Below are 233830 nucleotides of genomic sequence, written 5' to 3' on the forward strand. Positions count from 1 at the left end.
ATCATCGTTCTCCGAATCATCGCCCGCGTTTAATATTTCTCGGCTCGGGTATCATTCAATTCGAGAAATACCTATTTCCAGTACAATGCCTCGAACGACGTGGTACTATTACGTAGGTGATGCGGTTTTAACCAACTAACTAGCTAACGACACAAGGATACAACTTCGGGGTTCGACTGAACGTCAGATTTAACAATAAGTATAATTTCTTGTATCGAAATTCGTACCAGATGGAGAAAATGTGAAAAGGAAACCGTCGGAATATCGATCCGATCGTTCAGACGGAGCAGGAAATCTTGATACGATTGCTACACGGTGCAGTAAAATGTGTAGTGTTCACCGATGGTCGAGGATGGAGATCTTGGGACCGAATGATTTTTTGTACCTGATCGTACGACGTCCTCGATGAACGGCGTTACTTCTACTCCCGGCATCGAAACATCCTGAAACACACGATAAACCAAAAATGATCAAACCAAATTTCGAAACGAGATACGACGAGTCCGTTCGTGCGGATGAGAAAAAAAAACGCTCAATTGTTCTCGCCATTTTCGCCGGTGAGACGACATCGATTATTTTTTCAAAGTTATTCGAGTGTCTCGACGAGTGTAAGAAATTGTTTTTTTTTCTTCTCATCTTAAAGTGCCGCGGTTATTCCTGACGGTAATGAGGCTTTAAAATCGTGACGACGATATTCAAGAAGCCATATTTCCAGCACGAGCTGTTATACCACCTAAGAGCTCAGATTCGACCTTGTCTTTACAATATTTAAATATCGGCCTTCGGAGCATAGGGATCTTCGGTGTGAACTTGTCTCGACGGAATACGATTTTTCATTCAACCGACAGCTGGAATCTTATGGGTCAAGTTTATTTTATCAGACATCAAAGTGCACTACGTCGACGGCAAACTTGGTCAAAATTTCACGGAATCGGAACGGAGACTGCCGAGATTAACTAACAAACATCTTCACGTTCGGAGTACCGGAGTTAACCGAGCGCGAGTCGTCGAGACCTGAGAGGTTCTTTGATGCGCGTAATGGGGCGACATCGTAACCGAACGCGGGGACCCCGACATGCCGCAGCACTAAATAATTATCGACTGATCAATTACACTCGGGGACTAGGGTGTGCGCACTAGAGAATAATTCGAAGCTGAAGAGAATCGAATGCACGGTATCGTGAAGTAAGGATCAACCACCGACCTGCGGCGTTCCGGAAGCGTTTCCAGGTGCTGCGCCGCGTCCGGTTCTCTGCTGGACTTTCGGAGTCCTCTTGGAAGACGGGGATGTCCTCGACCTTGATTCTTTCCTCCTTTCGGTGTCCGCGTCATTTTTCGCCTGTCCGTTTGAATCGATACCGGACGATCGAACGACGGGAATGCAGCGCGAACGAACGGCTTTTTTTTCATCCGTTTCGGCTGTTTTGAAGGGGACCGGTTCTCGCGATATTGGTTCGTTTGATTTATCGAAATTATCCGAACGTTGATTTACGCACGGATTTTCATCACGCTCGGTATTGCGCGGCTGTTTTTCCAGCGTCGACTTCCTCCTAACGATCGTGTATTTGATGTCGTTGTCTATTCGGACCGGGTCGGAGTTCGCCGAGGATTTTTTCCGCAAATATTCGACGGCTTTTGGAGGGCTGTCTTCTTTGGCGTTTGGAACCGTGTCAATTCTTATGGTTGGAATCGTTGGTACGGACGTGATGACGTTGTCCGTCAGGGCCGTTGAAAAATTTGAACCAACGTTAGTCTCGCCCTGAATTTCGTAAAATTTAACAAAGCTTCTAACACTACCGGGAATTATAGATACAACATTTAGGGATTGGTCGGAACTTACGTCTACGGGTGTTATGGCATTATTGTCATTATTATTATTATTATTATTATTATTATTACATCGGAGGACTATGGCACACTTATCGTCGACGCTACGTCTCGACGATGCTAAATCTACGTTGTTATTTCTGTTGTTGTTGTTGTTCATTTCTTCGCTGCTATCGTTTTGTCGGTTGTTATTCGTGATACTCGTTATGCTCTTCTGCTTCTCACCCTCGCAGCTCGTACCATTGAGTTCAAGCTCGCGGTTATTTTTTTCCTCATTTTCAATTTCGACGAGGGTGGTTTTAACTTCTAATATTTGTATGCTGCCGATACTCTCCTCGCCGTATTTATCGATACTAAAATCATCAGTCTTTTGACTACAGACTTCGCTGTTATCACGAGGTTCGTTGTGAGATCTCACCGAGTCCTCGATTGGTTCTTCACTTATCGCCTTACATTTAACAACTTCACTATCTAACACGCTATCTAGGTTCCGATTCGAATTATAATTCTTTTTAATTTCATCTAATTTATCACCGTCCCCCGTTACCCCCGCAGCGCCACTTGTTCCCGTGCTTTTCGTCGATTCAATGTTCGAATCACCGTCACTTTGTCTTTGCACCTCTTCGACGCAGTTACCGTTCACCGGTCTTAATCTAATAGTACTAAAGTTGCTCGAAAGCTCGTCGAGCACTTTACATTTTGCGTCAACCGCAGCACTCGCCTCTCCATTTTTTTTATCCTCCTCGTTTCGCCCCTCGAACGCACTTTGCACTTGGCCGCACCTTCGGATCGGCGTTTTCGGATGGGTGGCAACGACCTGGCAAACGATTTTCTCCACATCGTTATCAACCTCCTGCAGCAGCATGTTCATCAAGAAGGAATTCCTCCTCAGATTTCCCGGTGGTAATTTCTCCGCCGACGAACGATCGTCTTCGTTTCTCCTCGTCTCACCTTCGTCTTCGTTATTCGTGCGATCGATCGCATCCGCTTCCAATATCCGGTCGGGACCGTCCGGAAAGTCTATCGGTGATTGATCGACGTCTATTTTCTTCTTCTCCGGGTCACTTTCTTCAATTTTCCCCGACAATGGAAGCAAACCGTCGCTTTCATCTCTCCGCGGACATCCGTCGTTCGATTCCGGCTTTTCAGAGTAACAACTTTTCGACTGGTCGTTCGCCGCCGTTTCCCCTTCGCAGGCGTCTTCGTAGACCGAAGTCATCGTTTCCTCGATCGATTGCGCGTCCTTTTCGACGAACGCTTCCTCGACCTCCCGTACCGTGGGATCATCCTCCGATCCGCGAGGTTCCGGTGGAACCGGCTCGACGGTGGCGGTTACCAGAATCGTTTGAAAGTCGGTCTGCGATGAGGTCGAGTTGTCCGACTGGTCGACGTAGAGAGACGCGGAGTCGTTAGCAGAGGTGTTCAAAATAGAATCGAACGGGACGTCACCGAATTCATCTTCGTTAGAAAAAATGTCGTCCCGCGCTTCTATCTCGTCGCGATTCTCTACTTTTCTTTCAAAACTCGTGGCGACGACGTCCGAGTCGTCGGGAGGCAGCGAATCGATGTTTTGAAGGCTATCGAATTCCGCAACCTCTTCGTGGCAGGGTGTTTTCGGGCGATTCTCATCGCGAGTAAAATCGTCGAGAAACCTGACCCTGGAAGCGGTGTGGCTCGTTGAGGTCGTGGTAGCGTCGTCTTCGTCGTCCCTGTCAAAGGTATCGTCTCCGAAAAGCACGAGTTTCGTGATCTGTTTGCGTTGGGGCGGCTTCCGCTTTCTGTCAACGTACTCTTCGAAGACGAAGTGATTCGGATCGTCGTTACCGATTCCTCCCTCGTTCCACCCCGCCGGTGCATACTTTTCGAACGGGACGTTCGTCGTCGTTACTCTGAAGTGGATCGGCCCTTTGGGAGTCTCCGGTAAATCACGGTAGGGAGATTCTTCCTGTTCGACGGTCGCTCTGGGTTTGGGCGTCGGTTCGAAGGTCGTCATATTTTTCAACGTTCGACTGGACGTTTCCATGTCGGCCATAACGTCCTGAAAATCTTGCAGCGTGAAGAAGAGAGGCGGGTAATCGTTGGGTCGTCCGCTTTTACTTTTATCGTGATGATGTCTTCGCGGTGCCTCCTTTGGTCGCGGTTTCTCTCCGCCGTTTCTGGATATCAACGGACCCACCGTTCCGAACGTCGACAACGACGTTTGAGGCTCGGCGGGTTCCTTGTTGCCGCGTTTTTTACCACGAGCCACGACGATCACGGTCTCGGATGCCGGTATCTCCGCAGGTCCGGACGACGAGGTCTCGGCGACGTTCGCCACGAGCGAAGGAATCTCCTTTTTCGCAATATTCATGGAACCCCGTGGCGGTAACTGAGGGCGAGTCTCCGGTCGAGGAGGACCCCTTTGCGGAGGCGGGGGTGGAGGAAGTCGCGGTCTCCGTTCCGCTCGTGGAACCGATGTCGGAGCGGTGACTTCTGACAACGCGTCCGTAGAGGAGACGACGGGTGGTTTGTTCTTGCGCTTCAATCGGCGCGGGGGAACCGGCGGGGCTGGCCTAAGGTCACCTGAAACGGAGAACGAGAAAAATGATCATTTCAATGGGGTCGAATCCTTGATCCAAAAACGGTTCCGTCGAAGACTACAGAGCACATGTCCGCCTGGCCTCACGTCGTTCGTCACAGCTCCAATGAGTGCTCAATCTTTCCAATCGACAATCGCAGCTAAACTCGACTACTAAAAACTCACTCTCTTTCATGGTTTCCGGATGCTGGGGGTTCCAGTGGAGAGAAGCGATCCCCGAAATTGACTCGCGGATCACCCGATACGCGGTAGACGCGAACTTTCAGTGCCGGGATGGCACTCCAGAGCTCGACGGACGGAGCACACTGCCACTGATTCCCTATGACTGACGTCCACCAACGCTCGCTGTACCCCCCTCGCCCCTCAACCACCTAGCTAGCTGGCTTGTAGCAACGCGCGGTCAATAGCGATTATTACACAAGCTTTCCAACTCTTCCAACAATGCTGTCTGTTCATTGAGCTAGACGATATTTAGGTGAGACATTTTCGCAGCCGGTCTCATCGAAGGAGATCAGCGAACGGGCGAAATTTTCGCTCCGCCCGAACCCAAAGGATACCAGTGAACATTTCTAACGAGGAAGTTCGCGCGAACGCGGCTCTTCGCGGTGTTGGATTTTCCGCGAGGTTTCAGATACAGAGAAATGCATGTGCGCTATGATTGAGAGGGTGTGAGCAAAAGGAGCAGAAACACACTTTCTAGGTAATCCCGAGATCACACCCACGGTAAAATCGTTGTTTCTGCCATCGTGTTTCTCTCTCCTCACGCAATGTTCCAGTAAACTACTCTTTATCGGATCAGCTTTAGATCCACGTGAAACGAACATCGGATTTGCGAGGAGAAACAGTTTCGCGGCTACGCGAGAGGCGGTGAACTTTGTTTTTTTTTTTTTTTTTCTACGATGTTCCAATTCCCGGTACGTGTCACACTTTTTGTCCTCGCCTCGATTTCTCGACGGGCGAGGAAACTATTGAAATTTTTTAACGATCCATCGCCACGTAGTCGAGACAATACGAATAGTAAAAGCTCGACGAAACATTATCTACCACTACGTCGTTCATTCGCTCTATGAAACTGGAATATACAAAGCTGTCACGATCGCGTTCATACCACCATCGTTCTCGAATTTCAAAAGGGCCTCCCCCGAACGAAATACGTTTTACTATGGATGCATCCTCGTCGGAGTCACGGCAAGGCATTGCATCGACTCGATTTCGTTGGAAAGTAAAAATACCGGATCAAAAGAGAGAAAGAAAAAATAGAGCTCTCGTAGAAAAACTCGGTTAATTTTCAAAGCTTTGTGCAAAGCTTTGATTAATTTGGAGCGATTTTTTATCTTCGCAGCGTCGTGATTCCATCTCGACGTATTTCCGAATGCGTTCAAAAATTCGATGTCATTAAAGTATAATTCACGGTCCGATGAAAATTCAATTATCAAGAAAGTGTGAATGAGGCGCGGCGGCGTCACCGGCGAGCATGTAACGCCCTTGCGACGCGAGCCGATCGATCGACCGACCGGACTTAAGGACGGTCCGCTAAAGAGTTTTGTCTTATAGCCAGCCGCTGCGTTTCTACGTCTTATGTCTGTAACGAGTATCGGAGGTTGGATAATCGTCGGTAACTGGGGAGTAATGGCGCGTGGACAACGGCCGCGGCGGCGGAGGCGCGGTAAAACCGGGAGCCCGAAGCAGTGCTTCGCTAAATGGATGAATGTAATTTGATTAGCGTGCCAAGAAACGCGAGCGGGGACCGAGTACCGAGTGAGGGACACCTTCGGTTTCGTACGTAATAGAATTGTCCGAGCGAGTCTCTGCATTCGGAGTTCTCGACACCCTGGCGCATCCCATTTGCGCGGCTCAAGCTCACAGAAGAACACTTCGGTAAAGCTATAAACCGTATTTTACGACGGACTACTTTATTCCCACAGGCTGTAAGGATGAAAGCAAACTTTGCACAAATCTTGAGTGCCTTTGATCCGATCCCCGCACCGATTTATGGGAACTTGCCTAGCTGCTAACCCTTAGGAATTGAGCGAGTCGCAACGTGAACTCAATTACGACTATCGCAACCAACGCAGTGTGCCGTATCACGGGCCTTTGACTGCGAATCAACGTTTCAAACGGTGTCACCGAGTTACGCGAAGCTTGACTGTATTTCTAAACTTTTTGACACGTATTTGTCGCCGATTGATTTTTTAGTCGAAACGGAATCGATGAAAAATCCTAGACGATGTCTAGTTTCCGAAAACCGTTTGGAATTATCTTTCAATTATTGGAAATTGAGTTTTACGGTGCAAAGCATGTCTGTGCCTTACCTGGTGCTGCGGGTTGCGATCAGTCTCTAAATGAAGACCTGTCGGCTGGTACGGCTCAGGTCAAAGTCCTCAATGCCAAGTAAAATGCTGGCAGAATTGAGGGTTGTGTCACCGATGACATCGGTCAGGTAATGGGTATTTATACCCCTGTGATTTCCCATGGCACTTGACGAAGCGCTGCTGTAAGCGCTGGATGTATTTTGCACGGATGCGATCTCGTGGGTCTTCTGGCTCAACCATTTCGTCGCCATGCCGGCGTTCGTTGAATCGAGCTCCGACGCCATATCGAACCTGATGTTTCTGCAATAGAAATTTTCGCCGTAACAATAAGTTGAGTCGAAAAAAATCCGCGATCAGAGAACGAGAAAACCGGTTGAACCTACTGCAAATAATTGTCCTCGATCGGTCCTTGTTGACGAGAATCGACGGTTTTCATGGTCTGCCCCGCGTTTCCGCGGGGTAAGATTTGCGACAGAACAAGATCGACCGTTTCCGACGAACTCTGCAACATCCTCAGAGCGTCCTCGTAACGGAGATTGAGGAGACTTTGCCCGTTGATTGCGACTATGCGATCTCCTGTAAATCACCATAAGAAAAATGGTACAAAATTCTGCCCTTAACTCCTGAAAATCTTTTTGGCGGTTCGCGTTCGAACCAAATATCATCGAATCGTTTTTCAAACCCACCCTTGTTCACGTTACCGGCCATATCCGCAGAACCGCCAACAGATACCGCCTGGACGTAGACACCGCCGTCGCTCCCTTCGGTTACCTGCAGACCTATACTACCCCCGTGGCCACGCTCCAGTTGTATCGAGTGCAAAATTCGCTCCTCCACGAAGGACAGTTCGTCCAGCCTGGCCATCAGCGAGGCGGACATCGTTTCATCCACGGGGACTCTGAACGTCTCGTCGTCCGATCTGATGTCTGCGTCTGTCGATTGTAAAAAAAAGTGATAAATAAATTGAAACTGGGATTTCCTTCAATTTTTCAATGGTTCCTCGAACCCGATCGATATGATATACTCACTGAGTACGTAGGCTTCCGGTAGGGGTGAGTCGGCTGATGCCGACCGGACCGAGGAGGTGGTGTCGGATTTTAGCGACAGCGACTCAAGGTCACTGGTGACGTCGGCAAGGGTGGGATCTCGTTGCAAGCTACTGTAGATAGCCCGGGTTCCCATTTTTACGCCGAGTCGGCGAGGAAGACTCGGCGTTCGAAATCCGGTCATTTGTCGCGGCGTCCCGTAGTTGGGGAGGCTCGAAGTCTTTGCCTGGATAAAAAAACAACGTTTTATTCCAATAACGAAAAACTAGACTATTTCCCATTTTTTTTTTTTTCCTCCATGGGACCTCGAATTCTCACCTGCTGCGCGCTTTTCTTGAGATTCGTCACGTCGCTGACGTTCCAGACTTCGTCGGGTACGGGGAAGTTGAACTTTTTCGGCAGCCCGTTTTTGTTGATCGCCGCGTACAAATCTTCAGTTTTATCCTGATTCCGTAAAAGTAGATCGATGTCGTCCGAAGACAGAGGTTTCGTCAATGGATTGAAGTACTCGTTCCGCTCCGGTGGACCAATTTTCGCATAAGCGTAGAGCTTTTCTTTGTCACGTTTAATTTTTACAGTTTCAACGAGATCATCGTTGGCGAAATGATGCTGGGGACCGATCAGTCCCCGGTCAGATTCCTCTTCGGCGTCTCGTGACGCTCCCTCCGGTTCCAATCGCGCGTGAACTTGAGCGTAGAGGGCATCTTCCTCGGGAGTATACCGAATCGGTTCCTGAGACGCGAGGCTGCTTTTTTTTTGCGGGTTTTCATTCTCCTTGTTTTGGAACTCCTCGAGTTGCATCACGGAGCGCTTTTGGTTCTGCTGTTTCTTGGTGGCCTCGGCGATCGATATTTTCGTCTTGCTGCTGTCGGGTTTCAACTTGGGCGGAGGTGAATTCGGCTCCACCGTCAACGGGACTCCAAATTCTGAGGGGAACGTTTCGTTGGATAAAAACTCGCGTTCGCAATGGAACGTTTTGAATATAAAAAAAAAAAAAATTATAGAGATACCGACCCGCCGCGAGTCCTTGAAGTGAGCTGAGCTCGGCACGAAATTTCAGGAAAAATTGGTGGTGAAGAGAGGTCAGCTTGAAGGCGAAGTAGCTTCTAAAAATAAATGAAAGGAGGAATTAGCGACTTCCCCGGAGTTAAACGGTCCTCGAAATATATACTTACTTCCTGTGATCCATCCTCAGCTTAAATTTGCATCGTTTCCCATTCAGTTTGCTGTGTATACAGAGGCAACTTTTACTGTAACTGAGTGTCTGAACATCGCGCCACTGAAACCTGGCGAGTTCAATTTTTTCCCTAGGATTTCCACCCCTTTCGAAAAGTTTCAATCCGTCAGAGTGAATAGCCAGCCAAACTCCGCTCTCGTTCGACTTTTTCGTTCTTCCGATACCGCAATGATTGTTGTTGTTGGTGTTGTTGTTATTATTATTGTTATTATTGTTATTGTTGTTGTGGATGTTATTTTTTGAATTGCCGCCGACGTTGTTGTTCGGCTCGTTACCGCAGGTTTTCGAATCCCTGGGTCTCGGTACGGCGTAGAGTCCTTCGGCGACATTCGCCGCCGTCTTGTGTTCCCGATCGGTGTACGAATTCCCGCCTCGTTCCTTGTCACCGCCGATTCCAGGGAAATCGATTTGCCCGTATATCGGGTCATCCGAGGATTTGTCCAGCTCGTAAATGTTCTCCGTTTCCGAGTAGATGCCGTCGGTCGTCTTCCGTTGATCTTTGCTAGTCCCGACGGCACCGCTACTCAACTTCTGCTGAGCGATGACCTTCGTCAATTCCTTGGTATCCAGAGTGGCGATGTAATAGTGGGCACCGTAGTCGTTCAGCGCTTGAGTGTGAGCGATGAACATTTCCTCAGCCTTGTTAGTGTCCAGGCCGAACCTGTCTCTGTGGGCCTGATGTAACTGAGAACGGAGGACTTCGGTGCTTCCAGGTAGCTCGGATTTGACCTGTTCGCCGCTTAGGACCAGCGACTCCGGTACGTAGTGTTCCAGGAGGAAGTAATCACCGCAACCGTGTTCCTGGAAATTGGAAGGTGTGCCCGTTTACCCCGGTAGCCCGAGCTATGCAAGTTGGAAATTCACGGCCGACCGCAACACGGGCTTGCGCACCAGGACCCTTAATTACTGAATTAGGCGTACCGCGATTACCGCGATGAAACCGCGGCTCGTTATTTCGTGAAACGGCTGTGGTTTCGAACGCTGATAAATCGCGAAGAAAAAAACTTCACCACCCATCGCTAATTCCGGAATTTCCAGATTCCCCCCGACAAACGGTATATTCCTACTCACGTTCGTACTGTAGTTTCCGAACTCTGCCTGAAGCGCGAGACCGGTCAGATTTATAAGCTGACCTAACGAGCAGACCAATTGTTGCTCCAATATGCAACGGCGAAGCTGCAGGTACAGGAGATGTTTGGAGCACCAGCTTCTGAAACGAATCGATCGTTATGCAGGGGTGTGTGTGTACGATGAAAAGTTATCCCTGTCAAATTGGGTTGGGTCGGTAATAACAACGAGTTGCCCGGTTATAAAGTCGAGTAGCGGATAAAAGGATTTGTTATAATGAGGTATATTTTATATTTCAGAGGCTATACCTTAATCCCCGTAGCGAAGGTAGGAAAAATCGGAGCCGGAAGTAAAGCATGAAGCTCGTCGGTAGGCCCAAGAGACCTTTGTTTTTCCCCGTGTTCAGCCATCCCGGGGGTGCTACTTTGCTCAATTTCGTATCTGGAGGAAGAATGGCAAAGTCTCCGGCCAGTAAAGCCGCCAAACCGAGAGTAAAATTCTCCTCGAGGTTCTCCGCCTGGACCACCGTCTGAAAGATGTAAAAATAAAATTGGACTTACGATTAAAAAAAAATTGATCCTCGTTACGAATCCGCGACCGCCGCCTCTGCTTAGCTTAAATCTTCAATTATGGTAAACCGAATGCAAATTGCCGAGTAAATGTGAGAGATAAGCGATGTCTGATGAAGGCGATTTCCATAGCAAAATGTAAACCGGGGAAAAGGAAGTTTCTTCCGGTATAACCGTTTCCTACGGAGAATTCCGATCACAAAAGACCGTGGTGAGATTCCATCGCATCCGGGGGGCGGTCAAGAATGCATTGTTATCGAGGTCCCGTTCGAAAATTGTCACTGCGTTTCTGAACGAAAATTTTGAAGAAAAAAAAAAAAACGAGAAGGAATTTCACGCCAGTTATCTTCCACACGTTCGTACACGTACGAGAAAATACCTTCGTGACGAGCTTTTTGAATTTAATGAAACTGCAACGACTCGTGGCGCGATGGTCGATACCGAAATTCTGGGGAAGAAGTTCCTTATCACAAGCGCCGAATGTTCCGAAGAGAAGATTTGCGAGGGGTCGTTAACAAACGAAGATATTTCATTCCTGTAATGTTGACGGGAAGAATTTCCATTTACTAACCTGACGCGTGATGACGTACCCCGGTACAGGTAATATCGCCGTAGAGTGAAATCCAAATTTCAGCGAGTCTATTCCGAGCGACTATTTGCATAGCTGAGTACGAGGTACAGTCGAGGTACGTTGGATTATGGAAATTAAGTAACGAACCGGAGGTGCGGCTGAATTTTTCTTCACATTCAGCTTTTGTTTCCTTATACGGAAACTGACGAGAATCGGTGGAACGTCGTCAGCGGCTCCCGTCGATGCCCGTGACTCGTGAGATTAGAGACAAGTGCATCGATCATACGTAAACGGGATGCTCGGAGAACCCATCAAACCTAGACTGATTCTTTTTCGCGAAAATTGGCGAATAGCCAGAGCGAAATTCTCTCCTAGGCGGATAAATTTGTAGCCGAGGTGTGACGCGAGTTTTCTACACCTCGTGAAATTTTATCGAAAAGATTTGACCAAGTTAGTCGTAACGAGGATAGTTTCGTACAATTTTATTCGATCTTTGGAAATGCCGGGACAAGAGAAAAATCTATATATATATATATATCGCTTCGATATAATCGGCCGATAAATTGGATTGGAAAAGCTTATCGGTAGTCCCCACGTGCTGCAGTCGACTTTCAGTAGGATAGTTTTCAACGATCGAATTATATCCTTGATCGAGTTTTAATCAGTTCTATCAAACCCCCCGGCGGATTACAGAGCTTTTAACTTTGATAAATTTGAAATTTGATTATTCTTTATCTCCGTTTTTACCCCGCCCACCGTCATGACGGAAAATCGATATTACCGCCTTCGTCTGAACCACCCCCTTTTTTCAAGCGCCACTTTTTCTGGTCGGTCGAAAATTAAGCTCTCGCTACCCTTTCCAACTTTCACACGTTGCGCTGGGGGGGTCGGATACGACGAATTTCTTTCACCGCCCCCGGGCGACACTCCTGCAGCTCTCGATTTCCCACGTGACACGCGATGTACTTTTCGATGGAGAGCAACCCTTTCCGGGTGTGGAAAAAAAAAGCTCAAATCTTTTCTCGACCCCGCACACCTGAATCCGGCGGAACGCGAACTGCTGTGACTATCGATTATGCTTACCTGAAAGAGTTCTCCCGCCGTGATTTTCTGCGGATCACAAGTTACCTCCAGTCTTTGTCCGGTCAGAAGTATGACCACTACGCGACTGGTAGAGGCAGTCTGAAACAGGGAGAAGATCGTCTGAGTGACCGCTATTCTCGACGGCTGTCCTCGATACATTTTGTCGGAGGATCGACTCGGGACAAAAAAAGACGAGTGCCCCAAAATAAAAAATTGTCAGAAGTGGGATTCGAACCCACGCCCACAGAGTGGACTGCGACCTGAACGCAGCGCCTTAGACCGCTCGGCCATCCTGACTCATAAAAGTTCTTAAAAGCTCTTAGCCATCTTATTGAGCAAAAACAGCCACATCTTGGGACGAAAATGGGACGCTCCTCCGTTTTATTCACATCGAGTTCTCGAGTCCCAACGTTGTAACGTCGCTTTTTTGACACAGTTTTCAGCTATTTTTGATCGCGTGGCGACAAAAAGCTCTGCCTGAGGTTTTGTTGAGATGCGATTCAGACATCATCCGGTATTGTCTAGTGGCTAGGATACCTGGCTCTCACCCAGGAGGCTCGGGTTCGATTCCCGGTACCGGAAAACATTTTTGCTCAATTTTTGTAGCTTCTTGAAATCAGAGGAGCAACGCAAGAGTCGATATTATGGCGAGGCACGCCCGAGCTGACTTACTTTTACATCGCCGACGACCAATTGCCGGGGCTGTTGATTGGCACGTACTACAAATTCCGGACCAACGCATCGCGTCTTGTTCAATGATCTCGAGGGTCCGCCGGCCGCGCGATATAATCGAGACGGTGCTCTCTGGACCGCTTTTCCTCGACGTGCTCTCGGGCCGCACTTGATCGCGCTCCTGTTAAAATATGGGAATAATGCGAAAGGCCGATGATTATTGGGGATTGAAATTGTTGCGTGAGCTTGAAATTTTTGTGCAGTTGGTTTCGAGAGAATTTCGAGAGTCAAGGTCGGTTAGTCGAGGGGTTAATTTTGATGCACGATGTTACGTTCGTCAGGAAAATTATCCGAGACTACGAGGAAGTTAGTGCCTCAGAGAATATCTTCAAACGATTTCCTCCCTCTTGATGTTTGCAGGGGGAATGTACGAGTACTGTAGATATTCAAACCGAGCAATAGAGCGAGGCGGACATTTTCGGAGGGTTGAAATTTACCGGGCACTTTTCTTCAGACATCTAGAAAATTTGATCTAATTTTTCGTGACGCAGGGATTAATCAACCTTGAGAATTGTTAATTAAGCGCTCGACTGAATAAATCCCCCTCTCGAACCCCCTCCGGGTCCGCCCTCGGGGATTTATAAGGCGGGAGACAAATTTGACAAGAAAAATTTACTTGACGTAAAGTGAAAAGTAATTTAAAATTATTCGAGAATTTTAATTTTCTCTTACATCGTTTCGTTTCCTTCTTTTTTTTTTTTCATTTTCTCTTTGATTTCCAACACGTCGAATGTGCATTCATTGACAATATAGCAAAGGCATTTTTTTTCCACTACAATGAATCCATGCTCATGCAATGCCATGTAAAAAAGTGATTCTTACCTGGGCGGTTTCACAGGTGGACCTGATTCCGTTTCCGGTCCCGAGTTCACCGCGGACCTCTTCAAGGTGGTGATGATTCTCGGCGGTTTGGGTGGTACGGGACCCCGTGGGGTGAAAATTTTCTCACCCGTCGACGACTGTTGTCTTAAAATATCAGTCTGATTCGTCGGATGTCCGTACGTTGGACCGGGTCTATTTTCCGCCGAATCTGACGACGGTTGATTTCGACATTTCGATGTTGGAGGATCCCCGTTTCCGGTGTACAGCGAAAGCTGCGTCGGGACGCCGCAACGCGTGGGATTCGCTTCCGTCGATCTCGTACGTAGTTGAGGATTGGACGCCTCTCGCCGATAACGCTGAATTTGCTGCCCGGAATTTTCACTCCTGCACAATCTTTGAACGTACGCGGCGTCCGTTGTCTTGAAATTAATCTGATCGCGCGGGTCGTTCTTCGCGGATTTGGTAAGGTCATTGTTCCGGACATCCTGAGAGCTGAGAAACGGTTTCACGGGAAGAGAATAGATCGGATCGCTGTATATATTCCCGTAACTCTGACGATTTTGACCGGACGATATCGTCGCGAGATTGTTACCGCTTCCGGTATGGGGTGTGCGTGAGTTGTAACTTTGCGCATTGTTGCGTTCCGGATAACAAGTAGTCGGTTGGGAGCTTGTTCTCGCGTGGTGTACAACCGTTGGTAAAATTCTGACGGACCCTGGATTTCCCGGAATGTTGACCTGCGACTGGAACTCCGGCCTTCCGCCGTTTTCCAGAGACATAGTTTCGCTCCCGGACAAACTGAGGAGATTCGGTTGCGAGCGGGAATTGCGAGACTGGACCTTGAACAACGCTCCTTTGGCCTGATGATGGTGGTGGTGGTGATGGTGATTTTGCTTCGGAAAATTGGTTTGTGCGTACTGTGCATGTTGTTGGTTCTGTTGCTGGTGGGTTTGACGTGGCTGTCGAGATTTCGATACCCTTGCGGTTTGAAGGGCGCTTCGTTTCCTCGCTACGTATTGCGGACACCGAACCACCTCTCTGTACATATCCATCACTATGTGAGAGAACGGTTTCGTCTGCAGTCGAGTTCTGCAGTATTCCGATATCACCTGGAACACGAAATACACGTGAAATTAATCGTGTTTAAAGCTTCGCGCGAACGAAACTCGAGCGCGATTTATCTGTTCGGGGAAGTCGCCGGTAATTATTCCGGACGAGAATCGGCTCGCTCAATCGGGAGAACTTCGCGGTGCGAACAAACTTCTGGTCCAAATCGCGAACAATGACGGCGTTCGCCAAGTCGGACGTACTTCTGATACGATACCGACGTCTACGTCTACCGGGTTACCCCTGTTATATTTCTGACATCGAATCGAGGGTTTGAGTATCCGTTTTCGGAGCGGTTGATTCGAGGCCGTTTGCGAAAAACAGCGATCGGGGGGTCGATCCGACGGCAGAAGAAGAAGAAGAATAAGAATAAGTGGGAAACATTTTAATCAAGGAAATGTAGAAACAATACGAGAGAGGCGGAGATGTCGCGCGTTGTTGTTTTCTCGAGCTCCGTTCCGCGCCCCGCAGTTGTTCAAAGTCTCGGCAGTTTTGGTAACGGCGTAAAAATGAACGCGCCCGAACGTTTCGCGTCGCACAAACGAGATTCGTTTTATTCCGGTCTGACGAACTTTGACAAAGCCGTCACTTTTAACACTCGAGTGAAAAGTTCGCCGTTTCACAAACAACTGACCCAAATAACCGCACCCGTAGTACGGTTGGGGAATAATTACTTTCTTTGTTTGCACTTTCGAAGAGGCGACGACGCCAACTTTTCAGGCAGAAGGAGTCCTCCGCTCCGCGACGACGGTCCGCAACTCTTGTTACGAGAGCGGACCGATGTACGTACGTATCGACGAGAAGCAACAACGGCGACGTTTCACGGGTAGCCGAATTTCCCCACTGTTGGGCGAAACAATTTCTGGCAGCTGATTTAATATAAGCTGCCGTTCCGTATGCGCGACGTTACCCCGGCACGACGTTTAGTACATCAAACACCGGCGACGTATGTGACATCGAGTGCCAAGGCTCCGCTGATTACTTGCCCAATAACCAGCCGCATATCAGGCGACGGGGCGCGATATCGACATTATACCGCCTGCAGACACCGTCCTGACTCGCGAACACCGTTTTATGAGTTTGTCTCCGAGGGCTTTCCACTTGGAAGTTTAATTCACTCGGTTAATGGTTCGAAACGCGATTGTAATTTCACCGCGTTCCCGTTACCACTTCGTACGAATGCAGCTGACGGATCGGTTGGCTTTTCGATCGAAGTAACAGCTCGACATACTTCAGAGTCTCTCGATGAATTCAATGTCTACAGAGGACGGAAACAGGATCGGACGAACATGCACATTTCCGATCGATAATGAAATCTGAATGTTAAATCTAAGACAATGGAGGTGTTTTTTATTTTTTTCGATGCTGCCAGAATCTGCGTTTCCAGATTAGTAAATTTTCTAAAATCCTTTTTCTCGAGTTCCTGTACCAACGAGGTCTATATCGTATCATATCTCTCGTGATTTTTAAAGGCAACGATGAGGCAGAATATTTTTCTGATTAGCGGGATCGCGATACGGGGTGAAAAACTGGATGAAAAAAATCATCGTAAAACAGTCGTGAGAGAAATAGTAAAAGAAATATTTTAAAGTGAAACGCGAAGCGGGATAAAACTAACTAGATCAACTAGCGATGAGGAGGTCACGTGTTGTACCTAAGTTCAAGTCTTTCGCATAAAAGCCGCTGAAATTTCTCCTGCAATTGATGAATCGGGTCAATTAAAGACCCTCGTACCCAATCCGTGTACATCTGAATCACTCCAAACTTCTATACGATATACACCCAATACTAGCGAAACGTAGATGTGAACGTTCCGTGTCGCGTTTCTCTCTAGGTTTCCCTATCTCTCCGTCTCTCTCCGGTCCGTATGACGTAAACGGAAGCGTATGACGTAGAGCTGGGGAGTATGCGGTGGTGTACGTGGATTCAAGCTACATTCCGACCTACGTACCGTCGAGATGCGTTGTGAAAAAAAATAAAAAAAATAAAAAATAAATATATACAACGTGTTCAGAATTCAAAGGCTATAAAAATCATGGAAATTTCTTAGACATTTCCGTAAGTGGTTGTAGACGCAATTGGTACTTACTCACCCACTCCCCTCGGTTGCTTTTCTAGCCTAATTTATTCCGAGTGAAAGAAATCGCGTGTTCGGCGTACGCGTATCGGGGATGAGAATATCGCGGAATTTCTACGATCCGTGCTTCATGTTTACTCATCAAACTCGAAGAATTTTTCATCCACCTCGGGAGCGTCTCAAAGTTGTTTTACGCGGAACCAATTTCTCCCCCCGCCCGACCTAGCTGTCCTGATTATAGTTTCGCGGAACGTATTTGCTGACGGGGCGATGCACGAACTATTTTTTCTCTTTTTCTTTCACCGATGCCTTCGGTTACGTTTGATCTGAAGAACTGCAGCAATTTTTTTCACGCATTTGTTCGAATATTCCGGACCAATCGGTAGATTCGAGTCGATCTCCGTGGGTTTGATCGCAGGACTCGCGAGGAGCGGAAAACCGCATCCGTTGCCGACGTTCGACGATTATCGTTAGTCGCGTCTACCCTTTACGACACCGAGCACTTCGCAATCAGAGCGCATGCAGTTCGTCCAAAAATTATCCATCCGCAATTTCAATCGGGACACTTACGTCACAGATTGCCGGGACGAGGTACGAATGTTATCGATTATTCGTTACTCGCGAAATGTTGGATTTTTTTTTATTTTTTCGCTTTTTTCGCGATCTAGTGTACAGCGCGGACACGCTCTCGACGAATATTACACTCGGTTCTTGATTACAAGCAGAATTAGCCTCGGATCGCGCGACGAAAGATTTTTCTCTCTTTCGAAAAAAAGTAGAGGGTGGGTACCTTTGACTCGTGGACGTAATCTGTAAACGAACGTTCGTAATACTCGAATCGTATCGTTCCACGTAATCTTTCTATCGTCGTAAGAAATCGCGGCACAAAGAATCCCGAGAATCCGAGCGAATAAGATAGGAGAGAAATTTTTGCCCCGTTGAAAAAAGCCGCTTTTTGTACGACGAGCGGATCGCGATGACTTCAGCTACTGCAAAGGACAGCCTCAGGCTACCGGTTGATTCCTGGCAACCACCTACGCTTACGTCTACGTCCTTCGTTGAAAGGGAACGTGACGTCAGGGTCCTGCTGCAGCAGCGGAGCTCGAAGAATGAAAAACGGAGAAGAGCAGCCGCGGGTCGCGAACACACGTTTACAGTCAGACGATCAATGCAACGAAACAATGTCCTACCAGCGCGCGAGTCATTCATCCGCGCTTCTTTTTCATTCACTGGAAAAACATTTCCAACGTCGCGCTCGAGAGCTGCGAACGCAGATTTAGTTCTGGCAGCCGGTTTAATTGCTGAGCACCGACAGTCGGCATTCAATCGCCGAGTAAAATGCGAACACCAAGTTTTTTTTTTTGTTCTTTTTCACTCATGGAAATATACCGGTGTTCGCTGCAGAGAAGCACACGCGAATCGTGTAATTTAATCACTGCAGGCTACCGCGAGACTCGATTTTCACGAAGCCTTTCCCACCGTTTCGATGCGTATACCCCATGAATTCGAGGGGGGTGGGGTGGGGGGTATAGTCGCAGAATCATATTCAGAAACGGTAACTGTATCTGCTACGTTTGTTCGCAAAAGGTTCGATCAATCACGTCCCCATTGTTTCCGTGAAATTCAAAAAGTAGATTTTAGTTTGGCCCATTAAATGCGAAATTTTCAATTTCAGTGGAGCCGTTGAGCTGGGTTTTTTATTCGTTCGTTTTTTCCCTTCGATAAATCATGTACGGTTGAAATTTTTTGCGCCGCTACTCAAATATGATTTCAATGTGATATTGGAAAGTGTCAATTTTTCCCGGGTACCCGGATTTTCGAATGGCACAACACCCTTCGAATACTCTTGTGACTCGGGTTTTATTCATTGTGCTTGAATTTTTATTACGTATGAATGAAAACTTTTTGGAAGCACTTTCCTCGAGTAAAGGTGCGTAAGAACGAGAGTACGTATGATGTACCTAACTTTATCGATTTTTGACGAGGGTGCATTTGCGAAAAAAAAAAAATAAAAAATTCAACCGCTTGAACGCGACCGCGAATTATTCCGCAGATTTTCGCGATCGAGTGATTCATCAAAATCGCTTGGCTTCGAAATGACACCGGCGAAACCGATAACTGACCAAATATTTGCACACGTTCGGCCGAACTTTTTTTTTTTACAATTTCGCGAGCGCTCAGAGTTTTCGGATAATCGGTGGCAGGGGTTGGAAAATTTGGAAAATTGAATCGTAAAGAATTATTCAGAAACGAACCTTGCAACCTTCCAGTTTGGGGCATGACGAGTGAAAAAGTTCGAACCAGAGTGGAAACGCCGAGGGTTCCGACCCTCGTCAAGTTGACACGCAATGCCTCTCGTGCATAATATACTTATAGGGTGTTGCTTTAAAATTAAGTTGGTCGAAATATAGCGAGGAAGTTTGGCGCGGAATCGATTGTATTTCATTACCTCGGAAAAGCCTGTGGTAGTATAGGGGGCAACGGTAGGTGTGTAGGTGCGTCTGGTAGCGGGTGGCATTTGGCAGCAGTAAACGGCGCAGCGTCGTTAAGTAACCCGTTCACGTCAAATTAATTAAATTAACTATGTAAACTAACGAGAGTCGCTGGTTTTGCTTGCAGGGTTGCTAATAAAATCGTATAATTTTACCGGGAGAATCAGAGTTATTACACCCCATTCAATTTCAGGTTATTAAAGTTACTCTCCAAACGCTACATATATACCCGGACGATACAACGACCGGATTAATTCAAATATTGTAGCGCGAAAATTGTAAAATTTCACACCTGTACGAGACGGATCAATTAATCCGCTTTGAAAAATAAAAAAGTAGCGATAACTCGATCACTTCCATGGAACGATCGATTTGATCGGCAAACTCGAATTTGAATTGAACAAAATTTTTCGTTTCTTCACTCGAAAATAGAAGAGGAAATCGAAGGCTTTTAGTCTTTAAAAAATCTCGAAGTAACGCATAGTGCGAACAGGTGAATAATAATCGAACGCAAAGAAAAAATTCACCCTCATGTCTTCCCTCAATTCTTTTAGTTATGAAGACGAGCAAATTTTGAACTTTCGCAGAGCTTTTCGAAAATTCCAGAATTATATTCCTTGAAAATTGTATATCGAGTTTTTCTTCGATGTTGATACGTAGGGAGAATTTTTTTGACCGTTTATTATCTAGCTTGTTTATATCATAGATTCCATAGGGTCTTCGGTGGACCGAAGGAGACGTCGCATGATAGGCATAGATCGTAGAGAATTGGTATATAGCTAAGTTGTTAGTCGGTTCGTTCGTAGTTATAATTAATGACAAAGAGCTGGGCGCAAGCCATCAAACGAAGAGTAATGAGTTTGCTGCGGTGGCCAGCACTCAGTCAACGCCACTCTCCGCATCCCTCACTGTCCGCGTTTCCCGCCTCCTCAATATTCCTGCTTTGTGCATCCTTTTCCTTCCGGCGAACGGTCCGAGCTCTCATCCCCCACGTCCCCGTTACCATCGGCCATCGACGTTACTTTACCATCTTCGTGCAAAACATCTATTCGTTTCGTCGTGGAAATCGAGCGGGCCTCATATCCAAGGATGTTATTTCATCGCATTTCATTTCGTTTCGGTTACGTGATTCGCCGATCAAATACATCTATCGCTTCCGTTTACGCGAACATCCCTCCCGTCCGGAGAAAAAAATGAAAAAAATGAAAAAATGAAAAAAATGAAAAAAAAAACGGAATAAACAGACGTATGTATGCAGAAAACGGCGAGCGCCCCCGCGAGTTCGGCGTTACGAGTATCAACTCGATTTTCATACATGCAAATCAGGCTTTTTTTCGTATATCAACTTATTTGTACACCGGTCGTTCGTTGTTTCGAATTTTTATTCCTTTTATCCGAATTAATTTATTCATTTTTTTTTCTCCATTTTGGCAAACGGACGGGAGACGTGTATCGTTATTCCTGTGCCCGTACAATCTTTGAGAATCGCTCCGTGATCTGGAAGGATACGTATCAAGGATTAGGTATACCGAGGGATGTTTCACGAGGCGTAAAATGATGGTAGTAAGACAGTTCGGGGTGAAATTCAATTCACCAGTTTCGATTAATCGACGCGATGTTGGGATACCCTACGCGACGCTCGTAAACACGACGCGTTACTTTAATCCAATGAATCATTGGATACACATCGAGCGAATTACACGGAATTGAATAATATTTCATCGGGCGAGCCACTTCCCAGGACTCACCTAATTCAAGGCGGCGCGACGCGTTGCAAGTAACACGATCGCCCCCCCCGTATCGATATAACTCGCGATCGCGTTATGTCGCGGTTCCATTAGTTTCCGTCTTATTCCCATATCCTGTAGCCGGTTGATATCTTCGCCATTATCGGCAACCTGTGGGTTGTAGTCATCGTTTCTCGCTCGAACCCAAATCCGCATCTTGGCTCGCGGGGCGAGCGGAGTCTTACGGCCTTCTCCCGGCCAAATCCCGACCCCTATCTCCCTGACCTATACTTACATTCTAGCGTTCTATCGCTCGGCCCGTCTTCGGATCCCTTATTCCTTCATCCGTCTTCCTTGTTCCTTGCTTTTGCTTCTCGGTATTCCGACAATCTCCGAACCACAAAAATTTGGCGAACCCTCAGCCGGCGGCGGGTGGGGCTCCCTGCATCGATAAATTATTACCGACCTAGCGGATTCTTGTACGTAGAAATTGAGCATTCCGAGCGTCGTTCTCGGCTGCTTTGCCGTTGCTCTTCGGCTGTTCGAATTCAGCTTCTATTAAGGCGTTAATTTAATTAACAACATCGGAGAATGATTTCGGCGGGACGATATCACCACGATTGGTTTCGTTCCGTAGAAATGTCTACCTCACGACACGGATGTTGTCTACGAACTCGAGATCTTCTCGCAATATTTCACCCCACCCGGTACATGACTGATAACAGTTGTTAGCGATTACGTATAACTCTCGTCCTATACACTCACTAGCACGGCAGGTAAAAAATGGAACTTTGAAAACGCGGTATACTTTTCAAGAGGGTATTCAAAGTCGTTACGTCGGTTGTACGGTGGAGGGCTTAAATAATGGCGAATGATGGCGATGTCAATGTGCGAATTAAGCTCGTGTAATGGACAATAACGTCGGTAGTTATTTGTCAAGAACGAAATGGGTAGTTATAACGTTTTTTATTATATCTACTAAAACTCTGTACAGCCTAAATCACGGACGTATGAATCCACAACTCAATCCCGAGACTTCTGTCCTTTCAAAACTGTAAAACTTAAACCAGATGAGTATTCGGATATTTTTAAAGACAGCCAATAATGTGCCGTCGCCAAAAATATAGGGAAAAAAAATGGTCGAGCTTTCGGAGAGCCGAATCTCAATCATCGGTGCTAAGCAGAGTGCCGACACGATCCGAGATAGCGTAAAGTATCGCGAAAGTGGCGTTAAAATTCGTTCTTGTATTTTATTCTTATCTTAGCGAATATATCCTCTAGGGACTGGGGAGAGTGACATCCATTTCGGTATTCCTGCCTAAAATACAGAGGTAAACGTGCATCGAACGTCTTATCGCGATTCGTTAATAGCCCATGAAAAAAAAAAAAAAAAACGGCGGTTATCGATCCCCGAATTATCATCCCTCGGCGAAGAGATGGCCGGATACAAAACCCCGAGGACACCAGATCTCAGATTACCTTTCACGTTCGCGTTGTACGGGTGCGTTTAGGGGCGACGTAACGGAAGTAACATTCGGGTGAACGTGGGTACAAGCCCCGCGGTCCCTGAATATTAATAACGAAGCGTAATGATTCATTGCTAATTTCGTACGCGGTGCACGCGAGGGTTGCCAAACCAGTCGACGTTCGTCATCGATTAGAATCGCACGACGCACTTTTAAACGCTCCGTGAGTTACGATGTCGTGTGCGTTCGTCGCCGACGAACTCTGTAAAGTAAGACTCGATAAATCCGACGACACATTTCACCGAACTATCCAGGTACACCGTCAACTTGATATGGTTATCGTCACTGATCTAGATTTTCTTTACAACCGGTCTAAAACTGCATAATCTTCTGGAATTTTTTCCAATCGCGTTGGGAATGAGAAAAAAAATTGAACGGATGAAAGTATGAGGTATGTAGGTACATTTTGATCGTTACAAACCTACGCGTTGTTCAAACCGTAGGGAATCGTTCGGAACTTTGGGACGTCAAAGTTTCGAGTCGGTTGATACAGACGGGGGGATAAGAATGCGGAGTATCGCGATGAAAAGAATGAAAATGGGGGGCGGGTGGGGGTGGTCGGAAGTGGCGTGGACAAGAATCCGCGTCCGAATTCAGGAGATCGCTTTGTTCGTCGAACGTAAGAATAAATCTCAAGTTTTCTCGATCGACCCTGAATATCTGGGATAATACTTCTCCGCGACTACGCTCCATTCACGTCATTACTTTGTCGCAGAGAGGAACAAAAGATTTTTCGAGTGAAATTCGAAAGAAAGAATCGAGCGGCTGAGAAGACGGTTCGCTGCTTGGCCCACTTCAACGTTCCGCGACTACCACCCGCTTCCGATCGTCGCTCCTACCGTGGCGGTTACGCAACTTTGTCGGTCGATCGCCCGGTCGGTTTCCGCCGTACTTTCCACCCCGTACTTACCACCGATTTCGATCGTCATTCGCTCCTCCGTTCCACGTAACTAGATCTCCATCGGATTCGTCAAAATGCATAACTCGCGTCGCGACGTGGGTGGACGGTAGAATCGCGGTTAATTCCGTTCGCAGGTGGGCCAGTCGGCCGCTGTTCGCATCGTTGACATTGATTCGATTATCGGCACGTCGCAGTACACAATGCTCGAAGGTAACTCGCACGCTGTGCAGTCGGAGGTTTTTCTTCGCGCCATAAACCGGCGCTTCTTTTTTTTTTTACGGTCGAAAGTTAATCGCCGTATACGCGAAGGACGACGATAAAACAACTCTTATGCAACGGAGGCGACCGAGTAAGGTTGAAACGTCCGACGACCTACAAGTTTATCCGTCGACGACGGCGACGCGAGAGGTGAAAGTAGAAGAAAAAGGCTCGAATAGGTTTGTCGGCGGAGTTTGTTTGATTTCGCGTTGTTCCGAGGACGAAAATACTAATCTCATCCGCGGACGGTTATTGGTGTGGGAAATTCCGGAGCGTCGCCGTGAAAATCCCACGCAACGTATCCGGTAGTTGGCCGGCTGTACCGCAACCCCTTCGCGTTTGCGACGCCGTTGTGTACACAATATATCACGTGTGTACTTAGGAAAAGGTTATACACGTGTTGGATACAAGGCCCATGGTTGAGAGAACCACCTTTCAGACTGGTAACGTAAAGTTTGAATACCGAGTCCAAAATTGTCGTTGAATTGAAAGCCTTGAGCGTCGAGAAAGGTCAGAGGTCGCGCAATCTTACACTTTTCAGGCTTCCGGCGACTATAGGAGTTGATGTCGAGGCCGAGTCGAGGTCACCGGGGAGACGTCGTAACGATCAGAAGAATTCTGAAGAACTTGACGGATTTTTTGTTGTTTATTTTTTATTTATTTTTTTTTCTTTGCGTTTCTCCCGCACGTCAAAGGATGCCGCGATATCTTTCGATGAAGAATTTCAAACCCCTTCGACGCAAAATCTCCTTTCGTTCGCCCCGTCAAATTACATTGCGGAGAACGATCATTACTTTGTGCCGGTTGACGATGAAATTTTTCAGTCCCTCCGAAGGTTCGTTAGACGAGCCGGAAATTGAGCTGTAATTATAATCCCTTACTTTCGAAGTACCTGACAAAACCTTCGTTCCGTTTACAAAGAAAGAGAAAAGGAGAAACGAAAAACGATTCTTCCGATGAAAAGCTCGAGTCCGCAGCAGCATTCGGAACACTCGCGCTGTACACCCCGTTGCAAGTTCGACGTACGCCAAGACTTTTCGGAGGACTTGGAGTAACTGGTCTTTGGTTTTTTTGTTTATAATTCCGGTTCGCCGCGGTAATAAAATAGACCGCTTTTCCGGAATTCCGCCGACTTTTCCGTGGCATTGAAAAACGTTGGTGCGAAGATTTGCGAGTTTGAAAATTTCCGCAGTCAGGAGACTCACGGAAAGCTCGGTTTACCTCCGAAAACACAGAAGCGTCGTCGCCCCGTCCAGATTCTTTACTTTTGACCTTTGAATAGGGAGGAAAGTGTCGGGGCAGCGAAGCATTCGACGAATAATTAATTAACTCATAATTATCACCCGATATTCGAAAGAAAAATTTTCCGTATTTTGTCTTACTTCGTTTTATGCCCGAAATCTCGTCGAACATCTAATTACGCTAACGACCCGCTGATGACGATTTCACCAAGAAATCCCTACGACGGATGGACTCAGGGTGCGAAAAAGCCAGAGAAAAAAAAATAATTTTTTGCTTCGCTGAAAACAGAAGTATATGTATACGTACGTAAATATATATATATATATATATGTTTATGTAATATGTTAAATTCGTATAAAACATTCACGTGACGCGTCTGCCATGGCCAGCTACACTGTCATTTACATCACAATTAAACTCAGGCACGCGGTTTGCATTCATAAATTAATTTACACTACTACGTACGTTATACAGGGAGTCTCGCCGCGAGGTGAATCACTCGACGTTCGTTCGAAAAATAATTTGTGCGCCGCGAAAATACGTCTCGGATATACCCGCGATTCGCTATGGCTGCGCTATCAACGAACGAGTGATTCTCGAGCATCGATCCGGAGTTTTCGTTATCGAAATTTCTTCAATCCGAATTGCATTCGGTGCAGCTGATCCGGGTGGACGCTCCGAACCGAGGCACCCTGTACGTACTTCTGTTCCCGTTATATTTACGAGTACTCTATTTACGTGTGTTTATAATGTACACGCGGCGAGTTACACGTCGCCGCGAACACCGCCTGAGTTTAATTATAAGCAAATTGGTTTATTATTCAGCGTATCGCCGGAGGTGCCGTCTCTGGACGGGGGTTGAATCATAGGTAGAGTGGTGTAAGTATCACGGTTTAACATAAACCGTGACGCCCCCCGCGTCACTTTTTTCACGGTCAAAGTGGACGGGTCAACCGCTCGTAACCGAAACAATATAATTTTTGGTCCAATAAGAGGACCGCCGGAAATGCAAACCGCACACTTATAAGGTAAGCTAGTTTCGTGGAGCGCCAGCGCAAGAGCTTTTCCTCGTTGCCAAGGTATAGGTAACACGCCTAGCGCGATGCCGACCCTACACAGGTATACGAAGAGAAGCCCGGGCTGCAGCCCGTATCCCTGACTATAACGTAAATTAATTCGTAGAATTATTGTTTGCCCGGGTAGAGATATTTCCGTCCGTGGCAAGTTTCCGCCGTAAATCATGGTTCCGTAAGCACGAGGGCTAGGTTACTTCCCCCGTCGCTGTTACGAATCCGCGATATCTTTGGAAACGGGTTTCGAGTAACTCCGCGATCGATTCGGATTCGGATTTTCGACCTTCGTTTTCAAATCATCGCAAACGCGAGAGTCTCGAGGCTCCACTGTCGGTCCGAGAAAACGGCGGGGTGAGTTTCGGCACCGTGGAAAAAATGCGCATTTCCGTGTCCGAGTGGAAGGAATGTACCCGATGCGTTTCACGCCGAGACAAAGCGAGCGCGGAAGGGGGTTTTGTAAATGGAAAATTTTCGAGTCGCCGTTGTTCGGAGGTAAGGGGTGGTATGGTACGCGGTAACGAGCGAGTGGGAAACTTAAGCGCGCTAGGCGACGTGACGTACGGCGAAAAATAATTTTCCCACCTCGGACGTTGAAACGCTTTATCTTTGAAACAATAAATATGAGAAACGAACGAAAACAGCCGGTGAGCATCAACTTTACCGAGGCTTTTATTGTACATTTATCATCCGAGGGACGCGAAAACACGCGACTCAACCCCCGTCGGTGTGCGTGCCCACAAAGGATCGTTCAACCCTTTACCCAGTCGGCGCAACGTCGTCTGACCTACGCGCACGAGGGATATGGAAAAATATCCAACCTCCGAATCAGTTGAACCCTCGAAGTGACGTCCTCGAACGTCCGTATGTTCCCGCTCCGCGCAAATATCAAATATTAGTCTTCGCGTTATACGACTTGACGCTTCGAGTCTTCTTATTTTATTTTATTTTACCACACCCACTGTAATAAATCGCGCATCTCTCGCAAACTGCTGAGTCTCGACGTACAGGGCGAGTACTTACATCGAGAAGATTCATGAGGGATGCTCTTCGGTGGGGGTCAGGCTCCGTCATGGCTGCCAAAACCGACTGGAGAGCAGAGGACGGCGATACGGACCCAGTTCCAGTCAGCGCTGCACCACGAGGCGTCGTATCCAGAAGAGCCCGTCCGAGGGAGTACATCCACATCTGCGAAAAAATAAATAACAATAAAATTGAAAAGCTCGGACGAATTTGAAAGGGCGAACGAGGTCATCCGAGCGTCGCCGAGACGTTGAACCGTTCGTTTAAATTTATTTGGGGGGAAAAACGCGCGAGGGAGAGAATGCATTGGGTGAAAATTTACACGCCGAAATGGATTAGACTGTTTTTCTTATCCGGAGAAATCTCGAGGGTGGTTTTATCGATCGACGCCTTTCAGGATCGAATCACTCGCTACGGTCGTACAACGTACCTGTTGGATACAAATCTGATTCCTGTATAGGTATAACGAGATTCACCCGGCTGATTGACAAGGAATAAATAGATCCTCGGAAAACGATGGATGGATATCGCCTGTGCGCGATAAGGCGAAAGATTCCCATCGATCCGAGAACGATGTAAATTGATAGGTGAACGATGTACTCTCGTTCGGAGGCCTCGTCGCATTTTCACGGTGATTTTCGATCGCAAATTAAGCGACTATTTTCGTCTTTCCGTTCGGTATCGTCCGCAACGTCTGCGTCCGTAAAATTACCGGATTCGATCCGGGCCCACGAGGATCGCCGAGGTGGCGTCCCCTCGAAACTGACGAAGCCGGCGAATGCGGGAGACGGAGAATGAGACCGAATGTCCTCAGTTTCTCTGCCGCATGGGGATCCTCGCGAACATTTCTCATCAGGAAAACAACATGCAGGGCATAGGTAATTTATATGTCTGAATATATGTATACGCGTGTGCACGATATGACCTGCGCCTTTCCCATGGGATTGAGTTTCCTACGGTCCGGAATTGTTGTATCGTCCGAATGTATACCGATCCAATTTGATTTCTACGTACGTATCAACGTCCGTGTATATATATATAACAACTCGCGGTAATAGTGGCACGATGAAAATGGACAGGATCGCATAGAGATATCAAATAAAAGACACGGTTCCTCGCTGCATCCGGAACCGGAGAAGTCTCTTTCTATATAGCTGCGCAGGTAAAGGTTGAAATGAAAGAAAAACAGATGAAAAAAAAAAAAAACGAAAAAAACAAGTGGATATAAAATAAAAAATTTTTATCCTCCGGCAGCGTTTCACTTCGAGAAAATTACGCGAAGTGAACATCCCCGGAGCTAAGTGCAGAGCGCTCGCAGGTACTCTTGCAGGTAGGTAATTTTAACATCCCCTCGCATGTACACAGGTGTGTCAGATGTAATGTACACGTGTAAAGGTGTAACCATGCGAATGCGAACACCAACACTCGCGGTGCGCGCACCCCTTCGGGGTGGCAAAGCTCTTTTCTGAAAGCGAGCCGTGCACCCGATTTTCAAAATAGATTACAAAGGTGGAAAAAAGAAAATTAAATGAACGAAAAAAAAAAAAAAAAGAAAGAAAGAAAGAAGAGAAGAGAAGAGAAGAAAAGTTTGAATTGGGACGTTTCCGAGGAGTTTACTCTGCGAAGAAAGAAGAAAAAGCGGCGAGGTAAAATAAAATAAATAAAAATAAGAGGGGCGGAAAAGAAAAATGGTAAACCTGTTCTGTGCGAAGTATATAACCCACCTTTGCCCGGGATCAACTATAAAACCCGATGTACGTAATTATGGATAAAATGTACATAGGCGATTTCCCTACCGAGGGGATATACGACGTGCATGCACGTTCGAGCCCCTCGCGTGTGTCGGCGAAAGCTCGTGAAGCGGGTTTTGCTTTCGCTCGAGGGAAGAAAAGAATATCGCCGGTCTTCCGAGGCACGAAATGGCCGCGCGCTGTTCATCTCGTTCAAATATTCGGGTTATTCACATTCGGAGTACAATTACCCGCTAATTACTCCGGTAACGGAAGGCACCGGCGCGGTGACGCGGAGCCTTACGTTCTCCGCGGTGCGAGCTATTCCGGTTTATATCTTTCGATCGGTGTACACGCGCTGCTACGCTGGTGAAAATTGGTAGGTGTAGAGAGAGCTACGGAGTGTTTACCGGTTCGAGACCAATCGAAGTCACTCGAAAGTTAACGAGGTTACCGGCTTCCGTCGCTGCCACGGGGAACGCGATTAATTAATAATTTAATAATCTCGCGACTCACCGACGAGCTCTCTTCACGACGAACTTTCGAGAGCGCCGCGGAGATCGACGCTGCCGCGCGTTCGCTGCCGCCGCCGCCGCCGCCGCCGCTCAAGGACCGCCTCGAGCTTCGGGGCTACTGGCCCCACCTATACTCCGAGGATAATGGAATCACCCCTGTATCCCACCTCGGAATCACGGGGATTCTAAAATCACCGAAAACCCGCCTTCCATGGCTAAAAGGACAGCGAAGTACGAGCCCCCAACCCGAAGGGCGTCTCTCGGCGAACACTTTTGTTGATCACATCCCGCTGAAAATTTGTTATCGCAGTTCGGAACGTTTGCCCTTCATCTCCGGAATTAATTGTCGAAATTTATTTAACGTCACTTGGTTTCAATTCGGATAATATCGTAACGCGAGTTTAACGATCGCATTAACATCAACCAAATATCGAACTGCAATCGCTCGAAAAATTCAAAAAAAAAATCGTACGGAAAACTAGGATTTCTTTTACCTATTTTTTTCCGTTGGAGTCATTCATTTAATTTCGCTGCATTTGGATTCTGATTAGCCGAAGCTGTCTGCGTAAAAGAAAAGCTGCGCGTGTTACGGAATTTTATAAAACGAATGAATCAGGCGAGTTAAGATTTTCAGGTCTCAAGTGGCATTCCGGGGTCAGCGCGTAAGTTAAATAGTGTTATTAAAGCGTTGAATGGCCCGAGTTTTTTGTTAAATGAATTTTTTTAAGAATGCCGCAGCTCGTGATGTATTCCGCGAAATAACTCGGCTCACTTATTATATTAATTTATCACAAAATACTGTAACACAAGGGGCATCAGCAACGCTTGGTTTTCCACAATTCTGTGGAATGTTTCTCAGCGAAGTAAAAATGAATAATAAAAAAGGTGCGCCGCTAATTTAAAACCCAAATTCTTCACCCCATTATTACGCCCGATTTTCAACCACTCTCGAACTTTTGCGTCACCTCGAGATAATCATCTTCGATCTCACGATTGTCTCGGGATCAAAATCTGCAACTTGCGATGCCAAATCGTTCGCGGGGTTTGATTTCGAAGCCCAACGCGCGCGTTCTTGCTTTTGATATTTACGCAGTGTCCATCGGTGCGAACGCCTCGTAAATCATCGAGGAAAAGCTGTGAACTCATCGCCTAGCCTGGAAGGATGTGTGCAGAGGCTTCCGCGGAACGGGATGGAAAGAGCGTACGAGAAGGAAGGATAAAAAAACAAATAAAAATAGGGAAAACCGGGGGATGAAACGAGTGGAGAGAAGAGCAAAGCTTATACCCGTGTGCGAAAAGCATGTCGTACTTATTGCACGAAGCAGCCATTGTTCGTCACCCGCGGCTATTTCCCGTGGCCACTTCCTCCCACGTCCTACTATATACGGTATACTCGAACGGACACAGGGAAGAGTTGAGGTATGCAACGAGAAAAACTCTGGCTGGAAAAGAGACGCCCTCACCAAGGACCAGACGAAATGAGATGTAATTTCTGGGGAGAATCAAGTTTTCCAGAGATACGAAATATCTTTGAAAAAACCAGTTTGATTATTTTTTTTTGTTTTGAGAATCCCCATTTTTCTCTTTGGTTTTTAATCGGCATACGAATCGCGGTTAGAAGTCGTTTCTGGGCCACCCCGTAGATCGAGCAACTATATTCCTCCCGGTGAAGGGCGGTATGTTTTCCTTGGTGCTTCAATGCAGCTCAGTTCGGTGTGTTTTTAGCTTGTTATTGGAATTGTAAAACCTTTTTATTCTCAGCCCTTTTATTTTTTACTCTTCTTTACCCTCTCTCTCGATCCAAGGGATGTCTACGGCAGGATAACAGTTGGACATTATTTTCCGACTACCGAAAGAGTATCCACTTAATTCTACTTGACCTCTCCTGCAGCTCTACCTCGAAGCAACGCACCTCCGGGGGTGTTGGCAGTTACGGGAGCCGAGTGGGAGCTATTTTAAAAATTGATAAAACTAGACGCGTCGGAGATTTCACGTTTTATCTCTACCTAACTCGGAATTTTCACCCTTGGAATAGGTAACATTCATTCGAGGTCGTTGAAGCGATTCGAAATCAAAGCGTCGCGTTAAAACTAAACGGATAATTCGAATAATCGTGTTACGAAAGAGAAAAATTCAAGATATTTTCAACCGAGGATCATACAGCACTCGCGGGACTCAAGTTTTCATAACTTTTCCACGAGAAAATCTCCGTATCGTTGTACATAATATGCCCGTAGGGTGACGCGAATAAGGTATACATTCACTACGTCTGCGGCAGACACTTATAATAAGATAGTTGCACTTTTCCGCGGCAATATCGCGGAATGATAAATTTTTATCCCTCACCCGCCGTATACGCGTAATCGAGAATATTTATACGCGCCGATTGTAACGAACTCTGGATACTCGCGATTCTTGAACAAAGTAAAAATCGCACAACCGGATAGAGAAGAAACTACTACGCGCGGTTGAGATATTTCTATTTTCGAATACGAATTCAAATATTGTACCGAGAACGTCGTTCGGAATAAACTCGTCAAAATGGAATCTACGCGGAGTGTCGCGGTTTCGAAATAATGATGGAGAAAAAAAAACAAACAAAAAAGAAAATACAATCAGATACCGAAAGTCGCGGAGTTTGTTACTGCATAAAATACGGACGTGTAAAATCAAAAGCTTTTCGATCAGCCGGGCGCGATTCTACTTTTATTTCGCTCGTACGTAGATCGTTACACTCTCGGAGCTTTCAGGACTTCGGCGATGCTCCCGTACGGCGGACGTAACCGTGCAGCCTCCGGGTGAACAATGAACGTGATCAAAACGTTCGGTAAACTTTCAAAAGCTTTGTCTCAAACTTTCATCGTATGTATACACGGAGGTGCGGGAGGTACGGAATCGCACGCCGCTACGTGTAATACACCGATAAATCGCTGTACGGGGAGAGGAGAACGTGGAGTGGCGATGAATCGCTTGATTAAAATCTTGCTCCGATATATTTATTTGGAAATTCAAAATTGTTTCTGCCGCAATAAAAATCATCAGGATTTTCCATCCGAACCCCTCTCACCTCTTGTACTTTTATACCCACATCTATGTGCGTCTCTTAAGCCGAAACAGCTGAACCCGCTGGTGCGGAATAACAAACGGTCGATCCACCATCAACTCGCCTTTGCTGTTGACGTACAGGGCAATAAAATAAAAAATAAAAAAAAAAAGGGGGGTGAAATAAAAGAGTGGAGGTAAAAGTGGAATAAAACTCAAAAGAGGAAGTTATATTTTGAAACCCTGCACCGCAAATAAAAGTGCGCGTATATATGATCGAGTGGAATATTCGAACGTAGTAGAACTCATTCGTCGTTCTCTTTGACTTTTAGAAAGATTCGTGATTTGAAAACAAAAATTCAAATACACATCACAAATCGACGTTGACGGTAGGTAAAAAACTTGGAATATCACCGGTAGACGGAAATCTGAATTGTGTCGCTGAATAATTTTGAAAAATTCATCCAACGATTCGGGTTTCGAGTTTTGATACCTTGCTGTCTCTTCGATTATTTTAGCAGTACGTAGGTCATGTAATGTATCAGGACATGACGCATGGCTATGTATTTGAAATAATGCGGAAACTTTGAGTTGTGTATCGGTATTATCGGTATACGTAGATAAAATGGAAAAATAAAGACCAGTGTGTGCCGAGAACCTTAGAGTTCTGGTAGCGATGTAGCGTTGAACCTATACGTGGGCTGCTCGAGCGAGTAAACGAACTAAAATGAACGGACGAAGAACACGAAGGGAGGAAGAAGAGCGAGAGAAAAGAATGAAAATAGGACACAGAAATGAGAGTAAAATAAAATGAGAGAAACGGAGAAAAAAAGGGTGCGCGGAAAATATGAAGACTGTTTCAAACAGATGAAGAAAATTATTCCCATCGCGTTTAAACGCATGCAGATTACCTTTTTAAATATTCAAGAAACGGAGTAGTAAAACGAAGACGACGAGTAACAAGTACGTATTATATTAGATATTTTCGCATTTCACGTGAAACGTAATCCCGAGATATACACCATTGTTATGAAACTGGGAGACAGTGGTGCGAGATACGGAATGGATGAAGAATTGTCGGTCAATTTTTTAAATTTTCTGTGAAATGAATTTAACGAGGGGGAAAAAAAGGGGCACGAGGTGTTTCCTAGCGCGTTGATATTCTCACCTTCTCCGAGTCCGTGTCCGAGTACATTTTACCCGGACGATATTCGGGGGGTAGATAAGCCCTCGCTGTTTCCGGTGGCGCTGAACGTAGAGTAACCCTTCCGCGTGCGGTCAGTTCCAGGGTATGCGGGGTCACCACCGGACCCATTCCCGAACCTCCGACCACCCCACCGTCTGAAAAACGAAAAATAAAAAAACCGATCAAGAATCACGCATCACCTCGTATTTTCACTACGCTGTGATCTCATCGCGAAGAGAATCGGATTCTCTTATAACGGCATCGAACAAGTTCGAAAATAATTTATCGACGGCGTGTATTACCGCAAGTTCGTCAATCTCCGCGTAACAGGGGGGAAAAAATGGAGAAATAAAAAAAAAAAAAGAGAAAAGAAAAAAAAAAAACCAGAAACGAGAGAATCTTACAACGCGGTGAGTTTGACAAGGGGTGAGAGTAACCGAGGAGCAGCACGAAATTCACCCTCTAAAAGCCCAAGTAAGTGGGCGGACTTCAGATACATGAGGAGGTGGAGGAGAAGAACGGCAGCGGGTGAAGGGGGTCAGAGCTTTCGGGCCTTGGGGGGGGGGGAACTCGAAGGAGCTACAGATATAGAAGGAGTGTACGGAATCCCCCCGAGAATAATAGAATCCGAGGTTCCCTCCGCCCTTTTATTCGCCGTTCACCTTATCCAGTCGCACCTTTTGCGCGGTAATCACTTTAAACCACTTTTAAGATATCCGCTGAATTGATGATTTCTTTCTCTCCCTTTTTTCTTTTTTTTTCCACTCTACTTCTGATTTCGGGGCTCGTCGTCAATCAGAAAATTGTCACCGCGTGGGGATCGCCGGATGCTCTACTCGTTCGAATAATCGATACTCAACTCGATACACCCCCACGGTATGTATCCTGCGACCGATGAATGTCTGAATAACTCGAAACGTGAAACGTTGAAACTGACTGCGATCCGCGTTCTCGGATACACCGCGCCTATTTAGATATTCGAGAAACCTGACCGCCACCGAATACCACCAACCCCAACTACGAGACGCAGCGTCATTTTCACAAAAAATTTTCCGATCGCTTCGAATCGACACTCCGATTCCGCCACGTTTCATCTGCTTGTACTTTACTCGCTACTTCTATTCCGTTTGTCCATCGAGAATGAATCAATTTTTCTTTGAAATTGTGAACCGTAAACTCCTTGTGGAATTTATGTGAATCGAGCGTGTCGATGGCCCATCTCGAAAAGCCAGTTGTGATGTTTCCTCGTTGACTTAGGGCCCCGGGGCACTTTGTTTGCAACGAACGACGCTTAGAATTACCATGGGATTGAAATTCAGCGTGAAACTAGCCGAGGCAGACGTACGAAATTCAAATTTATTTACCAGCCGGTTTGCCGTTCCGAGTGAAAAATTGCCCGACAAATCTCGTACTCGAATTAATTTTTTCACGCCATTATCGAGCACCTCGTTTTTACTTTGGGGTTCACCGGGGAAACGATGCGAGCTACGTCAAGGCTGCCGGGACACAGGTGTGCGGGTAAAATCTGACGGAGGTTTATCACGAAATTTTGGGATTATGTGCGTCAATTAAATGGACCCTAAAGCATCGCCCACGTGATTAATCATCGCTATTTGTTTCAACTTGGTAACCACTGCACCGCTAATTGATCGTGAAGCCTGGAAGCCCACGCCCGGCTACGTGGGGGTTGAAAAAAAGATCTTAAGGGCAGTAAATTTCGGGGGAGAAAGGGTCGTTTTTCATATTTTCCTGCAAACGACCATCGGCTTCGAGCGCAAGGTACATAAAAATATTCGTCGAAAGAGTGTCCCTATTTAATTAATCTTAAAGAACAATCGTCGATACACGCGATAACTTCCCGTGCTTTTTGCTCGTCTCCACGTATTCCTGAATTTCGCAATTCCCCCGATTCTACCGAAGATCGTTGATGCTTAACGAGGTCAAAGTTCGGGGAGGAAACTTCCGCGTAGAAAAACTGTGACCCTATAATGACGTCATTTTCACGGATGCCATCAAGGTTGCGACGTAATCGACGCTGCGTCGTATCTCACTCACACAATGTTTTTACGCTTCTTTTTTTATTTTATTTTTTATTATTCTGCTTTCTTCGCTACCCTTATCGCTTTGCCGCCAAAGCTACTGTTGCGCGGGACTCGGTATTACTCGATCGATTGCATGAGTAGATGATTTTGGCTTTCACATTTGGATTCCTAAGCTGATTATACATAAGATGACTCTTGGAGAACCAAAAAAAAATTCGCTTTTTGAGCGAAAAATAAATCATTGTTTTAATCGGGTTTAATATGCTTTTCTTGCGTATTTTGACCTCAGGAGTCCGAATCTGAAAGAAAAATTAATCTATCTCTAAAATTGACCGAGTTATCGCTAATTTTCAGCTTTTTGGGGCCAAAAATTGAAAATTGATTTTTTAGTCTATCTAGATGTAATTTGAGCTCAGGAATCCGAATCCGAAACAAAAATTGATCTATCTGCAAAAATGACCGAGTTATCCTCATTTTTTCGCGATTTTTGGTACAAATTTGAGGATATCTCGAAGGGAAAAAATCGTAGCTCAATTTGGACAACGGATTCGTGTTCCTGAGGTCAAAATACATAAGAAAAGTGCCATACGATCGATTTTTAAAAATAAAAATTTTTGGCCAAAATTTGAAAAAATTGTAAGGGGTACCCCTTGGAAAAATCTCAAATTTTGGCCAAAAATTTTTATTTTTTAAAATTGATCGTATGGCACTTTTCTTATGTATTTTGACCTCAGGAACACGAATCCGTTGTCCAAATTGAGCTACGATTTTTTCCCTTCGAGATATCCTCGAATTTATGCAAAAAAATGCCAAAAAATAAGGATAACTCGATTATTTTTGCAGATAGATCAATTTTCCTCTCGGATTCGGATTCCTGAGCTCAAATTACATCTAGATAGACTAAAAAATCAATTTTCAATTTTTGGCCCCAAAAAGCTGAAAATTAGCGATAACTCGGTCAATTTTAGAGATAGATTAATTTTTCTTTCAGATTCGGACTCCTGAGGTCAAAATACGCAAGAAAAGCATATTAAACCCAATTAAAACAATGATTCATTTCTTGCTCAAAAATCGAATTGTTTTTTGCTTCTTCAAGAGTAATCTCAGGTATAATCAGCTTAGGAATCCACATCTGAAAGCCAAAATCATCTACTCATACAATCGATCGAGTGATCATTAGGTGGAAAAAATTTTCTTCAACCCTAATATGTATATACACATTATGTAGTATACGTGTACGTGGTAATGTTACACACAACATCTCGCATTCGACCTTGTTGCCCATGGCTTGGTTCCAGTTTCACTTTTTTTCCACCCAGCAGCTTCCATTTCGTATTTTTTCTTACGTGTCGTGGACGACCGGCGCACTCTCCTTTTTACCCCGCGTGGATCGGGGGGATGGAGGTAGATCGTGTGCGACAAACGTGAGAGAATTCGCAGAGTTTCAAAATTTTTCAAGTGCTCCTTTTTAGGGATAGTTGTTATTCCGCGGAAGAAAGACTTTTCCTTGTAGCCTCGTGTACGAGTATATGTCCGTATATAGTATATACGTATACGCAATATATACGGCGAAGAATAGAATTCCATCGTGAAAAATATAATTCTCGTCGTTCCTCGTTATTTTCAATAGAATACACCACCCGCGAAACCTCCGCGTTATTTTCGAAATTATTTCTCCGTTTCAGACATAATTAAAAATTCAACTTATCGTCAGGTAGGTATGTCCGTTCTCCGTCTTCTTCTCGTTTGTAACATCGGCAAAAGCTTTGTTTAACTTATATTCAAATGAGCGAAAACGCGGTGATAACGCACAGATTTTAGTGTGAGAATAAGAAAAAATGAAAATTGAAGCGAAAGCTTTTTTCATTTTGATAAAAGTCTAGCCGGTAGGCACCTGGGGTCCATAGCAGAATTAAATCTGTCGCTGTTGATAAACTGGAAGAAACGTATACGTGTATACCTCGTCGGTGTTTGGTCGATATGTATACCCATCTAACGCTGACAATGAGAAATTGGTCGGTCACTCTCTAGGTTTTCAAGTCGTTTTTTATCCGGGATATACAGCACGCGATCGTAGATGTATTATTTGTATCTTCATCCCTCAATGGTGCTTGAAAAGTTGGACAGGTTTTTCCGCCAGACTTCTCAAGAGGGTAAACTTTTTCTTTATTTGTTTATTTTATTTTATTTTTTTCTTCTTCCCGCTCTCTCTCTCTCTCTACTTCAGTTCTACAACAAATACGCTGACGGGCGTACGTACGTGCAAGTTTCTCAGGGTTCGAGAACTCCTTGATATCCCGATTTTGGTCTGCCGCGCGAACGTGGCCGCCGGCCGCGCTGCACCGTTAGAAAATGAAATAGTCGGACTCAGATCACCGGAAAGGGTGGCAATTCAAAGTCATGAATAAGGATGAGACACGAACTACGGGGCTGAGCCTAGGGCCAGGCAAATAGGTCAGAGGGTGTTTTTAGCAACTCGAAACGGCCGGGCCGTCCTACGGTCTAGTTTTAATCCAGACGTTACCCCGGGGACCATTAGCGAAGTCGAAGCGCAGTTGTTTCCTGATCCAGCTAGGAAAAGCCCCCCCTCCCCCATACTTTGCCAAGTTTTACTCAGCAGTTGTTACGTATCACAATAAATTACGTAACCCGTTCACCTGCAGTAAATTATCTGTTTTCCGCACGGATTTAATAAAGCCGGTGTTCAGGTTGGGTCAGCTAATTAGATTATTCGATACGATGGGAACGCCGACATCCTTCGTTTTAATCCTTACGAGTCACGCGGCTCGCATAAACGGCACGGTCGCGCATCCGCGTCTTCTCATCACCCCGTTCCTACGTTCATTCGACAAAATAACCGGACTCTTTTTACATTAATCTCCCGAAATTTTCAAGCACCAGAGTTTTAATTGCGAGAGGGGAACTCGTAGGCCGTGACACAAACTGGGTACGATTAAGATGCCCTCGTGACTGTGAAGATGAAGAGAAGAAAAACAAAAAAAAAGAAGAAAAGATCTTCGCCCCCACCGGTTCACGAAACCCAAGTGAAATTCGTTTTTCTTGCGAGTATCGCTCGTTCGGGATCAATCAGGTAACGTTGTACTGCAACAGCTGAATTTCCTTACAGGTATCTTGTCATGGAAGAAAATATTATATCCTCTACTGCAGTCGAGTATTATCTACGTACGGATATATGATTTTCCGTCGCCATGCCCCCGAAGTAGTCGGTAGGAAAATATGGGTGCATATTTTCCAGGTTAATAGGTACGAGGTATTGGATGTCGCGTCGCTTCGGCAGCGAACCGGTGGCCTCTCGGTTAAAGAAAACAAGGTAAACTCCACCGTCGATGGAAACACTCTGAGCGATCGTTCCGAACAAACTGAATTTCACATCGTCAGAATAGCAAATTAATTTCCAATAATAGATATGGTATACAAGGGTCGAGATCGTATGGAATGAAAGACGAGACAACTCGATCGAAGCGAAAATTGAAGGGTCCATTACTGCACTGAATTATTTACGGTATCGCGATTAACGCATTATTCGATTGCTTCCAAAAGACGTGCTGAAGTTCGGAATTCAGTCGCTCTTTGAGAGATTCTTTCATTTTGAATTTTCATTTTCTAAAACTAGGCATTTTCCAGCAGCAGAAATCGTTCCGTATAATTCGATGCAATCCGTTTTTGGTTTTTTTCAATTTTTATTCGCTTTCTGATAAGTTTCACCTCTTCGAATCTAGTTATCATCCCGTGGTAGGAAGAAAAAAAATATACAAACGGCCGTCTCCCTGCTTAATAAAGGGATAGTGGTTGTTTCTGCTGATCCTCGAGCACAATTTTCACCCCACCGTGCCTGTACTGTGTATAGCGTGGGTTTAATCATATCGCCCACTGTCGAGCAGCGAGCGTGACCCGTGAAGGAAGACCTGGATGTATTTTGCTCCTTCTCGTATACCGGGCATTTCACGTCAATCGTGCCACTTTTTTCAGAATATCTATTGAACTTTTTCGATGAAAATTTTACAGATAAATCAATTTGGCTACCAGATTCGAATTTCTGAGATCCCCGGATTAAAAAAATTGAGCATACGGTTATAAGCGGCGCACAGGATATTTTTAACCCGCCAGGCTCATGAACCCGAACAATGTGCTCCTCGTATCAACGGATCGTGACCAGAGTTTCGAGCGATGTCCCATCGCGCGTAGGTGGGTGCTTTGGGTAATTTTCTCTCTCTCGCGAGATACGCGATTACTTGAATACGTTACGGCGTTTTACTTTGATATATTTTCCAAATCGAATACCTCCGATTCAAAGGGTGGGACGCGAAGCGGTGCCTCATTGTTCTCACATTTTGACATTGAGATAACTTTTCCCACGTTTTTGTTTGCGCACAGCGTTACCGTGGATCGATATTGAGCGAGGGGGTGTTCCGCAGACGCCATTTGTAATACAAAGACACGCGGTATCTCCGCATCCGACCGTTCGATCTTCACTTCCACACTCTCCGTCAAACTATAATACCATATATGGAAAACACATTCCGGAATTCCCCCCCCCCTCCCCCCCACTTCGGATAATTCCAAAACTGAGGGCTGAATTTCCTCGTCTCACGATTACGCGACGCTCAAATTATACGAGCAAAATATTCATGAATCTTCATCATCCGTCATCGCTCTTGTGTACGTACATCTTGTACGGTTGACGTTACGATATCTGCACGTTATCGCGAGGATCGGGCGTTCAACGAAGAAAAATATATTCGCACGAATCATCACGACGAATTTATTCTCTTCGGTATCGCGAATTGTAAAAAAAATTTCAGCTTCACGCATCAAGAGGGACGTTTCGACGAAGTTTCGACAGCGTAGTCTTTGTCTCTTTTTCAGCGGTGCGAGCTTTCGGATCGTTTACACAGGGACTGCAGGATGAAATAACAAGTAATCAACGAGGCTCTTCACGTGGCCCGATATTACCACGAAATCCTCTCGGCCGGTACCGGGGGCTGAAAAGAGAGATCGAGCTCTGATATTACGCTTCAAAACTGCAGAAACATCAATTCCAACGGCACGAGAGACACGAACTTTCAATATCATAGCGAATGAAGTGAAAAAATTTCAAGCGCTATCCGCTCCCGAAGTAGCAAAAAATATTTAGAAACCGCTCCAAGATGTTCTCAAAAATTTTCACATCGCTCCTTCGGTCTGGCCGTTAAAAAAAAACCTCGAAGGACATCCGAATATTTCGTTATCCGGCCGAAAATTTTCCGAGCACTTTTCCTTACGCGACTAACTGTCGATTTTTTTTTTTTTTTTGTTTTGGAGATACCTACCACTCGACGTTCAAAAATAGAGCTCGCGATATTTCCACCCTAATAAGTGTGCGCCGCCGTGTCTGCAGTTGGAGCTTCGCACTCAACGTCGGAGCTTTAATTAATCCGACGTAGTTTTTCGCGGAGCGATCCTATACCCACATTAGGGTCCCGTACAAATGGATCCGTAGGTTTTCAGTCGCCACCCCTTGAGTTCTGATATTTTTTTTTTCCTCCCTTTTTTTTTTCCCCCACTCCATTTCGGTCTGCATCTGATATGTTGTTTTGCGTTTGTGTTGTAATCGCAGGCCTAACGGAAAACGGAGTTGCGACGGGGATGGGGGGGGAGGGGGGTGTGTGGAGCGAGAAGTAAAACGGCGGGGGTTGAAAGATGGATCACATTGTAACGATCGGCTTGTCGAAATTGCCCCCAAACTCCGGCCTCGAAATAACCGCCGACGCGCATGCCGTAACCGCTTTCAAAAGCGTTCTACTAGTACCGTAGTTGTACATTGTTCAACTTTATTCCCTTAGTTCTCCACCGCCACGATGACGTAGGTAACATGGAAGTTTGTTGTACCGTATCATATCGCGCGGTAATGGAGTCTTAAATTGATAAAATAATGTAACGAAAGTATATGGTCGGAAAAGCTGCTTCCACGGTGTTGGAAACTCCCATTAATTGTTCGGATCTGCGCATTCTAAGCACTTCGCCGATAAACCCAGCTTATACTTTTCGTTCTTTGATATTTACGAATTTTCAACCAACTCGATTTTCGATCGCCAATTAAAAGAGTTCATCGCCGATTCGGTACGCTTGAGAGTTTTTCGCGACGCGAATCATGAATTTACGTTTCTTGCTTTCCCCGTTCGACTCGCTGACTTATTTTGTCGGAAAGTGAAAAAACGAGCGATTGCATTCCTTCGTGAAACAATGACCCCTTTTTTTCTCGCAAAATTTTTGCCAAGGTTGCAGGGAATTCCTCGGATTCCATCCGTCGCTCGATTTCCCCGACGAAGGAGAACGAGGTCCCGCTGTTACGCTGAAAAGTTCGTCTGCCGCGCCGCGATGAAAATCATTGAAAGTTTGTTGAATTTTCTCAGAGAGCGCGGTAAACTCCGTTTTCGCAGCTTAGGAACTACGTATATTCATGAGCGATGAGAATTTTTAACCCTTGCCCCGTCCCCCGGCGCTAGCTTTTATGAATAATATTACGCGCACCGCGAGCGGAGGCATTAATTAGCGTTCATTCCTCGTCATCCTAAGATTACCCTGTCGGCTGTTGAATTGGAACAAAACGCCAGCCGTCAGTTTCATTTCATACGGACGATTCAATGCGCCGGTAGAGAAAAAAGCGACCTGTGAGTTCGGTATAATGTGTCACAGTATCGGAGACCGGTGAGGAGTTTATTGTGGGGTAAAAATAAATTGACGCCGCTCCGGGCGACTTAATTAAAAATCCTCAATCACGTTCTCCGGAGAGCAACGAAGTAATTTAATAAAGTCAAAGTTCTAAGTTTTGAATTTTAATTTCTGGCATTTATCTCGTCTCGCGTATCTCGACCTTTCACCCCTAGTAACTAGAGTATTCTTTTAGCTAATAATTGTTATTCACGTATTTAGCCGGCTGCAGCGGTGAGGTCGGACGATCAAAAAATAAGCGAATTCCGAAAGCGTAGCGATTCGCAAATTGGAATTACAATTCAAACGGGACTTTCATAGATTCCCCGTTCACTCGCGCAAGGGTTATACGTTCGTCCAAATCCTGAGCACACCAACGAGTGTTGTTGAATGGGACTGGTAAGAAAATGTTAGACAAAGGACAAACAGAGATTATTGCTTTTCATCTCTGGAATTTCATTTGGCAAAGGAGACTATGGAAATAGCTGAAATTCCGCAACTGGTTCAATTTACACACAGGGGTGTAGCTCGGAAAGGTTGAAAGCTGCCGCTGTGCCGCCGCCGCCGCCGCGGTCTTTTATGCGCAATATTATTTTATTTTATTTTTCTATTTTTTTTTTTTTCAAATATTTTTCGATACGCCTACAAACTCTTGCAATACTGCATATTTCCCGGTAATATTTTTCATCCGGAATGTGACTCGTAATAAAAAGAGAATCGACAAATTTAATCATCGAACACGATCGTTTCGGAAGTACGTCGGTGATCCTTTTTCCCACCGCAAGATATAGCGGGTGTTATTACGTTGAGAAGCTGCATAACTTGACAAAGAAAAAAAAAAAAAAAGAAAAATAAACGGACAAGAAAAAACAGCGTTAAAACACTTCGGTCGAGGATCTACGAGGCCGCAGACCGCCCCGTTTACGGCGCGGGCGTTAAAGGGAATAAAGAGATAAAGGAGAGATAGAAGAGATAAGTCGAGAGTCATATCTCCGGAGCCCGTCCTCCCGGTGTGTCCTTACGGTAAGCTTATCCTTCAACGGGGCTTTATGACGTCATTCTTCGACGACGTGCCAGGCACGATCCGCCGACATGAACAATCGACAGAGATCGGCAAACGACTTTTCAATTCGGAGGGCGCTCCTATTTTCCGTTTAAAAAATTTTTCCAACCCCATCGTCGAGCTCGGGGGCCGCGCGACTCGCGTTCGCGAACTTTTTTCCCCCTGAACGATGGGTGCAGTTTACGTCGGCCCTACGTTACGGCGCAGCCGTTTACCCCGTGCGCTCTCTCTCTACGATCGAAGAAATGGCCGCGTAACCGCATCAAACACCGACCGAACACACACGCGGATTCCAAAACTGCACCGTGTACGGGCCGTTCGCGCCAGCGGTACTGTCACTTCGGCAATAAATTACGACACATCTCGCTTAACTTTATCAGGACCGGCGGCGCACAGATACCGGACCACCTAGTGACGTACGGGATTCCGTTAAAGCATTTTCGAGCGGGACACACGCCGTACGCGCCAGTCCCTTCGGCCGAACGTACCGACGTTTTAAAGCGAATGGATTCCTCCGTTTTCCAACGGATTTTCGCCCGCCACCCTCGATAAGATCGGTCGCGATTCGACGTTTTTCGCGCACTCCGTTTCCCTGAATACCGTGCTAATTGCGCGCTGCCAATATCCGACTCCCTGCGAGATGATTATTTTTCATCGTTGGTACACTCTCGCGTCCCGCGTCGTTACAAGCCATTCAACTTACAGACGGGATTAACACGTTTCGGGGGGACGTATCTCTCTTTAAAAGTGAACGACCCGGTGACATCGCGGTCTCCAGACAACCTACGTTTCGTACTCCTCCCCGCCCCCACCCCCACCCCGTGACATGATTTAACGCCGAATCGGATCCACGCCGATGAATTAATTCATTACCGAAAGGACGACGACGTGTGATGATCACCTATTATTTTTCGTCCGATGCCCGTGAATTTTGGACTTGCGTCAAAAATCGAGAGCTTCAGATTCGAAAATATACAACGATATTCGTGACTTCAAGCTGGTCGGGAGATCAATTTTTTCATTTTTTTGGGATACGATTATATAATGAAAATCGCAAAAAGCTCTAATTTCACTTTGCGCGCTCGGTTAGCGAATACCTCCTCTACGCGTGTACTGTGAAATTGATTTCGTAGGATGAGAATGAAAAAAAAAAAAAAACAACAAAACATTCATCGACAAACGTATTTTCCGGACACAGCCAGAATTTTTTCGCCGAACCTATGAGCGTTGCTGTGGCGTATGTTCGATGCAAATTCCAGCTATCCAGACCGCGACCGCGCGACGATCGCTATAGCGAGTCGTTTATCGGTGGTTTTTAAAATACCGCGTGACAGCTATTCGGTTTTATTACGATACGAGTTCAAGGGGTGGTTATATTTCTCACCTGCAACCCCCTAAGTTCGCTCGGAATCGGTAAAAAATTTTCCCTCTCAAGAAAGAGAACGAGAAACCTAGAGTCACACGGTGACGCGCGTCACCCCAATAATGGGTCGGCTCGTGCCGTTTCGATTCCGGAAAATATCCCCGGGGAATCGATCGTGCGAAATTAAACCCTCTGCGAAAGTTCCCAGTAGTAAGTAAGTCTCGATCGTGTCCTCGGCGAGTTCGTCACGCCGTTACGCGCGCTTCCCTCCGTACACGTCGCGTGCGGGGCATTGGTTTCACCTGGTCAAGCGCGCCGCGTTTCTGGCACACTCAGGACGTAATTAATGGCTCACATGCCTACCGCACAGGAGCAGCGTCGCGGCGTCTCATTTGAGGGATAACAGCGCCCCACGGTCCACCGTGGTCCACGGATACCTCCGGCTGATGGAGTTACGACCTGACGTCGATTGAGCCTGACGGGGAACTTGTGTCTCCCCGGGGATCGAATGACACGAGGATACCGTCGCGACGGGAAGCGGACGGGGAAAAGAACTCGCGTCCAGGGCAGTTTTGTCGAACCGGTACGACGTTAATTCCTCCGAGATAACGTCCTTTTGATTCGAATTTAAGGAGTATCTTTTTTCGCCCTCGCGTCTTCTCCGAATTTCGAAAGATCGAGGGAATTAAGTGCGGGTGTGTCTCTCGCCGTTAATGCCCGGCAGAGAGATATGGAAAATTATTAGCCAAAGCCGACGTTTCGATATTGGTTTTTTTCCCACCAGCGGGACCGAATCGACGTTTTATTTTTCGTTTTTTTATGCATGAGAATCGACCGACCGCGTCATGCAAATGTAAGTGTTGTACGGCGGCGGGGCACGGGAAAATGAAAAAGGAAAGGTCATGGTTCCTCATCGGAATACGGCGTTTTATTGAATCTGGATCGGGTAGTTGAGATTAAAATCCAACAAGGCGTGCGTTCATTACTACCCGTGTACGGTAAATCTGGATGAAAAATAAAGAAGCGAAAGAGAGAGAAGAGAAAAAAAAACAAAAAAAACGGCGTTTGCAAAACATTTTTCGCTACACGAATCCGTTCCAGCGCGGATACTCGTTCCCCTCGCCCTCTCTCTCTCTCTCTCTCTCTCTCTGCCCGTGTAATTCCGGTTCGTATAAATGCGGTATTTGGTCACACGTCCCTCGGAATAAATATTTTTCGCTCCCACCCAGCGTTTCGGATTTGAATAATCCATGTGGCGCTCGACCTGCTCAGGTGCCGCGTGGGCGTTCGCCTCGTGACGTTCTGCGTTATCGCGACGTTAAGTGTGCCCTTTCACTCGATAGGGGTAGTTTCCCGATTCGAGGGTCTTACGGCCGTACGGCGGGTACGGCGATCCCGCCGTGACGTCGTCAGCCGCAATATTGAGCGGTGCAAAATTTTCAAACGATTCGCGCGCCCAGATCCGCTCGACAAATATTTGCCGAAAGTTCGCCTACGCGAAGAAACCCTACGGACGTATAACTGTCGGTACGGTCTGACGTCCGACGATGTTTGCTTTCGGGCAAAAAGTTATGGCAAAGTTTGGGGCGAGCCCATCGACGTCTGTCATGTAAAGTTTAACAACCGGGAACACCTCAACGCCGGCTGCGGAAACTACAACGATATTCGACCCCCGGTATTTCGAGACACCGGGAAGACCGCGATGCGACGTACATTTCATACGTTGAGTATAACCAGCGATTGTCTCATCTTATCTGATACGGACGACATCGCGCTCCGAACCCCACAGATGTCACGACACAGACCGCCTGAACCGAAATCTACTTGGAAGTTGGTCGAATTTCCTCTCACCGATGGTGTTCAAACTCGCCAGTACGAATGCGCTCTACGGGGATTCGGGGGTATCCGAAAATATTTCGAATTTACACGATTCTTTGCCAACTCCGGTTTTTTCGTTACACGTGTACGGAACTGTAAATTTTAGAAATGCCTACGGTCTGTCAAATATTTGACTTTTGTGCTTAGAACCGATGGGTCGCTGTTGGAAAAATAAATAAGTAAAAGGGAATGGAGAAACGAATGCCTTTCGTGTATATACACGTGTGTGTGGAAACGAAATGAAAACCTCCTCGCGTGGGAGGCGATCAATGATAAACTTCCATCGCCTGCAGTTCGATTCCACTTGAGTAACCCCACTTTAACGGCGTACGGCGTTGAGAGTTAAGAGAGAAGATCGACTACGAAACCTTTGATAGAAGGAAAAAATATAAATAGAGTGAACGCGGTGCCAACCGCGCCGCGTTTCGATCAAAGAGTTTTGTCGTTAAAAGGGAATGATTTTGATTTCGGCTTTTCCGAAAGAAAAACTCCCATCGTCATCCGGATCTGTACATTTCGCCCCGGTACCTCCCGATCGGCAAACGGACTCGAAAGTATTTTCCATGAATTTATAACGCGCATCTAGGTTTACCTCCGACAATTTATGCGCATATGTCGCTCGTAGATAACCCTCGCGTAAGTCCACCGTATCGACGAGCGTTTAGGTTCCGGCGCTCTTTGAAAAATAAATAAAAAACGAGCAGGTGTTTTTCATTTTCCGAAAAATTGGTTAAAATTTTGGTCAAAGAATTTGGTCAATTTTTTCTTTCTTTTACTTTCTGTTCAAAGCCTTAGCGGAGGGATTTATCGCGGTGTTACTAAAGTACGTACAAGCGGAAGAAAAAATTAAATTAAATTAAATTAAAGGAAAAAAAAAAGAAAGAGTGAGAGAAAATTCCCAAAGCAGTTTTCTCGCGTAAAATATTACCCGATTTGCGTTTAATAATTCCGGGCAAGGAGTAAGGGATAATAAATCGTCGTGCGAAATCTCAGGCCGTGTATATACTTACAGGTGCACTATGTATACGTTACGGTCTGTGCAGCACGAGACTTAGAGTTTTGACAGTTTCGATTCTATATCTCACAATCGTTGCGACTATAATTTTTTTTCCCCCCAGATACGTCTCGATCGGTTCGATAAATTAATGAAAATCTGGAGCCGAGCCATGTCAGGTGCGACCCATTTTCCCAATATTATTGTACATTGTAAGTGATTTTCTTTTGAGACACGTTAACTCGATTTATCAAAGACGTATCGTAATAAAAAGTGCGCTATAGAAAATTATACGAAAGTTCATCAATTAGTTTGCCGGTACATGTAGTTTGGAAAGTTTATTTTTCAGTTTTCTTTTTTCCGTACGATCGATCCGCACGAAGCGCAACTTTTTAGGTACCATGTGTGAAGAATTAAATCGTTAACCGACCATCAATCACCGCTGGACTCGAAAGACTTCGACGGGGGCGCCATGCAACAAAAAGAAAATAAAAAAAAAGGAAAAACTCAACCACATTTGAAGAAAAGATTCCATCAAAAAAGTTCCAACTTCGAAACTAGTGTATAACACGAGGAACAAGACGTTTTGCTTCAATTACTGCGTCGTGATATTTTTTTTTTAACCCGTTTCCCGAACGGGAAAGGCTCGCGAGTTGACGGGAAAAAAATTCCGTTCAACGTTTCGACGTTCCTTCGATGTGACGAAGTAAAATAAAATAAGTTCGACAGTTTTCTCTATACTCAAAGGGTTACCTGTAACGTACCGACGTCACCGAGGTGATCCCGTAGAGAGTGTCTCGGTTTTCGGAAATTTAAGAAGCTGCTCAACTCGCGTATAGAGGGTAGAGTGATAAATATACAGCCACTGGCGACGGAAAAACTATTCGCGAATAAAAGGAAAAATTTTAGCGCACGACTTCGAACGGACCACCCCGTGTGAAGTCCTACGGAATATTTGCGAAGCAGCGCGCCATGCAGCATCCGGAAGAAGATTTAAACTCATACACACCGATGAATGTACCCACGTATTTGCCGTCTATCTGTATTTGTATAGAAGCCATTCCAGATACATATCCCCGCCTCGCGAAGATGGTTTATGTATTTTTCGAATATATACATACAACAACGTAAGTAAATATATGTACAAATAAGAGGAGGTAGTCTAGTGGTTATACGTGTACGAAGTGCAGCCCAGCTCTGTATATCATTGTCAAATCCTCAAAGATCTGCGGGAAGCTCATCCCTTGCTATTTTATGCTCTCGCACCGAACGAGGAGAATTTGTGAAAATTCGAAGGCTCCGAGAACTGGATATACACGCTACGAATACACGGACGCCAACGTTGGTGCTCACATGTGTCCTACGTTCTCATAAATATCAAACTTTTCAATACGCGCTCTGGCTTCCCGCGCTTTTTCACCCCTTCCCCCCAGCTGATGCTCGTCGGGAATAAAAGACAGCGTATTTAAATTCGTTGGAATCATCGATTCCTTTCGAATTACGGATGTATGATACTCATCATCGTGTACCAAGCGTTTCACATCGAAATGTAGGGCGAATTTAACAAATCCTCGAAAGAAATTACCGAAGAATTTATTACGGGCATTAACGATTCTTTGGAATTGGAATTTCTACGTCATCCCTCGATGTTATATTCTTACTTATTGTTAGCGACTCGCAACGGGCACGGGGGTCGCGGAATTCGCGATATTTCGAATTTTGCTAATTCAAGATATTTCGAGAAATGTGAAAACGAAAAGAATGGTTCACTTCGTTTTCTCAAACGTACTAAGTTCTCGCTGATGTCGTACCCCTTCAGATTTTAGAATCCTAAGAACTCAATTTCGAAATGAAGAAAAGAAAAAAAAATAAACGAAGTTTCTGGCGGAATGTAATCATAATGAATTAAATGTGGTTTTGCTAGTCTGCTGCGACCGGACTGAAAAAAATTTGATAAAATCCAGGGTTTTTAATGGGAACGAAAGATTTGGCAATTATCCAGAATTAAGGCTCGGACCTCGCAGCGTAAACCCCCGAAAAGCGAAGAGATCCGAGTTTTTCAAAGCGGATAAAAAAAAAGGAAAAAAAAAAAAGAAACCGGTCGAATTCCGATCAGCAGTTTGTGCCAAGTCTGAAGGATTAAAAGATTTCGAAAGACCTCACCCCGTAAACGATCGTGTGACGAATGGAATTTTGAAAAGGGGTGGTGGGCGGTGTGCTTTCGTTGAACACGATTCCATTAATGCGACAGTTATTAGTGAAAAGGGAAAACGAGGAGTGAAATCGTGTTCCATAATTCATTTTATACCTGGAAATAATTATTATTCCTCCCGAAAGAGCGGATGATCGTTCGGCAAGGGAAGGAAAGGAGAGGAGTGGAAACGAAAGCGGAAAAAGAGAGAGGAAGAATTGCGGATATTCGGGCGAAACGTTCCCCGACCGAGCGACGTATGTAGTACGTGGCGCGAGTTCTGGACCGCGCGGATGGGGATCCTATATATTCCAGAAAGATGAATTCAATCGAGGGCCCAAGAACCGTATCTCGTTTCCCAGGCTTATAAATACCTCCTGTGGACCAACCTAACTTAACCAATTCCGCCACGCATCATTGATTTATATATTCTTCCCGCATATACCCTGCGCACGCTTTTCTCAGACAGGATGCGGTACACGCGCCAGAGTTTGGCTAGGAATGGAGGTAAGAAAATTGACAAGTTTCTTCTGACTCGTACGTTGAAAAAAATTCAAACTCGACGACTCAATTTCCTAATGTCGTAATGGCAGGACCTGTTGATGTGCTTTTTCAAAATTGACAGAAGAGCGGCTTGAAATGAAAAATAACGTCAGCGTGTCTTTTTTTGGTTTTATTTAACAATTTTTTTGTTTCTCTAATTTTAGTGTTCGCATGCGAATAATCCGTGTCTGTGTAATGGATTCGGTTGGCTGCTCTCTACTAAACATCAGCATATTTTGTCGCTTGCCGCACTAATCGACCAACGAATGGGAGCAATTGAAGAGTCAAGAGCCTCGGCGGGAGGAGCAGGATGAAAAATTACGGCCATTTCCTGTTTCGGGGTTTCCTTGATAACTGATGAGATTCCCTCCGCGGCGAAATCTTGTTTCCTCGAAGAATGAACATAGGCCCGTTTCTATCCAACCCCCCACTTTACTAATCCGTATATACATATTGCAGACTCTTGTAGATATTATTAAACGCGACCTCCGCACTTGCGTCGTTGTGGAAAATTGAATAATTGAAAGACCTCGAGTAACTTTCTACTTTCCTCGCTTCCCGGTCGACGAGTTGAAAAGTCGGAAATTTTTTCGCGTTTCAACCAAGTCTCATATACATACTAGGGTGGATTTGGAAAAAATTTTTTTTCTTTATTTTCCTAGCATGGGGGCAGAATTTGTACCTTATGAAAAAAGAAAATTTTTTTCACCCAATGATTACTCGATCGATTGCATGAGTAGTTGATTTTTTTCCTATTATTTTTGTAATTCAAGTATAAAATCAGAAAATTACATGCTCTTTTTTTGACTTAAAATTGAAGTTGAGTCGGGGAGCCTGAGCTTTGCTGGAGTCAGGTAGCCAGCAGCGTAGCGCTTTGTTGTGAGACGTCACCTTGGGGGCTGAGCAGAGGTGACGCCCCACAACAAACCGCGCGCCCGTGGCTATCTGACTCCAGTTTAGCTCTGGCTCCCTGGCAGACCGAGAAGTTCGAATATTACGACCCATGCAGGAATTGCGACGCATCAAAGTGAGTATACGACTAAAACCAATCGATATGTCTTATAATTTTTCTGCTCCCAACAGCGAATAATTAATGATTACTCAATTGATTTTCGAGCAAAAAATAAATCATTATTTTAATTGGGTTTAATATGCTTTTCTTACGTATTTTGACCTCAGGAATTCGAATCTGGAAGAAAAATTGGGCTATCTCTAAAATTAAACGAGTTATCGCCAATTTTCAGCTTTTTGGGGTCAAAAATTAAAAATTGATTTTTTCATCTATATTAATGTAATTTGAGCTCAGGAATTCGAATTCGAAAGAAAAATTGATCTATCTGCAAAAATGACCGAGTTATTACCGAATTATCGCATTTTTCGGCATAAATTTGAGGATATCTCGAAGGGAAAAAATCGTAGCTCAATTTGGACAACGAATTCGTGTTCCTGAGGTCAAAATACATAGGAAAAGTGCCATACGATCAATTTTTTAAAATAAAAATTTTCGGTCAAAATTTGAGATTTTTCCAAGGGGTACCCCTTACGATTTTTTCAAATTTTGACCAAAAATTTTTATTTTAAAAAATTGATCGTATGGCACTTTTCTTATGTATTTTGACCTCAGGAACACGAATCCGTTGTCCAAATTGAGCTACGATTTTTTCCCTTCGAGATATCCTCAAATTTATGCCAAAAATCGCGAAAAAATGGGGATAACTCAATCATTTTTAAAGATAGATCAATTTTTCTTCCGGATTCGGATTCCTATGCTCAAATTACATTAATATAGATGAAAAAATCAATTTTTAATTTTTGACCCCAAAAAGCTGAAAATTGGCGATAACTCGGTCAATTTTAGAGATAGATCAATTTTTCTTTCAGATTCGGATTTCTGAGGTCAAAATACGTCAGAAAAGCATATTAAATCAAATTAAAAGAACATACATACATCGTGTATTTCGCGACAAATCATACGACCTGTAAGCCTTCAAAAATTTCAATCCTGGGCAAATAAAACATTAAAGCGTTAAAAAATGTTATCTTTGTGAGAGGTTAAAACCTTGAAAATAAAATTTTAGACTCAAGACTCTCGAAAAAGAAATCGAGGTCGGGTGATTTTTCATGAAATCTCCCGTATTCAACCACAGTAATCCTTTCTTCACCGCGTGGGTCCACGAAATTTTTTTTCACGACCATGAAGCGTCTCCCTACTTGATGAGAGAAATGAATGATTAAAAACGTTAACCCAAAATCGTATATGTATGATACACGCCCTTTAATGAAGGTAATTTGAACTTTCATCTCATCGTGCGTTTCATTTATGCGAACCTGATGCAAATTACATTCAAGCTTCGCTAATATCGATTTTTTTCGGAACCCGAATTCGATCTAATCTCCCCTAATCGTCGCATCCTCGCTGCTGTTATTCTGTCAATATCGCGATGCGCACGTGCGATCCATCGCAGATTTGCAGATATTATAATCGTTCGATTGTGAAATTCCTGTAACCACATGTGCGTCGCACTAATCGCATTTCAATTGATGATCACATTAATTATACGCATATGAATCTATCGTGGCTCCATATTGCATGATACCTCCGAATGATTACCATGAATTTCGTGAGATTTCACCGGGATTCTGTAATTATTTATCGCTGTTAATCGGATGCGGTCATCGAATCATTTAATGTCCTTCCGAAAACCACCTCGTAGTTTACAAGTTCTTCTTTTCTACATCATCGAGCTTCTGTCGACGGCAAAAAATATTTACCGAGGTTCACGTACGTCATAAATCGGCATCGGAAAACGGTGAACTGCGGTCGCGAACGTCGTCCGACAAGACCGTTCGATTTTTAACGGCCTGTATCACAGTCGCAGGTGTAATAAAGCGTAACCATATTCGAAAATATCTGTACATACAGATCCGCCGCGGTGATCGAATAAACGGCTCGATCATTATCGCCATTATCACCTCCTGATCTCGAGGGGATATAACCGCTGTAGTGTTACCATGGCATTCACGCTCTGCTGAATTTTCGGTTATCTTCCTCGATTACCTTCGCAGCATCGCCTCATTTCGCCTCCACGTCCCTCCGATAAAAGCCGCGAACGAGGCTTATAGCCATTTCGTCCGGGGGGAAAAATCATCCCCCGCGTTAAACGAGACCTAAACTCACTTTTACTGCTTGATAATTATAAGCTGCACGACCAATCGTTTACCGATCTTACGAGTTATTTGAGTCTGGAGAGTGAGATAAAACTTAGAGAAAAAGATAAAACTTAGGAAAACTATACGCGCAATGCACAGCGCTACTACTTACTCGAGAGGAAGAGATCCTGGAGCGCCTGGGCAGCCTGACAAAGAAGTGCCCAAGTCTCGGGAGCCGCGAGGCTGGCACCTCTCAGGACAAGCACGTCTCCGGCCAAAACAGCGAGAACATCTTCGCTCCCCGTCTCTGTCGGCGTCGGCGTCTCCGTCGGCGTCAGAGTCGGCATCCTGAAAAAATACAGGGTGAACAAAAAAAAAATCAAATCAAACGTAATCGATCGATTTTCACATCCAACACTTTCCATGCTCGAACTAATCGGACGGAAAATGTCGATTCACGTATCGTTCGGACGGACGTACGTCAAGCGAATGGAAGGCGTGAACGAAAAATAAAAAAAAATGAAAATGAAAAAACGAAAAACTTTATCGACGGTGAATTATACATGAGCCGGGGTGTCTTTCCGTCGTATGTAGTTATAATCGAGTTTGGCTTATCCTCTGCCGATATGGATCCCGTTTCGCGTAGACGGAGGAATGACGTATCTTTTTTTCGCTTCCTATCAGCGTTTCGCCTATAGCCTGTCAAAATGCATAACAAAACTTTGAAAAGCAACGCGACGGTGTGGCCCGAGTGGTTTTACAGATAAGTATATAAGTGTATTATATAGAGCGCGACCGAGGGGATGGAAAACTCGGAGACTTTCGCTCCAACTATTTCCATAGTTTCTTGAGTCATGCAGCCGAGAGACTGACTTCTTCTACCCTGCCGCCCTTCTCGCGCTAACTTTCGAACAGCCCCGACTAACTTTTGAGTCACCGGAAGTACGGTATAACTACACTTGCATCTTTACCGTACCCATCATCTATACGGGGGGGGGGGGATGCACTTCCAGCCTCGAATATGGTAAATGACCCGAGCGAAGCGGATGATCAGACGTCAATTTCATAATTCCGCGATAACGCACTTGAGAGAGGTATGAGTATGAAAGAAAAAAAAAAAATGAAAATTTAATAAAAACGCGATGGAAAAGTTTGCCGAGATTCGTCGATGCCGTTCGAGTATCGTATGAGAAACGTTTCGAAATTGATACGAGCGAGCGATTCGAATCTTTCTTTTTTTGGTAGGAAAATTGTGAAAATTATATTCAGATGACAAACGTCAGTTTATCGGAGTATACGAAACGAGTTCTCAAAAAGGCAAAGGCAAAGGGAAACGAATAAACTTTTAAGCGAGTCGGTAGCCAATATATTGCCAATGCATATATATATACATATACATATATAAATATGTACGTATATTTCATCCCTCTTCAACAAAGAAGCGTCGCAAAGACGTATCTAAAGAAGTCTCGGAAGAGGGGATGGAAATAGCAGATAAGTGGAATCGACCTATTCTACGTGGGCGTGCTCCAAACTCCGTCGTATTCAGCTACCTCGTTCCCGTGTATGGTTATAAGATAAATTTAATACTTGGCGTGCACCGTGGGTTGGACTTTGCTTTCCCCGCTCCTGAAAACCATCACTTCCAGATATGCATCCTGCACCGCGAAACTACCTCCGGCCAGAAATACATGCACCCCGGAGTATTCGATGCGGGGATCGAAGACGGATCTGCAACTGTTTGGTATATAAAATACATTTATCTGTGGCGTGTTGGGAAATTTCTTGATCAAATCTCGGTGTGGTTTGGAATCGACACGCCCCAGATTCCTTCTAAAATTACATCCAGTCGAATGATCCTTACAGCCGTTGGTTATAGGAAGAACCTTGCCGCATCGTATATAAACTAACTTTCCATCCGGTTGGGTTCGTAATACAGTAGTTTGTCTGGATATAAAGGAGTCAAACTATAACGAACGACGACGTGTTCCTTTCGGGTCAAATTTAGGGGACCTTTAGACCCTCCACATTTATACCTACGTATTATATATATATATATCGCCGGTATAAAGCGCCCCTTGAGAACACCTAATTTTCACCGGCGTTATATGAACAATAATTACAGCAATCCCGCTGTAATATTCCGTAATCGTGATCGACGCAATTATGCACCTGAGCGTATCCAATTTCAAAATGGCCAAACACCGGCTGACGACGAATCGAGGAATTGATTGCACTTTGTTTCGTCGTTACGACATACAGCTGACAGATTTTGAGGGTCGAATGAATCAATCTACGCAACGGCAACTTCAACCCTACGATCATTCGTACCAAATATGCGATGATATCCTAGTTTCTATCACATTATTTTCATACCAGACCTGGACATAATTGCGAAAGTAAAATAGCGATTAAAAAAGTTCGCAATTTTTTGCAAAACAAATTACTACGTTTGGAGACTGGAAATTCGGAGGGGTGGAGGGGGGAACCCCCGAAATGATTTAGGGATGAATAGGTGGCATGCGTACGAACCTTAGACATCGTCGATCGGCGCGTCGGAACGCTGACTAGTTGAAGCTGTGATTACTTCGTGGGGTGCAAGCACACGTCTCCGTGCGCCCGGTAGGTAGTAAACGAGGCAAGATACTCCGACGAGGAATAGGAAGAATAGGAACACCAGATCGAACATCAACAGCGAGTTCAAGGTCATTAGCTGCATCGTGCGGAAGCAACGTCACTCTGGACAGCTGCTCGCCACACCATTACATCGAACCGGAAACTCAATCGCGCGGGCCGGTGTTCCACTCGAAACGTCGAACTTCGCTTGGACCGGAAACGAAAATTTCATTTTTCTTTTTCTTTCTTTCTTTCTTTCGTCAGTTTAACAGGAATTAAAGTTCCATTGACGGGATCAGAATCTACCCTTTAATCGAATTTGATATCCTAGCCTGTTGGTCGTCTTGTTTGATTAATATTTCGACGGCTACACGTCGCGATACTCATCGACGCGTTCGATTATTGGGTCGCAACGAAAATATTAATTTTGTATTTGAACACGAGGTAGTTATCATTGGTGCGCTACAGCATCGTCCTGCGTTATTATTGTCACGATCCCTTCATGTCTGGTCATAATTAAATGTACAGAACGTTCGTAGTGATCGTTACTACATTTCCGTGTGAAAAAATCTCGCCAGTTTTAAAATACCATTTCACTTGTAGGATTAATCGAAATTTCATCGATTCGGATAATTTTGGATGAAACGATGAGAAAAAATAAAAAACCATTGCCCTCGATGGATATAAATTTACTTTCCTATATATCGTCAGCTGAAAGTTTTATTCGAATGTAGAAGTTGATTTTTATTTGAAAAAGTTTTTGCCGTAAAATAGTGTAGGTTTCTCACAGACCTAGGAATCTGAAAGGGATAAACTAATACGTCAGCGGTTTGCGAACCCTTTTCTCTTTTTTTTTTTTTTGAGACTACTGCGTTGAAAAAGAAATTTGGTCTCCGTTCACGGCGTCGTATGTACGAATAACACACTCTAAAATTTGACACTCCACGTGATACACCGCGATAGGGTGTAACTGAACTATAGAAATTTCTGCGTTTCGATCACCGCGCGTACCGCCACCCTAGCTGCGTAGGGAGTGTAAATTTGTACACGAAATAACGGGGCTTAACTCAGTATTATCGTATTTTACAGAGCACAGCTGAAGGTGGATTTAGTTTGACATTGTGATTGGATTATCTTACACCCTAAGCCACGGCTTTGCGGCCGTTTGCTTTGACGCCCACCCAACACGCGGGATTACTTCTTTCAAATTGGAACTCACGGGGTGCAAAGTCTAACAATGGTTCAAAGAAAAAAAACTTCAGGGGGGCGGGGGGCGGGAGGGGGACCCGAAACGTAAACCCGTGGAATCTCTCCCTCCCTCCCCCCCCCAATTATCTACACCCTAGTTTACATGGCAAAAGTCGAAAATCGCGAATTTTACTCTTTCATTGGAACGACGTGCTTCCGGTTGGCAAAAAAAACTTTTGGTATTAGAAAAACGAAGAGACAAAAACCAGATTTCTGGGCGAGGATGTCGTCCACCGGAGAGAACGATCGAAAGTAAGTCGCCCCGAGCGAGGGAAATTTATTGGGCGAAGGGCCGATGAGGAGATACGGTGAGAATGTCGGTAGATAAGACTCGATGAGCGTGCGACGGGGTGTTGTCGCGGGAAGGCGTGACGTCAAAATCGCGTCAAAATCACGTCATCCCTTCGCCCGCTGTATGTGTTGTACATACATATGTATTCGGCGGCGAGCTTGTCAACCGCAATTCTCGTGGCCGGGTCTTCCTTCGTGTTACGCGTCACGCGAACATCAACTTCCGCCGCTATCTCCACCGCTAACTGCATGCGCGTCGAAAACTACTCATTGCATACCCAGCGGCGCACGAAGAAGCCTCGAATAGCGAAGTGACGATCGGATCGATAACTTGTCTACCGATTCCAATAGAATTACGGAGAGAAAAAGAACACTCCACGTGGAAAATTCTACCTCCAGGTCTTTCCCGTCCTCTCTATTCGAAATTCCTTCAACCGATCAAAAGTTCGCGAGGATAATGATGGGGTAGCGTTAGAAAATATGCAGATTTAAAATAAATTGCGGCTAGAATCCGAGTAACAAACACAGGGAAAAAAAAAAAAGAAATTGAAGAAAAAAATTACCGAACAAATAGAACACGGGAAGCAGTGTGCACAATGCGATATAAACTGCACAATAGACAAAGTACGTGGGGTACTATACCACCGGTTTTACCTACCGCGGTTGCGTTGCATTTACGGAACAATAAATACTATTATACGTGCGGTGTGAGGATTGTGTGGGCGTACACACTTTGCGGGTACTTCTAGACTCCGTCCGACTCGTTGTGAGCGCGTCACTGAAAGTTGAAAAGTACCCACTTCGAAGGAGAGAAAATGACGAACTTTAACAATCCGATGATTCGCGCCGAGGAGGTTGAGACCCCGGAATACGACGCTGCGGACGATCGACCGACGACGAGATGTAATTGCAGTCAGGTTATCGCAAATTTTCAGGGAGTCTCGGGAAAAGTTTTGACGCAATCTGCCGGTCACCTGACGGATTTGGTATAAAAAAAATATCGAAGACATTTTTTTGCATCGAATACTTCTCGCTTTCAACCGCTATCGCGTAAGCGAGGGCCGATCAGATTCTGTTGAATTAGAAACTCACTCGGATAATGACAAAGTAGAACCGCGCGTAACTTATTGAGCGAAAATATCCTCGCCAAATGATCGTGTACCACCGCATGCGAGATAAGGCAATGAATATCCGTCCGAAAACTGCGGCATTGTGGTCAATTGATGGATAACTTTTGGCGGAATGACGAAATTGGACGCTGGATGGATACCGGGGGGGATGGGGGTGGAGGTCCCGATCCTCGGAATATACAGCCGACAGCGATATGCCCGCGAGGTTAAATTAATTTTCAATTGAAAAAGTTTGGGGAGAATATTTCGGAGCACGAAAACTTCCAATTGTTTGCAGCGTTTTGATGCTTCGGAATTATACAGTTCGCCATTTATTCGGATAGCGTACAACGACCCGCATGTTCGAAATGTCGGGAAAAAAAAAAGTAGTTGATAACTTAACAGATTTCGTCAGACGTTAGGACTCGGTTGGGGGTTGGAAATTTCAGATGAGTAGCGATTCGCTGTGCTAATTAGACACAGGAAGAGGAAAGGCTGCGGTAGACCACTCGGCACCGGAAATCCCGGTGAATCCGAGAGTTCCTTTTTTTTCCCCACTTTTTTTTCGATCCGGGCTGTACGATAATTATGAAGAATAATTAAGATAATCTGGGGTTTAGTATTTGAAAATGAGATTTTCACAGCTACTTTTCCTAATACTGTGAAGATGATATTTTTATCAACAAATTATCGATCGTATCGAGAAAAAGGTATTCGAGAGATTTTCCATATTTTCAATGGAAAAATTCGCGGAAGATCCGCGAGAAATATTATGCGCGATTTTCAGAAAATCGTGGAGCTTTTTCTACTCGGAATTTCTGCGGTTGGCTGTGTGTACGTAGGCGAGAATTTCATGTAAAATAGATAGGGAGCAAACTGTAACCGCCAGTGATAATACGGGTACCTAACGTTTCAACTTTGTGCTGCAGCAGTATAAACATTGAAAAATTCTCGCGACGGATTTAAGTGGCGGAATCTTGAAAGGGTGTGCAGCGCGGGGGTCGGAGGGGCGGGTTGCGAGAGAAAAGATATTCGACGCGTGAAGCAGATTCCAAATTTAAGAGAAAGCTTTTTTACTGCCCGCAAGTTAAGTGGACCATCGCTGAAGTATTTTTCCGTTCAAACCGAGCGTAACATCATCCGCCATTAGCAGTAAGTAAATAAATGACTCTCGTCAAACCGCGCGTTATAATGCCACGCTGGGGAAATAGCTTTTTATCTATTTTCGCGGATGCTGATATTTGTGTCGTGATCAATTAAATGGGACGAAAAAATAAAGTCGATCCGTCTCAAAAGGCGAGAAGATTGAATCTTGAATACTCGCGTAGTTTGACGACGGTAAAAGCCACTCCTAATATACCCGCTAAATTAAATTACCGAATTCGTTCGGCTTTCAAAACACAGATCTTCCAAAATTTTGTTCCAAAAACTACCGGAGACAAATCCCGTTCGAGCTTCCAACGACTCGCTGAAATTCACCTGTGTAATCACTCGAGTATAATTACCAACTTCAATTGAATGGAAGTGACGCGAGCTTTCAACTCCAGGAGACGGAAAGCCGTGCGGAGATCATCCTTAACAATGACTTGGCCCAGCAGGATTGAAATAACACGTCACACGGATTAGAAAAAAAAAAAAAAGGAAAATTTAATCCAATTCGAAACAAGTAAAGAAAGAATACCAAGTTTTTCGTCCAATTGTACGGTATTTACTGCGTGTGCAGGGATGCGATAAAACATATGCACACAACTTTTCACCACGTGGATGTAATTATTTTCTGAAACCACCGTGTCGTATTTAACGTAGTCGTAGGTAAAGGCATGTAATAGAGTAAGCATTTCTGCCCTCTTTAATCTCTGGTATTTCCACCTTCAAAGGTAAAGTTAAGTTTCAGTGAAATTTTACGCGAGGAGTTCCCGCGGACGACGCGTCATACCACCGCTACAGCAGACAATTTTTCACTCGCAGACGCAAACCGGAGATAAAAAAAATTAACGAACGTGCACAGGGGAAGGCTCTTACAACTCCGTTACAACGGATCTCCGTGGAAACAAAAAATCGACGCTAGTAATTAGCGCATTGATTGTGAAAAATGAAACGGAGAGAAAAAATTCAGAAGCCGAAGTCCGATAAGGTCGGATCTTGAACTGCTCGGCAAAATGAAAAAAAAATGTGTTTGCGCAACTGAGCCGTCAAACAAACCGGGACGAACTCGTCAATTACCTTTTATTCGCGTCAACCCGCGAGTCGGACCCTCGTTTCTCTTCTGTCGTATTGTACGCAACCTTTGACAGCCGGAGTTGGACGAAAAAAGAAAAAAAAAAAAACGTGAATTTAATCGGGGATCGATATAATTAACAAGCGCATTAAAAGTGGGAAAAAAAAGGCTCCGGAAGCGTATTAATGATATTTGAATGGAACTACGACCGGAATTCGTTATCGCGTTATAAATATCATTACGAAATGTAGAATACGGAATAATTTAGGATAATTATAGACAAGGTATGCGTGCGATTGTGCGATTCAATGGATTTGTTCAGATGTGATAGATAATTCGATGGAAAATTTCCGCTTTCGCACCGTAACAGTCGAGTATCCGTACCGTCGAAGAGCATTCGAAATGATTTTTTCCCTTTTTCAAATCATCCTCTCGATACTTTTGAATAATTATAGGTTGACAACCGACATTTTTCACTTGTAACGGAAATAATTATTGTTGATAGAAAAAAAAAAACGCTCGAAGGAGCGTGAATATAAGTTCGAAAATGAAGTGATAAATATCTTTTTTCTGGATTAGCAAAAAGGAGCGGATAAAAAATACGTTCAAATACGAGGAGGGGCTTCTGTGTTTTATAACTGATTGTGAGTGAATTCCATTTTGTCAGGAGGGCAAGAACGGGATGAAACTTTTATTATTCACCGGGTGGGAAAATATTTTTATCGAACGATCCCAGCTGTTAGCCCCTCCCAGGTGAAAACTACAAGGAACTAATTTAGCTTTTTCGCTTATGCTTGCAGTGAACAAAAAGAATGGAAAGAATGAAAAAGAAGAAGCGAAAGGGAAATGTAGCGAATGTATTATGTACAGAGCAGAGCTGACGTATATCTGCTTTGCATATACGCGTTTTGAACCATATGGGAAATATGACGGCTGTAATCGCGACGAAAATATATATCTTTGGATGAATATTCTACTTATTGTGCCGATTCGAATCGGTAGGCGAAAAATGGAGTGAAATAACACACGACGTTGAATAAAATAACGAACAAGAAAAACAACAATGGCGTGAGGTCCTTCTTTCAATTATCTTTTATCACGCCATTTTGAGTTTCCTTGTATCCTGGATGGTTGTGATTATTATTTTAATTAAAAGCACGTTGCGGCGAATCGACGCGTGCCGTGAAGGGAAATTAAACAAGAGAATGAAATTTGTCGACGACGATAACGACGCCCTGATATGAAAAACGTCCCGACGTACCGTGTGAAGTCATCGCGTTATTGCGTCCCTGAGACAGTCGTCGTTCGACCTCACCACCAGCGAATGATAATCATCGACTGATCACGGAGCATGTCACGATTTTTCCTATCTCGAAAAACGACAAATTTACGAAACAGCTTGAAAAATTCTTTCCAGACTCCAAATAACTCAATTTTTTTCGTGCTCTTGCTGGAGATTTTTCGAACCACATGCCTCTCGATATTTTTTCCTGTTCATGATTGAGATGGGTGAAACGAAAAGTCCAAAAATAATATTCTCCCATTTGAAATTACGCGTGTCGAGAATTTAGAGTCGAAACGAAGAGATTTCCACATCTCTCGAGCAAAAAGAAATTCAGACGGTATAAAATTGAGAGATACGTTGGCGCTGTCGCAAAACGAGGAACTTTTGCGAAGTCAAAATCCAATTTAATTCGTGTAATAAAAAAATATATTTTTTCAAAGCAACGACCTTTAAGACTATTCACGTATACCCAGTAAAAAATACGGATTCGAGCGTACAAAATACGTCATCCACGTATCCTATAGCGTAAATTACGTACGGGGTATGAGAAAATCCGGCTAACGAGACACAGATTCTCCCTGCATGCACACACACTTTCAAAGATTTAATTACAATTTAGCAACTGCGGGATGGGGTCACCGAGTTTTCAAATTTCCCATTTTGTTTTTTGCAATTGCGATATATTTTATCCTATTTTTCAGCGACGGTTTATCCTATGGCAGACACACACATGCGCGCGGACCTCTCTAAACCTGTATACACGCGTGGTGTTACGGGTGACATTGTGCTGCAGCAGGTGACAATGGAACGAGAATTTCTAAGGAACAGAGGTGCCACTTATTCGAGGTCTGGATTCTCATGATTTGCGGAATACTTGGTCGCTGCTGCACGCGGCTGACGTTCGAATAAATATCATCAACGTCGCGTTCTCCGAGCGTGAAACGGAATCGTAAGTCTTTAGAATCATCGCTGAATGAATGAATGAATGAATGAAGGTTCGGATTCCGCACTCTGTTCGTGAATTAGGTTGTATCGGGTACAGTTTTACTACCCCCTCCCCCAAAGAAAAAAAAAACACAAGTTTCAATATTCAGCTGGAGACAATCACCCGAATTTCTCACGTTCTATCAAAGCCGTCATTTTAATTCGTTCGGTGGACGGTTTAAACGAAAGAAAATTCGCTGCCGTTACACAATATTAAATCGTGCTCCGTATCACGTCCACGTTACTGGCATGTACCCACTACGCTTGCATGGTACAGGCGACACCGGTTGAAGTTAGAATGACAAAAAAAAAAAAGAGAAAAAAATAGGGGGAAAAAGTAAATAAAATAACGAATGTATGTACTACATGCACACGGTATAAAAGCGGAGAACATTGCAGAGATTCAATCCAGTTCTGCAAATCCTCCCCTGCAACACAACCACTTCGCCGCGTCTGACAAACGTGTGGAAACGGACACGAAGAATAACGGATTTCCTCTACGGCATTTAATAAAACATATACTCCGAGACTTGCACCTCTACGAGATACGCTCTACGAGACTGACGTATACCGGAATAAATTTTTACAAATAAAGCTCTATGAATTTTTCGATCAGCTGGCGAAGATTCTTCCTTTCTTACTCCGGATTTTTGGAATATTATTCACCTAACGGAGGTGAATAAAATCGCGTTACGTGTCGTGCGTAACCCCAACTTTCGAATTCTGCTAATTGGAATCATCTCCTCGAAGGGGCACGGCTATTAATTTTTCAACGACCGATCGAACTGCAGGCGCGAAAAGTGAGCCGCGTGGGCATCGATCCGACCGTAAAAGCGATAGGAAATTCGTACGTCGTTTTTGCAACTTTTTCGATATTTTTAAACCACCTCAAATACAACCCCCACTGAACTACCACCGCGAATAGACGGCGAACGGTGGTAGCAACGGGCGAGAAAGTCACGACAGAAATTTTTTGGAGCCGACGAATCGTCGCGTTTAACTCCCGAACTGTAGATATATGCACTTTGGTTTCAATGGATTGAAAATCACCCAGTTGTCACGCGAGATGTAACGCTCGATGGGGCTGTATGTAATTAACTCGGAACAAAAAAAAAGATAATCACAATTCCATAATTACACGTGTTCGCAAATCAGACCCAATAATTTACATGACGTACAGAGCTATCAAATTAGCGGACGCGGAATCGTTACTATCCCCGTTTCCTGGTTATCATAATCAAGTTTGTTTCATTATTCCCTCATTGACAGCAGTCTCTGTTAATTATGATGGTAACGCGGTTGTTAATTATCTCAATTTTTGGTATCTACGGGCGATGCTCGCTTTGCTCTCCCGGAGAAATATTTAAAAAAAAAGTCACAGTTCCTACTGTTCATTGCACAGCTGGAACTTCCTTCCGTTGATTCGAACTCGTCATTTCATATGCTACGTGAAATCGATGCGCCGTAATTTACGAAAAATTTAGCGACGACCAACGGGCTTTTTAATCTCGAGATATAATTTATACGTAATTAAAAGGCAGTAGAAGGTTTATGGAGTAATGAGAAATTAATTGGGTAACATATGCGGCGCGAATACCTGCATAGGTATATTCGGTGACGGATAACGCCACTTATTTTTGAAAAGGCACGTGCAGCTTGCTAATTACAACACGCGAGAGATCTAAATCTGCGCAAGATTTGAATATTTCGAAAATTCAATAGGACGATTGCGATATAATTTTGAAAAATTTTAGGAGATCACGAATTCAGTTGCAACGTATACATTTGGTGGAAGAAAAGTTTTCAGAATCAATTAAGCGGGGGTGAATAAATGTGGAAATTCAGTTCAAAAGTACTCGGAATACTTTCGGTCAATTTTACGAATGACTGTTAATTTTGTTTTTTAGTTTTCCAGCTCTCGAAGAACTCAAATATTCGTCAAGGTGCACGAGCCCCTCGGGATCGAAAAAAAAAAAACAGACAAGGGGTTTGGAGTGGGTTGAAATACCTCTAATAAAACTGTTAGAGATGAGTTGCTTCATTGTGCGAGATCATATCTTTCCTTAATCCTTATACACTGCATCAGATACATGGGAAACGATTAATTTTTGTCAACCGTATTCTTTTTTCGTTTCGATTCGAGTCCCGTGACCGCGAAAAGCGTCGGTTCAACTCAACTGCGGTTCACGTAAGCATCGAGACAATTATAAATCCGATAATAAAAGTTACTCCGCTGCAGTTGTTGGACCAATTGTTTCAACCCGTATAATTCGATCTTAATCGTAAATAAATTAGGCAGTCTTTTTCTATTCTCTCTGTACGATTGCTCTCCAATTATTGTGACCGAGGTGAGCCGTAGCTTCGCATGTTCGTATATTATCTTTATACGTGAAGGCGGAATGCGAATGTAACGGATAAAACGTGGTAGGAGGCCGACATTCGAGGTGCTTCCGACGCCGCAGCCAGGAGAGTACTGAACGGTGTGAGCCGGCGTTCGAATCGCGTTCGCCGAACTTCAGGTCTAGCCACCCCCGAATACCACCCCCGCGTTACCACAAAAGCAACCTGCACCGCGCAACGTCGCGACATCGCAACTGTTGCGCCCCCGCCCCGTAATAATTCCGATCTTAACTTTCATGGTAACACCGCTAATTGTACATCCGACGATTCGCCAACGAACCTTCGAGTTTTATTTCCACAACCTCGCCCGTTCTCCACACCCGATCTCGCTGGTCTCGTGAAGTGGAAAACAAAAAGGAAAAAAAAAAGTGAAAAAAGATGGAAATTTAAATTTGATAACTTTGGTAATGGTGACGTTTCAACTTGTCCCAAATAATTATAATCGCACCGGTACAGCACCGGGTGAATTTCAAGAGGTATATATATAATTCAGCTACGGGTGGTCATCCGGTTCCGTGGAATCTACCGATTCGTATTCTACTCGCGTGAGATAAAAGGGAAAGAGGTAAAGAGAAATTCAACCTTTTTCGATAGCCATATCGTATTACGTTATACGTGTAGATATGGCGGAGCATCAACCGCTTATAAAACTCGCTGACACGTACGGCGTTCGGACAGTTTATCAAAAATGTTGCTCATTCACGGAGTCTTCGGGTTCGCACTTTTTACGATCGCCACTTCACACCCAGTCACCGGAGCAACGGCATACGACGAGGAAATTATTGCCGGTGATAATCGACACTACGAACTCGGCGAAGAGAATGAAATATCCGCGGATGAATCGGTGAGTGATCAACGAATGTGAAATACAGTCGGAAAAGAGAACACAAGTTTCCGAAACTAATTAATGTGAGAACTTTGCCGATAACGAGCGGTATAAATCCGCCGAGATCTGGAAAGTCGAACTTAAAGCTGTTCTAAAATCATGTTATCGGCTGAAATTGAAAAACCTCTATTTGTCGCGCAGTTGCTTTTGAATTATTTTATTTCTTCCACAAAGCTTCAACGTCCTCATCTCAAACGATGCAATGTCTTTTGACTATGTTATGTTCGCAAGCAGAGCGTCATCTACGGAGCAAGGAGTGGTTTTCCCGGTGATTTGATCGTCGGTAATCGTCTCCCAAATGAGGCTGTTTACACACGTTCAATTTCGATCACTAATCCATCGGACGAAGTGAAGACCGGCATAATTACGTTCTCTGTACCAGGAGGTAAGTGCCTTCCGCGACGCAATAATGCACCCGATCGGGGCCATCGCCTTCGTTAATATCCAATAACGTCGCGTCGACGCGTGGAAAAGAATTTTCCTTTCCCTTTTTTTTTTTCTGTACCCAACATTTTCTCCGGATCTCTGACGTGTACCACCGACAGTCCGCGGGTAAACGGATCGAGTCCTTTTATTTTTCCACCCGTAACTCCAACGGGACCTCAGAGACGCTCGTAGATTCTTTTTCCTTACTCCCCCGAAATATGATGGAGAAGCGAAAAGCGAGTCGCATACGTACGCGCGGGTGATTGACACGTGTCACGTTTACAGGTGAGTTTCACTACGTGAGAGCCATCAACCGGGACGGCAGCGTTGGCGTAATGTGCGACGAGCCCTACACCATCGGTGGATCGCAGACGGGCTTCAAAGTCAGGTCTCAACCTAACAGCCGGGTCATTCTGGACGTCACCTTCGCGGCGCATTGATCTCCTCAGCTTTCATCTTCTTTTTTCATTTTTTTTTTTTTTGTTTTTTCGTGTACCTCTCAAGCGATATTACGGCTCTTATAGGGTGGTAATGTCGCGGGCTCGACTAGACGCGATTGTTGGACATGAAAAAGAAGATTATCCTAATGTAGTTTTATCCAGAGAAAAAATATTCGAAGTACACTCAGGTATTTGGAAAAATCATTTTCCATCTTACGCACGTTCGAATTGTTAAGTCGGCCAAATTTTCACCCTCCTCATTTCGAAAGGTTGCCAACCTTACCTATACCTATACACGAACGATATTTATGTACCTAAGCTGATTCTGTAGAACGTCAACTTGAAGAACGTAAAATCTATACATAAATATGGAGGAAAAGAAAACAGACGAAGGACTGAATAATTAATTGGAGGATTAAGAACGCGCGTGTATATAAGGGGTAAAAATTCCTACGCACTAATTACGACTAAGCTAGGGTACGAAATTATAGGCCGCAGGAGCCCTGCAAGTTCGATCGATAATTAGTGGAGCGTGGAGGACCTTTTCCGCCCTCAACTTTTTTCGCTAATTGCAACGCCACCGACTCAATTAATTGTGTGCTATAGGCGCTACTGCAGCGGATATTTTAACGCTGGAGATATACCTTGAAGTTCATTAAAGTTTCCGAATAAAGCTGGGGCGGTAGTAAGACAGCTGAAAATTTAAGGTCTCCTACCGACACTTTTCAAAGTTTTTCACAAAGTGGGCATCCTTTTATGCGGCCGGTTCATTCGTTATTTTATTATTTCAATTTTCCTCTTTCACCCGTTTCCACGAGTCAACCAATGGGGGAATTACATTTCCAAGGTTACGAGCAATTGTACGAGTCGAAGTTACTTTCGAGTGCCGATAATTGAAAGCTTTTTTTCAAATTCTGAAGAAAAATCAGCCAGCTTTTCTCCCTTCAAAGTTCCCCGTTCATCCCGAATCGAGAACAAAGACTGATTAATGATTACGTGTCTTCTCAACGCTGCTCACTGCTGCGCTCGAGTGTCCAGGAGTTGAATATATTCCATTCATTGAACAGCCATTTGTTAATTGTTCATTTATCTTATCTTGCTTTCGCAGAACGTTCGCTCGCTCCTGCAGCTAAGAAGCGTTGATCGCGTACAAGTGAACTTGAGAAGCTGGATAGTCTCGTTCTTATATTACAATAAATTTATAATTAGACGCGACATTGCGAGGATCTGGTGATTTTCTCATCAAATAATTTCCCGCACACATCAAAACCTTACAAAAAAAAAAAAAAAATTACCACAAGTCGAGTCAGGAACTTTGAATTTCTAAAGCTCAAAGCTCCGCATGCAATTCGAGTCAAGTACTGTACCTAAGGGAAAATTTATTTTTTCTTTTCATCTTTCAGATGAGAGTAAAACAAACGTTTTCGAACTCATGGGTTTCGTTTTGAACGATATAATCGTTCCTCGTTATAGCCATAATTTAGCGACAGACACCGCGTATCATTGTGAAGTTAATACCCGCGACTGTATAACGGACTGATATTATTAGAGGCGAGCCATTCGACTCGAATATACGAGGATCTTTGACGGCGTCATGTTAATTAGGGGGCCGTGAATAATGCGTCGCGACGGTAAATACGGAGAGGTGGTAGGTATATGGAACTCGGTGTACTACAGAGGGGGACACTTTCCTAGGTTTCCAACTATAACGTTGATAGGGGTGCTTTTGGGAACGGGGGAGGTTCGAAACGCGTTTGGACTCAACTCTCGCCTCGGGTGATGAGCGCAGTTTAGAGACGCTATATACGTTATAAGGCTTATTACCCGAGTAACCGCCTCGCGAACTGGGAACGACGAGATGTCGTGTCTCTTTAGGCTTTTACTCGACGCGAAGGAATTACGCCCCCTATTATGGACTTCTATGCGACGAAAGTTTATACCCCGGACAACAAACGACGCTGACGAAAAAATTACTACCGCCAAACGCCAACTTCAAAATCCGCCTTGACGAGATGCGGAAGAATTTCTCGAGTTTTTGAGCGAGGAGTATCGAAGTAATTTCGATTCCGTGGACGGTTGAAAATCATTTCTTCAAAAATATGGCGTCGGTCGCTCGATCGAAGAAAACCAAGAGAGCTAGGCGAGAAGGTTTTTTTTGTTTTCTCTTCCCGACATCCGTCAACTCTGATTCATTTGCCAGCGCATTGGTTTTTATTTTCGTTTCGAGATTTACCTGGAGGAAATTTTACCATCGGTAAGGCTGTAGATTTGCACTAGGGTTTGTACAGGAAATTGCGTACGGATGAGAGCGCGAAGCCGGATAGAAACAAACTATTTCGGAATTTCCTCCCTCGCGTCAAATCGTCTAGCCTTTTAAATAACATCGGACGAGAAATTGGATGCTGAAGTTCGTGTGTACTTTTTGAATTCCCGTAACGTATATTACTTCCTGCAAGATAAACGATCATCCGTTTGAAATAAAATAGCAAACATAACGAGCTGTGAGGGGATTCGCTTTGATTCCGCACTTTTTTTTTCATCAAATACTTGAGGGAAGTTTTGACGCCGGCTAAATAACCTCCGGCGTATTCAGCCGGCCCTCAGTTCGCACAAAACCCACAGCCGGATCATCCCGGGAGATCGTTGCGGACAAAGAAAATTCGAAGCGCCTTTTCGATTGGTTCGTTTTTCCAGACCGCGCGTCATATTACTGCGGTATTAAAAATACCGCGAAATCCATATTTTATGAGAACAGTTTCACCTGACGTTTTTTATTTATTTTATTTTTTCTCTTATCGATAAAAAAAGGGACGCGTCGCCAAAATGTGCTAGATTTGCGTCGCGGGAGAAATTATTTTATTCATATTTATGTGTGTTTTTTTTTTTTTTGGGGGGGAAGGGGAGGCCCCTATTTATTTGCAAGAAAAATTGTATGCTCCTTTACCGGCACTAAATCTCTTTCCAATATTCACTCAGGAGGAAATTAACTTTTCGCCAATACCCGTTTGGTACCTCTCAGCTCTGATGCCGGCGCGCATCGCCGCTTCCTCTGATGCGAAGGCATTGTATTCAAATTTATGTTGCTTATTCATGCTTCGATTTATGGGATAGGCATAACCGAAATAAGTTCACATCCCTGCACATGTATAGCTACGGAGGAAAACTTCTCTTTGAAATCCACCCGCCGCGGACCTTAGAACACGCTGGATACGTACAACCGATTCGAAATGTATACGCAAAGTTTTCGACGTACGTCTTTGACTTGCAGCAGTAAATGAATGCCGATTGATTGTAAAATTTGAAAACTTTATCCCAAAGTTAATTTTTATGGAATTGGTTATACAATCGGCTTGATCTAATTTTCGTCCAGCCCAGGGATATCGAGAGCAATGAGGCTATATCTAGTGCTCATAAAGTTTCACACCTACAAACAAGAGGCCGTAAACTGTCGGGGGCAATTAGGCAGGACGCCTGACCAAACAACCCGCAAACAACAATTATCACGTTGTCAAACCCATCAACGCCCTTTAGCTCGTTGATCGAGCATGCACAAGAAAAGAATCGATTGGCGAACGCGCGAGATTGGACCGCAAATTGCCGTTAGATTCGAGTAGATAAACCGATCCTTCCAGTATTCTGGACCAGAAAATATGATCTACTCGTATTTTTCGCCCGTTTAAAAAGAACGACACTTTTCACATACGGTCCTTTTTTTATACGCGGTTCCGGGGAATGACCAGTGGCCGGCTACGCAGGTCCGATAAATCTGGCGAGATACCTACTTGAATGCGGGAAGGGGTAGATATAAGGGTGGGTTGAAAGAAATTTTTTTTTAATTTTTTTAGCATGGGGGCAGAATTTGTACCTTATGAAAAAAGAAAATTTTTCAGAAAGAGAAAAGATTTTTTACTTGATATTTTAAGGTAGCCCACTCATTTTTTGAATGAATGATTGATCAAGTGGGGTACTTCCAGCAAAAAAAATTTTTTCTTGGTCAAAAATAATGGAAAATATATAAAAATTATCGATTGTAATTAATTTTTACTTGTTCACTGTTAAAAATTCTTTGCCTATTATTTTTCTAATTCAAGTATAAAATCGAAAAATTATATGCTCTTTTTTTGACTTGAAATTGAAGTTGAGTCGGGGAGCCTGAGTTTTGCTGGAGTCAGGTAGCCAGCAGCGTAGCGCTTTGTTGTGAGACGTCACCTTGGGGGCTGAGCAGAGGTGACGCCCCACAACAAACCGCGCGCCCGTGGCTACCTGACTCCAGTTTAGCTCTGGCTCCCTGGCAGACCGAGAAGTTCGAATATTACGACCCATGCAGGAATTGCGACGCATCAAAGTGAGTATACGACTAAAACCAATCGATATGTCTCATAATTTTTCTGCTCCCGACAGCGAATAATTGATGATTAGTCAATCGATTTTTGAGCAAAAAATAAATCATTGTTTGAATTGGGTTTGATATGCTTTTCTTGCGTATTTTGACCTCAGAAATCCGAATCTAACAAAAAAATTGATCTATCTCTAAAATTGACCGAGTTATCGCCAATTTTCAGCTTTTTGGGGTCAAAAATGAAAAATTGATTTTTTAGTCTATATGAATGTTACCTGAGCCCAGGAATCCGAATCCAGAAGAAAAATTGATCCATCTGCGAAAATGACCGAGTTATTGCCGAATTATCGCATTTTTCAGTATAAATTTGAGGATATCTCGAAGGAAAAAAATCGTAGCTCAATTTGGACAACGGATTCATGTTCCTGGGGTCGAAATACATTGAAAAAGTGCCAGACGATCAATTTTGGGGAATAAAAATTTTTGGCCAAAATTTGAAAAGGCGTAAGGGGTACCCCTTGGAAAAATCTCAAATTTTGACCAAAAATTTTTATTTTTCAAAATCGATCGTATGGCACTTTTCTTATGTATTTTGACCTCAGAAACATGAATCCGTTGTCCAAATTAAGCTACGATTTTTTTCCTTCGAGATATCCTTAAATTTATGCCGAAAAATGCGATAATTCGAAAATAACTCGGTCATTTTTGCAGATAAATCAATTTTCCTTTTGGGTTCGGATTCCTGAGCTCAAATTACATTAATATAGATGAGAAAATCAATTTTCAATTTTTGACCCCAAAAAGCTGAAAATTGGCGATCACTCGGTCAATTCGAGAGATAGATCAATTTCTCTTTCAGATTCGTGTTCCTGAGGTCAAAATACATCAGAAAAGTGTCATACGATCGATTTGCCGAGAAAAAAAAAAATTGCCCAAAATCCCGAGGGGATTTGAACCCGTGCAAATTTATCGATTTTTTGGTCGAAAATCAACATCTTTTTTTCTTGGTTTTCCCATGCTATTCTCATGTATTTCGATCTCAGAAATTCGAATCTGGAAGCCAAATTGATCTATCTCTCAAATTGATTGAGTTATCCCCATTTTTTCGCATTTTTTGGCTTAAATTTGAGGATATCTCGTAGGGAAAAAATCGTAGCTCAATTCGGACAACGGATTCGTGTTCCTGAGGTCAAAATACATAAGAAAAGTGCCATACGATCAATTCTCATCTCCTCAGATTCAAATTTCTGGGTAAAAATCACATGAAAATAGACGATAAAATGAATTTTTTATTCTTGATCCCGAAAAGCTGAAAATTGGCGATCACTCGGTCAATTCGAGAGATAGATCAATTTCTCTTTCAGATTCGTGTTCCTGAGGTCAAAATACATCAGAAAAGTGTCATACGATCGATTTGCCGAGAAAAAAAAAAATTGCCCAAAATCCCGAGGGGATTTGAACCCGTGCAAATTTATCGATTTTTTGGTCGAAAATCAACATCTTTTTTTCTTGGTTTTCCCATGCTATTCTCATGTATTTCGATCTCAGAAATTCGAATCTGGAAGCCAAATTGATCTATCTCTCAAATTGACTGAGTTATCCCCATTTTTTCGCATTTTTTGGCTTAAATTTGAGGATATCTCGTAGGGAAAAAATCGTAGCTCAATTCGGACAACGGATTCGTGTTCCTGAGGTCAAAATACATAAGAAAAGTGCCATACGATCAATTCTCATCTCCTCAGATTCAAATTTCTGGGTAAAAATCACATGAAAATAGACGATAAAATGAATTTTTTATTCTTGATCCCGAAAAGCTGAAAATTGGCGATCACTCGGTCAATTCGAGAGATAGATCAATTTCTCTTTCAGATTCGTGTTCCTGAGGTCAAAATACATCAGAAAAGTGTCATACGATCGATTTGCCGAGAAAAAAAAAAATTGCCCAAAATCCCGAGGGGATTTGAACCCGTGCAAATTTATCGATTTTTTGGTCGAAAATCAACATCTTTTTTTCTTGGTTTTCCCATGCTATTCTCATGTATTTCGATCTCAGAAATTCGAATCTGGAAGCCAAATTGATCTATCTCTCAAATTGACTGAGTTATCCCCATTTTTTCGCATTTTTTGGCTTAAATTTGAGGATATCTCGTAGGGAAAAAATCGTAGCTCAATTCGGACAACGGATTCGTGTTCCTGAGGTCAAAATACATAAGAAAAGTGCCATACGATCAATTCTCATCTCCTCAGATTCAAATTTCTGGGTAAAAATCACATGAAAATAGACGATAAAATGAATTTTTTATTCTTGATCCCGAAAAGCTGAAAATTGGCGATCACTCGGTCAATTCGAGAGATAGATCAATTTCTCTTTCAGATTCGTGTTCCTGAGGTCAAAATACATCAGAAAAGTGTCATACGATCGATTTGCCGAGAAAAAAAAAAATTGCCCAAAATCCCGAGGGGATTTGAACCCGTGCAAATTTATCGATTTTTTGGTCGAAAATCAACATCTTTTTTTCTTGGTTTTCCCATGCTATTCTCATGTATTTCGATCTCAGAAATTCGAATCTGGAAGCCAAATTGATCTATCTCTCAAATTGACTGAGTTATCCCCATTTTTTCGCATTTTTTGGCTTAAATTTGAGGATATCTCGTAGGGAAAAAATCGTAGCTCAATTCGGACAACGGATTCGTGTTCCTGAGGTCAAAATACATAAGAAAAGTGCCATACGATCAATTCTCATCTCCTCAGATTCAAATTTCTGGGTAAAAATCACATGAAAATAGACGATAAAATGAATTTTTTATTCTTGATCCCGAAAAGCTGAAAATTGGCGATCACTCGGTCAATTCGAGAGATAGATCAATTTCTCTTTCAGATTCGTGTTCCTGAGGTCAAAATACATCAGAAAAGTGTCATACGATCGATTTGCCGAGAAAAAAAAAAATTGCCCAAAATCCCGAGGGGATTTGAACCCGTGCAAATTTATCGATTTTTTGGTCGAAAATCAACATCTTTTTTTCTTGGTTTTCCCATGCTATTCTCATGTATTTCGATCTCAGAAATTCGAATCTGGAAGCCAAATTGATCTATCTCTCAAATTGACTGAGTTATCCCCATTTTTTCGCATTTTTTGGCTTAAATTTGAGGATATCTCGTAGGGAAAAAATCGTAGCTCAATTCGGACAACGGATTCGTGTTCCTGAGGTCAAAATACATAAGAAAAGTGCCATACGATCAATTCTCATCTCCTCAGATTCAAATTTCTGGGTAAAAATCACATGAAAATAGACGATAAAATGAATTTTTTATTCTTGATCCCGAAAAGCTGAAAATTGGCGATCACTCGGTCAATTCGAGAGATAGATCAATTTCTCTTTCAGATTCGTGTTCCTGAGGTCAAAATACATCAGAAAAGTGTCATACGATCGATTTGCCGAGAAAAAAAAAAATTGCCCAAAATCCCGAGGGGATTTGAACCCGTGCAAATTTATCGATTTTTTGGTCGAAAATCAACATCTTTTTTTCTTGGTTTTCCCATGCTATTCTCATGTATTTCGATCTCAGAAATTCGAATCTGGAAGCCAAATTGATCTATCTCTCAAATTGACTGAGTTATCCCCATTTTTTCGCATTTTTTGGCTTAAATTTGAGGATATCTCGTAGGGAAAAAATCGTAGCTCAATTCGGACAACGGATTCGTGTTCCTGAGGTCAAAATACATAAGAAAAGTGCCATACGATCAATTCTCATCTCCTCAGATTCAAATTTCTGGGTAAAAATCACATGAAAATAGACGATAAAATGAATTTTTTATTCTTGATCCCGAAAAGCTGAAAATTGGCGATCACTCGGTCAATTCGAGAGATAGATCAATTTCTCTTTCAGATTCGTGTTCCTGAGGTCAAAATACATCAGAAAAGTGTCATACGATCGATTTGCCGAGAAAAAAAAAAATTGCCCAAAATCCCGAGGGGATTTGAACCCGTGCAAATTTATCGATTTTTTGGTCGAAAATCAACATCTTTTTTTCTTGGTTTTCCCATGCTATTCTCATGTATTTCGATCTCAGAAATTCGAATCTGGAAGCCAAATTGATCTATCTCTCAAATTGACTGAGTTATCCCCATTTTTTCGCATTTTTTGGCTTAAATTTGAGGATATCTCGTAGGGAAAAAATCGTAGCTCAATTCGGACAACGGATTCGTGTTCCTGAGGTCAAAATACATAAGAAAAGTGCCATACGATCAATTCTCATCTCCTCAGATTCAAATTTCTGGGTAAAAATCACATGAAAATAGACGATAAAATGAATTTTTTATTCTTGATCCCGAAAAGCTGAAAATTGGCGATCACTCGGTCAATTCGAGAGATAGATCAATTTCTCTTTCAGATTCGTGTTCCTGAGGTCAAAATACATCAGAAAAGTGTCATACGATCGATTTGCCGAGAAAAAAAAAAATTGCCCAAAATCCCGAGGGGATTTGAACCCGTGCAAATTTATCGATTTTTTGGTCGAAAATCAACATCTTTTTTTCTTGGTTTTCCCATGCTATTCTCATGTATTTCGATCTCAGAAATTCGAATCTGGAAGCCAAATTGATCTATCTCTCAAATTGACTGAGTTATCCCCATTTTTTCGCATTTTTTGGCTTAAATTTGAGGATATCTCGTAGGGAAAAAATCGTAGCTCAATTCGGACAACGGATTCGTGTTCCTGAGGTCAAAATACATAAGAAAAGTGCCATACGATCAATTCTCATCTCCTCAGATTCAAATTTCTGGGTAAAAATCACATGAAAATAGACGATAAAATGAATTTTTTATTCTTGATCCCGAAAAGCTGAAAATTGGCGATCACTCGGTCAATTCGAGAGATAGATCAATTTCTCTTTCAGATTCGTGTTCCTGAGGTCAAAATACATCAGAAAAGTGTCATACGATCGATTTGCCGAGAAAAAAAAAAATTGCCCAAAATCCCGAGGGGATTTGAACCCGTGCAAATTTATCGATTTTTTGGTCGAAAATCAACATCTTTTTTTCTTGGTTTTCCCATGCTATTCTCATGTATTTCGATCTCAGAAATTCGAATCTGGAAGCCAAATTGATCTATCTCTCAAATTGACTGAGTTATCCCCATTTTTTCGCATTTTTTGGCTTAAATTTGAGGATATCTCGTAGGGAAAAAATCGTAGCTCAATTCGGACAACGGATTCGTGTTCCTGAGGTCAAAATACATAAGAAAAGTGCCATACGATCAATTCTCATCTCCTCAGATTCAAATTTCTGGGTAAAAATCACATGAAAATAGACGATAAAATGAATTTTTTATTCTTGATCCCGAAAAGCTGAAAATTGGCGATCACTCGGTCAATTCGAGAGATAGATCAATTTCTCTTTCAGATTCGTGTTCCTGAGGTCAAAATACATCAGAAAAGTGTCATACGATCGATTTGCCGAGAAAAAAAAAAATTGCCCAAAATCCCGAGGGGATTTGAACCCGTGCAAATTTATCGATTTTTTGGTCGAAAATCAACATCTTTTTTTCTTGGTTTTCCCATGCTATTCTCATGTATTTCGATCTCAGAAATTCGAATCTGGAAGCCAAATTGATCTATCTCTCAAATTGACTGAGTTATCCCCATTTTTTCGCATTTTTTGGCTTAAATTTGAGGATATCTCGTAGGGAAAAAATCGTAGCTCAATTCGGACAACGGATTCGTGTTCCTGAGGTCAAAATACATAAGAAAAGTGCCATACGATCAATTCTCATCTCCTCAGATTCAAATTTCTGGGTAAAAATCACATGAAAATAGACGATAAAATGAATTTTTTATTCTTGATCCCGAAAAGCTGAAAATTGGCGATCACTCGGTCAATTCGAGAGATAGATCAATTTCTCTTTCAGATTCGTGTTCCTGAGGTCAAAATACATCAGAAAAGTGTCATACGATCGATTTGCCGAGAAAAAAAAAAATTGCCCAAAATCCCGAGGGGATTTGAACCCGTGCAAATTTATCGATTTTTTGGTCGAAAATCAACATCTTTTTTTCTTGGTTTTCCCATGCTATTCTCATGTATTTCGATCTCAGAAATTCGAATCTGGAAGCCAAATTGATCTATCTCTCAAATTGACTGAGTTATCCCCATTTTTTCGCATTTTTTGGCTTAAATTTGAGGATATCTCGTAGGGAAAAAATCGTAGCTCAATTCGGACAACGGATTCGTGTTCCTGAGGTCAAAATACATAAGAAAAGTGCCATACGATCAATTCTCATCTCCTCAGATTCAAATTTCTGGGTAAAAATCACATGAAAATAGACGATAAAATGAATTTTTTATTCTTGATCCCGAAAAGCTGAAAATTGGCGATCACTCGGTCAATTCGAGAGATAGATCAATTTCTCTTTCAGATTCGTGTTCCTGAGGTCAAAATACATCAGAAAAGTGTCATACGATCGATTTGCCGAGAAAAAAAAAAATTGCCCAAAATCCCGAGGGGATTTGAACCCGTGCAAATTTATCGATTTTTTGGTCGAAAATCAACATCTTTTTTTCTTGGTTTTCCCATGCTATTCTCATGTATTTCGATCTCAGAAATTCGAATCTGGAAGCCAAATTGATCTATCTCTCAAATTGACTGAGTTATCCCCATTTTTTCGCATTTTTTGGCTTAAATTTGAGGATATCTCGTAGGGAAAAAATCGTAGCTCAATTCGGACAACGGATTCGTGTTCCTGAGGTCAAAATACATAAGAAAAGTGCCATACGATCAATTCTCATCTCCTCAGATTCAAATTTCTGGGTAAAAATCACATGAAAATAGACGATAAAATGAATTTTTTATTCTTGATCCCGAAAAGCTGAAAATTGGCGATCACTCGGTCAATTCGAGAGATAGATCAATTTCTCTTTCAGATTCGTGTTCCTGAGGTCAAAATACATCAGAAAAGTGTCATACGATCGATTTGCCGAGAAAAAAAAAAATTGCCCAAAATCCCGAGGGGATTTGAACCCGTGCAAATTTATCGATTTTTTGGTCGAAAATCAACATCTTTTTTTCTTGGTTTTCCCATGCTATTCTCATGTATTTCGATCTCAGAAATTCGAATCTGGAAGCCAAATTGATCTATCTCTCAAATTGACTGAGTTATCCCCATTTTTTCGCATTTTTTGGCTTAAATTTGAGGATATCTCGTAGGGAAAAAATCGTAGCTCAATTCGGACAACGGATTCGTGTTCCTGAGGTCAAAATACATAAGAAAAGTGCCATACGATCAATTCTCATCTCCTCAGATTCAAATTTCTGGGTAAAAATCACATGAAAATAGACGATAAAATGAATTTTTTATTCTTGATCCCGAAAAGCTGAAAATTGGCGATCACTCGGTCAATTCGAGAGATAGATCAATTTCTCTTTCAGATTCGTGTTCCTGAGGTCAAAATACATCAGAAAAGTGTCATACGATCGATTTGCCGAGAAAAAAAAAAATTGCCCAAAATCCCGAGGGGATTTGAACCCGTGCAAATTTATCGATTTTTTGGTCGAAAATCAACATCTTTTTTTCTTGGTTTTCCCATGCTATTCTCATGTATTTCGATCTCAGAAATTCGAATCTGGAAGCCAAATTGATCTATCTCTCAAATTGACTGAGTTATCCCCATTTTTTCGCATTTTTTGGCTTAAATTTGAGGATATCTCGTAGGGAAAAAATCGTAGCTCAATTCGGACAACGGATTCGTGTTCCTGAGGTCAAAATACATAAGAAAAGTGCCATACGATCAATTCTCATCTCCTCAGATTCAAATTTCTGGGTAAAAATCACATGAAAATAGACGATAAAATGAATTTTTTATTCTTGATCCCGAAAAGCTGAAAATTGGCGATCACTCGGTCAATTCGAGAGATAGATCAATTTCTCTTTCAGATTCGTGTTCCTGAGGTCAAAATACATCAGAAAAGTGTCATACGATCGATTTGCCGAGAAAAAAAAAAATTGCCCAAAATCCCGAGGGGATTTGAACCCGTGCAAATTTATCGATTTTTTGGTCGAAAATCAACATCTTTTTTTCTTGGTTTTCCCATGCTATTCTCATGTATTTCGATCTCAGAAATTCGAATCTGGAAGCCAAATTGATCTATCTCTCAAATTGACTGAGTTATCCCCATTTTTTCGCATTTTTTGGCTTAAATTTGAGGATATCTCGTAGGGAAAAAATCGTAGCTCAATTCGGACAACGGATTCGTGTTCCTGAGGTCAAAATACATAAGAAAAGTGCCATACGATCAATTCTCATCTCCTCAGATTCAAATTTCTGGGTAAAAATCACATGAAAATAGACGATAAAATGAATTTTTTATTCTTGATCCCGAAAAGCTGAAAATTGGCGATCACTCGGTCAATTCGAGAGATAGATCAATTTCTCTTTCAGATTCGTGTTCCTGAGGTCAAAATACATCAGAAAAGTGTCATACGATCGATTTGCCGAGAAAAAAAAAAATTGCCCAAAATCCCGAGGGGATTTGAACCCGTGCAAATTTATCGATTTTTTGGTCGAAAATCAACATCTTTTTTTCTTGGTTTTCCCATGCTATTCTCATGTATTTCGATCTCAGAAATTCGAATCTGGAAGCCAAATTGATCTATCTCTAAAATCGACTGAGTTATCCCTATTTTTTCGGTAGCCACCTCAAAATATCAAGTAACAAATTTTTTTCACATCTGAAAAATCTCCCCTCTTTATAATGTACAAATTCCGCCCCTATGCTAGGAAAATAAAAAAAAAAAAATTTTTCCCACCCACCCTAGTAGATATGTCCGAAACAGGCGCGAAGTTCGAGACGCTGATTGATTGATTAGGACCTGCGCGTCACTTGGGCGTCGGCATCGAGGTCATTTCGCTATACAAATGGGTATGTATTGTGTTTAAATGTCCATTCATGCACCGATGGCGTTCTTTCACTTTGTTAAAACTTTCGGATATTTCGCCGGGGTATCAGTTACGCTCAGATAATTTGAAAATTGACGGAACGTCGTTTGGCCGGAGGAGATCCTTCAGCCAGCTGAAATTCTTCGATGATTTAATGGGGAAGTTTTACCCCGTTCCAAAGGTAGGAATCACCTTCAGTCTTCGCAAATGTCCGTACAACCCTCTTAAGTGCACAACGAGTCTCAACGAAACTGTTACAAACAATTAGGGGACGGCTATGCGAACCACTTAGCCACATTTTTAAACTTCTTAATGCAAAGGGTGACGAAATCTGTCCGCGGAACTCATGAGACGGCGCGAACATCTCATTGTGTAAAAATGCGATTCAAAATTAAGCAACAATATTCTTCGATAAAATATTCGTCGGTCACAAATTTTGCATCATCATTTCACGTATTCTAGCAAACATTGGTATTCTCGAATAATTGTACAGAAATAAAATATCTCAACGTTCGAGTAAAATAAACGAGATGATAAAAGTAGGAAAAACTTCGTTCGAGGAAAATCATGGAGATAGGAGAAGACGAAATGGAGCCTCGAAAAGCGAAGACTAGAGGAGAAAAATACACAAACATTCGGTGTTAGCGAATTCTCGCTTTTTCCTCGTCAAAAAATGGAGACGTTTTTCGTCGTTTCGAATTTCCTCTTCCGTCCAGCGGTAATTGACTTCGTCAGCCTCGTCGTGGCAACGACGCGGGTAACGATGTCATTTTTTTAATTATGCGAGTAGCTTACTTAAGCTAGCAGCTTGTACGTACAGCCGCGCCGCGGGTAGCTTCGAACATTTTCAAACGTGTTGGAATAGGAGGCTGCTCGGCGGTTCAATGAAATTAGCAAGCTTGATTGAGTCGGCAAACATTCCAAAATACGCCGAACCCCGCGACCCCGTAGGTACGTAGGTTTCCGTATTACAGTGTAGCGTACATCGAGTTTAGATATTCATGCAAACGGAGGCAATCTAGCTTGCTCAGCCCTTCGGAATCCGAGTTAAGGAAATTGTATAAGAATGGCGCTCGGCAGCACTACGTCGCGTTTCGCGAAGGTTGATGTAAAAACGCGATAGACGACGCGCGGTATCGCGAGCGATTCGATTCCGATCGGTCTCCGCGGTGAGCGTAACGACGTTATATTTTATTTCCCGCTATTCTTCACTTCATTTTAAGCTTCGCTGTGGAAAATCACCGACTATCGCTCGAAAGTGAATATCAACTCCAAGGGACCACCTATAACACGTATCTACATATACGCTTCTACACGTCGGGATACCAGAGACACGAGCTTTTCTAGGGGTTCCTTAACGAGCTTAGTTAACCCCCGAAGAGAAGCCATATTCGGTTTCCGTTGGACAGTACGGTGTTAAAAGCTCGTCGAGTCCTCAACCGAGAGCTGGACACGAAATCACCTACCCCGCAGTCAGGGAGTTGATCAACCGACGACTCAACGACTCCTGTGAAAGATCAGGTGAAATTTTTCATCGACAGTTGATATAAAGTAGTATTCGCTTTTGCATCAACGTGAAATCACTCTTTATCATTCCGTCGAATGTTGGACAAATTTCATCGCGTCGTTCGAGCGTAGTGGGTCACGTGAATAAAAATAACGGAAGATCTGACGCCGTTTAGTTTCCTTTAATTTGATCGTGTCTTTAATTTTTTAAAAAAGTGTAACATTTTTGGAATGGCGATGAGAAATCGATTCGTTAATCTTCAGGTGTCAAAGTGAGAATCGTTTCGATGTGTCGAAGGAGTATTTTGATAAAATGTTACTTGGCTATCTCAACGAGTTCAAATTTTGATCTAATATTGTTTTATCCGCTTTGAACATTTTCGAAGATACAAAATTCAAGCATCCTGAAGTGATGGTTTTTTTATGTAATGTAACGATGTAACCTAATCAGTACATGTGCTACAGCTCCGGCGTATGAAAATATAAAAGAAACCCCCCCCCCCCCCCCAAGTATCTTATGAATAAATAACATTGGGGTTATTTATATCTACTTTTAGTGGACCAACGTCGCGGTTTTTCACCGTGTACTTGAACGGGCGAAAACGCAGCCTAATCGGATTTAGTGAAGCACTTTGGATGGTCGTTGCGTAAGTTGAGCGTAATATTCACTAAGTTATCTCCCTGCTACAGAAATAATTTTCTAAAAAATTACACTCTTCACGCGCACGTAGACTGGGGTGGCACTTCGAACGACTGATGTGTGTGTATGGGGGGTAAAGAAAAAAAAAAAAAAAAAATAAGAAAATACTTAGCTGTATCATTCTCGACCTCCACGTCACTCGAACGTACGCTTAACAAAATAGACAGTGGTGCAGAGTTGGGAGAAAATTTATCAGATCAAAAAGGAGAATGGACGAGCTAAATGTATAGATATACGTTGGATCCTGCCATGGGTCAACTCGGCAATGGAATGCTGCAATTGTTGTTATCAGAATCGAAGTGGGCCATTGCGGCGCCTGTCGCGCGACGATAACGTCCACACTATCCTGAAGGACCTCTCTTCCTTTTCATCTTCCTCTCTCCGTGCCTATATTCCTCATAACTCTATCGATTTCTGATCCCCAGACACGGTGTAGCAGTCGTTGCTCCGTTTGGCACCGCGATATTATACCATAATTGAATCTCTGAGGGTCCCTTTATTTATTTCAGTTTCTAAAATCTACCTCGGCTGCGGGAATTTCAGTCGTTTCAAAAAGACTTCGTCCGTGATGCGCAAGGAGGCTGCAAGATGAAGAAACGCGGTCGTCCCGACGTCAAGGATCCGAGGGACGGAAGAGACGCGAGATCTGGAAAGGAGGGAAGGGAGCCTACCAAACGCGAGGAGAAGGCCCAGGACAATATCGCGCTCGAAGACGAGGCCCAAAATGAGGGATTCAGCGAATGGCTCCGTTCTAGCAGCGGTGTGGAACTGATGCGCCTGTTCGTCGTCGCAAATTCACTGGTTGTTTTCATCACGATGGCATGGCCAAACATGCAAGAAGCTCTCTTCATCGTCAAAGATTACATAATGGGCGAGGAGGACTGAGGGGTGGCCCTTTTTCATTTTACCGCGGTGACCCGTAATACCGAATCATCGACGATCCGGGATCAGAACTATAGTAGAAGTGAAATAATTTTCAAGTCCTTGATCGAAACCGAAATCAATAAAACGCTCCTTCGAAAGTGCATCGATCGCGGTGAGTCCGCGGTGACTCGACGTGCGGCTAATTTGACCTCCGATACCTCAGATTTCGCGTCCTCGCGAACCAGCCGATTAATCAATCAGCGAACAGTTCGGTGAACTTTACTCGAAGATGTTGGCATTTATTTTTCGCGGTGTATTCCTGGTCGGCATACTGTCCTGGTACAGTACCAGCGTATGGAAAATGATAGACACTTATTTCAAAAATCGATTTCAAAGCTACTTGAAGGCGGAATACGACAAGAATCCTCACATGCTGGCTGACCTGAAGGCCTATCGCGCGGCCGGTGGTAAGGAAAGCAATACTGTAGTATCGACGCCTGACTCCGAAGACCTTCCGTTGAAGGAAATCATCAGAACTTGCGAGACCGACGTTTGTCCCACGGTGAATAAAACGAGCGACTCGGAACAGGAGGAATTACTTCCTCTGGATAAAAAAAATTTTACATCGAACGACACCGGGGCCGATGATCACGTAAAATTGGAAACTGCGAACGCTACAACCGAGCCCCCTCCAATATGGAAGGAGCTCGATACCAATGAGAGCAAAATAGTCGAGGAAAGCCCGAAGCCGGTGACCGAACGATTGAAAAACGATACCGCGAAGAAGAGAAATACCGAGACGAAAAAAGGCAAACGTCAGTCTGCCCGGGTTTCCGCGACTACGGATCAAACCGACAAACCGAAGCCCGCCAAGAAGAACAAAGTGAAGATCGTCACGTTCACGGAAAAGGACTTCGCATCCACCAGGATCAAGGTGACACCTCAGGACTTTGCCGAATTCGACGTGGACGAAGACTCTCCGGAACACAACGATGGCGAACCCCTCGGTATTCTCGTGTCTGAATTACCTGTCAAACCGAAACTGAACATTGGCGATCTTCGAAGAGTCTCACCCGAGGAATTTTGCCCCGTCACTCTGGAAGACGAGTTCTCCTGTGACGAAACGAAAACCTGGCCGTAATCAGGCGCTGACGATGTACCTAGAGGATTTGCTCGCTGGTTATAAATTTTATATGCTTCCTCGGGAAGGTGATGGGCTTCGGATTCATGAATGTAACTGGGAGAGAACTTGAGCTACGATTATAGAAAATTATTAGATAGCTAAAATTAGGAACCAACTGCGACCTCGATCTGGACGTACGACAGAAGTAGCAAACGCGCGGCTCCATTCAATTCCGACGTAATTAAAAAACTGATACTTTCGCGAAAAAACGTCATTCGGCCCGATCTTAAAAATCAGTCATTACCCGTTAATTCAATCGCATATCCCGCTGCTAGAAAAGCGTGACAAAGAAATATGGACACGTGCACCCGAAGGACTCCTTTCTATTAGATGAACTCAAAAAGTCCTTGTCTATTATTCGTCAATAAAAAAAAAAAAGGAAAAAGATAAACGCTTAGATTCCCTTTCTTTGCATCGACGTTTCAACATCTCGCAACGAGTAGAGATGTGATTTTTATCGAGACCAGCGGCTTTCGATTCTGGTCTGTCGAGTGTATCAGCTGCGGAGATTTCATCTATGAGAAAATATACGTTGACCTAGCCGCAGGTGAGAGGATCATGACCTCATCTTCGACTCGAACTTGAAACCGTAAACGACACAGAGAAATGATTCACTAGAAAGCCGATGCTGCGATTGTTGGATGTATGTGCGGGTGCGGATTAGCTGTGCGCGATTATCTTATCTGACAATTTGCTGCACCGTATCCCGTAGCGTCTCCACTAATTTCTGAAACGCTGTCGGACGAAGTGCGATTTCTACGTTGCGATCGGCGAACCAACAGGCGTGACCCTGATTGCGGCCGACATGCGATCCGAGTAATCAATTGCCCCGATGCTCGACGTCTAGAACGCACGGGGTATCCCATACAAGGTACGAATATAGTGTTTTTAAGAATTATATCGGGTGAGAGCGGCCGCTAAACGACCGTTTCATTAACATCGCGAGTTTCCGCCGATTACCCACTTACGTTGATTAATCTAGGCGTAGAAATCTAACGAGGTCCTCGGGAATTACCGATAATATAATCAACGCATGGTACGCATTTCCATAAGTCTGTAGCGCGGTTTGAAAAACAGCTGTTCTCTTCGACTGTCCAACACACTTATCGGTATTACAGTACAGTACAGCTACTCGCGTAACCCGTAGGCAGCGAAGAATTTAAAATCTTTACACTCGTGTACGAGAGCAATTAAGTACGAGAAGGCAACGATCCGGACCGTCCGGTATCTTTTAATCTCACCAGCGGACTGACCGTACTGACCGGAAACTAAGCGAGGAGAAAAAAAAAATGACCGAAAAACTACGAAGACACATACCGCTCGCTCGCTGCGGTACGGAACGGTCGAGATCCGATCTATCTGTTCTCGTAAAACCGTCGAGAGAAAATTACGTGAATTGAATCGTTGGAAAATTCAGTTAAATTCTGATCAATTTTCTTCGAGGAAACAATATTTCGTTTCACCTATTATACGAACCGTGTGGAAACCGAATACGTTTCTGTATCGAAAACTATTTGAATTCCGCCGAAGGGAAAGTGGATCAAATCACGGAAGTAAAATGAGGTAAATGTCAGGGCGCATAAAGTTGCAAATCCGTTCTAAGAATCCATCTGATACCTTTGTTCGGTACCATGCGATATTTTATGATCTGATTATGCCTCGTCGTCGTCGAGTGGCATAAGTACGTGAAGCGAATGAAGCTAGTGATTCGTTCGCCGTCTGGCATTACCCTTTCAAATTCGAATCGCCGCCGTAGTTGCCACCTATCTTTGGGTAGAAAATATTTATCATTCGACGAGGTTGAGAACCCAAGGACGAGCTTGTCAGGTATCAATCGGCGTTCGTAGATACATGGTATCGCCAACGTGTTTCGCAACGCCCCTTTTGTACGAGTTTGCAACGGGGAGACTCGAAACCCAGACAATAATTACGCGAACAAAAGTATCCCTCTATGATATACACCTTTGAATTCCAGTTCAATGGCTACGGGGATTCGGATAACAGTTCAATCGAAACGTAATTCATTCCAACGATGGCTCTTCGTCGTTGCTACGGACGATCCGATTAACAAAATCGAAACGAGTACACGTTACGCTATCGAGAACGATCAAATGGCCATCGTCGGATTCTTCTCGATTTGAAATTTTCGTTGGATTTCCTTCCAATAAATTCTTTCGACATCGCCGTAACCCGCAGCGACGATATGAAATACGCCATAGTTGGAATAATCGTAGCTACTCCATAACCGGGGATGCCGGTGTACACTTAATGTTAATGGAGATGTCACTGCAAAAAATACCTGGCAAAAAAGAGCAATTTCCGCGTACACATGTAACATCCTCCTCTCATTACGACTCCGTAATAGTACTTAGAGTATAAGCAAAACCACGCCGATCGTATCTATCAGTACGTATGAACTCCTCTTTAACCGGTAGTACGAAACTTTTGCATGCATAAATAAAATGAAGAGTATAACGTAACAGGCGTACACGAGAGGAAGTGGAACGCGTTAAATAAGAATACAAAAGCAAAAAAAAAAAAGAAGAAAATTGCATCTCTTCGACGCTTGTCAGTTAGCAGGCTTCTGCTACCCCGCGGTTATTCGGTCCTTTGGTTACGATACCGAAACTTCTGAAGATCGTATACGGGAGGAATTTCAGCAGGTATACACTATTGCCGGAGTATTTTTGGGTTCGTACCCGAGTAGTCTCGCCGGTCACGGCTGTCGGGGTCCTCGGTTCTCGGGATCTACGAGTGTCCGAAGGACGGCATTGTTTGGTGGGCGAGGAGGGAGGAGAGGGGAAGGCGGAGGAGGACGGAGGACGGAGGCTGCACCACGGGTCTCCGAGGCGGAGAGGTTCACAGACGATAGCCCTGTAAACCTTAACCTAAGGCGAATATTTGAATGTGGAATTTTTGAGTGGCACCTACCTCGATCGGCGTTCGGTCCTAACGGCTGGTTCGCTACTTTCGATCTCGACGAATTCCCACCTTCGATTCACCCTACCGACGTACTTTTCGCAACGATATCACCGCCACTGAAACTCTTCACTTGTCAAAACATTCCAGGCCGTTATTATCCACAGAAAAACACCTCATTCCGCACTACCTATCGCGAACGCGTACAGCGATCGACTGCCTGGCCATAGCGATTTTCCCTACAACGATTTCGAGCCAAGCCGAGTATCTCAGGCTTACGATCCCATGCCGATCGGTACCGAGGTATTCCCGCACTGGAGCGAAAATCTTAACACAGAATTTAATCGCTCTTCGGAATTTAGATTTTCAAACGACCGATAAACGCTACCGAACGCCAACCGATGTGGTAGCGCTTGACCTGCCTAACGAATTACCAATGAGAAACCTGCTCTAATGAAAAATATGACACGCCATCTACAGTTTTTCGATTCGAAGATCGTACCGTCGACGATCGACCTAGGCAGGTAGAAGGTGGCCGTTGAACGGACAGAGTTCTGGCGAGTCGAGAATTTACCTGCCACCTGATAACTGCTTGCTCCGACGGCTTGGGATCACGAGACCGGTTCGTCAGGAAAGTACCAGGCGTTGCAGAAGCGAAAGGCGTTTCCACAATCGTGCTTTTACAAAATTTTGGGAAGAAAAAGAAAAATGGAATAGATTTTCCCAATCCTATGAAAAGCGACCAACGTTGCGCAAAATTTGATCAATAATTTCATGCGAATTCGAGCACATGAGCCTCGTATCGTATTATGTAATTAGTTCGATAATTAGTTACTATCAGTAATTCGGTAGATTTAATTAACTGTTGTCCCGAATAACGAGATGGTAGTAGCGCATTGACCTCGACAAATAATTGCAGACTGTAGAAATTTCAAGTGATTAAACATTTTCGTGGAGATAATGATTGAACCAATGCTCCGCGCCAACGACACACACACGAGTTCAGCTTAGGCCGATCGAACGTGCGAATGAGATCAGAAAGTAGACGTGAGGCAATGAACTTTTTTTTTGCCAAAGCAATCGGCGTTGACTCATATTTTTTAAATTTTGCGAGGCCTCTCGATTTTCGGGATCGGTGAGCGCTGGGAAGCTTTTGGAATTGGTTTGAAAAATTGTCAACGATAAATAAATTTGAAGTCCGATAACACAGATGTACGTGGTATAAAGTTGTCGGTTTATTGAATAACTTAGCAAGTTACACGTAAAAATTCATTGAGTCCGTTCGAAAAATCGAACGAATTTCAAGTGGAACGAATTTACTGCTTCCTGAGGAAAGGTGCAGCGATCTCGGCGAACATCTTGGCACCGTCTTCGTTGGTCTCCTTCCATTTGGGTGCGATGTTCTTGATGTGGTTGTACCAGCGTACGACGTTCTTGAACTTGGCGAAGTCGTAGCCAAGGTGATCGTAGGTAGACACGGTGACGGCGGTGGTGAAATCGGCGAGGGTCACCATGGGACCGGCGAGGAATTCTTGGTTCAACAAGAATTTGTCCAAGAACTCGAAGGACTGGTGGATCTTGGTCATTCCCATGGGGTTGAAGGTCTGACCTTCGTAGATGACGGGGTACTGCAACGAATGGCGATTGGTCAGGTTAAATGTATAGAAAAAATTGTACGAGATCGTTTCTCCGATTATCGGAATATCGTTACTCACGTAGTAGTTTACGAGGTTGGCGTAGAGGGTACCGAAGTCGAACATCATTCGCTGGTTGACTATGGCACGCATCTTGATGTCCTTGGGGTAGTACTTGTCGTCCTTTCCGTACTTGTCGGCCAGGTACATGATGATGGCTCGGCTGTAAAAGCGATCGATCGAATGATTCCAGGTGCAAAAGTAAGACCAGACCTAGTGCTCGCTATATGTGATTTTGACAGGATGTACCTTTCGGAGAGGTAGAATCCGTGGTCGTCGATGGTTGGTACTTTGTGCGTGATGTTCATTCTCAGGAATTCGGGCTTCAGGTGCTCGCCGGTGGTCAGGTTGATGTGCTTCAGGTTAAGATGCACACCAAGAGCGGCAGCAACCACTCGGACAACCCTTACGGATGCGCTCTCGGGAGTGTAGTACAGGTCGATAGTCATTTTGAAGGTCTAAATTTTCAAAGGAAGGGGCGAAAAATAATTTAATACACTCGTTAAATGACAATTATCGGATGGGCGTTGTAGTTGAATCTCGAATAAAATGATTTAGAGAAGTTGCTTCACTCGTAACCAGTTACGATGATTGAGATTTGAATATTTTTTGGAGATGGAATAATAGCTTCCGAATATATAGAAAAATCGATGGATTTATCGATCAGTAAATAATATTGTACTCACTGCTTTGATCCGTTTGCTGCTGCTGCTGCTGGACTGAAGTGACAATTCGGCGTTTCTTCGAGCTTTTATACGAAAAAAATGTGCAGATATGCACGGTAATATCGCTTCAAAAATTGATAAGAATAACAGTCGATGTAGCATATTTCTGAAATAAGCTTGGAATCACCAGATGCGATACGATGATCCCCAAGGTGCTGAGCGGATAAAAATACCTAATAAGATTGCAGTATCAAATAAAAATACATGAATTCTTCAAATTTGGACAAACCCGTGGCCGGAGACAATTCAAGAAAATCCGCAATTCATTTCAAGTCGCGGAATTGCATTCGACTGATTTTTACCCAAAAGAAAAAAGATGAAATCGATTGTCTACTACAGAAGACGAAATAGAGGAAAAATTATACGCACGATAGTGACGAAATTATTGATAATGTCAGATATATCAGATTGGAAGTGGAATGAAATATCAAAGTATTATCATCCCAATTATAGAATTTTTGCATTGACGGATGCATAACGACTTGATTAATAAAAAGTGATCAAAAAAAGGTATTAACAGCCGATTAAAAATCACGTTCCGATGCCGTGATACTGCCAACGAATTTTTATTCGTCCAAAACTCCAATGTTGTAACTTAAAAATCTTATACATTTCAATTCTACTCAGCGAGGAATTCGGATCAAAAAGTTTTTTCGTGCTCCGGATCGGGCGAACATTAGTTTTCGATTTCACTGCTCGTCTGATTTTTGAGATTTTAAATTCTCTAGAAGTTGTTTCATCATTTCAGCTCCTTCGGCGTTGGCTAGCTTGTACCCAGGTGCCGAGCTTTTCACCCTTTCGTACCACTCCGTTACGTTTTTGTACTTAGCTAGGTCAAAATCGAACACCTGAAATTCGCCGACACATTTATGTAGTTGGAAAATTTTCTGGGTGGATAAAGAATTAGAAAAAAAAAATCGACGAATATTATTATCGCTCACTTCAGCGGTTGAAACTGATGTGACGATCGATAGATCTGCCAAAGTTAAGATCCGTCCGCAAACGTAATTCTGATTTTCCAAATATTTATTCAAAAGTTCGAAGCCGAAACACAAATTTTCATATTTTACCGGATCCATAATCGATTCTCCCATAAACGCGGACGGAAACTGAAAAAAACAAATGAGTCGTGACTTTCCTCGCAAAATTTTTCCATGTTCTAGAATAGAAGAGTAATTCAAAAACCAAAAGAGGAGCAGAGATATTCTCCGCAACTTTCCATAGAAAAAAATCCACCGATCAGAAAGACGACCCTAAAATATTTGGAAATACTCCACGCAAGGATCAGTCGGTTGTGCGTAAGTGCACGTGATACGTACGTAATATTCTCTGATACGTTTATCGAGGTAAATGGTATCGAAGTAGAGTCGTTGATTCACGACTGCTCGAGCGGCCGGATTTTTCGGATAAAGTCTTTCTGCACTCTGACCATACTTGTTCACCAGATAAATCATGATTGCTTTGCTGAAATGAAATGAGACAAATACAATGGATTGCCCTGTTCCTCGAGCTGTACTTTTCTTTCGAAGGTAAAAAAATGCACCAGACCTTTCCCATATCTTGTATTCACCATCGATCAACAGGGGAATAGTTTTCTGTGGATTGAGCTGAAACGTTCAACGATATAATCATCTCGAGAACGACGTTCGATTAATTTGCAGACAAATTGAATTCACCTGCTCGTATTCTGGTTTCAAATTCTCGCCGCTGAATATATCCACGTTTATTAAGTTTAATTTCATTCCGATCGCCTCGGCAGTCAACATAACTGCGCGACAGGGGGGGCTGACTTGTGTGTAATACAGATTAAGCGCCATGCTAGAATTTTCGATTAATTTATTCAAAAAAACGGGACATTTCGTAACTCAAAATAACACAAACGAAAGTGAGCTATATTTTTTGAGTTTTTGTAAAAGATTCAATGGAAATTGGATAGTTTTTTTTTTGCCCTTTAGATGGTCGAAAGACCGTGGCATTCAATTTTTACAAAATGAGCTCTTTTAGACCAGCAGTCTATTCTGCCGTTATTATCACGATGATTAATGAGCGAACTAATTTCCTGCGCGGGTCTTTCAGCTACTTCGAATCGATAGATCAATTGTATATCCAATTCTGACGCGTTCTAACTGAGTTGTAGGTCGAGTGGGAAAATCGATGAATTCATGGAATAATAATGGTTCAATTTTAGCCGGTGTAACAAATTCTACGTATACGCGAACTACTGCGTTTCACATTCTATCGTGCTTTGAAGTTTGGAAAAATTGAAAAAAGAATTAATCATCGTTACGGCGTCAAGAACCAAATTCAGCATTCATGCCTCGCAAACACATCATCAAAAATTATAATTGCATTTGAAAAAGTACAAAAAAAAAAAAAGAACATCCCACAAGGCGAAACTCGATCAGCACTGAGAATCTGAAAAGATCTCGACGGTTCACAAATCTGAGTAAATTGATAAGTGAAAACGTAATTTAACAACCGTATAATCGACTGAACGGAAACAATTAAAACTCACTTACCTGGGCAAAAGTTTCTAACCGAGAAACGTAGACAGCCGAGTCTCGAACGACTTGTGGTCTGTTCACGACTGAAGTCTGCTGGTCTATAGACTGTGATTCTACCTGTTGATGGTTGGTATGTGTTCGTTGAGGTGTCTTAAAAATTTACAACCCCTAGACACGAGAAAGTATTCATCAATTTTCTTTATTCTTTATTGTTATCATCATGCCAAAAAGTTTAGTTACGGCGACATTTTCATGCCGATTTCTTCATCTACCTCGACTTTTTTTCATGTGACGTACAACAATGTGATCGCGTGTTGGATTTGATATCCTATTACTGTAAGGCGTCATCAGATCTTTTTTGTGCTTGGGAACTGACAAAATACAACGTACAATTCACTTTCCCATGAAAAAAACTAACGAGTAAAAAAACCGCGAAGGTCAGTCGGCGTTTAATTGATTCCAGACACTGAATTGATACCAGGATTTGTGAACATCGAATTACTTTTTTATCGTCCAATATATCAAGGCCACATTTCTAACGAAAATAGTGAAATATCCGACAAATCTATTGTCTCAGTCTGTCGGCGAGCTGCCTGAAAGCTTTGGCTCCGGCCACGCTGTTCTCTTCGTATTTTGGAATTTCCGACTTCACGGTAGCATACCAACGTTGTACGTTCTTGTACTTGCTGAAGTCGTAGTCCATGAACTGAAACAGATTCGCGAGCGTTATTCGCGCGATTCGTTCCTTCGATCGAATCTAGAACCACCGATCGACTCGGATTTCGATCACTGCGTAAAAGGGAAAATTGCAATCACCTCGAAAGTGGTGACGGTGTTAGCCAGAGCGTGATCGGCAATGGTAAGATTTTTTCCCGCCGCGTATTTGTCAGCTTCGAGAAATTTGTCCAAGAATTCGAACGCCTGTTCGATTTTCTTCACCTTCTCGGGATTGACCGGTGCACCTTCGAATATCGGCGGATACTGCGGAGCGAAAATGTTTTTCATTACGAACTACCGTGCCATTGTTCGACGTCCTTCGCACGTTTCCATTCATACTTACGTAATACTCGGCGAAAGAGGTGTACAGAGTTCCCATGTCGAAGTAGAGTCTCTGGTTGACCAGTGCGCGAGCCTGAGGGTCCTTCGGATTCAAGGAGTCGTCCTTGCCGTATTTATCGACCAGATATCCCATGATCGCACGGCTGACAAAATAGAAATAGTTTAACACCGTACGATAACATTTTGCCGACTTCGGGGCGATTTTCATAACTATTACGAGCATGAGAATCACTTTTTGTCTTAATCTCCTAGCATTGTGATAAGCTACTTATTACTTGACTCATTCGCGCACCGCACGGCGTATCCGCTGATTGCGGTAAGTGCGAACCGGAACGTAATCACACGTTGCGCGAGCTCGCTATTTTAAATAAATACAAATTATTTCCTACCTTTCCCACAGATGAAAACCATTGTCGTCCAGGGTGGGAACTGTATGTACCGGATTTATCTAGAGGAAAAAATGAGCAAGGTTTAGGAATTTTTTCCATTTCGAAGGATCGTGCGCGATGAAAAAATAATTGGCTATTCGTCAGAGATCACAGTTCGTGCACGCCCATGCTACGGTTTGGGTGTTCGAATTCCGTTTCACTCACCTTCAAAAATTCTGGTTTCAAATGTTCACCGTTGTGCAAATCGAGAAGTTTTAAATTCAATTCGACCCCAAGTGCTCCGGCGGTCGTTCGAACGGCCCGACATGGCGCGCTTCCGGGTACGTAATACAAGTCCAGTGGCATCTTGGCTCAGACTACGAGAGGAGAAAAATTTGAATAATCCAGTGGTCCTACACAGTTCAGGGTAAATTAAGGGCTTTCAAAATTCATTGTTCAAAAGTTATTCGAAAATGAATGAATTCTTCGGGAATTTGAAATAAAGTTTACCGAAATCTTACCGAGTTCAACTGATAGGCGCGGAACTGAAGGAGTGGCTTGCGCGTAGGTAGAATGTCGACTGACTACTAGTCGACTTGGAATAAAAGCAGTTTTATAAATATGGTTACCGCAGAGCCGGCTCAACCAACATCAGCAATGTGATGGTAAAAGTCGGACAGACTGTAACCCATAGCAACGAACCCGTGGTTCTCAACCCACCGAGTCGAACGGATAAGGCTCTGCATATTTTCAGGCTCTTTTTCCCCGTTCGTGTCCGCAGAAGATGACCACACCGAATTCCTTCGACCCCCGAGTCTGTCACGCAATAGCGATGAGAAGGCAGTAATTCGCAGTGTCAAGGAAAATCCAAAAATCCTTGATGAGTCATGACCCGTACCCCGTACAATAAACGTCACTGAGCGCTGAAAATATTGAGGAAATCTTTCCATCTCTCTCGGTGATTTCACGGATCAGGATTTCGATGGGATTTGCAGTTGAGCTAGCAAGCCTGTTTCGCTTGTCTCGTAACCGGCGTGGATAGATATACCTCCTATACGCCGGTGTAATGAACCAATCGGAACTTGCTACGTGTTTGCGAAGTGAAAGAGACAAGTTCTATTATCGTGGCCTTAATTCCGAGCAAGGTCCGCAGATACAGAATTATCCCGATGATTGTTCACTATAAATAACGTGTATCGGGAGACGTCCCACGCGAAAAACAAAATTCTCCTCATTTTCTAAATATCCGTAGGATTCGTTCGCCGGATCCGAGGATAGTAAGATACCAAAAACGAACGAGTAACTCGTTGATCAATTTTTATGTAGAATGAGCTGAAATTCGTCACAGTTGGTCAACGTTACATGTCCTTCAATTTGGCCGATTGATTTCCTAAACCTTTAGGAAAATTAAAAACCGCCACCGTGTGAATTTAACTGTAGTTCTGAATTTATTTAGATTTCGAGAGTCGCTCCGGTCGTTCGAACGGAACGACGTCGTCCGTTTCCGGGAATGCATACGAGCCCAATGATATCGTGGCTTATTCTGTAGATGAAGAAAAAAAAATTAATTATCGAGGATAATGAATAACTATCGACGAGATACTGTTCAGAATTTGCCGATACGATGTGGGAATCTCGACTTTACAAACTTTGCGCAATAATAACGGTAAGAGCTACGAGCGTATCAAACCTGAAGGCCGCACTCGCGGCCGTATCGACTCCGATTTTAATAATCTCATCATCAAATACAATAGATCAGGTTCGCTAGTCTGTCTCACAATAGCAATTTTCATCGCTCTTCAAAATGAATCAGAATCTTTCTGTTTTTCTACCTAAATTTGAAGTTGCGTTGCTTGTCAGGTTGATGCCCAGTCACCCGTGAGACTTTTTTTCACTATGATCCCGACTGGTAATACTTCCGCAATCCTGCGTGGAACCACGACTCGCCGGCTCGTTTGGATTCAGTCATCTGCGATAGATGACGAAATAAGTATGGGGCAACTAAATAAATGAGCCGTTGGGAGTACAGTATATTTTTCGGACCGACTTGCTCAGATTTTCGGAGGTAAGTCGGTGATTTTGTATCTCATTTTCGCGTCGCTTATTTCACTCGATTCCTTTTTCATGGCTGGTAAATGGAAAATGTTGGGAAGAAAAGACATTCCGATCGTTCGATCGTTCTTTTTTTTTTTTTTTTATACAAATTTATTTGCCAAATCGGCGTAGTGAAAACAAGTAGTCTCCAATAATTATCTTCAACAACAATAGGCGTAAAAAATAGTAAATTCGATGGCAATGAATGTATCTTAGTTTCTTATTGCTTCGAGTCAACCGACGATACTTTTGGTGATCGCTGAAAGGCACTTTGCGTACTTTGTGTCTCTTCGTCCTGTTCGTGCTCCCAAATGAAGAAACTATGCTATAATTAGCAACCCCAGAAATTGAATCGATTGTTGATGATTGCGATCGTTGAAGCAAATTTTCCAGTCGTCAACCTTTTACGGTTTTTCTTCTCATTCATTCATTCATTCATTTTTTTCTTTTCTTTATTTCAGTCGTTACAGTTAAACTACGAAATCAGGCGCGTGAATTGGACGTCAGCCAGGCATCGATTTTAGCCGTATTGCTGCTCAGCCATTTAATGTTATTGGAAACGGTCTCTAGTGCCTGGGCCCGATACGAAGCTCCAGCCCCTGCCTCCGGATACTTGGCGAAGAAAGCTTTCATCTCGTCGAGCTTGAGTTGGGTGGAAAATGTACTCGTTATTCCTGGAATCAGCTGACCAAGGTAACGATTGTTCAACGTGTAACGCTGAACGAGCGTTTCCCAGTTTTCTCTAACCCAATCCCAAACCAATGCCGTTCCCACCGGATTGGAAGCGATGTTGCGGATACAGGAGAAATAGTCCTGAGATCGGACGTAATTCTCGTCGATCGCCAAATTGATGAATCTGCGCTCGTGAAAATAAGAAGGCTGTAGCATTACGTCTTTAAGTTTACATGTGCGTAGATTACATAGAAATAACCCTCACTTGCTCAAAATCCAAGACTCTCTGATCCCCGATAAACCGTACATCAGTTTCAGCTTCTCCGTCGAATCTGTCTCGTTGACGAATTTCTCGAACATCGCATCCCAGTCGGTTTCCCCGCCCACGGAGTTCATACCTGCGAACGAATCATCGTTGAATTAAAATTCAATAGCAGCAAGACACGCGTGACAATGAGCGGAATCGGGTAAGACAAAAGCGTACCGTGATAATAGACGAGAGATCTGATGTCGGGATGAGGACGAACATCGTTGGCGTCGTTTATCCAGTTTGTGAAAAGCGTCCCGACTTCCGTCAAGCATTGCATGTGTCCCACGGTACACGCCAAGTCTAAAATGGTCGTTCGAAGTCGCCTGAAATAGCGATTCGATGCAGAAATCGTAGAGACAAAGTCGGGAATAAAATCGATCTACAAAATTAACGGCTACTTACAGGGTAACGTGACTCTCGTCGGTGCCTATCGCCCACGTAACGGATCGGTAGGAACTGTCGACCAAGTTCTTTACATAATGCTAGAAAATGAACACCCGGAGGGTTGATTAATGTGTTCGAACCGTTTCTGAATCAAAAAGATGCGAGCGCATTGCGAGTTTACCCTAAACCGAGTAGACAGGTCAGTCGAAGAGAGTAGGGAATTGATTCTGACGAGTTTCGAAGCAGCCACGCTCCACGGTACGAAATGTGTCTCACTTGCGAGATAGGAAGTCATGTCCATCGCTATGTCGTAATCGAGTTCGGTGGCTTCGGCGAGACTGAATGCGTCCTCGAGGAGGGAAGTTCTGTCAGAAGTGGAGAACACCTGTGGTTCCAAAAATTTTCATCGATCAACCCGCTGTCCGATACCGCGATATTTTTTTCAATATTCCGCTTTCTCACCAAATGATTAGATCGCAGAACGCTGCTGAACTTCTCCCATTCGGATTTTTCATAATTGACTCGGTAATATCCAATTTGATCTTTGTTGAATTTTATCCAGTCTACCGAGTCGATCAGAGTAACTTGCACTGAAATATGACAGGACCAGTTCGGTTATTGCGAAGATAACGACGGTGAAAATATGACGACTTACAATTATTCGCATCTTTGTCGAACCATACCAAAGTTGGTGTAGAGCTAGCACTGGTCGTGTAGGTGATGGGAATAGTCCATCTGTAACTGCGAAACACAAAATATCGTCAGGCGAAGTAGCCGATGTGAGATGCGATAAAATCAATCTCCGTTCTCCGAAGACGAACCTATACTTGGAGTCCGCGGGGTCATAAACCGCCTCAGGATCTGCCAAGAATCGTTTTTGAGTCAGTGTGTAGGTGTTGCCATCTTTAACAACTTTTACAACGGGAAATCCCATTTGTCTCGTCCATGTATCCATGATAGCTGTAACGTTCAAACTGGAACCGACCGCGTCTTGTAGAATTGAGAAGAGATTAGAAGTCTCTGCATTTTGATAGGCGTACTGGTTCAGGTACGTGGTTACCCCGGCGTAGAAAATATCGGAGCCGATGAAGTTGTCCAACATACGAAGAATCGCCGAGCCCTGATTTATTTTTTTTTTTTTATTATTGCAATAATCGAATTTCGTCGGTTACGCCTTCGGACAGCAGATTTTTAGCTGATAAATTGAGATCATACCTTGTTGTACGAGATCACGTCGAAAATGGCCGTGATTTCGTCAGGATTGCTGACGGTTTGAACTATGGGATGCGAACTCAAAGTCGCGTCGGTTGTGAAAACTGAGTGAACTTCGTCAACCAAAAATTGATCCATCTACGAATACGTAAAATGTGATTGAAAATAGCGTCATTGAGGAAGTGAAGAGGATCAGATGAAAAATAAGTTTTCGAAATCCGAATTCTCTAACAATCGGACTTTGGAAATTTTTTTTTTTTTCTAGACTCATGCTTCTCACCATCCCCCATTCCGGAAGTATCGCATCTGAACTCTTGAACTGCATGTAAGTAGCGAATCCCTCATTTAGCCACAAATCGTTCCACCATGCCATAGTTACTAAAATTAATGGATTTGATAATGAAAATCGAAAAAAACTGAAACGTCAAATGTTCCTTTAATCTTACCGAGATTTCCGAACCACATGTGAGCAAACTCGTGGCAGACAACGGTGACGATATTTTTCATATTGGACGTGGAACTCGTAGCGCTATCGTAGAGAAGTCTGGCTTCTCTGTAGGTGACCAGACCCCAATTTTCCATGGCACCGGAAACGAAGTCAGGAATTGCAGCCATGTCTGGATATATCGGTGAACATACGATTTACATCGAGTTCGGTTCGTTCGAGAAATGCAGATTCGTTTTAACGAAAAAAAATACGCACCAAGCTTCGGAAGTGGATAATCGATGTTGAAAAGTTTTATATAATATTCGATAGCCTGCACTCCAATTTCTAAGGCAAAAGCACCTTTTTCCTGCTGTGCTCGCGTCGTGTAGACGCTGACGGGAAAAGTTTGCCCCGAAAGACCGGTCGCGTTCGCTGTCAGAGCAACGAAATCACTGACGATGAAGCAAGCGAGGTACGTGGACATTGGAACACTTTTGGCAAAAGTGACCGTTGTCAATCCCGGAGCGGGTTGATCGACCTCAGATTTCTACAAACACGAAGATTTGTGAATAATCAAAAGCTGCGAGAGATCCCGAAGATTTCTCTCCTTCTGTTTTTTCTATCAAGTTTTGGCAGATCGCGATTTCGATGCACCGGTACCTCGACATTCATGTTGGAAAGTGTGTTGTAACCATCCCCTGTTGGCTGTACGATTCTGATGGAAAATTCCGCCTTGAAACCCGGTTCATCGAAGCAAGGGAACGCGCGTCTCGCATAGGTGGGTTCGAATTTCGACGTGGCGATGGATCTGAAATATTCGAACGCTCATCGTCACCGCAGAATATTATGCATGCTTGGAGTGGAAAGATGTCATTCAGTTATCACAGGTATTGAATAACAATGAACGCCTTTCGAAATTCGTTATCCAAAGTCAACGAGATATAATTGACGTGTTGCAGAAAAATTAATAGAAATTAATATTGATCAACCGAATGGCGTTAATCGGAGTTAAGTTGTTTATTCGAAGTGATTAGAATTATGAGCGATATCGAGCGACTTCTATTGAGCCTAAACTTATTTTGGATTAGTGATAATAAGCGATAAGATAGCGTGCACATGGTATTTAGCTTTGAGCAGATGAGTTAATCCTTATGACATGCTCGAAAAATGAGGATCGTTCGACAATCTTGCGAGAAGTGATCGCGGTCGCGTTATTTCTCTTTCGAATTTTGCTGGAGTTCAATTTACCTTGTTTTCTTGTTCTCGTCTTTATAGGTACTCGAGTAAAAGCCAACGATTTTATCCGGTTGCAACGCGCCCTCGAATTCTATAGTTAGATTATAGAGTCCGGATTGAATCTCTTGTTTAGCGGCGATCACCCATGTCTCCAATTTCTCAACGGCATAAGTTTTCGCAATCTCTATCGCCCAATTTTCGGCACGGTCGATCGTCTCCAATTTCGTCGATATTATATTCAGATCTTTCTGATGCAGACAAATGTAGTCTCGCTTTTCCGCTACGTCCGTCACAATAGTGACCTTTCCCGTGAACGTTCCCTTGCGTAGGTCAGGGTAGAGATATAGATCGTAGTGAATCGGCTTGACCCCCTTCGGCAACCGAAACGTTGCCTCGTGAAACGCTTCGCTCTGCGGCATAATTGCAACTCCTCGGCCACTTTTCAAATCTGCAGGCAGGTTTTTCCAATTTATTTGATTTCAGAGTTTTTCCTCCCTTCGCACCGTTATAGGACCGAACCGCAGTTTCTAAAATCTCAACGGTCAATAATGTGCCGCACCACTTGTACGATAGCGAAGGTGAATGTGAATTCCAAATGAAGAATCATGAGCGCGAGAGATCACCACTTTCTCATTTAATTAGCTATCGAGATCGAAAGCGATCCGTTCACATGGTCAAACGAAAGTGGTTTTAATTTTTTAATTTTCGCGGGTAGGTACTAAGAAACGTCCTCGTTCGTTTTAGTTCGGTGACTCTTAAAAGTGAAAACTCGTTTTCGTCTCGGAAATTTAAGTAACACGTTATAAAAAGTCGAGGCTGATCCGATCGAAACAAAAAAAAAAAATAATTCAATCCGTTTCATTGGGTAGATTTGCAATTCGTTCGAATAACGATAAAATTTCTGAATTCCAAGTTTGAATTTGAACGGGACATTATCGAAGCGGGAATCTCGATGCGGTCGAGTCGGAACGATCGAATCGCCGAGAACTCAAAAATCGCGTATCATATATTATCCGTATATTAATCTCACCAAGGAAGGCGTTGGAAATGTCGTATCTCTGTCCCAATAATGCGATGAAGGTGACGAGAGCAGCGCAAAGAAGGCTGAGCACTACGCAGATCCCACAGACAATGGGAAGCCAGACGGTGCGAGATTTTTTCCGGGGCTTTAACTCCGACGTCGAGGTTGAGGTAGCCTCTGTATACTCTTCCGAACTCCTCCTCGGCAACGCGAGGTCGACGCTACGCCCACCCACGTGATCATTCATCCTCATCGGCGCACTCAATCCAACAATCTTTTGCGCCTGCGTTGAAAATTTCAAACCAACTAGAGAAGCTGCACGAGAAATTCGGTAATCTCACACCGAGTTCAACGTTTTTCGAAAGATTGTTTTTTCTCGACGCAAGCGAGTTATCTTCTTCGAACAAACGAACAATTGCATCAGTTGCCACCCTTCTGAGTAACGATTTTTTTCACAATTACAGGCTTGATAAACTCTCAATGATCGTTATACTTTTGCATCATTATCGGCACGTGATCATCGATTCAATTCGCGACACAATACTGCGATTGTTCGCTCGCGAGTCAATCGTAGCTTTCTTCAAATTTTTCGATTCGGCGTCCACACTTTCACTTTGTGTATACTTTTTGGCAAATTTACACGCGCGAAGACCGATTCACGTCCGTAGTTTTATTCCGTATTTCACTCGATTTATTTCTCTTCGTACTTTTCCATAGCGAATATCTGTAACCGATGGTAATTTTCTCGCCGTTCGCGGCGCACTTTCTCACCGCTCCACGTACGATAGCGGAATAAAATGCGGAGTTTGGACCGAACTGCAGTCTAATTATACTCAAGATATCCTCGTATCGACTCTCTCCTTCGACTCCGAGCGGCATGAATGGATCGTGTGAGGGACGAGGTTATTGCGTTTCTAAATAACGTGGGGGAGGGTCACATCGTTCGCTTAAGTCACATTCTGCCGTTTGATTCGCCTCGTAATGCACATTTAACAGCCGCAGCGTACGATTCTCCATTCTTACGCCTTGGTTACATCCCGTACGTGCACGAAATTGTAACTACGTAGCTTGATTGGTGTAAATTATGCGTTACGAACTTTATTTGCGGGGCGACGTGGTCAGCCGGTCAATCGGTCAAGGCGACCGTATCTTCCGTTTCTTTTTATCTCACTTTTTCCTCTTTTCTTCATTTAGATTCGCGTACCGCAAGATTTCAACCGATCGTCCATGTACGCTCGGATGTTGTGAAATCTAATGGGCATGCGAAATCCATTGGTTTTCTCAAACCGCGAACGAACGATCTTCTCATACGCGGCGGTGAACGTAACGTAGTTGGAGACAATCATCTTCGGAAGCCAGCTAATTACGTTGGAAACGAATCGCCACATTTGGTAGCGTATCAACGACTCCATATCGCAGTTGTTAGATTTTCGACCGAACGCGACGTCGAAACGGTGGAAACGCTTTTGGAAATATTAGTTTATCAAAAATAGCGCGACCGACATTTGCCGAGCATCGTTTGACCCCGCGGTCAATTTTCCTCGAAGTAAATACTCCGATTGAATTAGAGTACATGAGTCGTAGAGATTGTCGTGATTGTATAATGACGTAATTGACCATCCGCCTTCCGAAAGATCTACATCCTTGTCGGGGACTTGTCAATATCGAATAGTTGTTTCAACGTAAACTCAATTTCTCTGCCGAGACAAATACCGAAAACTGTTCGAATTGAATTCTGAGCTAATCTCTTTAGTTTATTTTAAACCGCATATATATATGCGTTTATCGGCGTGATAACTCAATGACCTTTGCAATCTTCGGCACGTTGAAACTGCGTTGGGAACTGAGACCCATCGATTCGTAAATATTTAAAAAAAACTGACCTGGGAGTGCCATCTTCGTGATCGTAGTTGCTCTCGTAGAATCCAACGATGTCCGGGTTGTCCAAATTTCCCCTGAATATCATCGAGAGCGTGTAATTTCCCGTTGGCACCGAGCTCGCCAGGGTGACGATCCATTCTTCGAGGTCCGTGTCTTCCGCGGCGGAAGTTACGGATATCGCCTCGCCGGTCGATGCGGAAGTCAATGTCGTCGAAGTTATCGTCAAGTTCTTGGTGTGCAGAATTATTTTATCGGTCTCAGCTGATACGGTGATTCCAATGTCCACGGCACCGGAAAAACGACTCGTCTTCAGGTCGGGGTTCAAGTAGAGGTCGTAAGAAAACGGAAATACGTCCCTCGGGAGCCGGTAGACCAACACCTCGGGGTTTGTACCCTGTTTCAGAGGGAAAGGGATTTTTAAAAGAGATTGAAAATCACGAGATCTCGTTCGTCGAGGAATGAACTTTGAGTTTCCCCATCCGGAAATCGATAGCGATGAGCTTTTTAGTTGATGGGTTTAGCGCGTGAAAAATTCAACAATAATCTGCAGACGGCCGGGAATTTTTTTCTTCCTTGATAAAAGTCCACTTTGGTGTTATACTTCCGCATGTTATACGTATCAATGGACTACCGATAATGGTCATCCCGCGGTCGGCAACGACACAGAAAGTATCTTGAAATTTTTATTTTAGTTTCTAGGCGTTTGTGGGGTCGCTGATCGCGAAAACGTTATCAGAATTTCGCAATTGTAAGATGGCGATCCAGTATTGCGCTTGTGCACTTTAAAACTCGCGATGCACAATTGAATAACTGACCCTAGACTTGCTTTTCGGGGATTTACCAAGTCATAGGAAAATCCGGGATCCACTATTGAAATTTCTAAATCGTGTCGATGTATTCGTGATCAGCGACCTCAAAAAACCTGCTGTAGGGTAACTTGAAGCCCATCAAAAAAAAATTAACATCAAGGGCCACTGCAGTGGCCATCCCGGCCGTCTAGAGGTTGAAAATAATGCGAGTTCCTGATCATGAATTATCACCTCCGGGGTTGAAGGATCATCCTCACAGTCGCCCTCCTGACAATTGACCAGATTATTGTGGTAATCTGATCTTTGAATGGCAAGGACTATGGTGATAATAAACAAAGCCGCACTCAGGACTCCCAAGAATATGAGAACCTTATTTTTCATCATCCAAGAAATCATGATTGTAGTCGGCGCTTTCCCGAATAGGTAGAGTTTTTTGGAAAACGAGTTATACTCCGATCGATTAACTCCGGATAACTGATGCGGTCAACCAAATGGAGCTGAAATGTTTGTTTGTAACTAATAATTTCCATCTCTCCGCGCATGCGTCTCGACCGTAGATAAAAATTATATTGTACTAATAACGCTTCGAAAATTAATTGAGCATAGAAGAGGGAGATAATCCGATGATCATCGATTCGTCATTGATTTATGATACTTCGTAAAAGTTAATCCACGGGTCTTTTTTCAACAATGTCGAATGAGACCATTGATTTGGAAATTAGATTTCTCATCTTTCAAAAGGCGCAGCATTTACAGTTCGTTTTGAATCGCGACCGATCGGCACAGTGATTCGAACATTTTCAGTTTCACCAGTTAATTCAGCCAAACCCGAAGAAAGAAGAGGAATCTTTTTTTCAATGATTATAAAATTCGTTAAAATTATATCGCTATTCCGTGGACCGAATTCGACAAGTTCTTCTTTTCTTCGAAGAAATATCGAAGCACGATATCTACTTCACAGAATACTGCTGATAACGAGTACTAATAATTACATTCCCGTATACATCCGTATGTGAAGTTTGTCATATACTCTGTATCTATATGTGTCAATGAAAATTCCAAGAATCACAAAAAACACTTGAGTACGACAATGATCGGTCGCCAGACATAAATATTAATACAGGTGACTTTTTCGCTGGCATATTCGATCGATTTTTAAGAGCGCAATAAGTAATTGAAACTGAAACGTGTGATGAATTATACTTGCGCGCGAAAAACCGTATCGCGCAATAAATACATCCATTGCCGATTTTATAACCCAAATCAACTGTCAATATTATCATCAAATATTACCGGCATGTAATGAACAATTATTATTTGTTTTTTTTTTTTTTTTTTTCTTTTCAATCGAATAATATCCTCATATCTTACGCTCGTGATAGTAATTATCTATATGGTTATTCTGATAAAGTGTACAACCTGTGCTGATGAAATTATGCACAAAAATGTGTAAAAATTTTTGTATCAGCTCGCGATTAAACTTTCCTATGGCATATGGTTGTTTTTCAGAGGATGAAATAATTCGAAACACTTTTCTGTCTGAACATTTTCAAATTATATGTATTTGGAGTCAACCAAAAATTCTCACCAGACGAATCGATCGAATATTGGGTTAGTGATTTTTGGGGAGGATAGGACGGATGAATAGGTTGATAAAAACAATGATGTTATAATAACAATAATTTACTTACAAATGAATGAAAAGATTCATATTCGAAACCGATAGAACAATCCTACCCACCTGCGGTACGTTGTACACGTTATAAGATGAGGATATATCAAAGTATAAAATCATTATCATTAGTCGATCATAACTACATTATAAATTATTAAACAGAGAAAATCTAGACCGAAGTTTTTTTTTTTATCACTTTTACTATGGTATATTATAATAGATAATATTAGCTATGTTACGAAGACATAATTGATCGTGTGCGTATATCCTATGCGAAATATAATTCAATCTTCGCGTTCAAATAATTATCGTATACGTATATCTACAGTAAATATAGAATAAAAAATCAGCATTCCTATTCGAACGTTTGATCGTCTATTGTTCGCGCGAGAAAAATTATTCTTAAAATTAGTACGGTAAATTTGCGCGACGTTCTACAAAAATCCTACGTTTCATCGAAGCCGTTCAAATTCCAATCAGCGAATTTCGTACTCTCTGCAATTGACGTGGGTTAGTCGATTGAACTTTTTTGCTTAAGCTAGTTGTATATAATTGTATATAGTGTGAATCAATTTTTTTTTCCCCACTCGAGACGAAGGTCAGGTAGATTTTGAGCATTGAATTGACATCTTTCGTTTGAATCGAGGTTATCTAAATGCGTTGAAGTTCTGATCAATATTTTTCTAAATATCTTCATCTACAGACACACGACGATAACTATTGCATGGTATATTTGTATATTAATATGCACGAGAACGTTGCATTATAATAGAAAGGCCTTTTTCCGATTCACGTGAACCAAACCAGAGAACAAAGTAAAAAAAAAAAAATAAAAAAAAAAACAATTACTTCCCGGCTTTTATCACAATTATTGATAAGGCAAAATTTCTAAGTGTATACATACACACGATACACATAATAGTTGTACGCAAACCACGAATCAATGTTAATTTTTTTAACTCTTTTATTCCGCTTATCGTTAATTAATTTTTTTTCTCCGATGTATCTGTTTAATATTTTATTTTCAGATTATCATCTTTCGCGATTTGTTTTTTTTTTTTTTTCTATCCTCGTTAGCGATAATCTTCGCACCTGTTTGACTAACAATAAACATTCCGTTTGAATACGCGAATTTTATAATACTTGTACAATGCATTATATCGCACATATATTTTGTACGTCTAGCGTAGTACTGTATATATACTTTTCATACCCTCGATTGATCGAATTCTAAATATCGAATCATATTCGGAGTTGCAGTGCCGATTTGTCTATCAGATTAAATGCAGGAAGTTTAATCGTGCGACCGATAAAACCTGTACGTTAGATAAAAGCCGAAAAACTGTAAGAGCGGTGAACACGAAAGAATAGGACATGAGATCTTCGTCGATGGCAGATACATTGACCTTCGGACAAATATGACGGGGCGCGATTCTTTGGTAGCAGCGATAATATCTGAAAGCAAATCTTGTTCATTGACGATCGATCATCGATCCCGAGCGGAGTTATGAATTGAAGTTATCAAACGATCTTCGAATGCCCTAATCTTCAAACATCCGGCACTGCAGGATCGACTTTTAGCAATTGAAAAAAAAAAAAAAGTTCACAAAAGAAACAAAAACAGACTGTGAAAACGGTACGCGTTGCGGTGAGCGAAGAAGCGTTCGTACAGGTTCGTCGGTCGAATCAAACCCCCTTCCTCTCTATGTGAGCGTCCGCAATGTCTTCCGAGTGCATGTCGGCGTCGCCCCAACCCCATATCGCACCCTCGTGAGAATGTCCGTAATGTTCGTTCTGTCGGGTTCTCGATCCGTCGCCGGTCCGCGCCGCCCTTTTATTGACCATTTCGATCGGTACGCTTTTCAGATCGTACGCCCAACCGACCCAAGCGAAGAAGTCTATCAATGCCGTGGAGAAATTAGCGCGATAGTTGCCGAGCTCGGCCGCCTTGTAATCCCAGGGGAATACGTGGTGGTAATTGTGCCAACCCTCGCCGAAGGCACCGACGGCTATGAGGAAGTCGTCCGTTGGACTGATCGAACTGGAACGAATAGAAATGCGTTATATTGTCGAATGTCGCGAGACGTAGACGGTGTGCGAATGATAGGGAATACGTATTGCGCTTACTCGTCGTACGGTTTCATGCCCCAGATATGGGCCGCTGAATTCACCAACCAAGTCAAGTTCAGAGACAGGGTGTAACGAAATACGGCCGCGCAGTACCAAGAATTCATCGCTGTTTCTCCCCAAAAGTGACAGGGCACCCACGTCGGTATGAGGAAACAAAATACGGGCATCAGTATCACGTAGAGTCTGAAAGAGAAAAATTGGTTGTGTGAAAATGTGTGGAGGAAAAATAATTCCGACTGGAGGAGATCGTTCGCGGGTATATGTTTTTCTGCCGAGATAGAAAAAAGCGAGCTCGTACACGTAAATGAACCAAGCGGGTCGCATCCGTTTACTGGAACTCGACGATCGTCGTGTTTGCAATTTTGCTTAGCGTGATGAAAAATTGCTGGTTAAAATCTGTTGTAAATTACCGTAGGTTACGAAAGTTTCTAATTACGGTGTAAGAGGCTATTCAAACGAAATGATAGTTGCAGTTGCCGCGTTGCCCGGAGGCGACTACCGAGCGAAATGAAGCCGCGGAATATATTATGTGTGCTGCACCACTTATGTATGACTCGCGACGACGTCGGAACTACACACGGTTGTCGAGGGGTCAACAAATTTTTTACCAGCATCTGCGGTAGCGTGAAAATTTCGTAACTCGAGTAACGAATATCGCTTTGTGACACGGGCTCGTATGAGATACCTTCTTTGCCAGACGACAACTGGGTCCTTTTCCAGATCACTGACATCCACAGTAGCTCCTTTCGTGATGACGTCCGGGTGCTTGCGGACCAGTAACCACCCTATGTGAGAGAAAAAGAAGCCCCTCTTCGCGTTGTGAGGGTCGGCGTTCGTGTCTGTGAATTTGTGGTGGACACGGTGATCCCGAACCCATTCGCTCAGGTGGTTCTGAACGAAAAATGGAAAATATCGGATCAATATGGGGCGGGGTGATTTTTGTTCCAGACATTTAACGCTGTGAAGGGATGTGTTGGAAATATTTGTCGGTTCAGAAGAGAATTCGCGGATCGTTCGTCCGTCTCGTCGGATCGTGACTTTCGAATCGTAAAGAAAATTCGCGTGAAGCTACAATGGATTGACATAAAAGCAGAGAAATCTGTTGACGATTTCATCATTTGATTAACGTCAGTTGTGATGGGAGTCGGACTTTCTATGGCGATTTTTTAACTGTCCTTGATCTTCTCTATGTACGGCGGCGACGCGCGTAAATCATCGAGATAAATTACCTTGTTATCGAATCTTTTTTGTATTTCGAAAATTTTCCTTACCTGGAAAGCCATCGTTTGGCATATCATTAGAAGAACGCGAAGAGGCCATTTCGCTTTGTAAGCTCTGTGCGCCCAAAGTCGATGAGCTCCTGCCGTGATTCCCACCGCACCGGTTGACGCCACCGTCATAGCTAGTTGAAAAAAATAAAGCGGATAATTGTTATTCCGGGATTCTTATCGCTGGAATAAGTATTTCAGAATTTTTTTGGGAATTCAGCTCACTCCAGACAAAGGTGAGGAGTTTCGCGCTCACGAAGAACAGGTAGATCCCGTACAGAGCGCCGAGGTGAAGGTACAAAAATGCGATCACATTGTGCCAGACTATTTTCCACTCGTAAGTTGTTTCATTTGATTCGCTTTTTTTTGCCACAGTCTTCGGCGTCGATGGCGTTGGTTCCGTCGATTTTTTTGATTGTCTAACGTCCTCCTGTGTCGCTTCTAGAAACAGCGTCGCCGTACTACCCAACAAGTTCGGCGCCATTCTCGTTAATCTGAAATTCGAATGGGAAAAAAATCTTTTAGTCACCAAGTAAATTTTACAATTTTGAATTTCGATAGTGCAGTTTAACGTGGATAAAAAGAACGTGCAATCAATCGTACTTAGAATTTTCTTTTCGAGGGGTGAGAAGGGCGGCGCTTATAATACCAATCAAATTCATTGTATGATAATCAAACGAGGCTATAGCCGTGTAAAATGTTGGTCGCTTATCGCAATTCCCGTTGAAATGAAAGTCCCATGATTGACGATCGAGGCGATGCGTCTAATCGTTGAACTATGACGACACGAATCCGTCATGAAGTGCAGATGAATTGACGATAATTACCACCTTCACTTTGATGGCTGTTCGTTTAATTCGATGCGAAATAACCGTTAACGAGATCTTTGAATTTCCGCGACGACGTGAGGTGGACACAAAATTTTGAAAATGCGAGGGAAAAAAAAATGGACAAGACCCGTGGCGTGGCACGCCTTGAAAATACGCCTTGCCATTGACGTTTCTATTCTCGCGATGCTTCTCGCCTTTTATCAGCTATTCGCATATTATGCGGAGAAATTGCAGCACACGCGGTCATCGGATGCAGTTCTCTCCTCCGTTCTACTTTTCGAGTAATAAATATCGTCCGTTTACTGCCGTCAGATCAAAACTGACGTTGATTCGCTTCGACGACCGATCAACATACATTCGTATAGAATTTGACACCGGGACTCTCCGATCTTGAGAGAGGCAGTCGACCCGATGGCAATGATCGTCGTCGAGGGACGCGAGAAAAGAAGACCGAGGAAAGAAAAAAGGAAGAAAGAAAGAAAGAAAGAAAGAAAAAAAAAATCGCACAGTTTACCCCAATCCGCGAAGTGTTACACGACTGTTCATAGTCTGAAAGGCTGAAAGGAAGTCCCGTTAGCGTTTCTATAGCCCGAACCTCACTGACCCATTTCCGTACGATCTTCGAAGTGTTTCCAACACCTTATAGCAAGTGCCTTTGCTTGTAGTTACATGATTAATAATACGCTGTGCACAACGGGTGACGTTTAAGTCGTTAAAAAGAAAGACTCTCCGCACATTCGCGTCGTCTGCACTCGTACTACGAATCTATAGAGTAACGTTTCAATAAATAGAATAAATGGCACAACATCTTTCGAATTTTCTCGACATTCATAATTCTAAAACTATCAAAAACAACGTCTCGATGCTAGTTTTGTATTTTTTTTTCTCTCTGGGCACAGGGTATATGAGTGTCTCAAAAAGAAAAAAAAAATGGATAAAAAAAAACGGAAGAGATTGCATCTACTCGTAAAAGATATCTATCGGTGTCGATGACCCACTGGTGTATGGTCCAGTAATTAAATATGACAATCTCACGTGAACGGTATAGACGTAAGATAAACAGCGAAACGGTACCTGACCAACTCTGAGGAATAAATTTATTCGGAACCGCCGCCACCGAATGTGGTAAAATTCGACTCGAATTACCAGACGCTTCGCAGTAGCGTGAAAGTACACGCAATCGAAATATGGACGGAAAAAAGTCCGCACCTTTTAACAACAGTTTTTGCATTGTCCTCTGAAATCCGTCTTTTTTTTTCACCCGGCAATCGGGTCAACTGGACGAGGAAGAGAATTTAGAATTCGAGCGTTCGCCTGGACCGGTTTGAATTGTAAAAATGAAAATCTGTAACCGTTTAGCCGTAACTGCAGGTGTCGATGACCCGACACACGAACGAACAGGTAGTTCGGTAAAAGTAAAATTATTCACACCCATCGTTGAACGAACTTAAAAATTATCCGTACATCGGTATACGATTTGTATCGGTCGCTGGATGAATGTGCGTGTATTTTTAAAAAAAACGGGACCTGGCATACAAATACGAATATAGTCGACAGCTGGAGATTGCGGAAGTTAAATGATCTCGCGATGGAAACAGGTTTTCGAAAAGGAGGTCATAGCGTCTTTGGGGTCACTGTCAACGATGTCGTACATACTACATTCTTATACCTTACTCCTGTATTGTACATGGACCACGTCACCGCAACGGCGAGGATCTCGACCGCAACGGATTCTCTCGCATCAAATAATAATCAGAAGGACCGGATTTCGATTATTCAAAAAATAATCAGCCCCGCGAATAATCTTACGATTTATGATGAGCACTTTTTGCTCGCCTTGTTCCGTTAAACGTAGAATAACGTTATCATTTTCAGTTTCATTCTCGACGGAGGAATTCAACTTGCAGCAAGTTTATACGAAATAATATACGTGTGTACCGGATAGCCGAAACTAATCGCCTGCAGAGTTGAAACGAGAGAAGTGATTCTTTTTTTATTTATTTATTTTATTTTTTCGTTTTCGTCAGGCTTATGTCACAACTCATTGCGTTTATCTTCTCATTACATGCACCGCGATTTGTAGATTATAGTATGTTACCGATTAAAAATTTCGCCGTTTTTAGCGTCACCAAAACCGATGTGAGCCGATATTGTGAAATGAAAGGCCACTTATCGACGTCCGGGAAATAGTTTTATTTCAATTACGGTACGAATTGCACAGGTGAATTGCACAAACGTACAAAAATTTCTCATAGCTTCGCGAAGATTATCGTAACGTCGTTACTTCATCCGACGACGAACGCGAAATTTAGTCGGCATATCGACTCGATCTCAGAAAATTTACGAAAACTTAACGACGTTTTAGGAGACGGGGGTCCCGGACTGTTCATCCGCCATAAAGAGTGAGATTGAATTATTTGAGAAAAATAATTACGCGATTAAATTCGGCACTGTGTAAAGGCGAGACCGAACTACTTGGAAATTCTATTTCAGAAACAAGTGTGAGATGGAGTATCTTTGATGAAATTTTCGAATAAAAAATCGTCCCATTCGGTCGACTCGCACAAATAAATTGAAATAATTGGAGCGACTTTAATAAACGCGCGTTAAGCTGTTGAAGCGATTGTATCAAAATACATTATGACAGCGATAAGTTACAGTAGATTTCGTAATATTTGACAAAAATTTCTCAAATTAAGAAATTTAGAATTATAGTCCACGGTAATTGATGATACAATATTATACAAATAGATATTATTTTCTCTGAAACATCAGGACTTTCTAAACCCTCTATAATTTATCGTAATGATACCTCCATTCCTAACTTGTACATTAAATGTAAACGCGTTAGAATCACGCGTTCGCGATTCTTCTCTGCGGCTCACGTCCCAGCCATCGGTATTTCGGCTCGATTTTTTTTTCCGTTTGTCAAATCGAAACGAAAACGTTCCAAAATTCCGAAAACTTTTGATTCAAAGTTAACGTAATTCTTACAATAAAAATTTTGTACACAGAATAATCTCCGTCTGAGGGTTGAATAAGAACGTCCAAGAATCGAATACATCGACGGCGGAGGAGTCAAACCGATCGAAAGGGAAAACGAATCCAAACCCGACGATCAGCGCGGATGTAATTGATTTCTAACCGCCCAATTATTGCATTAAAAATTTCAAACACGGGATCAGACCTGTGAGTATAATTATTGATTCCTTGACGGCTTTTTCACGACGATTTCTCGATATAATCACGCCTATTATACGGCAAACGTCCGTATCCGTCGCGTAAGGGAGATGCATTTCTCGGCCAACTATATGAGCCCGGTGCAGCGTATCGCTGTAACGCATTATGTGTCGTAGACATGGATTAGTGAGTTTCAAACTAGAAATCTTGATACGGTTTATTAACCTAATTTTCCTATACTCTCCAAGACACATGTTTAAGGATAAAGGATGCGCATTATTCCAAGTGATTACACGGTCTCACGAATACGCGTCGAACTATGGGTATACATAGATTTTATATCTTCCGCACTCTTCCGTGCGATAAAATCTCACAGAATATGTCATCATCGTCCCGGGTAGAGGGTACGTAATGACCCTTCATTATGTAATCTACGTAACATTTCTTTCAACGATAAATTTGAAGAAAAAAAAAAAAATTGGCTGTTTTTGAATTTTTTTTACCATCGGGAAAGATAAGGGTGACACTTACTTGGTGTGTGTGTGTGTGTGTGTATTCTGCTAAAATTGATATTCGGCGCAGGGCACACTACGCGTTTTTAGAAACGATCGCTGCGACAGTAATGCCGGTGGACTACGTAGCGGGGTTGAAAACGCGAATTGTTTGAAATAATTCCACCGGTTGACCTGCGGCGGAGTGGCAGAAGAGCACGTCTTCAAGTTTCAGAGTTCACTGTAAAGTACCTGAGCAGGTAGCCCATTTATTAGCTTCGCTCTACTCCCCGCAAGTAAAAATGAAACGAGCCGCCCCTCTTTGCAAGAAGTGAAATAAGATAAGGTTCGAATGCTGCAGCGTACGTCCCCCTCCGATCGTTCTCTCCTTTTCTCCTACTTCCCCTCTTTCTCCTTTTCGTCCTCCTCCTTCTCCTCCTTTTCCAACGCCGCAGTGACAATCGGCAAGGAACTATCCGCACAAGCTGGGGATATCTTCATCTTTTACTCGAGAATGAATTTCCCCTACTTTTTCATCGCATCGTTCAATCTACACACATTCCATCGGTATGTTATGCGGTTTTCTGTTTCGTGATCATCGTGTCATTTATTTTTCTATCAACTGCGCCAGGTTTTTTTGATACTCTTTTTTCGTTTTTTTCTACTATTGGCAAAAGATTTCTGCAGCGCTTACACGCGTCCACATATTTTGCTCGGTCTCCGTGTGGCTCGAACTAGAATTTCCAAAGTAGACCGACACTTTTCCTCGAATACTCCTGAATACGAGTGGAGGAGGCAGATCAGTTTCAATTCAATCGCAATGTTTGACTCAACGACCATCATCACCTATGAGTTTATTATTTTTCCACCGATTGTACAGAAAAAGTTGTGCGTGAGATTTTTGTTCACGAAAAGAAAAGAAGCATCGTAGCTCGTCATCGTAGGATGAGAAAGAAAAATGGACACCTCGGTAAATGCAGTTTTTAGAAAATAAAAAAAAAATTAATCGGTTCGGGAAGATTTTTGGGATTTTTCGAAGTGATTCTCGATAGATACTTTGGAGATTCACAAGATGCCAGGTTTGGAAGTTTTTTCAAATTCTGATTCAGAACAAATAGAAAATTATAGTCGGTCGAGTTCAGTTCAGATACGTGGTAGAGTCTTCAATTTGCGTAGTTCTTATCTAGCTTCGGATGAGGTAATTGTTAAGGAAATATCCGTAGATGTAACGAAAATCGTTAGCAACACAAATACCCATTCCTGAAAGACAATAATTGCAACCACGAATTTTTGACTTCGCATACGTATCTACATCGTATTTACGTAAGGTGATCAACTTTCGTTGAACATTTTTCCAAGTAAGTATAATAAGAGCACAGAAATTATCGCGCTATTCAAAAAATTATAAAATCGTTCGATCGAACTGTTTGGAATTTCTGTACGATGATAATCATACTTTCAATAGCAAAGTGTCATGAACGGAGTAAGGAAGTAGAAGAGAAAAAAAAAATACTCAAACAAATGGACGTCGATTGAAATAGTGAATTGAAAATTAGGTTACAAAAGGTTGAAGCGATGCACCCGTTCATAACCGTCGCATATTGAACGTTATAAGCTAATGCATAGATGAATAATTTTTCTTATGAGTCAGAATTTGTTTTTTCGTTACTTTTTTTTCCTTTTTTTTTTTTTTTTGAATTAACAATTTCCAGATCACATTTGCGCGATAGAAATATCAGCGGAAGGTTGAAGATTCCACGGATCGTGCGAGAAGCAAAAAAATTATGTAGGGAGCCGCGGATTTTGGTTGTTCCCTCGTTAGTTATTTCTTGCACGTCTATATATTCATCCCGTCGCCCGGTCATCTGAAGGTTTCGTCTCTTTTGGAATTGAGAACGTCGTCGTGGTCTACGTGGGTACTCGGAATTACTAACCTGGACTTGAACTCCGAGCAAGGTTGGGAAAGGGCGAAACTAAAAGGAGACGACGGACGGATGAGAGAACAAGCGACGGAATGAGAAATTGAGATGAAAAAAAAAAATTTAACGAATCGTAGTAACTGAACCCGTACGAAACGAGCTGGGAATGAAATTAAAAAAATTTCAATTCTAAAACTGGATCACTCGAATGATACCATAAATATTACAGTACGTCACACGTGACTCGTCATACTCAATAAGAATAATTAAAACTTATTTAAATAATTAATCTATTACACGTGCGTTTCACCCGGGCGTGCGTTTTTCCGCGTTCGTCTGAGCGAAGATGAATTTAACGTAAGACTGCGGTGTGTCCCCCGATATAGTAACGATAGTATTTCCATTTTGGAGAGAAAAAAAAAAAAAGAAAATATATCCCTCCGAACCTTGAGAGTCCGATAGTTAGTCATTGTTTCCACGGATAGTCAGACGCACGTATAATTGCGAACCGCGGTCAACAACATCTGCGTTATACCGGTTAAATATTTGTGCGGTATAAACTTCGAGGTATGAGTCCCGAGATCACACGATGGTCTCGTGTTTCCACGGATTATTTACTGGGTGTGCCCCCGTACCGTGGAATCGGTTTTTCTGGAAATTTCACCCGAACTGGTTGCACCTTCAGACGTAAGAATGCAGCTAGCGAAGACGCGATCCAAAATAATTAAGAAATCGATGAATTTATAGCTTTTTCCAAAATCCATCGGATTCCTGCCTGTACACTTCCTACAAGTCCAATTGCTGACAAATCGGAGAGCGGAAAGAAGAAAAAAAAAAAATTTATTCATTAATACGGATTAATGCAGTATTTGCAGCATTGAACCGTAACCTATTAACATTGAAAGTGCATAAGTGCTTTTGAATTCTGTGCGTTCGTATTACGCACGAGTTCACAGCCTCGAACTATATAACCTCAAGTGCAGCAACAACTTTCCACCATTTGTTGGGACGAAACAAAGAAAAGAAAGAAAAAAATCGAAAGAAAGAACTTCTACATTCAGTAATAACTCGTCGATTAATCGTTGATAATTGCTCTGACTGAAAATAACTCTGCAAACGCCACCTGTTTCACAGCGTCGCGACTTGCTACATAGTAAGCGTGTTTTGAAAATGTAAAAGAAGAAAAAATGAAAATTAGCTCGCGGCGGATAACGCTCGATGTGCACAAGCTTAGGTTGTATTAGGCTTGTAACGTATGTATAATGAAACAGTGTCCGTATGCTAAGTAAGGCGCATACGTAATTCAACGGTCTAATGAATCTTGGGTCGGTCTGATCAGATGCATGTTAACTTATTATATCGCCTCTTCTGCTAATGCCCTCGTTGATATTTCCCCCGGTGAAGCTACGCGCACATATCCATCCGTGGAAAATTAATCATTACCATGTAAGTGACGATCAATAATCGAATAGCCGAAAGAGAAAGCGTGTCACGAGATCAGAAGACGAGATTTTTCACGAGTCATGGTACCCGTCTCCATCTCGCGCTTTACACACCTTAAAGGGTAAAAGCTTCGATTAGCTTTTCCGCGAGCGAAATTCGCTCGACGCCGCAGACAAAAATTAGACTCGGTGGGAATTTGGAGAATTCCGCTATCGATTCGTTTCAACACAAAAATGTTAAACAGATGGCAAATAAGAAGAGGAAAAATTTGGTTTCCCATTGATTTTCGAATATTTTCCGTCAATGAACCGAGCTTTAATATTTGTTGAAACTTTATCATTGATCCAACAGTCTTGACATTCTCACACAAACATTAGATCATGACGGATGTAATGCTCGGCACACGCGAACTTATTTACTCTAACGAATAGTTATTCACCAGGTTCTCGACGTCGGATTGCATAACATTGTCTGAAGAGGGAAGATGAAAAATAATTCACGACCGAATAATTGAAACCGAAAATGTGCGTAGTATCGATTCAGCAATTTTTCGTATCGAGTATTCTATGCTATTCTCATTTATTTTGATCTCGGGAATCCGAATCTGGAAAAATTGACGTCGAGTTCGAAAAATATTTTGAAAAAAGTGGCCCCTTTGACATGGGATGCCCCATACGCGTGCCGACGTGCCACTGGAAGCACGTAGTACAGCAACCTCGGGATCAGGATCCTCAAAAATAATCTCGACCACAAGGTCAGTCGAAAGATGACTTTTTTTTTTCTTAGGCTGTATCATTGATGAATTGAAATGGTTAAGCATTCTGAAAATGCCCCAGAATCGCGGTTGAATAATAGCCTCCGACGTTGCAAACGAGTTCGAGACATCAGATGTGTAAAGATTTGAACAAACGTTCACTGGAAGACATTGAGTAATTATTGGTGAAGGAATATCCCGATGACTATCAATTATCACAGGCCGACTTACATCGGAGTTTCGAATCTTTAGAGAACTCGTAAGCTACATAGGTATAACGTTGAAAAATGGGACTTGCTGTTGAGTTTTTTTGTTGCCGCATAACGTTCTATTCATCGTTTGTTCGACGTTAGATCACGTAGGTACGTGTTTGTTCGTACTACTTTTCGAAAGTAGAGTCAGACGTGGGTTTAGACGGTGTGATGAGACGGAGATAAAAATATTCGTGTGCCCGTGCAATTCACCTCGGGCGATTCGTTCGAATCGAGTCTCGAGATTGTGGTGACAAATTTTTCGCTCATTTCTTTCATCTCGAATCGCCTCTGAACTCAGACAAAAAAGAGCGGGCCTTTTCCATTTTTGCCATCGTGAATCGAAATCGCGGCTATTTTCTCGGGTGACCATCACCTTTTTAACGAATATATCGTTAGTTTTTTTCTAGGGGCGATCTCAAAGAAGTTAAAAAAACAAAAAGAACAAAATTTCTGCACGAAATTCGTTTCGTTTCATCCGTACATCGCCCATAGGGCCTGGCTTCATTCGTGCGACGGAAAAGCAATTTCCCACGTCGATCGCTGTGCCTATTCCACCTTTACTCCTTATCATTAGCAAATGTTATGCAACTGGAATTCTTTTATTTCTTTCTTCTATTTCCTGGGTGTAAATGCGTCACTTCTCTATCGGTGGCGACAACAGTTCACACGTGAAGCGTACTTTTCATGTGCCATAGTCATGCGAATCGTTTGATTGATTGGAATTCTCATAATAGAGATCGATGCGAAAAGGTAAAAAAAAAAAAAAATAGAGAAAGAACATATTTCGACAACGTCAATCCCATCAGCCATGTGATCGTCACACCTTATGCGCCGAAGAATCTTTTGTTTCTAACACGCAGTCGACGCGATCGCTGCACATCTGCATATACGCACAAGAAATAAGTGGGTTGGAAACATTAACAATAGAAATTTCAATAATTTCATTTTACTCACGGCTAAGTAGGTACGCCGCTATATGCAATTCTGACACGTAGATGAGCGAAGATGTTGACGAATTCTTTTTTTTTTTTTATTTTCCATCTATTGGATTTCTTTCGATAATTGAATATTCAAATACGACAGCATTCTAGAAGAATTTTTCGCTGATCCTTCCTTACATTTTGAGGTGAATCGTTGCCCAAGCCCTCGATAATACGGCAAGCTAAAATGCTGAAACCTTTTTTCGCGTAACCAACAACAGCCGCGTAGCGGTGCCATCGATTTGCCCGATACCTATATAATATTCAAGTTTGTACCGTTATTCCAATGTATAGCAGATGCACATCCTCGCAGCGGAATATAGGCTATGGGTTTCTGGGGTGAATTCCAAGTTTTATTCGACACGCATTAATCAGATCCAGATCCACACAGAAACCTATCGGATCTTCTAGGGTCGCTAAGATCCTCACGGTTTTTGGAAGTGTGCTTCAGTCGCTTTCGGGTCTCAGTATTATTTCCCAAAACCAAAAGTGGACACAGCGGGGGCGAGTATCGCTAATTGTTTCTTGTAAATTATGAATGGAACGAAATCAAAAGAAGTATCGAGAAAAAATTCATCTCACGCGTCAGGCAGAAGGGTGAGGTGCTCACCTACCTCTGCGCTTAGAAGGTGATTATTACGCATGCTGATACATGACCCTTTCACATGCAAATTGGGACCAAAATTTTTGGTGCATAGATTTTTCCACAATATTTGGCACACACGCAACTAAAATATAAGCCAGCGTAAATCATGCGGAGTTTGAAAGGTGAATACATAATGGTAATCCTTTTAACGTGTGTATTTTTGGTCACGTTTTTCAGTCGTCCACCACGTACTATAATTTTTGGGTTGAATATTTCGTCTTTTCATCGACACTTTGGATGTACTTCATCGCCTGAATTTCGATTCGTTATTTGACGAATTCAAAAACCGTTGGTAATTACGAGTCAAACTATCTCATCGTCACGGTTCCACGCAGCAATTTTTTTTAATCTTATTTTTTTCAAACCTACAACAGGAGAGAAAAATTGCTGCAAAAAATCCGAGTTCATCTTCACGGTTCTTTGTTTGTTTCTACATAAGATACGTCTGATCCGTATATGTATAACCGTTACAGTTATCTGGTCTTGAACTTGCTCAGAGCCGTCTGCTCCCTTCTCCTCTTATTTCCCTTCACTCTTTAATCTACAGATATTGTTTCTCGTAACGGGTTGAATTCCGGATTCGATGACGTTGTCTTTGAAATAGTATTTCAAGATTTGTTTTTTTTGGTAGGTGTGTAACAGTAACGGAACAGCATAAGTAGACGCTTTCGTATAAATCACATAAATAAATTTTACTTTCTACAAGTGGATTCCGGTAGCGACCTCGAGAACGGTTGATAGATACCAAAATTCGAAAGAGAAAAAAAAAGATACGAATCAAGCGAACGTGGATTAGGATAGTGGATTACGAATTTCGTTCAATACTCCGGCCACACGAACTGGCTCTGGGCAATTAATATATTGAAATTTTAATTACCGCCAAGTTTGACGTGTTTTATATCCACTCAATAAATATACATATCCAGTCCTAATATCCAGATAACACGTCATACTTATCTACGACAAAAATAATGAAAATAATATTAACAATCGTTACACATCGATCTGTTGAAGGGTGCTTATACATTGGGGTGGGTTGGGAGAATTTTTTTTTAATTTTCTTAGCGTGGGGACAAAATTTGTACCTTATAAAAAAAGGAAATTTTTTCCACCTAATGATTACTCGATTCATTGCTCCAGTAGATGATTTTGGCTTTCAGATTTGAATTCCTGAGCTGATTACATGTGAGACTACTTTTGAAGAAGCAAAAAAAAATCGATATTTGAGCAAGATATAAAACATTCTTTTAATTGTATTTAATATGCTTTTCTTACGTATTTTGACCTCAGGAATCCGAATCTGGAAGAAAAATTAATCAATCTTTAAAATTGACCGAGTTATCGCCAATTTTCAGCTTTTTGGGGTCAAAAATTAAAAATTGATTTTTTAGTCTATCTTAATGTAATTTAAGCTCAGGAATCCGAATCCGAAAGAAGAATTGATCTATCTTAAAAAATGACCGAGTTATCCTCATTTTTTCGCATTTTTTGGCATAAATTTGAGGATATCTCGAAGGGAAAAAATCGTAGCTCAATTTAGACAACGGATTCGTGTTCGTGAGGTCAAACTACATAAGAAAAGTGCCATACGATCAATTTTAAAAAATAAAAATTTTTGGCCAAAATTTGAAAAAATCGTAAGGGGTACCCCTTGGAAAAATCTCAAATTTTGGCCAAAAATTTTTATTTTTAAAAATTGATCGTATGGCACTTTTCTTACGTATTTTGACCTCAGGAACACGAATCCGTTGTCTAAATTGAGCTACGATTTTTTCCCTTCGAGATATCCTCAAATTTGTACCAAAAAATGCGAAAAAATGAAGATAACTCGGTAATTTTTGAAGAAAGACCAATTTTTCTTTCAGATTCGGATTCCTGAGCTCAAATTACATTGAGATAGACTAAAAAATCAATTTTTTATTTTTGACCCCAAAAAGCTGAAAATTAGCGATCACTCGGTCAATTTTAGAGATCGATGAATTTTTCTTTCAGATTCGGATTCCTGAGGTCAAAATACGTAAGAAAAGCATATTAAATCCAATTAAAAGAATGTTTTATATTTTGCTCAAATATCGATTTTTTTTGCTTCTTCAAGAGTAGTCTCACATATAATCAGCTCAGGAATCCAAATCTGAAAGCCAAAATCATCTACTCATGCAATCGATCGAGTAATCACTGAGTGGAAAAAATTTTTTTGCTGGCAGCACCCCCCATCATTCAAAAAACGAGTTAGCTACTTCAAAATATCAAGTAAAAAATTTTTTCCACATTTGAAAAAGTTTCTTTTTTCATGAGGTCCAAATTCTGTCCACATGCTAAAAGAATAAAAAAAAAAACTTTCTTTTAACCCACCCCATTATACGTATAGGAATACATAATATACGAAATCAATTGCATCAAATTGTTTAACAAATCAAGATTTATTATAAATCATTCACAAATTGTATAGTATACATCTACGTAATATGCGTAATAATAACGATGATGATAATAACAATAACAATAATAATACTATGATAAAATAATCTGAAAAGGCGATAACTTATAATAGGTAGAGCCGAAAGCGTTGAATTTGAAAGCAACGTTTTTTTCGTTTTTGATATAATTGTCTATGAATGATAATAATTACGATGCTACAATGCATGGGGTGTATAATAGCAATAGATTAAAGTGTCTTTCGTTACCAATTATTACGTGATCTATGGAACGTCGTTTCACCTAGGTTGATATTTTTTGATCGCGAATCGAACATCGCACCAATGATTATCGAATGAGTCTATTTTTTTTTTTTTTTCTATCGTCGATCATAGACCGCCGCAGAATATAATTGAGAAAAAATGGGAAAAATATCGTGGGAAGTATCAATTCGGAATGTGAAGATAACGACGGACTGCAGAGAACTGCGAACAGCGCCGTTGCACAGACGGGCCGATGTTAAAATGCCCCGAAGCTGGTTCAAGTGCTTCGAATATTCTGGAAGTGAAGGATAAATCGACAACCAGCCGCGAGGCTAACTAAAACCGTCTGGTGCTGCCGTTGCAACGTTTCGATGAACTTGGAACACGTCGGTAGAGCAGAAGATGCATCGTGCTTTTTTTTATCACTCAACAATCTAAGGGATCGATGCGAAAGGGGTGCGAGCAAAGGGTGCGAGTAATGCAACTTGAAATGTTACCGAAAGTTGGTTTTTACGGACATGGAAAACGCGCAGATTTCTCTAAAAAACCACAACTCTGTGAATGTAGATTGAAAATGTACTTTCACCCTTCGCGGGCTCACCCCCGCCCTCGACTTTCTTCTCCAACACGCGTGTTGGTAACCACCGAAAAGCCGACTGCAGATTACTTGAATACCGAAAGCGACGCGGATAGCGATTTTTCGTGACTCACGCGTTTAGGGGTTGGTAAAAGAATAGGGGTTTATGACGCAGTTCAATCCGAATCAGAAATGTCCTGTTCCTATGGAAGAAAAAAAAAAAATTCAGAATGAATTATCTGTCTCTACGAATCGTCGTTCAAATTTGCCAAGAATTTGAACATCGGATGGATCTGTAAAATCGACTGCACCATATCCGCTATGAGATATCTCCCACGATACTTATATTCAAGCAGGGTCAGAGTGAATTGAAAATTAGTTTGATACTGTCGAATTAACGCCTTCTGAAGACTGACTCACTCGATTCACGGGAAAACCTCGCATGATTATCGCGATGAAGTAATGAATGATGTCAAGCTGCATGAGCCGCAATTGCACGTTTCATCTTTATTATTCGGGACAGATATTCTGTAGGCTTCGTAGAAACGTAGAAGAGAAAGTTTCTAACACCACCTTCGCCGAGGTCTCACCTGGTGCGTAAAAAGTGTCAAAAAAATAAATAAAAGTTTGTTTCAAGTAAGTTCAAGAGTGTATTCGTCGAGATCAACAACCTTCACATCGATATTTATAAGAATATTTTCCTAAAAACTTCACAAAATAAGCCTTCTCTCATAATGATCCCTCAATTTCAGGTGGGAGAGGATCCATCTTCGATCAATTATTCGTGAATGGATTTTTATCCATCGGTATCGCAGTTGAGATGACAATTTTCAACGCGTCAGACATTATTTCGGAAAAAAATCGAACCCTCGTTTCGAAGATCGTTATTTTGAGACCGCTCGTGAGGAAATTCGGTCCGATTTCCTTCTGTGTGTAGGTAATTGATTTTCCTTGCCATCGGATGGCTTTGCCAATTGGTCAACGTATTTTCTCAGTAATCCCACCTGCAACGCGTGCTTAGAATAACAGGTCACCATGTGAAATGAAACACGTACCAATGCACATACGTATGTATACCTTTTTGCATATCGAATCGTTAATCGATAAAGCATCGATCACCAGTTATTGACACTATTTAGATGTACACAACCGTTGACGAACAAAAGCCAACGGCGCCGCGAACGAATCAACTTGCGAAATTTTTCTGCGTACAAAAATTGAAAGTACGGAACGGATTTCGTGTCTGGATTTTCCGATGCGTTTCGAGTTCCAGGGAAAAAAAAAAAATGCTCGACGTGCTCGTAAAATTCTCACGCGTCTATACGCGATTCCACCTATGCGAACGATTGCGAGACCGCGCGGTACGACTCGGGCATTTTTAATGTCCGACGAAGAAAAATTGCGCCGCGAAAATTAGCGAAGTTTCGCGGCATGAAAGGTTGACGAAAATACTACCCAGTCGCACGTGATCTGGTGCATAATAGTTCCCTTGCACGGTATATCTTTTGAATACTATTTTTTTATCTGCAGCTACGCTTTTCATCGCGATAACGTTGCATGACCTTCGATCCGAAGGCTGTAGACAGCACGCTATCCAAATACGCGCGCACAATATTATCGGGGAACTAGCGGTATCCGACGTGGGATGCACAATCTTAACGTACAGACCGTCGTCACCGGTTCTACGCATTTCCATTTTCCATGATAAAAGGAAAACCGATGGTTTAGAAACCGGAGAAACACTGGCTATATCGATTGATTGAATAAAAGCTTTTCGATTTGTCGGAGATTTGTGAGAACTCAGCAATGATTCGGTAATTACCGAACCTTTGTACCGGAATAAATCTGTTCTACTACTTTTTTACACCAGTTCGATGGTGATTTTCGACCCACCGGAATCGTTTATATTTTTCTGGTTTTTACGCTCGAGCTTTTGTCCATACTGCGAGGGTTGTTGAGAGTACATTTCAGATGTTAAATACAGTGGTTGTACAATCATTGTGGAAAATTTTCATCGCACAGCATCGACGTTCGAAAAGATCTCGTTTCGGTTAGAACTGCGATGAAGCTCGACTGAACAGATCGGTGTCGTCCCAAACGCGCGGATTGAATTGGCTGTCAGTCATCATCTGCGAACATGGTAAAATGATAATTACCGATGTGAGTCATGGTAGAAGAGAAAAAAATTCAAGGAGTTATACGACAGGTCCATTACACGCGATTTCATCCAACAATTCGATAGAAACCATTTTTGTATTATATCTAAACAAAAATGGCAACGAAGAGGAAGAATTTGAGCTGCTCAGAAGGTGATTTTTTACAAGTATTAGTCGGAGACACTTTCTCAGAGTGACGCCACCGTGTCCAACATCAGCATCGGAGCATGATGTTACACCAGCATGACACCATCAACTAGAACTCCTTCCTCCTCGCTCGTCATATCCTTTCCGCACTGGATTATTACCATTATCGTTGTGTTGTTCATTTTTCAATTTTATTTTTTTTTTCAGATTAGGTCACCGCTGAAAGCATGTACCTACGCAGGACTCGAAATGAATTATTACCAACATCAATATCTTTGAATAAAGTTGTACGCTCAAGCCAAGGGCAACAAAAATTTTTGTCAAAGTGTGGAATTTTTTTTAAACTTGGAAACGCAGTTTCTTCTCATCCCATGACATGTTTACAGCATTTCCAACCCTCTCAACCCCTCGAATTGATGTACAAATAGAAAGAAGCTCGAGATACCGGAGAAATGTGGATCTGAAATTCCACTCCAGTTAATTTGGATAAAGTGATAACGCTCTGAGACAAAACAAAAAATCTGCTGTCGTCGATCTGGGGTTTTTCATCATAAAATTTATTCATACAAGTTTACACTGTCAGGAATTGAAAAAAAAAAAAAATGCTTCGGACCACTACGGGAGGTACGGGGCTAATTAATAAAATATGGAAATAACAGGTCGTTTGTTTTTTCTTACGACTCCACGACTCGTTCGGAGGGTGGAAAAATAATTAAGTAGTTGAGGTGACCTCAGCCAGGTCGATTTGCCGGGGAACAGTCGACATGAATGTAATGAACTTTTTACTACCGCTCGCTACTCAGGCTTGCAATGTAATTACGATAACGCTTGGTTTGTTTCCTTTATTTTTTTTTAGAAAGTCAACGAATGCAGCTGTAGGTAGAGAGGCGATCGATCCTACGAACTATGAAGCACGTGAGCTATTACAAAGCTGCGTAGGCATCCGATAATCGTACGACGTATACACGGGGAAAACGATTTGAAAGGAAACTCGAAGAAACAGATAGCGTGAGAACAATTTTTTTTTTTTTCTGATCTTGAATCGAATTTGATCTAAAAAAAATTGAAATGCACTTCGTTTTCGGACGCTCGTTTTCATGAGCAGAATCGAATGCAAAACTTGCATATTTTTGTTTTGAGAATATATTATTATAACGTGGCAGAGGGGCAACTACGCTGGCTCATTCATAGCCGAAGCAAGAATGAAAATAGTTCCCACCGATATAGCGGTATGACTGTACGCGATATATTCCGTCGTTCAGCGATCGTCAGCTGTTCGTCTTCTGTGCCACGGTTGATCTTCCAAAAGAATTGAACTCCCCGGTTGGTAACTCTCGTCATTAGAGATAATTTGAAACCCTCGTGACGCTCCGGACCCGTGGTCAGTATATTGGCTGGTGACTCAAAGGAATCGTATTTCTCCGTTGAAAAGTTTAATGTAATTACGTCTTTGAAAGTATTAAACTTACGCCTCTTACGTGCCCATACGTCTCGAGAGATCGTGGGATGTGCCGTACGACTTGACTGTATAGAAAAAAAAAAAAAAAAAAATATCCACGCACACCACGGATCATTGAATTAATACTTTCACATCGTGTGTAACGAACGACAAGTATTATTCGATGGAATTACTCAAAAGAATCTCCGCTCTCCGACGATACGCGGATCACGTTCATATGCGGAGAAAGATTTCACGGGTCTCCTCCTCAGTCGATTCAAGATCGTCTCCCTGAGAAAAAAAAATCGGCCGAAATGACGGAGGTTTTCAACGAGGCTCAGGGTTGTGGAATCAACTGGTAAGGTAAAAACTATGCCGTTCAAGGAGTCGTGGAAATTTTTCAACTTTCACGCCGACGTTTAAACGCCCGTAATTACATCCAACGCTCGGAGACGGTGCGTTTGCATACCATCCCTCCGGTGTAAGAACCGAGGGAAATAACTGTTCGCAGGGTCGAAGGCGAGCGCGCACGCGCCACCAACTTTTCTATCGTAGATTTTAATTCTACCGGTGGATGCCTCGCTGGATTTGTTAGGTGGATTCCTGGGTTGATACACGGTGTACGCTTCACCCGCCAAAGCAATTCTAGCAGCTCTCCTTCGAGGCGAGTTTATTGTGTTGCGGTCGAGAGCAGCGCGTTACGACTTCGTCGTCACTTGGGCCAGAGAAGTAGCTCCCATAGGTTGGTGTCCTGGCATCGCTCGCTTTTCGGTGTCTCGTCGTGCTCCGTTCAGGACGATTCTGTAAAACTTTCGAAGGTGAATAGGCCGCGGTATCGTTCAGTCGTGCAAGTTGCGTGATATACGAAACTGTACTTTCGTAGAGAGATGAGAGCGTGTTACTCGCATCCGTCGATGGACAGCGTTCCTCGCAATCGCGTCGTCGTATCGAAACCTATCAGCGATCAGTAAAGTCGATTCGAAGTTTTGGAAAACAAGTGAGGAAACATTCCGAAAAAGTTTTTTTCTGTCCGGTGCAACACCTGCACCTACTTGTCGTTACATCGTTCTAATTCCGTCCGCATCCGTCCGGCTCGCATCTCACCGGAGCACACAAGCCGCTCCTTTTTTCGGAGTACGAAGGGGAAAACTTCGAAGGATAAACGGGAGGTAAGAAAATTCAACGTCTTCGACACGCTTTTCAATTTTTTACAGATCACCTCGGCGTGTGCTCGTCATCGCAACGGATGAGTCCGGGAACGGTTTTCAAAAAGAGTCGAGGATCGAGTTCCGAACTAGTGAATGAACGTTTACTACGCTCAAATCGAGATTCCGTCAATGAACGTGCGTCGCAGATTTTTGCACGATTTGGCGATTTTCGACGGTTTAAAAAAAGGAGCGATGTCGTCGTTGATCGAACAGCTGATCCCACGTGACACAGTGTAAACTGTGAATATCTGCAGGGTAGTTCCGAAACGTCAAATGAGACGACGACCGAGAGTGAGATTTGATATAGACGAGGAAATGACGAAACGGGATATGCAATTTACGGTTGCTTCGCGACCGATCGTTGGGTGTCACCGTACCTATGGTTCGATAGATCTATGGTATTACCGATTGTTTTTTTCTCAGATCAAAAGCGGTATCGAAGCGGAGCTTATTATCGGGGATAACGGTGGTGCAGGCGGCGGCGTAATCTTTTTATTAAATTTTATCCGTTACTTTCCCCGTGGAGTAAACAACGTTATAACCGGATATTACGTTACGCCGAGTAGCTGTCCACGTACATTTATTAGTGTGTAACGCACAAAGGTGGTATTTATTACAGACACACGCGCAATATACGTGTAAATACTTACATATGAACGCGCGTAGAAGAAAATTCGGTATAACGTTCAGCTATTTTCAATTCGTCTTGGGCCGGCTTCAAATTTCGAAGCTTCGTAAACGTGCGTATAGCTATCGATCGTGTAATAGTAGTTGACGATGAAGTTGAAGGGGAAAATATTTTCGACTCATTCGAACTCGGCAGCTCTTTTTTTCCCCACCGCCCATATATCACACGATAACATTGAAATCGGATGAACCGGTATAAAGTTACGTCATTTGTGAGCATTTTTTTGTCGCTGCAGCTCGTGTTATCAATTAAGGCGGAATTGCAACGTAGATCGTTCCACAGGTGCCGAGACATAACGTATATCAAGTTATGAAATGATGAATCATGAACCACGTGTGTGAAGATTGAAAAAAAAAAAAAAACGCTCGTCACCTGCAGAAGACCTGTGCAAATATTCGATGGGGTCTGAGGCATGCCAACCAATAGTTTAAAGAAAGAAAAAGAACGATCCTCATTATAGTCTGCGAGGCTAGTGAAATGGGACAATTTGTGATCTGGTTAATTTAGGTGCGAAGGAACGAGCGACGAGCTGGAATAAACGAGCATCTCGTGCGACGTAGTTTGTCGATTTAATTAAAAAATTATCTCGAAATAATTCGCGGTAAAGTTTGAACGGAAATAATACACGTCGAAAGTTTTGCAGTCCAGCGGTTGATTGTAAAAATCCCACACAGCTGTTCAACGACGATACGAAGTAGAGGAGAGCTTTTCCATTCGGTTAATGTTACGGCTTTGCATCGTATTTGTCACGCGTATATATTCTACCTACTCCGCAAGGAGTTACGTCATCCTCTCCCCGACGTCCAACGCCGCGGACGTTCGCGAGACGATGATCAGCTCCGGAGAAGCTATTTTATTAGCCTTAAATCGTCGAGTGAAAATCGTCACGAAATTCGTCGAACTATCGAATGATTGAAAAATCGACCGTCGTTCGAATTCCGCGGCCACGACACCGGTCCCCGGTATTTTCCATAACTCGAGATCCCGCGACGTGCGCTCGCGATAGAATTTGTCACTCTCGTGTAACTAAATGAATTGTCGTACTAACTGTACGCGTTATGACTTTGCGTATGCATCAGCGGTGCGGTAGATGTTCTCAATAAAAATTTATTGCCGAGAATTTACAGTTCACGGCCAGATCATTGACGGTGTCCGGACGACGCCGGGACGCCATCGCGACGCCAAGAGGACGACGACGACGACGACGACTATATGACGCGCGACGCCGCCGGCGGGACGTCGCGACGCCCTGCAGGAATAGGCCCATTATACGTGTAGGGCATAAACGTTCGGAACACAATTCTTACCCCGAAACTGTTCTGTAACCTCTGCAGCTAGATGGAATTGTATGGGAAGTTTTTTTTTTTATTCATCCTCTCTTTATCTTCTTCCCCTTTCCCGTATCGCTTGCGAGGGAGTCAGTAGCATCGGATCGGGACCCCCCCGTATCGTCCCTTCTCCGTCATATTTTGCACCCGGTTGAAAAACGAAGGAAGATTTTTTTGTTTCTCCGTTCCGTTTGTTCGATCAATAACAACGTTGCGACGCTCCGACGAAATCGGAGATGCTGAACGAGCTGCGTAGAATATAATCCAACTGATAACTTTGGGAGAGGAGAAGGAAAAAAACTTTCACGGCTATCGAGATAATATTGGCTGAAAAAAAATAAAAGAAAAATAAAAATAAAAATATAATTATCAGCGATCTTCCGGGCCGAGATATCGATTTTTTCTTCCTCGCGCAAACATCGGGTCGCGCAGACTTATACGAGACTGCTGAACTTGAAGTTGACGATTTATTTCATTGTTTGTTCAGAGATTGAGGCATGATTTTATGGCAGTACGGAACTGTCGGCTGTTGTCGATTTTAACGTTGATATGTTCCAAATAGAATTGAGAAGAGGAATATTCGCGCAGTGGTTGAGGTCAATTACTCGTGTCAACTGCACCACGATCTGAGCCCTATCGGATGATAATACAACGTATACGCACTAACTTTGTGATTTCATTCCTTACTGTATTTTCCAACTACTCTAGAGTCACGTGGCAGTGACACCGTACTCTAACTTAATCTATGAACACGCATCGCTGCATCGCACGGGGCTCTCGCGAGGCATGGAATAGGCGAGAAACAAGGAGTGGCTTGTAAACGGAATTATACGCGAATGAAAAAAAAAAAAAAAAAAAGAAAAGAAAAAAAAGAGCGAAACCTCGAGAGAGAAATGGAGAGGGGGGAAAATTACGAACGAAAATAAGGCGTGTGCACGATAGGAGGCGATCCGATGACTGAATAAGCGAGCGCGGTGCAGCGATGATCGAACGCTCAGATGACCTAAATATTCCAGCTCTTATCGATTCAATCAGCAAAGTAATGAATACGATGGACTTACACTCCGATTGTTTGGGTTCACCGTTCGTCGACGCTATACTTTTATTACAGTCGATTCTCCGGCTGTAAGCGCGCTTCGTGTGCACATGGAAAATATACGTCCACGGATGATTCATAGCGGTTACCTGACGAGTATCGTCGATTACGTAAAAAAAAATATAAAAACTGAATTAATCGTCACGTGGAAAACGTCCACCTGTGCGTATTGTTTAGAAGACACCGTTGCGTAATTCTTACAGCTGCAATACCTACCGATAACTCGAAGCTGCACCTGTAGAGTGATGTGGAAATTTTTTTATCTCTCATTGATAGGCTGATTGACCGATGTATGCTCAACGTAAATCTGTACAGGTGGTCCGAACCTTTTATCGAGTACCAGGGGGGTGTTTGCGCCGTCTGGAATATCCATCGTGGTTACGGTGTACACCTGACAATTTGATAACCTGTCATGCATCACCGATTGTATCTGCCAAGGTTCGGATCGCGTGTAGTGTCGTAAAAATTTGTTCGTCGGTTTCGGTGGAAATTCACAATTTTTATTTTTTTATATCGGGCTTCCGTGAATCCTCTAGAATTGTAGATAAGACATCATAAATATGGTTCGCCTGATCGAAAATCCGAAGTCGGTCGCGGTCTGGAGGTTCGGTGAGTCGTCCCATTTTTTGTGAAAATTTTCAAAAATTTATATTTTCATACGTCGTTTCATTGAAACTTACAAAACTTATGTGTACGCCGGGCACTCCTATAAATATCCAAAACTCCAGTTTATTTGTAGTTCTCGACGCATAACCGCCGTGGATTACGAATATAGAAAATAGAAACTCAAACTCCCTCGTATGAGTTGCAGGTGAATCGCGCTCCCGCGACTGTCTGTCGCGGCGGTTCAACAACCCGATTGATCGGAGTTTGTTCGAATAAATTTAACGAAAAATTGGCGATCGGACATTCGATCCGAAACCAATCGAGCATTTGAAAATTTCTCACCATGATTTGCATACAGACTTTGCTTCGATTCGTATCGCTTCACTTCTTTGAAATTTTATCTAAGTGGCCTTCGTATTGGCCGATTTGTTAGACGGTTCGATGGATAGGAGAATCGTGATGACGTTGCCTATTGTAATGCATCGATCAGGAATTCAATCATTGATCTTGATTGCAAATGATGACCATATCGTTCTTACAGCATCGGCTACATCCTCGTTATGAAACTAACCATTTCTTTCGACTGGATTTTTGGATTACAGGAGGGTCGCACCGATCACGGAAAACCTTATACTTGACAGGTATCGAAGGATCGAAAAAAAAATCCGTCACAGAAAGAAATGAGAGACAATTTGCAGTATTTGAGAAATTGAAGATAAAGGACGTACGGAGAGGGCGAAGGAGGAAAAGTCAAGGGTGAACAAAGGGAAAGAAACTACGAGAGAAGCTATCGATAATTATCAACGACAGGTGATAGAATGGCGCCCGGTGGGGAAAGAGTCCCATCCACAACATGCACGACCACGGAAACGGAAGTCGAATTGCCGGATAAAAACATGAACATCAAACTTTCGGAGAACGATATCGTTGCAGACCCGTTACAAACGGACGAAATGAAAAGTCGAAGAAAAACGGTGGCTGCTTATGTGCCCAGAATCCAGTGGCTTGATCTCATTGTTCAAATATTCATTCACGGCGGCTGCTTGTACGGACTGTATCTCATCCTCACGCAGGCTAAATTTTTATCCGCTCTATGGGGTAAGAGGATGAAATAAAATTTGCATATCGATAATAAATGTACATCACAATCATCATATGTACTTTACATCGCTGTTTTTATTGTGTGACAAATAATTGAAAATTCGAATAACAAATTTCAGCTTTCGTAACAATCTACACTTCCGGATTCGGTATTACAGCGGGAGCCCATAGACTTTGGTCTCACAGAGCTTACAAGGCAAAGTGGCCTTTGCGTATGCTTCTCGTTTTTCTTTTCACCATTACTGGGCAGGTGAGTGAATTGCTCAGCTCCAAATGCTGCTGTTTGATTAAATGGGCCGTGGATATGATTGAGAAAAAAAAAGGAGTAGAGATCAAATGATATGCTTTAATTTAGACGTGAGTTCATTTTTAGAGACACGTTTACGCATGGGCATTAGATCACAGGGTGCACCACAAGTACAGCGAGACGGACGCTGATCCGCACAATGCGAGACGAGGATTTTTCTTCGCTCATATCGGATGGCTGTTCACCACCCCGCATCCCGAAGTAACTGCAAAAAGAGCCGCGGTTGACATGAGCGATCTCGAAGCCGACCCCATAGTTATGTGGCAAAAACGGTAATCAACTTCAACCCAGAGTCGATTTCAAGTTCCGTCTGATTAAATTAAGACGATATTTGCCGCAAAAACTTGATCAGGCGACTTCCTCAGTTTCCTTGATTGATTATTTTTAATTCGATACAACCTCCAGGTTATACATTCCGCTCTTCGCGTTGCTAGCGATTGGATTTCCGGTTGCTGTACCTTACTACTTTTGGGGCGAGTCACTGTGGATATCATTCTGGGTGAACTTCAATTTTCGCTTCTGCGTTACTTTGAACATCGCATTCTTCGTCAACAGCGTAGCTCATATGTGGGGGCAGAAACCTTACGACAAGTAAGTGGAATATCTCCATATAACAAGATCCTACAACGATGCAATTCAGGATCCAGCGAAACCTATTAAAATTCTAAGATTTCTTGAAGATTGTCTGCAAAGAATTCTGAGTTGCCAAATTTTCCATGACTCCCAAAAAATTATTTTGATGAAAATTACTCGATCGATTACTCCAGTAGATGATTTTGGCTTTCAGATTTGGATTCCTGAGCTGATTACATGTGAAATTACTCTTGAAGAAGCGAATAAAAAATTGATACTTGAGCAAAATATAAAACATCCTTTTAATTGGATTTAATATGCTTTTCTTACGTATTTTGACCTCAGGAATTCGAATCTGAAAGAAAAATTCATCGATCTCTAAAATTGACCGAGTGATCGCTAATTTTCAGCTTTTTGGGGTCAAAAATAAAAAATTGATTTTTTTGTCTATCTCAATGTAATTTAAGCTCAGGAATCCGAATCCGAAAGAAGAATTGATCTATCTTAAAAAATGACCGAGTTATCCTCATTTTTTCGCATTTTTTGGCATAAATTTGAGGATATCTCGAAGGGAAAAAATTGTAGCTCAATTTAGACAACGGATTCGTGTTCGTGAGGTCAAAATACATAAGAAAAGGGTCATACGATCAATTTTAAAAAATAAAAATTTTTGGTCAAAATTTGAAAAAATCGTAAGGGGTACCCCTTGGAAAAATCTCAAATTTTGGCCAAAAATTTTTATTTTTTAAAATTGATCGTATGGCACTTTTCTTATGTATTTTGACCTCAGGAACACGAATCCGTTGTCCAAATTAAGCTACGATTTTTTTCCTTCGAGATATCCTTAAATTTATGCCGAAAAATGCGGTAATTCGGCAATAACTCGGTCATTTTTGCAGATAGATCAATTTTTCTTTTGGATTCGAATTCCTGAGCTCAAATTACATTAATATAGATGAAAAAGTCAATTTTTAATTTTTGACCCCAAAAAGCTGAAAATTGGCGATAACTCGGTCAATTTTGAAGATAGGTCAATTTTTCTTCCAGATTCGGATTCCTGAGGTCAAAATACGTAAGAAAAGTGTAATTTAATCAATTTTCAAACGACTTTTCTTTCGGCCCAAAAATCGAATTCTTTTTTGGTTCTCCAAGAGTAATCTTACATTTAATCAGCTCAGGAATCCAAATCCAAAAGCCAAAATCATCTACTCATGCAATCGATCGAGTAAATCATTAGGTGGAAAAAATTTTCTTTTTTTATAAGGTAAAAATTCTGCCTCCATGCTAAAAAAATTATTTTCAACCCACTCTAATCATCATTACTCACCATCGCCATTAATTTTTTTTCCCATCTTTCGCGCCTCAGGCATATATCTCCGGTGGAGAACATGGCCGTCTCCCTAGCCGCTTTGGGGGAAGGATGGCACAACTACCACCATGTATTTCCATGGGATTATAAGACTGGTGAGTTGGGCAGCTACTCGTTCAACATCACAACTGGATTCATCGACGCATTCGCCCAGTTGGGATGGGCTTACGATCGAAAATTCGTTTCGCCCGTCATGGTGAAGAGAAGAGCCGATCGCAGCGGTGACGGAAGTCACATATGGGGTTACGGGGACCGAGATATGCCTAGAGAGGACCTCGAAGAGTTGGAAAATATGAATGACAAGTCTTCGTAGACTCGAACGATAAATCACCCGGGAATCCAGACTTAATTTGGTCGTCCATCTCACGACTCATGGGGTGTTCGAAAATTACAGTACAACAAATTCCACGGGCAGATTACCCAATATTGTAATGATAGGCTAACCGTCATCTTGATGAAATTTTTGATACAAGAAATTGTTCAATTGTATCAAATCTAACTAGACTTTAACGATGAATCTACGCTTAAAATATGATGTGTACAGAATATTATATGTATAGCTAACGATGCAAGGCAAATAGAATTTATTTGGAATAAAAATCGAAAATCCCCGTACTCGTAATATATTAAACAACACGAATTTATAATTGTACAATATGTGTACCTATATGACAAGAACTGAGTCTATGTAAGCTCGGCGCGAATTTATTTATAACAATTATTTATTCATCGCTGTATGCAATATTTTTCATTCGCACAAAGATTGTTCGTTTCATGAATGAATATACGATCGTTTCAATACCTGGTTATCACCGTCGTGAATATTTCTGCACGCGTACGTGCTGCTCACCTTTAAAATCGCGCCAGATCTCCCGGGTTTCGCAGGGAGACCGTCGAACGGCCGATGGCTCGTCGACTTCGGTGCATGTTGAGCCCTTCTAACTCGAGTTTGAGAAAAAAAAAAGGAATTAATCGAATAACCAAAATGTATTGTATATGTATAAATTCCTACCGAACGGGCAGAGGTGAAAAGGTGAGTAGCAGAAGAAAAAAAAAATGATCCGCGTCTAACATTCGCTCGTGAAATATTTTTTATACGTCGAAAAAATATAGTTAAAGTCGTACAGATTTTTGTGACATATATTGCACGCTCTTGAGAAACTTATTCTAGTTTTAATTGTAAAATTTGTTTGTTATGAATTAAAATTGAATTAATTAATTCTCAGGTTTAATATAAATGAATAATGGAATATTAATTGTAATAATAACTGATTAATTGTAATTTGAATATTTGTTACGATCATAATAGCGAAATCGTGGTGCTTGATGTGTCTAAATATATTCTCACGAATCAGAAGCCTGTAATTCGTCTGGAATATACATTGACTTAATTGTATTATATGTTTAATTTATATTAACCATTGTATTTTACAAAACTGACTCAAAAACACACATTTATCAACATAACATATACGACAACTACGTTATTTAATAATCACATCGAAATCAAAGTTTTTATCTTCATCTTTTTTTTCGGAAATTTCGAGTCAAGTTTTGTTCATCGTGTCCATTTAATATTGCTTCATTACCTCATAGCAGTCGATCGCTTTTGATAATATACAAATAAATAATTCGCATGCCGTGATAACCGTTCGAAAGAATGATTAATTTTACCTTTTCCATCATTTTTTAACAACAGACATTGAGGACGTGTTCATTCAAATCGTGAACACGTAGAAAGGCGATGCGTATCTTTCTGCGAGTCGTTGATAATTGAACGAGAAATTACATCCAGGATAACGCAGAGCGGAATATTTGAAGCGAAATCGTTTATCCGCCGGATGACAAGATTCAATTTTTACTTTTTATTTTTTCATTACGACGAATCCTCGCGTTGTTTTGCACTCGAATATTACGACGGACTTGTGTGGGAACAACATCTGCGTCACTGGTATAAAGTGAGGAACAAGATTTTTCCGCGATCTTCGCCCGGTTTTGGCAAAATATATTACAATTAGTTCAATGCCGAACGAAACAAAGATACCTGCGCAATGGCCGCGACTCGCATGAAAACAGAATGAAGTCGCTTTTACATTCTCTGAATCGAGAGACTGGTCATTAAAATAACGCAGCCACTTCGAACGGAAAAACATTCATTTTCTTATTTGTTCTTATTGAAATTTTTGCAGTGGAAATCGCTGAAAGAACACGCCAATAATGCTGTCGATGTACTACCGATAGTACAGTAGTAAGAAGACGAGCGCAAAGTGCGGGCTCTCTCTTGCCTCCATAGAGGAAATGACGATGTACAATTGCGACGATTGTTAATGAGATTTGAAAGGGTCGCGTGGGGTTAAACACGAGTGAAATATTGAACAGGTTTTGGTCGTCCATCTAGTAAACCTCCGACTCTCATCAAGGAAGTACCTGCGGGAGGTGTATCGGTCTCCGGTAAACGTCAGAAAAATTATAGAGATTAAATTTGAAAAATATCATTTCTTCTCATCTGGAAAAAATCTGAGTCGCGGTGCCGTTTCACAGGTCTCCGCAGTACCGCGATAGTTCAACCGTTTATTTATTATCTCCCAACTCCGTTCGTCTATCGAAAATGCAAGAAGATGGCCAGGCGGCGGCACCGCCGAGGGAAATGAGGTGGCCGGCAGTTCTTTGGTTTATTCATCTTCACGCAATCGGCATTTACGGATTCTGGCTCCTTCTTACCGAAGCTAAATGGATGACGGTGGTTTTTGGTAAGTGAAATAACGCAACCGAACAATCTAAATAAGTTTCTGTTTTTTTCTGAGATCCAAAAGCGCAACGGATCAAATATAATCGTAATTTCTAGTCACCGCGATGACGCTCATCGGGGGATTAGGCATCACCGCTGGTGCTCACAGACTTTGGGCACACGGTACTTACACCGGATCTTGGCCCTTGAGGTTATTCCTGATGCTGGCGCATACTTCGGCCGGTGTGGTGAGTTTTTCGGTTACTCAGAAATTGTTAATTTCAGCGACAGAAATTGGCGATGAGTAACAGCTCGGTCGTACTCGGTTTGCCGCAGGGTAGCATCTTCGATTGGGTGGTCGATCATCGAATACACCATAAATTTTATGGCCAAGATGTGGACCCGTACGATCATAAGAAGGGCTTCATCTACAGTCACATACTCGCTAATCTGATGACGAAACCTGCGGGTCACGAAAATGCCGCCAAACAAATTCCCGTTCATGACATCGAGAACGACGGCTACGTCATGATTCAACGAAGGTTCGTTAATATTTTATGGCAAAGTGATCGGTATCTAATTACTTCGTCTTGTTTTTTTTTTTTGGATTCGCAGTCTCTACTGGGTCCTGATGCCGATCGTTGGTATATTACTTCCGATAAACGCGCCAGCCGAATACTGGGGTGAATCGATATTGAATTCGGTATTCATTATGGGTGTTCTACGGCTAGTCTTCACCGTCAATATGTCGTGGCTTGTGAACAGTGCAACTTGCATATGGGGCCTGAATCCAGGAGACAAGTTAATAACATTGATTAAATCGCTTCGCGACACGGTCGCTTTGATCTATAAGCTGTTTTTCGCAACGCCAAAAAGTCATGGAACGGTTATGATAGACGATCGAGGAATTCGTGAAACTTAAAATCCACGAGTTTTTTTTTTTTTTTTGCGTTCTATCATACCTTGGCTTTGAGCTATACGTGACGTACCTGATTTGTCGGTTCTAATAAATTATTCAAGTTCAGCTCCGGCATTCTTTTAATTAGACCCCTTCAACCTTTTGCGTCGCCTTCGGTTTGTCCGCGCCGGAAATGTTGGCTTCGAAAATTCAATAGCGAAGACAAAAGAATTCATCAATAATCATCGACGAGTCTACTTTCTGGCAAATAGATTGGTCACGGTCCCGTCGCGTGCAAAGCTTTGGCGACTTTAGATTGGTTGATAAAAAAAAAAAAAACTAAAGGGTTCAGAAATTTCGGAAGGGGTGTGAAATTCTCCCTTATAGATCAATGCGGACTCTGAATATATTTTATCGCGGACGTTCGATCTGATTCCGTTTTTGATATTTTAATATATTTTTGCAAGGTACCCGCCGGACGACAACAGCGTATTTTTCGTAACACGGTCGTACTGGCCCCATTACCACTACATCGTTCCATGGGATTACAAAAGTGGTGAATTTGGAACTTACGACGGAGGTTGCACTACGACGTTCATTAAAATATGGAAACTTCTCGGCTTAGCCAAGTGCCTGAAAACTGCCAAGAGCGAAGATATCCGCGAAGCATTGGCAAAAGTAGCCTCAACCGGAAGCAAACTCGACGATTGCTTGCAGGAAGTACATGAATCCGCGGAGGAGAATGCTGCGAGAAAAGAACTAGCCTTCAAACATTAGAGAATCAAACAATGATTCGAGCGAACGAAGCGCGTTTAGTCACATTCATGTTCCAGAAGAAGACAATCCCTAGTCGCAATTTAAAATTCTCCGTCTTCCAATCTTCAACATTTACATTATAAGAATGTCTCCAGTTATTGCACTGACTTTTATTCTCCGAAGATAAGCGGATGAAAATGAAAAAGTTTATAGAGTAGGTAATCCGAGACTTTTTTATTCAATTTCGAGACACTTTTCCATCCAATTTCAAATAAGAATCGAGGCAATTGAGGTCACCTCATTTGTCGCAATTCATGTACCCATCCAACTGCGAAAAATAGTTAAAGAAAAAAACTGTAATCACATAGAATAAATAAATGCTGAAGATAATAAGTCCTTGATGATTCGAACGGTTCGATAACTGGCTGAAATTAATCCTCTTGAAATTGTATGGGAAATTATCCAAAAAATCGATCATCCTCGATCAAATAATTTGTCATAATTCACCGCGTAGTAATGGGGTATACATCTATGAAGAATATAAAGGAAAAAATATTTAGATTTTCTTCGGCTTATCGATTTTATTCTCTTCTCTTCATGCCACGTGAAAGCAACGTACAAATGTTGTTAAGTTAGGTGCCTACGCTGCAGTACTCTATCTTAACAACAGAAAGTAATTCAGCAATGATAATGCAGATTCATGCTTACGTTCGTCATTAAAAATCACTGCAAAATCTGGATGTAAAAAAATAGATGAAGGAATTTGAAGAAAGAATTGAATGGTCTGTCATTTTCACAGGTACTATCGAACGATCGTTAACAATTTTGACTTTAATTCTGTTTGCAATTCAAATATCATGCTCGCAGCCAATTGATAGCAGATTATGAACAAATGTTGAATTCGAATAATGATTATCATTGGATAAATTTTCGTGGAATGAAATTGTGCTCGTGTTTAGCAGAACCTTTGTGAGACAAGAATCATTCGTTTGCAAATGTTTAGTTCGATGAGCTAGGAACAAAAAATCAAAAAGGATGTAAGTTACCGAATTGAAAATCGAATTATGATTAGCGATAAGAGAAAAAAAAAAAAATTACGATAAGCCACAGTGGAGGGGATATAAATAATTTGAACACCGTCCGCCTGGGGTCGCTTGATTCCGAGGCTTTTAAACCAGTACCAAGTCTCAACGAAGGCGGTCGCGTTGAATGAGAGCTCTTTAAATTATTAAATACCAATAATAAAGCAGTACTTTAAATTCCTACTACCCGGTCGTAGAACGTATTGGAATTTGAAAGAAAAAAAAAAAATCGCGTTCATCAAATAAAGTTCCGTATTAATAAAAGCAGTGATGATTAATTTTGTGATTTGACAGTGAAAGTGAAATTCAAGATACACACCCGGTTTGTTGTAAGATATATTTAACGTATCAACTATACGATGTGCCGCGTATCCTTCGAAGCCTGTGCAGAATATTTGAAATTTTTTAATTTCTGATTTATTTTCAAACACTTTCTTCCCCTAACGGAGTGTATGTCTCAGTGGTTTCCGATAAACCGCATGAAAAGTACGAGCTGCGTTGCATTTCGAACTTTGCGTTCGATAACTGGGCGTCAGTTGAACGTGGATAGGGAAAAAAGATCGCAACAATTTTCGCTGGCCAGTGAAATAAAGTTTTGAGGGGGAACGGACGTTGTGCTCAAAAAGAGGAGAGAAAAAAAAAAAAAGACGAAATTTATTGATCCCCGATACCCCACGACTCCGGAGTAGATTCAGCGGTAGACCTAAATTTTTTAAGACCGCCAATAAACGTTCATCTCGGGTACACCCGGTTTGCCGGTGATTATGCAAAAGGAAACGTAACACGAAAGATCGAATTAGCATCTTTTCGAATTTACAATAATTCAAGATTTTACAACACTGGTCACGAACAGATATAGCCTTCCCGAAGGACACACACTGGCCGAATTCACAATACGGAATTCAAAATTAACGGTACATTTGTACTCGCCTCGTTCCTATTTGATTCTAGTCTAGATTTCCCTTGCTTTTTCGATCGATTATTTCGAATTACGTTCGTTCGTTGTTATACCGTGTGGAGTATTAATACGAAACTCGATCAATGAGGAACTTGGAATATCCTCTGTAGGGAAGAACGGTACAAGTTGGATCTGCAAAATCCTGAGAAGAATAAAATGAAGTGACGCGGAAGTAGATGATTTGCAGCTGCTGGCTGCACCAGAGAAGAGAAGAAGAAATCACTAACATTGATTTTCACTTGCGTCACTCCCAAAACTATACGCGTACACACGTATCTACGTACCTATATACCCTTACCTGTATATACGTATAAGTCCGTATATCGGAGTATTGACTGACTCCTAGCAGCGCTATCATAAAATTCTAGATTATTATTCCCCGTAATATTCGCGTTTCTCGGTCTACCATTTATTATTTTTACCCAATTTATGCGAAAGGTTGGATATTCGATCGTTATGCGCGAGGAGGACTGCGAGAACAAATAAAAGAAACGAGATAAACGTCAAAATTAGCGATTCACGAGAGCATAGTTCGCACGGAAATACTCTCTTCTTGTTCTCCCATATCTTTTCAGTATTTTGGAATCGTGACTGCGAGATGACGTCATCGGACGCGAGGAAGATCGGGCCGGATCGTCGAGCGAACAAACTGAACCGCGATTTTATCTCCGTTTGAATTGCTTTCGTAGGACGAATCCGTTAAATGACACCACGGGTGTTTTATTGCGATCGTACAGGTCGATTTTTACCTTCCATTTTATCGCCCAATCATTTTTTATTTCAATCTGTTTTTTTTTTTTTCACATTCACATATAAGGGGCAACGTATCTCAAGGTATTGCTCCAGCAAAAACTGCACAGGCTATTCGAAGGAAATTACGTGACCGATGATCGGTTAAAATAAATGTATTTAATACAAACGAATCGAGGATCAAGTATAACGATAAAATACGAGGGATGAATGTATAAAAAAAAAAAGCAATTAAAAAAAACCAATCCGCAGATTGATAAGCCCGGGCGATGACGGGCGAGGAGGGCAAGGGGGGGCCTGACGGGGGTGTCCCCGATAACGCGAAGATCGTTGCCGAAAATCAACAGAACGGAGCTCAGGAAAAAGCACCGGTCGTCAACGGAACGAACATGGAAACTCTGCCGAGGACAGGGAAACAGGTAAGATTATGAAATACCGCGGATTCAACGCGAACGTACGTTACGCAAGACAGTGGCAGGGAAGAGATCGGACGAACTCGGCGACACAGACGCGAAATTTTGCCGTCCGTTCGGTGACAGCGGCCACAATCGAGGGTGCAATGGAAATCGGCGTAACGTAAAAATAATCGATCACGTTACGCGCTCACGTTATTCCCGGTTCGGCTCTCACTCGGTCCTTTTTCACAGTCTTTTTCCACCGCGTAAGGGTCTTCGCGCCCAAACGAAGGAGAACCGGTTTCTCATCTACCGCATACCCCGGTGCATCGAGACGCCGGGACTCGGTCAGTCTTTCGGTGCATCGTAACGAATCGTACGGAATTATTTTAACGGAATTCGAAGGACCTGCTTTTTTATTTTTCAATTTCCCTTCGGAACCACGGTCGTCGGATCCTCGTTATCCGGGTGAATGACCTGTTTGTTGTTTTTTTTATAACAGCGGTCGACACGTGATTACAGGTAAATGTTGAGACACGTGAGGCTAAAATGATCGTAGAGTGCTCACGATATTTTTCTTCTTCTTTCGTATTTCAAATATTTTTCTACAGAAATTTATTCTGCACAGCGGCCATTGTGTGGCAATATTGACGATGGATCGTCGATCGCACGATTGTTGTTGAATCTACGCGTAGCGATCATCTGGTCTACGTTATATTGATCTAATTGCGAGAATATCATAGGCGTCAGGTGTCGACCAGGTGCGACACCACAGAAGTCGAATTATTCATGAAAAGGCTTCCGTGGTTGTCAAACTCTCGTGTTTCACATCGGATTACTTAATGTCATCGATCTAAAGCCGCACGGTTGCCTCATTGCCGTAGTACTCCGTATTAACTGTGCATATAATGTGCCTCGTACACCTGTGTGTGCACACATCCGAAATGCGTGTGTTCAATTCACAAGTTTCCATAGACCGGTCGAGTAAAAATCGAAATTGTTTCAATCGAAGGAATAGTAGAAAAGAGGAACGATGAACAAAAAATAAAAAAAAAAATGAAAAACCCCACGAAACCCGAGCCAATATCAAATTACCCGTGTAGGTACACGCGTACAGTTTCGTCACTTCCCTTCAGACGATACACCAGCTGAAAGAAAAACGAAAAAAATTGAAAAAACGGAGCGCAATGCGGCATGATTATTTTCCGGCGTGAGAAAGGTGAAAGAATGAATGTTAGACGAGCACCGATGGAAACGGAGATGACGACAATTTTCGTCGGAATGTTTGATATCGAAAATTCGCCCGCAGGACGTAAATTTTCGTCGAACTTATTCTCCAGCTGGGGTTATTATGCGATGGAACGTCTGTCATCTCCAGTGTTTGGTCGGGTCCCTCGAATCCTCGTTCTAAAAATTCAGGTCAGTAAACCCAACGGGTCGGACTCTGGCCTTACTAGCCTCAGCCACCTCTGCTTCGAACGATTCCAGAATTCAACTCGCCGGGTGTACCGAACAACGAGTATCGTTCGGGGTCGGGATAAATTCTGCAGCTGCAAGAATGGTAACAATAATAATATGGGCGCCCGGAGAATCTAGAGTTTAAAGGTCTCTCGAAAAGTTTTTGTCTCTTTCTCTCGACGTTACGATGGCCTCGAATTTTCGATCCGAACCTGTAAAAGTAGGTGGGACAAGCGGGTCCGATCGGTAATTACGTATTAGATTCTACAATTGCCACGATGACGTCAGTCAGGTACCGATGACTATTAGGTACGAGACAGCTGGTGATCGCAGCTGTCTTTTTCCTTTTCCTTTTTTTTTTTTTTCTTCTTTCATTCGTATACTTCGCGTTAGATTCGATCCCCCTGACTCTATGGAATATTCATAGGTGTAGTATGTATAGTATGTAAACAGAGAAAAGGAAATATGTATAATGAAAGAGAAAAGTTGGAATAGTATAAGGAACACCATGGGAATTGCGAGGGACGTCACGGGAAGAGGTTTACAAAGGAGGGAGGGAGAGGCGTCGTTCGTCAATTAACTTCACGTCGGGTTGAAAACGAGAAATTCTAAAGGCGCGACGCGGTGAGGTCCGCAGGATGTGTAGTACAAGCAGATTTACCAACGAACGTAATACACGGGCGAATAAAATGTATACTCTCGATAAATTTATTCAACGAAATGATGACGTTCGAAGCCCTGAGGGTCGGTCGAATTTACGCAATCGCTTCTTGCAGCGGATTTTAAAACATCTCTTTTTCTTCTCACGTAACAATCGACGCATACATCGCGTACACGGATTGCATGACGAGCGGACGATGAGATAAGTCAACGAATTCGATGACGGTAGAAAAAGTACGGTAGTTTTGTTATGACTATCCGACCTGCTCCATTGCCAAGATTGTATATTTAGTCGTGACCGTCTTTCTCTCTCTCTTTTTTTTTTCTTTTTCTTTTTCTTTTTCTTTTTCTCTCACCCTCGCTTCGCCCGCTCCTCTCCGTCACCCCTTCCCTCTCTCATCTCGATAACCCCGGTACAGGTATAGGTAGTATGTTATTTTGTTTGCAAACAACGCGTAGTCGTCGTAGTATAGCGTTCGTCGTCGAGGCCAGGATCACACTCGGCGAGTAGAGATCACTGTTTATTTATAGATACCTGATCATTTCAATTCCCTCACTTTACACGTGTATATATATGTCTATCTTACTATATGCGCCCAAGATCATATACTCATTTATTCTTATTATCGGACGTAAGAAGTCATCAATTATACGTTCGATCGTAACTCTCGTCATGGATTCACATTTTTCTACCACGTATTACGTAGTTACGCACGATCGATCGAAAATATCTGAAGAATCCTCAAGATCGTTCTCCCCAAATTCTGAAAAAAAAAAATTAATCACAAGTTTATTTTCCCACATCTCGCGGACCTGGATAAATTAGTCAGCCGGCTAGCGCGCCCCGTGCGATCATGCACCCGCTTTACCGGACTGAAACACCCTTATTTTCAGCCAGGACGAACCGAAGGACCACAGAGTCGGTCGAAGCGAAATGAGAAAGGAATCGTGCGTATACGTACGCTCGCGTATACCAAGAGGAATCGAAGGGTTACAGGGACGCGTGAGAGGGATATGTGGGCGAGAAGCGAAAGGGTGGTGCAATCCGAGGAGACCGAGGGGGTCGAGAGAAACGGCGTTTGTCTAATTCTGGGAAAAGTGGCGACTGCTACTGACTTCCTATGGAAATTAAAAGGACCGCGCACCCCACGTGTTTACCGGCGTATTTTCACCCCGAAATTTTACTCCGTCGGGAAGACCCGGGTCGGTCTTTACCCCCTGCAGGAGTCTCTCCGTCCCTACCGTCCCCCCGTCCCGCTTGACGGATCGTCGGGGGCATCTGCGGAGACTGAAAGGGCGAGAACGATCGGGGCACCCCTCGTTACGTCGCACTCGCTGCGACTGCAGAGTAATCTCTGGAACCGGACGAGGGAAAACTACCCGTCGGTGTAACTAGACGTAACGCACGTCGGCGTGAAATGTTTCCGTACAAATATAATGTCTCCGAGCTGTCTGAAACAGAAAAAATCTGTTCGGAACAGCTTCGCGAAGACGTTCGGTTAACCCAGAAATTGATTTCGACCCAAATTTTTGACGACAAAGAAAAACGTTAAGGGAAAATTAGATCTTCGGTTACTCGTTGGACTGGTACGACACGCGAGTGCGCGCGTGTAAAGGTGAATTATATACAAGGAAAGTGACGCGAACGAGTCGCTTTTCGAATTTTGCGATCGTTGCGATCTCGCGCCGTACAACACACGGCTCTCAGCTTTCTCCGTGGCAATATGAGATCGACCTCGAGATCAATCGCCGGGCAAGTTGAGATCGTTTCGAAATACTTGTCTCCGTATCGAACTGACTACGCGAATGTACTTCACTTACGTTTACACGGACAATAATCTTCTTGCACGTACACAAATTCTGTACGTACCCAACGTCGTTTACTTACCTGCTATTCAGTGGTCCGTATTTGGTCAACCGTTTAACCGTACGTATAAATTACGAAACATTTTTCAACTTTATATGGAAATTTTTACACGGGACCGTATATTGGTGACAAAAATGTAGAGGAATATAAACGCGTCGATATGAGTTTTACGAAATGAAAATTGAAAGGAAGTTTGTCTCTCACAAGTGATTGAAATGAATCTTAATTTTTTTCGGATACGTTTTTTCGCGTGTCGTGATTCCGTATTTTCTGACTACGATTGTACGGTGCAGCTATAAAAGTTTGAAACCTTGCCTATGCTCGGTTTCTTTTTTATGCACATAACGTCGGTACGTGCACACGAGCTAGTTCTATACTTGGATTATTAATTGCTGATGTCAGCGCTAACTACGTTAGGTGTATAGCATTGTGTGGCGTACGAATAGTACACTGCGTCGAAATGAACATTGCTCGTTGTAATTGAAACGGCCATTAAGCTTTGTACAAATAACGATTCGCGTGTGTTTTCTAACGTGTGTACATCCAACTTCTTGATTGGCGAAATTAATGAACGAGGAGAAGAAAAAAAAAAAAACGCAGAAAAAAAATAATCACGCTTTCGGTTTCACGTGATCGATTAAAAACTACGCCGACGAAGCGAATCGTCGCACATCAATGATGTCATCGTAAATAATCACCGCTTCCTTACCGACGTTATTCGGATAATCATCACGGTTCAATTGATTCAAATACGACTGAACGGGTGCTCGTCTTAATTGAGGCGGTGCCTGAAAATATTGAAAAAAAAATCTACTACGATGCGTTGGTATAGAAATTTTATAAACTACTCCGCAACCCTTTTGGCACTCTCCCAACTCGAAGTTAAGTAATCTGATGGGCGACGTGGTCCTAGCTAATTATTAACCATTAACTAATACCTGCGATCGATTAAATTCTATACCGAATCATGAGCGTCAAATCTGGATCATCCGCATTGCGTTGCGGACGAGGAAACGACGTGGAAAAATAAGGGTTGAATCGAAGGAGGTTCGAAGTTTTTCGTCCGTCCAGCTGGAACTTGGTTTTATTTCTACTCTTTTTTCTCATTCGGAACAGTTCGTGCACCGCACAGACCTCTTCCCTGCATCTCATTCGCGATGTTCGAGTCGGTAGTTTGATCCCGCGCAGGTGAGGTTGGGTCGACTATATTTAGCTTGACTGTAGCTATAGGAATGACGCTTTCGCAACCCAGTTCTGCCCCGAGATATTACGTAGAAAATAGAAATAATAACGCGCCCCGATGGACGGTCATCTCCAGTCCTCTTCCGAATGCCTAGAAGATCATATAGTCCGTATTTCGGGCCACCGATGCACCCCGCGGGGGAAACGCGCGAACGGAAACACACTCGTCCGATATCGTTTTCGACTATTTTTCACTGCCAGGAATCCGGAAACGCCGCACATCGTGGCGATTTTACGTACACACGACTTATTACGAAAATAGCGGTTGTCATCCGCTTTGGAATTTATGCCTAATTACGATGCCCGAAGTTATTGTATTTGACGCGTTACGGTAACGCGTGCGCTTCAAATCCGTCGGTGATTTGAAATTTTTTTAAAGATCTTTCGTACGACGAGACGCAACGGTCGTAATATCACGGGTAATAATTTTCGCATCTGAAAGAAACGTAAAAAGTCGAACGCACATTGCTCCGCAAAGGTCTGTCGAAAGGTCCGAAAGAGTACAATGAGACTGCGGTCGAAAAGTCTGAGAAAAACGATCGACGCGAGGCAGCTGAACGATACAATTTTACGTCGTTCGCCGAAACTACAGACGCGACAGCTCAAAGGTTAAAACGATTTTGAAAAAATATTCGCCAGTGAATTCTTGCGAAATCCGAGTATGGATTTTTTGGGTAAATATATGATTTTTCGTTATGCACGGCAAAGATTGCGTCTAGTGGGATAAAATCGACGACTGCAGCTCGAAAAAAAGCAATTAACATGATTTATACAGCAGGCCAGAATAATTCTGGGACGAGCGCGTTACGCAACGCGGTGTGTACGGCGTAATGTACGTACGAGAGAAAGAAAAAAAACAACGTTTAAAGTACGCAAAGTGCGTGCATACCCGTGACGTCATCGCTGGCGAGAGAAAAAAAAGAAAACTGAATTAAAAAATGATGTACAAAAAGTCATACGTGTCTCGCTAGCGACGTTGCCAAATACTGGATTATCTTACGTACACTCGTATTATACCTATGCTATATTTAATTCGCAGTCTGCAACCTGTGACCACCCATTATATGTAAATTATAACCGCTGCGATGTTATCGAATAATTATAATACCCATATACATCAGTTACACTTTACAATCCTATTGTGCCATACATCTACGAACTATTTTTAAATCAGTGAGTCATTTATTCGACACGCCGATCCGCTTCTAAGCTCGGAATGAAAATTTATTCGCTGATTTTATCGAGGGAAAAAACTGACGAAAATCGTTTGCTTGGGTGCGAGGAAAATAGATTTCACTTTCGTATGGATTTCTGGCCTGAAATGTTCTCGTCTCTACGAAGAGAAATTATTATTTTTTTCTCTTCAGATTTTTATCGAACGAGGTTTTAAAATATTTTTTGAATCATTCCGTTCTATCTGTCTCCAAGTGGATGAAATACTTTACGTGAGAATAGTGAAAAACAATGAACGGTTTGTCTCGACTATTTTTGCAGCTGCAGTTTTGAAATGACATCGCAGCCTGAACATTAGCACGTTTCGATCATTCATAACGTTGGATTTTACTATGCGGTAACACTCTGGATTGAAACAATGGCTCGAATTGTAATAAAAAATCATTAACATGGGTATGAATATTGAATTCACACTATGTGGATGTGAAAAATTGAAACACCAATTATTCTTTCGGTAATAATTTTCTTCTTGTTTTCGAAGAAAAAATACTATCTCTCGACGGTGCGAATTGCGGCGTATAAGTTGGTTAATTAAAATCAATTCCGTTACTTCAAATACTCAATTATTTTGTGTAAAGGTAGTCGATCCGTGAATGGTCTACTCTGTAACTTCGGATTACTTTGCAACGTGTACATTCATTTTATATTCACTGCAGTATAATCGTGCTCCGACTATGAATGGATCATCCGGTACAATAAAATCCGCGGATCCGCAATACGGAAAACCAGCTAACATCAGCTGTTCGATTTTCTTGAATCTTTTTTACTTAAAATTCAGTCATACCCACGCCATGTATGCACGTATACGTATGTATATCCGGTTCCTATCGAGCCGTAAACATTGCGGTTTCCATGTAGTAATCGATCGCCAGAAACCTCAAGAGAATATGCTGTAGATACCTGAAACACGTATTCATTTTTTCTTTTTTTTCCCGTAACCCCCGACGAACAAAGTCATTTTATAATAGAGTGGGTTTAAGAACATTTTTTTTTTTTATTTTCTTAGCATGGGGGCAGAATTTGTACCTTATAAAAAATTTTTTACTTGATATTTTGAAGTAGCCCACTCGTTTTTTGAATGAATAATTATTCAAGTGGGGTACTATTCGAATTTCTCAGTCTACGAGGGAGCCCGAGCTTTGCTGGAGTTGGGTAGCCAGCAGCGTAGCGCTCTGTTGTGAGACGTCACCTTCAGGGCTGAGCAGAGGTGACGCCCCACAACAAACCCCGCGCCCGTGGCTACCTGACTCCAGATAAGCTTGGGCTCCCTCGTAGACCGAGAAATTTCCGAATATTTCGACCCATGCAGGAATTGCGACGCATCGAAGTGAGTATACGACTAAAACCAATCGATATGTCATAATTTTTCTGCTCCCAACAGCGAATAATTGATGATTACTCAATCGATTTTTGAACAAAAAATAAATCGTTGTTTTGATTGAGTTTAATATGCGTTTCTTACGTATTTCGACCTCAGGAATCCGAATCTGAAAGAAAAATTGATCCATCTCTAAAATTAATCGAGTTATCGCCAATTTTCAGCTTTTTCGGGTCAAAAATAAAAAATTGATTTTTTAGTCTATCTTAATGTAATTTGAGCTCAGAAATCCGAATCCAGGAGGAAAATTGGTCTATCTTCAAAAATGACAGAGTTATCCTCATTTTTTCGCATTTTTTGGTACAAATTTGAGGATATCTCAAAGGGAAAAAATCGTAGCTTAATTTGGACAACGGATTCGTGTTCCAGAGGTCAAAATACATAAGAAAAGTGCCATACGATCAATTTCAAAAAATAAAAAATTTTGGCCAAAATTTGAAAAAATCGTAAGGGGTACCCCTTGGAAAAATCTCAAATTTTAGCCAAAATTTTTCATTTTTTGAAATTAATCGTATGGCACTTTTCTTACGTATTTTGACCTCAGGAACACGAATCCGTTGTCCAAATTGAGCTACGATTTTTTCCCTTCGAGATATCCTCAAATTTATGCCAAAAATCGCATAAAAATGGGGATAACTCGGTTATTTTTGCAGATAGACCATTTTTTCTTCCGGATTCGGATTTCTGAGCTCAAATTACATTCAGATAGACTGAAAAATCAATTTTTTATTTTTGACCCCAAAAAGGTGAAAATTGGCGATAACTCGGTCAATTTTAGAGATAGGTCAATTTTTCTTTCAGATTCAGATTCCTGAGATCAAAATACGCCAGAAAAGCATATTAAACCTAATTAAAAGAATGATTTATATTCTGCTCAAAAATCGAATTTATTCTTGGTTCTTCAAGAGTAATCTTGAATATAATTAGCTCAGGAATCCAAATCTGAAAGCCAAAATGATCTACGCATGCAATCGATCGAGTAATCATTAGGTGGAAAACATTTTTCTTCAACCCACCCTATTTTATAATACAATCGTTTCACCAGAACGCGTGAATGAAAATGTCGACTAGCCGATCGTTCGAGGGTGTGAAAAAATAGCCGAATTATCGTGGAAGATCCGAGTTTCAAAATCGTGGGTTTTGTTCCGATGTTGGAAGAACGGTTTCCACCCAATTTCACTTTCTGTGTTTAACTTTAATTAACTCCTCGAGATTCCTACTTTTTTGTCTCAGGCGCGCAAGGGTGGCGGTGAGTAGGTATCGCTTTGCTTTCCCTCTGACGCGGAATTTAAAGGGCCTGATTAAAAGACGACCCCGAAAACTTGAGCCAGTCTCGGTAAAGTAAAAGGTGGTCGCGTCGATTCTGCAGGTAGCCAGAAACGCGGAAACTTTTCTACGGTTGCAGTTTTCAGCTGAAGATTTCACGCCCTTTGTGATTTGGATCACGCAAATGACGTTTTGATTACTCACGTATGAATAAAATGTTTGGTTTTTATGTTCGGTCTCAAAAAAAAAAAATAAATAATCAAATTAAACGCCATCGGAGTATGTCGCCAATTTTATCCGCCCGAATAAACTTTTTCTCATCTCAAACTGGAAGTGTGACAAAAATTGGCTCGGTATAAGGGGATAGCGAACGCGCGCGCCCCTCATCCTATGCTGAGAAGCACTCTCGAAACCCCCTCGTAAAGTGAGAATTAGAAACTCAATGGGTGGAATATCGATATCCATAGGGTTGGAGGATATGGTAAACCCTTGCTGTGACATGTATAAGAAACACAAAACCATTATTTTCTACCTACTCTAATTTATATGTTGCGAGGTGATTGTTCGAACGTATGTCTCTATTTGAATTTCAAATTAAAACTCAGATAACGAGCCCTTGAGAAATAGAACTGCTATGTAAATCACCTAGATTAAAACTTATAATTCAAGATAGTATCCTCACGCACATTCGAACGATACGGAAACCTCGTAGCAACGACACTTTCACCTTTTTTCGATCAAAAAATATCGAATACATCAATTTTCAAGGACTTGTGATTACGTGAAAATCGAGTCGATCCTATCCCCGTAATCCACGAGTGATGAGTCCAAGTTTTTGGTCAAAATGTACCCACATCTCGATGTCACATCTACGTACAGGGTGGACTAGAGAAACGCCTAATTTTGAGCAGAGAGTGAAAGGGAAAGTCGCTGTAACGAATGATAAAATCCAAAAAAACGAAGTTTTTTTTGAAAATTCAGAGAATCTCCATTCCAGAGAACCGTCTCGATCGAACCACTGAAATATCTCCATATCAGAAGGATAAAAAAAAATCATAAATAAATAAATTGAATAAAAGAAGCATCGCGGAGTTTTTCATTTTTCATCGACGATTTAAATCGAGCCGGTTTTTCTACTGCTCCTTGTAAAAAAAACGTAACGTGGAGCAGGTTGTGTAATGCGGGCGGCGGCTTGGCGTCCAGGACGACACGGACGATGAGGAGGAAGAACATGTATATAGGAGGACGCGGAAAAGGACGCGATGCCCGCGCCACGGGGTACGAAGGGCAGGAGCGGGAGCTGCGGCAAATGGCGCTGCCGCGTTTCTATCGACCCGTGCAGAGAATCCAGGTTGCTTTGCCCCACATATAATCGTGTACTTATATACTTTATATACCTATGTGCACGACGAACAGGCACACGTTCGCACGGCGCACACGGGCGCTCATATATTTTCACCTGCGGTTCTTCCTTACTCGCGGGCGCGCACGGGGGAAATTTTATCCGCATATTTCCTTCCCCCGATCCGTATACGACCAATATCTATGATCTATGTAGCGATAAGTGTATGAGAATAATTACGAGTACACGAATTTCTATGACGGATGATCTCCTGTTGAGGGAAGACCGGTACACGACGGCGCGTATCCTTGAGATGAAAGATCGAAAAAATCAGGGCGTCGGGATAGGGTGAGAGAGAACTTAAAACTTTCAAGTCCCCTTGAACTCCAATTTTTTTTTATTCCTTCGATCAATTAATCACGCGTTACACAGAGTTGCAACGGGTGTGTGGATGTGTCTTACGTGTATTATATCGAAGCCGTTTGAATGGGGCTGCGGTACCATTAAATCCGGAAGTCTCGGTTGACCGGAAGTAGGGGCGAGGGAGAATTCGAAAGGCAAAAGGGACGCTTAACGCACGTATAATAGGAGATGTGTGTAACGCGTGTATGTCTCTACGAGACTAATTTGATAACGTCCAAACGGGTCAAGAGGTCAGAGTATCGAGAGAAATACGCGCAGATACTTTTCGGGTATATCGCGTTAGAACAGACAGCGAATCTCCTAGCTTACGAAAATAAGTAAATTCCAAAATCAATAAAACTGGGGGTGAAAAATATAGAGAAGCTAACTCGATTAGGATTAATAAATTCCAAATAGGTAGCTCAAACCCACAAATAAAAATTGTGAGAAATTCTTGAAAAGAAAAATGTTTTCCTCTCGGTTGAAAATTTGGCACGATAAAATGAAAACAAAAAAATGTTGGCCATCCGTATATTCCCGGAAAACCATGAAGCTGGTTAACCGTGCGCTGCAGTATGTGGAAACTTTTACTACCGCGGTTCCAAGATGTCTGGCCGATTGAGGGATGTCTGTATATATAATGCCTGCAGCACGACTCGCGTGTGCAAAGTGTAGGAAAAATCGATGAAGCCGACTCGTTTCGTGATCGACGACAGCTGCCGGCGAGTGGTTCCTATTTGTCTCCGAATTACGATTCGAAAACTATCGAACGAAGAGAAAATTACGTAGGGCGATGATGGACCAATATGATCGATCGAATAAGGCAGATCTCACAGCTGCGTGGACATACCCAACTTACCCCTATTTTTTTATTTTTTTTTTTTCCCTTCTCACCACGAATTAATTAGTTCCGCGTTAATTAACAACGACAGCTGTAGGGGAAATCCTAATCGCAATCGATCCGGTCACTCCGGGGCTGGGCGTGTGACATTGAGCGGCCTCTGTCCGCGAGCGTCACGCGTACGTACCTACCTACCCCAGAAGCTCACCCTTGAATCTACGCTTCGCCTTCCGTCTCTGTGTACACACCTTTAATTAAGCTCATAGCTCGTACCTAATCAACGCAAAGCCTAGCCGAGCTGCAATCCACCGGATCTGTTCCGGTGGATGGCCGTACGTAAAAAATGCCTATAAAAAAAATTGTCGTTTGAATTATTTCAAAGACGACGCGAAAGGGACGTCCCGATCGTGGCTGAATTCTCACGAGATGGACTAGATGCGTGTATATCCGTGTGTGTGTGTGTGTGCGCCACAAGTCTATGTACATACGTGCACAGAGTCCGATGTGTCTTTGGTGACATCACGTAACCCAGATAAAGTGGTGGGCAGTCGCGGAGCTCATGCGACGAAGTTGCGGCGCGTGAGTCCGATGGGATTTTTTTTATTCCCGCTGCTGCAACCTCAACCCGGTTACCTGCGGGAGGATTTCTAAGTACTCCGGAACCACGGCGTTATAATACTTTGACACGAATAAATTACGGCGAACGTTTCACCTACATATGTACGGAAAATGAGTGTGAAAGTAAATTCAGACGTGGTGATTTCCAGGCTTTTTTGAAGCGCGCTAGAAAAAAGAATCCCAGCTATTGTCGAGGGAGCGGCGAAGGACGTTTGCAAGGTACATGGAGACCGGTATATGAAAACCCGTGACCTATATATCTTGGGATAGGTCAGAGGGAGAGACGAAGCCAGGCAACGGGGGAATAAGAGACGGAGGAAAGCCGAGCGAAGCAAGACAAGGCATGGCGAGGCATTATTGATCAGACGAAAAAGGAGGGTGGTTCGCTTCGACACGGCGACAGCGCCGCGGAGTCGTATGCGAGTCGTGACGTTTCTCGTTCCACTGTTTTCCGGTTTTCAGCGAGCCTCCCCGACTTTTGAATAACCTTCAACTTCGACGTTGCGATTTTTCATTTTATCACGATAAAACTGAAAATACATCGAATTCCTAAACTACGATATTCGCGAATTTTTTTTTTTAGCTCTAAAGTAGGATGACGTCAGCTTGGAACGTTGTCCGGCAAATCAGGACTAAGCAATGTTATTTTACAAATATATCTTCGAGTCCTGATATCCGACGGATAACACCGAGGTTCCATCGAATTTAAAATGTCATGCGGTACACGCGTTCGCTCGTCAAAACGATAAATACGCTTGCGGACGAGACTCGATGATCTCCTCTTTCAACGGAGCGTGATGAGAGGAACAGTGTCCGCTGCCTTTCGATCATTCGGCTCGCCGACCAATTTCGCACCTTTCGTTGGCCTTCGGACTATTTTCATTTCATCATACCGCAACGGCAATCGGACCGTTCGAACTCTTGAAAAAACGACGAAACCAAAGAGGAGGAAGGATTTATTTACCACGAGTGTATGAAAATATTAATACAATGTGAGCAAACTCCTGACGACGTCTTGCGAAACCTCGCTTGTACACTTGTACAGTCGGACGATCTTCGCGACGAACGACGAAGTTTTCAATTCAATAAACGGCCTGCGGTTTCGGCGATTGTCACTCTGTATACATTCTCATCGAGAAGTTCGCGAGCTCCACGAACTACGGATCTCGAAGAATCGGTTCTATTTCGTTTTTTCGGGTAACACGAGCTTCCTAGGTATTTTTACGCGGCACGGACTCAGCTGGTCGCGATCGAAACTCCGTAGGACAGTTGGATGTCACACGTAAGGAAGTCGCACGGCGAAAATCGGACCTTGAAACGGACGCGAAGATGCTTCCTCGACGATCCGCGACGTTCGTTCGACTCCGTTTTTTGCCACGAATAGTCGTGGATCTTTTCGTCTATTTTCTCCTTGACTACGCGTCCAGGGCGTAGTTTTTCGTCTTCCGAGGCCCGTACTCTATTCGTCAGAGATTGGAACGAAGGTTCCAACGTTACTGAGCAACCTTGAAGCGTTCCATGACTCGGTCACGGCCGATGGAAGCCAATAGTAGCGCTCAGCACTTAAAATTAGTATTAGACGATCGACTGATCGCAAGTAGAACAAACCAGCGGTCTCGCAGCTTGTGGTATCCAAGGTTAGATCTCGGGTTTCAGGGAATTTTTTTTCGCCCGGGCAAAAGTAAAGAAATAATTTTCTCGGATTACCGCTGCCACGATCGATTCGAGAGCGTGGAAATAGCAGAGAAAACGACTCCGACTTCCACCGGCCTTTACGAGTTACAATTGTGATAGTAAAAATAATGAAACGAACTTTTTATGTTAAGCAGTTAAAAAAGAGGAGAGAACAAAAAGCGTTCTAGTCCATCCAAGGCTTGCGCTATCGCGTTTTGTGCCCTAGTTCCGAATACGATCAACCCGCGAAGTGTTGAAGTAATTCAGTTTTTTTGGCACTCCTTCTTCGAGATATATGTACAGGGCACCCTAATCAATACCTACAAATACAATTATATCGTGCCTAGCTTGTGCGCAGGAATAATCTTCCACGGTACGTAGCAGTTGACGTGATTTATGTATCTCTTCTCGCTGAAAATATCTACGTACCGATCGTTTGTCCGATTTTCGGTATGGAAAAAAATATTGGCAAACGGGAAACGGTGAACGATCTCCATTGGATATTGTGTAACTGGCACGTTGCGTTCTACAATCAAAAAGTATGAAGAACAGACGTCATTGTAATAGAAGGTGATGTTCGAAAAAATTTACAGAGATCGTTCTGCAGTGACGAAGCGTCCAGTTCACACACTTATAAAAAAAAAAGGCATTTACAGATATTTTTTCCAGAGATGAAGCTGCTAAAAAAACGAAAAAAAATCGTGCCGACGTAATAAACTCGCGACAAGTATAGACTTCGATAACTACCGCGTGATTCTTTTTTTTACGTTTTTACCGAGACAAGTATAAATAATTACCGAGTCGATAAATTAAAAAATTCACAAGCAGTCATCTAAACGGCTCACCTTCTTTCACGGCTCTAACGGTTGGCGACCTTGACAATTCTGTTAAAATACAAGAAGAGGAAGGAGAAAAAAAAAAAACGAAAGTCAAAATGAATCCGTTCAAGTCCTCGCGTGCGATACACCAATTTACCTAATTATTCACGTCGGTTGCCGCTATTCAGTTACGTATGAAAAACTCCTCGCATCAAAAATACCAACCGTATACAGGGTGTGCTCGATTCGCAAATTTTAATTTTAAATGCCGACGATTTCGAAGAGGTGGAAACACTTTCTTCGACAACTTGTTGGATCGCGAGGCGAAAGTTTCCGATCAACCGCATCGATACTTTTCTTCGATACCCAGCGAGCTCTTTTGAATTAAAAAAAATATCAAAACTCTGCAGCAAACAAGATTCACCTGCAGCTACGTATTTCCGAATAATGAGACAAAAATTCACGCGAACAACATCAATTTGTTACTTCATCGAACGGTCGTTATTCCTAACGTAGCTCTTGCACGATTATTACCGAAGGCGTATGCGTTTACAATTGTAAATGACGAAGCCGTCGAGCTACGAGTCGTACTCGTGCAGCGAACACGAGTACGACTCAAGAATGAATGGGACGGAGATACGAGCCATTTAATAGAAGCGCACTAACGGTGAGGAATGTGATTGATGTGACATTGAATAATTAATAAAGTTCTGTTCGATTTCAAGCGACGACGAGAACAACAAGCACGTGGGTAACGGCAACGACAATCGTTACACCCCAGAAAATCGAGTGAAGCAAAGTTCAACTGACGCTATTTCACGATCTGACCTCTCCCAACGAATTCCATCGGAGTAAATCTGAATCCGAAGCAACGAAGCGTAGCAAATTCAATCAATTAATCAGAACAGAGGAACGAAAAAATGCGGAAGCCCCATCTCGTCTCGAGCGAATCAGATATCCGAGAAAATAGGAGCGCACCCTTCTTCGAGCGATGGGAAAATATTTTCGGAACAATCCGGATTCCCTGACGATCAGCTTCTCGGAACACGTCGACGTCAGAGCGATTCTTTTTCGCCGCAGATGATATTTTCGGTGACACCGTGTACGCGTTGATTCTATCGCGTTAAAATTAGGGGCACGTATCGGCCTGAGTTGCAGGTTACATGTTCGCTCCATTTCTCAATGGTAATCTTAACCCAGAAATAGTTGCACGCTTGTTTCTGGCACGCACGATCAAACGCATACAGTAGTATCTATAACGACGCTGTGTACATATCGCATCGACGCGGTAGACCGTTGCTGCATGTGCACGCGTTTATAGTTTGACCAGAAAATTCGAGCCGTCCGCTGTGGAGATTCGTAGCGAATACCGCGATACCCTGTACGCGTTACGATTAACTTTCTTCATCGCGTACGTCGTCTGCCGCAGGCGAACTTCGAGGCTCGAATTAAAGGACTCGAGATTATCTGTCTCCGGTCTTTCGTGCCGCTCTTCGTTTCCTACCCCTTCCCGTATAACCGTTAACAAGCCGAGGAGCTTAATATCAATTAAAGAAATATTCTAATTAAATAAAGACCAGCTGCGTGTCGGCCCATTTGTCCCGCATATTATACACGACGGAGAGATTGTACATCCTGTGGATTCCACGGTAGCTCCAATTCTTACTATTTTATTTAATAAATTTTTTTCACCAGACTGACCAATTCAGCGACCGCTGGAAGGAAATATTCGAGCTGGTTTCGATCCAGTTTTCGACGTCGAAATTTCAACTGGTGAATCATTTCTAACGAAGCGAGTGTCGTTTGCGGAGAGGAAATTTTACTTCGTTGCCAAATCGAAGGTGATTTTGCTTCTTTTGCTTCGTTTGAATTTCGTGTTTTTTTTTTTTTTCATGCAGTGAAGTCGGATCACTGCGTCGCTGTTCTATCGCTGTAATGGCTATTTATAAATCAGCAACGTACATTATTTTGACCGCTCCTTAAAAATCACCATTGCCAGTCCCGACTACAAAGCACCTGATCCAATTGTCTCCAATTAGGGTCTTTTATTTTCTTCTTATTCGATTTACGACCATTTATTCGTTCTCTCTTTTGTATATTGCACAATTTCGCGAATAACGTAATTATTCGTCATATTCCGCGGAGTGTTCGTTGTAATAATTATAAAAGTTTTCTGCGAATTTTAATACGCGTCGACACGATACGATAGCGGTAGCTCGGATAATCTCACGGGAAATCCGTGAGGTGCTCTACGTACAGTGAACATAGATGATCATTTTTAATGAAAATTTCACATCTATTCGCTGTAGTTATTACGTAACAAATACATAAAGCTGATTGTTACGATAGTTTAACAACGAGTCAAACGAACCTGAATTTTCCTCTCTGTTTTATCCACTCGCAGGTGGAGTTGCTAGAAATCGCGGAGGAATAAAATAATTGTTTCATTCACCCACAGGAAGAACTATTAAGGTGTGGCTAGTCGTAAAAAGAAACCATCGAAGCAGATACTAAAAGTAAAAATAAAAAATCGATTCTGCTAAAGTTCATCGCGTTTGGCTTTTTAATTTGTCTTTTTTATTTTTATTTTGAATGAGTCTCATTCTTTCGAACAGCAAAAGCAGCACCGACAATGACAAACGATTCGAAACGGTTAAGTATGACTAACGATCGTTGCACCCTGCAAATTTAAACTCTTGACAGCCCGCCGATCTGGACGAGCGTCGACGATCGCGTTTATCGAATCACGTAGACGATTATTTCTACCACCAATAACCGATTCGCAAACGCAGAGTTAACGCAAAGTGACCGTGATGCGGATACATTTTGCTCGCAACGATTCGAGACTTGAAAGGGATGCTGACGAGACGTACGAAATATAATTCTCCCACCGTTATCCTTTCAAGTTGACGACTGTGGCACGTCAATCTCCTCGCTATTCAATTTCTGAGAACGCTGTCACAATTCACTCCGACAGCACTGCCTTTCGAACTATTGTCGCTGAAGATCATCGTTGTTCGGAAACTGCGCTGATGTGAAAGGTATCGTCGCGATTCGATTTTCAGTCGAATGCATCTCTTCTCTCGAGATGTGATTATTTTTTTTCATTTTTTTTGTTGCTCTTTCAGCGTCAAGTACACGCGACAATGCCTCGGAAATCAAAGCAGCTCGAGCAATTATACATTCGAGACATGGGGATATTGATGAAAGTTACAATAAAGCGCCCGTTATCCAAAACCACCGATGCGCGATTTATTTCAATTGCGGCTAAAGCCGTGTGGCTTCGGGTATACCGATCGTTAGTTACACGATCAGATTTACTTCTGATCCAGTCGAGGATTGAATCGAGAACAAGGATAACTGGATCCGTCCAGATTGGCCGACAATCTCATAGGAGGTACGGAGTACGTAATATACGAGCACTCCACTTTGCCTCAGGACTCGAGTGGAGAATTTTATTTCCATCAGAATGGTCTTTCTAACGGTCTGATCGGTAGAGAATATTTTACAAAATTCCAGATTTCGTTTTCATTGAATTTTCGCATTCTGTATGCAAACCTTCGAGATTCGAGGGAACGCTTTTTTGGATTTTTGAACGGAAAAAGAATCCCTCTTTTCATCGGAGGCCAACAGAAAAAAAGTCCACACAGGTGAACAATGAAAAGTCACTTCGTTAAGTCGATATAACGTTTGTAAGAAATGTTTTTTTTCTCACCAAATGGAAAATTAACCGGCGCAAAATATTTTACTACGTGTATATCCCATTTTAATTTCGTAGTGTATCGCATGCCTATATCAAGAACACTTGTAAACCATGTTCTGGTCGGCGCGAGTCACGTTCAGTTAGGCCTGATGGACCCTGGTTCTCGGTCACGCTTCGAAGCCGACCTTAACTTCTCTACTGTTATAATCGAGTCGCAGTCAATGAACTCTCCATAGTAGCCTGCATAGAGTTAAACGTTCAACTCTCACCTACGCCCCACGTTACGACGTTGCTCTCTACAGGCAAGGATAATTTATCGAATTAATTATTCACCGAAATGGCAACTGCAGCGGTTTTATAATTTTCCAAAATCCAAACCAGCCTCGCCCAAGCTCCCAAAATGTATCCTCATTTTTTTCTCTTCCTCATTTCCAGGACGTTCGGCTGGTCGAACGTTCATTTTTAAAAAAGTAAGGATCGTTACATAAAACCTGGCGTCATCTCCGAGTTTTCAGATTCTTAATCTCCAGATGCGTGGGCTGCATTTAATATTACTTATGCGATTCAAGGATATAAGTTGTAATAATAATTGCTGAATGTTTATTTTCTGTGTGTTCATTTCTCGCAGCTACCGAGTTATAAATAATAATGACGCAATTCGGAGGACTGATTTGCAATAATTAACGCTCACGTAAGAAAAAGCCAGGAGAATGAGTCGCGAGCGGTTTGTCCGAATAGTTTTTTCGGCTCGAGTGAGTTGTTTCTACACCAATTTTCAACGAAAAGAAACAAATCTCGCGCGGGAACTCGATAAACCGAGCGAAGACGATAACTGTACGAGTGATAATAGTAATGCGTTTCTTAACATCCGACGCTGCACGTCGCGTTCGTCTCCATTGATCAATCCGTTCGTTCAACGAGTGAATCACATGCTCCAGATTCTCAGCGTTGGAATATAAATCGCGTTAGCCCAAAGCCGGGTATTTCATCCGTGAGTAATGTGTATAATGCATATCGTAAGAACGTTCGTTCGTCATTGTACGCGTACGTATAACTTCTTGCGTCTCGCGTACCCATGACCTTCTTTCCCCTTGGTATCGCGAACCTTTTATTCACATTGCTTCTCATGCGATTCGCATCTTGGCGCACAGGGTGTTCCGTTTCAAATGATTTCACGTCCCGAGCGTAGCGAGATCTCATAGTTTCTGATGTGACGAGAAATGAAAGAGAGAAATTTCAACCCTCAGAATTTTTGATCCGACTTTTGAATTCTCCTTTTTGTTTTTTTAGATACGACCCACCGTTCTACAGACAGTAGAGACCTCTTCGAAACGGGTCACCGGGTATATATATCTACGCGCTTTTACGTGCGTCTCACCTCGTCATCAAAATATATTCAAGTTGTACGTAATTGCGAAGCGTAACGCTGCGTTTCTTGTTTCCTTCGCGAGCAAATCTACATTCTCATCCCTTTATACAGTCCTTAGGTACACGTGTAACACGGCTGAGGACGAACAGCTGCGGATGTGGATGTATATTTGTATTGTATAGATTTCTTCATTTCTCACGCTCCGTAACACTGTACGAGTCTCAACGAATATTATTTCCCCTGTCCGATTACGCCCACCGCATTCTTCGCGTGCCGCTGCAGTTGCATGATGATTTTTTTTTTTCAGCGTCTTCAAAATTATTTATCATACGTATTTTTTCTCACGACGAAAAAATACGGAGGATCTCGAATGGAAAATAAAATGCACCGAGGCGGACAAACGTCGCGTAATGACGTCACGAATTGATGCGACGTAATTTTAATCGCTGAGGTAATAAACGTGCTTTTTCACACATGGATAATATGCATATATGTATGCGTACATCTCGCACTCGCGTAATACCCACTACCGGGGGTAGTGCACTGCGGCGCCGAAGGTGAAACGGTTGCAGTTACATGTGCTCCGAACTCTGCTGACGTTCAGTTCTGAGCGTCTGCAGTCCACATGGAAAATAAAAACACTATACGACAGCGTTGCGGCGGTTCACTGTGACAGCGTCAGGAAGGGCTTCGTGCGCAACGTGGATACGAATAACCGAGAAAGATGCGGGGGAGAGAAGAAGAAGGGAAGAGGCTGCTGAAAAAAAAAGGAGAAAGCGAAGCGGATGCGCCACACGGACGATGATCGTCATTTCCGAGTATCGAGAGCCTCTGACATTTATCGGCGGAGACGCGATGCCATTGCCGCGAACACTATTTTATTTCTCCTATGCGTTTTACGTTAGGTAACAACAATCGTTCGTTGAGTAACCGATCGACCGTGAGTTAACCGGTTATGTAGGATCCGCAAGGTCGTAAAAATACGTTATCTCACGTTTACGCGTATATTATAATATGCGCGAGGAATCCACACGCGAAAAAGTTAGAAACTTACGACTGTACACCCACCCCGTGCGACGTAATTTTATCTTTCTGACGAGAACTGTTTTTTTTTTTTTTTTTTATTCCTTCTCTTTCTTCTTTCCTTCAATTATCAACCGCCGAATGACCCCTGATGTATAATTTGCACGAGTGGTCAACGTGCGGTACGTGTATCGTACCTCTACGTCATCGTCCACCAGTTGAATTGACACTTCCGCAATTCTCGCCGACGCGACTGCTCGAATTAAATGTACAGTCGGAAAAAATGTCACCCTGCACTCTAATAGAAATGGCGACTTTCAACGAGTCGGTTTGATGTCACTTATTTTTGCTCCATTACGCATTCACTCCCTCGAGTACGTCAAAATTTGGTGACATCACGGCGAATTTACGGCGGATGATCAATTTCGATCAACCTCCAATATTATCGATCATTTTTGGGGGTAGAAATGACGCCATTTTACCGTTTTGTCTTTTGACGAATAACATCCTCGATTTTTGGCTTGCTGTATCGATATAATCATTTTTATATTAATATTGCGGCAGACGTTTTCGGCTGAGATGAGGACGTTGTTGGATAAATTTGTGTTATAATGTGACTCGTAACAAGCCGTGACATATTGCGTGACAGAAGTGTGGGCATGAATCCTATGTGTTTATAATTTTATAGCATACACGGCGAACAGGCGGCAATTGTCAAAATTACTTGAGCCTTGACCGCGTTGGTTTCGGTAACGTCGCATCGCAGACCCTCGAAATTCTGAAGACAGAAGTAACAAAGGTGGAAAAAAATTGAGACGAACGTACCGCGTTATTTACTCTATAGTGAATGAATTGAAATAAAAGAATAGAGGAAACGAGGTTTTTCACCCCTCCATCAATCGCCCCTGTGATCAAATGTGCCGAGTTGACCGAAACTACTTCTTCGGTTTTTGGTCGAAGTGACTCTTCCGATTGTTCATTTGGAAAGAAAATTCGACCTCAGCCAAAAGGAGTAAAAGTATTCCCTGAAAAAAAAAAAAAACGGTTGAGTTACGAAACTGTTGCACTACGTCTGCAGAAGAAAGCATCACCATTTTTTGTCTCGTTATCTAATAAGCCAGTTTTAGACTGCGCGTGATGTAATTTAGCTGTGCTTTGAGTTTTCACTAACGTACGTTCATATAGGAAGCACGGCTGGCTGCGTCGAGCCGTGAATAACAACAACGGGTAGCTGGTGCAGTAGGTGTACAAAAAACATATATATATCTACGTACAAAAATATGTATATACAAAATACATGTGGTCCGTTTCCTCCACTCGTAAGATCCACACACTCTTCGTAACGAACCTGTACAGCTTGTGCGGCGGCGCATTCCGAACACCGATTCTTCCCCTCGGTGCTTATTCCGCAAGGTGGTCAATTTCACAGGAGGATTCGGTATTTTGGTATTTCTCGGACGTTCCCTTTTTGCTGAATTTTTCATTTTCATCGCCAGCTCTTCTTTCGTTTATCGATTACAGTTTTCGAGAGACGAGTCGGAGCGGATATAATCCGCAGCTGAAGAAAGCGGGAAGCATCCCTCGGTAGTCGTTTGGTCCACCGGGCAATGTGCTCCGGTTCGTTTTTGTATATAAAGTAGGTAGGTGTAAGACGTACCTAAATATTTAAGTTGGCCGGGCAACGTCCTCGTGGAAGACGGCCAAGCTCGTCTTGGTCGTTACCCTCTTGGGCTCTGGTAGATACGTCTAGGCGGCATAGCGAAGCGTCGTTCTTTTTTACATCTTTCATCTCCGATCTTTCCTCCTTCCTCATCTTTACCTTTCACTTTTTTTTTTCCTTCTTTATCTCGCCGCCTTTCTTCCCCTTTCTTTTTGACCCAACGTCTCTCGCCTCTCTATCGTCTCATCGTCTCTGCGGCGCTGCCGCTGCTGTGCGGGACCAGGTAGCCCCGAGAAAACCTTCAATGCTCAATTTCTAAAGAGTTGCAGGTAACGGAATACCGCGTCTTCAGAGTTTCATTACCCCCCAGGAATCCGCGGTCTGCAGTCCGTACTATATTTATACCGACGCGAAGAATCCAACATACATCTCAAATAATGGCAGCGACATTCGAAGCTTCATTTCCTAATTTCACCGGACCAGGCTAATATCCTGCTCGAGAATCCAGAAATCATAATGCTCGTAGATTCGAGATGGTATATAATTCTCATTTCCGCGTTCGTGTAATTGAAGCGTGTTTTTTTTTCTCTTTTTCTCTCCTCCAATTCAACGACGGCAGGATTATTGCGTCAACGATTAGGCGGTACAATGGCAGCGCGTCGTTCATGAAATCATGACTGTCAAGGGCTCAGGTGATTGGCAGCATCCTGACCTTCGCGGAGCAGTGTCGGTGCGTGTCGAGTTGATGAAATTGTCGCACACCGTATACGCACACGTATATATTTATCCGATACAAATGCTGACGGCTAGGCCAATGTCATAACTGACCGGCATGGCGATGACGCGAGCGATGACGTCACGCGCTAATAATTTCCACGCCGGTATAATTGCCGACTTGCTCCTGCAGCGGCGAATTTTTATGTACACGAATAATTATGCTAGGTATAACGTATATTACAATTTCTGACTTCATCGGCGGCTCGCACACGTGTGTATATATCAGTCACTGTCGATACTCGCGCGAACACCATGAGGTATTTATAGCTACTATCCAGATGCGGGATAAAAATATTAGCAGGAATGTTTTTTCTATAAATATTTTTTTCCCGAATTTCGTTTCTGCGATTCTCATCTCAAAAACAGGGTACACCGATGTATAAAGTACGATGTGTTCATGGTGCTTCGCGTGGTCGAAGCTGACGACGCTTCGTTTGATGATTTTGGGCTTCGCATGTTCGTGCGCGAATTGAAAATCGTCATAGTAATGTTTCGTGATGATGGATTGGACGTGACTGGGCGAAACATTAGAATCGAGATAAAATGATGACGACGACGACGGCTAGACGAGGATCTGTGTACGCGTAGTAGCTATAAACGGATATGAAAATAAGAAGAATGAATAATTTGAAAAAATCTCAACACTGGGTAATTTTTCAATTTTTTATACCCGCCGCGAGTAAACACATCACTTATTCGTAGATCGCGTTACGACGGTAATGCTCGTAAATAGACTGCGGAGTGGCTTTGGATGTTATATTCCGATACGTCGCGGTGTTAAATAATCGTTTGAACCATACGTTGTGTATGTGTTATAAAAGAAATTCAGTCAAGGTTAACTCTAAGAATAATTTCGAATCTGTTAGAAACGACTAAAGGCCGAATAGCGGCTGTGATTGTAATAATTTATAACGAATTATCACGTAAACTAAGTGCCCTCAAATCCCTCGGGACGTTAATGAGGTTTTCGCAACGCGATGAACAGCTTCTCGCGTTTATATTGTTTTTTCAACCGAACAAAATTGATCTATACGCGAGGATTTTTTTTTTTCTTCTCTCGAATCTACGAGATGATTGAATAATCGAACATTTTTTTCATACAACGTTTAAACTGCGCAATCTTCGCTCGTACTACGAATCGCGATATTGCGACTCGGATGAAACTCAAGAACGAATTCTTATCTTGGTACTTTTTTACGGTCCACTGTTTGTGGGGTGTCGTTTTTAATTACGCGACAAGTGAGGACCGTGCGACGTGCCTACTTTCGACGTTTGTTCGCTCTTTGAAGTCCCTGGAGTGAAAGAACAAAAAAATAAAAAAACAAGAACAAAACGAACAAACAAATTTCGATCACCGTCGCTCGGCTATAGCTGCAGCGCGTTATTAGTTTGCATGTCAAACATGCACCCGGGTCGAAATGAAGCCATAATTTAAATGACGCTCGTGAAACGAACAAAAAATAATCAAATACTCTCGACACGTGCGCAGAACTCGGAAGCCGATCTCCATCGAAAATTACCCCGGATATTTGCGTATTTTCTCCATTTTTTTACCTGTAGAAAGCAAAAGACGATTTATCCAAAATTTCGTTATATCGCCGCAGTTTCACATTTTACAATTAATTAATCAATCGATTTTATTTTCATTGTAAATTCATCGCATTATCCGTGATTGACGTCAGAACTGAACGGTTAGAAAATACGCAATCCACTTCATTGATTTTATTTTCGAAGCAGAAATAGAAGCTGCGATGCTAGCCAGAGCTCTCCTCGAGCGATCCATCTCCAACGGTTCGCGGCCCGCGTTATAGCGCGATTTAGTCTGTTCGATCACATCGGCATCATGGCAGCTGCCTCCGTCTCGCGTACCTCACCAGATCCATCGCTTGTACGTACAAAATATATACATACATACGTACGCAATTATTGAAGAAAAAAAAAAAAAAAAACTGTATCCCACGTTGAATAGAAACGTAATTATAAATTATAAAAATGCACCGACAGAAACGGGCGCAAATTTCGACCCGCATACCTCGCCATAAATGGAAAGATATCCGACGTTCCCATGTATCAATTTAAAAACATATGTACGTACCTGGCGAATTATCGATTACATGGAACGACACCGCATCACGCATCGATATAAATGCACTTTTTCATTCATTCGTCAATTTTTCTTGTTTTTGATTTCCGTCCTCACTTTTACATCGCGTACGTGTAATTACTAAATTTTGCAGAATCGGTATGGTACAGATTAACGGGCGTTTCCATAGTGAAGTTAATTTTCCAATCCGTACATATATCGCACCTATAGAGTCTAGATTGCGACGCAGAGTCTAGACTATCTGCCCTAGCCGTACGAGTATAACAGGACGTGGTATATAATATAATATGTGAAGTTGGGTTGGGTAAAAATCGAGGGTGCAGTAAAACAGGGGACGAGAGTTCCTTTACCCCGTGACGTCACTTCAGACTGCACGGCGCCACACACAACCGCAAATAGGTATTTACAACCCCTACTGGCGCAATCGGTGGAACCGCACGTAGAGGTATACGTATACCAGTATGCGCTCTTCGGTGCATACGTATCGTAGGCATGCACTTCTGGCACCCTAGTTACGGGTTTAAAAGGACCTCGCGCAATTATAAACGTTTATTTAACCGCCCCCTCTTTAAAAAACCTCGCAAAGCTCCATGGAGTTTTTTCTTTTTTTCTTTTTTGAACGTTCGGAAACGTGCAACGAAGCACGCGATTCACTCGCCGAGGAAAAAATAGGTAGGAGGTTGCGGGTGTCCATAATGAGCAGGAATGTGATATTCGAACATCGATCTTCGACGGAGTTTACGAATTTTGAACGAGATGTTTTTTCTTCTTGTGTTACAGAGCGATCCGAGCACAGCTTTTCTCAGGGCAGCCAGAGCGGGTCAGCTGGAAAAGGTTTTGGAATATCTCGAGTCCGGAGTGGACATCAATGCTTCTAACGCTGTGAGAAAATTTTTCATACGAATTCACTCGGTCGAAAGTTTTGAATGTTTGATGAATTGACGATCGCGTGTACCGGAGTTATGGTTTACTCGGACTGGATCACCTGAGACTATTTCTTTACCAAGGGGATGTCGGATGTTCAGTCAGTCCGATTACTCTTAACTCGATTCGCTGAGACCGAAGCGAGGCACCCGACACCCGCAAAATATTCACCCTTTACGCAACCCTCCTACTCGAACGATCCACTTCAGATTAAGCTTGAAAACTCCCCCCTGCTGCTTTTTCAGCGACACCCTAGACTCCCTCTTCTCTCGTACGTTCGAACGTTGGCTTTGGGTAAGGTATACTTTGTACTTCAAGATCAGAGTCTTCGAAATTGATGCGATCGTGTTTCCGTAAAAAATGATCAGTTTTTTTCATACCCCTTCGAAAGAAAGCCAAGTTGATTCGTCGAACGATGAACGGATGCGAGTTGCGCGAAAATTCTCTTAGAAATTTCCGCCCTTTCGACTGAAAACTTTCTATTACCACAGAATGGACTGAACGCTTTGCACCTAGCCGCAAAAGACGGCCACATAGAAATAGTAAGAGAACTTCTGACACGGGGAGCAATCGTCGATGCTGCCACCAAGAAGGGAAACACTGCCCTGCACATCGCATCGCTAGGTGATTATCAATTTTTTGTTGAATTTCAAGCAGAGGGTTCGCGACGATAATTTTTTCGTATTATTCTTCGTCCTCGTTAAAGCCGGACAAGAGGAGGTTGTACATTTACTCGTCCAACGGGGTGCCTCCGTGAACGCCCAATCCCAAAATGGTTTCACGCCGCTCTACATGGCTGCCCAAGAAAACCACGACTCCGTTGTCAAATTCCTACTTGGCAAGGGTGCCAATCAAACACTCGCCACCGAGGTGAGAAATGACGGGAATTCTGAGGGCGAAAGACGATTCACCTTGGATCGAAAATCCTCGGTAGCGTCTACTTTTGCTAACGAACGTTGAGTTTCATTGAAAAATTCATTCTCCAGGACGGATTCACGCCGTTGGCAGTGGCTATGCAACAGGGTCACGACAAGGTGGTTGCTGTACTGCTTGAAAGTGACACTAGGGGTAAAGTACGCCTACCAGCTCTTCACATCGCTGCTAAAAAGGACGACTGCAAGGCCGCCGCGCTGCTTTTACAAGTAATTTCGTTTGCTCAGATCGAACGGACTTCGTGAATCGTCACTCTCACGCCTCGGAAACACCGGCAATGACACTTTATTATTTTTTCCAGAACGACCACAATCCAGATGTTACGTCTAAAAGTGGATTCACACCGCTTCACATCGCTGCACATTATGGCAATGACAGAATAGCTTCGTTGCTTTACGAAAAAGGAGCGGCGGTTAACTTCACCGCCAAGGTAAAGCATCTGGATTACATTAATATTTTTCCTCAAATTATCGAGGTGTCGCCCATCGCTTCCGTGGATCGGTAATAAAAAATTAAAAATTCGCGCATCTAGAACATAGTCGTGATTTCAGCACAATATAACGCCGATGCACGTCGCGGCGAAATGGGGGAGGATAAAGATGGTCAATCTTCTGATGTCGAAGAACGCCAACATCGAAGCTAAAACTCGAGACGGACTCACTCCGCTTCATTGTGCCGCTAGATCTGGTCACCACGAAGTGGTAGACATTCTCATAGAGAACGGAGCTCCGATTGGATCGAAAACGAAGGTGAGTCGCTACGATTATCACCTTCGAAGATCGCTACCTATCATCTACATCCAAATTGTCTCGAAAATTATTCGTTTCTTTTCACATTCAATTTTCAGAACGGACTAGCCCCGCTCCACATGGCGTCTCAGGGGGACCACGTGGACGCTGCTCGTATATTGCTTTACCATCAAGCCCCCGTCGACGATGTGACCGTCGATTATTTGACCGCGTTGCACGTCGCCGCTCATTGTGGCCACGTTAGGGTAGCCAAACTTTTGCTGGATAGAAACGCCGATCCCAACGCCAGAGCTTTGAATGGATTTACGCCTCTCCATATCGCTTGCAAGAAAAACCGTATAAAAGTCGTAGAGCTTCTCCTCAAGCATAAAGCTAGCATCGAAGCCACAACCGAGGTATGCGACGATGCTTCGTCATTCGCGATCGTAACGTGGTGTCGGAAAATAATATTTTCTTCATCTTGCAGTCTGGTCTCACACCTCTGCACGTCGCAAGTTTCATGGGATGTATGAACATCGTTATTTATTTACTGCAACACGAAGCCAGTCCAGACATTCCAACGGTAAGAGGCGAAACACCTCTCCATTTGGCTGCCAGAGCAAATCAAACCGACATCATCAGGATTCTATTGAGAAATGGAGCGCAAGTAGACGCGAGAGCAAGGGTGAGTTTATGTTCTCGTAACGCTATTGCCTAGGAACTAAAAAATCAATCAATTACATTCAATGACTCCGAAATAATGTGTTCAATTTTTTGCACTCTTCGGAGAACTTCCGATTTTTTCATCTGTCTATTTCCACTCAATCGAGGTTCGCCTTTTATCATCGCAGGAGGACCAAACACCGCTGCACGTAGCCTCGCGATTGGGAAATGTCGACATTGTGATGTTATTGCTGCAGCACGGTGCCGACGTCGACGCGACAACGAAAGATTTGTACACCCCGTTGCACATCGCGGCCAAAGAAGGCCAAGAAGAGGTATGAAAATGATCGGGGAACAGATTTTTCTCCTCTTGAAATCCTTTTTCCCCACAATTCTACGGATTTCCTTCGAATAAATCGACGTATCCGTTCGATTTTTAGGTGGCATCCGTCCTATTGGAAAACAGAGCATCTCTAACGGCTACGACGAAGAAAGGTTTCACGCCATTGCACTTGGCTGCAAAGTACGGCAACATGAACGTTGCCAGGCTTTTGCTGCAGAAAGACGCTCCCGTTGATGCTCAAGGAAAGGTAAGATTTATCGAACGTCATTTACCACCGTGAAAAATTCTTTTTTTCCGCAAAGATTATTTGGTTTGACTTGATTGTATCTTAACCGTATTCGATTAAAGTAAACGGCTTCGCAAAATGTAATAAAATAATTTGCAACCATCGAGGGCCTAAAAAAATTATCTGTAAATATACATATTTTGGAAAGTTTGGAAATTTTCTAATTGCTGTCTAAATGTTTTAGCGATTCGATTTTTCTTTTTTTCCGATTTTTAACAAACTTATTTTTTTGCTTCTGTAACTAACCGATCAGAACGGAGTGACGCCGCTTCATGTCGCGTCCCACTACGATCATCAGAACGTCGCTCTACTTCTCCTCGACAAGGGAGCGTCTCCGCACGCTATGGCCAAAAATGGTCATACTCCTTTACATATTGCAGCTAGAAAAAATCAGGTACCATTTTTTGTGAAACAAAAACCCCTTCCAATCCGTTGAATTTTAAAGCGAATCACGTCGCGAAATCGTGACGTTGAATTTCGATTTATTTCATCAAAAAAATGCTGGCTGCAGTTTTTAATTCAGGCGAAAAATGTTTCGTAACTGTAATCTTTCATACGACCCACTCGCAGATGGATATTGCCACAACGTTGCTGGAATACGGAGCGAAGGCGAACGCAGAATCGAAGGCTGGTTTCACACCTCTGCATTTGAGTGCTCAGGAGGGTCATACCGACATGTCGACATTGCTCATCGAACATAAGGCAGATACGAATCATAAGGCAAAGGTGAGTTACACTCTTCCGTTCGTTTCTTCAATCGATTTTATTCGTTTGATTAATAATCGTCGCCTTTTTTTTTTTTACAGAACGGACTGACACCTCTGCACTTGTGCGCACAAGAAGACAAGGTCAACGTCGCTTCTATTCTTGTTAAAAATGGGGCTGAAATCGACAACAAAACGAAGGTAAATCGGTGGGATCTGCAAGAAATTGTCGCAAAACTGTGATTCCCCGAAGTTCGTTTGAATTTGCATTCGCGAAGTTGATCGAAACGCCGTTAATTTTTTGTTTTTTCATTTTTCAACAGGCTGGTTACACACCTCTCCACGTTGCCGCCCATTTCGGTCAAGCGGCGATGGTACGTTTCTTGTTGAGATCAGGAGCAGGGGTTGACAGCAGTACTGGCGCTGGTTACACACCGTTACATCAAGCAGCCCAACAAGGACACACTTTAGTTATAAATTTACTGCTGGAGAGCAAGGCGAAACCCAACGCAGTTACGAACGTAAGTATTCAGACAGATGGAGATCGATTAGCTGAGGGAAAACATTTTTTTTTTTTCAACATAATCATCGAAGTTCCGTGATGACGTTTTTTTGGTTTTTTGTTCGATAGAATGGTCAAACGGCTCTAGACATTGCTCAGAAATTGGGTTACATCAGTGTGGTTGAAACGTTGAAGGTTGTCACTGAAACCGTGATTACTACAACGCACACGGTTACAATCGAAGAAAAGTACAAGGTGCAAGCACCGGAATCAATGCAAGAAACTTTCATGAGCGATAGCGAAGACGAAGGCGGTAAGTTTCTCAAATATATTTTTCATCGAGTCCTTCGATACATCGTCGAGTCGAACTCCGGAGTGATTTTCACCCCGATCGAACGAAATCTAGATTATTTGGTATGCGTAGTGGATCGGTATATGCTTGCCTGATTATTTCGTAGCTACTGATTTGGTCATGCGATCGATACAATTAATTTTTTATTCATTATTTTTTTTTTCCGTCCTACAAGAATCACAACAGGTATCTCAAAGCCTGTAAAGGTGATCCTAAATTTAGGGTCAGTAGAAATTCGCAAGAATATAACTTCCGGCTCGACGCTGAACGGATTAATTTTCTTCGATCCGTGAGCATCTCGTTTTTTCGATAGAAAAAAAAAAAAATGAATCGAATCTAGCATTCGTTTCTAGTTGCATTCGTGTAAATTTTACCTGACCCTAAACAGTCCAGGTCCATACCACGAGCTGCGTAGATCTGCAAGTGCACTGAATATAGTTACATCGATATATTTACTGCGTTAGAAAAAAAAAAACGGTAACGTTTCAGGGTGATATAATGTATTATGTAATATATATATTTTTTTTTTTCCTCTCTGTGATGCGCTGTAATTAGTTGAAGTTTTCACGTACTTAGCGCGTAATATTTCATGCCACCTTTCCTTCATAGTCTGGTTGAAATTAGTTGCACTCGGTTAGCTATCGCGTGGAACTTTTAGTCAATAATTGTACCTACGCACCAAAGTTTTCGATAAGAGTTGATAATTTACCGTACCGATGTACCGGCTACTAGTAAATTACTCTATCGAGTCAAACTGGTCTGAAATTGCGAGTCTTATGGGAAATTATCGTGTACGCTTGTTAAATGAACAGCTTTACCAAGTTGCGCGTAGCATGTACTTCTGCTAATTACACTTCGATAATTAACTTGCATTTTAAAACGAGCTTTGGCATGCTTTGGCTTTTTTGTACTAACAATTATAGCTACCCCAGGCATTTTTTTATTTTTGCCATTAACTTTTCCTCATAGACAAACCTCGTATGGATAGGCCTATAGGAGAAACAAGATAGTAGGATTTTTCGGTTCTAGTTTGCTTCGTATTCTCATTCCCTAAGTGTTGAAGTTACTCCTCTCCTTCACATGCCACATAGGTATATATTGTATTCACGAGGGTTTAGAAATCGCCATAAAATAGATATACATATCTCAGGACACGGAACACTATCATTAATGTTGACGCTAGCTAGCTACATAACATTCATATTAGACCGTAGAAGTTTGATAAAAAGAATTTGTTTCATACATTTAATATAACAATTCTTTATAGATGTTTCGAACAGCACAATTATAGTTACAACAACAGATATAGATGAACTACTTCTTTTTTTTTATGTAATATTATTTTCAGTCGATATAATGTTCCATTTGTTGAAAAATATTCTTTTATAATGATTAGCTTTTCTATTTTCTTTCGGTTCGAATTTGCATTAATTTGGCAAGAGCATGTGTTTAGCACAGTTATCTATTTATTGTGTTGTGATAAAATATAAATTCTCAAAAATTGTCAATGAAAAAAGTATTGAAAGAAAGAAAAAAAAAGGCTTCTAAATATTAATAAGATGAAAAATCAAAGTGTGAAATTTGCTTATCAGAATCAATTCATTGGATAGAAAGTGAAAGAAAATTAATATTTTTACGAAACGTTTAGTGAGCGATTGAAATGTATAGTGAAAGAAAATGAAAAAAATTGTAGAAAGAAGAAAAAAAGACTTGCCAGAAATTAAAATTAAAGTATCCTAGGGAGATGATTGAGTGTAAAATACCTTACTTGATGGCGTACGATATATAGGTGGTGACGAAATTGGTATGGCAGCCATGAATGTGTACGGGCAGCCGCCACACGCGCAACATGTCTACCTCCCTTCCTACTACCAGGGCCAAATGACCTACACTAGTAAGTTGAAAGCTCTCTCTCTCTGTCTCTCACTCTCACTCTCACTCTCTCTATCTCTTTCTCTCATATTTCACATCTCCCTATCGATCTCCCCACACCCTCCACTTGTATGTATGTACATTCATTCGTAATATTGTAAAACATTCAAGTACACATGTACCTACCGATCTACCTACCTACCTATATGATTTTCATTTTACCTTCAGTTTCTGCAGCTTATCGCAGTAATTTAAATGAACATTATCATTTTTATAATTATTAATTAAGCTTAACTCTTGTTCAATGCTACCCAATAAATGCGAAGAATCGTACAATTCAGATTACGGCGAGTTTTTTTTTTTAAAAAAAGAAGGAAAAAAAAAATTTCTGTATTTTTATTTAACGTTTAAAATACATCATAGCAATGCACGATACTTATGGGTGGTTTGAATAGGAAAACAGAGAACACATGTGTGTTCGTAATATACAGCTAATGGTTGAAACTTGGCAAGTGAAATTAAAAATGACTCCGGAATTTTAGAGAAATAGAAGAATATCAGCATTTCATATTATACGAATCGGTGCCAAATCACGTCCTGCTGAATAGCCACTGACATTTCAGCAGAAAATTTCTCTAGGGAATAATAATTTCACGACTTATGGATGGAATAAAGTATCGTCGGACGATGGAATGATGTACGTTGAAAAAAATGTATATTCGCGATAGTTTCCTTCCTGCCATTTGGTTAGTTTTTTACTTCACTGTATAAACATTGAAATCTATAGTTAGTTCTTATATAGGTCAGAATTTATTTATAGAGACGTTGAATGTTTAAAGCTCCGATCGTTAGAGTATTCGAAAACCGTTTCGTCGATAGCTCATTACAGGGTTTTAATCCCCCCCTCCCCCGGAAAAAAATCACGCGCCATCGTCATCGTCGTTATGGAGAGAACAAATGTCATCATTTTCTGCGGAATTCACGATCGCTTCACGTCCGCGTTCGTTTGACAAATCCGATTACCTAGTTTGCATATTGATTGATAACGTCATACGGAATGAAGACGCACATCATCCAGGGCATTCCATTTGAAATAGAGTGTTTGTTCTCTGATTTGGACCGTATCACATTTTTTCTACCTGATGCCATTGGAACTACTGTTCGAAATCGATGCTTCCTGTCACAGAATTCGGGCGAATTTTGGAACAACAAAATCCTGTGTAATTTTATGGGGGAGTCCGAATAATTATTCACGTAAGAAACGGTTGACAAAAATTCGTAGAAAGATTTTTGAAAAAATGTTCAATGGTCAGGGTCAGGGAGTGGACAATTTGGCGCGTCGTGTCCCATACCTATATACGCGTGTGAATGAATCAAATCCCCTCGATTTTCATTAGATGCATTTGCGCTTATACTTGGCGTCTCCGTAGGGCGGTAAAATTTACCATATGCTGTCATTAAATAAATATAGGGCGTCCTATTGTTAGTGTAATTTGCATAATAATGAGGTGTATAAAAGTTCCCACTATTACACAGTACGTCAGGCCGTATCGAAGCGGGCGGGTGTTACGTATGCAGGCGGTATGTTTGGATGCGACTCTCCTAGCTTTTTCTCTCCGCTGTATTACCTGTTACATAAGGCAAGTTCTGCGGCCTTGTTTCGTGGCGCTTGTTTTCTGGTTAAGCTAGTTTGACTTAGAATGGCTATGTGCCAAGTTCGAATCTACCCACCGAAATAATATTCCAATTTATATAACTAACAATAAGCACAAAGCTTTCAGTTTTAGCGGTGAACCGTGTGTGGATTAACAAAATTTGTATATCTACTTTTTTTTTTGTTTTTTTTTTAAATTTATAAATTCCATCCGACATTTATTTCTGGACATTAACAATTGCGGTGAACACTGCGAACCGACGTCGGTTAGGACGTATTAATTGTCGGATCCAATTGAGGTAGAGAGCTCAACTTCCCCTTCGAATTGGGGTTCATCAAATTTGGTTTTGACGTGATCCGTGTGAAAAATGCAGCGACAGAGTGATCAATTTTTTCTCCCCAACTAATCCAAGTTTGAAATCCCTATTTTGGTTTTCTCGTTTGTCTTTGAGCAATTTACTAATATCCGTCCATACCGATCCGATTCGATCGAATGGTTGATTTTTTTCCTCTCCCTTTACCTTGCAGTATCTTTTAAATGTAATTCTGGCTTCGATTCATAAAGAAAAAAAGAAAACATCGTCCAGAAAACACACATGGGGTGTAAATCAAACTCACGGTTACTTTATTTTTCCGCGATAAAAAAGGCATAAAAATTTTACGGCATCACGGTTTAATATTCAGAAACTGTCGGTTATACCTGTGGTTATAACGCGAGCGTACGCCAAAAAATCGTATTCTGTTACGCACAGATGAAAATTGTTGATTTACAAGACAGAAGATCGTAAAACAAATCTAATTACAGACGATAATTGAAAGCATTCGCGAGTAACCCGATTATTCTACTAATTACTGTCCATGGTTTTTCATCTTCGCGAAGTTCACCCGATATTCGCGTGTACGCACGAAAAAAGCTAAAAAGCTCGCGCCTTTTTTTTTGCCCGCCCGAAGAATTATCTCCTCGGTTCACGTCATGCCGTTTCGATTAGATTTCAAGGTAAAAGGTCAGAGACGGAAGGAGCTCATTAGAGTATCCATAACGAAGATACATCACCGTGTCAATAGAATTGCGTAATTATGGACCAATGGATTCTTATTATAAAATCAGTGATTCACGGAATGAGGTCACATTTCTAAGCTTGTGCTGAACGAGTATCAATTCTAAGACAGTCGCTGTTCCTGGCCTGCCAGTAGCGGGTGCAAAGTTTAGAACTAGAGGCAAAAAGAAGTTACAGTTTCGTTCGCGTGTTGGCTGAAGAGTAAACGACTCGTCGACGTCTCTAACGAGTGCTATCAGCCCTTGCAAAAGAATCTCCTTGGTAAAAGTGGAGTTTACGAAGTTTTCTTTTTCTCTTCTATTCATCCAAACTAACTCAGCAGCAGTGATATACGTCGGATTTATAGTTTCAATAACTACGTTTGCTGTTAGGGCGTGTCCGAGCCGTGATCGTTTTCTAAAACAAAATTGGACAAACCTTTGGTAAATTTGAAAGGAAAAAGAACCAACGAACGATACTTTGTTCTTGCTGATCGATCGGTCTGATTGTGTGGTTTTCAACTTGTGCCACATTCAACGGGACCAGAAAAGAACAAAAAAGCTGAAAAAGTGAACATTCATCATTCTATCGTTCAGATTTTCGCGGTCGTGATAGCTGTGTTTGAATGAAACGCTGCTCTGTTGGAATGAAACATAAAATTGTTCTGAAAAAACGCAGAGCTGAATTTGAAAAAGATACATGCAAGGAAAAGGGAAGAAAAAAAAATAGATAACCCATTCGAGTTGTGAAAAAAATTTATTCACTACAATTGCTAGAACTGTTTTTTTTCTTCAATTTTTTTTTATTAATTGTCTAAGGATAAAATTAATTGACACTGCTCTGATCTTCCACGTGCTTCTGTAAAACAAGTACAGTAACAAATTATCACTCTAGTCGGGTTAATTGTGGACCAATTTCAAAATGCCTGATAATAAAGTAAAAGAGAGGAAGAAACCAAAGAAGATGGCTTGCTGTGGGTGTGCCCGTAACAGGAACAGTGACATAATATGTAAATATCCTATAACAATTCCTTTAACAATTAATTAATTACATCAAACATAGCTAATCGATTTTTCTTTGCTGCCGAAATCATCTCCTACTGCATATCAAAGGAAAGAAATTGTCATGAAATAAAGAGGGATGATAAGATAGAGTCGCCAAATATCGTTCCCTTTTTTTAAAAAATATGAGAAAAAAAACTATTGCAAATAAAATGATGAATCCTTCGAGACCCAACTGAGCCAAGATTTTTTATAAGGGGACAAAGACGATTGCAAACCAAGGGAATAAACAGGAGACTAATATTTTTTCGGGGACGATTTTAGGACGCTTCTTATGTTAACGAACATCCATTCAACAAAAACACATGTCATGACTTGAAGGTTTTTCTATCGTTTCAAAAACACGTAATAACAATTCATTTTGTCAAAACTTTCGTTTCAATAAGTCAAGCGTATCTATATTTAATCAATTCCGATAATATTTCAAGCAGGAACTCAACGTGAACAATGTTTTTTCTTTTTCAAATATCACCTCGTAGAATCGGCGTTTCGCCACCAATTTTTTACCAAGGCCTACCGAAATGACTAACTTTAGATTCGGGATATCAAAACTAGATGACGTTTGTTGTAAGAAAAGAAACGGAAGGCGACAAAATTTGGCGTCTCTACCTATTGAACTACGTTCAGAAAATATTTTTTGTTGGTTGAAAAAAATTATTTCATCAATCTAAATTATTTTTCTATCTAATGAACGAAAATTTCGGGTGAAGATAAAATTACGGATTTGAATTTCCGAAGATTCACTTTCAGCTACTGAAATTCGGAAGAATTAGATGGATAACCATTTTATACGTATACGTATATTGAAGTCAATTAACATTCACGTTCACGACCTATAACATATAGGTCGAGTAATTGTGGTCAGTGGTGCGCTAATACCCGTTGACAGGGTGATTCAAAAAGTATGTCGGTGTGCCATGCTTGGGAGATTAATTTTTAACTGGGAGAAAAAAAAAAAATAAAATAAAATAAATTACAACCGTTAATTACGCTTCATAAAACGAACGAAGTTCCTACCGGGCGTCTCTGAACATCCATTATTCCATTCACGCTACCATTACTGCCAACCGTACACCTAGCCGTAATTAGGCATTAATCATTTTATTTTTATTTTCATCACATTCAATATCGCCGTTTTTTGTTTCCCGTTCCATAATCGTAACGAACGATTGAACCGCGGCGCTCAGGTACTTCCTGAGAGCATAATTTTTGCAAAGAAATGCTCCTGAAAAATTCAACCAAACATCTACAGGTCGATGCCTGATGATGTTATCATCAAGCACGAAGACCTAATCGAGAAATTTTTCCTTTCGCGCGTCATTTCGATATCAATATCTAATTGTTATCAGATTTGAATGGCAACATAATCTGTTGTTCGTTACTCCAATAAAAGTCAGTTGATGAGTTCGTGTAACTTATAAAATGTGGGCTCATTGACATTAGAACGTTCGTATCAGCCGGTTGTGTGCGATATTTATTTATTTATTTAATTACTTGTTAAGAAGAAAACAAACGTAATCGTTTTCACCGATACTCTTGATGAGTATCACCATGCGTTACATATTGAAAAAATTATCATTCATCGGATCGAAACGGAAAAAGAATAAAGTTGAAAAAAGTAAGTGGGTTATAGAATAGATTTGAAATTTCATACCTCTGCCAAGAGTTCAGGAAATTTAGCTTACGTATAGTTTGGTGAACTGGAGATCTTGTAATTCCAAAATTAGGTCGTTGACGTCGGTGTTATTAAAAAGTATTTTCATATGTGGCTACTGTGCTAATATTCAAATTAGGCGTGATAATTAATTCACTCGATTACACACGTCAATGTTATTTTTTGTTTTTCGCATCATTTCGACTGCATCAGGCGTTTAAAAAAATGGCGAATTAAAATAATCGTCGGGAAACAAAAGCGCAGCACAGATGCATTGAGGTCGCATATCAATTGAAATGATAAAACGGACGGTGTTCCTCGGGAAGTAGATACAATGAACCGCGTTTATCCGTGACAGTATCAATCTATTATTTTTTTATTTTTTTTTCCCAAGCTTTTATCATTCACAGTCACAGCATTTCACGTTATTGGCTAATTTCTATAGTCGTAGCTATACTGTACGTAAACTCGTCTGCCAACGGGAATGAAAAAAGCTTGGAAATGTAGGTCACTGCACCTACCATCGTAGATGTGAGGTCAGCTGTAAAGATAGATCAGAACTCGGAAAAACAGATTTCATCTAATACGTTATGAATACACGTTGAACACATACGTATCCTTGATTGTAATATCCACACGCATTACGAATAGACGTCACGTGTAAGATATCGAGTGTAAATTTAGCGTCTCTCCCCACGACGTCCTCGGCTGGCGTACGCGACTCCATCGATCCGGATTCATTGAAATGGGAAATATTCCGCAATTTATCATACAGAATTTCTCATCTCATTCTACAATCGCAACCAACTGCAGCTGCAGCGGCACTTCGAAACTGCGAAATACACATACGGCCAGAGAAGACTGGGGGTAGAATCGGTCGCAGATGGCAAATTTTCGATTTCGAAATCGCAACGATGTTCAAAATGTGACGTGAAAATTTATATTTTCGCATTTCCTATGTTCTAAGAATTCTGCTCGAGTTTTCATCCTGCCCCGGTCTTTCCTGAGCGCAATACGGCTTGTCTTGCATTTCATTTAGCCCAATTCGAATAATTCTCGCACAGCATCAGATCAGCAGCGGCTTGATTATTTTATTACATTGGATATTCTGCTCTACCTTAGCCTATACTTACCTATGCAAATATTACAGATCGCCGGTGAGAATAAGCGAGATTTTCGAAAAAGTTATGCGAATAATAATCATCCGGCCGTGTGCAAATACCCGGAACACTGTGATATCGTATAATAGTTTTCGCTGCTTTGCTCTCTCGCCTTTTTCCCCGTTGAAAACTACGTCCAATTTTATGGAAAAATCGCATAATCATCCATATCGTTTAAATCATTGCTTATTATTCGTATGACATCAGTAACCGACAGCCCACAAGTGTAGGTTGAATTTGTAGGCGGGATGGACAATTGGATAATTGTGGAGTTACATTCTTGAAATATCTGTTAGCTTATTTGAAACATAATCAGTCTACAGTTACTGCTCGATACGCGATGTTGGCACACTGAAATATCTAGGAACTTCACTTAAAATCATTTAATTTCATTCCAAAACCGTGCGAATTACCCTTGGAAGTATGTAATTATCAATCGTCTTAATTGTATTTCCGCTCCCAACCCGAGTGAGTACTTTTATCTTGAATAAAAATTTTTTTTTCTACATTCACTCGTTCGCTCTTCCGTGTTTATTCTATCCTCATTACGTTACAACTCATTTGAACACATCAACACTGATTTTTAATCGTAGAAAATGTATGAAGATAAAATTAAATCAAATAAAATGATGCATTTGAAACAAATATAAAATATCCACATCGCTGGTATTTGTAAATTTAGGCACACCGAAACCGCACATAATTTGCATTTTGAAACGCACACACTTTATTTTCTTAAATAAACAATCGTCGATTCTAGATTTGCACCGTTCAGTGAAACAATTGACTTTAAACAAATTATTTATAATTCACCCTACAGAAAATCAGGATTGTGCGTAAAAAATATTCGGCATAAAATTCCACGGCGAGAAGAACACGACATTTGTCTCAAGTGCACAGAATAACAATAATATATCTTAAGAAACTTTGTCACCAAGCAAACGTGTGAAATATTGTCAATAGTTGTAACGACAGATAAAAGCGTGCCACATCAGTTTCAATTCTCCATCGAACGGAATGCACGTCTTTTTTTCCCAACCTGCGCTGCCGTGGTTCAAAAAGATACGTATATTCACATACCGCGTGTGAAAATTTGTGAGTTTTTTCAAGTTCGATCAAGTGATTGAAATTAATGCATCGAATCATTCCGACTTCTTCTTTTTTTTTTCTTAATCAATTCGTGAGCATCAACGCACATCCACACTCGCGGAATAACTTTGAAATAGTGCACGAAATAGCGAGGAAATTAGGAGAAGATAAAAGAGAAGAAAAACGAATCGTTTTCGACTGTGAAAATTAAACGAATCATTGTTATTTGTATAGGCGAAGATCCGATGTTGAGCGACCAACAGCAGTACCGCTACATGACTGTTGATGACATGAAATCGATGGGCGATGACTCCATGCGTCTGAATGTTACGGACGACGAAAGAGACAATCGACATTCTGGAGGTAAAAAACGTACTTTTTTCCAAATGCACGAAATTGGGTCTGACTTGAATTCAAAATAAAATAATTACGCCCTCAGCTCGCGGCACGGAATTTATTCTCGTTTCGTTATCAAATCGATGAGTATCGTAATTGTGATCGCGATGTCGAGTACGCTTTATCTTATCAAGTGGAGTAAGAACTTACGACATTCGGGAAATGTATGGAAACGGGTTATCAATTACGAGTGATCGAATCGCTGGGAAACATGTAGAGGGCGAAAATATGACGAACAATGTTCTGTGTGGGAAATTTGATCTCCGATTCATTTTCGCGAACGTAAATTGGATTTGGGGATTGGACAGATATTTTCTAATTTCGCGTATAACGTACGTCGACCCAGCTTCCCGAATCGGGGATTACAAATATCTGATGTTCAATTGTAGCTCCGACCATAACAGAGATGATAACGAAAGAGAGCTACCACCGATCAAATGCAGTCAATCACAAACCAGACAATATTGACATCAACAGGCATCCGATCCACGTTGGGTATGTATCTGATTTTAAATTTTCCTATCTCTCCGTATATCATCTCACTATCACGATCACAGCTGTTTGTGAAATTTGCAGAATTTTGTTTCTGAATAAAACACTTATTGAACATGCGTAGAAAACGTTAACCACGCACACTCGAGGTGTAAGGTGTTAATTTTTCATTACTGGAAATCGATATTGGCTAATTATTAGAAAAACTTAAATTCAATGTGTACCTTGTACATTGATATTCAGACATTCACCCTCTTCGATGTTATGAATATTTTTCTTACCGTTTACCATCCGGTATGTTCTGAAAAATACTCGTGTGCAGGGTTCGAATTTTATTGGAGTTCGTAATCAACGGTATCAAGAAATATCGTTCGTTGATTACTTGGCAACACTCAGATGTTGTAAATCATTTTTTTGACACCGTAGTGAGCCAGGGCCTTCGTATGGGCAAATTATATCTACTGATCTTTCTATGAATGGATAAATAGTATTTCGAATCGTCTGTATGATCGTGATTAGATAATTTCGCGTTGTAAATAATTAACGATGTAAACCTTGGTCATAACTTGGAAGTAACGATATATTGTGTATTATAGTGTGATTTGGAGTGTTGGTGAAAGACTGCTTGTTACTAACGTATTATAACGTATAACCTGTTAAGATTTCTCAGACATTGAAGTATAAATAGTTAAAATAAAATTATAAAATGTCACATCGTTATCGTTGCATAAGTCAGCAATGGATCTTATGTTTGAAGAGACAGAAACCAGTCGCTGGAAATTTATTTCGTGCAATTTCGATTCAATTTACATTCTCTTGGTTTTTTCATGCGAAAATATTACTCGCAGTTATCGATGTAAATTATCTGAAAAATCAAATTTGATATTTTTTTATTCATTTGAGTGGTGTATGTGTCGTGTGGTAGTGATTTGGCATGAATTTTGAGGAATCAAAATTGCATTCTAATATTACCGTTTTTTTTTTTTTTCTGCAATGTAATCTGTGGGCCAGATTTTTTAGACATGTATTGAAAAAACTTTTTCAAATTAAAAAAAAAAAAAAAAATCAAAGGAATGAATTGATAAAATCACCAGGTAATACGAATCCATAATTCTGAAACAAAATTAGAAAAAAAAAATTTTGTCTCTTGAATTCAAGCCGATAAATCGTATTACATGCTATCTAAAACAAACACGTAAAATCTGCATAATTGAATCATTCAATAACTCGCATAAAAAATGATTCGCAAATTTTTACGTGAAATGCGTAACCCACTGTTCAAACAGAATACGATGTGTCCCAGCTTTTACACCACAGTATGTCTGGTTCTCAACCGTCAGGTGCCAGACTTCAGAGACCACGATTTGATTCGCCACTATAGAGTAGGTCTGGCGTCTGACAGTAGAGAACCAGGCATATTACAGTGTAAACGCTGGGACACATGGTATACGTACAGGTGTGTGACAGTTTGAATATAATTTGAATAGAACTCACAAGTTTGAAATAAAAAAAAAAAAAAAAAAAAAAAAAAAAAAAGACCTAGTATGAATTAGCATAACACGTAATGCACCTTTTCTATTAACAAGGATCATCACGAACCAGAAATCGTCATGCATATCTGTCGACATGAATCATCTCACTCTCCATCCTCACGATATTATAGTTGTCTAGTTTAGTTGATAATTAGCGTAGCACCTACGTAGATTATAGAAACATAGTTGATAATCATTGGAAGTGAAGAGAACGGAAAGAATACAAATGATTATCGATCGAAAGGATTTGCACTGCACGGTATATGCGAGCATGAGCTGCACGTATTGAAGCTATGAATTCGATAATCACACATAGTTCTGTTCTGAGATTAGCGAGTCACTAGTGTCGTTAAACACATCACTGGCAGCCCTTGGTATCGTGCCTAAAGGACAAGGGATGTGGAGGGACAGGTATATTATACCCTTTTTATAATTTTGCTTCGTTATTATTTATACTATTATGTATATTTTCTCACCACGACACAAACTACCAAAAATTTGAATCAGGTGTACGTCGTGTATATTGAAATTCTTACAATAACTATACCTATATATACCTACCTACCTTTACCTTCCGTTGTTTTTTACTTAACAAATATTTTGCACACCAGATATTAGAACGTTTCCTTCCGTTAAAGCAGAACACACGTTCAATTATTATTTTTGACACGCTTACTTTTTGCATCAACAAATATTCAAAATTTCCACACTGTATATTATATCTTTATACATATTTTTCACATGCTTGTTTTAGAACTGTTAGCACACTTGATTGGAAAAAAATTTTGGTCAAACAAAAAAGCAAAAAACTACCACAAGTCAAAACCGAGTAATTTGATTTTATCGAGACAGATGATTGAATAAAAAAAGAACATGGACAATAATATGAAAACTGCCACATGTAATCAACATGTTAACAATTGTTATTCTAGCACAGTGTGAATGGTTTGCCGCACTACCAATTTCAGCTATAATACATAATTATTGTTGTTACCTACTGTGTATATAGAGAAGGTAGGCTCCTAATAAATGCATAAAAAAAATCAGAATACGAGAAAAAGAAAAATGAAAAAACGAACCAAACGGACAAAAAAAAAAAGATGGAAATTACGATCTGTACAGTCATTGCCTGTGATATCATATAACTTGCACAATTACTCTGAGGAAGTTTGAGGTGAAAATTTCCAATTAATGGATAATAAATGACATATATTCACGAGTAACTTTGAAAAGCTGAAACTAATGTAATTAAATAGTAGTTATATATATATATATATATATTTATATATTTATATCTGTATAAATATATCTACCCCTTCATCTTTTGCCATATTGTTATACTTATCTATTATCTACTATCATAAGTATCATAGTTGAATGTTATGAATTATACTAACGCGATTTTTATTTTGTTTCCGATCCTTTCTGTTATTTAATTTCCGCTACCCGCAGAATTCCACACTGGAGAAAGTAAGTGAACTCTACTCCCTTCGAAAATCTTTAGCAATCTCTCTGCCTTGGTAATCTCAGCTGCTGTTAGATTCTTTTCTATGTTGCACCTATTATTATAATTATAACTATTATCGTTAATTTATACGAGCACTTTGGTAGAACATTTTTATCCCTAATTTATATGTTTATATTTGTACCTTATCATCATACACCGTCTGTTTAATATAGTGTGTTCTACGTTGCGTAGACAATTTTATATTCAATGGAAGTACGGGTGAATACATATTGGGTATACTTATATACATCGCCCGGAAGATGGGAAAAAGTGAAAAAATTATAACACGAGTACTTTATGTGCAACAGAATCTCACGTCGTCGAAACGAAAAGGAAAAATAAGAACTAATAAGCGAATTTGGTGATTTTCGAAAAAAATTGTTCAATCAAACGATTATAGACCGCGCTCATCAAATTAGAGAGAAAAAACGTAAAGAAAAATTGCGTGGAATCTGACGAGTTATAAAATCCTCACTAATGTTAACGTTCGTCCAATCCGAAGTTTAACCCAATTTATGTATTCACGAAAATGTTGTTTTTTCTTTTTTCTTCATTGCCCAAAATTGTAGATTGCTTCGTTCTTATTTTTTTAGAATACATGTGGTTTCATATACATAATAAATAGTTTTCATTCAGCTCAGTGTGATGTTCAGTAATCATCAACTCATCGACTTCATATAAACATTTTCACCCCTTGTGATACATTAAAAATGAAAGCAAAAGAATGGAAGGAAATTTTTCACGGCACAAGGTACTTTCTTTTAAAATTGAAAAGAAATTCGATATCGTAATTCGTACTACGTTCAGTAACTGCAGATCGAATCATATCAGATCAGTCATTTGACAGTAAACTACAGAAGTTTGTATATAATGCTAGAAAGAAAATGGATTAAAAATATGCAACTGCTTTTCTAATGAATCTTGCCTTATACAGCTTCGCCATATAGTTGCAGAGCATATATACGTTGAAGTTTTTTTCTAAGATTGTTATAATATGAATAATTTTTCTATCTTAGAATAAATTTGTGCTAACTTACTACCACGAAACACACTAAAGAGCACTGAAATATGTACGAATATTTCATAGAATCTTATTTGATTTTTGAATTTTCAATTGAGCGAGGATGAGCACACTATTTTATTTTGTTATTTTCACATGTGGTTTCGAATATAAGTAAAAATCTGAGAATTTTCCGTTGATTTATCTATGAATTCAGTTTTGTAATTTGTAAATACATGAATTACACTGTTTATATATGTATATACACTAAGGTGGGTTGGAAAAAGATTTTTTTTTTTCATTTTCCCAGCATGAGGGCAGAATTTGTACCTCATAAAAAATTTGTTACTTGATATTTTAAGGTAGCCCACTCGATTTTTGAATAGATAATTATTCAAGTAGAGTACTATTTGAATTTCTCAGTCTACGAGGGAGCCCAAGCTTAGCTGGAGTCAGGTGGCCAGCAGCGTAGCGCTTTGTTGTGAGACGTCACCTTGGGGGCTGAGCAGAGGTGACGCCCCACAACAAACCCGCGCGCCCGTGTCTACCTAACTCCAGATAAGCTCAGGGTCCCTCGTAGACCGAGAAATTCGAATATTTCGACCCATGCATGGATTGCGACGAATCAAATTGGGTCTACGACTGAACCCAATCGATGTCTTACAATTTTTCTGCTTCCAACAGCGAATAATTGATGATTACTCAATCGATTTTTGAGCAAAAAATAAATCATTGTTTTAATTGGGTTTAATATGCTTTTCTGACGTATTTTGACCTCAGAAATCCGAATTTGGAAGAAAAATTGGTCTACCTCTAAAATTCACCGAGTTATCGCCAATTTTCAGCTTTTTGGGGCCAAAAATAAAAAATTGATTTTTCAGTCTATATCAATGTAATTTAAGCTCAGGAATCTTAATCCGAAAGAATAATTGATCTATCTTGAAAAATGACCGAGTTATCGCCGAATTATCGCATTTTTTGGCATAGATTTGAGGATATCTCGAAGGGAAAAAATCGTAGCTCAATTTGGACAACGGATTCGTGTTCCTGAGGTCAAAATACATAAGAAAAGTGCCATACGATCAATTTTGAAAAATAAAAATTTTTGGCCAAAATTTGAGATTTTTCCAAGGGGTACCCCTTACGATTTTTTCAAATTTTGACCAAAAATTTTTAATTTTTCAAAATTGATCGTATGGCACTTTTCTTATGTATTTTGACCTCAGGAACACGAATCCGTCGTCCAAATTGAGCTACGATTTTTTCCCTTCGAGATATCCTTAAATTTATGCCAAAAAATGCGATAATTCGGCGATAACTCGGTCATTTTTCAAGATAGATCAATTATTCTTTCGGATTAGGATTCCTGAGCTCAAATTACATCAATATAGACTGAAAAATCAATTTTTTATTTTTGACCCCAAAAAGCTGAAAATTGGCGATAACTCGGTGAATTTTAGAGATAGATTAATTTTTCTTTTAAATTCGGATTCCTGAGGTCAAAATACGTTAGAAAAGCATATTAAACCCAATTAAAAGAATGATTTATATTTTGCTCAAAAATCGAATTTTTTTTTGCTTTTCTAAGAGTAATCTCACGTATAATCAGCTCAGGAATCCAAATCTGAAAGCCTCTACTCATCAGAAATCATCTTGCTTCTAAAGTTTATTGCTGGAAGTACCCCACTTGATTAATTATTTATTCCAAAAATGAGTGGGCTACCTCAAAATATCAAGTAAAAAATTTTTTATAAGGTACAAATTCTGCCCCCATGCTAAGAAAATGAAAAGAAACAATTTTTTTCACCTCACCCTAGTACATATACAAATACACATGATATATTCATAACTGGGCTAGATTTTTTTTCATTCGCTTGTAAATGTGCAATTTTTTTGTAAAAAAATGTATCAAAATGTTCCAGTAAATTCTTGAGGTGTTTCAACACCGAGTGGATGAGCTTTGATCGTTCAAATATTCATATAATATCAGATCGAATCAATTAATTGCTTATCGTCAAAGGAGTTGCACAATTTGTAATTGAAAAGTATGAAGATCCAGATAACTTGCCCGCTTTGAATTGTCGGATTCTAAAAAATGAGAATTTTGAAGGTGTTCCTTTAAAAAATACATCTCAGTTTACCACAGCAAATATTATTGGAAGCAGGCAGGTTGTAGTGGTTTTCAAAATCAGTGGAATCAAATAACATGTGTCTAACGTCAAGTTTTCGAACAGTTTCCTAGTTTCATTCCTGGTAGACGCAAGAGGAGGAGCAATGAGAGGATGCCGGCATAGCGGAGTTCGCGTGATCGTACCTCCTCGTAAGGCAGCTATGCCGATGCGAGTAACTTGTCGGTATCTCAAAAGGGATAAACTCACCAATCCTCCACCATTAATGGAGGGAGAGGCATTGGCGAGCAGAATTCTTGAGCTTGGGCCTGTCGGTGCCAAATTTTTAGGGTAAGCCACTTCAACGTTTTCAAAAGTTTCGATACTTTCAATTCGTACCGATGTCTAAAATCGACGAAGTTGACGGAGCTTTCAAAAATTAATAAAAATTAATAAGTGTGGTCCAAGCACGGTTTCGGAGATCCCTCTAGACGTCGGAAGAGTTTGATCGAAATAAAAAAAAAATTCGGAAGAACTGGCCCTTTTTGAAACGTCAAGTAAATTTGGACTTGAAAATTGCAGGCCCGTAATCATAGAAGTACCACATTTCGCATCACTGCGTGGCAAGGAAAGAGAAATAGTTATCCTCAGATCGGATAATGGAGAAACATGGCGCGAGCACACCTTGGAAGCGAGCGAGGAAGCTGTCCAGGATGTGCTTAACGAGAGCTTTGAAGGAGAAGGTATCGTACTTTATTTCTATTCCACGACGTGAGAGGAATTTTTTTCCAATATCTTCGCACCGGAATAATATTCACAAGCCGAAATTAATTCTTCTTCATTCCTTCACAGAATTAAGCCAGCTAGAGGATCTCCAGACGTCACGTATAGTACGAATACTCACGGTAGACTTTCCGCATTATTTTGCTGTGGTATCCCGCGTCAGGCAAGAAGTCCACGCGGTAGGCCCCGAAGGAGGCACCGTTTCGTCTTCGGCCGTACCTCAAGTTCAGGCGGTGTTTCCACCAGCCGCTCTCACAAAGAAAATCAGAGTTGGACTGCAGGTAATTTCGATAAAAAAAAAATATATATATATATATATATATACCCCTTAAACTTCGATATTCGAACCCTTTTGTCACACGAATGGAATCCAATCGGGAGACGTCGCAATGTTTTAAACATCGATGGACATACGCGATTTCAACTTTCAGGCTCATCCGATACCAGCCGAGTTGGTAGCTAAATTACTTGGAAATCGAGTCGCGGTTTCGCCAATTGTAACGGTAGAGCCAAGACGGCGAAAGTTCCACAAACCGATCACTCTGACAATACCGATGCCACAGGCAGCCAATAAAGGAATGATCAATCAATACTCCGGAGATGCCGGAGCAGTTGGGACCCTCAGACTTCTGTGCAGCATAACTGGTAATATATGCTTGCGCGTAACATTGTAGAGCAGCGAACCACTCGAACGGATAATCTCTTTCTGATTCACGATTGAATTTTATCAACATCCCACAAGCGAAAACTATCAGCGTATCATCGAGCGAATCAAGCGTCGTATAATATGCGTAGACTATGCCGAATAGTCACGACGTATTATAGTTATATAGAGCTAGCTTTTCGATTCATAACTCATCTAACGTAACGTAGGATGCTGCAAGCCTTGTAGTAGTACTTTTTCAGTTTGTTAACCATTTTCGAGATCCGCCATATTTGATTTGATCGGAATATTTTAGTGGCCTCAGAATCGACTTGAAAATTTTAATCCATTGAATTAATGGTAAAAATAGAACATCATCGGCTGCATTTATACATAGTTAATTATCCAGCTTTGATCAGCTTGTGCGGTTGATAATTATTTCATTTTTCTCCTATAACAAATTTAGAATATGAAAATTTATACATCGTAGCCGTTGTAATTCGATGATTTAGGTTTAGAGCAACGGAAATCATTGGGCAGAGATTTGAAGGATGGGTGGTAGCTGTGTGTTTCATAGCAAAATGTTGTTGAGTAACATTGTTGTATACATATCTTGTTGTGATTCATTGTTAATGCTTGCGTATTGTTAGGATTGAGTCAGTTAGGTATGGATCATTAATTAACGTAGATAAATTTTTACTAACATGGCTAATTGTAATAATTGTTAATTCGATAGTTTTTGTTTCAGCACATTTAGTTGATTGTTAACTGCTTCGATAATAGAATTTTAAAATCTCAATCTTAATCTGTGATTAACGTGGAGTACGCTGTGTAAATAAAATGACAAATCTCGGTACAAGCATAGCAGGCTGCAAACGGTACTATCTAAATCAATTTTCTGATTCATTCCAACGAAGAAAATTAGAATGCCGACGATCAAGTTCGTACGAATAAAATTATTTGACTCGAATTTCCCTTTGATTGAGAGAATCGAATTTTTCAGAATTGCGATAGACCGGTTGCCTGCAATTTGCTATTAATCCGAAACGAGAAAACGCCATTTTCACAAATAATCCTCTGTACATTACGAAGAAGAAACTAACAAAATTAAAACACGTAACAGTCGAAAAGAACCGTACCAATAATGTTAGCCGTTAACTTGAAAATTTACACTAGATAATATAAATATAAGTTCATGCTTTATTGCTCCATAACACATCCCGCTTTTTACACATTGATTATCTGGTGAATGTTATTTTTTCTTCTAGTTTTGCTAGCATTACAGAATTATTTAACTTCTACAATATTAACGATGTCAATTTATCATCGATGTCAAGCACGTATCAATCAAGCACACGTATAACAACTGAGTTCAAATACAGCTTTGCTTTATCCAAACGAATCCCGAATTGTATATCAATTATTTTCTTTTGATTATCATCATCGCCCACTGATGATACTATCGACCAAATTCACCGTGGAAAATAGTTATAACGGATTACATTGCCCGATCGTCATCGGGACAAAAATTGTGACAAAATAATTAAGAGAAACATGTTGAATTAAATTATAGGGTGAGTAGCGGTTGTATAGAGAGAAATTGAATGGTCTGATGGGTCAATGAGCGACCGTACGATGATCTTGAAACTCAATTTTAAAGCTGTATTTAACATCAGCACGTCTAATCCACATATATCTCACTTCTGCCATTTGCATACTAACGGCACGGACATATTTTAATAATGTTATTGGACTTGACGTGTATGTCGTTCAGGGGGTCAGTCTCGTGCAGTCTGGGAGGACGTGACCGGGTCCACACCGCTAACATTTGTAAAGGACTGTGTCTCCTTCACGACAACCGTATCGGCCAGATTTTGGTTGATGGACTGCAGAAACATATCAGAGGCAACGAAAATGGCTACTGAACTCTACACCCACGCTACACACGTGCCGTTTATGGCCAAGTAAGACTATTCGGGTTGTAAAAATCTACGCTTCGTAACGTAGAATAAATTCTAAATAATAGATGTTGCAATTTTGCCTAGTTCATTCGACAGACCAGGTGAAACATGAACTTGAATCGAATGTTTTCTCAACAACAGGTTCGTAGTGTTCGCCAAACGTGTCGATCCGTTGGAAGCGAGACTACGTGTCTTTTGCATGACTGATGACAAGGAAGACAAAACACTGGAACATCAAGAACACTTCACCGAGGTCGCCAAAAGCCGCGATGTCGAGGTATGCCGCCGATACTTAAACCTAATTATTTCATTCCCGTACGACTATAATTTATTTATTTCTGTACGTGCGCCGTAGGTTTTAATCATTCTTAGGTATCACGGTTTCTCTTTTTTTTTGTTTTTTTCTTAAGGTTCTCGAAGGAAAAACACAATACATGGAATTCGCGGGTAATCTTGTCCCAGTTTTAAAGAGCGGGGAGCAATTACAACTTCCTTTTAGAGCTTTCAAAGAGAACAGAGTTCCGTTCACCACGAGAGTTAAGGATCCAGACGCGGCCGATACCGTTGGACGCATAATGTTCATGAGCGAACCGAAAGTTGCAAAGGGTGAACCGTCCCAGACGCCCCTTTGTACGTTGAACATTTTATTGCCGGATAAAATTTCTCCCGACGGCACGTTCTCCGAATTAGACTTACTCGAGCTGTCGAAGAATTACAGTTTCCTTCGGGACGGTGGGATCAGTAAGTATGAGAAAATGTTCATTTCTAGAATATCGTCGATCTTATTGTCGGTGCGATTACTTTCACCTTGACCGGCATTGCCGAACCTACCAAGGATCTTCGATGACCTTCAGATTCTCGGAGTTGATTTATTGAGATGTTTAATGTACCTATCGGTATTTGTTTCATTCGTGCAATTTCTATGAATCACACAGGCAGACCGGATACTATCCACCGTGCTACCATACGATTGACCGACATCTCGAATCTGTTGGGACCCGACTGGGAGAAATTGGCCGAAGAATTGAACATCCCGCCGAATGACGTTGACATAATAAAACAAGAATATCCTGGAAAACCCGCTCAGCAAGCGTCAGCAATGTTCAAATTGTGGCAGGATAATGGAAACAAAGCAACAGGTTCGTTATAAAGTTGAAATTTCGAAGACTTTTCACCTTCCTTTTTGATCTGTGTTACGACTTTTTCGCGTTTCGGGACTCAGCGTAGCCCAATAGAGAAACAACCCGATGTCAAGATACAGGCAGATCACAGTCGATAGTCACCGCGTTTCATTTACATCAATTAGTTTCATTAATCTAAAATCGATTGTAAGTTAATCGCTGACACGAAGCAGTCGAAGTTTTCCGTTGATAATTGGGCTAATGACACGAACATCGGAACGGTAACTTCTTAATTCGATCCGCAATGTTATTCTTGATCGAGCAACGCTGTTCCAAACATGATATTATGCATGCACATAACGGGCTGTCTGTGTTTGCTGGGTAGATGTTAATCGTAAGTTCTGTATAAATAGACATTTTGCTAGACCAAACAGGGTGAAGAGAAAAAAAGCTGACGCGTGAATGAATTTTTATTGAGGATGAAAAAACAAAAAAAATGATAAAAATAATGAATGATGATAGTGTATGAACAGTGGCAAAGCAAAGATTGAATAATGATTATCTGACTGGAATTCATACGCGTACGAGTTAGTTGAGCTGAGAAACGGATGGAATCTTGGAATTTATTTGAGAAAATGTGGTGTCTGTATATTCAGCAATTAATTTCAATTGTTCGTTGCAAAGGATCATTGCGTTTCAAGCATCACGATGTAGTATTAAAGTGAAACCAGTTTGACAGCAAGGTGAAATAAACAAGAACGCATAATCGTTGAGTCACACGTGTGGAATCTGTAAAGAAACGTAGTTGATGATCTCATCAGCCATTACCATGCTTGACACGAACCCCACCACAGATGCTTAATCGCGTTGCTATACCCCACTATAACTCGGCGTCATTACTATAATCAACAGAAATAACAACTACGTCCGACTGGCATTATTCAATCGGCCTTTGAGGCTGCTGGAGTATTAATAATGGTGCAGTTATTAATTTATCAGTTGAAAACATAAACCAAATCAAACCAAAGCATTCGTGAACTGCCAATTGAAATCACCGTATTAGATAGTTTTAAAGGTGCAAAGAACTAGGTCAAACCCGAAGGATACCAAATACTGAGATAACAGTCGATGTTATTCAAAATATAAATTTGAATTGTGTCGCCGGTTCATGATCCGAGTGTCGCGTGCGATCGATTGTGGCAAAAATGTTTATCACGATTTACCAGTCATTCGAGAATGAAGCCACTAATTCTCACGTCAGTGAATTATTGCTCATTTTTAGAAGGTCACCGTGCTGGTTGCAAGGATGTGATAAAGACAAAGGTTCGTTCCGACCTCTGCGTTTCCGTGGGAATTGAAAAAAATAAAGAACAACTGATGATTTTTTTTCTCAATTGTTTCCCGAACTACTTCACGGGGAAATAGTTACACAGACAGCTTTATTTATGTTCCGACAATTTGTTGAGACCGACGTATCTACCGGTCGCTCACGTTTTTTGTTTTTCAATATTTTTCAGGCAATACTCTGGAGAAGGCCTTGAATAAAATCGGTCGTGAGGATATAGTAAAGAAGTGTATATTCAACGTAGAATTGGTTACTGACGACGTAGAAAAGGCAGTTGCAAGAGTCAGACTCGATCAACCTGGATTTGATTCATTGAAAGAAGAACTTGGACCTTCTCGGGATACCTCCCTTCGTCGAGATGCCACAATGGATCCGAAAATGGACCCGGATTGGGAGGAACCGGACAGGATGAAGGTACGTTTATCGTGCGAAACAAGTTTATCCCCTTCTTTTTTTTATCATCGGCGACGTTACGATATCACAAAATTTTGTCACGTTTCATTGGCTAATTCTGTCGTTGTAATGATCGATAATTTTTTTGTCAGGAATCCGAATCTGTCGAAGATCTTAGCACCCCGGGTACGATAATCACTACCAAACGAAGTGAGTATAATTTTGAATATTGACTCACTAACTGACATCACGAGTTAAAATATTTGACTTCTTTTTCGTGAGCTGTCCATAATTGCTTGTTTTGCAATTCCCAAGATCATTTTACGTAACAATCATACGAGTGATAATCGCCGAAGTTTTGGAAATATACGTACAGGAGAATCTACCACTTTTTCTTGATTCAATCAAAACCAATGAGAAATAAATTCACACACTCGCAGTCAATGAAAAAAAAAAAACTCTACGTGACCGCACTCATTCAGGAATCATAGATGATACATATCTTGTTCATAGAACACGTATGTACCAGAAAGTAGTATGAGATCACTGTCTACATTAAGGCACTGATTGCATATTGTACACTTATATGTATGAATTGTACGTTGGTCTCCAAGTCGCTGTTAGTTACCTCGTATGTTGTATCACGGATGACTCCATGCCACATTCATCGCCTCGCCTTCGGTTGGGCTGAGCAATGTGCTATAATCAAATATGATATCGATTATTTATCGTGTTGCATAAACGACAATGAAAGAAAAAAAAAAAAATTTCACGCCATGTACATACGTGAAGCAAGTTACTTTCTAAATTCATTTCAATGGCGATCGAGAATTTCGGTAGCGTCCGACGGAATTCAAGATAGCAGGTCCATTGTTTTTCGGACCCAACGATTTCACGATTTCATCATTTTTCCTGATATTCGTAAAGTCTTGGGAAGTTTTGTAATTTTTTCATTTTATCTTCCTTTATCGCGCTACAACGGAATCTAACGAATGCTTCGAATGCTCACATTTACAAACGATATGACACGTTTATTATTCATTCGTACCTTGTGCACGAAATATAGCAACCGGAGAGCACCGCACGATCACAAATGGCACTATACCGAATGGAACATCAACCCCGATAAAAGATAAATATGCCAGTGACGAGAAGGAACTCGGGGATATGATGGCTGACTTCCTTGCACACAAATGCCACGTTTCCGATACGATGACGAAAAAATCTAAGGATGACAACGACGACGACAATATAAAACGACAGAGAGTAATAGCTGATGCCAACAAATTAGTTTCTGGTGAGTACCTTAGATATAATTTTTCGATTGGGAACGGTTGAGGGGCCGAGCTTTGCCTAACAGCAGAGATTTAATAGACAATAATCAAATTAAAAAAAACTATACATATATATATATATTAGGCAAACATAGGTATATTACAAACAAACTAAGGACAGCAGCACTTCCGTAACACGTTTATCTTTATAGCATGACCAACTACTGTATGTACGTTTAGGTATTTAATACTTAACAACCTTATAAATTGGCACTTTCAGCTTGAGGGAAATCTTTTTTATGGTTCTTGTCTGAACGCTTGTTCTCTAATTTCATATATTTTTGACATTTTTTTCATACGTACACACGACAATTTTTTAAATATATTCTACGTATCACGAGTACAACGCTAATCGGTATACATAATTCTATGCAACGATCATTGCGGCATACATTAACGGATGTTGGCCGATCGAGTAGAATTGTGCGGTCACCGTGTTACGAGAAAACGTGATTTATTTTACCTTTGCCTTGTGACACACTGTCTTATCTACAGCACATGGGGTATTCCTGGATATCGTATAATGTTAAGAGGGATTTTTAAGAATTACAATTTGTTATTTCACGAAAAAAATCAGTCAACAGTTGTTGTCTATCATTCCCATAATTATTCCACCTGCCTTTGGTGGCTCCAATCTTTAATCACCATTTCACATTAATATCTTTATTTTTGAATAGCAGCTCCTGGAAACCGGTGCAGATTACTCCGGGTTTTTAGGCTTGCTTGTTCTAATAATAGTAACAATTAGCTATTATAGCTTGTGACGACTCTTTTTCACATCTATTGTTAAATAAATATACTCCTAACTCCATAATCCTGTATATTTAACTTTCCCAGTAATATTTTATTTTAGACTTTTCTGTTCTTTCTGATTTAAGTTGTTTTTTCAGCTAGGAAACACTGCAATTATTTGACGCTGCATGAATGAGCCTATCTTTGTGTAGGCACGCGGAGCAGCTGTCCTTAGAAACGATTGTCAACTTGCTATGTTTAAATTTATTTTCTAATCGGATATAACAACTTCACATTTTACAATCACGCAGTGTATGGATATTCATTCGTCCGAAATCATGAAGTTAATTTCAGGTGTCAAGATTAATCTACTTTTCAGACGATCTCTTGAAGGGAATTTATGAGTATTTTGATACGTGAAATGTTTTACTCTCAAATCTTACGGGTACAGATCTGATAACGACGTTGCAATTTGAATATATTGTTTCATAAAATTATACGAAAATATAAAGAGATGGCTGCTCCATGGCACATAATGTACACCTGCGCGCACAATTTAGGAAAAGCCCAGCTAACTGCTACTCGATCAACGCATAAAACCAAGCCAAGCCAGCTTAAACTAATGATTTTTTAGAATGAAATAAGTCTAAACGTTTGTTAATTACGATTTTAGATGCCTAAAATATGTGATGATTAATTAACAGGTGTAATACAAGACGCAGAGAGAAAGAAGGAGAGGTTAGCGGAAGGGTGGTCGGTGGTTAATGATGATGATGATGTGCAGGAAAATAAAGAGGCGGAAGGTGCTGTAGGGCCACGAGTAACTCGGACAGATAATATTGTTACCGTTCAGGGAAAAGATCCCAAATTAGGTCAAACAACCACCGTACACACTTTCATTCGGAAAGATATAGTAGAGCCCACCATAATTAAACAACGTCATGTCGCTGGACCGTCCGTAGACATCGACAACAGTAAAATATCATCCCCCGCAAAACGCGAAACGGTTAGAAAAGATGATTCGAGTTCGGTGAAAAATGTATCTGTTAAAACTACAACATTCACAGATCATTATCCTTCCGTAATTCGGGAGTCTAACGTACCTGGCGAATCAATTATCACTAAAGAAACGCATTACTTCGGACCTAGCGATCCTGTAATCGGTTCGGGCGCCACGGTTGTAACTGCAGATCCTAAGGAATCTGTGTCAATTTCAACTCGCGAATCTCATTCCTCAGGTCAACCAACACATACCACTACCACTACTACAATTATTACGCAATCGAGTAACTCGCCAAAACCAATTGTAGGTGTGGAATCTTCTGGTTCCACTGACAAACCGTCAGACGAGCATGTACAAAGAGGTAAGGTTGTTATTTCAGGCGTAGTGAAAGAGATAGAATTTAGATCTGACAAGGTAGTGAAAGATGGCAAAGACTTAGCCGGCGATCTTAGGGGTGAAACTGATCCGAACGAGGGTCCTATAAAGAGCATCGCGAAAATTTACGACGACGCCGATACGATGCTGTCCCATGTCAGCAAGGACGTCGCCAGTGAAAAAGAAAGATTGGCGAACGAGGGTAAAGAAATCGACGAAAAATTAGCAGCGATCGCGGATCAAGCGGCCGATGATCTCCAGCATAAACCGAAAGAGATCAAAGGTATTCTTAAAATCGAGGCCAAGAAAATCGACACAACGATGGTCAAAGATAAACCACAGGAAGATCCGAAAGCATCGGCCTATGAAGTGATTTATAACGTGCAACAGACGGTCGAAGATGCCAAAGAAAAAGGCGAAAAGGACTCAAAAAAATTGAAGGATAAGTCCGGCGGAATATTTTCAGGAATCTTCAAAACACCTAAACTGAAGAAAGGAAGATCTAAGGACTCTAAAGATTTGTCATTCGACAGTGGGGATGAAGATACTAAAAATTCGACGCTCAAATTCCTTGAAGATACGAGAAGAACGGCCGACAGAGCATACGAACCAGAACGCGTCCCCAGTCCAGCTTATCAACCTTCCGCTCCAGTCGATGACCAGGAAAATGACGCCCTCAGAAACATCAAACTGTCTACAGCCCAGTTTCTTGACGATACAAGAAGAACTGCTGAGACCTTCGGCAGACAACCGGTGGAAATAATTCAAGTTACCACGAACGTCACAGGTGGATATGATACCGTCAAAGTGGATAGTCAAAAAGATCTCAAACCACCCCCTATTCCTCCTCGTTCCTCAACTGCGGAGGCGAAGAAAACCAAGGAGGTCATCACAGTAACCAGTCCGGAGAAAGCAAAATCTTTGGAGGATAAGACTAAACATGTCGTCTCAACTATTACGGTCACTGAAAAAAATTGGACGGGACAAGACGTCACCGGTATTGCGAAAGATAAACCCGTCGATGCAGTCAAAGCATCGACTCTACCCGATGATAAGAGTAAACCTACCAAAGTAATAAAGGAATCGACCGAACACGTCACCACTGAAGTAATAGACGCTAAAAACAAAGCGAGTCCGGTTGCTAAAAAAGTTACCGAAAATGTGAAAGACCTTAGCGAAGAAGCTAAAGATAAAGGAAGCGGTTTCTTCGGAATATTCAAAAGTCCCAAGTCCAAGGACAAAAGGAGAAGCAAATCAAAGGACAAGGGATCCTCGAAAGAAACATCCTTCGACAGCGGTGACGAAGAACTGAGGATTACGACTGCCAGATTCTTGGATGATACAAGAAAAGCTGCCGATCAAAGAAGAGATTCGGCAAGTCCACCGGTATCGCATCCACAAGTAACGGTGGACGATAAAATAAATAGATTCGTTGACAACGTCCATTATGAATTTGATACACCAAAAGACAAGATCAAAGGAACATTTTACGACGTGAAAGCGGCTGCGGATAAAATTGACGGTGGTTTACAGAAGACCGTTTCAGGCGAAGTACAAAAAGTTTCAGATAAGACAGCGGAAAATCTATCGACCGCTACGGCTGGTATTATTTCTACGATCGCCAGCGTAGCTGTTGCCGGTGACGCTGTTAAATCTGACGTTAAAACGGCAAGTGACGCAGCTGTCGACAAGGCTAAAGACGCCGGAGATAAGATCGTAACAACTGTGCGTAAAGATATCGAAGTTATTCAAGAGACGATTCCAACGGAAATACGCAGTATCAATGACCAAATAACCACAGCTGAACAAGATCTTCAGAAAACTTTCCATGACATCGACGTATCAATCGCGGATAGCGGCAGACGTAAATTTAATAATGGTAAAAATTTTACGGAACGAGCATCCGTTGAAATACAAAAAGATGTTAAGGCGGTAACGGAGCCCGTTATAGCCGGTGAGAAGAAGGTGACGAAAACAGTTGAAACATTATCACAGGAATTGGACGATGATCTCAAAGATGTGTCTGATGAAATCAAAGAAAAAAGTGGTGGCTTCTTCGGGATTTTCAGGAGTCCAAAGTCGAAGAGTAAGAAGAGAGGGAAATCGAAGGACAAGGACTCCAAAGAAGCCTCGTTCGACAGTGGAGATGAAGAGCTGAGAATAGCGACCGAAAAATTCCTTCAAGATACGAGGAAAACAGCAGATAGCCGTTTTGTGAACGATTCCACCATTCCTACCATAGCCGTAGTTGGTAGTACACCCACGGGTTCTATTGATCGCCGGGAACAGAAAATCGCTCCGACGATCATTGAGGACACCAAGAATTTGAAGGGTAAGGTTGAAATACCAACGGCGCAGAAAGATATAACAACGATCTCTGAAAAAGAGACCGAAGAAGTAAAAGAGGCCAAGGAAACAGGGTCAGGACTTTTGTCGGGAATATTGAAGGAGGTAACGGAAGATGTCAAAGAATTTTGGGATGGAAGCAAAAAAGAAGCTGAGCAAGAAGAAGAAAAAACGAAGCGTTTACATCAGGAGAATATTGCAAGCAAAGAACCCCAAAAAGTTATATCAACTACTACCACAGTAATTACAAGAGAGATTACAGAACGCCAAAATAATGGAATTAAGGAAATCAGTAGTGCCCAACCGAAATCTGATGTTCAATCTTCAGTGACAACTGGCAGACATCCAGAATTGGGCATTCGAGTTATCGAAAGAAGGGAGTATACTTCCAAGACAGACACTAAGCCGAAACCAGATGAACAGGCTTTGTCAACAAAGCTTGGATCACCTGAAAAGGAAGTCAAGGATCGCAAGTCAGAAGTTAGTGTTGAGAAATCGACAGAATCAGAAGACGATAGCACTAAGGAGAAAGGAGGCGGGTTTTTCGGAATTTTCAAAAGCCCAAAATCCAAGAGTAAAAGACGATCAAAGTCGAAACAGTCGTCTCGTGAAGCTTCCGTTGACAGCGCTGACGAGGATCTCAGATTGGCCACAGCTTCGTTTTTGGCTGACATGAAAACTGCTGCGGAAACTGCACACGTAAGTCCACCTCCACTTATAAAGGAAGTCGAGACTAACATCGAGCAAGTAAAACCAGACGCAGTTGATTTGAAATTTGCTACTACCCAATTTTTGGATGACACTAGAAAAGCTAGCGAAGATATTGGCATTATTGGAGGACAATTCTCTAAAGATCAAAAATCGGTCACTCCTCCGAAGAAAGAATTATCTTCACAGACCACGAAAACTGTCCATACCGTGACAATTTCAGGATCTAAGGCTCCCAAGGAAACCGAAAATCTGAACGAGAAGAGCGGTTTCATCTCTGGACTCTTGACGGGAACTAAACAGACTATTGGTGAAGTATCAGATGATATTAAAGATCACTTCAAAGAGGTACCCAAACAAGTAAAAGACGGAGAACAACTGGTGAAAAGTACAGCTCAAGAAACATCGAAAAATATCGTCGACGCTAAGAATAATGTTGTACAAAACGTCGGCGATTTAGAAGTACAATTGACAGAGGCGATAGACCGTGATTCGAAAGCACTCCTCAAGGCTTCTAAAGACGCGAAAGATGAAACGCAGCAGAAGTTGGCTGCCGATATCGGAGCTGTATCTAAAACTGCTCAAGATGCACGTGCAAAGGTCTCCCAAGAGGGCAAGAAATTGGCTGACGATGTCGAAGATGGTGCGAAAAAGATTATTGAAACAACCACTTCTGTTAAAGATGGAATTGAACAAAAAACAAAACAAGGAATTGATGCTGCGAAAGACAAGGCAGCAGCCGCAGATGATGCCGTAACTGAGGCTATCGACGAGACCAGCGACAAAGCTGCTAAAAAAGCGAAGAAAGCCAAACAAAAAGGTAGCCGATTTTTGTCGGGTATATTCAAAAGTTCGAAGAATTCGATCGATGAAGTCAAAGATGATGTTGGAAAATTGGTCGATGATTCGAAGAGAGCAACAGAAGAAGGAGTAGAGAACGCGAAACGGGCCGCTCAAGAAGTAGCCGGCAAAATAAAAGATACCGCAGATGAAGCAGCAGATAGCGCCCAAAAAACCAAAGATAAAATATCCCAGGAAATCAAAGAGGATTCACAAAAAATTGCAGATGCATCTAAGGCTGCCAAAGACAAAGCTAAAGAGAAGTTAACTACGGGTGCCGAAATTGTGTCAGACACTACGAAAGGTGCCGCTGATAAAGTTTCCAAAGGTGCTACAGACGTCTTCAAAGCAGTTAAAGATGGCACAGAAACAATGGTTACAAAATCCGTCGAAGCCAAGGACAAGGTGGGTGCAGAAATCAAAGACGATGCTAAAATCGTTAAAGATAAGTTGTCATCGGCAGCTGATTCTGTAGCAACTACCGCTGGAGCTGCAAAAGACAAAACAACTAAAGAAGCGAAGAAGGCCAAGGAGAAGACCAGCGGATTTTTGTCAGGTATCTTCAAAGGTGCGAAACAATCCGTTGAAGAAGTTAAAGCAGACGCAGGTGATTTTCTTGAGGAGACCAAGAGAGAAGAGGAACGTGCTCGTCGCGCTGCTGAAGAAGCATCTGAGAAAGTTAAGAATGTCAAAGACGAGGTTCTAGATGGTACGAGAAATACGACTGCTCAACTAAAGCAGGAAATTTCGGAAGACTCCAAAAAAGTTGTCGACGCTGCTAAAAACGCAAAGGACAAAGTCAAGGAGAAAATTAACGCAGGTGCTGATGTCGTGACTGATATCGCTGAAGACGCAACTAACAAGGTCTCCAAAGGAACAATGGGCATAATTGAAAAAGCCAAAGGTAGCACCGAAGAAGCTATCACAAAATCAAAGGACGTCAAGGATAAGATCGGTAAAGAAGTTGAAACAGACGTAACGTTGATCAAAGACGGATTAGCCTCTGCAGCTGATGCTGCGGTAGACACTGCTGCAGCCACGAAAGATAAAACTGCTAAGGAAATCAAAAAAGCCAAAGACAAAAGCGGTGGATTTTTGTCCGGTATATTCAAAACTGCTAAGCACGCGGCTGATGAAGTCAAAGGAGATGTCGGTGAGTTCCTCGAAGAAACGAAGAAAGAAGCTCATGATGAAGAAGAACGTGCGAGACGTGCCGCCCAAGAGGCATCAGCAGAACTGAGCAAAACCAAAGACAAAATTGTAGATGATGCGAAAAACGTGCAAGATAAAATCTCAGGAAAAGTCATCGGGGAAACGCAGAAGCTCGTTGACGCTTCCGTTAGTGCGAAAGACAAGGCTAAAGAACAATTGGCCGCTGGCGTTGACGCTGTCGTCGATACCACCAAGGACGGTGCTGATAAGGTTTCGAAGGGAACCGCAGAATTGATCGACAAAACCAAACAAGGTGCAAACATTGTCGTTGAGAAAACTACGGACTTGAAAGATAAGGCGGCTAAAGAAATCAAAGATGACATTGAAGTAGTTAAGGATAACATAGCTTCCGCGACACATGCTGTTGCTGATACTGCTTCATCAGCTAAGGACAAAACAACAAAGGAAGTAAAAGAAGCTAAAGAAAAAGGAGTTGGATTCTTCTCTGGTATTTTCAAAGGTGCCAAGGATACCGTTGATGACGTCAAAGAAGATGTTGGAGAGCTACTGGACGAGACGAAAAAGAAAGCTGAGGAGAAGAAAAAGCATGCGAAGCATGCTGCCGAACAAGTATCCGCAGAAATCAAGGATACTAAAGACAAAGTTGTTAGTGATGCAGAAGAGCTTCAGGCCAAATTATCTCGGAAAGTGAGTGAAGATTCCAAAAAACTGGCTGATGCAGCTGAAGGCGCAAAAAATAAGACGAAAGAACAAGTGGCTGCTGGGGTCGATGTTGTTGTCGATACTACCAGGGATGCCACCAAAAAAGTTTCTGACGAATCTGCCAAGCTAGCTGATAAAGTGAAGCAAAGTGTAGTCGAAGTCGGAGAGAAGACTCAAGAAGTCAAAGGTAAGGCAGAAAAGAAAATCAAGGACGATGCCAAAATTGTCGAAGATAACATAGCATCAGCAGCTGGTGCTGTTGCTGATGGTGTCACGTCAGCCAAGAATAAAACTGCGAAGGAAGCAAAGAAGGCGAAGGACAAAGGCAGTGGGTTCTTATCTGGCATTTTCAAAGGAGCTAAGCACGCCGTTGACGAGGTGAAAGAAGACGTCGGTGAGTTCATTGAGGAAACCAAGAAAGAGGCCGTAACGGAAGAAGAAAAAGCCAAACGTGCCGCTCAGGAAGCTGCCGATAACATCAGAGGAGTCAAGAGCGAAGTTTCAGATGCTGCACAAAATGTTAAAACCAAAATATCTTCAGAAATTACTGACGAGTCGAAAAAGCTTTCTGACAAAGCTAGAGAAGTGAAAGATCAGGCAAAAGAAAAATTCAATACTGGTGCAGAAGCTATATCTGATACTACAGAAGCAGTAGCTAGGAAAATATCAAAAGAAGGACACGATCTTGCTGCAATGGCAAAGGATGGCTCACAATCGATCGTTAAAAAATCTAAGGATGCCAAAGATAAGGTGGGTAAGAAAATTACGGAGGATACCAAAGCTGTGAAAGACAAATTGTCTTCTGCAGCTGATGCAACAGCTGATGCAACGGAAGCAGCAATTGATAAAACTGCTGCTGAGGTCAAAAAAGCGAAGGAGAAGACCGGTGGATTTTTGTCTGGCATTTTCAAGGGCGCCAAACACGCTGCTGATGAAGTGAAAGCGGATGCTGGAGATTTTCTGGAGGAAACAAGGAAAGAGGAAGAACGTGCTAGACGTGCTGCGGATGAAGCGTCTAAACAACTGGAAAATATCAAAGATGAAGTTGTAGATGATGCGAAAGATGCAACCTCGAAAATTACCCAACAAATCTCTGATGACTCTAAAAAAATTGTGGACGCCGCCAAGAGCGCGAAAGATAAAACGGCGGAACAAATAAGTTCCGGTGCTGACAAAATTTCTGGTGCCACAAAAACTGCAGCCGACAAAGTTTCCAAAGAAGCGTCAGAACTGGTCGAAAAAACTAAAGATGGAGTACAATCAATTGCCGAAAAATCTAAGAGCGTCAAGGATAAGGTTGGTAAGGAAATCAAAGAGGATACCAAAGCTGTGAAAGACAAATTGTCTTCTGCAGCTGATGCAACGGCTGATGCGACGGAAGCAGCGATTGATAAAACTGCTGCCGAAGTCAAAAAAGCGAAAGAGAAAACCGGCGGATTTTTGTCTGGTATTTTCAAGGGCGCCAAACACGCCGCCGATGAAGTGCAAGAAGAAGTTGGACACTTCGTTGATGACACAAAGAAGGAGGCTGAAGCCGAAGCCGAACGCGCTAAAAAATCAGCATCGGAAACATCTGAAAAAGTCAAAGGCATCAAGGACAAAGTCGTCGATGGTGCCAAGGGTGCCGCAGAGAAGATATCTCAAGAGGTAACTGAAGACGCGCAAAAAATTGCCGACGCTGCCAAGACCGCCAAAGATAAAACGGCGGAACAAATAAGTGCCGGTGCTGACAAAATTTCTGACACTACCAAAACTGCAGCCGACAAAGTTTCCAAAGAAGCGTCGGAACTAGCCGGAAAAACTAAAGATGGCGTACAATCAATTGCCGACAAATCTAAGAGCATCAAGGATAAGGTGGGCAAGGAAATCAAAGAGGATACCAAAGCTGTGAAAGACAAATTGTCTTCTGCAGCTGATGCAACGGCTGATGCGACGGAAGCAGCGATTGATAAAACTGCTGCTGAGGTCAAAAAAGCGAAGGAGAAGACCGGCGGATTTTTGTCTGGCATTTTCAAAGGTGCCAAACACGCTGCTGATGAGGTGAAAGCGGATGCTGGAGATTTTCTAGAAGAAACAAGGAAAGAGGAGGAACGCGCTAGGCGTGCTGCTGAAGAAGCGTCTAAAAAAATAAGCGATACGAAAAAGCAAGTTGTGGGCGATATAACGGACGCGACAACTAAAATCTCTGAAGATGTTACTGTGGGTTCCCAAAAAATCGCAGACTCGTCCAAGGATGCGATAGATAAGACAAAAGAAAAATTACATGCTGGAGCAGAAATCATTGCTGATACCACAAAAGCAGCAGCTGATAAGGTATCCCATGAAGCTTCCGTAGCTGCTGGTAAGGCTAAGGACGGCACCGGGTCAATAATTGAGAAATCCAAAGATGTCAAAAATCAAGTGGGCAAAGAAATTAAGGATGACGTTAAAACTGTCAAGGAAAAATTAGCTTCAACGGCGGAAGCTGTCGCTGATACTGCCTCTGCTGCTCAAGACAAAACGACACAGGAATTAAAAACGGCTAAGGAAAAAACCGGTGGATTTTTATCTGGCATATTCAAAGGCGCGAAACACGCTGTTGGAGAAGCTAAGGATGATGTTGAAGAATTCTTCGAAGGGACCAAGAAAGAAGCCGAATCCGAAGCTGATCGTGCGAAAAAAGCGGCACAGGACGCTTCTGAACATGTCAAAGATGTCAAAGACAAGGCTCTTGATGGTGTAAAAGATGCGTCAGCCAAATTCTCCCAGGGAATAGCTGAAAATTCTGAAAAGCTTTCCGTCGCATCAAAGACAGCAAAAGATCAGGTGAAAGAAAAATTAGACGATGGTGTTACGGCTGCATCTGATACCGCAAAAGCTGCCGCTGATAAAGTTTCTAAGGGAGCTACCGGTCTTGTTGATAAAACAAAGGATAGTAAAGATAAGGTGGGTAAGGAAATAAAGAAAGATGTAAAAATAGTTGAAGAGAAATTGAGTTCAGCTACTGATGCTGTTGTGGATACGGCAGTATCTGCCAAAGATAAAACTGCAGATGAAGTGAAAAAGGCCAAGGAAAAGAGCGGCGGATTTTTGTCCGGTATTCTTAAAGGCGCTAAGCATGTGGTCGATGAAGTCAAAGAAGACGTTGGAGAATTTTTCGACGATACGAAGAAAGAGGCGGAAGCGGAAGCGGAGCGTGCCGGTAAAGCTGCAAAAGAAGCATCCGATAAGATCAAAGATAAAAAAGACAAGGTCGCGGAAAGTGTGAAAGACACTACCTCAAAGGTGACACATGAGATCAAAGAGGATTCACAAAAGATTGCGGATGCTGCTAGAAGTGCCAAGGATAAAACTAAGGAAAAAGTAGACGCAGGTGTCGCGGTCGTGTCTGATGCCACCAAATCTGTATCCGACAAAGTTTCTGGAAAAGCTGAAGAAATTGCCAATCGAGTTAAGGATGGCAAGGAGGAAGTTGTCCAAACGTCCAAAGAACTCACGACCAAAGTTGGTAAAGAACTGAAAGATGACGCTGAACTTATCAAAGATAAGTTCGTATCAGCCACCGATGATGCGGGAAATAAAGTTGAGGCTGTCGCTGACAAAGCTGCGAAGGAATCCAAAAAGGCGAAGGAAAAAGGAGGGCGCTTTTTATCCGGAATTTTCAAAGGAGCGAAACAAACGGTCGACGATGTTAAAGATGATGCTGGTAAATTCCTGGAAGAGACAAAAAGGGAAGAAGAGCGAGCTAAACGTACTCTGGAGGAGACATCCAAAAAAGTTCAAGACGGAGCAGCAGCTGATCTCAAGGATGTTGAGGCTAAGATCGCTGAGGGAATAGCTGAGGATTCTGAGAAGCTTAAAAACGCAGCCAAGAGTGCCCAGGAAAAAACGAAGCAGCAATTAACGGCTGGAATCGAAGTTTGCACCGATAACGTCAAAGCTGCAGCAGACAAAGTTTCTAAGGAAACTACAGCACTCGCTGACAAGGCTAAAGAAGGCAAGGACAAAGCGGGAAAGAAAATCAAGGAAGAGGCCCAACTGGTCAAAGACAATGTAGTTTCAGCGGTGGATACCGCTGCCGATACCGCCGCATCTGCTAAAGACAAAACAATACAGGAGGCGAAAAAAGCTAAGGATAAAACTGGCGGATTCTTATCAGGAATTTTCAAAGGTGCCAAACATGCAGTCGATGAAGTCAAAGAAGAAGTAGGAGAGTTTCTGGATGATACAAAAAAAGAGGCCGAATCAGAAGCAGAAAAAGCCAAACGCAGTGCTCACGAAACATCTGAAAATGTCAAAGACATCAAAGATAAGATAGTAGCAGGAACGAAAGATACTATTGCTGAAGTATCCCAAGAAGTTTCTGAAGATTCCAAGAAGCTTTCAGATGCTGCTAAGGCTGCAAAAGCCAAAACGGCTGAGAAACTTAACGCAGGTATAGAAGTTGTGACTGACACCACTAAATCAGCAAGTGATGGAGTTAAGAAAGGAACTGCGGAGCTTGTTGGAAAGGTGAAAGATGGCACCGAAGCGGTTGTGGAAACGTCTAAGGACCTCAAAGATAAGATTGGTAAAGAAATTACTGATGATGTTGAAGCGGCGAAAAACAAAGTAGCTTCAGCAGCTGATTCCGTCGCTGATGTTGCCACATCTGCTAAAGAAAAGACCGCCCAGGATGTCAAAAAGGCGAAGGAAAAGGGCAGCGGATTTTTGTCCGGTATTTTCAAAGGTGTGAAACATGCTGCCGACGAAGTGAAGGAAGACGTCAGCGACTTTGTCGATGACACGAAGAAGGAGGCTGAAGCCGAAGCCGAACGCGCTAAAAAATCAGCGTCGGAAACGTCTGAAAAAGTCAAAGGCATCAAGGACAAAGTCGTCGATGGTGCCAAGGGTGCCGCAGAGAAAATATCTCAAGAGGTAACTGAAGACGCGCAAAAAATTGCGGACGCTGCCAAGACCGCCAAAGATAAAACGACGGAACAAATAAGTGCCGGTGCTGACAAAATTTCTGACACTACCAAAACTGCAGCCGACAAAGTTTCCAAAGAAGCGTCGGAACTAGCCGGAAAAACTAAAGATGGCGTACAATCAATGGCCGACAAATCTAAGAGCATCAAGGATAAGGTGGGCAGGGAAATCAAAGAGGATACCAAAGCTGTGAAAGACAAATTGTCTTCTGCAGCTGATGCAACGGCTGATGCGACTGAAGCAGCGATTGATAAAACTGCTGCCGAAGTCAAAAAAGCAAAAGAGAAGACCGGCGGATTTTTGTCTGGCATTTTCAAGGGCGCCAAACACGCTACTGATGAGGTGAAAGCGGATGCTGGAGATTTTCTGGAGGAAACAAGGAAAGAGGAGGAACGCGCTAGGCGTGCTGCTGAAGAAGCGTCTAAACAACTGAAAAATATCAAAGATGAAGTTGTAGATGATGCAAAAGATGCAACCTCAAAAATTACCCAACAAATCTCTGATGACTCTAAGAAAATTGTGGACGCTTCCAAAAGCGCAAAAGACAAAGCCGTAGATAAATTACATACCGGCATTGAAGGCATCTCGGATACGACCAAAGCAGCCGCCGACAAAGTCTCCGAAAAAACTTCTGAACTTGTTGGTAAAGTCGAAGATAACGCAGAAGCAGCTATCAAGAAATCTAAAGATGCAAAAGACAAAGTTGGCAAGGAAATCAAAGACGAAGTGAAAGTCGCTAAAGACAAATTAGTCGGTGCCGCCGACGCAGTTGCCGATACCGCAGAATCTGTCAAGAACAAAACTGCTAAGGAAGCCAAAAAAGCCAAAGAAAAGAGCAGTGGATTTTTCTCCGGTATATTCAAAGGTACAAAGCACGCCGTCGATGGTGCCAAAGATGATATTGAAGATCTTGTTGAAGGTGCGAAGAAAAATGCAGAAGAAAAGGGTGAGCGCGTCAAAGTTGCCGCTCAAGACACGTCCGAAAAAATTAAAGATGCGGCCAGCAAGGTTTCGCAGGAAATATCCGAAGAGTCTAAAAAACTTTCAGATGCGTCCAAAAACATTAAGGATAAAGCCGAAGAAAAGTTGGTGGCTGGTGCTGGAATCGTTTCGGACACCACCAAATCTGCGGCTGATCAAGTTTCTAAAACGACCGCAGACCTCACCGAAAAAGCTAAAGACGGTGCACAATCGATCGTTGAAAAGTCCAAGGACATCAAGGACGAGGCAAGCAAGGGAATCAAAGATAACGTCGAAGTAATCAAGGACAAATTAACTTCGACGGCCGATGCTGTCGCGGATTCCGCTACATCTGCTAAAGATAAAACAACGCAGGAAGCCAAAAAAGCTAAAGAGAAGACCAGTGGATTCCTGTCCGGTATTTTCAAGGGCGCTAAACACGCGGTTGATGAGGTCAAAGAAGAAGTCGGAGAGTTTTTGGATGACACGAAGAAAGAAGCGGAGTCAGAAGCGGATCGTGCTAAACGCACTGCTCATGAAACTTCCGAAAAAATAAAAGACGTAAAAGATCAAGTTGTAGATGGTGCCAAAGAAGCAACAGCTAAGGTATCACAAGAAATAACAGAGGATTCCAAAAAATTGTCCGAAGCATCTACGAAACTGAAAGATAAAACGAAGAAAAAACTCACGGTCGGTTTCGAAACTGTGTCTCATACCACCAGCGATGCAGCAGATAAGGTTTCCGAGGGCGCCTCAAAACTCGCCCAAAAGACCCGAGATACTGCGGAAACAGTTCTGGACAAATCTAAGGACGTCAAGGACCAAGTGGGCAAGGAAATCAAGGATGATACCAAGGTGGTGAAGGACAAATTGACTTCTGCAGGTGATGCTGTCTCCGACGCTGCAGATGCTGTGATCGAAAAATCGGCGAAAGAAGCCAAAAAGGCGAAAGAAAAAAGCAGTGGATTTTTGTCCGGTATATTCAAAGGGTCCAAACATGCTGTTGACGAGGTGAAAGCGGACGCTTCTGGTTTCTTAGACGAGATGAAAAAGGAGGAGGAGCGCGCCAGACTTGCTGGTCAAGAAGCATCCGACAAATTGAAACAAGTTGCTGAGGACGTCAAAGCCGGCGCTTCAACTGCAGAAGATGAGCTATCGCGGAAGGTTGAAGAAGAATCCAAGAAACTTGTGGACGCATCTAAAGATGTCAAGGATAAAACCAAATCGAAAATTGCTGCCGGTGTCGATGTCGTTTCCGATACGACCAAACAGGCTGTAGATAAGGTTTCCGCAGAGGCTGCAAATCTTGCTGCAGAGGTTGAAGATGGCGCAGGAAAAATCGTTCAAAAATCCAAGAAGACCAAGGATAAAATTGGCAAGGAAATCAAAGACGATGCTAAGATTGTCGGAGATACCGTAGTCTCGACCGTTGACACAGTAGTGGACACCACTCAAGCTGCCAAAGATAAAACCATAAAGGAAGCCAAAAAAGCTAAGGAGAAGGGCAGTGGATTTTTATCCGGTATTTTCAAAGGCGCTAAGCACGCCGTCGATGAGGTCAAAGAGGATGTTAGCGAATTCCTTGACGAAACCAAAAAGGAGGCTAAGGAAGAGGAAGAACGTGCGAGACGGGCTGCCGAGAAAGCGTCGGAGGACGTTAAAGATGTCAAAGAAAAGCTGTCACAGCAAGCCTCCGACGGTGCGCAAAAAATTTCAGACGCTGCCAAGGGAGCGACAGACAGAACTAAGGAAACGGTGATGTCTGGCGCCACAGCTGTGTCCAGTGCAACGAAAACTGCGGGCGAGAAAATTTCCAAAGGAGCCACGGATCTTGCTGAAAAATTGAAAGATGATACGGAAACGATTGTTGAAAAATCGAAGGAGCTCAAGGACAAGATTGGCCAGGAAATCAAGGAAGACGCGGCTACTGCAAAGGACAAGTTGACCTCAGCAGCCGACACGGTTGCCGGTACTGCTGAATCTGCCAAGGACAAAACTGCGAAGGAAGCCAAGAAAGTCAAAGAAAAGGGTAGTGGATTTTTCTCTGGCATTTTCAAAGGCGCGAAACATTCGGTTGGTGAAGCCAAGGAAGATGTCGAGGAGTTCCTTGATGGCAAGAAGAAGGAGGTGGAATCGGAAAAAGAGCGTGCGAAGCGCACGGCAAAAGAAACATCTGAAAAAATCAAGGAAGCCAGCGGACGAGTTGCAGATGCCGCGGACACTTTGAAAACTCAAATATCACAAGAAATCGAAGAAGATTCGAAAAAAATTGCCGAAATGTCCAAGAGCGCCGGAGAAAAAACTAAAGAACAACTCGATGCCGGCGTTGCAGCGGTCTCCGATACTGCTAAAGCCGTAACTGATAAGGTATCCAAAGAAAGTTCGGATCTTGTCGGCAAGGCTAAGGATGGCGCACGAAACATCGCAGAAAAGTCTAAGGACGCGAAGGATAAGGTTGGCAAGGAGATTAAAGACGACGTTCAAGTGACTAAGGAAAAAATAGCTTCCGCGGTTGATGCTGTCGGTGATTCTGCTGCTTCAGCCAAAGATAAAACCGTGCAAGAGGCGAAAAAAGCTAAAGAAAAAGGCAGCGGATTTTTGTCAGGTATTTTCAAAGGGGCCAAACACGCCGTTGACGAGGTGAAAGAAGATATCAGTGAATTCATTGAAGAAACTAAAAAAGAAGCCGAAACCGAAGAAGAGAAAGCCAAACGTGCTGCGCAGGAAGCAGCCGATAACGTGAAAGGAGTGAAAACCGATATCACGAATGCTGCACAAAATTTGAAAGCTGAAGTATCCGCGGAAGTATCTGCAGGTTCCAAAAAGATTTCTGATGCAGCTGAAAGTGCCAAAGACAAAACGAAAGGAGAAATCGGTGCTGGTGTAAAAGTCATCTCTGATTCTACCAAAGCTGCAGCTGATAAGGTCTCCAAAGAGGCTTCTGAGCTCGCCAAAAAAGCTGGGGATACCACGGAGTCGGTTATTACGAAATCCAAGGAGGTCCAGGACAAAGTGGGCAAGCAAATCAAAGATGACATCGAAGTGGCTGAAGACAAGTTGACATCAGCCGCTGACACTGTTGGTGAAACAGCCGCATCTGCCAAAGACAAAACAACGCAAGGAGCCAAAAAAGCTAAGGAAAAGAGCGGCGGATTTTTGTCTGGCATCATCAAAGGTGCGAAACATGCCGTAGAAGAAGTTAAAGAAGACATCGAAGAATTCTTGGAAGATACAAAGAAAGAGGCGGATTCGGAGGCCGAAAAAGCTAAACGAGCCGCGCACGAGACATCCGAAAAAGTGAAGGACATCAAGGATCAAATTATTGATGGGACGAAGGACGCAGGTGAGAAAGTATCGCAAGAAATAGCCAAAGATACCGAGAAGATCGTCGACGCCGCTAAAAAGGCGAAAGACAAAACAAAGGAGACGGTGGTTGCTGGCGCTGAAGTTGTATCCGATACGACTAAAGCTGCAGCAGATAAAGTTTCCAAAGGAGGATCTGCCGTTGTCGAAAAGGCTAAGGATGTCAAGGATAAGGTCGGCAAGGAGATGAAGAAAGATGTAAAAGTGGTTGAAGAGAAACTGAGTTCAGCAGCTGACGATGTCGCTGACAGCGCGGTAGCAGCTAAAGACAAGACCGTTCAAGAAGCTAAAAAGGCCAAGGATAAGACCGGTGGATTTTTATCGGGCATTTTCAAAAGCGGCAAACAGTCAGTCGACGAAATTAAAGCTGACGTAGGGGAATTTTACGACGAAACTAAGAAGGAGGCTGAGGCTGCAGGGGAGCACGCGAGGCTGGCCGCAGATGAAACGTCTGAAAACTTGAAACAAATCAAAGACAAAGTTGTCGATGGCACTACAGATGCAGCCACTCAATTATCACAAGAGGTCGCCGAGGGATCTGAAAAAATATCGGACGCTTCTAAGAGTGTAAAGGATAAGGCGAAAACCAAGTTAACGAGTGGATTCAAAACCATTTCCGACACTACAACCGCCGCGGCGGAAAAAGTGTCACAGGGTGCCACAGTTGCTGCAGAAAAAGTGAAACATGGTACAGAAGAGGTTTTAACGAAATCGAAACAAGCCACAGACAAGGCTAGCAAAGAAGTTAAGGATGGGGTGCAAGTTGTTAAGGATGAAACAACAGCGGTTGGCGTTGCCATATCGAATACTGCCGAAGCTTCTGCAGAGAAAGTTTCGAAAGCAGCAAAAAAAGGAAAAGAAAAGGGTAGCAAATTACTATCCGGTATTTTCAAGGGTTCGAAAGACTCGGCGAGTGGTTCCGGATCATTCGACAAACACAAAGAAACTGAATCAAAAGTATCCGACGCATCTGCACAGCAGAAGCAGGGCTCACCGGATATCCCCGAATCAATTTCTGACGCCAAATTGGCGACCATGATGTTTTTGGCGGACACAAGAGGTGTCGCGGAACCTTACGTTCCCGAAAGAGCAGCTCAGAGCTATCCAGACTCCGCTTCAAGTTCGGCGCGAAGTTCGTTGGACCGCGACGCGTCCTTAGGTGAAGAAAAAAAGTCTAAAAAGAGGAAGGGTGGCGTAATATCGAGCATCGTTAAGGGTGCTAAGTCGGCGACTCATAAAATTGCGAAGGAAGTAGACAAAACTGCGGTAGGTCTGAAAGATGCTACCGGAAAATTCTGGGAAGAAACTAAGAGAGAATCGGACGATACTTTGGCTTCGGGAAGCTACGACGTTTCGTCCGCGTCCGTCGAGTCGGATAGAACTCCGGCGATCGACCAAAGTCCGAGTAGTCGTGAATATTTCGTTGATAAATCAAAGCGAGTCGAGAGGATAGGCGACGACGATGATAATTCGATAAAAACAACCGTTAGCGAAAGTAAAGGTAAATTAGTTTCACGCATTCCACAAAAAATTAGCCCGACAAGGGATACGAAAAATATTCCGCTAGATAGCTCAGATAGATTAGTAGCAGGGGTGTCGAGCAGGCTAGAGCACCTAGAGCCTCGCACGCGTCAAACCGTCACCACAGTTGTAACAAAGTCTGTGCGGACGGCAGCAACCCCACCACCCAGCCCCGCCGAGTTCAGTGACAGTAGCATTAAAGGTATCTTGGAATAATTGTGTTATACATATTACATGCCAGCTGTGTGTAACATGATTAATTGATTAAGTTAATGCTTTTGTATAACCTCAGTTTACACCAGCCTTAACGAGGCTACTGAAATAATTAATTTCGCACAGCTATATACCATACCTCAATTACTAACTCCATAACGACCTATTAGCGAATTTTTATTTTTTCCAACCCTCGAATCACATCCACAAAGAACATCCGGTATGAAATTCAATCGGCAACTCTGCAGGATAAAAGAAGCTCACTCGCATATTTTTCAAACTGTTCAGATGCTCATTTTTGTCTTACCGAATAGGGAGGCTCGTTTATTCAAAGATTGATAGACACTTCAAATTCGGAGAGCTGTCTTCGATCGGCTCGGAAAGAGTGGATACAGCAGCCGATTCTCACGATTCTCAAGATTCTCACAATTCTGACACAGGCGAGCCTCTTTTTCGAGTGTAACAAAAATGACTAAAAAATTCGATGGTGTTACAAAAAAAAGCTCGCGTCGTTTCCAATACATTTATCGATTGCTATCGAGGTCAGAAATCATTACTCGAAATTTTTTCATCGTTCATTTCATTTACAAAAAGTAATTTTGATTATGTTCCACAGTTATCCGGGGAGAGCTTAATTTGATTTATTGAACTTGATCGATCCTGTGAATGTATCCTTAAAAATTTCCGAAGAATCCAAATGCCATCCTACGATTAAAATTGAATAACACAACGTTCAAATTGAATAATATATTTTGATTTCATTTTTTGTAAATATATATTTTCAGCCTTACTGTGTATTTACCCATGATTTAAAGAAAGAATATCATTTTTCGTTACAATGCATGTTTACAGGATTTCTGTGCTGTTTTATTTGACACCTTATTGCTATATTCCATGATTAATATTACCACACACATAAAAGAGACGAAAAAAAAAACAAAGTGACCATATTCATTTAAATCGCTGTGTATAATTTTTCTGTATAGTACAATATAGAGATCACATTTATATTATAATTATTGCAGTAAGTAATATCTCTCATTGAATTAACAGGAAACCAAAGACTATAGTGACGCATGAACCGAGGTATGCCATGCAGGGAACACATCATTCATCTAATCTTTGTTAATTCATTGCTTTTAATGTGATCGCATCTCTCACTCCGCAATTGACATGGAAAATCTATAAATTTCAGATGTAACGGAAGAGGCCTCGAGACGAGCTCAAGATCTAGCTGACCAATCCATCGTATCATCTGTGACACGACCAGGTAATATTGTCATCTGAAAATAAACGAAATCGATTACTAAATCATTTACAGCAATATCAGTATCATTAGAAAACTACCGTTTTGGTACCCTCAGGTATTTAGCTTTATCTTTCATATAGTTAGCACTACTGCTAACGCTTCCACACTAACTGATACGTTTGATCGATTAATTCTCAATGTAGTGTCCGGATGTATATCTTTTATTGAAAGGTACTTCAGGATATCTGAATAGATTTTTACTCCAAAGACAAATTTTTATCACTTCGTGATCAAGAGTTACTTTCCATATCAATTCACAATTTATCAGAGTTCTTTTCTTAAGAACTTAACGCCGAACGCAAGTCTCATTGTCAGATATTTCGTTTGGGAAACATCACACGCCATGTCATTCGAGTCATCCATCGGTTTGATAGCGTAATTTATTTTTTTAGAGTCACGGAAATTTACGTCGACAACCGTGACACATTTTATCGTCAAGAAATTTGGAAATCAGCTAATTATCGAAGCTCAATGAATAGACATTTTTCATTCGTAAATCGTTACCTTTGAGTAAAAGAAAATAACGGACTCTAGATAATGTTAAATGTGTGTTTTTTACATATAAACTAATCCTGACGCAATATTGATACTTACTAAACCTAATTAGACCCACAATACAATTGAATCCATCATACGTACGTACATGTATAATGAGGCCCAAATCACTGCTGGGCTAAACTTGAGATAATTAGTGTGTATCAATGTGCTTTATGTCCTTGTTCCTGTTCTTGTCCGTGTCCTTTTGGATGGGTCAGGGCATGATTCTGCTGAGATTGATGGGACTGTAGAGAGGCATGCTACTTCTGCCCCGTCAAAGCAACCTGTTCCTGCCCCTCGCCACTCCTCCAAGTTGTCCACCAAAACTGACTTACACCTACAAATAGAAGATTCGCAAGCGCCTAAGAGCCCGAAAACTAGAATACCAGAGCCAACGTCGAAAATACCGCACAAATCTCCGGAAGTATCGAAGATTCCGTTGAATTCGCCAAAGTCAAGGACACCGGAGAAATCGCGAAGCCCCATCAAGGAAGATATGTTCGCTAAATCGGTCAAAGAACCTCAGAGTCCGAAGAGCAAAATTCCCGTGAAAGTCAAAGAGACGACCAAAGATGGAGAGAAAACAACCGTGAAGGAATTCACCACGGGCGATGGTACGACAACCGTAACCGAGACCGTTACTACTAAATTCATAGAATCGAAATTACCCGCTGATAAGGATATTTTGATCGATGACAAAACTTCACCTCCTAAAGGCGAAGGGAAAACGATAACCGAAACTTACAAAACGGTGAGAACGACGAAAAACGATTACGTCGAACCGATTTTGGTGAAGGGAGATAACGTCACCAGGATGGTAACCACGGTGAAGTCTAGTTCGGGTGAAAGTATCGATCCCCAGAAGTTCAGGGAGAAATTTGAGGACATTTCGGATCTGAGGCCATCCGATACTTCCGAACAGTTTGAGGAGGTACAAAAAGACGGTACGATCGTGAGAACGATCATAACGCGAAAGATTCATTCGGGCGATATCGAGGACCCGAACAAATTGCAGGAGCTTCTGAGGGACGGCGATGGTTCAAGGACGGTAACGACGGTTCGTACCACGACTGGGGAAGATCTTGATCCGGACATGCTGAACAGTTTGTTGAAAGACGGAGGCCTTAGTACAAAAACTGTGAAAACCATCACCCGGAGGGTGGTAAATTCCAACGAATACGACGTCCAAAGTGATGCCGACGGGTCTGCGAATACCGTTTCAGGGTTTACGGCGAGCTCGAAAGTAAGTCCCGCGGAGTTTGACGAACTCCTGAAAAGTGGTGGAATCAGGAAAACCGTAACAACGGTTCAGTCAACAACGGGAGGAAAAGTAGATACCGCCGAATTTGAAGAATTCCTCAAGTCCGATTCCCGCACTACGGGAACCGTAAGATCCGAGTCTGGAAAGGAATTGTCTCTGGAGGATTTCGAGAATCTCTCGAAAGACGACGAGTTTAGGAAGACTTTGACATCGTTCAGGAGCGAGACGGGTGATCCTGTCGATCCGAAACTGTACGAACAGCTGTTGAAAGATGGAAAGGGCATAGTGAGAACCGTGACCACGGTAAAAAGTAGCACAGGTGAGCCGATAGATCTGCAAAAGTTTGATTTCAAAGATGGGAAAACAACGAAAACGGTAACGGTAAGAAGTAGCACGGGAGAGACGATTGACCCGGAAAAATTCAAAGAGCTATTCAAAGAGGGGAACGTTGGATCCCGAAAAGTAATCCGAGAAACGATAAGAACGGTGAAATCGAGTAGCTCCGAACCCTCGGAGTCGTGGACGGAAACTGTCGTAACAAAAAGGTCCAGTGACGGTAAACCGGAGACTTGGCAAACCGTCGTACATTCCGGAGACGTGCGTCCGGAGGAATGGGAGAGCGAATTACCCTTAGACACATCTCCTGGCTCTGGTAATGGTGATTTTTATGCAAAGAACGGTGGTTCAAGACGAGAAATGAACAGCGAATCGGATAGCGATAGTTCACCCCAACCGAGGAGAAGGTCTCCGAGCAAGAGGCGAACGTTAGGCAGTTCTAGTGGATCAGACGTCGCACTGCACGAAGGTGCGGAACTTTCCCCATTGGAAGACGACCAAGGTACCTCACTCACAGCTAACCTTCTAAGTAAGCAATGTATGTACATATCCCGCTACTAACTACCGTTGTCAAAATCTTCAAATTCGACAACATAACTATAAATTCTGTTCTCCGGTGGCTCGGTATGAGATTATATAATAAATAACACGTCGAAACGAAACAATAACTTTTCAATGTCTTGGCTCTCAAGTCACCATTTCGAACGATGGTAGTCCGAATTCACGAGATGCCTCATCTTTTCCTATCTTCTCTCAGAATTATTCCTAGCGAAACGTTGAAATTATAAGCAAAAAAAAAATAGGTGTATATAGATATTGTTTTCTTTCGACACGATCCGCTCGATATGCTGTACCACCGACTATGTCGCCCGCGTCCAATAACTTTTGACTGACAAAAAAAAAAAAGAAATCGTCATTGAATACTCTTCGGAAATACGTACAGCATAACGAATATTATTAAATGACCACATTTGCACATAAACATTAACATTTCTCACGGCATGCGGTCAATATGTATAATATTACGTGTATACGTAGATCTATACCTATCGTCTATAACTGACAAGATCATGAAATTCTTTTCACTAATATCCGTGATGGAAATTTGGAAGGGCAATAAGCTTGCATGGGTATTTACTGGTCTCGCATGGAACGGCGGGCAATCGGCTAGTTGCATTTGCATGAATTTAACGAAACAGTAGACACTTTCGAGATATCGCGTACTTAATCAAACGATAAAAACTGAAAAATTAAGCTTGGAAAATGAAGTAATTATTTTGCCGCTTTGTGGAATTAGGTGTGACAATGTTACTGCAAACATCACATATCGTAGCGAACACTTTTTTTCCACATGGACTCACACAAAACAGCCGCTAGACATAAATTCGGAAGGATAAATTACTGGGATGATTCACCATCACCGTCGGATCTCTTACCGTTGTAGAAATAAAAAAATGAAGAAAAAGAAAAAAAAAAATAACTACCGACGTCGAGTACAGGTATTCGATAATTGTATCATAGATTTTAAGAATTTCAATTAGCACGTGAATTCGACTGATGAATTCTATGAATTATCGTACAAGTTACCATTTTTCTCGAGGTTCGTTCGGATTTTACTAATTTTTCTTCATCTTCTCTCATTGTTAGCCAGGTCCGAAATAACGTAGCGTAGGCTTTAGTCATAGCGAAAAATTAAACGATCGATTAGTTTTGCGTTCAAAAAAGTGTTCACGTATCACTCGGTATTGGTTTATGTTTGTAAAATCTAATTTTTACCGTGACATTTCTCCATATTTCTCAAAAGGCTAAAATTCATTTAGCGTCCAAATGCAATCATCAATCTATGTACATATCCCCATGTTCTATCAAACTTTGACGATTTATTATCCATTTATTTACTCGTTTATTTATTTCCCTTTTCACAATTCTACATCATAAACGGCTTTTGTCAAATTTTCATTCGACGGATCGAGGGGGAATCTGCAGATTTTGTATACATCATATGTATGTACTTATATATGTGTGGGAATAAAAAAAAGGGTATATAGATGTTCAAATATTCACGCTTTTTAGCCACTTCTTTCATACATTACTAACTACAGTTGAAAGTAAGCTATTGAGAAACACATAAGATTGAAACAAACATTTTTAAAAACAGAAAAAAAGTTTTTGTTTAATTCATGAGAAAAAATGATAATCTTTGCGTGGCAACAGCACGCCGCAATTCGGTTCTGCAATCGGACTGCTCGACCTCTGAGAACAGTCTGATAGGGAGAAAACCTAGGACGAGGACTAGTCAAGGTAGAACGACCTGTGTTTGTTGGATGGGCGTCGCAGCCGCGGTGTTGGTGGCCCTGGTAGCGCTTATTCTTGTCCTGGAGCCGCGTACGCTCCGACGTGCCCTCACCCTCTCCAGCCATGCCCCAAGGCAAGCTGGGTACGATTAACGTATTAATTCTATTTATTTTATTTCTCTCTTCTTATGAAATCAATTAATCAAGTTTCTTCAAATGTTATTCATTTTTCATTAGACAGAGATATAAAGTACGGGCGGCTATACTGTTTCGATATTAATTTTCATTTTGACAAGGTTACTGTAATATTGTCCACACGGATATTATCATGGCTGCAGGTTTGATGTAAAAAAGGATATGAGATTGCGATTTGAAAAAATAATATTTCTCTCACAAATCAATCTATAATTTGAATAGTAAGTATACGAATATTTGTGAGTTCGACAGTTCGAAATGTTGATGCGAGAGTTGAATGATGACTGTTGTAATATTTTTAAATGAATTTTCAAATTTCATGTTAGATAGGGATGAATTTCATGTGAGTACTAGTTATTTATGGTGAATAAGATATTCAATCTGGTTCCACTATACTATAAGATTGAATACATTATGATATAATGCGCACAAGCTTTCTTTTTCTGAAAATAGAGAACAAAAAAATTCTTTTTGTTTTTTTTTTTTTGTATATTTCAAACGTTCTACACATATTTATAACCACTCGTTCGTTCGGTTTGAACATTTACACTGCATGGTTTTTTATCCTCTTATATTTTTATTGTACATATGATATTTGGGTATATACCGCATGACGATACTATTGTATATTGCGTGGCGTTTCCTCGACTTTTCAATCTTGTAGTGTACCTGCACTTCGGACTATTTTACAAAAAGCTTATGTAGATTTATGCTGTGAAAACAAAAAAATAGATCTGAAAAAAAAGGAATGAATTTCTTTTGCATTGCACGTCTCTAGATATAGATGCACCATACATCGATATAACGAATGAATTAGTTGATGTTATTCTTACAATATATTTATGATACTATTCATCATTTTATTTCTAATCCTTTTAGTTTTTTCGTGTATCTTTTTTTTTTATCGATTTTTTTTTTATTCTTTTAACAATAAGTTTAATATACTTTATATGTATCAAGATAAAGCTAAAGTGTAGAGGGACCAACGATCATGTTATATACACATACCTATTACGTAGGTACGAAGTTAGGATTGTTAGGCGAATCGTCAAGTAAGTACAACAAGAAAAAACAAAATTTTTACGTTTGCAATTTTTTACCCCAATTTTGTGAAATTTTCATACGATCAAACGAAGACCAGAATGAAATGGCAGGCAAACACGGAATTATTGTCGATTCAATGTTGGAACTGAGACAGAAAAAATTAAATGAATCCAAATCATGAGAAATTTATTCATAATTGAATAATTCGTGTTTGTCGACCGTTGAGTGATTGTTTTAAATTCATAGAGTGAAACCCAATTTCGAAATACCTTGATTTCTGAAAATATAAATTTGTCCGCTCTGAATTCGCTATTTATATATGTTGAATGTTGTCCAAACGAGCTTGTCTACGTATGCTGTATAAATGCTTGATTTTTCGATCAAATTTGAACAGAAGCAAAGACAAGAAAAAAAAAAGTAAAGAAAAAAAGAACTAATTTCTCTATGCAATAATGAAATAATACGTAATTCTTACACAATCATTCGTCTAACAATACTAATATTGTAGTTAGTACACTTCCTTCGATACTTATAACATAATTAATTGAAATATTATTGCAAAGAATGGAAAAAAAAAAATTAAAAAAAAAAAAGAAATGATTATAGTTAAACATAACTAACTGCTGAACGCTTATTTAAATACAATATTAAGCAGCCTGAACGAAGCTTCTCACAAGCTTGCTGTAAGCAGCACAATAACTAAAAAAAAAATCAAATAACTTGTTTATGTGAATTATAAATGATTGTCATGAAAAACTGTAACAGAGTTTACGTCTACAAAAGCAATATTCGAATTCAACAAATTATACATTTTTTGTTGGTTTCTGGAATATAGTACAGACACAGTCAAACCTTCGCACCGTTTGTTAAAACTTTTTATTCTTCTCAATTCAATTCTCGTCTTTCAAATACCAAATTTCTGTGCCTTCCAAACTTGAAAAATTGTGAATCGAAAGCCACAATTGCATCATCGATAATCTATGTTTCTTGCGATCGAAAATCTCCTCTTTCGCGAACTGTCTTAATCATAGTAATTTTCGATTTGAAAATTTGATATATAATTTTGAATTACGATACGCAATGTCGTTATAGTGAATTTTCAGAATTTCGAGCATCCGATTGGAAGTAAAAAAATCCAACTCCGAGACAATCACATAGAAAAAAAAAAAAAAAAATTGGCTGCAGACTTTGTGAAAATGCGTATATATATATATTACCTTGTTTTGTCAAATGTTTAGCAATGTTGTAACATACATTATGTTGTAATATTTTTTTTTATATATTTGTCTAGCATTTATTACCCCTTGTTTGGGCATGATAATGTGACGATGAAACGTATCAATTGTTAATGTTTATGTCTATGTGAAAAATTTATCAAACGCAGTCATTGTGCGCTGTGTAAATTAATAATGATTACAAACTATGGATAATATAATTCAATTGAACGCTGGTTCCACGTCTCTAATTTATATTTGTTACGCAGAGGCTGACTTTTTACAACACAACGAGCCCTCGTTCATGGAAACCACTACGACGGAAGTGAATCCTGAAACCCAAGAAAGGTAGAAAAACTCGAAGAATCACACGTCCAGGATAAGCTGGATTATTACTTCTATTTTCTCTAGTCGAAGAAGAAAATTTATTCTCATTTCAGAATAACCAAAACTACAAGAACTGTGACGGTTTCGGTACCTGTAGCAGGCGGCGCGACTGGCGGTACTGACGTACTTCGAGAATCTATGCAAAACATCGTCGACCAATTTATGACCGAAGAGAGACGAGGTCAATAAAAAACTTAGAGAGAATAAAGAAAAAAAAAAAACAGATAAATAAAAAATTAAGCATTATTCAAGCAATGTTATACTCGCAAAAGCTCCACTGTTCTCTGCATTCGAAAATGATACAAAGAAAAAAGAAATCCATTCGATAATATCCCACGCAGCTATAAATTGATTCGGGGCAAACATTTCCGATTAACAAAATGGTGGATTCGAATCGTTATATATATCCTCGCATAACGAATAGAATTCAGTGTTTTCTAATAAAATTATATAGATACATTATTCTACCTATATATAATGATTATAACTATCTTTCATTAACGGGATTGCTGACAGGACTAGCTTTTCCAGTTAGTTTTCGTCATGCAGATCGAACGATCGTGTTATGTGGTGATTTTTCGTGATCGATTCATCGATTTTTTTTTTGTTATATTTCACCTATACAAATAATTGAAGTGTTTGCTTCGGTAAAATGAATTACAAAAAACAAGAAAAGCTGAGTAGCTACATAATTTATAATGCAAATAGATATAATGATAGTAAGAAATAACAAATATGCAGAAATACAAAAGTATATTAATAAAGGGGAAAAAAAATTTAATCGAAGTGAATATAATTCGTCAAAGTAACTCAAACGTTACGTCAGTCAGTTGACAATTTTAGCCTTAGATAATTACGTCTATCCAACACGCGTCGCTTGCTAGAAAGTTATATATATATATAAAATAAATTTTTTATATTATTAAGAATGATTCTATATAAGCTTCGGCTTTTGGTGGCGAAATAAGAGTAAGCTTCACCGCTATATATATTTATTATACGTAAGATTCTTACATAAATATATATATACATATATATATAAAAGAATGAAAATACCTTATCTTGCCATTTCATATAAGTGATAATATATTAAAATGAATTTTTTAAGCACAATGACGATAATGATCAACGGAGACTCTGGTACGATGTAATAAATAGTTTGTCTTTTTTTTTTTTTTTTCTATTTTTATTACTCATTTTTCTTTTAATCCACAGACTTTTATTTATGGCAAGAAATGGTAATTTCTCTTTACCAATTATAATATTGCAATGTAAATTTTAATTATTTAAAGAAAATAAGAAAAGAAAGAAAAAAAAACAAACAAGAAGAAGAAAAAAGCGAGTATTTCCTAACAATTTTTAATTGTGTATATTATTATAATTATTTTCTTAGCCTATAATTTATATTATCATAAAATTTTGAATCATGAATGGTAATTATAGCGTATGAAAGAATTGAGGAGACAAAAATACCTGTTTTAAACCGTCAAAAATTTTTTGAAGAATTAGAAAATGACGTGAAAATATTTGACGATAGGAAAAAGAAAAGAAAAAAAATTAACGAATTATAACTTCGACAAATAAGTTTAATTACGCAAATAATTGATATATACATATTGTGTGAAATCATACTGCGGTATAATGAAATAAAAAATGAAAAAAATTCAACGACTCAGAATTTGTCTTAAGTATTTATAGGCTAGGTGCAACATTAGCTTTCAGTGTGTAACACATTTTAAAAAAGGAAATAAAGAAGAAAAAATTATATAATATATATATTTAGGAAATCTTCTAGAGTAAAGATATTCTATTAATATATAATATATTATATTATGAAAAAAAGAAATACAAGAAAATAATAGAAGAAAAATAAATAAATAAATGAGAAAAACAACAACAAATATACGATTAAAAATTATTACACGCAGAATTTATAAGTTATTATCTACATACATATGAGATACCTTATGTATTATTATATCACACAATAAATCACTTGCCTACTGGAGCCCAACTTGACGCAAGGACCAAAGGCAGAAAATCACTCGCTATAAAATGTCGATGTTCTATGCCGATCATTACTACTAATAATAATAACGTTGTATATTTAATTCGATACTGTACCCAAAGTGCAGCCAACTTCAATCTACGATTGTTAATTGATTCCCACTTATTAATTATTCCCTAATAACTTACTAACCATGTGTCGAGAAAAGTTCAGGTCTGTGGTATAAGGACCATCTTCTTCGGTCTGATTTTTTAATAATTTTTAAATACCATATTAACCTGAAGGTTTTTTTCTTTTTTTGTTCTCCATTCTTCAGCATTGATCATTTTTGTACGGTTTCGTTTAGATTTCATGGAAAAAAAAGAGAAAAATATAAAAAAATGTGAAATGCAGCATATAAATGCAATGTACTGATATCGCTTTTCGCGATAAACAGCTATACAATAAGCTAAAGGTAAAAAAAAAAAGCAAAAATTTGACGATTAAATAATATATATAGATAATACCAATAATAATCAAATAATATCTCTATCAGAACACACATTTACGGTGCCGCATCACGTCATAATATATATTTGAAGAAATAATAATGTCATACTGTATTATTGTGTGATACCTATATCAATGACAGTATAATAAAGAAGATATTGTGTTACCTTCATTCACGCTTTGATTACCTGCGACCCTACCTCCCCCCCCTCCAGTACTGTGTTTACCATGAGATCGGAAATTCGGATCTGCGTAAGTAAAACCTGCAGTAAACTGTGTCTATAGAAATGATCAATTTTATAATTGTTAGGAAACAAAGGACCTTATTTTTGAGAGTCACGCGAAAATCTCAGGTGTAAAGCCTCGATGATAAATTAATTGAATAATTAGGTACGGAAAATCCAATGCTCGAGAATTACATCTTTCTTGGGTCTATTCTCGTGCTACTACGTAATTTCGTAGAGAAAACATTTCACGTCAAACAGGCCACTTATTGTTCAAGGAATTTTATGAACTTGATGAAACTTTTTCGAAGTTTTGAGAGTTCTCAAAAACCATGTGAAGACCACTGGAATCCGAATTCGTGAGCCACATTGATCTATCTGTAAGATTGATCCATCAATCACCAATTTCTAACTTTTCGGAGTAGAATAATTGAGATATCTCGATGAAATTAATTCGTAGCTCAATTTAGTTGTTGCATAGATATATCTATGGTTGCAGGATTCGTGTTCCTCAACTCAAAATACGTTAGAAAAATGCCATGCAAGCGATTTTTAAAATACTTCATTTCCGGCCCAAGAAATGGAAAAATACATAAGAGAAGCGTTCAGAAGATGATTTCTCAACAACTTCGTATTTGTCTAACCTCAGCCTTTGATTTTTCTAAAAGCTCGAGCCGAAATTCAACAACCTTTTTTTCATCAAGTTCTCTATGGTATTCTCATGTATTTTAATCTCGATTAAAAATTAAAATTTGATTGAAAAAATAATTCGTAAACATATATTTATTCCACGGAATACCAATTGGTTCAATGGTGAAAAATTCGGCCAAAAATACATCCTTCTAGTTCGGTTTTTTCATCACATTTTGGAATAATAAATAGATTTTGCCATAGAACGGATTTTTGGATTATTTTGAAATTTATAGGAGTTAAATTACAGGAAATGAAGTAGTTCTTTATAATCAGAAGAAATCTTCAAACCTGGAGAATTTTTTAGGAAAATTCAACGGAGTGAAATTAATAAAATATTAATAAAATATTTGATTCATCAAGGTTCATTTAATTGAAAATTATCCTGATTCTCAGTTCCATTATTTAATAATATTGACCGATCAGTATTAAGAGAGTCGGTTATCTATATCTTTCTTATATGCTATTTTTCTTATTCAAAGTCTACGACGTACGTATAAGTAACGTATTTCAAATCCCCCATCCCCAAAATCTTCGAGGCCTCGGAAGACGCGGCGCTGCTTGCGGCGTAGCAGGCGCTTGGCCTCATGAGGACTCATTCGCTCTTCAGATTCCGAACGAGTTGGTCGGATCTGCGTAATTCTGTATTAATTCCATTTTGTCGAACTACGTCGGGATTTAAACCTCTCCAATAATTAACTGAATAATCAATTTAATTATACCATCCAGTTCGAATATAACAAGTTACCCAATTAAACAAATTAAAAATTTTACGATAAACAAAAGTCTGTGGAAGCCAAGAAGTTTTCTTCAAAATTATTTATTCTACGTCCACGCTTAACGCATACGTGGAAAATTTGGTTCCATTTCTACCAAATTTCTACCCATCTTTACAAAGAGATCGGTGAGTTATACTGTGATTTTGATTAATACGTTTATTTGGTAAGGTAATTTCGAATTGGGGAAAGAATTCTTTTGTTGAAATCGACGCCTAGAAATTTTTCGACTACTGCGCGTTACTGATTTTATTATTTCAGAGTTCCTGCGTATTTGGTCTAGAGTAAAGGTCGAATAATTGTTGTACATTAGTTTCTTCACGTGTTTAATATTAGGATTTGTTCTTATTTCCAATTGGGGAAAAGATTCTTTTGCTTCAAATTGTGGCCTGGAAATTTTTCGACTACTGCGCGTTACTGATTCTATTATTTCAGAGTTTCTGCGTATTTGGTCTAGAGTAAAGGTCAAATAATTGTACATTAGTTTCTTTACGTGTTAGATATCGGGATCTGTTACTATTTCGAATTGGGAAAAAGATTCTTTTGTTTGAAATCGTGGCTTGGAAATTTTTCCACTGCTGCGCGTTAGTGGTTTCATTACTTCAGAGTTCTTGCGTGTCGGATGTCGAGTAGAGGTCAGGCGGTTGTTTTTCCATCGGTATCTCCGCATTCAAAATATCAGGGTGCGATTCTATTATGAATATAATCCTATTATACTACCTATTCCACCCTACTTCGAATTTCACTTGAATTTACGATGTTTATTCGAGTTTTATTCTGAATTACAGAGTTTGGAACAACTGAGAATTGTGATGGTATTGCTCATATACCCATTCAGAGGACGATCCGAATGTTACTTGAAATTGGATCTCCGTGTTCCGGAATAAAAATAAAATGGTGAGTTCAACATTGAATAATTGTTAATAAATAAATAATTATAATAGTTATAGTAATTAAATAATAGCAATAATAATTAAGTATCGATGAAATTTGTTCCGAATGCTTGATCGATTTCATTTTCGTGTATTTGAAATTCACTACAAGAAAAATTTCAAACATTTGTTACAGAGGAACATTCCTATTGCTTCTAGTAAACTCTCCTCGTCCGGATGATCATCGACTACGCGCATCATAATCGAAATGTGAAACTTCGGTAATTATAATTTTTCAATACAAACTGTTTATTCAAAAAATTCAAAAAATTTGTTGGCTTCTCAATGTTACCATATTTTTTTTTTTGCCAATCTTGCAGCACGGATCCTCGTGGGAGCATCACATCGCCCCAACTCTTCATTTCATCTCTTCTCAACATTACTACACATCTATAGTCATCAGGGAGGCAGAGAACTTCTCGACCTACTACACAGCTTTAGCCATCAGGGAGGCAGAGACGTCCGGGTAAAATCCAAGACCCCTGAGCTTGGGAACCAGCTCAGGTCCGGTCTTGGTACTGGCAACGATGGTAAGCGAAGTTAAAGTTCCTCGATTCCTTTGCCAGCTCACGCGATGGTGTACACTGGCGTTGGAGTCGTTGTATTTTTTAATTTTTCAACATCCCACCTCCCTCTTTGTAACATGGCGTGGCGGTACCCTGTATTTCAATTTTATTAGACCAGGTAATTGTAGGGTCTGTTGTTGTTGAGCGTAGCGCACCTGCACCCTGTAGCGTCAAATATATAAAACTCTTCATTGGAATTGATCAGTCAAAAGATCAATGAATTAGGCAGTCGGTGAATTATTAATTCATCAACCGTGGGATCGGTGAAGAAATCAATTAATGATTTGGTCACCTTATTAATTAATTAATCAGTTATTTGAGTAATCAGTCAACCATTAGTTCAGCATATATGAACTATTCAAATAAATCACATCTTTGATAAATTTAAGTGCAAGAGTGTGCAGCTCATAGGCAACGGTAAAGGCCGTCGTTCAATCGACTCTCGCGTTTTATAAATTTCCTACAATTTTCGGTGACCGATGTCGTTTGCGTCGATCACCGATCGGTAATAAAATTTTGTCGTGCGAATGATGGTCGTTACCATAGATTGAGCTTTTTCAGGTACATCAGGAATTGACTTGGATAGCTTCCGCGAAAAGTCAGAATTCATTTAGTCTCAATTTAATGATCAGCCATCAGCTGAATCAATTTTCAATTTGATCTCTATATTTTTTTATCTATTTGCATGTTTAAAATTTCAATTCTTTCAACTCAATTTTGATCAAACTTGAAGCCGTCTTTAGGTACCGATAAGTAAATTCACTAGAACTATAACAGGATGTCTAATCATTTCAGGAATTTTCTTCCCTTACACACAATTTTCAGCCCTTAACTTTTTCTTGCTTAATGAATATTATATGAGATTAATTAATCTCATTTTCTTACTGATGGTATTTACTCAAGGGTAAATTCACTAAATTCATTTAAAGATCATTGATGTTTTTTGAATTTCGGCCAAATAACAAACACACCTTTTCTCAAAATTTAAATAAATCACGGCTTCGGCCGGGGCATGGGCAGCCTTTATATTTCTACACACACAACAGGTCAACAGTAAGTTTTTCGAACGAGATACCACGGCAATGAATGTAAGATGTGAGTGAGACGAAATTCTCGGTGCGCCGGCGCAAGTATGAATTGGGGTTTTCGTCAGTAAAATCATTTCTTGGATAATTATAGGTGAAAGGCAGGTATAGGTAAATTCATGCATCGCGAGGGCGTTCATAAGCAGTGTGTATGTGAATAATAGTTTTAACCGTTGGGTGGGGCGAGGGCTTTTGCGAATGGGGTACGCGAGGAATCGGAAGCGAAACTTCTTTCCACAGCAATTTCAAGTGACCGATCGATTCACCAATCATTTTTTGCGGGCGATCTCTCAGATCCCTATGCTGGGATCTGATGGATCCTTTGCCTTCAAATAATTCACACACCCCAACCCAACGAATTAAATTTAATTTTTCCTCCTGTTTTCTTCAATTTTTGTGGTCACTTGAAATGAGCAAAATACGTTCGCTTCGCTCTCCGTACCAGCCGTGGTGCATGGAAGTGAGGCGGACGTTGAGCTCGAAGACGTCGCGTCGAAGAGGACCGCCGACCGTCACGCCATAAATGTATATGACATGTTACCTTTTTCCCTACCCATCGCCCACGCCGATTCGAATTGATAAATGTGATTGAAAATTGCATTTATTCGATTCTCATCGGCTCATTCCAAGTCGACGCTGCTCGCGCGGGTAAATAAAGCGCGAAGACGAGGAATCGCACGATCTGTTTGTTTTATGTATGTTATGTGCCGTCCTTATGGGTCTTAAGGATTTTTTAAAACAAACCATTCAGCGTGACTTGCCATCTTGCAAGGCGCTTTAACAAATTCTCTGATATTGGTGGTGGGAACATGTATTGAGAGATTTTCTTTCAGGAAATTAAAGAATCTAATTGTAAGATAAACCAAGTTCCGTTGCTGCACCGGCGCACGGACTTGGTATTTAAATCATACTCTCTCTAACGCTTCATGCGTTTTAAACCCAAAAACCGACAATTGTAAGAGAGCAAGTTCTACGCACCTTTTTGTGCCTGGGGCTTGACTTTCACGTGATTATTTTTAAGACGCTAATCAAAAATTTCACCTTTCAGATTCTTAGTTTTTAAGACCCTTAGTTTTAATACTAATCAATTTTTCTTACAGCTCGTAGTTCTTAATGCTAATCAATCCTTTTTTTCAGATCTTAGATTTTAGTGTTTCACTTAGTTTTAAAACTCGTACTAATCAGATTTTTATTGCAGGCTGTCTCTGGCTACTAATAGATCCAGTCTGCTTTCTGATTTCAGAAATCAAAATTCAAGGGACTGCTGCACAGAGCGAATAGTTTATTCGTAATTGATTAAAATGCAGTGTTTGGTTTATCCAACACCACATTTATCGATCACGAATAAACTGTTTGCATCTGCCAATTTTTTTTTTTGCAGTTTTCAGCTCTCATTTTCTCGTACTAATCAGATTTTTATTGCAGGCTGTCTCTGGCTACTAATAGATCCAGTCTGCTTTCTGATTTCAGAAATCAAAATTCAAGGGACTGCTGCACAGAGCGAATAGTTTATTCGTAATTGATTAAAATGCAGTGTTTGGTTTATCCAACACCACATTTATCGATCACGAATAAACTGTTTGCATCTGCCAATTTTTTTTTTTGCAGTTTTCAGCTCTCATTTTCTCGTACTAATCAGATTTTTATTGCAGGCTGTCTCTGGCTACTAATAGATCCAGTCTGCTTTCTGATTTCAGAAATCAAAATTCAAGGGATTGCTGCACAGAGCGAATAGTTTATTCGTAATTGATTAAAGTGCAG

General features: G+C 41.7%; 11 protein-coding genes, 1 long non-coding RNA gene and 2 other non-coding genes across 54 annotated transcripts; 8 read left to right on the top strand and 6 right to left on the bottom strand.

The window, feature by feature from the left end:
- Nucleotides 1-270: 270 nt before the first annotated feature.
- Nucleotides 271-88434, bottom strand: LOC105687582 (tyrosine-protein phosphatase non-receptor type 13-like). Of its 7 annotated transcripts, none has more exons than XM_048657337.1 (18): nt 65436-65872; nt 56209-56494; nt 53849-54024; nt 33724-33896; nt 27269-27433; nt 13846-14954; nt 12964-13144; nt 12292-12390; nt 10377-10597; nt 10072-10210; nt 8939-9801; nt 8778-8869; nt 8082-8689; nt 7746-7989; nt 7404-7649; nt 7101-7293; nt 6718-7017; nt 271-443 (listed from the first exon to the last, which is right to left on the bottom strand). In XM_048657337.1, the coding sequence occupies exons 3-17, from the start codon at nt 54021-54023 to the stop codon at nt 6744-6746; spliced, it is 4782 nt and encodes a 1593-aa protein (XP_048513294.1). In that variant the 5' UTR covers nt 54024; nt 56209-56494; nt 65436-65872; the 3' UTR covers nt 271-443; nt 6718-6743. The 7 variants fall into 7 exon arrangements, with proteins under 7 accessions (XP_048513294.1, XP_048513295.1, XP_048513296.1 ...); XM_048657338.1 differs by having other exon boundaries at nt 56209-56499; XM_048657339.1 differs by lacking the exons at nt 56209-56494; nt 65436-65872 and adding an exon at nt 88035-88434 and having other exon boundaries at nt 10072-10207.
- Nucleotides 12506-12588, bottom strand: Trnal-cag. The gene has a single exon. It is a non-coding gene; the product is annotated as a tRNA-Leu (tRNA).
- Trnae-cuc lies at nt 12802-12873 on the top strand. Its single transcript has one exon. It is a non-coding gene; the product is annotated as a tRNA-Glu (tRNA).
- Nucleotides 66387-67762, top strand: LOC125501431. 2 transcript variants are annotated; one of them, XM_048657351.1, is made up of 3 exons: nt 66387-66671; nt 66945-67098; nt 67425-67762. In XM_048657351.1, exons 1-3 carry the CDS (start codon nt 66516-66518, stop codon nt 67577-67579), a joined length of 465 nt encoding a protein of 154 aa, XP_048513308.1. In that variant the 5' UTR covers nt 66387-66515; the 3' UTR covers nt 67580-67762. The 2 variants fall into 2 exon arrangements, with proteins under 2 accessions (XP_048513308.1, XP_048513309.1); XM_048657352.1 differs by having other exon boundaries at nt 66948-67098.
- LOC105687618 lies at nt 82140-84285 on the top strand. 3 transcript variants are annotated; one of them, XM_048657354.1, is made up of 3 exons: nt 82140-82371; nt 82914-83008; nt 83566-84285. In XM_048657354.1, the coding sequence occupies exon 3, from the start codon at nt 83645-83647 to the stop codon at nt 83939-83941; it is 297 nt and encodes a 98-aa protein (XP_048513311.1). In that variant the 5' UTR covers nt 82140-82371; nt 82914-83008; nt 83566-83644; the 3' UTR covers nt 83942-84285. The 3 variants fall into 3 exon arrangements, with proteins under 3 accessions (XP_048513311.1, XP_048513312.1, XP_012258833.2); XM_012403410.4 differs by having other exon boundaries at nt 82145-82371; nt 82914-83003; XM_048657355.1 differs by lacking the exon at nt 82914-83008 and having other exon boundaries at nt 82144-82371.
- LOC105687610 lies at nt 84195-89233 on the top strand. The gene has a single exon (XM_012403401.4). It carries the CDS (start codon nt 84210-84212, stop codon nt 85059-85061), a length of 852 nt encoding a protein of 283 aa, XP_012258824.2. The 5' UTR covers nt 84195-84209; the 3' UTR covers nt 85062-89233.
- Nucleotides 89234-89235: 2 nt separating this feature from the next.
- On the bottom strand, nt 89236-95044 carry LOC105687479. Its single transcript, XM_048657477.1, has 16 exons — nt 94894-95044; nt 94598-94749; nt 94394-94452; nt 94006-94147; nt 93762-93926; nt 93514-93651; nt 92961-93062; nt 91990-92048; nt 91761-91905; nt 91383-91550; nt 91135-91289; nt 90977-90993; nt 90403-90557; nt 89966-90174; nt 89738-89879; nt 89236-89650 (listed from the first exon to the last, which is right to left on the bottom strand). Exons 2-16 carry the CDS (start codon nt 94736-94738, stop codon nt 89339-89341), a joined length of 2109 nt encoding a protein of 702 aa, XP_048513434.1. The 5' UTR covers nt 94739-94749; nt 94894-95044; the 3' UTR covers nt 89236-89338.
- Nucleotides 90984-93093, bottom strand: LOC125499684 (glutathione S-transferase 1-1-like). Its single transcript, XM_048657350.1, has 6 exons — nt 92961-93093; nt 92118-92259; nt 91990-92048; nt 91761-91905; nt 91383-91550; nt 90984-91289 (listed from the first exon to the last, which is right to left on the bottom strand). The coding sequence occupies exons 2-6, from the start codon at nt 92256-92258 to the stop codon at nt 91131-91133; spliced, it is 672 nt and encodes a 223-aa protein (XP_048513307.1). The 5' UTR covers nt 92259; nt 92961-93093; the 3' UTR covers nt 90984-91130.
- Nucleotides 95045-95421: 377 nt separating the features above from the next.
- LOC125501434 lies at nt 95422-96450 on the top strand. The gene is made up of 3 exons (XR_007279015.1): nt 95422-95649; nt 95829-96038; nt 96233-96450. It is a non-coding gene; the product is annotated as an uncharacterized LOC125501434 (long non-coding RNA).
- A 103-nt stretch (nt 96451-96553) lies between these two features.
- LOC105687865 (glutamyl aminopeptidase-like) lies at nt 96554-104895 on the bottom strand. 2 transcript variants are annotated; one of them, XM_048657342.1, is made up of 15 exons: nt 104650-104895; nt 103612-104003; nt 100132-100279; nt 99748-100018; nt 99491-99661; nt 99325-99422; nt 99048-99182; nt 98654-98952; nt 98488-98573; nt 98295-98422; nt 98014-98217; nt 97851-97930; nt 97623-97771; nt 97404-97536; nt 96554-97322 (listed from the first exon to the last, which is right to left on the bottom strand). In XM_048657342.1, the coding sequence occupies exons 1-15, from the start codon at nt 104812-104814 to the stop codon at nt 96950-96952; spliced, it is 2832 nt and encodes a 943-aa protein (XP_048513299.1). In that variant the 5' UTR covers nt 104815-104895; the 3' UTR covers nt 96554-96949. The 2 variants fall into 2 exon arrangements, with proteins under 2 accessions (XP_048513299.1, XP_012259203.2); XM_012403780.4 differs by lacking the exons at nt 103612-104003; nt 104650-104895 and adding exons at nt 100720-101155; nt 101738-102595.
- Nucleotides 104896-106085: 1190 nt separating this feature from the next.
- LOC105687797 (acyl-CoA Delta-9 desaturase-like) lies at nt 106086-122877 on the bottom strand. 3 transcript variants are annotated; one of them, XM_048657345.1, is made up of 6 exons: nt 122673-122877; nt 109717-109985; nt 109495-109625; nt 108909-109114; nt 108221-108406; nt 106086-108134 (listed from the first exon to the last, which is right to left on the bottom strand). In XM_048657345.1, the coding sequence occupies exons 2-6, from the start codon at nt 109973-109975 to the stop codon at nt 107780-107782; spliced, it is 1137 nt and encodes a 378-aa protein (XP_048513302.1). In that variant the 5' UTR covers nt 109976-109985; nt 122673-122877; the 3' UTR covers nt 106086-107779. The 3 variants fall into 3 exon arrangements, with proteins under 3 accessions (XP_048513302.1, XP_012259113.2, XP_048513301.1); XM_012403690.3 differs by lacking the exon at nt 122673-122877 and adding an exon at nt 114033-114256; XM_048657344.1 differs by lacking the exon at nt 122673-122877 and adding an exon at nt 110095-111075.
- Nucleotides 122878-127599: 4722 nt separating this feature from the next.
- On the top strand, nt 127600-136069 carry LOC105687776 (acyl-CoA Delta12-desaturase). 3 transcript variants are annotated; one of them, XM_020853405.3, is made up of 7 exons: nt 127600-127802; nt 127868-128153; nt 132513-133008; nt 133131-133261; nt 133385-133590; nt 133724-133909; nt 135258-136069. In XM_020853405.3, exons 3-7 carry the CDS (start codon nt 132729-132731, stop codon nt 135571-135573), a joined length of 1119 nt encoding a protein of 372 aa, XP_020709064.2. In that variant the 5' UTR covers nt 127600-127802; nt 127868-128153; nt 132513-132728; the 3' UTR covers nt 135574-136069. The 3 variants fall into 3 exon arrangements, with proteins under 3 accessions (XP_020709064.2, XP_012259081.2, XP_048513303.1); XM_012403658.4 differs by having other exon boundaries at nt 127652-128153; XM_048657346.1 differs by lacking the exons at nt 127600-127802; nt 127868-128153 and adding an exon at nt 130892-131913.
- A 1462-nt stretch (nt 136070-137531) lies between these two features.
- LOC105687788 (acyl-CoA Delta-9 desaturase) lies at nt 137532-140032 on the top strand. 2 transcript variants are annotated; one of them, XM_048657348.1, is made up of 6 exons: nt 137532-137711; nt 137802-138010; nt 138106-138236; nt 138325-138530; nt 138604-138789; nt 139354-140032. In XM_048657348.1, the coding sequence occupies exons 2-6, from the start codon at nt 137869-137871 to the stop codon at nt 139661-139663; spliced, it is 975 nt and encodes a 324-aa protein (XP_048513305.1). In that variant the 5' UTR covers nt 137532-137711; nt 137802-137868; the 3' UTR covers nt 139664-140032. The 2 variants fall into 2 exon arrangements, with proteins under 2 accessions (XP_048513305.1, XP_012259102.2); XM_012403679.4 differs by having other exon boundaries at nt 137532-138010.
- Nucleotides 140033-140170: 138 nt separating this feature from the next.
- Nucleotides 140171-227968, top strand: LOC105692132 (ankyrin-3-like). Of its 26 annotated transcripts, XM_048657327.1 has the most exons (38): nt 140171-141053; nt 142685-142851; nt 169043-169144; nt 169678-169810; nt 169893-170056; nt 170173-170328; nt 170421-170549; nt 170671-170868; nt 170967-171263; nt 171335-171532; nt 171699-171845; nt 171951-172100; nt 172393-172533; nt 172710-172865; nt 172946-173044; nt 173167-173364; nt 173475-173658; nt 175487-175591; nt 183459-183587; nt 184010-184115; nt 185978-186055; nt 190386-190610; nt 190842-191002; nt 191112-191323; nt 191474-191687; nt 193460-193649; nt 193788-193923; nt 194057-194387; nt 194582-194785; nt 196285-196526; nt 196658-196715; nt 197572-197802; nt 199276-206726; nt 207831-216711; nt 217918-217992; nt 218787-220694; nt 222380-222602; nt 225182-225260. In XM_048657327.1, exons 2-38 carry the CDS (start codon nt 142702-142704, stop codon nt 225186-225188), a joined length of 23769 nt encoding a protein of 7922 aa, XP_048513284.1. In that variant the 5' UTR covers nt 140171-141053; nt 142685-142701; the 3' UTR covers nt 225189-225260. The 26 variants fall into 26 exon arrangements, with proteins under 26 accessions (XP_048513284.1, XP_025602025.2, XP_025602027.2 ...); XM_025746240.2 differs by lacking the exon at nt 222380-222602 and adding an exon at nt 225353-227968 and having other exon boundaries at nt 199276-216711; XM_025746242.2 differs by lacking the exon at nt 222380-222602 and adding an exon at nt 225353-227968 and having other exon boundaries at nt 199276-216711; nt 218787-220667.
- The last annotated feature ends 5862 nt before the right edge of the window (nt 227969-233830 follow it).

This window comes from Athalia rosae, chromosome 6, assembly GCF_917208135.1.
Source record: "Athalia rosae chromosome 6, iyAthRosa1.1, whole genome shotgun sequence".
Lineage (NCBI taxonomy): Eukaryota > Metazoa > Arthropoda > Insecta > Hymenoptera > Athaliidae > Athalia > Athalia rosae.

Coding starts and splice junctions, on each gene's coding strand:
- LOC105687582 (XM_048657335.1), bottom strand. CDS start 54,023: ATGCCGACTCTGACGCCGACGGAGACGCCGACGCCGACAGAGACGGGG. Junction 27,434..33,723: donor CGGACACGGACTCGGAGAAG/GTGAGAATATCA, acceptor ATTTTTTCGCAG/ATGTGGATGTACTCCCTCGG. Junction 10,211..10,376: donor CCTTCGCTACGGGGATTAAG/GTATAGCCTCTG, acceptor GATTCGTTTCAG/AAGCTGGTGCTCCAAACATC.
- LOC125501431 (XM_048657351.1), top strand. CDS start 66,516: ATGTTGCTCATTCACGGAGTCTTCGGGTTCGCACTTTTTACGATCGCC. Junction 66,672..66,944: donor AAATATCCGCGGATGAATCG/GTGAGTGATCAA, acceptor TATGTTCGCAAG/CAGAGCGTCATCTACGGAGC. Junction 67,099..67,424: donor TACGTTCTCTGTACCAGGAG/GTAAGTGCCTTC, acceptor TCACGTTTACAG/GTGAGTTTCACTACGTGAGA.
- LOC105687618 (XM_048657354.1), top strand. CDS start 83,645: ATGAAGAAACGCGGTCGTCCCGACGTCAAGGATCCGAGGGACGGAAGA.
- LOC105687610 (XM_012403401.4), top strand. CDS start 84,210: ATGTTGGCATTTATTTTTCGCGGTGTATTCCTGGTCGGCATACTGTCC.
- LOC125499684 (XM_048657350.1), bottom strand. CDS start 92,258: ATGGCGCTTAATCTGTATTACACACAAGTCAGCCCCCCCTGTCGCGCA. Junction 92,049..92,117: donor TGAAACCAGAATACGAGCAG/GTGAATTCAATT, acceptor TGAACGTTTCAG/CTCAATCCACAGAAAACTAT. Junction 91,290..91,382: donor CATCAGTTTCAACCGCTGAA/GTGAGCGATAAT, acceptor GGCGAATTTCAG/GTGTTCGATTTTGACCTAGC.
- LOC105687479 (XM_048657477.1), bottom strand. CDS start 94,738: ATGCCACTGGACTTGTATTACGTACCCGGAAGCGCGCCATGTCGGGCC. Junction 93,652..93,761: donor ACACCGTCACCACTTTCGAG/GTGATTGCAATT, acceptor AATCTGTTTCAG/TTCATGGACTACGACTTCAG. Junction 91,906..91,989: donor GAATACAAGATATGGGAAAG/GTCTGGTGCATT, acceptor ATTTCATTTCAG/CAAAGCAATCATGATTTATC.
- LOC105687865 (XM_012403780.4), bottom strand. CDS start 101,981: ATGAGGATGAATGATCACGTGGGTGGGCGTAGCGTCGACCTCGCGTTG. Junction 100,019..100,131: donor TTTCCAACATGAATGTCGAG/GTACCGGTGCAT, acceptor TCGTGTTTGTAG/AAATCTGAGGTCGATCAACC. Junction 99,423..99,490: donor CATGTGGTTCGGAAATCTCG/GTAAGATTAAAG, acceptor CATTAATTTTAG/TAACTATGGCATGGTGGAAC.
- LOC105687797 (XM_048657344.1), bottom strand. CDS start 110,153: ATGAATTTGATTGGTATTATAAGCGCCGCCCTTCTCACCCCTCGAAAA. Junction 109,626..109,716: donor ACTCCTCACCTTTGTCTGGA/GTGAGCTGAATT, acceptor TTTTTCAACTAG/CTATGACGGTGGCGTCAACC. Junction 109,115..109,494: donor GCCAAACGATGGCTTTCCAG/GTAAGGAAAATT, acceptor TTTTTCGTTCAG/AACCACCTGAGCGAATGGGT.
- LOC105687776 (XM_020853405.3), top strand. CDS start 132,729: ATGGCGCCCGGTGGGGAAAGAGTCCCATCCACAACATGCACGACCACG. Junction 133,262..133,384: donor TTTTCACCATTACTGGGCAG/GTGAGTGAATTG, acceptor GTTCATTTTTAG/AGACACGTTTACGCATGGGC. Junction 133,910..135,257: donor GGGCAGAAACCTTACGACAA/GTAAGTGGAATA, acceptor TTCGCGCCTCAG/GCATATATCTCCGGTGGAGA.
- LOC105687788 (XM_012403679.4), top strand. CDS start 137,869: ATGCAAGAAGATGGCCAGGCGGCGGCACCGCCGAGGGAAATGAGGTGG. Junction 138,237..138,324: donor CGCATACTTCGGCCGGTGTG/GTGAGTTTTTCG, acceptor GGTTTGCCGCAG/GGTAGCATCTTCGATTGGGT. Junction 138,790..139,353: donor GGCCTGAATCCAGGAGACAA/GTTAATAACATT, acceptor TATTTTTGCAAG/GTACCCGCCGGACGACAACA.
- LOC105692132 (XM_025746238.2), top strand. CDS start 142,702: ATGACGGGCGAGGAGGGCAAGGGGGGGCCTGACGGGGGTGTCCCCGAT. Junction 170,550..170,670: donor CGGTTAACTTCACCGCCAAG/GTAAAGCATCTG, acceptor TCGTGATTTCAG/CACAATATAACGCCGATGCA. Junction 171,264..171,334: donor GCATCGAAGCCACAACCGAG/GTATGCGACGAT, acceptor TTCATCTTGCAG/TCTGGTCTCACACCTCTGCA.